Source organism: Delphinapterus leucas, chromosome 7, assembly GCF_059928025.1.
Source record: "Delphinapterus leucas isolate spDelLeu-1000000601 "Yukka" chromosome 7, BTC_Dleu_Yukka2, whole genome shotgun sequence".
NCBI lineage: Eukaryota > Metazoa > Chordata > Mammalia > Artiodactyla > Monodontidae > Delphinapterus > Delphinapterus leucas.
In genome coordinates, this window is record NC_143135.1 from 32288123 (window position 1) to 32576480 (window position 288358).

General features: G+C 36.5%; 1 protein-coding gene and 1 pseudogene across 1 annotated transcript; one reads left to right on the forward strand and one right to left on the reverse strand.

Moving 5' to 3' along the window:
- Nucleotides 1-3880: 3880 nt before the first annotated feature.
- Nucleotides 3881-235177, reverse strand: LUZP2 (leucine zipper protein 2). The gene is made up of 12 exons (XM_089915855.1): nucleotides 235065-235177; nucleotides 230868-230985; nucleotides 227065-227135; nucleotides 213880-213961; nucleotides 207198-207260; nucleotides 123732-123794; nucleotides 110675-110737; nucleotides 56260-56334; nucleotides 45145-45312; nucleotides 23149-23241; nucleotides 5196-5282; nucleotides 3881-4444 (listed from the first exon to the last, which is right to left on the reverse strand). The coding sequence occupies exons 1-12, from the start codon at nucleotides 235175-235177 to the stop codon at nucleotides 4346-4348; spliced, it is 1095 nt and encodes a 364-aa protein (XP_089771981.1). The 3' UTR covers nucleotides 3881-4345.
- LOC115803282 (small nucleolar RNA SNORA70) lies at nucleotides 138292-138415 on the forward strand (annotated as a pseudogene).
- Nucleotides 235178-288358: the final 53181 nt, after the last annotated feature.

Consider the following 288358-nt stretch of genomic DNA (forward strand, 5'->3'; position numbering starts at 1 on the left):
AGTGATTTTCAAATCACTTTAGATTTGGACTTCCTTTCACCACTAAAAGTACATGCAGAATGTGTAAGCCCCACAAATAAATTATATAAAAGTATAGATCCTCTAGTAGTGAGCCCCATCCTCTAGATATTCATTTACCTTCTCAGCAGCCCTTGGCTTATGTCTGCTAAAGAACTAGGGCTCAACAGAATGGAGAGGAAAATCTTAGCCCAACCACTTAAGGTCTAAGAGCTTAGAAACTTATACTAAAAGAAATCGAGTGTCTTGTACAGGTTCAGGCGAATGTCCAATCTGGGTTCCAATTAAAGTCACATACGTGCCATGTGAATTATGTCTATGACATTGAACTGCATTCCAGAATTCATCCAGGAGTGCCATATCTACTCTGTTTAGTCACAGACACAAGCCCAATAGCAAACTGCAAAGGAAAAATAACCTAAAATCAAAACAAACAAGAACAAGATATTTACTTTCTTTTCCTAAAAGACTATGTCTTATGATTTCCTGTTATCATACTAGAATGTGTTACCTTGTTGCTTTCTTTACTTCTTCCATTGATGCTTCAGGTTCTGAATTCATTCAACACATATTTAAGCACCTACTATGGGGCAGCTGGTTTTAAGCACTTGAGACTCATTTGCAAACAAATAGACTGGAACTCTATTAAAAAAAAAAAACACTAAATAAAATAAGGGTTTTCTGGGACAGTGGCAAAGAGAGATTGAAGAAATTTCCAGGATGACATTTCAAAAAAGTTCTTAGATCATGAAACACAGAAGCAAGTACTATTTTAAAAGTTAATGTGTGTTTTTCAATTAGTTTAGGTAGATCATATACATAGTAGTCTTGGAAACAAACCTTTATTGAGCAAAAATAGGCCATTTTTCAGTACCTTTTATTCTTCACCACTTGACCATCGATATTATATAATGTAACCGAGATGAACAAATAGTTTGGGGAAATTTAAGACTGTATACATGACTAAGAAAATGTCCCCTAAGTAAACAAGTGTATGTTGTCATTACTCTCTATGTCTGACCAGTTTACCCTACTCTCTGGTGTCACTGATAATTTCAACCTCTACTTCAAGTAGCGCTAATTACGTACCTGAGCTGCAAAAATAAAAGATTCCATTATAGCGAAGTTCACAAATATTATTTTAATCCAGCTATCCACACTATCCATCTAAAGCAGTAAATGTCTCCTTCACATACAACTGTCTCAGACTTCTAATCCAGTATACTGTATGAAACAGAAATGCCTCTCAAATAGCACTTCAATGCTAAATATACGACTAAAGAATGAAAAACAAATTAGTTAGCCATAGATATTCAGTATTCAAAGATTTGAGATCACACAGAAAAACACATCCAGATGAGTTACTCAGTTTTTCACTTTTCATCTGAGAATGCTGGCATGGGATAGACACAGTCAGCTTTAAATTAATTTAGGTCTTACACATTTTAGGCACTAGTTTACATAGTTAATGCATATTAATGCATATAAAAGGAAACACAAAGTCCAAAACCAATTCCCAACTTAGAATGAATATATCAGTACTTCAAAATAATAGAGAGAAATAAATTGTTAGTTCTGGTAGTACTCATATTAAAATAAGTTATTCCACTGGAAAGTGTGTTTGTTTCTCAGTAGGAATCGTTCATATTCTACAAAGCATAAGTAATTCTTCACTGCTTACTGTTACAAGTACATAATAGAACTGTACTATCTACATTCAACATTTTGCTTAATTTTTTTTTCCACATGAGGATAGTTAGGCTATGAATGTTAACTCCTCAAAAACAACATCTATTTATATAGGAGCTAATTAAAAGAAATAAGAAATGGCACCTTTCTTACGGATAAAAGCCACACGTTTGTAAAGCATTTTAAACCTCAACAATTAATGGATTGAGAGAAATAAAATGCATTCATTAAACTCAAGTCATAGTACATACTAAAAAGAATTCTGTGATTAACTGTTAAAAGGAACTCCCAGAATATTTCTTAAAAATATTTATAAAGCTCTTCTATTACAAATTATTTTTGTTTTTAAACAAATAATGCAGTGAATATACCACGGTAAACTCTGCAGGATGCATAATGCTATCTATTGTTAAAGAAAAATGTGTACATTATATTCATTCAAAGCCCACTTGATCATGCCAGTATTTAAGAGAAGAAAATTGATTATATTATCATGTAGTAGAATAGGAATTTAGAGTATAGAAAAAATAATTTACAGATGAAGCTGTTCAAATTTGATTAATATTAAGCCAAATTCTCTTTCATCATTTCATCTAAAATTTTCGGAAAAATATCAGCCTGACTCTATTTTTATTATTTCCAAAGATTCCTCAAGACATAGTTTGCTAAGGTGAAATGGTGATTAGCTTTCCATAGGCTCCATATGGTCTGGGTGGGAAGTTGGAGCCATGGGTGGAGGTAGGAGAGTAAACCTAAATTAAACTAAATTATCTGCTTCCCTTTCATAAATCTTTAGAGTTGGTTAGGGTTTCTGGGTACAATATGGAAATTACAAGGAATAGGACCTGGGAAATTAGCAATATTCCATCTCATCGAATTAAATGATTTTTAGAGCTGAGGAGTCAGCAGGAGCTTCAGACCTTGATCTTTTCTTTTGTCCTGGTCATTTCACCCGAAAACCCTCTAAATCATCTATAAAACTAGTTCTCTTTCTTAGGTAGCCTGTAATCTGAAAAATACTGATAAGTGACACAGAATTACTCAGCAAGTACAATTGGTACATGAATATATCACAGTATCACTTTTACTGTTAATGATAGTTTGGCATTTCTCCAGATCACTAAATTTCTTTGAATATGTCATTGTGGTCAAAGTTGTGCCACCATATCCCAGAATTTAAGTTCATCTATTAATTACAGATCATGCCAGCATACTGTGCTCCAAATTAATTGTGGCTTGGCAGATCTAGTCTATAAAAACAATGGTTTTATATGCTTTCTACAAAATGGGTCTAACCAGCAGAAGTGAATAGATTTGGTGCAGACAAACTAACTGCATCATTCAACCAATTAATTTTAGTCTATAAGTTTGATGCTATACCCATCGTTTCAATCAGTGTCAATTACTCTTGCTTATGAGGTATGTTCAGAGTATCCAAGAGTGAATTTATTTGATCAGTGGTATTCCTATATACAGTCCCAATGTCAAAGGTTCCCACAGCCACTGATTTGTTTTAATAATACATTTGTTTTCAAAATATACAAATTGGGGTTCATTAGTTCTACATGGCTATTTTACTTTCATCAAATCCTCATTTTAAAATGTATGTTATCTGCTTGCATATTTGTATTTTGGACCTCTCTTCCCATCCCACATCCCATTACCCAATTTCATACCAAAAATCACACTGAGCATTTCAAACAGCTTGATTTATAGCTTGAAGTAATTCCAGCAGACAACCATAGGGGTGTGTCTATAGAATGCCAAAAATCTAATCAATTGTGTCAGAAATTTAGTCATTCTTCCTTGATATTTTGTCTACATCATACTAAACATATTTAAAGAATTTTGTTAATTGACTAAACCCCTGACGGAATTGCCTTGATATTATTTAGACATGGTTCTAAATAGTAATGAGAATAGCAATGAACACACTCAAATAAATAATATATTCGGATCAGTACAGATTCCAATCTTGAGGAGAGTGGCTCCAATTAACCAGCATGGACCAAAATCTTTATGATATGGTTTCAATTTGGATTCTAAGAATGCTGAGGATCCACATTTAATCATTCTCCAGCTGATTTAAAAAACAAGATCATGGAAGTACTGGATACCCAAATGAACCAGAAGAATTAAATGTTATATTGCATTTGAGTTCAAAAAAGACCAATTTATACTGGGCAATTTACTGATGACAATGATGATGTATGACTGTGGATATCCTTTTTTTTTTTCGGTATGTGGGCCTCTCACTGTTGTGGCCTCTCCCGTTGCGGAGCGCAGGCTCCGGACGTGCAGGCTTAGCGGCCATGGCTCACGGGCCTAGCCGCTCCGTGGCATGTGGGATCTTCCCGGACCGGGGCACGAACCCGCGTCCCCTGCATCGGCAGGCGGACTCTCAACCACTGCGCCACCAGGGAAGCCTGGATATCCATTTTAATTAGGTTATTGCTTAAGGATCATAATTGGCCTGGAATCTTTTGGAAAATTTGTAGACTACTATATAAAGTTACATAAAATTGTGAAAAAGTTGCATGCTTTAAAAACTTAGTATTTCCATCAAGCTTGTGGTCTAAAAAGAGTATGAAGACAATAGCAAATGGATGTTTTTAACACAGTTTCTTGGTATTTACAGTCATTTTTTTTCTCTATTTGCCTTCCCTTCAGTGCTGGTCAATTGTTTTCCCGGGTTTTTTTCCTCTTCGCATTCAGTACAAGGAGGCACCATCACATTCTGTCAAACAATACGGAAAAGACAATCAGGGAGTCAAAATAAAAATGTTGAATGTAAAAATTAAAATCCTAACAGAATAACTCATGTACCTCAAGAAATATCTTACAGAAGACCAATGCCAGGCAGAAAATAAGTGTAAATATGTTAACACTGCTACTTCTTGAAAGCACATAAAATATTTTCCACAAAAGGCAATATTTCAAAAACTATTTTGAGAAAACTTTGGTCAAACCATTCAACTCTGATGAATCTAACCCCCAAATTAAAAATGTGTTAAGTAAAATGAATCCTAATAATTGCTATGATGCAATACGTTTGGTCAAATATAGAACAGTCCAGATAGAAGTTCAGAATTAAGCTCCTGAGTTGTTTGTTACTTGTTTTTGTGGGGGATATGTACTTCTTTCTTCCTTCTCTGCTTTCTCAAGTCTTCTTTTTATCTTCTTTGTCTTATAAAGAATATATGTATAATTTTTGTTCTCTGTTTACTTTTGTTTTGCTTCTTGGTTGCTGGGGAGGGGTGAGAACCCTCCCTTGCCCTTGTTCTTCTAGGACCTCAGCAAATCAAACCAAAATCTTAGTGGCAGGCACAGTGGTCATGGAAAGGTCCAGAGGCAATAGGTGAAAGATGTGTCTTGTATTAGGCAACACAGCATCCCTGCTTTAGCTAAAGCAAGAGAGAAAATCATGGAACCCAATAGCTTCAAAAAGTGCTTTCTGACAATCAAAACAAACAAACCAAACCAAATACCTGTGGGACAGGTTCTGATTCTGCAGTGTCATTGCTTGCAGGATTTTCTTTGTGCTTCATTGAACAGGTCGTGCTCCCCTGTAAAAGCTGCGATTGAAAATAGGTCAATGAAGTTAAATTAAATGAAGGGAGGGAATAGAAAATCTCCTTTGAAATCTTCCCACTGAAAACTTCCTTCACTTTGAGACAAACTGAAAGGTCAAGCTAGGGACAAATTTATCACAACATTAGTGGGATCCCAGGGAATGGGCAAGCATTCATAGTCCATTTGGGAATCTCAGTGATGCTTATGACAGTCGGCTGCTACAACAAAAGCTCAATTACAATGGAAAGTTCTTTCTTTGCAAGAATTTTTAAAAAGGAAAGAGTTACAAAACTGCTATATTCTATATCCGTGATGTGTCTAGACGCTAGGATCTAAATACGTCCATGGTCTTTATGCCTGCCGGACATCAATATTGCAAGCCAGGAAACAACTTAAACAATATGATCGTTGTAAAAAATTAATAAACTGGAATCACAATTAAATAGAGTCAGGAGACCAGAAGGGGGCGCTCTCACACCTTGCAGCAATAGCAGAGACCAACAAGACGAAGAAAGACCCTCTTCTTTCCTGGCAACAACTCAGCCCATGCAAAGCCATGAACTCTTTGTTTACTGTAGCCCTTCCAACTTTCTTTTCCCCTCTAGGAAAGAATTCTTTTTCCTTTGCCTTGTGGGCACTTGCACCTTGCTCACCATGGTTGCAGACCCAAAATTGTAATTCTCTGCTGATCCCAAACAAACCCATCATTGCTGAAGAAATGTCTGCCAGTCTATTTGTTTTCGGTCAACATCATCAATCTGCCTAGCAAAAAACTTCAACATCTTAAAAAAGATATTTCTGGGAAGAAGATCATATATTTTACTAACCAGGAAATCTCATCTTATTAGCCTCAATCGTCTTGAAGAAAATGAATTACTGGCAGCATATTCCAGTTGCCCTTCATTTTTCATTTTAACCAAGGTTAAAATATTGAATTTTCCTTCCCGCCATCCCTCCTTTTCTTTCTTCCTTCTTCCTTAGTCTGCCTTGCCTCCCTCCTCCTTTCCTTACTGCCTCTCATTCTCCCTTCATCTCTTCCTTTTATTTTCATCTTTTTTATTTTCAACACATTTTAAAGTAACTAAAAATTGTTTAATGTAAGAATATGTACTTTTTTTAGTGATTTTTCTGTAATCCTTTCCCGGTATAAAACGTATAAAATGGAGACTGGGAGTTTAATAGTTCATGGCCACTGCGTAACTCTAACCTTGAACAAGTCAGTTTCTTTCTTTGAGGTCAAACAAGGAGGATACCTAAGCTGGCTTTGAACTCTAACTTTCCATAAATTCTAGGAGTGGATGATAACTAAAGAAGTTGCATATGAGATTTAACCTACTCCAGTTCAAATCTGAGAGCAAAGTCATTTGCACATGCTCCCGATTCTTGCCCTACATGGCTCTTAATTGAACACTCATGTTACTTTACCCTTCTGTGTCTGTGTAATATGCTCTTTCCCTCCACCTTCATAAAAGTCTCTCTTCACTGGGAGATCCTGAAGACCAGCTATTTGTTCCCTCCCTAGCACAACATTTTCACCACTAGGTAGGCTCATCACACTCTCCTGCTCTAAAGGTACAACGCATTAGAAACATTAGCACACTTAATGTTTTTATATATATATGCATGTCTGGCTCTTTGATATATTGTAAGTTCCTTGAAGATAGAGGCTACATGTATCAGCCCTAGATCCCAGCTAGATGCCTATTAGATAGCAAGTGGTCAATATCTAATCACTTAATAAATGAATAAAACAAACATTGGCTATGAAAATATTTCAGTCCTTTAGAATTTTCATAAATGCCTGAGTTTTTCATATGAGATTTAGTTATATTTGAGAAAAGCTCCAAAGTGGTTGCACATAGCCCCTTCTTCAAAATAAGCCTATAGTATAGTGGAAAAGTAAGATTATAACTATAATAATAGAAATCAGTAGTGAAAACCTTGAGTGCCTTAGTCCAAAGAATTTTAGGCATCTACACAGAGGAATCTTCTACACTACCTAAGAATTTTTTTCCTTTTTATGTTGTACGGGTTTGAGTTAGGCCTAGAAACTAAAATTTCCCTGGAATATTATAATTGTTTTGTTTTTACTGTAATAATACAACTGACCTTTGTTTTTATTATACTTGCTTTCGGCCTTGGGGAAAAAAAACTAAAATAAATGTACTAGATCAGGCTCAGAATGCAGAAAGTAACCTGCAGAGTATAAGGTTTCCCAATATATATTTTGGAATAATGGAGTTCATAAATCACATAAGTTTGGAGAAAAAGTTTATTTGAACATTAAACAGTGGTATTTAAGGTAGTTCTTCTCAGAGCCTTTAACACACAATTTCTTAAAGCTTTCCTCTTGAATGATCTGCTCGCATAATCATATAAGGTGCTTGTTAAAAAATAATACTCCTGGGTGATAATTCAGTCCTACGAATATAGGGCTTGCATTTTTAATCAGCAATACAGCAATTCAAATGCACAGTGAAATTTGAAATCCACTTCTTTGTAGTGTACAAATGCATTATAAATCTCTTAGGAGATATGATATAACCATTTGCCAAATCTATTTGAGCCCCAAACCGTTTTTTGTGTATGAATTATTACTTGAGGTCATTGTCATGAGAAAGATACCGTGGGATTTATGGTAGAGTATGTTCTTTCATTAATGGAAGCACAGCTGACTATCTGAGACAAGTCTTTGATCATCTGAACAATGAATACTTATTAAATTTCAACAGTAAATAAAATATTACATGGCTGGAAGACAGCTCCAACCTTTTTTGATATTTTGATCTTATAATGAACACAGCCTTTAAATTTATTTTTTGTGTGCCTCACAGGCATTGTGGAAACTTCATGAGATGGGGTTCCTAAAATTCCTAGTGTTTCTCAGAAAGGCAACAGATATAAGCACTCCTGAAGGTACACGCCTTCAAAACACTCCCTCAATTAGATAAAATTCAACCTGATGAGTATAGTGCCTATTTCTAGAAACTCAAGTAATAAAATATGAAGAATGATCAGGAAAGTCTGCACAGATTCAGCTACTTCAGTATGCAGCTCACCTATTAATTATACAGGTGACCTACAGAGGACCACAGCTGGGTCTGTAAATTATGAAATGGGATAAGCCATGAACGTATCTTTATTAAAGTGATTACATGCTCTTTCTCACATATACATCTTCCCCAACACCACCAGAATAACCAGTTTGTTTCTGTGCTTTGGGCAACAAACTACCATCTGACAAAATGTTATATTATGGCCACAAAGGGTAGGCAAAGTAACAACAAATTTAGATGAGACAAGCCCTTTTAATTATTTACCCCTGTAGGAAAAAATACATAATCCTACCATGGTGGGGCAGACTCTAATACTGGGGTTTCCTTGATAATTATCAGGAGTCATGTGCAAATGAATTTGAGTCCCAACTCCATCTCCCACTATCTCTAATAATGAACATTGAGGTTCCAAACTTTGGTATTTTACAGAAGAATAAAATTAAACACCAGTGACAAACAAATTTCGACATTAGAACAAATAAACCAACAAGCAAAACACACTGCTATTTTTCAACAATATTTCAGAAAAGAAATAACATTTTAATACTAAAATTATATAAAGGATCCAATGTCAAAAGAAATTGTTTTTGAGAGGCAGAGAGAGAGAGAGAGAGAGAGAGAAAGAGAGAGAGATTGGTTCATGGAAAATCTGCTAATATTTTGTTATTTGAATATTAAATGTCTATTTTCTACATTCCTATACTGTTGAAAACTTCATGACAGGGCAGTACTTGTCCTGCTTGGAATGATGGTAGGAAATACCAATTTAACCTCAATTTTCCCTCATTTGTAAAATGGGGATTTTGACATCAAGTGACATGATACAATGTAGGTAACTCAGCTAGGTAAATGGAGGAAAGAGCCCATCTCAGGTTAGAATTGCTTTAGCCCTTATTTGCTGTATACACTTGGGAAAGTTACTTCATCTTAAGGAGGTTCTGACTCCTTATCTGTAGGGTAGGCAAAATGATCCCTACCTGACAGGATTTTTGGAAGATTTAGATTAAATAAAACTATAGAATGGTTCCTAAAGTAGTATTTTGCACATATTAGGTGCTCCTCTTATGAGCTTTCTCTAAAACTTTAAAAGAACTCAAAATACTTAATGCAAATGCATAACTGGGCAACCTGAACTTTTACCAAGAAAAAATATCTCTGACAGTTAAAAAGTCCAACTCATTCTTCATATTTAATTAATATCTGGGACAAGCTGGAGGCTAAAAACAAGCATGATTTTCAGAATACTGTAAAGGAGAAAAAATGGAATTAAGTACCAAGATTTTTTGAAACATAAACACATTTTGGCTAAATTTTTCTCTCATGTTAGTCTTGTGTACGAAATGAGTTTTTTAATATTTATTACAGAATGATACTTTAGTACTGTTTTTTTGTTGTTTGTTTGTTTTTTTGCTGTATGTGGGCCTCTCACTGTTGTGGCCTCTCCCGTTTCGGAGCACAGGCTCCGGACACGCAGGCTCAGCGGCCATGGCTCACGGGCTCAGCCGCTACGCGGCATGTGGGATCTTCCCAGACCAGGGCAGGAACCCGTGTGTCCCCTGCATCGGCAGGCGGACTCTCAACCACTGTGCCACCAGGGAAGCCCTTTAGTACTGTTTTAATATTAAAAAGGGCAGAAACTAGAAAAGAAGTTCAACGATTAAAAATGTAATGCTGAATCAAAGTGATGGCTGTGAATTCAGTTAACAGAGGAATAGAGGAGTGGGAGGGAGACAGGGTCTGACACTGATGTTCCCTAACCAGGCTCCTCTAGGCAAGTCACATTACCTCTCTGAACCATAATTCTTCATCCTTCAAACAAAATAGTTAAATTTTTGAAACATGAAGCCCTGTCTAACTTCATAGTTTTATTCATTTATTTAGTTTTAATTAATTAATGTATTTATTTATTTATTTTTGGCTGCGTTGGGTCTTTGTTGCTGAGTGCAGGCTTTCTCTAGTTGCAGCGAGCTGGGGGCTACACATCGTTGCATTGCACGGGCTTCTCATAGCGGTGGCTTCTCTTGTTGTGGAGCACCGGCTCTAGGTATGTAGGCTTCAGTAGCTGTGGCACATGGGCTCAGTAGTTGTGGCTCACAGGTTCTAGAGCAACAGGCTCAGTAGTTGTGCACGGGCTTAGTTGCTCCGCGGCATGTGGGATCTTCCCAGACCAGGGCTTGAACCCGTGTTCCCTGCATTGGCAGGCAGATTCTTAACCACTGTGCCACCAGTGGCACATAATTTTAGATATTCATAATTTCATAATTTTAGATATTTTGGAAAAAGTAACTTCATAATTTCGTAACTTATGAAACTTCATAATTTTAGATATTTTGGAAAAATATTTACAAGCATCTGTTAAGATGAGTATTTTGTTTGGTGCTGAAGGAAATGTCAATACTTTTATAGTCTCTGTCCTCAAATTGCTTATTATCTAATACAGAATGAGAACTTTATACAAATAATCAACATGCAAGATGGACTGTGATACAGGATAAAATATGTGTATAAACCAAGTACTATGGGGACCCAGAGGTGAAAATCATTATGTCTCAGGGAAGGTAGGAGGGGGTCAAAGAGTTATTGACCAATTTAACCTTTGTATTTGCACATCACTGTTTGGCGAATTTCCTTATAATAATTATTAACATGCTTACTGGGTTATTTGTATTTTCCAAATTATAAGTTAATCATTATTCTTATGGTTTCTATATGATTCCTGATAAGAAATAATAATTAAGTTAACATTTTGCATGCTTTAAATTAAGATGTTATAGGGGCTTCCCTGGTGGCACAGTGCTTGAGAGTCCGCCTGCCAATGCAGGGGACACGGGTTCGTGCCCCGGTCTGGGAAGATTCCACATGCCACGGAGCGACTAGGCCCGTGAGCCATGGCCGCTGAGCCTGTGCGTCTGGAGCCTGTGCTCCGTAACGGGAGAGGCCACAACAGTGAGAGGCCCCGCGAACCGCAAAAAAAAAAAGAAAATTAAGATGTTATAGGAGGGTAAACATGGAAATTTATTATCTAATGTAAAAAGCAGAAATTTATTCTAAAGCCCTTAGGAAACTATCTATACTTCCCATGTAATCTGGAGGCATGCCTTTTCCTTCTTAAAAAAAAAATACCACAGTAGCACAATGAAGAATGCCTTGTATGAAGCCAACCTTTTCAGATGGTCTGATGGAATGTAGCCCAGAATGACAATGGTATATGGTCTCTCAGCCCAATTACAGCAGGGCATGACTTGCCTAGAAAATTTTGTTAAGCTAATGTCTGCCAATGGCTCATCAGGGCATCAAATGCCACAGAGTGAATATTGGATATAATTGCAAACTAGGACTTTTTAAATCTCTGCCAAAATTGTTTTAGCACGAAAATGCTGGCATAACTTTCTACTCGCAGCTCTAGATTTACTTCCTGCACATTTTCTCCTCTCATTTCCCTGGACAGTGCTTTGCTGTTGAATAAACTCCCTTTGGTCAGGGACTTGTAAGCAGGTGTGATGGCAAGAATCTGAGCGAAGAGTGCTTCCAATGCTAAACATAAGCTGTTGCTGCCTTTCGGTTCCTCAGCACATTAAGAAAAGTTAAGTGTGTGCTACCTAGAGGAGTCAGAAACACCGTAAAGCACATCTACATTGAATAGTAAGTCTCAATCCCTATGTGGAAATTAAAATAAAATGTTCAATGTCTTTAATTCTTGATATGCTATTAAACAATATGAGGCACATTTGCAAACTGCAGGAAAATGGGATGAAGCAGGTACATCCTTTGCTTTCTCCCTGTGACTCCAAAATTACCATTGACACAAAGCTGCTTTCAAAGGAATTTTTTTTTTTTTTTTTTTTTGCGGTACACGGGCCTCTCACTGTTGTGGCCTCTCCCATCGCGGAGCACAGGCTCCGGACGCGCAGGCTCAGCGGCTATGGCTCACGGGCCCAGCCACTCCGCGGCATGTGGGATCTTCCCGGACCGGGGCACGAACCCGTGTCCCCTGCATCAGCAGGCGGACTCTCACCCACTGCGCCACCAGGGAAGCCCTCAAAGGAATTTAAACATTTCCAAAACCGGTAGTCGAATACGCTGTTAAGCTTTTGGTGATCCATTTCAAGTTTTCTATGTCTACTAAGAAAAGGGTCAAGAAATCCAGTGGCCATTTTCCTAGGTGACCCTGCCTGGCTGCATAGGGCAGGAAGTGGAACAAACCCACACAGCTATCTAAGAATATGCATGGTCTCTAATTCCAAGTTTAGGACCTTGTGCATACAAGATATTGAGACCTTGAGTATGAAAATTGCAGAGCAGCTTTTTTAGACTGAACTAATAAGGACATCCATGATAAAACTGAACACTGTGTATTTACTATCTATGATATACAATCATCATGATAAACCTGTAAGAAATCAACATTAAAGTTTCTCAAAATATTTAACAGGAAATATTGACGGAAGAAAATCTAGCTGGGTTTATTCAAATGATACACATTCCTGGGCTCTGTCCCAGATCTATTGACGAATAATCGGTGGGAGTGGAGCCTTACCACAAGCAGTTTTACAGGCTGACCTGATGAGTCATAGGCAGGAAAAAGTTTGAAAATCACTGACATCTATTTTATAGAAAAGGGATCTGAATAACAAAATCACTTGCCATACTGACGTGTTAGGAAACAGCAAAGTGGTAAATTCCAGGCTTTCTCTACCATGTTATTTAGTCTAGGGTATGATCAACAGGAATGAAAATGAATCACCTTTGCTATTTATTTACTAAGCGATTGCATGTGTTCCCATCAGCACTCAGTGGGGTTGCTGATGATCATAGAATCCTGCAATACAATGGGATGATCCCATGATAGTTCTTTTCCTCTACTCTAATGCTTCATTTCCTGACTACATTCCTGAATGGTTGTTTTTCATTATTCAGTCATATAATATACTATATTCTCTATTCTAGGCTAATTCTATTTTCAGATGCTTTTCACTGAGTTCACTTTTATTTTTGACTGAAATATTCTTCTCCTTATAGTTGTTTCCACCAGTTGCATCTGTTTCTGTCCTGGAGAGTAAAAGTGAATAAGACTAGATTTTTTTAATCATGGCCTTTCTAACTGGTGTGAGGTGATACCTCATTGTAGTTTTGATTTGCATTTCTCTAATAATTAGCTGTGTTGAGCATTTTTCATGTGTCCGTTGGCCATCTGTATGTCTTCTTTGGAGAAATGTCTACTTAGGTCTTCTGCCTATTTTTCAATTGGGATGTTTGTTTGTTTGTTTTTGTTATTGAGCTATATGACTTGTTGGTACACTTTGGAAAATAAGCCCCTGTTGATTGCATCGTTTGCAAATGTTTTCTCCCAGTCAGGAGGTTGTCTTTTTGTTTTGTTTATGATTTCCTTTGCTGTACAAAAGCCTGTAAGTTTGATTAGGTCACATTTGTTTATTTTTGCTTTTATTTCTATTGTCTTGGGAGACTGACCTAAGAAAATATTGGTACAATTTATGTCAGAGAATGTTTTGCCTATGTTCTCTTCTAAGAGTTTTATGGTGTCATGTTTTATATGTAAGTCTTTAAGCCATTTTTGAGTTTATTTTTGCATGTGGTGTGAGGGTGTGTTCTAACTTCATTGATTTACATGTGGCTGTCCAGCTTTCCCAGCACCACTTGTTGAAGAGACTGTCTTTTCTCCTGTATTTTCTTGCCTCCTTTGTAGAAGATTAATTAACTGTAGGTGTGTGGGTTTATTTCTGAGCTCTCTATTCTGTTCCATTGATCCAAATGTCTGTTTTTGTGCCAATGCCATGCTGTTTTGATTACAGTACCTTTGTAGCATTGTCTGAAGTCTGGGAGGGTTATACAGCCTTATTTATAATATCCAAGACATGGAAACAACCTAAGTTTCCAGGTGAATAAAGTATTATATATAGAGGAATATATATGTATATGAATATTATTCAGACATAAAAAAGGAAGGAAATCCTGCCATTTGTGACAACATGGATAAACACTGAGGGAATTATGCTAAGTGAAATAAATCGGGAAAAAAAGACAAATAATATTATCTCACTTACATATATGAAATCAAACAAAACAAAATAAACCCATAGAAACAGAGCAGATGGGTAGTTGTCGGGGGCATGTGGGGGGATTGGGAAAGTAGGTGAAGGTGGTCAAAGGGTATAAACTTCCAATTATAAGATGGATAAGCTCTGGGAATACAATGTACACCTTAGTGACTATAGTTAACAATACTGTATTGTATATTTGAAAGTTGCTGAGAGAGTAGATTTTAAATGTTCTCACCACACACACACAAATTAACTGTGTAAGATGATGGATGTGTTAACTAACCTTATTATGGTTATCATTTCACAATATATAGATATAGAATATCACTACTTTGTGTACCTTAACCTTACATAGTGTAATGTGTCAATTATATTTTAATAAACTGGGAAAGAATTAGAAGTATTATAAAAGCAAGAAAAATACACAGTCTGAGGAGATAAAAAAGCAATAAAGCCAGACTCAGAAATGGCAAATGTTTTGGAAGTATCAGACTGGGAGTTTAAAAATAACTGTGGCTGATATGCTAAGGGTTCTAAGGGGAAAAGTGGACAAAATGCATGAACAAATGGGTAATATAAGCAGAAGATGGAAAAATCTAAGGATCAAATGGAAATGCTAAAAATAAAGCAAAAAAAAACACACTGTAACAGAAATGAAGACTGCCTTTGATGAGCTCATCAATATTCTGGACATTGCCCACTGAAAAAATTCAGTGAACTTTAAGACAGGTTGATAGAAAGGTACCAAACAGATGCAAAGATAAAAGGGTTTAAACAATGGATAGAATGTCCAGAATTGTAAAACAATTAGAAAACCTGCAATGTAGAGGTAATGGAAATACTAGAAGGATAAGAAAATAACAGAGGACGTATTTGAAGTAAGAATGGTGAGAGTTCCCCAAAGATAATGACAGAACTCAATCACAAATCCTGGAAGATTAGAAAAACAAAATTACATCTAGGCATGTCATCAAACTGCAGAAAACCACAGAGACATATTGAAAGAATCAAAAGGTGAAAACTTAACTACAGAGAAATAAGGATAGGAATTACTTCAGACTTCTACTTAAAAACAATTTAAGCAAGAAAAGATTGAAGTGAAATATTTAGTGTTAAAAAAATTGAAATATTATCCAGTAAAATTATCCTTCAAAAGTGAAGAAAAAATAAAGATCTCAGAAAAACAAAAACTGAGGGAATTTGTCACCAGTATACCTGCCTTTCAAGAAAAGTTAAAAGTTCTTCAGACAGGAGGAAATGATATAGTTCAGAAACCCTGATCTACAAAAAGAGAGGAAGAGTGTTCTAGAAGGAATAAGTGGACATAAAATAATGTTTTTATTTATCTTGTTCTTAACTGATGAAACGAATAACAGTCTGTTCAAAATGACAATAGCAACAATGTATTTGGTAATTACAGCTTATGGTTAAGTGAAATGAATGACAGCAATGTTATAATAGAGGAACTAGAAATACTCTATGTATACTCTCTGTATAAGGTTCTTTCACAACCCATGAAAGATGTGATAAATCCAAAACAGTTACAAATTATGGCAGACATCAATCCAACTATATAAATATTCACTTTAAATGTGAAGAGTCTAAATATATCAATAAAAGACAGGGATTGTAAGAGGGGATAAGAGAAGAGCACACAACTAGATGTTGTATATAAGAAACCAACTTTAAATATAAGGACACAGATTGATTAAAAGTTAAGGGACTCAGAAAGATATTCCATGCTAATATTAATCAAAAGAAAGTTGGAGTAGCCATATTAATTTTAGGCAAAGCCAACTTCAGACCAAGAAAAATATCAGGGATAAAGATGGACATTTGTCTAATACAGGGGCCAATTCTACAAAAATATATAACAATTCTTAACATGAATGCACCTAACAACAGAATGTCAAGATACATGAGTCAAAAACTGATAGAACTGCAAGGAGAAATAGACCAAACAACTATTATAGATTAAGGCTTCAACACTCTCTATCAATAGTGGACATATCAAGCAGGGAGAAAACCTCTAAGAATATAGTTGATCTGAACAACATTGCAGATAAAGTGGATCTAATTGACATGTATGAAAATACTTCATCAGACAATACACATTCTTCTCAAAGTCACATGGAACATTTAACAAGATAGACTGCATTCTGGGCCATAAAATACATTTGAACAAATGTAGAGTACGCCATCAGACTGCAATGGAACTAAACTAGAAATAAATTACAGAAAGACGGCTGATTGCTATATGGAACTCTCTGAGCTATTGCTCAATTACTCTGTAAATCTAAAACTGTACTAAAAAAACTTAATTACTTTTTAAAAGACACCATTAAGAAAATGAAAAGACAAGAAACATATGGAGAGAAATGTTTTCAAATCATGTATTTGGTAAAGGATTTATATCCAGAATATATAAGGAATCTTACTACTCAACACTGAGAAGACAAACAACCCAGCAGAGCATGGGGAAACTATTTGAATAGAAATTTCACCAAAGAAAATATGTGACTTGCTAATAAGTATATACAAATATGCTCAAATTATTAACCATTAGGGAATTAACAATTAAGCCTGCATGAGCTCTCAATTATTAGTTATTGGCTTCATTCAGATCCCTATTTTATCTTACTTTTATTATTTAAAAAATTTTCTCATTTAGTAGTTTCTACATTTTTGAATTTCATAGAGCAGAAAAAGACATTTAAAAAAAAAGAAATGGGAATAAATTTGTCAACTATTAATTTTGTCAAGTAAGGGCACTAAAGTAAAAATTTAACTCAACAACTACCGTCTACTTTCTCTCTGTAAAAAACTAAGTAACACTGATTGATCTCTGATTAAAGAAAAAAGTCTTTTATAAAAAAACCTGATGTCAATATTTCAAAACACACAAAATATAAATATGGAAAAATGATTTCATTAGGTTATCCAGGGAAACAGAACTAATAGAATATATACATAGATATTTAAGAGGAGATTTTTTAATGGGAATTTGCTCATGTGATTATGGAAGATGAGACATGCCATGATATGCCCTCTGTAAGCTGGAGAACCAGGAAAGCTGGTGGCATAATTCAGTCCAAGTCCAAAGGGCTGCGAATCAGGGGAGCTGATGGTGTAACTCCCAACCCGAGGCCAAAGGCCTGAGAACAGGGCTGGGTGGCCTGCTGGTGTTAAGTCCCGGAGTTGGAAGGCCCCAGAAGCAAGAGCTCTGATATCTGAGGGCAGAAGAAGGTATACATCCCAGCTCAAAGAGAGAGAGAATTTGTACTTCCTCAATCTTTTCGTTCTATTTGGGCCTTCATGGGATTAGATGACGCCTGCCATATTTATGAGGGAAGATCTTTTCTTAGTCAACTGATTCAAATGCTAATCTCTTCTGGAAACACCCTGTCAGACATACTCAGAAAAAATGTTTTACCAGCTCTCTGGGCATCCCTTACCTCAGTCATTTTGACACATAAAGTTAATCATCACAAATCCACCTCTTATCAACTTGGCACATTTATGCATCTTTTAACCATACTCAATCTCCAAATAAAGACGATAAGACTATACTTCTGCCTAACATGATAAAACTGTCCTTCCTACAACAGAAAATGCACCAATCCCTTTATCAGAAGAGGAGGTAAATTTATTTTGTTTTTTCTTTATGAAATTATGTTTTGATATCTTATTTGGATACTCGATTAAAGCAACCCAAACTGGGGCTTGAGTCTCCAGTTCGTTAGAGTCAAGTTGAAGCTATTTTCACATTGCTGTATTGAAATGGAAGCAATGCATTTCATGCTATTTAACACAAATCAGAATATTTTGGGTGAATTTAGACAAGCTGAGTAACAGCAGTTCTCATAGATCCAAAGATCCTCCCACATTTTCCTGTAAGGTGGAGGAAGTCATCAGAATTATTCTCTTATTATTGGGGAATGCTAGAAAGGAACTATAGAGCTCTCCATGCTTAAGGTTAATTACACTCTGAGAACTACAGCTTGGGGAGATAATGGTCCACTAGCTCTCTCAAGGGAAGGCTTAGTTATGGATAAAATCACACATCAGCTTCCTGATCAATTTCACAGTCCTACATCAGTGCTTCTCTTATATATGGTTGCACAATAAACAAAGGGTTCTGGGATGGACCCCCCTCTACCTACTAGCAAAAGTCACATCATACTACCATTACAGAGCCTTATTTAGGCACTGATGTCTTTAAATGCAAATATAACAGAGTCTGAGAAGCAGAAACTCTATTACTAAACAACACTCTAAAGGGATTATATCTTATCTAAACCAATGTTTTTCAAATTAAGAATCACCTGGGTTGGGAAGAGTGTTGTCAAGTCCACGTTAAAAAATGTTTACCCTTAGTCCTATTTATTTAGAACTTACTGAAGAATTTCTCAAAATCTTAATTTTTAAAAACTCCTCGCATGATTTTAATAATCGTGTACATGTGAAACACATTTTTTAGTAAAACTGGCCTGCACATTAGAATCACCTGGAGAAGTTAAAAAATGAATACAACTAATGTCTAGACTCCACATACCAAGATGCTGAGTCAGTTTTTCTTTTTTTTTAAATTTATTTGTATTGGATTATAGTTGCTTTACAGTGTTGTGTTAGTTTCTACTGTAGAGCAAAGTGAATCAGCTATGTGTATACGTATATCCCCTCTTCTCTGGATTTCCTTCCCATTTAGGTCAGCACAGAGCACTGAGTATAGAGTTCCCTGTGCTATATGGTAGGTTCTCAATAGTTCTCTATTTTATACATAGTATCAGTAGTGTATATATGTCAACCCCAATCTCCCAATTCATCCCAACCCCCTTCCCCCCTTGGTAACCATACGTTTGTTCTCTACATCTGTGTCTCTATTTCTGCTTTGCAAATAAGATCATCTATATCATTTTTCTACATTCTACATATATGTGTTAACATACGATATTTGTTTTTCTCTTTCTGACTTAACTTCACTCTGTATGACATTCTCTAGGTCCATCCACGTCTCTACAAAGAACCTAATTTCATTCCTTTTTATGGCTGAGTAATATTCCACTGTATATATGTACCACATTTTCCTTATCTGTTCCTCTCCTGATGGACATTTAGGTTGCTTCCATGTCCTGGCTATTGTAAACAGTGCTGCAGTGAACATTGTGGTACATGACTCTTTTTGAATTATGGTTTTCTCTGGCTATATGCCCAGTAGTGGGATTGCTGGGTCATATGGTAGTTCTATTTTTAGTTTTTTTTTTTTAGAAGATGTTGTGCGTAGGAGATTATTAATTAATTAATTTATTTTTGCTGTGTTGCGTCTTCATTTCTGTGCGAGGGCTTTCTCTAGTTGTGGCAAGCGGGGGCCACTCTTCATCGCGGTGTGTGGACCTCTCACTATCGCGGCCTCTCTAGTTGTGGAGCACAGGCTCCAGACATGCAGGCTCAGTAGTTGTGGCTCACGGGCCTAGTTGCTCTGCGGCATGTGGGATCTTCCCGGACCAGGGCTTGAACCCGTGTCCCCTGCATTAGCAGGCGGATTCTCAACCACTGCGCCACCAGGGAAGCCCTATTTTTAGTTTTTTAAGGAACCTCTGTACTGTTCTCTATAGTGGCTGTATCAATTTACATTCCCACCAACAGTGCAAGAGGGTTCCTTTTTCTCCACACCCTCTCCAGCATTTACTGTTTGTAGATTTTTTGATGATGGCCATTCTAACCAGTGTGAGGTGATACCTCATTGTAGTTTCGATTTGCATTTCTCTAATTAGTGATGTTGGCATCCTTTCATGTGTTTGTTGGCAATCTGTATATCTTCTTTGGAGAAATGTCTATTTAGGTCTTCTGCTCATTTTTTGATTGGGTCATTTGTTTTTTTGATGTTGAGCTACATGAGCTGTTTGTATATTTTGGAGATTAATCCTTTGTCAGTTTCTTCATTTGCAAATATTTTCTCCCATTCTGAGGGTTGTCTTTTCCTCTTGTTTATGGTTTCCTTTGCTGTGCAAAGGCTTTTAAGTTTAATTAGGTTCCATTTGTTTATTTTTGTTTTTATTTTCATTTCTCTAGAAGGAGGGTCAAAAAAGATCTTGCTGTGATTTATGTCAAAGAGTGTTCTATGTTTTCCTCTAAGAGTTTTATAGTGTCTGGTCTTACATTTAGGTCTTTAATCCATTTTTAGTTTATTTTTGTGTGTGGTGTTAGGGAGTGTTCTAATTTCTTTCTTTCTGAGTCAGTTTTTCTGAGATTGGTCCTGGTCATCAGTATTTTATAAAAACCCTCCATGTGATACTACAGTGAGGACAGGGCTAACAACTACTGATGTAGAATTGGAAAACTGATGTTCACAGCAACCTCATTAATTCCTACTGCTTACACCTGGCTTATCTCATTCACTTATATTACTCTCTTGGCCTTTAAATGTAACTGAGTCTACAACCTATAAATACTGAGCACTCTCTGCACTAGAAAGTGTAGCTGCTTGGAAGTAGAGATTTCAAAGACTAAAATCTAGGGAACTGAAATCAGGTTAGAGAGAGAGCGTTCATGCTGGTACAGGTGGAAGCTGCTTTTTGAAGGGACCCAGATCGGGGCCTCCACCAAGGTAGTAGATGCTTATGGGACTTACTGAAGGGAGAGGAGTAGCTAGTGACAAGGAAGGACAACAAAAGTCGAAAGAGAGTGGAGCAAACAAAAAAAGAATTTATGCCTCTCTTTTTTTTTTTTTTTTTTGTGATACGCGGGCCTCTCACTGTTGTGGCCTCTCCCGTTGCGGAGCACAGGCTCCGGACGCGCAGGCTCAGCGTCCATGGCTCACGGGCCCAGCCGCTCCGCGGCACGTGGGATCTTCCCAGCCCGGGGCACGAACCCGTGTCCCTTGCATCGGCAAGCGGACTCTCAACCACTGCGCCACCAGGGAAGCCCTATGCCTCTCTCTTGACAAGAAAAGTAGACCAAAATATTGCTTTGGGAAATCTTAACAAAACGTATAGAACTTTTCAGGCTTGCCTTCAGTGGGACTATTTTGTTTGTTTGTTAAGTTTGATAAAGTCCTGGTTCTTTGTCCTTTCATATGTTTTGGCCACCTCATGGCGTGAGTGATTTGCTCAAGGCACTGATACACCAGTAAGGGCAGGAAAAAAGCAACTGAATTCCTCCTAATCCAAGGGCTCAAAGCAGGACATTGAAGGATCAAGCCTGAGCATTACCCATAAGGGTGCAGGCCAGAAGCTTCCAAAATTCTTATTTATTTTTAATATTTTAAAATTGAGATATAATTGACATATAACATTGTATTAGTTTTAGGTGTACAACATAACGATTTGATATACGTATATACTGCAAAATGATTTTTTGGTAGTTTTAGGAAAGTATATCAATAAACAAGGGCACTCTCCTTAAAATTAACCCAATGGTCTTATCATTTAACTGGACATAAACATTTGAAAATCTTAATTATATCCCTAATTCAAACCAAACTCCTTAGCTTGGGAATCCAGTGCCCCTCCCACTTAAGTCCCAAATTATCTTCTTAGGCAACATCCCACCATTTTCTGTATGCTACTCTCTCCTCATATTATTCAGATTTTTTTTGTGGTACGCGGGCCTCTCACTGTTGTGGCCTCTCCCGTTGCGGAGCACAGGCTCCGGACGCGCAGGCCCAGCGGCCATGGCTCACGGGCCCAGCCGCTCCGCGGCATGTGGGATCCTCCCGGACCGGGGCACGAACCCGCATCCCCTGCACCAGCAGGTGGACTCTCAACCACTGAGCCACCAGGGAAGCCCCCTCTTTTCAGATGTTTTCTTGTCTCTGCACATTCACTCACACTGTCAGAGACCTATCTGTTCTTCAAACTACAGCAAAAATGTTCCTTCCTGCCCCAAACCTTCTTGACTTCTTCCTTCCTTGGAAGTAAATTGCAGACTATTTTATTTCTACTTCTCACTAACCTTATATTCTAAATTGTATGGTTTTGGAACATGTTTCAATATACAAAGATGTGAAGGCCAAATTGTTGAGAAATTTATATTTCTAAATTACTTTGGCAGTCAATAGAGGAAAAAGAGATAGACTTGTTTAACTTATGTTTCTGTTCTGCCTTATTTCCTTTGCTATCACCTGATATCTTTTCCATCATGAAGAGTTTCAGCAGATACTTTCCATTTTGTCAACTAGATTGAAGCCTAGCTTTGAATCTATTAAATACAGCTGTTGTCATTTGCTGTTCCTCAAGCCCAGACATGATAGATCTGTTATCATGTCAAAGTTCCAGAACTAAAATTTCATTTCACTTATTACAAGTGAAAGCACAGAGTACAAGTTCCATATTTCCTATTATCATTTGAAGGGTAAGAATCTCCCTTCCTCTAATGTAATGTCTCTATAATGCAGGGTTGATTTGCTTCTTGGGGAGAATATTATTGAATCACATTCTTTGTTTGGGATTCTGTTTGTTTGTGTTTGTTTTTAATATTTTAATAGCTTTCTGTCATGTGATTGTGGGAATGACCCCCTGACCCCTCTAGCAATTCAAGTTCATAGTACCCCTAATTGTCTGATTACATTTCCTAGTGGAACACCTACATGATTCATATCTATCTGCATTTTCAAACTTAAAAGTACACTGTTTAGATAGTAGATATTACATATAAATAGAAAGTTTCATGGAGGCATAAACTAGGGTTGTTAAAACGCTTATGTCCTTGTTTTCATGTTGAATGTTGTTAAAAACATTTTAAATAAATCTTACAATTTGAGTATCGCACTCAGGGGTACTCAGATATTCTTCCTTTGTAGTCTCAACTTGAGAGCTCTCATGGGCTTCAGAAGTGGTTTGTTGAGCCTTGAGAGAGAAAGAGAGAGAACATTAAAAAAAGAGAGAAATAGATTCAACAGAGAGATCCTAGGACTATTGTAAAACATGATACAATGGCAACATCACACTCAAAGAAAAAGAATAAAATGAAAATTTATATATATCAGAGACCTTTAAAACTGCACCTTAAATATTAACTGAGAAATTAAATAATTTCTATTCAATTTTATATTAGTGCTGTCCAATGGGATTATTTTCCCACTGGAAATATTTATTTCTTGCATAATAAGCTTTTACTTTAAGGATCCTGGTTCCTCAAAAACACAGGAATCTTATCGTTTCTCTTTATTTTAAACCCCAGTATATCTGGGAAATAATAAGCACACATCTTGTTTTTTTAATAGGAAATAAGATGTTTTCTAATATCTCACTGTAATTTACAAAAGAGAATTATATTCACTCCAATGCTTCACTAACCAAGTACTGTTTTATGTCTCCAGAAACCCTAAATATTATTATAAATTTCTCTGTGCTACTTTCTACACGGAAATGCCAATGCTCACGATCCAAGTTAGGTCTTTGGAACCTTCATTCTTGAAATTAAATACTGACTAGATTAAAAAGAGGTCTTAAATAGGTACATTAGTTCCAGTAGGGTGACTTGTCCAAGTTGTTTCTACAATGAGACACTTCTTATGGTTCACATTCCCAGTCTTCTGAAGCACCCTCTGGTTCTGCCCATTCCCAGCTTTTTTACTTCTGTCTTCTCCTGGATAGTATGAGCTCCTGATGTTCTATCATTAAAGCTCCTTCATGTAATTTGGTGAGAGTCAATGTTGATTGCTTGTAATCACAGAGACTTGAATGATACTGGGAGTCAATCAATAAAATAAAACTGACAGGGCTTCCCTGGTGGCGCAGTGGTTGAGGGTCCGCCTGCCGATGCAGGAGATGCGGGTTCGTGCCCCGGTCTGGGAGAATCCCGTGTGCAGCAGAGCGGCTGGGCCCGTGGGCCATGGCCGCTGGGCCTGCGCGTCCGGAGCCTGTGCTGCGCGACGGGAGAGGCCACAGCAGTGAGAGGCCCACGTACCGCAAAAAAATAAATAAATAAAAAATAAAACTGACGGTACAACATAAGGGCTGAGATAGATGTTTGCCATTGAAACCAACAGGAGGGAAACCTAACCCAGCTAGGTAAGCTGTAAAAAATAACACCAGGTTCACCAATGATGGAGATTACATTTTAGAGTAGGTATTCAATATTTTCCTTAAAATATAAATATGCCCATATTGATAAATGTTAATGTGTGCTTAATTATATTTTCTTATGCAAATATTGTGTATTCACGAAAATGCTCCCAGATTTTGGTGGTGAGACTTAGGTAAGAAATATGTGCAGAATAAAAGGTTTTAGCTATCTGTCTATCTATCTATCTATCTATCAATCATCTATCTACCTATCATCTATCTATCTATTTTTGTAGGCCTTTGCTATTTTGGACAAAATATAAAAGGGACTTCATTTACAATTAAGTTCAGAAAGAGCAGGGGGAAAAGAATGACAGTGCAACTTTACTCCTCCATAAGTTTGCCAAAGGCTACCCTTGTGCTCATATATTAAAAAACTGGGGTGCCTGGTTTGTCAATTTCTACATCTATTTATGAAAGTTATCTCAACTCTGCTTCAGGAAAAAAAATTACATATATTAATTACTTTTAACAACTGGAGGAAATTATACATCACTTCACCAATGTGAGCAACAATGCATGAAAAGTTAAATTACTTTAAATACAAAACCTTAGTATTTAATTGCAGAACTGGTTGCATTAAGCATAATACATGCAATCCTTAATGTAGGCATTTGCTATCAGTGAAATGGCTCCTTTTATTTTATTTTATTTTATTATTTATTTATTTTTGGCTGCGTTGGGTCTTCATTGCTGTGTGTGGGCTTTCGCTAGTTGTGGCGAGCGGGGGCTACTCTTCCTTGCAGTGTGCGGGCTTCGCCTTGCGGTGGCTTCTCTTGCTGCTGAGCACAGGCTCCAGGCACACGGGCTTCAGCAGTTGTGACTCTCGGGTTCTAGAGTAAAGGCTCAGTAGTTGTGGCACACGGGCTTAGCTGCTCTACGGCATGTGGGATCTTCTCAGATCAGGACTTGAACCTGTGTCCCCTGCATTGGCAGGCGGATTGTTAACCACTGCGCCACCAGGGAAGCCCCAATGGCTCCTTTTAGAAAGAAGCCTTATTGAGTCTGTTGAATTAACAAAGAATGGGAACTGATTTGGGGGAATGATAATGTATTTTGGAGTTAAAGAAATGTGAATTCTGGTTCTGGATTAGCACATAAATAAATAAGGGCCTTAGACAACGTATACAACTTTGAAGGGCCTCAGTTTTCTGCTGCCCTGCTAAATTAGGTCAAGAACACCTAAATTGCAGTATGTTTTGTGTCGTTTTTTTTTATTTGTTTGTTGTTTAGGTAAAGGTAAAAAGGAGAGAGTTCTAAAACAAAATGAGGTTTGTGAGAATTAAAAATAGTACATGAACATGCTTCAAGGAGAAACTTTCAAAAGTGGAAAAATAAGTTATGTCAAGTAGTTGATGGATTTGACCTCCAGATTGAGGGGTTTAGACTCTATCCACTAAGGAATGGAGAATTTAGGTGGTATATAAACAATAATACTTAACACCTTGACAACCTTAGACAGAATTACTTACAGGGTTGGTGCTTGTTAACTTCAGTCATTGCCACACAATTCAGTTAACTTTGTGTACATACATACACACACATTTTTATATACTATAAAATAACACCTATGGAGATTGAGAAGAAAAAGTTTTCATGAGTATTTCTAAACTTAATTTCTAAATAACACATTTGGTAATGAATTATGAAGTAAATGTAATGTAAATAATAGCAAATGTTGTTTATTCAAGAGAATTATTCTAAATTAATCATGAGAAATAGAATATTAGTGTTTCCAAAGTGTTTTGAATATGAATACTGCTCTACTAAACTGAATTACTAATTACTTGACAAGTAATAAATGTCTATTAATATTTCAAAATGACACAAATCTTTGTTTATATCAGAAATAATCATTTAACAATAATTTATTTTCTGAATAATTTCCAAAGAATAATCAGTAAATATGTTGCTTATGCCCTGTGGTATTGCTGACAACTTTCAAATCCTAGAATAAGTCAGGAACCTGATTATCACATATATGGATGTATGTGGCCCATATGCACAAGGAGGACGATTTGAAAATGGGTTGGAAGAGTGCATGGATATGGTATGATTAAAATTTGGAAAAAGGAAGTTAATTTAGGTGGGAGTAAATGAGTAAAGTGACCCTTCAAAAGGGTCTGGAGCCTTGATCACATGCCTGCTGCAGTTCACAGATGGCTGCTAACATAGGTGGAAGCTACAAATACCCTCAAACCTTATGAGGCTTTAAATATTATTCTACAAAACCACATTCCAAGATGTGAAACTCTGAAGTCATTTTTAAGAAGGTAAAGTATGTGACACCAAAATATACCATACTGCTCACATTTCTTCCTCTGACAGTAGCCTCAAGAAACCTCAGAAATCAGGCCTCCATAATGTCAGCTTCAGAGGTACGCCTGATAAAACTTTAAGCTCAATAACTTGTTGGGTAATCATTTGCTCCACAAACAGTCATTTATCACCTACTCTATCGGTTAGTGGAAGGCGTGAATGAGGAAGGAAGGAGGACATAAAAATGAACAAACAGGATCTCTGTCTTTACAGAATCTATTATTATGGTGGAGTAGAAAACAGATTTTTATCTAAATGTCACTTGTATGTTGGAAAAAAATGGAAAAATTCAGAAATAAGGAGATACATGGATCAACTGCGGTGTATATCTACAAGGAAATAATGTATAAAATAATTCAAATGAATTTTGCAATGAATTTTAAAGAAATGCATTACATCACTCATAAAATGTTAACCAACTGTGTCACCTTCCCTGAACAACTTAATATCTCTGTTCTTCAGTTTATTCATATGAAAAATGAGGATAATCCTGTATGATGGTGGATCCACGTCATGATACAACTTTCAGAACAAATAGAATTTATAGGGCTTCCCTGGTGGCGCAGTGGTTGAGAGTCCGCCTGCCACTGCAGGGGACATGGGTTCGTGCCCCGGTCTGGGAAGATCCCACATGCCGTGGAGCGGCTGGGCCTGTGAGCCATGGCCGCTGAGCCTGCGCGTCCGGAGCCTGTGCTCCGCAATGGGAGAGGCCACAGCAGTGAGAGGCCCGCGTACCGCAAAAAAAAAAAAAAAAAAATAGAATTTATAATACCAAGACTAAACCCTAATGGACACTGTGGACTTTGGGTGATTAAGATGTGTTAATGTAGGTTCATCAGCTGTAACAAATGCACCACTCTGGTGGGGGATGTTAATAATGGAGGAGGCTGTGGGTGTTAGGAGAGGAGATATGTGGGGACTTACTTATACTTTCTGCTTAAATTTGCTGTGAACCTAAAACTGCTCTGAAAAACAGTCTATTTAAAATGAAAAAAAAATTATAGTATTGAATTATAACCTAAAATCTAAAATAAATACCCACGAGTCCATGCTGATATAAATAAATGATTGAATCAATAAATAGAAGGACAAATAAATAGAAAGGACAAATATTTTTTTACAGAAGAATTCTCAGTAACATATTAGACACTCTCCTCTTCAGTAGGTGGAGAATAGGCTTCCCTTGAGTATAGGCTGAAATTAGTGATTCACTTCCAAAGAATAAGGTATGGAAAAGGACAAATACTAGCATTGTGGAGAAATCTGGCAGGCACCATCTTAACCAAGTGATGAGGGTTAACATCACCAATAATGTCATATATCCCTGGTATGATGTTAAGAACACCGTGCCTCTGTGGTATTATTCACAAAAATCCATAACCCCCGTCTAAGTACAAAAACACATCAGACAGACCCACATTGGGGGGACATTCTATAAAATATCTGACCATTAGTCCTCAAAAGTGTCAAGGACATGAAATACAAGGAATGAAAAACTGTCAGACAAGAGGAGACTGAGACATGATGACTGAATGCAATGTGTTGCCCTGAATTGGATCCTGAAACAGAACAAGAGGTTAGTAGAAAAGCTGGTGAAACCCAAGTTAGGTCTGTAGTTTGGTAACAGTATTATACCATTGCCAGTTTCTTAGTTTTGATAAATACGTCACAGCTATGTTTAGATGTTAACATTAAGGGATGTAAAGGATATACAGGAACTCTCTGTACTATTTTCTTAATGTTTTTCTAAGTTTAAAGTTATTTCAAAAGAAAAAAAATATTTTAATGAGGATAATAAAAAGTCTTCCTTCTAGAAACCTGTGAGGATTAAATAAGTTCACATGGGTATAGCACAACTCAATAAAAATGCCAGCTACTATTAGTATTATTACTATTAACATTATTTGCTAAAATTGTCCATGACAAATATGCATTAATTTCATAATAAAATAATTAATATATTATTATAAATGATTATTGTTGGGTGACCTTATGTCTATGAGCATATAAATACGCCAAAGTATTGATACCATACATATGTTCAAAATAGGAGTTTATCTCAAAGCACAAGCAAATGGCTAAAAGTGAAAGAAAAAAAAAAACCTAGGAAATCAGGCAGAGTCTTATTGAATGTTTTTTCACATATTTTAAAGTGGAAAATTAAAACATTTTATCTATTTTGTGCCAAAGAAATATTAAGCATGTGGAGAAGCTAGAGGAGGTCTGTTTTGAACATCGTGGCAGTAAAAACTTAATGAAACTAAGGTCATGTTTCTGATTGTCTCAGTAGTGACGTAATACAAGTTGGAATTTTACCGGGCCGTTGCTGGCCTTCAGCAACATCAGCAGGAGGGATGAGGAAGAAGTGAGGGCTGACACTTCAGGGAGATACAGGGGCACCTTCTCAGTTGTGAAGAATGGCTCTAGGGCTTCCCTGGTGGCGCAGTGGTTGAGAGTCCGCCTGCCGATGAGGGGGACACGGGTTCGTGCCCCGGTCGGGGAAGATCCCACATGCCGCGGAGCGGCTGGGCCCGTGAGCCATGGCCGCTGAGCCTGCGCGTCCGGAGCCTGTGCTCCACAACGGGAGAGGCCGCAACAGTGAGAGGCCCGTGTACCGCAAAAAAAAAAAAAAAAAAAATAGCTCTAGATGGGGGTCCAATGTTTATAATGTCAGATTTGTGTGACAATTTTAGGCATAGCTGGGTAACTGTGTGGGGAGGTTGGTAGGAAGGGGTTTACATCAGTCAGATGAAACAGTATTACTGGGAGCAGGTAATAATGAAAGTACCATTATCATTACACAGTCTTATTCAGGTCAGGGACTCAAGGAGATGTAGGGAATAGGAGGATATTGTTTTTTGCCTAAGTGAGAGACCTGGGAAACGTCCATCAGGATTTCTTAAATGCTCAGCAAAGCAGGTTGGCATTCATGGAAGGATCCCGATTCTAGTATTAATGGGAAACTGAATTCCTAATCTATGAAAATAAGGTGAATACCGGTTTTAGAAATGGTCAATTTTGTAGAGAGGGAGTAGGGAATGTTGCCCCTTGTGTCTTTATAAAAGCAACCAGGGAACGTCTCTGTTATCTACATCCATTGATACCATGGTGCCACAGGTGATATAGAGGATTCTCCTACATATGTTTTACCTGTATCAGGAATGATTGTGGAATAGATTAGAATGCAGTAGTAAATCTAGCCATGGAGAATGAGCAGTGGCAAAATGAAAGGTTCCCAGGGATTCAGTGGACTCAGTAGCCACATTCTGTATTTTAATCAAGGTCTGGACAATAAGTGGAAGGTTATTTTTTTTAAAAAAATTAAAAACTGTTTTGTAAAAACAAAAACAAAAACTATTTGGTGTGTCTCAGATAACTTAAATATGGCAGTTGTATCACCATCCATGAAAAGGACATTCATAGGCATTCACGGCTTTTATGTTTTATTTAAAAATAAAATTAGAATATCTTACAAAGTCTATTGGAAACTAAATGACTGGAACCCCATGCTCACTTTTCAATTGATTCTAGTGTAACCTCAAATGGGATAACTAACAAAAGTAGGAGGATGAATTAAGGCAAAGCTGTTTCCATCATGGGTACTGAAATTCATGGCATACTCATGACTAATGATGAAATATGAAAAGCACATGTGTCTAACATGAAAATTCACAGCCACTGCTGTCATTAAAATGAATATGTTTACTCTCCATGATAGAATTATTTTATGGATGTGAACAGCCTTAGAGACAGATATGGTTGCTCATGAACACATTGTGATTTGGCTAATGTGGGATCATTCTCTCTCCCAGATTCTTCATTTATTAATTTATTCATTTGTTTGTTCATTCATCTAACATTTACTATTAGTCACAATGTATTATGATGAGCATTAGAGGAACTCTAATAATGAAGATATGCCCCAGCACCCCCTAGGAGTTTGCTGTTCTGAATTAAAACATCAACCATTATGTGACATTTAGTGGCATCATTAGTAAATTTCCAGAAGCATCAGTGATTTTAATTTTTTTTATATAATGGAAATATAGGCTCAGCTGATAATCTCTTACCTACCATAAGAAGCTAACACTAACTGAGCACTTGTGAGTGTGCTGTACAGGCATTACCATATATCATATAAGAGGTTAGTATCCAAAATATATAAAGACCTCAAACAACTCAGTAGCAAGAAAACCCAACAATTCAATACAAAAAAAAAAAATGTTCAGAGATTCTAAACAGACATTCCTCCAAAGAAGACATACTGATGGGCAACATGCACACGAGAAGATGTTCAGCATAACTATAAGGGAAATGCAAATCAAAACCACGATAAGACATCACCTCACAAGTATTAGAAAGGCTATTAACAAAAAGCCAAGGAATGTTGGAGAGCACATGGGCCAAAGGGAACCCTCATACACTGTTGGTGGGAATATAAAGTGGCACAGCCATTATGAAGATGGTATGGAAATTCCTCAAAATATTAAGAATAGAACTATCATACGTTGCAGTGATTCCACTTTTGGCTATTAATCCAAAAAAATTTTAGAAACCCACTAATTTGAAAAGATATATAGATATATACACCCCTATATTTGTTAACAGCATTATTCATTTACAATAGACAAGATATGGAAACTACCTAAGTGACCATTGACAGATGAATTGATAAAGAAAATGTGGAACATGTATAGTGGAATTTTATTTGGCCATAAAAAACAAATAAACTCTTGCCATTTGAAACAACATGGATGGACCTTGAGGACAATATACTAAGTGAAATAAGTCAGACAAAGAAAGACAAATACCACATGATCTCTCTTATATGTGGAGTCTAAAAACAAAGAAGCAAACAAAATAAAAACAAACACGCTTATAGACACAGAGAACAGACTGGTGGTTGCCAGTGGAAGGGGGTGGGATAGGAGAACTGGGTATAGGAAGTTAATTGCAAGGTAACAAATGGTAACTAGATTTATGGTACTGATCATTTTGTAGTATATACACTACATACACTATATACAAAGTATTATGTTTACACCTGAAACTAATATGTTATATACTAATTTTACCTCAATTAACTAAAAGCAAACCAAAAAACCTCTGTTGCCAATGACCCAGTTTTGAGACCTAAGATGGGTTACTAGCCTCCATGAGTCTTAGTTTTCTCACTTATAACATCAGAATGCTGTACCACCTCACAATGTTCATCTTTACTTTAACTGAGAAAACTTATGCAAAGCCCTTAGCAGTAAATCAGTCACAGAATGAGTGCTCTATAAACTTTGTGTTGTGGTAACATAAGAAGCAGTGCATATTTACATGTTCATCCATTTTTGTTAGCATATCTCTAAGATTCTAAGTAGTATGTTTTGAGAGAGCGGTTTGGTGCAGTAGACTTGGCATAAGAAACCTGGGTTCATGTTCAAGATCCTTTTTAAGTAAAATGGTTATAGTAAGATCTGCTCTACATATTGTGATGATCTAATAAAACATCTTATGGCAATAGCCATAAAAAACCTTGCAAATTAAATTTCTCACTATCATCATTATTATTATTGAACAACTGGAAACATAAATTGGAATCCGTGCAATAGCCTACAAAAGGGAAAAGTTTGCTCTTAGAGTATAATTGATGTGAATAACTTCCTAGGTTAGGTAGCTGCAAACACTCAGGAAATAGTCTTGCTTTCATAAAGAGGAGACCAAAGAGGGCCATAGATGCCATGGGAAAGCCTAACATCAGCACTCCAGGGGACTCAAAAACACTGTCTATGATCTTGCGAAATCCTGAATATCAATATGTTTCATATAGTAATGAAAATCAAGGCTACTACTTCTAATTTTCTTTGAAACATGTAAATCTAATTCACAGTGCACTGAGGGTAGATCAAGATGAAAAAGAATTCTCTGCTCTTTCGTCAGTTCTGGCACAAAATATAATCACTTTTAGCAAATATAAAGACAGTATGTTTCCTATTGCTTTTGGAAATTCTTTTGTGGGAATTCTTTTGATGAATGCTCAAATTATTTTCTTATTGTCAAACTCCATGTGGAATTGTGTGATAGACACTTCTGCAGACATGGACAACAACAATATCTTTTTATACCAAATAAGTCTGAAAATAATAATATTTAGCTTATTGTTATAACAAGCTTTTGAAGAAAATGGTATAATTATTCCCACGTTACTGGTGACGAGTTGGTCTAAACAGTTGCATCTGTCACACAGCTGATTAGTGCCAGAGTACAAATTCAAATCCAGGCAATTTGCCTTTAATGTCTTTGCTCTTAAACACTAGATATACTACTTGCTATAAATTCAGCATTTAAGTTTATTAGGCTCATTGCTTTATAATGTTAGCTCTATTTCACAAAAGACTAATCATAGTCTTTGGTTCAATTTCTCAGCATCTCACAAATAATTGGCAAAAGCCAGGATTTACAATTGGCCTGTTGAATTCCAAATTCTGTGCATTGGTCTATTGAATTCCAAATTCTGTGCTCTCACACACATGATTCTTGGCACTGGGTATCTGACATTTAGCCACAGATTGCAACACAGGTTTCCAGGACAGTGATGTTAAAGAGAGAAGCTAGCAAATTCAGGGTGCCCACCTAATAGAGCTTGTTAGTGCCTGAAAAGGGCCATTGGAAAGAAGCATAAGCCTGCCTCTGAAAAAGCTTGTTTAGCTTCTCTCTACATGCACTATGATGCTATTTAGACAGAACAGATTAGAATGTAACCCTAGTTAGCTTTAGCACACTGGAAATTAGTAAATTCTAGGTGAGTTTAATCCTACAGTAAATTAAATTGACTTGAATACACATAAATTTACTACCCTTCTTTAGAGTTTATTTTTAATTTTACTCTATCATTTTCAGTATAATGATTACTTTTATTTTGCTATATTTTGTTTGAAGCAGCACTTTGTTTCATTCGCTCTCCTGTTTTCTAACTTCATCGCTCTTAAGGAAGTCCTCCTCTGCCCACCAAGATTGGAAAACATTGCAGGACACTAACAGGAGTGTTACAGAGGGAATTTAGAAATTGGAGCTAGCGTGCATGTGAGAGGAGGCGGATAAGGTTTTCCAAGGCATTTGGGACAAAAGGCTTCTCCAGAGTCAGTAAGGACCTAATTTTCACTGGTAAACTGCAGGCCATGGGGTATATCACCGTTTTTGAACTCCCCTCCATAAATCAAAATTTATCCACACCTTCATTCATCGTCACCAACTTATCTCCCCACTCAGAAGCTGGTATGTCCCTACTCCTCTCCATGTCCAACTCTTCACCTTGTGATCATATTTATATTCCTTGATGCTTCTTCTGGAATTTTAAATCCTTATTACATATCTCTAGCTTTTGTCTTCATTACCTTTTTTCATTCTTCCCTTTCTCTCTTACTAAAAAAGTACACAATCCCCTGTCATCCTACTAAGGAGCCCCCCATCCATTTGTCCACTCTCCTCTTCTACTCAGCTAAGTTCCTTAACAAAATCATCTAGTCTTCCCACCTTCGCTTCTTCACAAATTCCTTCAAATTTCATGTCCTTCGCATTTCTCAAATCCACCCCCACCTCCTTTCCCACTGGTACTGTCTCATGGCTCTTACCAAGAATATTATTCTCCCAATAAATTTGTTTGCTTCTATTAGCTTGTCCTCCTAATCTTTTTCTCTGTTACTACTGGAATTAACAAGGTTTCCCTTGTTAAAAATCTTCTAGTAGATTCCCAGTTACTGAAAGATATATAATTAAATGAATGAATAATTTCCAGAGAGGAAAAAAGTATTGTCAACAAAATGATCATAGCAAGTTGATTAAATTCCATATAGATGTCCTTTTCTTCTGCAAGAGTTATAAGGAAATATCTCTTATAGATAGTTTTTTCTTTTTTTTTTTTAGGATTAAGATTTTAGTGCATCTAAAGAGACAAAAGAAAGGTTAGATGAGAATATCTAGTGTTAAAGAAAAAATGTCCCTTGGATTGATAATCAATGGAGGGGATACTGGGATCTGTCTTACTTATGAACAGCCAACTGGTGATGAGTTGTTGGGTTGAAGGCACCATGAAAGTCATTACTATTTGATGAGCATTCAAGAAATGGTAATGAAAATATAGGAAAAGAAAATGGAACAAGTCATCCGTTGGTTCTTCTACCATTTCTGCCGCGGAACCCAGCCACTCAGGCAGCCAGAGGAGTGGCAGTGGTCCAGCCACCCAGCACATGAAGTCCCCCAGTGCATCCAGCGGGAGCCCTCTTCACCAGGATGCCCAAGAGGAAGGTCTAGTCTGTCAAAGGGAGTGGTGATCAAGCATCGCAAGAGGTGAGTGTTGATGGTATCATTTAACCTTCTAATGCAAAAGTGTAGATGCAGCCAAAAAAGGTGGCTGGAACGGATGAATCTTCACCAAAAAAAAGTGCAAAAAAAAGGTAAAGCGGCTCAAGTGGCTAATCACGATAATAAAGAATATTTAGCTGCAGAAAACGGAGGAACTAAATAGGAGAGTCCATCTCCTCTGATGAAGCAGGGAGAAAGACGCCAAGTCTGATTAATAGCATGTATACCATATCATGTCAGTGGTTCCTGTCTCCCTTCTTGTACAATCCAAGAGAATATTTTTATCAATTATTTTTTAAATGCAAGTTTTTTAGTAGCTCTAGAAACATTTTTAAGAAGGAGGGAATCTCACTGTATCACATTTTTTTAAAGTGTAAATGCTTTGTTTTTAAGACGTGAAATTATTTGCTGGTGGTGGTGGTGTTGTTGGTGGTGGTGATGTTTTTATTTGTTTGCTTTGGTACAACCAGAAAAGAGCAGCATATTGAATACGGGAGGTTTTGATTGTCTTGAGTATTAGTTTAACATCCATAGGTGGGGCAGTAGTTTTTATATCCTATAATACTCAGCACACTAAATGACAATTTGGAGTCACAGTTGTGCATTGAATATGTTTTGAACATTTAAAATTACTTCTATTCTCATGTTTTTTAGTATAGTTGTTTCCTAAAGAAAACTGCTCTTTGATCTTGGCTCTTCCTGTCAGACTTACATGTACTCTGTAACATCTTTGGTAGTGGTAGTCCAATTTCCCTAGTAACTTTGTTAATGTGTTATGAAAGATTGAAAATTTGAGTCTGTAGTGTATATTATATTAAACTGTAAATTAGTGAGAGTTACGATATAACAGTGTATCAACATTTGAAGTTATTGGTACTTGATATACTCTTAAGAAAAATTTGCATACAAATTTCAGGCCAGACAGTCACTGGAATAACTGTTTAAAAAAGGATTACAACTAAATGCCTTTTAAAATTTTGTTACAAACATTACGAAATGTGTATAACCGTTAAAAATCTCAATTATAAAAGAAGAAAAAGGAAAATGGAAACTGGTGGTCATTCTTAACATAAAAGATATTCAGTAGTGTTTTCTCTGAATATCAATATGTCTTCCTAGACTTATGTAAATTAACATTTCTACCAAAAATGTTTTATTCTTATTTTATTTTAATTTCAGAAGGATTAAATGAATTATATCATTTGCTAACATATGTCTTTAAAAGAAGTTCATAGAGGTATCCAACTAATCAATTTCTATAAGTAATATTCTTATTATACATGTACCAAGGATGAAGAATAAATGAAAATCTGGTTTCAGACCATTCCAGGGTACAAATATGCACACCAATAATAGAAAGAAAGCATCAAAGGGCCTGTGTTGCTTCAATTTTTATATTTACTAGATTAAATATATATCATAATTTACAACGTTAGCTGAAAATATTTATATGCATATATAATATGTATGTTTATATAGTAACAAGTGAAATATTATATAATTTTAACTTAGACTTAACTTCCTTGCCACATATATGCCATATCTGCTGGGAAGTAATTAAGCAAGCAATTATGACCTCCTCGGACCAAAAATGAAACCCAAACAAAATTTCTTAGATGTAATGTTATATTTTATACAAATGTTTTAGACTCGTGTTTTCATCTTTATTCTCACAATAATCCTGGACATACGAAGATATAAAACGTATATTTTTAGCATGGAAAGAACACAAACTGGTTGGTGTTATAGATAACTAAATGGTTAGCTACGGACAGAGAGCTGATAGAGAAACAGATCTGTCTAAAATTGAAAACCTCTAGGCTCGTTGGGAAATCTCTTCTAGAAGCAGGAAAGTGGAGGAAAAGGGCAGTCTTACTTCTTCGATTCCTTTCCTACTCCTAGAGTAAGGATTTTAATAGTTTCCAACTTTGGCTGTAAATATAAATAATCTGGGAGCTTTAAATAATCCCCCAAACTAGCCTGTACTTCTGCTGAATTATATTAAAATGTAAGTATTGACATCAGATATAAATGATGCTTCCAATGATTAAAAAAAATGCAGCCTAGGTTGAGACCCTTTGGTCTATGATGATTTCAGGTGCACTGTTTTGAGAGTCCTTAGAAACTACTTTGCAACAGATTTTTGGCAGAAAAAGTGAAATACAAATCCCCCTTGCTCTAAACCTCCGGGAACCAAGCAGAATGCAATTTTCACTTGGATGCCTTCAAGCTCCTGAATAGGGCCACTGTTGCCTGCTGCCCTAAAATGACTTTGGCATTTCTACCAAACTGGAAAAAAAGAAAAATTAGCAAATCATCCTTGTCCAATTAAGTTGATGCCATGGTTGTGACCTTTACCAATGTCAACTGCAGCTAAATCCAAGGCAGTGAGTTGCATGGAAAGAAAAACAAAGAAGATGGTGACTGCCTGGGGTGGGAATGAAATAATGAGCTTTCCTAACACAATTTCATCAATTTTTAAATCTACACTACTTTTCTGAATTGCTTCTCATTTCTGCTCTCTTTCAATTTTCTCCTTTCTTTACAGCATTTACAATTGTGATCACTGAAATTAAATGTATTGTGAGGATGCATCCACACTTTTATGCTAAAAAAGCTGTAGTTGTACTTATTTGAATAAATGTGTTCTTACATCTGCACAATAGTTTTTGTTTTAATTAATATCCTACCAAAAACCTTCTTTAAATCTTCTCAAAGTGTTATCCTCATCTCCAGATACAGTACTTATGAATTCATATACTTATTGACTGTTTCTCAGTGTCAGACACTGCTACATATGCTAAATGCTGTATGTTAATTTTCTTATTTAATCTTCCCAACAGTTCTGTAAGGTTGGTGCTGTTATTGTCTTCATTTTATACATATGGAAGCTTAGTCTCAGAGAAGTTGAGTTGATCAAGATTTCAAAATTAGAAAGTTGTAGAAAAAATATGTTTACTTAGTCTGACTAGTGAATCTTATCTCTCTAAATTTTTTTCCCTTGTATTTATGTTCATTATACACGATTTCTTAGATGTAAATGAAAAGCACAGCCTAATTACATAGGCAGAAGTCCCTCTGGGCCCTCAAGAGTCTTGGCTGGAACACTTGGGACAGAAACACAAGCCTTTTCTATTTTTATAGTTCCCTGCCCTGATGTGGTGATTGGTGAGTTTCAGCCCAGGAAGCAGATGACCCCGTGGTGGTCATCTCAGCCATCTCCCTAAGCCATAAGACCTGTGGGAGCCTGGTGCAGGCAGCAGCCACATCCCCTCTCCTGAGGCCCCTGTCCCAGAAGAGGGACCGAGGCAGGGAGGAGCAGAGACCCAGCCAGCTGAGCTTAGGTTCCTCTGCATCCTGTCCTGCAGAGATACCAGCCCTGAGGGGGAAGAGGAGAGAGGAAGGGAGGAGCCTGGCAACTGGCTTTGTCCAGCATTTTTCTCATCTTGTTTAATCCTCCCAGTAAATATCATCACACTGGTGTATGGAGTGAATCCTAGCTCTTAAACCCTCTATCATGCAGCTGTAAACACCAACAACATTGCTGTATTAATCATAGTTTTCACCTAAAAGGGTAGACCTCTCAGTAATACATTTCCTGTTCTTCCTCTTACATTTATATAATTTCTAAGTTATATAAAGTCACATTTAATATTTTATAATAAAGTGAATATAATTAAGTAAAACAGTACAATGGATATATAAAAATTATTAGTTTTCCAGAATGTGCCATTAATTGAACAAGATTTTTTAATAATTAGTTTCCTTTTTCTGGACACTTACTATGCATGTAGCTCTACTACACAAACAGTACAAGTCAAAGATAAATTAATATGTTGCTCAAGTACTATTTGTATATTATCAATGATGCCCAGTAGGCCCATCTTAAAGGCTTAACACACACACACACACACACACACACACACACACAGGAGCATGTCATTCACTAACTCTGGGAGTTAGGAGGACCTTGATTTGTAGTGTTTGCCAATTTCTATAGTATAAATACTACCAACTTCAATCTACCAAGGTGATATCAATGAACATGAGAGTAGACAGAGATACCAGTAGAATACCATTATATGGTATTTCCACTACATGGATCCCAAAGACATAATATCTTCAAGACATAGACTCTTCAGAGATAATAGCATGATATAGTATATTTGATATTTACATTTGCTTTTAGTATGATTTCCTTAATTTTAAGTGTATATAATTAATATTTAATAGTAACTTTAAGAGCTGACTAGTACAAATTCTGAAAATGTAACAGCTAGCTTTTATTAAGTGTGTATGAGCCATCTCCAGCAGACCACTGGAGTATTCACCATTCTAAATATATACAATGACATGCATATTCTGCTTTTTTGTACTGGTAAAACAAGCAGGGAAAAGTCATGGTTCTCAGCTCAAATATACAATAAAGAGTAACTCAAAAAAAGATAAGGGGAAGGTGTACACTTTTACCATAAGCATTTCATCTATTATACTATACATAAAACCATTTAAATTATTCCTCTTGTCTGGTGTCCTTTGTGATCCTCATATCTTTTTATTCTACATTGTCTCATCAGGAAATTTAATCTATTTCCAACATTTAGTTGCTGTCTATGGTGATGATGCCAAATCCTTTACCTCCACTCAGATATTGTCCCTCAGTTCCAGATTTAAATGTATAAATACCTATTGGATATGGACACTTGATTGTGTGAAAGGTGTCTAATACTTAGCGTGTTGTAAAACAAACCAATTTGGGTTCTGCCTAAAAAAGCTCCTCTTGTCTTTTGTATTCACGGCGAAAGAATGTAAACACTGAGCGTTATTCTTGATTTTCTCTCTTCATGCATCTCACTTAATCACTAGGTCACTGCAGTTCTATGCCTCAGTTACATTTGGAATCCCATTTCCACTTCTGCACCATAGATCAGGTCACTGTCATCTGCCTGGATCAGTGAAATTGTCAGTGGTTTGCTTGTTTCTACTCCAGTTAGAGTCATTTTATACAAAATAATTAAATCAGATCTCCTAGTTCATATCTTTGCTCTTTACCTCTCTGTTGGAACAGTATTTTATACATAATAAAATATATCTTATAACAAAGACATCATCTCATGTGCATTTGGATCCAGGTGTCTCCTTAGTCTTTATCTTTAATCAAAGCTATCTGGAATATGGAAATCCGAATACAAACTATGTGACAGACAAGGGATTAGTCTTCAACATTTACAAACAGCTTTTGCAGCTTAATATCACCAAAACAAACAACCCAGTCAAAAAAAAAAAGACCTAAATAGACATTTCTCCAAAGAAGACATACAGATGGCCAAGAGGCACATGAAAAGATGTTCAACATTGCTAATTATTAGAGAAATGCAAATGAAAACTATTGATAACAATGAGATATCACCTTACATCAGTCAGAATGGCTATCGTCAAAAAATCCACACTGGAGAGGGTGTGGAGAGAAGGGAACCCTCCTACACTGTTGGTGGGAATGTAAATTGGTGCAGCCACCATGGAGAACAGTATGGAGGGTCCTTAAGAAACTAAAAATAGCACTACCATAAGATCCTACAATCCCACTCCTGGGCATATACCTGGAGAAAAACATGGTCTGAAACGATACACGCACCCCAATGTTCATTGCAGTGCTGTTACAATAGCAAAGACATGGAAGAAACCTAAATGTCCATCAATAGAAGAATGGATAAAGAAGATGTGGTACATATATATAATAGAATATTACTTAGCCATTAAAAAGAATGAAATAATGCCATTTGCAGCAACATGGATGGACCTAGAAATTGTCATACTGAGTGAAGTAAGTCAGACAGTGAAAGAGAAATAGCATATGATATCGCTAATATGCAGAATCTTTAAAAAATGATACAAATGAACTTATTTACAAAATAGAAACAGACTCACAGACTTAGAGAATGAACTTATGGTTACCAGGGGGGAAGCATGGTGGAGGAGGGATAGTTATGGAGTTTGGGATTGAGATGTACACACTGCTATGTTTAAAATGGATAACCAACAAGGACCTACTGTATAGCACAGGGAACTCTGCTCAATATTAACATTGTTAATCAACCGTACACCATATAAAAATGAAAATTAAAATAAAAAGTTAAAAAAAAAATACAAAAAAAATGTCCTGATCTACTACATACCCTTTGCATATTTTCCTTGTTTTCTCTTTACAGAAAATTAGGCTACAATTTCCAAGAGGTCAGGGTTGTGTCCTTTCAAGTTTGTGTCTCCAGTGATGAGCATAGTCCTTACATACAGATGGAAAACAATTTAGCTGAATACTTGGCACTTAATGAGCAATCAATGATATTTATTTTCTAACTTCTAAGGAAAATGTCCAATGAGAGGAGGGACACTGATGTGGATTGAATGTGTCCTCCAAAATCTTATGTTGAAGCCCTGACCTCCAGTGTAATGGTATTGGGAGATGGGGCCTTCTGGAGGTATTAGATTAAGTCATGAAGGTAGGGCCCTCATGGTGGGATTAGTTCCCTTATAAAGAAGAGAGAGATAGAGATCCATCTTTCTTTCTGTGCAAACACTCCTAGAGAAGACCATATGAGCACACAGCTAGAAGTCAGCTGTTTACAATCCAGGAAGAGGGCCCTCATAAAGAAATGAACAAGGCAGCACCCTAATCTTGGGCTTCACAGCCTCCAAAACTGTGAGAAATGAATGTATGTTGTTGAAGTCACCTAGTCCATCACATTTTGTTATAGCAACCTGAGCTGACTAAAACAGAAATGCAGCAAGTGACATTTCAAATGAATTCTCTGGCAACGTTGCTTTGGATACTCAATAACGTAGAGCAAATCCATGAGCTAAGCACAGCCATCTCCCTTAAGGGAAGAGAAGTATGCAGCCATCACTGTATTCAAGGTATGACCAAGAGCCATGCAGAATAAACACTGTGCTCTTAGAACACTGAGAATAGAAAAAATAATTCTAACTAGGAGGGCAAGAAAAAATTCACTTGAATCATAGAGTAGGCATGACAGCAATGGAGAATGCAGTGAAGGAAAGGAGGCTGAAAAACCTGATTGAGTTTCCTCAGCAGAAACTTAAGCTGTAGGACTAAAAGATTATGTAGCAGACAAGCTCCAGAATTTAAAAAAAATTACCAACATGTAAATTATTTTTTAAGTTTTCATCAATAAACTCTCATAATATTGAACTGCCTACCTAATGAAATTTGTGACTTTTAAAATCCACAGTGAATATATATATAATTTATATGTATACATGTGTATGTACATATGTATTCATATACACACACACATGCATGATGCAATAAAAAAAATCTGTCTGCATTATCCAATCTTCTGGAAGAGAAAATAAAAATAAAATGACATTTTGGGGGCTATATTGCTTTTTTCCAAATGTAGGTTGAAAATTGCTTACTTGGATGTGTTTCACAGATTTCAGGAAAAACCATTCAAATACCCCTCTCCTTTCAAAGAAGAGGTGAAGATTTTAAAGAAATGTAGATGAGAATAGCCATATATCATGGAAAATAAGAAAAACTATGATTTGTAATGCTCATGTCACAATGCTTTGAAATAGGCATTGAGGAAACTGAGTCACAGAGAGGTTAAGTGATGTACTCACACACACTCCCAGTCAGCTCCCAGTTAGGTACATAATATCACTGTGGCTATAATTAGCCAACTCTGAAGACTTAGCAGTTAAATGTCCTCATTTAAAAGTTATGTTTTCGGTATTCAGAGAAAAATTGTTTCATGACTGAAAAGTTTGCTTCTTTTACATACACCCTTATCACATTTTATTATTCAGGATTTTTCAAATATTATCTGTGAGGTGCCTGCATAGAGATTCAAAACCCAAGTATACATAAAATATAATTTCCACCACTATCGAAAAGATAAAGACTATGAGCAAAACATAAATGCCAGAGAAGCTTTTAATGCTAATCTGTAAAATGAAATGCTCTACAGTACCTCAGCTTAGATTTATTGAACTTTATCTTAAACATTTTGGATTTCTGTTATTATTTTTTGAAAAATGAGCAATCTCTAAGACACGTGCATCTAAATGCTTCCTATGTTTTCCTGTGATAAGCCAAGAGAAATAATAAATATTTATTATTTATCTCAATGACAGGACATATGTTTATTAATAGTAAATCAGTTAAAGTAACAATCAGTAATTTCCTCTACACATTCAGGGTCATAAAGAGCCCAGTTTTACTAATGGGCTTAAATAAATGTATTTTGAGTTGGAGACAAGTGTAATGTGCCCATAAATTGACAAAGCTGCTTTTCCCAAAGTCACTGGACTTAATAAGGGTGAATCTTTGCTCCTCCCTTAGACTAACATGAAGTGGAGGCAGTATGTGGCTTCCTGGCAGGTGGGGGAGATTGTGTGGGTAGCTGTGCATTCAACCAATGACCCGTTTCAATAAATTTACCCAGGATTTTTCCTAAACATAAATAAAATACATTATTAATGCAACTTTCTTCCCTGAGTTTGGTTGAATTAAAAAAATACTGTAGACCTAGAGTTTTCAAAAGAGGTTCAGAAAGATATAAAGGAGAAAAATATTGGCCTAAAATTTTTTGAGATCCTTCAGGACATAATAAAAACCAAAAGAATAATATGAAATGGAAATACATATTTTAAAATGATTTTGACAGAAAAACGAGATTATACAGATTAACGTGTCATCGAGAAATCGACCAGTTACAGACAAAAACAGAACATTAGAAAATTTATTTTGTTTTACTTAACTTTGACTCTTCATCCTGAAAATAGTATTTCCCTAATCTACAATTTGTCCATATCCCCTTTCATCCAAATATAAGGAATCACAGAAACAAGCAGTAAGAAAGAAAGCCCCAGATGTAATGCATCAGTAGGTACTTGTAACAGTGGTTCTCAGGGTTTTTTGCCCACCCTCCCCCAGTCCACTGGAGATTTGCTTTAGAAGTTGGACTGGTATCTATAACAGTTATTTTAATAGCAAGTGATCCTGGGGCATGTAATAAGAGAACCATCCCTTTCAAGTATACTGCCTGAAACTAAACTCCTTTCTGCAATAACTATTTCAGTTTACCAAGATTTATTTAAATGTAGAGCCTGCAGATTGAAGGTTCTGATGATTGAAACAAAAGCAGAACTGAAGGCTTCCCTGGTGGCGCAGAGCTTGAGAGTCTGCCTGCCGATGCAGGGGACACGGGTTCGTGCCCCGGTCCGGGAAGATCCCACACGCAGCGGAGCGGCTGGGCCCGTGAGCCATGGCCGCTGAGCCTGCGCGTCCGGAGCCTGTGCTCCGCAACGGGAGAGGCCACAGCAGTGAGAGGCCCACATACCGCAAACAAACAAACGAACAAAAAAACAAAAGCAGAACTGAAAGGCCTCCTTTGTCCTGTCTAAAGTAGGGTGGTGGTAGGGATTTGCAAGGAAGATTTGCTTAAGTCAGTTGATCTCAAAATACCCTAAGGAGCTCTTAAAAACTAATGATGACTGGAACCAAACCAGAAAGAAGTTGTTTTAACAGGGCCAGGGTGAGTCCCAAGTATCAGGATTTTTTAAAAAGACGTATCCCAAGGGATTCTAATGTACAGGCAATGTTGAGAACTACAGACTTAATTTCTGAAAAACATATCCACTTTTGTAAAGATGGTGGTTATACCTTAGGAGAAAGTATTTTCCATATTAGACCTCTGGTGTATACTGGAATGTAATACAAGATATTTTCTTTTAACTATTGTAAAATAATGATAAAAATAATAATAATCCTGCCTAAGAAACAGCTGGCTCTCTACTAAAGAAAAGTTGTTTTCCAACATTCTCCAAGTGACTATGAAGACTTTACAAACTGGGTTACTATCTCCCATTCACTTCCTGATTTTTCAATGAATCTGATATCTTACTTGGATTCACTTTGATGATAATACAGAATGAAGTAAAGTGAGTACCTTACTCGATTTTACTTTTCAAAGCACAAGTAAAGTGTACCTTGCTTCTTGTCCTTGCATCTGCAATCTTAGTGTCATTTGGCATGGATGGAATTGATATCCGAGTTGGACTCGGCTTGAAGAGATTCAAAGGGGGAGGAGGTTGATCATGGAAAACAGTTGAGAGGCAGAGTTGTACCGTCTCTTTCATTGCTTTCAGCTGCGACGCCTATGAAAACAAGAGAGATCACAACACAATGTTTACATGCGGTTCTGGTCATCATTTACCTGATTAGATTCTCCCTTTCCTCCTAGCCTACACTTGTTCCCTACACAAATACGTATTAATTTCAAATGCAATTGCCTAACACAAATTCCATTATGACGTGCCGTTTAATACACACTCAGTCTGTTTTTTAGGAGCTAATGTGTTTCATGATATATTTTGAACACTGGAATTCAGAGACATATCTTACATTTTCCCCTTGAACTGACACGATTTCAATCATGATACTTTGCTGGCAAGGAAATATACTCTAGGGTCACTTTAAAGTGGAACATGTCCTTCTTAGAAACCTGCCATCTTTCTATTAGCAACAACCTTCTTTATTACAAATCACTTCTCTTTTGATGTTGGCTTCTGTGTTTCTCAGATAGGCCTGTACCTCCACTCAATTTCTGATACAACTCTTATTTCCTCTGGGCCCTGTTAAGTGGTAGGAGTTATTTGGATGTGATTGTAAGTGACAATATCAACATTTTCTATTAACATAGTATATCATAATATTCTAAGCACTTTCACAAAAAATAACTTTATGCTTTCTAACGTCTGTGAAACTGGCATTATTATTTCTCTTTTACTATAAAGGAAACTTCTTAATTTTTAAAAAAATTTTATATTGGAGTATAGTTGACTTACAATGTTGTTTTAGTTTCAGGTGTACAGCAAAGTGATTCAGTTATACATATACATATACCCATTCTTTTTTAGATTCTTTCCCCATATAGGTCATTATAGAGTATTGAGTAGTAGTGTTCCCTGCGCTATACAGGAGATCCTTGGTGATTGTCTACTTTATATACAGTAGTGTATATATGTTAATTCCAACCTCCTAATTTATCCCTTCCCCCACCTTTCCCCTTTGGTAACCATAAGTTTGTTTTCTAAGTTTGTGAATCTGTTTTTATTTTGTAAATAAGTTCATTTGTATCATTTTTTTAGATTTCACATATTAGTAATATCATATAGTATTTGTCTTTCTCTCTGATTTACTTCACTTAGTATGATAATCTCTAGGTCCATCCATGTTGCTGCAAATGGCATCATTTCATTTTTTTTTTTGGCTGAGTAACATTTCATTGTATATATGTACCACATCTCTTTATCCATTCCTCTGTCAATGGCCTTTTAGGTTGCTTCCATGTCTTGGCTATTGTAAATAGTGCTGCAATGAACACTGGGGTGCATGCATCTTTTCGAATTATGGTTTTCTCCAGATATATGCCCAGGAGTGGGATTGCAGGATCATATGGTATGTTTAGTTTTTAAAGGAACCTCCATACTGTTCTCCATAGTGTTTGTACCAATTTACATTCCCACTAACAGTGTAGGGGGGTTCCCTTTTCTCCACAACCTCTCCAGCATTTATTGCAGACTATTTTTTCTTTAGGTTTACATCCCAAGGCAGACAGCCATCTCTAACTCCCATCTAACCCCCAAATCCCACTGCTAAAAATATTTTAAATTGCTGACAAGGTTTAAAAATGATACAAAATTGAGTAAAAATGACAGAGGCATCCCCAGGTGCAAAAATGCAGACAGACATACAACCTTGGGAAAATCTCATGGTAACTCAGTGGTAACTGGGGACATGCATAGACCCTAGTAAGACAATAACACATAAATATCCACTTCAAGATATGAAATATGGTCTTTGGGGTGAGAGAGGTGAAGACAGAGATTAGGTGCTAAAGCCATATCCCTGGACAAACTGGCATATGTGGAGTTTACCCTTTCACTGTACCCATGGATCAATGAAGCAGCAAAGTCTGTTGTCTCTTCCTGTCAAAGTAGTATACTCCCAACAAAACTACTGCCTTTTATATATGATATCAGGAATACACCTGCATATTGCATCCCATCCTATTTCTTGTCTCCTATAAAGCCCTTGTGGTCAATTTCTTGAGAGTAGTGACTATGACTTTGATCCTTACCAATGCCCACCTCTGTGTTTTCTACTCATAAGTGGTATAAAATTTATCCTTAAGATGAGATTGTCTATTGCTAGAATAGCAGTTAAAGAAATCTCTCTCTGGTCATACCAAGAGATTTTTTAAAAGGCAACAGTAAGAGCAGCAACTGGCAATATATAAGCAATAGGACAAACAAGTACCTCCTTCTCATTAATCTTGCCCTGTCAAGTTGTCCAAGACAAAATACAAATCTGATAAGAACTAGAATGGAGGGGCTTTGTTAAGTGGACGAGAAGGAGCTAAGCTGAATGGTAACCTTATATTCAAAATGGTCCCTTTTATTTGCTTGCCTGAGTCGCTAGATTCTTGCCCTTTCCCCACTTAATTACTTTCTATGATTGATCCTATTTCTTTCCTTCATACAATTTATCATTAATTTTAATTTATATGTATATACATATGTATAAGTTGCCTATTTTGTTCAGAACTGTATAGCTAGCACATAACACAATCCCGGACACATTAGAAGGAACACACACAAAAAAGCTTTTTGAATAAATGACTTAAGTGAAAATGTTGTTTCTCTTTTGTCAGGGAAAGAAACTGACAAGCTATATCAGTAAAAAGAAATGAAGTAATGGCTCAGATTTCCCTTCCTATTGATTCTTTGTTATAATCTTGGATGACCCTTCCCTTCTCTCACTACAGAATAAGAGATCATGGCACTGGGTACTGTGTCAGGAGTGAGATATTCCAGATGGCATTGAACAATTTAAATATATTTCATTTTCTTATATTATCATTAGACAATGGAAATAGAGCTAACGTGACGAGGTCAGGCAGGTCTTGGCCAGCACTCAAAGCTAACGTGGCTTTGAAATGTAGCTTTTCAATGCTTAGATAATGCAGGAAGTATTATCTAAGTATATACAGGATAGTTATTTTTCACTGCATTCTTATCATGGCTTCTCTTACAGTATATATGTAAAAGTTGGATCTATAACAGTCACAAAGTATATGTTGACATAATATACAAATTCCTGAGTAATGGCTGAACTCGGAGGCCGAAAATAAATAATGAACAGCATCAAGCTAATAGTTCATTTTCAGTAAATATTGTTTAGGCAAGACAAATTTTCCAATGGAACAGTCAATGGGATAGGCATATATGCTACAATTTTAATCATCTGAGCGTGGTGCAATCATCTCTTCCGCTCCTACAGGCCTCCTGACATTCGCAGGGTCACCTTGGACGGTAGTGTCAGCAACACATAGATATAACCTCCACCTCCTCACCTTTCATATCCACTGCAGCGTAGTAAGTTATCTTTGCTCTTATGTTTCAACCTACTATTAATCTCTTAGCTTTTGATTTCATTTCTTTTTTTGGGGATCACAAGCTTATGACTTGGCCTCCTATATTAGATTCTGGCTCCTCTCCTTCATTATATTGTAGATTTTTCCTACTAGAGACCACAGGTTTCTGTGAGCAATGCTGTCCCAGTTTGGTCATCTTTCTACCAAAAAAAAAAAAAAAAAAAAAGTCCATGTCTTTCTAGTTAGTCCCTCTAACTTAACAGAGCCTGTTACTGACACTACTCAGGTTTGGCTTGACCCATCCCATGAGCAGGACCCAGATAACGATTTTTACACCAAAATGGTCATTACATTTTAATTTGTACTGCTAGCTGTCGTCTGTTTTAAAATTGCAGGTAAGGTCACGGTTCACTTTGAAGTTCACCGGAACAAGATGTCACTTAATGAAATACAATGTAAACCATATAAAGTATACTTTGCTCTAGATCTTACAACCTATTCCCTCTTAAGATCAGCCTTACTTTTGCCCTTGATCTTCTCCCCACACCAAAACACTTTTCCCACTTCCTTTGCCGCATGTTAGTAAAATGCAAAGTCTTTATGAAGATCCTGCTTGTCACAATGTCCTTTATTTATAGCCCACTGAACATTCCAATTCATTCCCATCTTAGGGCCTTTACACTTGCGGTTTCTTCTGCCTGCAGAACCCTCTTTCCAAACATCTACATAGGAAATTTCCACTTGAAATGTATGTTTCAGCTCACATATTATCTTCTTCAAAGTCTCTATCACATTTCTTAAATTATGTCCTATGAAGCCCTTGTCATAAATGCATATTATCTTATCGTTATATCTATTTCTGTTACAATGTAATTTCTTTGAGGGCTGGTATTTTTTTCTTTTTTTTTAAAAATTTTTATTTTATATTGGAGTATAGTTGATTTACAATATTGTGTTAGTTTCATGTGTACTGCAAAGTGATTCAGTTAGATATGTACATGTATCTATTCTTTATCAAATTCTTTTCCCATTTAGGTTATTACACAACATTGAGCAGCATTCCCTGTGCTACACAGTAGGACCAGTATTTTTTTGGAGAATCACTGGTTTCTAACTCAACAGATATTTGTTAAATGAATAAATAAAGCAAACCCTCCAGAGGATATGTTTTATGTGAGAAAATAATGAAATATTTCTCATTTTATCCTGTATATTATGTAACACAAGAAAGTATTATTTTAGACATTAAAATACTACTGCTTATGCTGTATAATATGTAAAGCTTATAAGAAATTTTTGTTTATATATATGATCTTGAGATGGTGGGAGATTTAGAAGGCAATTTTGTGTGTGTGTCTGTATGTGAGTACTTTTCTCAGAAAAATGCTTTTTGGGGGGAACAAGAAGATATATATTTCAAACACAACAGTGTCCCTAATTTCTCACCTCCTGACAAATAAAAGTTCACAAGGTAATATTCATGTCTACCTTCATTTATTTACATGAAGATGTGAAGTCCTCAGAGAGATCTGGGTGCATCAATGACAGCTGGCTTTGGAAAGATCGTGAAGGACTGTGAATCCAAAGCCTTTCCCCTTACCTTTATTTCACCATGAAATTGGCTCTATGAATCCTATAAAGTCATTCAGCAGTTTTACTTTTTCTGCTCTAGGTGATCTCTATGTCCCTTGTATGTAGGATGAATAGCATGTGTGTTAACTTATGAAGTTATATTACCTTCATCTACCTATTCAATCAATAACTATTTATTATGCTCTTGCTGTGTGCCAGACACACTGTGGCAAGAACAGTTCTTGTTCGTTTACTACTTTGTCCTGGGAGTCTGTGCAGATCACCTAACTTGTGTCATCTGTAATACAATGTAATAATGCATGCTGTCCTGGGTGAAATTTTGTGAGGGTCAGATGCAATAGAAACTTTTAACATTAAGAATTTGAGAGATAGTTTCCAAACCATAAAGTTGTTTTTACATTCCAGTAGCTGAAGCTAACTATAATTCATAAGATACTGCCAAATAAATAATTGATTGTTTGGAAAACCAATATTGATTCTTAGATCTTGAGATTATTATTGCTTTTACTGGGAGAGTAAACTGAGACTTCTTTCACGAGAAATATGAAATGAGAACCAAGTTAGAGTGTGAAGATATAGTTTTCATAATATTTATTAAGTATTTAAGGCTATTTGAAGCCCAGATATAACATTCTTTGGAGCTAGACACCTGAAGAGAATTAAGAAGTCTCATAAAAAAATGATGGGGAGAGGTGAAGAGCAATTTCATTAAACTGTAGTTTTTATCGATTTTGAAGTGAGCTAGCATTTCTACCTGACTTTATGATTGTAGTTTACGAGCCTCAAACATACCTTACATGAGATTTGTTGAAATCAACCTCCAGTAATATGCAATGCTTTTATAGTTCACTGTAGCAAAAGGAGTGACAAGATCCTGAAGGTTAAAGAGAAAAATTATCACAGAGATGCAGTCTCTCTATGATCTCATTCACTAATAATAATAATTACTATGCTTCCTGAGTGTTTTTCATGTGCCAAGAATTCCCAGTACTTTACTTTTTTTGATGAATATCATTTTCTCATCACCCTTATAAATTGAATTTTTATTATTATTCCATTTTACAGTGAAGTATAAAGAGTTTGAGCAATTTGAATATGGTCATTCAGTGACAGAGTTATGATCTGAACAGACAGACTGACTGCGGGGACCTTTATTTAAACACTACAACATATAATCTCTCATCCTGAATCCAGTCTGGCATTGTGAGGGCTAAGCACATAGTGCTCTTGGTAGAAGTGGGGAGGAGGAAGGCATAGGATGGATAAGACAAAGGAGAAAAAACTACATTATCTTCAAGTTCTGTGACTCAGGACAAACTACAATTTGCCCATGAAACGTCATGTGACAAAACCGGTTTTTATAACTCACATGTACTTAAAATACACATATTACCTTTTTGTGTTTCTCTGAACTCCTGTTTCAGTGTATAATTATTTCCTAATTTTTGGTGCCCAACAAAATTGTGAGAGATGTGGGACCCAAGATTGTGTATCATAAGTGTTTTCTGTTTCTCACAGCACCTGGCACACAGTGGTCACACAAACAGCATTTCAAACCCATATAGTCATTCACTGACTAAATGGATTATTTGAAGTTAAGTAAGGGAAAAAATTTAATGTAAGGAAGAACATTCCAACCATCATAGCTGTTAAAAACTCAGAGTGGGAGGGCCTGCCTCAGAATCTTGGAAATTCAACGTCTTTCTAGAACTTAAAACAGGGATAGCAAAGAAAGGAAAAATAAAAACATGATCTAATTGAACTTCAGGATTATACATACCTCTGATTGTCTGATTCTACCAATTCCATAAAGAGTCGTTTCCTTTTTAAAAACTAATTGGTATAAACTTCTTTTATAAATTAAAGAAATCTTATAAAGTGGAATCTTGGTAAGATGAATTATATTTGACCTAGCCTAGAAAAAAGCAGGCAGGTTTCCCTAAAATTCTTAAATATTATATTAATTACTTGGATAAATATAAAATGAGACAATCACAAAGGAGCAAAGTTGTTAAAATATCTTATTCATTCAAAAGCCATATTTATCCCAAAGATGTAAACCTTAAGAAGGAAAATATTTATAATTCACAAAATGTGCTTACAGTTCCCCTACTGCAACACTTTCTAGACATCCTGTTTGAAATGTTAGTTATGCTAGCTATGAAGAGGTTCTGGCCGCATATAAATGAAGAAAATGCCTATGTGAGATCCAAGTCTTAAGGAAGTTGTGGTCTTTCACAACCACTGCATAGTGAGAAGGAGGCAACGAGACCTCCAAAATGAATCCACCTTAAATGTTCCATCTCTTCTATTCTGTAGGTTCTAACTGGTGATTAGAAGGCAACCTCCTTTCTTTACAAAGTTGCTAAATGTATACAGATATTATTACAAAATAAGTTATGAATGTGATCATCTTACTTGCTTATTATTCCAAATAAAATGATTTCTAAGTTCTGATCACAAAAATGGAAAGCCCTTGACAGCCGGCAGAACCTTTCGTTTTTTAAAACTGCTTATTTTGAAAAATATAGGGGCATACAGAGAAAGACATAACAAACATCAGGTAAATAGCAACCTGAATTAAATGTTAAAAAGCATCATTTTAATTATATAATATGTTATATATAATACTTACATAATTATATTAAATACATTTATATGATAATATATGCATATGGATATTTTAATATGCATGTACACAGTTATTACATGTAACTAATGTATATATACAGAACATATGCAATATAATGTATGTATATAATGCATGAAATATACATATGCATATGTGTAAATTAAAGACTGTGTCTATACAGCTTTAAAAGGATAGAACATTTGAGAAACAGTAGATGTATCTGTAAGCATCCTTAGCGTTATTTCACTCCATCTTTCCCCAAAGGCGATTGCGTCCATAAATTTGATATGAGTATCTTTCTACTCTATTTATGATATGTAATCAAAACAAAATATGTTTCATGTATTTGAACAATTGTTAAATACTGTACATAATAATTCTGACATTTTTCATTCCACAGTTTATGTTATAGATATATCAATATTGATACAGGTATCTTTATATTTATCAATATTAAATTTTGATTACCATTTGAAAATGAGTATAGTAAATATATGGATTATATACATTAATTTTAACAGCAAATATTTTAATTATTTCCTTTTATTATTAATACAAACACTGCTGTATTTAATGTCCTTATGCACGTTTCCAGGTACATATGGATAAGTGAAAATTCTAAGGTACACACTTTTAAAAACTGATTTTAATAATTACTCCCATTACTAATGTATCAGAATTTGGTATCCCCAGACTTTTAAATTTTTATCAATTTGATAGTGTTGAGATGCTATCTCATTGTTTTTATTCACATTTCCACTTTTCTGGTGAGGTTAAGTATTTTTTAAAAATAAACTATTGAAATATAGCAGATAATGAAAAAATATATGGGTCTTAAGTGTACTTTTAAAAATTTACATACATTTTAAAGAAATATTGCTGTATGCATACTGATTTAGGATTGCAATATTCTTCTCCTGGACTGATCCATATGAGACTCTCTTCTTATCACTAAAAAGCCTTTACTTCAAGTCTACTTTTAATGATGTTCATGTTGATACACAAGCTTTCTTTGTATTACTGTATACAGAGTTCATCTTTTTTTCCCTATTCTCCTACTTATAGATCTTTTGTTTCTTTATATTTAAAGGTGTCTTTTGTATAAATCATAAAGTTTTTGTTTAATGTAGTCTTATAATTTTAGCCTTGTGCTTGGAATATGTTAACCATTTAAAAATTTAATTACTAACATACTTAAGTTGATATCTACCATTTTACTATTCACTTTCTATTTTAGCTCATCTTTTTTTTTTTTTAGCTCATCTTTTTATATCCAACAATTTGACTATGAAGTGGGTTATCTTTGTGTTTAATCTGATTGTGCATTATTTATATTTTTGAATCTGTGGTTGATATCTTTCAAAGTTATTGAAAATATTTAGCCATTATGTCTGAATATTGCTCTGTCACTTCTTCTGGCACAACAATTATATAATTTAGAAATTTTGAAATTGTCTTATTCATTTCTTGTACTTTTTCTGCTTACTTTCCATTTATTTGTATTTTCTATACATTAGTATAGGTATTTGATATTAATTTTCCTTTCATTTCACTAGTTTTCAGTTCTACTATGTCCAATCAACCATTCTGCTATTAAATACATGAGTTAAATTCTTAATTACATGAATTATATTGTTCTAATTCTAGAATAGCTAGTTGATTTTTTTATAGATTCCAAGTCTAGTGAAAAGTTTTCTTTTTACCTGTTTTAGATTTCTTCTATTGTAATATATGTAATGCTATATACATGCCCATAGAAATATTATGAATATATATGTATATATGTATATAATAGTTGTTAAATTTTTGAGTACTTGTTTTCTTATTCCAATATCTGAATCAGCTCCAGGTGTACATCTCTTGTCTTCTTTATTTATATTGGCCAGATTGCATTCTCTCTTTACATGTCTAGAAATTTTTTTGTTTTTTCGGTACGCGGGCCTCTCACTGTTGTGGCCTCTTCCGTTGCGGAGCACAGGCTCCTGATGCGCAGGCTCAGCGGCCATGGCTCACAGGCCAAGCCGCTCCACGGCATGCGGGATCCTCCTGGACCAGGGCACGAACCCGTGTCCCCTGCATCGGCAGGCGGACTCTCAACCACTGCGCCACCAGGGAAGCCTTAGAAATATTTTTATTACATGCCAAATATTGTGTATAAATGAACGAAAAATTCTCCAGATGATATATAGAGAAGGTTTATTTTTCCATTGTTAGACCGAATGATGGCTAACTCCAATCTAATCAAGAATTAATCTCAGGCAGGGGATGCATTGAATGTTTGTTAAAATGCAGATTACTCTTGATTGGCCCTGTTGCTACATCATAGACTTTTCATGTTTCTGACTGAGAGCAATGTGGGTGTTTTTTGTCTTCTCAAGTCTGAAATACTATGATTTCATTTTCAGATTTAGAGTTTTCTGTATTAATATTTTCTAGATATATGTTCTAGGAATTAGAGAAAACTACATTGGATTCAATAAATGGGTTGCTGAGTGAACAAAGAAATAATTTTAAAATCATTTTACCCTTTTGTTCTGAGTGAACTAAAGAAAAAAGGAATATTTACTTCCCACAATTTTATGTAGTTGATTTAAAAATGAAAGGAGGCACTAAGAAATTTTGCCAAATACTGTAACTATAAAGAAGCAGAACCATAATTCTAAATTTTATGACTAATTCCTTCCTCCATATTATATTTCCCTTTCCAAATACCAACTCCTTATTCTCCATGCATGTCTCATATGAAGAGCACTGATAGGCAAAGGTAGGCATCAGATGGGAGTTGGGGTTTATTCTGAGCATGTACAATTGTAACACAATGAGGCATTAACAAAAATAAAATGAAGTAGATGAAATGAGGTAAAAAGAGGCAAAGAAAACCTTTTGGAATTAATGTTGATGATAGTACAACTTTGTGAACTTTAAAAGTGTGACTTTTATGGCATGTGAATTTTATTTCAATAAAGCTGTTATAAAGATGGAATGTCAGCCACTCTTGCATTATCTTTGTATAAACAGAGTTGCTTAAGAGAGCTACTTTCTTCTTTTAATGCCTCTTCCTCCAGGACTTTAAGATTTCCAAAATAAAAAGTGTCAATGACTACTTCCATTTGCTTTACAACTCATTCATACAAAGTTAATACATGACATCTTTGTTGATGCTTTAAAGTATGTTTATTCACTGTATTACAGAGCAAGTGTACCAGTAAAGTGAAAAATAAAGCCATGCAATCACAGAGCCTCAACCTTGAGTAGATTTACTATAGCAGCAAAAACAAGAAAAGAATTGGGTTCCAAAGAAAGTATCAAACACTCATGAATTCTATCACCATATTACATGCACAGCATCTGGAATTGCACTGATAAATCAAGAGCAGCAATGAGTACACCTAGCTTCATCTTCTGCAACCAAAGTCCGATGGCTCATGGTTGTCAACTTACCCGGTCAAGAGCTGCTTTCTCCAGTTCAATTTTCGCCACAGCTAATTTTCGTTCCAGATCAGTAAGCTGTTGGGCCTGTAAAATGAAAGAGAGGTACATCTTTTTAGTAAATTCTATAACCTTTCCCCTCCACTTTAAGTATCTGTCATTCATTGCCAAAGAATTAGAAAAACAAAAACAAAAACCTTGTGAAATTCATTTAGAATGCAGGTTAAAAATACTCTATTACATGGTCATTTGGTTAAGCTGCAGAAAATGTTGTTCTGGATGAATATACACTAAATGTTTCACTGGGTCAAAATGTCTAGTTGCAAAGTTCCAGCTCATGTCCCAGAAAATATTTGTGGTATAAATCCATCAGTCATGTTTCTAGTTGCTATGGACTAAATTTTGTCCCCCCCTAAAACTCATATGTTGAAGCTCTACACCCCTCCCACACACCATGTAACTGTGTTTGGGGATAAGGCCTTTAGGGAGGTAATCAAGGTTAAACGAGGTCATAAAGGTGAGGCCCTGATACCACAGAATTGGTGTCCTTATAAGAAGAGGAAGAGACACCAGAGACCTCTCTCCACCCTCACACAGAGGGAAGATACAGTGAGAAGTCACCATCTGCAAGCCAGAAAGAGCTCTCACTAGAAAATGAATCTGCCAGCACCTTGATCCCAGAACCATGAGAAAATAGATTCTGTTTTTTAAGCCACCCATTCTGTTGTATTTTGTTAAGGCACCCTGAGAAGCCCAATACAATAGTATTCACTCTTTTTCTATTTTTATTTTTAAACCAGTATAACTCTATCCCACCGTATCTCTGTATCTTTGCAAATGTCACAACTGTACTGCTAAAAGAAAAGAGCCTCAGATTTGGAAGATGTGTTTTAAAGTCCTGCCTCCACCAATGCCTAGCTACTGTATATACTATAGTTATATACTGACAAAGAGATGCTCTGCAGGCTCACACAGGATCTGCAGAAGGGCCAGCCTCCCCTCATGCCTCAGAGCCTCGCTACACCTCTGGCTTTTGTCAGTCTCCTACATTTAGCCAATGAAAAGAATTTAAGTCTGGAAGGAACAGAGGGTGGTTCTGATGGTCTTGTGAGGCAAGGGGATTGAGTTCGCCTTCGCCTGGGAGAAGTCAGCAGAGGGGCTCATCACTTCTGCAGTGACCAGGACATCCCCATTCTGGATCTCCATCCTGGGTGTTACAATGCTGTGGGCTTGTAGCAAGGCTGTAGCCAACCACCAAAGTGCCTACTTGTCTTTTGCTCTTCCCTTCTCTCCCTCACGGTCTGGAAAATAGTGCCCTGCACCATTGTCCTTGAATAACCTTTTTTTTCCTTTCCTTATGGTAAGCACCTAGGCAGGAGGAGAAGGTGAGGATATTTTTCTTGATTATGAAAACCTATATCCATTCTTTGTGTCCATGCATAGTTTTCATCCCCTAAATCGATCTGTGCTACTTTCCACACTTGACTCTTGTGGACAATAATTTTCCAGTAGGCAATTGTTGCCCTTAAACAGTAACCTAATCATGTACTTGAAATATATATGTGCACTTCTAAATATACAATAATGTTTAAAAATAAAATCATTGTGAATGAGGGAGACAGAGAGAGAGGACTGATGAAGAGGGTTGTTTCCAATTTGAGGGCACCTCCAAGTGAGTGGACTCTCATAAGCTCTGAACCGTGGGCCCCCCTTGGCCTGTCTCTGTCTTTCTGGCCACTTGCCCGCACATCAGGAGGGCTTCAGGACCATAGGCCTCAGTCTCGCATTCCTGGCCCGGGCTTGGGCCACTCTGCTGGCCCTGCATTGCGGCTGCCCTGGGTCCAGCTGCATTCCTCAACCACGGAGCACTCAAGACTTCCCCTGTGGCAATCCCTGCTACCGCAGGCCCTGCCAGAGCCAGCTTCTGTCCACAGGACTGAGGCCCAAAAGAAGGAAGAAGAGTGGTCCTTCTGTCTGTCCCCAGCCTCTAGGCCTAGGACAGGAGTTAGGGAAGACAGGGAGGGGCAGTGCATGGGCCTTAGTGGGATAGTGGCCATCCCCACACCTCTGGTGGCTGTAGGCAAGTTCCTGGGAACTCATGTGGGAAGAGGGCAAGAGTGTCAGCACCAGCCTCAGTGCCAATCAACATTCTCAGTCACCAGCTGGAAGGGAGTTAGTGCTGCCTCGAAATCGCCTATGTCTTGAACACCTTTCTACCCCCACAAAGCATGTCATGATATCTTCATCCTCAGGGTCCTTTAGGTGGGCAGCCTCTCTCCTCAAGATGCTGTCATTCATTATCTGCAGTCCAGAGGGTGGGGTCCGCATAGTTACAAGTCCTCCTGCCTCCATCCCTCTCCCTCCTTGTGTGGGTTTCAGCCTAAAGCCTGTCATCCACACCAAGGGACTCCCACAAAACGATGACTTCAGGGTGTGCAGCCATCCAGGAAGCCTGTATTAGGACAGGTTGAATGAATTCCAACAGAAATAGCAAATATGCCTTTGAAAGCTCATTGCCATTAGTTCCCAGGATTTCAAGTATTTACCTCTTCTAAGAACTCATTGAACTTGGTAAAATCTAGCCAAGAGATCTTGGGATACAAAAGGTTACAAAAACAGTTAAGAAAAGTAACCACAGGAATTGCAGATTGGACTCATATTATCATACTTTAGTCTTAGTTTTGAAAGGATCAGTTATTGGATTAAATCATATATCGGGGCTTCCCTGGTGGTGCAGTGGTTGAGAGTCCGCCTGCCGATGCAGGGGACACGGGTTCATGTCCCGGTTCGGGAAGATCCCACATGCCGTGGAGCAGCTGGGCCTGTGAGCCATGGCCACTGAGCCTGCGCGTCCGGAGCCTGTGCTCCGTAACGGGAGAGGCCACAACAGTGACAGGCCCGCATACCGCAAAAAAAAAAAAAAAGAAATGTAAACATTCCAGTCCCATCCCAGAGCTAATAAATCAGAAGCTACATTAAAAAAACATATATCGTATTTATAAAATTATAGAAAATAAAAACAGGTCTGTGGGTTTTAAAGCATGAGAAAACCTATGAAAGACAGGAGGGTTTACTGGATTGTGAATTTTGTCTGTTTTAAGTCATTTATGTGCTTTGTCAATTTAATTCACATGAAAAAAAGGATAGGGTTATTTCAGGGGAGGTAGTCGTGAATCTAGAGTAGCTTTCACTCACAACCAATCTTTGAATAAGTATCTATAAAGTGATTAGATTTGTTCAGACTAAGAAGGAAACATCATCTGTGTACATAGGTTGAAAATACACGAGGCAGCAAGCATGTAAAGTGAAAATCACAGTATGAGACTCTAACTGCTAAGCTGAGAGCGTGTTAAGCTGCAATAGAGAACAGAGGAGGCCTGAGAAGTCAGAGTATTCTTCCTAATAAGAATAACACCAAAAAAACCTAACATTTAATCTTTATGTAAGTATATTTTCTCATTTGAGATTTATAACATGAGAGGCTAGAGTCCATATGATAATATTTAATTTACTCAAAAAATTGTGAAGCTCCACAGCTCCAAGTTTTTATAGACCACAAAACACTGGAGCCTGGCTTGGCTCTGCCGTCCAGTCTATGAATTTTGGAGCTGTTCCTTGCTGTTTTTCTCGAGGATCCACCTTAAATTGGGCTAGATTATGAAGGATGAAATCAATGCTGTATTTAATGCAAAAACTGTCTTTTTTTCCTAAGTAACCTAAATGTATAGTCGTCGCATGAAGCAAACAAGAAAGGACATAATGTAGACAGTTAAATTTTATCTGAAATTTTAATGAACCATTTTACAAAATTTTGGCAAATGCATACATCTGCAAGGTTCTAATTCATTATTTATACATTAGGTGTGTAATTCAATATTTCTGAAAACTCACTGGGACAAGGATTATCTTAATCCTTTTCCCCTTCCTTCCCTCTAGGTGAGAATATCCAGGTATCTTCTTTCTAATTTTCTGGTGAATTTCCCTGAGATTTGTAGCATATGAAAACATTTATACCTAAAAAGGACCTGAAAGTTTAACACTAAATGTATTAGAATATCAAACAAAAATTAAACACATGAGATCTACGGAAAGCATATATGTCTTGTGAATGGGATGTGAAAGTAGATTATGGGTAGCGACAGAAGAAGGAGGCACTGATGATGGGGCCATGAAGTTCTATCCATTTGTCTTGACTGCGCTGCAAATTTGTTTCAAGACTTCCGGCAGCCAGGTATTTAAAAAAAAAAAAAAAAAAAAAAGTTGGCTCCAAAACTGTCATCACCAAAGAGAGTAAACACACCAGAGACACACATGCAGCAGGGTTTTTCCAAGCAACAGGTTCTAATATAAAATTATAACAAACAGATTTTATAATTCAACTCGGAGAATCAATTTGTTTTTCAGGAGCCAAGAAAATGTGGCACAAAATCACAGTTCATTTTAAACTAAGTATAACACCTAGGCTACATTGATGTGTGTGTGTGCCTGTGTGTGTTTTTCCACCGAGTCACAGAAAGCAGTAGGAGCAAGTCAAAATATTGGCTTTCCCAGAAAGAGAAAGACAAATGCCACATGGTATCACTTATGTGTGAGTCTAAAACATGACACAGATGAACTTATCTACGAAACAGAAACAGACTCCATGACATAGAAAACAGATTCGTGGTTGCCAAGGGGGAAGGTGGATGGGGGGAGGGACGGATTGGGAATTTAGGGTTAGCAGATGTAAATTATTACATAGAGAATAGATAAACAATAAGGTCCTACTGTATAGCACAGGGAACTATAGTCAATATCCTGTGATAAACCATAACGGAAAAGAATATGAAAAATAACATATATATATGTGTATTACTGAATCACTTTGCTGTACAGCAGAAATTAACAAGACATTATAAATGAACTATACTTGAATAAAATAAATTTTATAAAAAGAAAAAAATATATTGACTTTCCTCTAAGGATATGCACAATAATTCTTCTCTTTCTCACATACTCTATAAGATTGATTGAAATACAATTGGCTGATAAACAGCTTAGATGCCAAGATAAAGAAATTAAACCTTTTTTTTTTTTGTCACCATTGAGTCTTATCAGTTAGCAATGCCTAGACATAATGAGTCAACAACATTTAAAGAAATTAAATCCCTGACTATACTGGGTTAAATTGAGAAGAGATGAGGGACAGTACAGACTTTTGAATGCTAATTAAGGTCTCAGCTCTTTAATCTTCTGATAAAACATAGGAAGAAGAAGCACCACAGGGGTATCAGCATAATGATGTCTAGCCACACTCGTCTCTGGCATGGGCTTCTTGCTTGGAAAGACTAACCTGGACGTGGTCCCAGCTAGGGCCAGATCAGGGAAGCGTTTATACAGACTCCGAATACGGAATTCAGAACAGAGCCATCTCCTAGTGTTTTAGCCACTACAGAGTTATAATAAGCAATCTTACAAGACTGCTGTGACTCATTTGTTGAGGATATAACTCAGTAGAGAACTAGATTGGAAGGGGGGTCACTGAGGGGCCTGGAAGTAAGAGTCGACATTACAATAAGCTTTTAGGTGGCATCAGCAAAACAAGGTCAGAAATCTTTACAAGTTTTCTAACAATATGTTTGCTACTTTGTTATTAATAAGATGATACTTGCTGTACATTTTGGTACCAATAAGAACCCTCAATCAGGCTTGTTGCAGCAAATTTTGCAGAAATAGGGATAGTGAGTACAAGTTCCACTGGAGTGTGGGAAGAAAACATTAGAAATTCTAAATTTTAATTTAGATTTAAAAAATGTAAAATAGGTGGCATTATAAAATACTCTGTAGTCTACATTTTTATTCTAAAATATTCCGTGGTTGTTCTAATATAAAGATATTAGAACTTATTTTTACGTATTTTCTGTTTCACCACTGCTTTCCTTTCATTTTGTTTATGTTTATAATGTACATAATATAGAAGTAAAATAATAAGATGATAATAAAAGATAACAACAGCCTAAACTTGTGAGAGAGATACATATTCCTCATAACAACTCTATTTGGTACATAGTATGTCTTTCATCCTTTTTAAATGAGGAAGCTGAGACACAGGTTTATTAAATATCTTGCTCAAGGTCACACAGCTGGGGAATGACGGATCTGGAACTCAAACCTAGGCAGTTTGGATCCAAAGCTGGTCCTCCTAACCACTAAAGATGTGAGTGTATATAATTTATAACCAATACATATACATATATCAAATGATATGTGCTTAAAATTTATTAATATGCTTTATGGTTAGAAATGTTTGGAGACCACTTAGAAGACTGGTGGAATTTTGTGTGTTTAAGATTATTCATCCAATGAGGATAATAAATTCATAACAGAGATGTTTTCAAATACTCAGTAGGGTGTACTAGGTATTTGGTGAAAGGATAATAATAGGATTGCTTTTTTTAAATGCATGATTCAATGCATCTGTTAGTATTTATGAAGCACATGCTCCCTGATCGGCAGCACTAACCTAGAAGCTGTGGATAATACTCAAGAGATATAACACAGAACAAAACACCACCACCGTCATCTCTACGTTCCACTTTACCACTGAGTAAAGGAGGCAGAAAGTCAAAAATTCCTGCCTGCTTCTACTCACTCCCATAAAAGTATAAAGTTGTAGCACCAAGATTATATTTGGCCATTGGATTGTTTGATGCAGCACCTGTTCATTTCAACATTAATAACTTGGTTATAATTCTGAGAGACTTGGAATTGAATGACTAATATATGTAAAAGGAACAAACACCTCAAATTGCACAGGAATAGCTTACATAACATCTGGTTATAAGTGCTATTAAAAGTCAATGCTAATATGTAAAAATTATAAAGTTCAGCAAGGCTTTTTATTGGGAAATAAGAGAAGATATATATATTTTTTCTCAAAGTTAAATTCTTATAAATATATTATTGCCATTATGTGTATGTGTACATGCATTGTAGTGATTATGGTCACTAAAGAAAACTTATCGTGAATAATTTTTTTATTATGTTCTCGATATCGATTCCCTTTCTCCCCTCAAAAATGCCTAGACTTTGGAGGTGACTGCTTCACACTCTTTCTCAGCCATATTATTTTAGGAGAAAATATCTCAACACTCAGTTCCAGAGATGAGGATGCAATTTCTTAAAGCAATTACTCTATATCAACTCCCTAGTCAAACGATTGTATTGGGTTTGGACATCTAATTAATGTCAGGCCAGAGACAAGAAGATACTTACTGGTGGCTTCTGCAATGAAAGCTGCCTCTCTTCATCTGAGTGAATAAAAAGTATATTCTCTTTTTCTTGGTAGTATAGTATGAGGATGTTTAAGTCTAAGCTCTAATAGGCATTATTTATAAAATAAAAGAGGACAACATGAGGTTAAACTTGTCCTGTAGACGAAAGCAAAGCATATAAAATAGATAGGATAGGATCTGGTGACTTAGAAAACGTCACAGTCAAACCACACCTGAAGTCAAATGAATTTGTATTTTTGTATTTTTGGTTATTGTGAGTAAATAAAATTCATTTTTATTAATTAAATTATTGTTAGATATTTATATTTTTGTTATTTAAGAATAAAAAGATTAAAGATTCTTGACATGACACAATAACTGGTTTTGGACTAGTCCTCCTCTCGTAAACAATTATGAGCTAATCATGCCCAGCTGTGAACCTTGAAATATTGGAACCTCATTAGGTAAGACTCATGACTACTCCAGCTTTCTACTTGAGGACAATTTCCTGACCTAAGTGCAAAGGGCTGTGGTCCAAGCAGATCACTGTAGTTGGACTGAACTGTGGAGGCAGAGATCAGAGTTTGGGGCAGATTAAATGGCTGGAGCATATGAGGCAGAGCAGCAGAGAAAAGTGAGATGAGCAGGGCAGGGCCTCCAAAAGTCAGATTGTTGGGAGATGTTCCTGCAAGTCCTTGGCTGAGAGTTGGACTGCACATACACAGAGCAATACATGACACAAGGCTAATCACAAAGAAACTGTTATATGACTCACAGCAGAACAGAAACCCTAGAGGTTGAGCACTGCAAGAGGATGCCAGCATTCTACATTATAAACGTTATCAACACCACAGGCATCAAAGCGACAGCCTTTAGGTTAATAGCCTTGCACAGGAGCAGTGGTTGGCAAACTCCCAAATTCCAAATCTGGCTTACTGCCTTTTTTTTAACATGTGCATGGTTTTTTTAAAATTAATTAATTAATTAATTTTTGGGGCTGGGTTGGGTCTTCGTTGCTGCACGCGGGCTTTCTCTAGTTGCAGCGAGCGGGGCTACTCTTTGTTGTGGTGCACGGGCTTCTCATTGCAGTGGCTTCTCTTGTTGCGGAGCACGGGCTCTAGGCACGCGGGCTTCAGTAGTTGTGGCATGCAGGCTCGGTAGTTGTGGCTTGCAGGCTCTAGAGCACAGGCTCAGTAGTTGTGCTGCACGGGTTTAGTTGCTCTGCAGCATGTGGGGTCTTCCCGGACCAGGACTTGAGCCTGTGTCCCCTGCATTGGCAGGCAGATTCTTAACCACTAGGCCACCAGGGAAGTCCCTGCCTGTTTTCATAAATAGAATTTTATTGGAACACAGCCACCTTTATTTATTTATGTATTGTCTAGTTATTTTTGTGCTACCATGGTGGAATTGAGTAGTTGAGATAGAGACCATATAAGTTTGCAAAGACTAAAACATTTACTGTGTGATAATTTACAGAAAAAGTTTGCTGAGTCTTGCCCTAGTATAAAGTCCACTTTTAGGCTTGCCTTAAGAAAGTCTAAATCAAAACCTAGATACGATTCTGGGAGGTGGGGCTGGGGGAAGATTTTTGGAGATTTAGCTCAGTTAAGTGAGAGAAGCTTAAGCTTTATCACGGACTTTTCACATATCTGCAATGACAAAATACAAAGTCAACTCTACATCAAGATAAATATCAGTGTTTAACTGTATTATTGGACAAAAATTAATTATCTTCTTCTGAAGATAAAATCCAGAATCTCTGTGATATATAAGTGACAGTGTCTAGCACAAAATAAAATCTTACTGGTATGCAAAGAAATGAAATGTATGACCCGAAGTTAAAAGAGTAGACAATGGTAGCCAATATCTAGATGACTCATATGTTGGATATAATATTGTAAGGCAGCTATTAAAAATACTATCAAAAAATTAAAGGTAACATGTTCTTAATTAGTGATGAGATAGGTAATTTTAGCAGAAAAACTGTATTATAAAAAAGAACCAGGGCTTCCCTGGTGGCGCAGTGGTTAAGAATACACCTGCCAATGCAGGGAACATGGGTTCAAGCCCTGGTCCGGGAAGATCCCACATGCTGCGGAGCAACTAAGCCCGTGCGTCACAACTACTGAGCCTCCACTCTAGAGCCTGTGAGCCACAACTACTGAAGCCTGCGCACCTAGAGCCCATGCTCCACAACAAGAGAAGCCACCGCAATGAGAAGCCCGCGCACCACAACCAAGAGTAGCCCCACTCGCCGCAACTAGAGAAAGCCTGCGTGCAGCAACGAAGACCCAGTGCAGCCAAAAATAAATAAAATAAATAAATTTTAAAAAAAAGAACCAAATGGAAATTCTAGAAAGAAAAATTTCACTGGATAGACTTATCAAAAAAATGCAGATGAAAGAAGAAAGAGCTACTAAATATGAAATGATATCAACAGAAATTATTCATTCTGAAAAGCTGTAAGGAAAAAAGCTTGAAAGAACATGAATGGTGGGGGTCTCAGAGATCTTTAGAACAATATTAAAAACACTAATATGTGTATTGGAATAATGGAAGAAGAGTGTGAAAAAAATGGAAAAAAAAATTTAAAATTATTAGAAAAAATTTAATGAAAGATGTGAAAAACCTGTATGTTGTAAATTATGCAACATTACTGACAGAAATGGCAGAAATTCTAAATTAGTGGAAAGATATACCATGTCTATGAATTGAAACATTAAATCCTGTTAAACTGAAGTATTCAATATTCTTATGATACCTGTTCTCCCCATATTAATCTATTAGATAAAATGCAAACCAGGTTAGCATTCCCGTAGGATTTCTTTTTTTTTTTCTGTAAATTTACTAAACTGGTCCTAAAACTTGTATCTGAAATAATATTTTAAAAAACACTGGAGTGTAGGAGTTAACGCTGTCTGATTTCAAGACTAACTCTGAAGCTACATTAATAAGGACAGTGTAGTATTAGCATAATAGACATATACTGAAATAAATTAAAAGAGAATCCAGAAATCTACTCAAACAAATATAGTCAATTGAAAACATACATAGCCATTTGACTTTTGAAAAAGATAAAAATGTAAATAATTCAATGTGTAAAAAACAATAACTTCAATAAATGGTGATAAAGGAATTGAAGATTATATATATGTGTGTGTAAAATCAAACTTGACCTTCTTTTTTTTTTTTTTGTGGTACGCGGGGCCTCTCACTGTTGTGGCCTCTCCTGTTGCGGAGCACAGGCTCCGGACGTGCAGGCTCAGCGGCCATGGCTCACGGGCCCAGCCGCTCCGCGGCATGTGGGATCTTCCCGGACCGGGGCACAAACCCGCGTCCCCTGCATCGGCAGGCGGACTCTCAGCCACTGCGCCACCAGGGAAGCCCAATAATCTTTATACCCCTCTAAGTAGAGGACCTCTCATTCTTCCTCCTTTCCTCCCCACCTTCACTCCTTCCTCCCTTCCCTTTCTCACATTTTCATTTACCAGATATTATTTTCTGTGCTCTGATATGAGATCAGTTACAAATGCAACACAAGGCAACATCTCTAACTTTATGAAGCTCACAGTCTAAAGGGCTTCTTAAACATTTCTGTATTCACCACTAAATCTATCAATGTGCCTTCCACATAGTGAGACAACAAAATTATACTGGCGTTCTATGCAGTGTCTCAGGAACTCCAACTTTACTAGTAGAATTGCATGCACTTTACTAGGCTGTCAGGAGAGAAGAGATACCTTGACCTAATGGACTATATAATGTCTCACTGGCCTTCTTTATAGTTCACTGAATGAAGCATATTCTTATACACCTCAGGGTCATCACGTGTACCTGTTCTTTTGGCCTGGAATCATGGAAAATTTCCCACTACTTTGTTTCCCCTGGTCAGTTATTACTCACCCCTTAGATTACAGTTGAAATGCTAATTCTCACCAAGATCCAGTTCTGAATTGCAAACATAATTTTAGCATCTTTTTTATATTCTCTTGTGAGATACTCTATTTTCCTTTCTAGTACTTTCACCAGTTGTGATATTCAAAATATAAAATGATTGATATGGTACGGATATGAACCAATAAATGTGACTCTATTCTCAATGCTGGAGCAGGGTCCTGGGAATTTTCTGCTTGACAGGTGTCAAGCAGTCACGTAGTCTCTAGGCAGGAGCATTGTGACAGCTCCTAAGAGACTTGCCACAGTCTCATAGATTCAGCCAGGAAACAGACATGAGCCAAAATCAATTTGGACAGTTTATTATGCATACTTAAAGCATAAGGAAGATCAGCATGGCATTGGCAATCCACATCTCTAGTATCAGTGGATGACATCAAACATGGGGTGCCACATGACAGACAACACAGGTGGTGGTTCTCTCTGCCACTGTGATTCAACTCTAAACTACAGGAAAGCAGTTTTATAGCTTACAGTTTTACCCAGAGAAGGGGGAGTGGTGTGATATGGAAAGTCCCATGCCTCACTGGCATTAGGAAGATAGGAAGTTACTCCATCACAGCCTCCTGCAAGGTACAGAGGGAAATGAGAAGCAGTCTTTCAACAGCTTCTAACAAGACGACCTATACTTCTGTGTCCCATGGAGGATCACAGGGCATTCCACCAAGACTTGGGTTACACTTCACATTAGCCTTGCTTTTGTGACTTATGTGGAGATATGCAAGGCTATCAGGTGGTCATGGCAGAGCCATTTTGCTACAATAAGTGTTAGCCATTTATCGATGAATGACAGCTTAGTGGTGGTGGGGGGGAGGTACAGGATTCCAGGAGAAGGACCAGGATGAAAAAGACAAAGGTACCAGTTGGTACATAAGTGCTTTAATATTTAAACAACTTACACACCTATATTAATGTATACCGGTTAAATTTAATCCCTACTTATTATAGTTGTCACCCATCCATTTATCTGATTGTTAATGTCTCATACCCTCACTAGACAACAGTCTTGTTCACAACAGGGACTGCTTCCATTTTGCCAACCACTGAAGAGATAATTGTTAAAATTGTGCTAGGTACCTGGTGGATGTGTAATAAATATTGGATTGACACATGGGCAAATGAGTAAATTTGATGCTAACACCACATACTGTACTAAAATAACAGGTTTCTTATCTTTCTCCAAGCACTTTTATTTTTTTTTTCCTGATGTGTGTCTGAAGAGCCTCTGTGTTTACAAAAACTCACTATCTAGTTGAACATTTTGAGGATTTCTAGTCCTCACTTTAACAGTCCAAAGAATGCTCCTCCAGGAGCCCATTCAGGCCATCACGTAAATCTCTTTTCTCTGGCAGTTAATGGACATGACAGACAATGGCTGCACTTCCTTCTAACAGGCACAGGAATTGATGGTTTATTAACATTACTGACAGGAGTGCTGAAGGGACAGTGGATTAAATCCAGCACAAAATTTTGTAGGTGTCAGGATTAAGTCTGTGGTAAATATTTTGAATAGGTTTTTTTTCTTTTTCTACGTGAATCTGCCTGAATGTCATAGTCCCCTCTATTTGTGTAAATCTTCCTGCCATTTGAAGGCTAGATGAAGCCAGTAGTTTAATGTTGTCACTGCCGAAGTACAGCAGCTGCTCTGGATACATGTTCCAAACATCCTTTCAAAATTTTTATTCCACTAAGTGAATTTGTTGAAAGCAGCAGGTATTGAAATGCCTACATACCAGCTTGTCAAATTCCCTGCTATTCTAGATGTGTACTGTTTTTTTCCCCTTTAAACTCATTTTAATGCATTTTAGTAGGGAGTTTTAATATATTTCCAAGGCCTCCTTCCCAACAGACCTATTTTGTTCTTTCCACTTGAATTTAAAAGTGGAACAAAAGACACAGGATTTGGCATTTACAGGGTAAGCTACACTCTAGGGAATACCCAAAGTCCTAGAAGTGTGGTATTCATCCAGAAAGGGAACAAAGAGCTTCGCGACCTATGGCAATATCTCAGCCCTCATGCAATTATATATAACATGATCTACATTTTTTAAACACCTTCTGTTTTTAAAACATACATTAAATAGTGCTTATACATGCAGGTCAAGTTCTAAACAATTTATACCTATATTTAATAGGTAAAAAGCTAAACGAAGTAAGTGTTCTTTACTGGTTTTACTAGATGTGCAAACAAGTTTGTGGAGGTCCAGCAAACTATATAGATAATATGTAGAAGAAATAAATTCAAACTCAGATTTTGATGATTCCAAAGCCCACTCTTATCTCTCTCAAATTCTTCACCTCTTTTAATTCTCAGCTCAAGTGTCACCTGCTTAAAGAGTTTTTCTAGACTTTTAGCATTGCAAACTACCTTACTTCCTGCCTGAAATTCCCCATCCTCTATTTCTCTCTACTTTTCATTTTTCCTCTAGCACTTAACTTTCCAATATACTACATAAATTATTTTTCTGTTTATTGAGTATTGCCTGTCACACCTACTTGAACATAAGCTCTAACCAAGTAGGAAACTTCTGTTCACTGATGAATCTCATAAGCACCTGGAAAAGTGCCTGGTAATATTAACCTCTCAAAAAAACTTGTTAATCGAATGCATTATCTTTATACTACAACATGACTTAGAAGGTCTTTGTAAGGATTGGAAACATTTTTAAATGTGATCAAGGCGCATAGTTGGTGTCCAACAAAAGATAATGATGATAACAATAATAATTTATATTATGATTAAAGAGAGATATTATCATTCTTTAGTCAAGCTACTGCTGCATTATTTAATATTTAGTTTTCTTATTAGCAGATCTAAAATTCTCCCCAGTCTCAGTTGCCAGTACAAATGCCAAATTGTTAACAAAATGATGACTTTTATTCAAATCAATTCAATTTGATTCCACAAATGTTTATCATTCATCCTGTAGCAGTCAATATGCAAATTATGAGGATTAGGAAGATGCATAAGATACAGACTCTGCCCTCCAAGAATAGGTACTGTAGGGGGGATATCATGCATAAACTAGCAATTACTTCCCATGTGAATAGGGTATGTGCTACAATAGAGGATGGCATACGGTTCTGGCGGCGGTTTTCAATTCTGAATTACTTTTATTACGAATGGCAAGAAGGGTGTAGAGTTTCTTTCCATGCTACAAAAAAACTAGCTTCCAAACTGTACTACTGGGTGAAAAAAGGTGACTGAAAATTTTCTGTAATCTAACAAGACAAATTTTATTTTCCTAATGTTTAAATATATTTTACTGAGCTAATTAGGATAATGACTAAAATCACCAGTGAGGATAAAATACAATCTACATGAACAGTCACATAAACTCCTTTATCCAATCTTTACTATTAAATGTTTATAATTAAGGGTATTGATAAGCGTTCTGAAATATAATTTAAAATACTTGTGTTTCGTTTTTCCTTTTCTATTTACTAGCTCTAAGATTATCACCAATACCCTTATTTTCTCAAATCTTCAGTTTTTTCATCTGTAAAATGGGAATAATAGTAACAGTGAAAATTTATGGAATATTTACCATGTGCTAAGAATTGTGCTGATACTCACATGTTATTTTGTTAAACTTTGCAAAGCTCTTTAAGTATTATTGTTACTACCACTCAGCAAAGGAGGCAAGAAAACCTTAAAAAGGCTTTACCTTTATGGCCCAAAGTTACCTTACTAGAATCTGGCAGTAGGTACTCATATGCCTGATTCCAAAACCTTCATCTAATTAAGACTATTGATCTGAGGTTATATAAGATGATAATGCACAGCTTTTCCCCCAATAATTATGCTGTTTGGGGCTTCATTGTATCCCAAATGATAGTAAACTGTAATGGGACATTAAACTTGTTCCTTCCCTCTATATGACTAAGAACAAAAATGCTGAAATGGAAACTGGATTTTTCATGTGAGAAATGTTTCATGAAACCACAACATATAACACAGAAAGAAAACAAGAAACTTTCAAATCAATGTCTTGATTAATCAAATTTTCTTGTGAGGATAGCATAGTCTTAAAAATTTTGAGCTACAAAGAACCTGACAAAGATAATTAACTTAATCTCTCTGTCGGATTTCCTTTCTAGTAAAATAGTACTAGGATGTTTAACAACGTTAAAGTGTTCTTCTAAAGTTTACATGAGGTAATGAATGCAAAAAATTGATGCACAACTTTTTTGAGGGGTCTTTGGAATAATTATCTTGTAGAGCTGTCACTTCGGTTTCAGCAAAATTGGGCTTTGTAGCCCAATTCATTAGCTATACAGCTTCTCTAAACACAATAAAAAAAACTCAGATTTTCTGTTGGCCTTCTTAATATGTCACTGGTCTATCCTTACAGTTAGAGAGGTTACATGACTTGTAATTGTAGCTGTCAAAATGGGGGTCAAAATGTGTATTTCACGTGTCTTGAAGCTATCACTTAGCTTTATCTACTTAGCCTCCAGAGGGCTTAGTGTATTCCTGTGTCAGTGATCGCCATCTCATTCTGAGAAACTCATATCTGGATAAGGAATGAATGAATAAATCTCTTCTAAATAACACGTTTTATGGAACATGGGAAAATTTTTTTTCTGGGCAATTTGGTAAATTAAACTTTGCAAGGAGTTGTTTTAAGGTTTACTGTTCCTCTTCCTTAGGTGTCCCCTTATGTGGCATTCATTCACTCATCTCATTCATCAGTTCAGCTACTAGTCACCTCATCCACTCATCATTTATCCTTCCACTTGCATACCCCCTATCCTATTATCCATGCATTCCTCCATTTACCTACTCATCCATCCATCCACTTATCTATCTCCCAAATCATCCATGTCTCTGCTCATCTATCCATCCATTATGCATCCACCCATTCACTTACTCAATCCAGTAATCTATCCAAACGGCTCAGGGTGGCATTTGAGACACAAAGAAGAGTTACATTAAGCTCATCTCAGAGAGGGAAAGAAGAGAAACTTAATCTCTTTCAGTTAGAGAATCGAAAAGGATATTCAGATTACTTCCAAAGATCTAATCATTTCTTATTCCTACACATTTAAATCAGGAATCCTTAGAGTAATGTGACTGTGTATGAAAATAACTGCACTCCAGCCCAAATCATCTGAGGCAGAATCTCAAGTAGCTTAGCATGGGCTTCAGTGTTTTGAATATCTACACATAAATTTCAATTCAAATCCATCATTAAGAAGCACTGCCTCTGAGGCGGTACAGTGAGGCTTTCACTGAGCATCGTGATTCCCTTGGCACATGCCCCAGTAGGACACACACATTCTTACTCATGCTTAACAGCAGTATAAATCCCATACGTTCCCAAGACAGAGGTCACCTCAACATCAGTACACTCAAAATGTTTCATAAAGGTAGCTGCTTAAATTAAACCGGTACAACTGCTGGTGTCGGTGAAGAGAAAAACAATATATTTTGGAACTGCCTCACTCTGTGTTTGTCAATTGAAAATAAACCAAATCTGCATGTGTGCGTGCACGTGGGTGTGGGTGTGGTTTCAGAAGGAAGCTTCCCCTTTAGTCTCCAAGAGTCAGGAACACAGAGGGAGTAGTTGCCTGGATTTTCTCTCCACTGTTTTTCATTCAAGGAGTGGGGGAGGTGTGGATTTTATGAGTGGTGAACTGCGAAACTTCTAAAAATTCACTTTTCTATACTCAGCAGGATTAAGATCTGCTTCCTGTTGTCCTGTTATAGCCTTTTATAAACCTTTCTACCCTGTGACTGCTATGCTATAGGAAATGTAAGGCCCAGGGCCTGGTTTTCGTAACCAATTGTGGAGCCAACCCAGCCCTGCTCTTGGGATTTTATACATGAAGATGTGGTTTTCGTTGTAGCTAGCCTAATATCTGCCTCACACACCAATTTCTCTTATGCAAGTGTGACTTTAGGGAGTGGCCTGGGGTGAGGACAGTATTAAAGGTCTCATATTTGGCTATTGGTAAGCATAATCCCACCCTCCAATCCTGGAATAAGCATGCTATTAGATTTCCATTCTTCTGATAGCTGTGCTGTTTTTCAACTGGTTCAGAACATAAAAATGAAAAGTATCATTTTAATATTATCTTCAGGGAAACCTCCAAGTTATATTTGTATACATACATATAGGTATATATATATATATATATACACACATATCCAAACTAAATATATATTCATATACATATATAAAATTTCAGCACTTCTTGAAATGTGACATGACCAAATTGATCACGAGATACTTGCTCCATCATCTGTTTATTCTTCAGCTGGAATTACTATGGAACTGTAGAAGAGATCAGTTTACCAACATCTACTCATAAGCAAGATTCCTGCATAATCCTTGGTATCTTCTTACCCTTCACCTATCATATCCAGGTCACGGCTAAATCATCTATATGTTACCTTCTAGGTATCTTTCAACTCTGCCCATTCTCTCCATTTACACTTCAGAAACTCAGTCCAAGTTACTACCACCTGTAGTAATGATGGTAGATGGTCCAAGTTACTACCATCTGTAATGATGAAAGGGAGAATAAAATGGAAGGCAAAAAATCACATAGGTGTTGCTTTATCTACAGAAAAGCCTCCTCAGATCCATTCGACAAGAGTAGTGCCAAGGTGTGGGATTGCTGAAAGCAGGCTGTAATATCTGTTGCTCCTCAAAATGATATTTGTCCTCCTGGTAACACATAGCCTATGAATGCAGTGGCTATAACTGCTAGAAAGGTGTAGGATCCATAATATACGCCGCGTCCTACATGAATGTAAAGGCAGATAAAGAATATGGAAGCTCCATTGGCACGTATGTATCGAATGATTCATCCGTAGTTAACGTCACGGCAGCTGAGTGTTACTGATGAGAAGGCAGTTATTGTGTCTGGTGTGTAATGTATTGCTAGGAACAAGCCTGTTAGGATTTGTAGAATTAAACAAATACCTAATAGAGAACCAAAGTCTCATCATGACGAGGTATTTGATGGGGCTGGGAGGTCAATAAATGCATTGTTGATGATTTTTATTAGTGGGTGTGATTTTCTGATGTTGGTCATTGGTGTTCTTATAGTTGAATGACAACGATGATTTTTCATGCCATTAGTCATGGTTAGAATCCACGTGGGAATGATGATGACATGTATTTATTTTAAGTGTTACTTTTGTGATTAGTTTTGTGGGGTTTTCTTCAAAATCTTCAGGTTGACTGTGGGTAGTGGTGTTGGGTGCGGGCCTGTTGAATTTTGGTGGCTCATTTTTAGTCTTGATGATGTTTTTGATTTATTTAGGGGGGATACTGGTCGCATTTGATTACACGACAGCTATGGCTACTGAGCAGTATACTGAAGTTTGGATTTCTAATAAGACTGTTTTGGGGGCATTTCTTTCAGGATTGATAATACAAAGGTTTTTTTTGTTGTTGCTTGTTTGTTTGTTTGTTTGCCGTACGTGGGCCTCTCACTGTTGTGGCCTCTCTCGTTGCGGAGCACAGGCTCCGGATGCGCAGGCTCAGCGGCCATGGCTCACGGGCCCAGCCGCTCCGCGACACGTGGGATCTTCCCGGACCGGGGCACGAACCCGTGTCCCCTGCATCAGCAGTCGGACTCTCAACCACTGCGCCACCAGGGAAGCCCGATAATAGAGTTTTTAATGGTGCTGTATGTTTTAAAGGATGAAGAGGTGGAAGTTGTGTTTACGTTTAATGGGCTGGGGGGCTGGGTTATTTTTGACACCGGTCATCCTGGCTTTTTAAGGGAGGAAGCTATGGGGATCGCAGCATTATATAGTTATGGTACTTAGTTGGTAATTGTTACTGGCTGATCGCTGTTTATTGGTGCTGTGGTTATCATTGAGATTACTCATGGTAATTAAATAAAAGCATGCTAAGGAGAAGGATAATAAGGAACGACAGGAAATATAGTTTGATAAGGCCTTTTTGGCTTGAGACTAGCGTAGAGAGCTTTAATTGAATAAGGGATGTGGTTTTTGGTAAAACATTTTCTAGCCAGATTAAGTCTAAGAGGGAGGATGCTGAGTTTTGGCTTATTGATAGATTTAAGTAGGGAGGTAAGCGGTGCATGATAGTGGGGAAATATCCTAAAAGACTAGAAAACTTGAGGGTATTTGAGGGGCAAATAAACTTTTAAGTTTTCTGCGTTAAGAAATTTAACCTGCGTTAAGGTTAATTTCAAGTGCTGGTACAAAGGGCACTGTACCAGCACTTGAAATTAAGAGCAGTTAATTTTAGGTATGGGGGCACGGTTATTAGGGGGACTGTTGTCGGGGGGATGTTGTTGGAGATAATGAATCCGGCAAAAACACTTCCAATTAGTAGGCATTTGATGGAGTTAACTAAGAATGGGTTGTTTTCATTGATTGAGGTTAAGGGAGAGAAATGAGGCTGTCCTAGTAGTGGGAAGAAGATAACGCCAGCACTATAGACAGCTGTGAGGGTGGTGGCAGCTAGCGTTATTAGCAGGGCTCAGGTGTTGGTATAAGACGTGTTAGCAGCTGGTGAGGAAAGGCATTCCCGTCAGTGCTAAACTTCCAATAATAAGGGCTGTTGTGGTGAAAGGTATAGCTTTGAATTGGCCTCCTATTTTTTGAATATCTTGTTTGTCGTTCAGGCTATGGATAATAGATCCGGAGTATATGAATAGTATGGCCTTAAAAAAAGCATGTGTGCAGATGTGCAAGAATACTAGATAGGGTTGGTTGATGTCAACTGTTACTATTATTAGGCCTAATTGGCTTGAAGTGGAGAAAGCAACAATTTTTTAAATGTCATTTTGGGTGAGGGTACCTATTGCTGCGAATAGGGTGGTGAGGGCTCCTAAGCATAGTGCTATTGTTTGAATGTTTGTTGTTTTCTGTTAAGGGTAAAATCGAAAAAGCAAGAAGATTCCTGCCACGACTAATGTGCCTGAGTGGAGTAAGGCTGATACAGGAGTAGGGCCTTCTATTGCTGGGGGGAGTCAAGGGTGAAGTCCAAATTGAGCTATTTCCTGCCTACAGCTAGTACAAGCCCTATGAGGAGGAGATTTGAGTGATGTAAGTCGAATGTAAAAATTTGTTGCAGGGGGCTGGTGGCGCAGTGGTTGAGAGTCTGCCTGCCAATGCAGGGGACACGGGTTCGAGCCCTGGTCTGGGAGGATCCCACATGCCGTGGAGCAACTAGGCCCGTGAGCCACAATTACTGAGCCTGCGCGTCTGGAGGCTGTGCTCCACAGCAAGAGAGGCCGCAATAGTGAGAGGCCCGTGCACCGCGATGAAGAGTAGCCCCCGCTTGCCACAGCTGGAGAAAGCCCTCGCACAGAAAAACGAAGACCCAACACAGCCATAAATAGATAAATAAATAAAAAATAAAAATAAAAAGGGAGATGGGTCTAAGAAAAAAAAAATTTGTTGCAGGTCTCATGTGTTTAGGTTAAATAGGAATCATGCTATTGACATAATAAATCCAATATCCCTGATAAGGTTATATAGGATTGCCTGGAGAACGGCTGTGTTTGCGTCTGTTCGCCGGTATTACCACCACCCAAGGAGCAGGAAAGATATAATTCCGACCCCCACTCACCCAATAAAAAGTTGGAAGAGGTTGTTGGCGGTAACAAGAATTAACATGGTGATAAGGAAGAGGAGTAGATATTTGAAGAACCGATTAATATAGGGATCCGAGTGTATGTATCATAGTGAGAACTACATAGTAGACCATGTGACAAACAATGCTACGGGTACGAATTTTATTGAGAAGTAATCTATGTTGAAGCTAAGTGTTAATTTAAGGGTTTGAACAGTGATCCAATGTCAGTTTGAAATAATTATTCCTTGGCCTGTGTGGACAAATATTGTGGTTGGAATTAGGCTGGCAATGAAAGCACATGAACAGTGTTTTTTTACATATGATGGATTTTTATCGCTTTTGTAAAGATTGGTGTTAATTATTATAATTGGGATTGTTAATATAAGTAGTGTGACTAGAGCGAAAGAGGAAAATAGGTTTATTACTTTTATTCGGTGTTGCACCAATTTTTTGGTTCCTAAGACCAACGGATAACTACTATCCTTTAAAAGCTTGAAAAAGCCACACTGTTAGACATGGGAGCATGAATTAGCAGTTCTTGTATACTTTCTCGGTAAATAAGAAGTTTCAACCTTCTGTTACTAGATTCACAATCTAGTGGTTTTTTTTAAACTATATTTACAATACAGGGGGCCTAGGATGATTTGGGGATTTAGTGACAATAGTAGGAGGGGTAAGATGTGAAGGGTTATAAGGGCATTCTCTCGTGTGAAGGAGGGTGTAATGTTATTAATATGGTGTGTGTATTTACCGCATTGTGTTGTAATTAGTATATGTAGAGAGTATAAGGCTGTAAGTACAATGTTGGCTCCTATTAAGATAATGGTAATATTTGATTATGAGAAGGACGATGTAACTACAAACAACTCTCAGACCAGATTAATGGTTGGGGGTAAGGCCAAGTTTCTTAGGCTTGCTAGCAGTCATCAAGCGGCTATTAGTGGGAGGAAGGTCTGTAAGCCTCAGGCTAAGATTATTGTTAGGCTATGGACTCACTCATAATTTGAGTTTGCTAGGCAGAATAGTATGGATGATGTGAGGCCATGGGCAATTATTAAAGCGGTGGCTCCTATATAACTTCAAGGTGTTTGGATAAGAATAGCGACAATGACAAGTGCTATATGACTAATGGAAGAATATGCGATAAGTGATTTTAGGTCTGTTTGGCGCAGACAGATTGAACTGGTTATGATTATTCTTCATAGGGAAAGCATAAGAAAGGGGTATGCTATGAATTCTTTTAGTGGGTTAAGTATCGCTGTGATTCGTAGTATGCCGTAGCCTCCAAGTTTTAGTAATATGGCTGCAAGGACTATAGAGCCTGCGATGGGGGTTTCTACATGTGCTTTGGGTAATCAAAGGTGGAGATGAAACGTCATATGAAAACGTTGGATCAAGAATTGGGTAATGCTTTGGTTCAATATTGCAATGTTAAGAAATGTAGAGAGCCCGTAGCGTTTTTTTTTTGTTTGTTTTTGTTTTTTTTTTGCGGTATGCGGGCTTCTCACTGTTGTGGCCTCTCCCGTTGCGGAGCACAGGCTCCGGACGTGCAGGCTCAGCGGCCATGGCTCACGGGCCCAGCCCCTCCGTGGCATGTGGGATCTTCCCGGACTGGGGCACGAACCCGTGTCCCCTGCATCGGCAGGCGGACTCTCAACCACTGCGCCACCAGGGAAGCCCCAACCCATAGTGTTTTGAATATATACTAGTGCTACTAGAAGTGGGTGACCCGACAGGTGTGTAGAATAAAAAATAGAGTCCTGCATTAAGGCGTTCTGTCTGGTTAACTCATCAAGTGATGATAATGAGTGTAGGAACTAGTGTGGCCTCGAATATAATGTACAATAAAATTAGTTCTGTGACACTAAATGTTATAATTACAAATGTCTGTAATATGATTAGTATAATGATGTATAGTTTTTTTCGGGTCAGTGACTCTTTGAGCAGGTGAGATTGGCTGGCCATTAATAGAGTCATATTGTTAAGATCAATAGCAGTGTAAATAAGGAGTCGGAAAAGAACATTAGTAAGAAATTAAGGCTATTATCATTAAACTGATTAAGGAGGAGCAGGCTTGTGAGGCTAATTAGCAGGCTATGGGCTGTAGCATTAATTAAAGCCATATTTTTTGATAAACAAGTCAGGGGTATTAATATAATCGCAGGGACAATAAATTTTAGCATTGGAGGAGGTTAAGATTTTGTACGTAGTTGGTGCCATATGTGTTCGATACTATCACTAGTAAGGATAATCCGAGTGCGGCCTCCCAGGCTACGAACACTAGTAGGGTGATTGGTATTATGCTGGCTAAAGTGAAGTGTGAATTTAGGATCATTAGGGTTGCCATTACGAATAGTGATAATGCTATGCCTTCTAGAAATAATAGTTAGGATATTAAGTGGGATCGATATATTAGCCGCCCTATAAGAGATACTGTAAAAGCTATAATAATATTTATATATACTAAAGGCACTTGGTAATTATGAATTTAGTCATAATCTAATGAGTTGAAATCATTTGTTTTGTTTTAAACTAAATACCATATTCAGTTCATTCTAGTCCTTTTTGCATTCATTCATAGGCCAGGCTAATTGCCAATAATGAGAGTAAGAGCAGGGCTATGGTGAGTATTGTTTTTAGACTATTTGTTTGAGTTGCTCAGGGGAGGGGCAGTAGAAGGGCAATTTCTACTGCAATAGAAATTTCTACTTCAATTGCTGCAATAACCTCACGTGCAGAAAAAATAGTTACAATGGCAGGACTGAAACTGCTACACTTACAAACACTGGCTGGCTAGGTTGGCTCTTGACTTCCATCTGGGAGCTTGGATTTTGGTAAGCTTCCCACCACTCCCTGATAAGAGTGGCTCAGAGTTACTAAACTCTTTGTGCAAACAATATGGATTATGCTGAAAACCTGCTTTCCTTCTGGGAGTTTGGAATTACTGTATGTACTAGGCAGAGGTGCACATGCCTATGTGTCCAGCCCCCAATAAAAACCTAGGACTCCCAGGCTCAGGCAAGCATTTCTAATAGAAAACATTTCACATGTATTGTCACACCTGTTGATACAGGAATTAAAGCATGTCTATGTGACTTCACTGAAAGAGGACTCTTGGAATCCAGTGCTTTATATCCTCTGGGTTTTGCCTCATGCCTTTTCCCCCTTTGCTTATTTTGCTCTGTATCTTTTGGCTGTAATAAAACCATAGTCATGAGTATGACTAGATGCTTAGTCTCATGAGTCTTCCTAGCAAATCATGCAACCCTGGGATGGTCCTGGGGACTCCTGACTCATCTTTGAGCTGGTCTTCCTTCCTCTCAGTTGTCCTCCCTCCAAAAACAAAACATGGCTATGTGATTACATGCCCTTTAAATGTTTTGATTCAAACATTTCAGTATATGCTACTACTATAGGGCCAGGGTTGACAAACTTATTTTTGTAAAGGGCCAGATTGTTTGGAGGGCCATATGGTCTCTATCATAACTACTTAACTCTGTCCTGGTAGCAAAAGCAGCCATAGATAGTACATAAACAAATGAGTATAGCTGTATTCTAATACCAGGGGTTTTTTTGAACACTGGAATTGAATTTCATATAAGTTTTACCCATCCTGAAATATTATTCATTTGATTTTTAAAAAGTCATTTTAAAACGTGAATTCCATTTCTAACACACACGCTATACAAAAATATGTAATGGTTTAGAATTGGCTAGGGAATTCCCTGGCGGTCCAATGGTTAGAACTCTGCACTTCCACTACAGGGGACCTGGGTTCGATCCTTGGTCGGTGTACTAGAATCCCACAAGCTGCGAGTGCTGCAGCCAAAAACGAAAGAAAACAAAACAAAAAAATATTCTCGAATTTTTTCAATAAATACGTGCTACAGAACTACAGGGTCTGCACTTGACTGAATCAGCGAATACAGAAATGCGGATGTGGAGGGCTGACTATAAAGCTACAGGTGGATTTTTGACTGTGCAGGGTTGACACCCCCAAGCCCCATGCTGTTCAAGGGTCAACTGTACGCCCTATCACTCTATCTCCCGCTCTATCCCTCCTTCACAATGCCGGTTCCAGCCATAGTAAACTCTCATATCCTAGAGTTCTGTGCTCACTCTACCACTGGGTGGTTGACATGTGCAACTCTCTGCTTTGAACTCTTCCCCCATTGATCCTATTTCCCTAGTAAAATAGCATTTGCTTTTTTATTTCATGTCAGTCATCACTTCCTCATCACAACTCCAAGGACATCAGACGATATTATTAACTCTCTGAACATTGGGTGCAGGTTCACCTCAGTACTTCTCATTTTTAAAATTCATTTGTTTAACTGTTTACTCAATACTGTTTCATCTGTTAGGTCATATGCTACATGAAGGTCGGTATAGCATCTGTTAGTGTATACCTTTGTCTTTCCAATACTTTGTACAGTATTTGGCACACAGTTTTCTCTCAGAAGGCATGTGTTGAATTAATTCATCAGTATTTACTATGTGTCTGGTGCTTGCCTAGATACTAGAGACACAAAGAAAATAAAATGTAATTGAAAAGCTTACAGACATTAGTGAGGTGAAAGAAATGTATAATTTCAATGTAATGTAGTAAGCACTGAAATATACATATGTGTATATATTTATATTTATATGGCTCATGGAAAATAGAGGATTATCTCCAGACTGGAGAGCCAAGAAAGAGGAGAGAATGCTGATGAGTATGGAACTTTATTGCATTTGGAAGGCTAAGTAAGGGTTGGTGAGCTAGATGACTAGGAAAAATATTGAGGAACTTACAACTTGAGAATAGAAACATTAAAAAAAAAAACAAAAAAAAAAACGCATTCAGTATAATGTAGGAAGAGAGAATGGCCCCATACCTCAACCTAGGGAATAAAGAAAGGTTTCTGGGAAAAGATAACACCTGAGTTCTAGTTTTAACAATGAGTAAGAATTGAGCAAATTTTCCAGAATACTGGCGTGATGAGTTCTGTGACATCTTCAATGAAGTAGTTATCTGACAGGTGAAAATTATTTTTAAAAAAGCCATTTAAAGTCACTGGAGGGCTTCCCTGGTGGCGCAGTGGTTGAGAGTCCGCCTGCCGATGCAGGGGACACGGGTTCGTGCCCCGGTCTGGGAAGATCCCACATGCTGTGGAGCAGCTGGGCCCGTAAGCCATGGCCACTGAGCCTGCGCGTCCGGAGCCTGTGCTCCACAATGGGAGACGCCACAACAGTGAGAGGCCCGCGTACGCAAAAAAAATAACAATAAAAATAAATAAAATAAAGTCACTGGAAGTCATCCTAAGGGCATATAGAAAATTAATAAACATGTATTTTAAAAAATGACTAAATCTTGTTCAGAATAGCTAGGTCTGTGGCAGTTGAACCACCCTCTTCTAATCCTCCCCAGCTCTGTGTAATGGAAACTCTAAGTGTGCTAATTCAGAAGAGTAAAGCCAAGAAGACAGAGTTCCCTCTCCTCTAAGATTCCAGTCTATGACAATGGTTTCACCCCATCAGGGGCAGGCAAGCAGTGTTTCTCATTACCCTGTAGGACTGTGTGGTGAAAGCTCTATTTTGAGTATGACAAAGCAAGAATGCTGGGGCTTGATCTTCCCCAACCCCTCCACCTTAGCTCATTTGTAACACAGAGGTTCTATCCAGGGAGAGACAAGCCAAGAGGACCAAATGCTACTACTCTCAGTCACACCCACTTGTAGAGCTGGGATGTCACTCAGGGAGAAAAGGGCAGTTGTCTTCACCTCCAGCCCAGGTGTAGTGGTACACAGCTTCTGCCCAAGGGGAGAGGCAGGCCTTAAGGATCATGAGCTCTGCAAATATACCTGAAAGTGCTGATTTCAGAAGGAAGCTAAAATAATTTCATGCCCAAAGCCATTGTAGAAAAAAATGAAGAGGTTTAAAAAGGAATTTGTAGCCTCCTGATACTCCTAAGAAAAAGGGAAACAGCAGGGCAGCCAGAAGTTTCACAAAGAAAACCAGGGAAAAGACAGTCTGAAAGAGTCCTCCTGGGATTACAAACAAATCTGGATGCCAAGACTATATACGCATGTATTAGGCTACACTGACTCAGGAACAATTAGAGTGGGATATAGAAGATTGGAAGCATTCCCTAAGCCACAAGCAGATTCATCAGCCAAGCTGAACGGCACAAAGGGCTTAGGTACAACTTCTGACCAAACACTAAAAAAAACTGACAAGCTACTCTGACCCGGGGACAACTCCTAGGAAGCAAGGTTTATGAATAAATCATAATCATCACTGATGATCTGGAACAATGGAAGACTGTCCATGCTAAAGGCTATACCCTCTCCAGATGAAGTAAAAAGGAAACTTCCAAGGTACTAGTTCCTGGATGAACATGAGACAAACTTTGAAATTCCTTGAATTATGAACACAGTTTACAAGTTACACATTTTACAGGTTCAACAGTAAAGGGTGAACATTTTTAACCAACAAGTTCATTATGCTAAACCAGGAGTGGCCCCTGGGTAATCAATCTAAAATAAAAATCTGAGCAGGAACATCCAAGGCTGCACAGTGAGGGAGGAAATAGGCTTCATAGATTTAGTTTAGCAAAATCACTAAACAAGGAAGTAAATGAACAAGTAAACAATAGCAGCAAGCCTCAGGAGAGGAAGGAAATCAATACTGAGATTTGGTACAATATATTATCTAAAATGTCTAATTTTCAGCAATAAAATTGTAAGACATTCAAAGAAACAGGAATGTATAACTCATACATAGGTTACAAAAAAGGGCAATAGGAATTGCCTTTGAGGCAGCCCAGACAGTGGACATAGCAAACAAAGAATTCAGAAGAGGGATTATAAATATGTGAAAAGAACGAAAGGAAACAATGCTTAAATAATTAAATGAAAGTATGATGACAATGCCTTATCAAATAGAGAATAGCAATAATAAGATTGGAATTATTCAAAAGAACAAGATGAAAATTATGGAGTCAAAAGTACAATAACCAAATGGAAAAAAGAAAATCACTAACGGGCCCAATATTGTATTTGACCTGGAGGAAGAAAATAATCAGAAAAATTGATGGTAGATTGATAGCAGTTCTACAATTTCAGAACAGAGAGAAAAAGATGAATAAAAATGAACAGAGCCTTAAAGAAATGTGGGAAATAATTAGGCACACTGGCATATACATAAATGAAATACTGGAAGGAGAGAAAGGAGAAGAAAAAATATTCAAAGAAATGGTAGTTGAAAATCTCCCAAATTGGAAGACAAAATTAATCAACACATCCATAAGCTCAACAAACTTCACATACAATAAACTCAAAGAGATCTAAGTTCAGACATATCACTGTCAAAATCTAGAGAGGCAAACATAACAAGAACTTATCAAAAGCACCAAGAGGAGAACAACTTATCAAGTACCAGAGACCACCCCAATAAAACTAACCACTGAGATGCAAGAGGGAGGAGATATGAGGATATATGTATATGTATAGCTGATTCACTTTGTTATAAAGAAGAAACTAACACACCATTGTAAAGCAATTATACTCCAATAAAGGTGTTAAAAAAAAAAAAAAAGGAAATAATGAAGGCCAGAAGGTAGTGTGATGACATATCCAAAGGAGTGGAGAAAAAGTCACCCAGAAATCTTATACACAGTAAACCTATCTTTCAAAAATGAAGGCAAAATATGCACATTCCTGGATAAAGGGAAAAAAAAGAATTTGAAGAATTTGAGCTGGCATGTCTGCCTTATAAAAAACACTAACGGTAGATTTTTAGACTGAAAGCAAGTGATGAAAGATTTCAATACACATGGGGAAAAAAAAGAGCACTGGTAAAGGTAATTAGTGATTATAAAAGAATATATTTGCATCTCTCTCTTTTCTTCTTTTAACTAATTATAAACAATTGCTTAAACTATACAGGTATCCCTCACTTTTCAAAAGTTCACTTTATGCTACTCCACTTTTACAAAAGACCTGCATTAGTACCTGCTTTTCCTAAATGAAAGAAATGTGAATGCTTTATCTCAATTAATTTTGTGCATCCATTGGCAAGATGTGTCCTAAGGTAATTGTTTCTTTGCTCAGAACAGGTTTCATAGGAATGCTCTACTTTCAAATAGCAGAGGAAACCTGTATACACACACACACACAAACATATACACATTATATATATATGTATATTTGTAAGATTTTCCATATATACATATTATATCTATAAATTGTATTGTTGCTCCTGTAACATATAGAAATATAATACATTTGACAATAATAGCATACAAGAGGAGTGGAAACAAAACTGAATTTTAGTAATAAAATGACAACTTTGGTAACTTGAATTCACAGGAAGAAATAATGAGAATAAAGAGAAGCAGAAATCTCATATAAGAAGGCTAATAAAATACATTCTAAAATTCTTTAATTGCTCTACTTTCTCCTCTCAACTTCTTTGAAAGACAAAAGATAACATTTATAGTCATGATATGAATAAAAATAATAGAAAAGAAAAGAGTGTTTGTGGAGGGAGTGAAGCTGTGTAGGTATAAGATTTCTATCCCTCACTGGAAATAAGTTAATATAAATCTAAAGTAGATACTGATAATTTGATGTATATTGTAAGCCCTAGAAGAAGCTTTAGAAACATAGATCAAAATATAGTTAAATAATAAAAAGGAATTAAAATGTTACATTAGAAGACATTGCATTATATAAAAGAAGGCAATAAAATAGTATCAAAATAGTCAAAAGAGTAACAAAAGAGTAACAAAGTAGTCATGAGACACACAGAAAACAAAAAGAAAGGTGACACACACTTAAATTCAACCATATAAATAATAATACTAAATGTGAATGGATAAAACAATTCAATCAGAGTGCAGAGATTGTCAGACTGGATAAAAAGGAAGAACGATATCTGTTGTGTCTCAGCATTATTCATAATATCAAAAAAGGGGAAGCAACCTAATGTCTACAATTTGATGAATAGGTGTGCAGCTAACGCCTATTAACATGAATGAACCTTGAAAACATTATGCTAAGTCAAAGAAGCCAGGCACAAAATACCAAGTATTATATGATTCTATTTATATGAAGTGTTCAAAATGTGAAAATCAACAGAGACAAAAATTAGACTAGCAGTTGCCATGGGCTGGGGGGAAGGGGAATATACAGTGACTATTAATGAGCATAAGTATATTTTGTAGTGATGAAAATGTTTTAAAATTGGAGAGTTGCAGAAGTATGTGAATATATTATAAAAACCACTGAATTTTTCAATTCAAATAGATGAATTTTATGCTATATGAAGTATATCTCAATAAAACTTTTACAAATTGTTAAGAAAAACAGAGATAAGAAATGGAAAACTACAAGAAATGCAAGACTTTCATGATTCAGGGTTTGATGTTGATGAGACTGAAGAGATAGATAGGTAGAGATGAGCCTTGCAAACCATCTAAGGAGGTTGGACTTAATCCTATAATGACTAGACAGACAATGATGGATTTAGAAGTGGAATAATGGGAAAATTTAAACTTTAAACAGACAACCCTTCTTTTGACAGTGTGGAAGATAGATTGAAAGAGTAAAATGTTGAAGTCAGGGAACTCTGCCAGTGATTCTAGAGAGGTGAAGAAAGTCTGAACCAACACAAAGAATGTGAAAATGAAGAAAAATATTTAGAAGGAAAATTTTACCATTACTTTTCTGTGTGGTTATAAGTAAATGTGTAGTCATGCTGGAAACATCTCTCTGCCTATTCTTGTAGGCTTCTGAGTTCCAGAATTAGGTAAGCAAGATCACCTGCTTCATTCCTTTTAGGTTTTCCTATTATAAAAACAGCAATGAGGAGTGGAGAAAGATGTGGAAAGGATGCATTTTGACATCCAATTATATTGTTAATCTCTGGAACTGGCAAATAGGAGTCTATTCAGGGAAATGTGTTTCTTGCCAGCGGCATCTGGCAATTAATGCTAAAATGTGCTTTCCAGCCTGCAAAGAACTTAGGATTTCACTGAAAGATTTAAAGAGAAGTATTGGTACTCACGCCTGTCTATAGCAATGTACTCAAATTCAAAACTGCATAAACGTAGATATGAGCATATGATGTGCATTAATGATGACTCTACCCATATTAATCTTCAATTAAATTCAGCAAAGCTAATAAATGGTAAAGTTTAAAGCCCTTAACCTGCAATACAAGGCACTCCAATACCTGACTTAGGTACCTCTTTCAGCTCTGACTCCATGTCTCAGCTTTTCCCAGGTTATTTCTAGCTCCTTTTACTATTTGCCAATTTCAAACTTCCCATGCTCTCTCATACCTCAGGCCATTTAGCCAAGCCGCTCCATATACCCTCAAAGGAACTTCTCCAATTTTATACCTGTATAACTACTTCTCTTTCCAAACTCAGATGAAACCTCAACTTTGTCTTCAAAATGCTTCTTAAATGCTCCAACCGCAACAGGACCAACCATCGCCGAAAGCGATATTAGGTTTTTCAATTTTCCTATTCTCCACTCTATATCAATTCTCATATACTTCTAATCTGTTTTTATATTTCCACATATACATATTTTATAAGTATATTTCTGTGAATATATGATCTTACATATGCATAAATCATATGTATATATCTAGAGTTTTTAACTAAATTGCAATTTATGTAATATAATGTTTGAGTGCATGGGGTCCTGGAGTCAGAATGCCTTAATCTCTTAGAGACACACAATTACCTCATCTAAAATCTGTGGTTGATAATAGCAGGACTAACCTTAAAGCAGTGGTTCCCAAACTTGTCTGCTCATTGAAGGTAACTGGGAAGCTTCAAAAACTTCTTATGTCTTTGTTCCATCTCCAGACATTTTATTTAATTGGTATGGAGTGATGCCTGGGCTTTAGAATATTTTTTTTAAATTTTCATCTGACTCTAATGGGCATATAAGTTTGGAAACCACTGCCTTAAAGGGAGGGTTATATACAGTCATGCATGTGTGTTAGCAGCATATTGGTCAATATTCGACATTTAAAATAGTAATTGCTATTATTATTTGTGGAATTTTTGATTGAAAGCCATATCTTATTTTTTTGCCCATGGCACATAGGTGAAGTACTTAGTACAGGGATAGTGGCACTCAATTTCTTTACTAGGTAAATTAGAATACATCAATATTAGATGAATTCCCCTCACAAAAACAAAGGAGCTTTCAGTTCTATAAAGAAAGGTGGCAGACACACAGGTAACTACAGTAAAACCCAGCATGGGACAACTGAGCTCAGAGCACTACATTGTAGTAGTGTAGAGGAAAATTGGGCGAATAAATTTTCCCTGATTTAAACAAGATGCTAATGAAAAAGATGAAGGAGGAAGACGAGGAGGAGAAAAGGAACTTACATTTATTCGGCATTGCACAAAACTATGAACTTTCCCAATTTTACAGATGAAGAAATTAAGACCCAGAAGTTGAAATAATTTGACTAAAATCACTCTAGTCAGTGACGCTCTAGCTTCAGAGTACTTAAGCGTTGTGCTGCAGTGTAAGAGCAAGGAGTCACCACACACCTCTAATCAACAAGTTGTATATGGACTTCCTATGTAGGAACCCATGGGTTAAGTGGTGTAAGAGTTTGTGCACAACTCTGGGCATGCTTCTATACAATCAGTTGGTCAATTCTCAGCTCAGTCATTACTATGTTAAAAATAAATTAGGGTGGGGCTTCCCTGGTGGCGCAGTGGTTGAGAGTCCACCTGCCGATGCAGGGGACACGGGTTTGTGCCCTGGTCCGGGAAGATCCCACATGCCGTGGAGCGGCTGGGCCCGTGAGCCATGGCCGCTGAGCCTGTGCGTCCGGAGCCTGTGCTCCGCAACGGGAGAGGCCACAACACTGAGAGGCCCGCGTAACCGCAAAAAAAAATAAATTAGGGTGAAACTGAAACGACTGAATATCAACAAAGAAAAAAAAACTTCCCAATCCACTAATTCATACTTTATACAAAGCTTAATGAGGTGGACCATAGATATAATTATAAGGGCCAGAAAATATAAAACATCTAAAAGAAAACACAAACCTTGTCAAAAGAGGCAACACTTTAGGACCTTAGATCAGGCAAGTATTTCTTAGATAGACACAAAAAGTTCTAATATCAAGGAAACACTTATAACTCTGATTTAATTAAAAAAGAATTTTTTTCCCCTCTATGAAAGTCACAGCTAAGAAAATGAAAACCAAACCACATAGTGGGAGACATCATTTGCAAAATATACATCTAATAAAGAACTTTTACCTAGAATATATAAATAACCATTATGATTCAATTATTAGATAACAATCCAATACAAAAATAAAATACTTTTTTAAAAAGAATAAAACATTTAAGTAGACATTTCAACCATGAAGATATATAAATGTAAAGTAAGCGTATGAAAAGTATTCAGCATCATTAACCTTAGGGGAATGCAAACTATAAATACATGCTTGACCATTATACATGATTAGAAAAGGTAAAATTTAAAAGACTGACCCAGCCAAGTACTGGCAGGAAAGTAGATTTCATTGATATCTTATACTTTGCTGGTGGGAATGCAATTGTACATTCAATTTAGAAACAATATGGCAGTTTCTTACAAAATTAAACATACCATGTGACCTAACTATTCTACCTCAAAATTTACCCACGAACAGTGAAAATATATGTGCACTCAAAGAGTTCCGTTTGAGTGTTCATAGCAGCATTATTCACAATAGTCCCAAACTGGAAACAACCAAAGTAATAATTAGCTGGTGATTTTTTTAAAAATGTGGTGTATCCATCTAGGAAAATTAAATTAGATGAAATGAAACTAAAAAGGAACAAATGATTGACTGATGCAACAACATGGATAAATTCAAAAGCATTATACTATTTTTATTTCTATGACATGTTAGAAAAGGCACAAACAATAGTTTGGAGGAGAGGGAGAGGACTGACACTAAAGGGGCCTAAGGTAACTTTTATTTTTGAGATTATGGCAATGGAATATGTCTTGATTATGTTGACAGTTACACAGTATATATTTCAAAAGTCAATGAATTGTCCAATAAAAATGATGAATTTTGTTGAATGCAAGTTATACTTCAATAGACCTAATTATGAATACATAAATAAATAATAAGAAATTTTCTTTTTTGTGGGAATTCACGGTTAGAGGTGTGAGGTTCTATCACAAAAACAGAGTACAAATGATGTTGCTTTGGAATGCCAGCCACTACCCAAAGCCTCTACTTATCTGAAATAGACATAAACCCCCTGTAGAAAGTATTATATTTGGATTGTTTCCTGCTACATAAACTGCATCTAATATAATGTCTGACACATAGATTTTATTTGAGAAACATCTGTTGAATTCTTTAATTTCTGCTTGGCTCTAGTCGATTAGCTCTAATTTAGAGACTGGTTTTTCTTTGTCATACCTGTGCAATTAGCAATTGAGATTAATATACTTTTTGCTCAACAGAGAGATTAAAGAGGTAAACTTCAAAATAAGAACTATTATAATTTACTGTATAAAATTTTGAATGAAAATCTTAGCGCTCTTTTGGAAAATCATAATTAGCAAAGTAAAACCCAAATGTGATATGAGAAAAAGCTTGGTAGAATTAGGAAGTATAATGCATTGATTGCTGACAGCTCAGGGTGCCACAGTACTGTCATACATGAATACTGGGGGAAAAAATTGACTTTCCACATTTCCCTTGAGGTAACGAGAGAATTCATGATGCTGTGCCCAGTGTGATACCCTGAGGATTCCATTTATGTCCCTCCCACCTAAACACAACGGTACCTCTCAATCTTCTCTCAGGCTTGCTTATGAGCAACATCAAAAACGGGGACAAAAAGTTTAGCTTTATATTTCTGTCTGCATATATTAAAAGAAAATACTAGAAGGGAAGATGAAGGCAATCAGCACTTGCTGATTCACATACACTATCTATACAACCACCACTTCTATAGTGTAGTAATGATTACCATTTTGCAGCTGGGAAAATAGCTCAAAGAGTTTATTCAAGAGTAGAAAGAGCCTGGATTCTATCCAAGTTACTGTTAGAATTACAAACACTTGGTTATCAATATTATGATCAAAAAGAATGATCCTTTTTTTTAAACAATAATAGATAATACTTATTGTGAATTTAATATGTGCCAGACACTATTGTAAGTTGATTATTTACTTGTATCAGTTCACTAAGTTCTCAAAATAACTGTATTATACAGAAGCTATCTCATTAGTCTCATTTTACAGGTGAGAAAAGAAGAGACATATGTTTATTCTCTTGTTCAAATCCCTACTGAAATTGACAGTATTAAACACAGAGGCCTGGATCCAGAGTCTCTGCTTTTAATTGATGCACAATCCTTCCTCTTATATGGGTTGGAAATGAAGATATAAGAACAGTTGTGAATAAAATACAGGCTTAATAAATGCCTAAAATAGGTAAGACCAATCCAAGTGCTCCCATTTTTTTTCCCATTACTCAGAATATTTGATTGTACTTCTCTTTTCACAGCCTAGTGGATAATTTTAAATGAGAAAATGTTTATGCCCCATTAAGTAGCAATACAGTTTCCATTTTCATTAAATTGCTTATTAAAAAGAAATATGAAAATTTTAGATTGTAATGTGGGTTTTTTTTTTTTTTGGTGTACTGTCTGAGAATAATGCTTCTATATCACCAGCCTCCTTTCCTCTCTCCTTTTGTCCTATATTCACTTTAAAGTCAAAAGACATTTAAGTTGGTAACTAGTAAAAGAAAAAAACAAAAATGAAAACAAAAACAGAACCAGAACCTGTGGGCCTGCTGATCAGTCAGAAGCACCTACATGGTGCCGAGTAGTTATTGACATATACCTTGCTGACTGGAAAGATAAGCCATGCCCAGGCCCCATGGAGGAAAAGAACGAATCAGAGTGGGAAGCTGATTTCCAAACACAAGTCAGCAGGAACTTGAACATTTTTCCCACTAACAAAGAGAAGAAACTATTCATAAAATTATTGACACTTTTATCTCGAAATTATTAACATCACCGTTAATGCCCCTCATGATTTGGCACCATTTTTTCTTTCCCCAGTATCTTCTGGCCTCTTTCCACATTTACCATACATTTCAGCAAGTCCTCGGACAACTTATTAAACAGTAATGCATGTTAGACTGTTTTCTCAAGAAAGACAGCATTCCTCACTTACTCACTGACTCTTCCCTTCCTTCCTTCTTTCCTTCATTTCTACAAATATTTACTAACTACCAAGTGTAGACTCTGACGCAATGCCCTTAAGATCTAACCCAGTGTCACTCTTGCATGAAGCTGGTCCCAATGTAGTAATTATTCTATTGATCTTTGGCCCTCCTTCACGACCCCTCTCCCAAGAGTGGTAGATAAAGTGCTTATACAACACTTACCATAATGTATTAAAATTAATTGTAAACTATCCTATCACTGTTACTGACAGGGCATGGCAACTTACCATCCAATTTTTTTTCCCTGTGCCTGCTACAAAATATCAGCTGTGATGAGTGAAAAAGAGGGCAGGGTGGGGGGGCCGGAGATGTTAAATAACAGATGCAAATACCCTCTTTCAGAGGTCCATATACAAAAGAACCATTAGTAAGTTAAGTGAAAAGTCTGAAAGGGAACTCAAATCACCTCATTTCAAATGCTGCTTTCCACAACACCAATGTCTATAGAATTTTTAAATTGAGAAAAAGAAAAGTTTCACATCATTAATTAAATGCCCTAGGGCCTTGTAATTTAAAGCGTGGCTCATAGACCAATACAGTCAGCACTGCCTAGGGTCTTGTTTGAAATGCGGAATCTCAAGCCCCATCCCAGACTTACTGAATCAGAATATCCTTTTAACAAGACACACAGCTGATCCCTACACATGTTAAAATGTATGAAACACCAACAGACCATCCTCATTCAGTAAAGCTGGGTATTATTATTAAAACAGCCAAAATTGAATAGGCAGTCTATAAGACTGTGCTTGATTGCTACCAAACTCTTACACGTTAAGATAACATTAAAATCTAAGCAGTATGCAAATAAAAGGGCTCAAATAAGTGAAAACATTAAATATAAGGTAGCTGTTATCCACAATGTATCTAAAGTAAAAACAAATTCAATACCTGAAGAAAGGGGGAGAATTGTAATATTAAGTTAAACATAGGTTCTGCCCAGCTTGAAACAAAAAAATCCAGAGGGCTATTTTCAATATTATTATTTTAGAAGATTTTACAGATTTTAATGAATAAATTATCAGTATATCGGCATATCAAATTTGTCCAAGATAAACCCAAGCACGAAACCAAATTATTATAACAAAGGCTTCTTACACAACTAATTAGATTAGATTAGAGACAATTTCCATTTATTATTCCTGCAAACAATATGTTAAAGGCAGTTGGAAAAGAGAATGTAATCTTTCACCTCTCTGACACCAGACAATGGTCAACTGCAATTATATTAAGAAATTGCATCTAGCTCTTGGCCTCTATATCCGTTTCTTTAATAAAAAGACTCATGTAAAACTTTATTAGGAAAAAAATATATATACCCCAACAATTTCATTTCTGAAAAGCTATTATGCCTTTAGTCCTTGATTGCTATAGAAATACTAAAAAGCATGAGCTGTTTTCTCTGTAGAATGTTCTGAAGATCCTTTTGCCTTTGTTTATAAATAAAATTTTAAAATATATATTTGCCTAAAATGAAGGAGATGAACTGATCTGCGCCAGGCTTCCAAGTCAACTCTATATCTTAAAGGAGAAATAAAAGGGCCTGGAATACAGTTTTATACATCCCAGAGACTGCAAAGTATGAAGGCCTGAGTTGAAAAGATGTGACACATTTCTTGAATGAGACTAAGAAAAACATTTGTTTAGACTCTGAAAAAGTGACCTGGTATTATCCCTCTGGAAAAACAAAAACAAAATAAATTCATTGATAATGGAATGTGTGTAAAATATTTCGCAGAATTCATTTGCCTATATAATCTCATTTGATTCTGTTAAATAACTTTGAAGTGTGTGTATTGATATTATCCATAGTTTACTAAAAGAGGAATTGATGACCAACAAGGCTAAGTGACTACTTAACCTCAGTTTGCAGGTAAGAGAAAGATAATAAAGAACCCAATTCCCTGACTGCAACCACACATTCTTTTTGCCACATCAAGCTACATTCACTAAGGAAGAAGAAATGGACAAAATATTCAGTAGATGATGGCTTAGGGTTGATATAGGTAAGACTTTTTACATATAGATTAGGCAAAGCTGTGAAATAGAAGTGCCTTTCCCTTTCTCTTGCAGCATGCAAAGCACTCTTAGGTCCCATAGTAGGTGCTTCGTAATTGTGCTATAAGTTTTATCTGACTTGCTGCAAGAAGCAATGATGACGCTAAAAGATTTTACCCAAAATATGATCATAGAGTTTCTGCACATCATATAATATATCCCATATGGATTTTCCCAGCCTTGGGGAATTTTCATACTTCTGCTTCTAGAGGAGTTGGAGTAGCAATGGTTGGAGCAGGGTGGGAGGATATGCTAGTTGTGACTTTCACAAAAGAAAAGATTATTTGGTGGTTGCCCGAGGCAGTGGGTGGGAGGTGGATGAAATAGGTAAAGGGGGCCAAATGATACAAACTCCCAGTTATAAAATAAATAAGTCATGGGGATGTAATGTACATCATGGTGATTATAGTTAGTAATACTGTATTGCATACTTGAAAGTTATTAAGAGAATAATCTTTCTTAAAAGATCTTATCACACACATCCAATTGTAAATATTTATGGTTATGGATATAACTAGACTTACTCTGGTGATCAATCTGCAACATATACAAATATCAAATAATTATGCTGTACACCTAAAACCAATGTAATGTTATTTGTCAATTACACCTCAATTAAAAAAAAAGAAGAGATTATGCGATTGGGAAGAAAACTGAAAAATGTGTGCTGGTGACTGTAAATTTTGTTATCTGGCTAAGTAGCATGAATTGCAAGCATTGAAATGATTTTCATTGCCTACTCAAATAATGCACCCCACTTTGCCTTCCCAGGTTATTTCATCATTAGGAGTAAACTGAGTTCTACTCTTGGCTAAGAAACCACAAATGTTCCTGGGACTGAAAAACAATTACATCATGTTAAATTCTCTTTCTGAAAGGGTCTCATTGGTGTGGGCATGAAGAATAGAAAGGGCAAAGAATACAGAGACAAAGAATAAAGAGGGAACCAAAAGAAGAGACTGTGGGGAAAAACACATTATAATGAGCTTGGAATCTCTGTGGGAATCAGATAGATATACAAAAAATTAACTGTAATTGAGCGTGAGAAGGGGATTCTTCATCAGAATTTTGTAAGAAGGAAAAAACCCTGCTTTAGAATATTGTGAATCTTAATCACTGAACATTTACAATCGGAGACAATGTGGTCAGGGAGATTAGCCAATATTGTGCAAGAGACTAGAGTTGGAGGTATTACAAGATCCTTCTAATGTGAAGGTTCTACATTGTTTAAAACTTATGTAACAAGTTGATCTGACTTGTTTCTCAAATGGGGTTTGTTAAATTCAAATTATAATGGTAGGGAAGAAGATAAAGAAGAAATCTTTAGAGACATATCAGGGTCAATGATTGAAGTGATAGTGTTGCCATGGTAAAAGACTCCCAGTGTATACTACTTATGGATTCTGCTCTTGCCATCATAAGCTGTACATTCCTTTCTATAAACTATGAAATTTATGGAGAACTGTTCTATTTAAAATTCCTCTAAACTGTGTCGGTTGCAGCAGCTTTCCATGCAATTACCTTCAGTGGTAATTGCTTTCTTCTCTTTTATTATGGGAAGGTCAACAAACACCCTAGTAACTGAGTAACAGCAATGAAATGAAATGAAGAGTAAAGTAAATTCACAAATATGCTTCTCAAATGTCTCCTGCCAAGACAAAGGAGAACATCTAAATGTGTTACCAAAAGAAGAAGTACTCAGAGGAGAAAAATAACTTGCCCTTGTTTTCTGAAATTATGGTTGGCATCACCACTAAGATAAAGGATATAGAAAACAAAGCATTTAAAAAATGTATAATGAGTGAAATTGCTGTGTGTTTTCTTCACTGTTCTTTCTTTTAATTTTATATTCAAAATAAAGAATTATGTTTAGAATAGAGATCTTACTGTAATTACTTTCTGTTTTAATTAGAGATGAAAAGCTATCTGAGGATGTAATATGTCCCCGAGCAGTGCTTCTAGGTGCTCAAATTTGACTCTACAAAAGGTCATAATTTCTAATCTATAATTTCAGAACCGAAGACAATTTCTGCTCAGAAGCACATGTTGAACTTTCAGTGTGCCCAGAAGAAACATGTTTCTCACTGAAAAAAAAAATGTTTTAATGTACTAAAAAATAGAAGCATTTAGGACCTAAAGAAACCAGTGCATCAATTAGTGGCTGTTGTGCCTAGAACTGAAATAGCAGTATACCAGGCAAGTCCCACGAAAAGAGTGACTTTCCCCAAAGGTCTCATGATGGCGCCACTGCTCTATATATGCTCCAAGCAAGGACCTGTGCAAAGTCAGCTGAACTTAGTAAAGGCTGAGGGCCCCTCAGAATGGGAGGACAGCTGGCTAAGCCAAGACATACATGCAACATGATGGACAGGAGAAGAATAGGTAGAAAAGGTCAGCAACACAAGGCTCATCCCAGCATCTCAGACACAAGGAGAAACATTCTAGGGCTGGTCTAAAGTTAATTGTCGAGCTGTTTGGAAGATGGCGGAGGAGTAAGACATGGAGATCACCTTCCTCCCAACAAATACATCAGAAATACATCTACATGTGGAACAACTCCTACAGAACACCTACTGAATGCTGGCAGAAGACCTCAGACCTCCCAAAAGGCAAGAAACTCCCCAGGTACCTGGGTAGGGCAAAAGAAAAATGAAAAAAAAAAAAAAAACAGAGACAAAAGAATAGGGACAGGACCTGCAACTCTGGGAGGGAGCTGTGAAGGAGGAAAAGTTTCCACACACTAGGAAGCCCCTTCGTGGGCGGAGACTGCGGGTGGCAGAGGGGGTAAGCTTCGGAGCCACAGAGGAGAGCGCAGCAACAGGGGTGCGGAGGGCAAAACGGAGAGATTCCTGCACAGAGGATCGATGCCGACCAGCACTTACCAGCCTGAGAGGCTTGTCGGCTCACACACTGTGGTGGGAGGGGGCTGGGAGCTGAGGCTCGGGCTTTGGAGGTCAGGTCCCAGGGAGAGGACTAGGGTTGGCTGCGGGAACACAGCCTGAAGGGGGCTAGTGCACCACAAGTAGCCGAAGGGAGTCAGGGAAAAAGTCTGGACCTGCCGAAGAGGCAAGGGGCCTTTGTTTCGGGATGCGTGAGGAGAGGGTATTCCTTCCCTGTGTGCCCACAGAAGGCAGAGCACCGCCTAAGTGAGCTTCAGAAACGGGCGTGAGCCGCAGCAATCAGCTTGGACCCCAGAGATGGGCATGAAACGCTAACGCTGCTGCTGCAGCCACCAAGAATCCTGTGTGCAAGCACAGGTCACTATCCATACCCCCCAGGAGCCTGTGCGGCCCACCACTGCTAGGGTCCTGTGATCCAGGGACAACTTCCCTGGGAGAACACATGGCGTGCCTCAGGCTGTTGCAATGTCATGTTGGCCTCTGCCGCTGCAGGCTTGCCCCTCATTCCAATTACGACTACCTTACCCCTCCCTCCCCCCAGCCTGAGAGAGCAAGAGAGCCCTAATCGGCCGCTGCTTTAAGCCTCTCCTGTCTGGGCAGGAACAGGTGCCTGAGGGCAACCTACATGCAGAGGCAGGGCCAAAACCAAAGCTGAACCCCAGGAGCTGTGCAAACAAAGAAGAGAAAGGGAAATCTCTCTGTGCAGCCTCGGGAGCAGCAGATTAAATCCCCATAATCAACTTGACGTACCCTGCATCTGCGGAATACCTGAATAGTCAACGAATGTTCCCAAAATTGAGGCAGTGGACTTTGGGAGCAAAAGTAGACTTGGGATTAGCTGTCTGAGACTGATTTGTTTCTGATTTTTATATTTATCTTAGTTTAGTTTTTAGTGCTTGTTATCATTGGTGGCTTTGTTTATTGGTTTGGTTGCTCTCTTCTTTTATTTTTTTATCTTTTAAAAATTTTATTATTTTTATTTTATTATTATTTTATTTTACTTTATTTTATTTTATTTTTCTTCATTTTTTTTCTTCCTTTTATTCCTAGCTGTGTGGTTGGCAGGGTCTTGGTGCTCCAGCTGGGTGTCAGGCCTGAGCCTCCAAGGTGGGAGAGCCCGGCCCAGGGCTGGACCACCAGAGACCTCCCAGCCCCATGTAATATCAATTGCTGAGAGCTCTCCCAGAGATCTCCATCTCAACACTAACACCCAGCTCCACCCAACGGCCAGCAAGCTCCAGTGCTGGACTCCCTATGCCAAACAACTAGCAAGACAGGAACACAGCCCAACGCATTATCAGAGAGGCTGCCTAAAATCATTCTAAGTTCACAGACACCCCAAAACACACCACCAGACATGGTCCTGCCCACCAGAAAGAAAAGATCCATTCTCACCCCAGAACACAGGTGCAAGTCCCCTCCACCAGGAAGTCTACACAAGCCATGGAACCAACCTCACCAACTGGGGGTAGACACCAAAAACAATGGGAGCTAGGAACATTCACACTGTGAAAACAAGACCCCAAACACAGTAAGTTAAACAAAAGAGAAATATGCAGCAGGTGAAGGAGCAAGGTAAAATCCCACCAGACCAAACAAATGAAGAGGAAATAGGCAGTCTATCTGGAAAAGAATTCAAAGTAATGATAGTAAAGATGATCCAAAATCTTGGAAATAGAATGGAGAAAATACAAGAAACGTTTAACAAGGGGCTAGAAGAACTAAAGAGCAAACAAACAATGATGAACAACACAAATACATGAAATTCAAAATTCTCTAGAAGGAGTCATTAGCAGAATAACTGAGGCAGAAGAACGGAAAAGTGACCTGGAAGATAAAATAGTGGAAATAACTGCCGCAGAGCAGAATAAAGAAAAAAGAATGAAAAGAACTGAGGACAGTCTCAGAGACCTCTGGGACAACATTAAACACACCAACATTCGAATTATAGGGGTCCCAGAAGAAGAAGGGAGAAAGGAAGGGTCTGAGAAAATATTTGAAGAGATTATAGTTGAAAACTTCCCTAACATGGGAAAGGAAATAGTCAATCAAGTCTAGGAAGCACAGAGAATCCCATACAGGAAAAATCCAAGGAGAAACACGCCAAGACACATATTAATCAAACTATCAAAAATTAAATACAAAGAAAAACTATTACAAGCAGCAAGGGAAAAACAACAAATAGAGTCTGTCATACAGAGTGAAGTAAGTCAGAAAGAGAAAAACAAATACCATATGCTAACACATATATATGGAATCTAAAAAAAAAAAAAGTGGTTCTGAAGAACCTAAGGTCAGGACAGGAATAAAGATGCAGAGGTAGAGAATGGACTTGAGGACACGGGGAGGGGGAAGGGCAAGCTGGGACAAAGTGAGAGAGTGGCATGGACATATATACACTACCTAATGTAAAATAGCTAGCTAGTGGGAAGCAGCCGCATAGCACAGGGAGATCAGCTCGGTGGTTTATGACCACCTAGAGGGGTGGGATAGGGAGGGTGGGAGGGAGGCGCCAGAGGGAGGGGATATGGGGATATATGTATACGTATAGCTGATTCACTTTATTATACAGCAGAAACCAACACAATATTGTAAAGCAATTATACTCCAATAAAGACATTAAAAAAATAAAGTTAATTGTCTTCATTTTGATTCTCTGCAGAAAAATTCACACTTATGCCTTATTCCCTAACATTTCTTAGCCTTTAGACCATTTCTCTACAAAGACTTTGCAAATATATAACATTTGTCATTTGCTACAATGGTAAGACGCTGGTGAGCAAATACTGCAGAGTGTCCTTCTAGAGACTGAAGGCTGGCTATAGGCAAAATATTTAGAGCTCATTCAGGGATGGCAGATAGGTACCAACCATGACTGACTTTTAGGAGCTGCTTGGAATGAGGATGATGTCAAGCCTAGACCCAAGCTCAGTGGAAAATAACCCCATGACCCTTTAGCAAGGTATTGGATAGGCAGGCACAGGGTATGGGGTAGGGACACACAAAGATATTCACTTTTTAAAATGTATTTACAATATCTGGCTTAAATCACTTAACATGTTTTATTTTCCTATGGGAAGAGTCATAACTTTTTTTTCAAATCTCAAATTAATGATAAAATTTCATTAAAATGGTAAAATTTAAAAACATACTTAAAGTTATAAACATTTTCTAAAAATAATTTCTAACATAATCATCAGCCTGGCAGTTATAGAATACACCTCAGTTTTCTAATAAGTGAACAGAGTAGGAAAGAAAAAGACAGAAACTTGAAACAAGCACAGTATTCTCAATAACAACCAGAGAAAACTCTGCTTACCATTGCCTAAAAGTGCTTAGCATGGTAGAAGGTGAGGGCCAATATGTAAAGCAATGATTCCTAAACTGTTAAACTTTGGATAGGTATAGACCATTTGATAATCTGATAAATTATATAAGCTCCTCTCCAAGAAAAATACCATATGTAAACCTATAAAAATATGAAAATATTCTGAGGAGTCAATATCTTCCTGAAATTCATCCATTGACTTCAAATCCCTTGCTAAAGTGTGAAGAAATCCTGGTGAAATGGGGAAAAAAACAAAAACAAAAACAAATAAAACAACACTTTGCTCAGTGCCTGACAGATAACACGTGCTCAATCAATAAGTTTTGAGAAATGAACAAACATGAAGTCAGGAAGCTTAGATTGAAGTTGTGTTATCATAGATAAGTCACTTTAAAGCTCTAGGCTTGGTTTCTTAAGAAATCTTGTACTTTTAGTGATTTTCAGTATTTGGAATATTCTCAACATTTTCAGAGAAGAATTAATGTTTAATAAATTTAAATTTGCTATGACTTCTAATAAGCATGTCCTTTTAAAACCTGCATATATACTCCATTATCTGGTGAATAATAAGAAAATAAGTGAGGCTAGTTGGCTTTTGTGCTTTAAAACATGGAAGGAGCAAGCCTGAAAAGTTGGGTTGATTTGGACAAGGTCAGTTAAATTTCTCCTGTTTCTTACCACAGAACATACCTCTATACTATAGTTTTAAAAACGAGTAGGTTAGATAATAATAATAATATAGGGAGTCAGAAAAAAAAAACTCTGTTTCAAGCAGTTGCAAATTCTAAACTGAAAACAGCCTATTTTTGTACTGAAAATGCTTATGTTTTTTAAGCAAATGCATTGAATGTTAGTTACCAACAGATTATTTTTTACATCAACAAGTTATATTTCCAGCTAAGCATATCTGCCCTTTTAATCTTTGGATTAGTACAGTAGAAAATATTTCTGAAAAGTATAATCCATAGATTCCCCCCAAGAAGCAAAGTAGAAATATAACTGAAAAATGTGATATAGTGGAGTCGCAGGACTTAGATTAGAATAAAACTCTGCCACTTACTAGTTCTATGATTTCAGATAAGTCTTTTACCTTCTCTAGGCCTTGTTTTTCTGATACACGCTAAGGTGACAGTATCAGCTGCCCTGACTGACTCATAAAATTATTTTGAGGCACAAATGAATGTGTTTTGAAAATTAAAGTTTGTTAAATCATGGAAGAAAATAAAATCAGTACCCCCTTTAACCTCTCCTGTAAGGTGTCTATATTTTTAGGGCCAAAACTCACTTAACTGGAGATAAATTGACACATAACAAATGAGTGGCACTGAAAATGCTTTTGCTCATTAAAAAAAATGTTTCAACACGTGGATGAGATAAATGTAAGTTAAAGAAAGACAGATGCACAAAAATTATCTTAATTTATACAAGGGTTTAAAAATTAAGGGACAACTGCTTCACGAAATTCCTTTATAGAAGACTCAAATCATCAGAAAATAATCTGACACTTGTTGGATCCATACTTGGGAATTCATGTGGCAATATTCCTGTTTTCAGAAGCAGATACCAGTTGAACACATCTGGTTTCTAGAGAAAATGCCAATGAGAACACATGCCATTTTGATGTCAGAGTTGCAAAATGAGTGTTACCTGGTCTATCACCAAACGCGGCAGAATAATTGTCAGAATTTTGATACAGTGGTATAACTATGCTATAGAAATAGTTATCAAAGGAATAACTATAAATTTCTGTCAAATATACTTGAGCCAAGAAACTCTAAGTCAGTTCAATTTTAAATAAATAACTAAATAAATATTAAAATAAACAAAATAGTGATGGTTTCAATCTGTTAATAAATTAGCTTCGCAAATAAATATTTTGGTGGCCTGGAGTAATTTCAAACTTCTCAAGGCCTCAATACCCTTATGGTAAAATGGATTCTACAACTTCTCCCCTCTGTCTCATGGAGATTGTAGTGAGGATCAAATGAAATAATGTACATCACAGCACTGGGTAGAGTATAAAATGCTAAATACATATAAGGCATTATTTTTATCAATAGGCTGTAAACTTCATGTAGGCAGTAATTTAAATAATTCATTATTGTATTTGAAACACTGAATAACACATAGTTTTTATGAAGTTGGTTTTACTGAATAATAGAAATAGTCGCAAAATCGGTATCCCTCACTGGAAATCTAATATGTCATAGTTCTTTTCATAAAATAGCTAGATGCATCCAAATAGAATGTCTCAGAAGATTGGAATGCAGGGAAAAAGATGGATACTGGGACCAAAAACGTCTATGCATTTGAAGGTCAGGACATCGGCAAAGATTTTGCAAGTACCAGAGGACAAAGCAAGACGGATTATTCAATATGTGCTACAACTAGTAAGCAATAGAAAGATGGTCAGGGGTTTAGAGTGTGAAGAACAGACAAATAACAAAATGAAGAGCCAGTCACCAGGGAGACCACAGGAAGTAAGAGAAAGAAAGATAAAGAAAGAAAAAAAAAAAAGCCAGGGGAGAGGATTAGACCCAGACTGTGAACATGAATGCATACGATAGATGTAAATCCTTTCTCAGTTATACACGATATCTACTCTATTGATGACCTTGGACCATTAACTTTTTGGCCTCACTTTACACACACACCCGTCCCCCCCAATACACACATCATGTGTGTATATACATATACACACACAAATACTCAATGCATCATACGTATATACCTAAGTTGTTTTGAGGAGTAAGCATGTTTAGTGCTCAATATATATCAGTTGTTATCATTACTAGAGATTTTTTAATTCTACAGATTCAAGGTTACACGTCAAGAATGAAGCAATAAAAATTTTTTAAAGAAACACATTCTTTGGGCATATTTACCATCAACATATCATGTATTATTTTCTGTATATGTACTATAAACACAATATTAAATGAGGATTGACGTGATGCTTATGATGCTCTTTCAAGAGACCAAATGTTAGCAACGTAACATGTGGAACAGAACCTTCAGCAAAGGCATAAATATATTGGTCTCCACACAGGAAAAGTCAGTCCAGGAAGCTGTCATGGCCAAAATATACGTTCAAAAGGCTTCCCACCCAGAATGTATCTAATCTTAAGCCTATAGAACATGAAAGTGAGTTCAGAGATAATTTCCATTTAAACTCAGTAACGTCTCCTTCTGAAAATCTGGTATCAAAACTCAAACAGTCTCGCATTCCCTACCTCAATAGGTAAGTTGATACATTTAATTTTTGGTGACTAGGGAGCATTACGTAAATTGTTTTGAAGTGACCAAAACAACAACAAAAAAGTACGTAAGTGAAATTGAGTGGTTTACATTTTAAAATAAATGTTTAAGCTGCCCAGTAATCATATTTAGGGCAAATTAAAACAGTAATTTTCATTTTATAATTTCTCAAACAACAAAGTTTGTTACTGTTTTACTGCATGTATTATTTAGTTAATTACTGCGATGAACTGAATTGTGTCCCCCCCCCAAACTCATATGTTGAAAGCCTACCCCCTAATGTGATTTTACTAGAAGATGGGGCCTATAAGGAGGTAATTAAGGTTAAATGAGGTCCTAAGGGTGGGACCCTGATATTGTAGGATTAGTGTCCTTATAAGGAGAGACATAAGTGAGCTCACTAGTTCTCCTCCGTGTGAGGACACAGTGGGAAGGTGGCTGCTGCTAACCAGGAAGAGGGCTCTCACTAGAAACCAAACCCTGCCAGACTTGATCTCAGACTTTCCAGCCTCCAGACTGTGAGAAAATAAATTTCTGTTGTTTAAGCCACTGGGTCCATGGTATTTTTTTATGTCAGCCTGAGCAGACTAACATATTTATTTACCTATTCATTTATTCTTGTTTCTTTAATGAGAATACCCAGTTCTCTGGGTATTCCTAAAGTCTTAATTAAACACAACATTTTTTTTTTCTTACTACGCTGATGGGATAGTCAACTGTTATAATTTTCTTAAGAAAGTTGACCTCAGCAAGATGAAGGGCTAGGAGATCCCAACACTTTTCTCTTCCTCTCAGAAAACCCAGCAAAAATAGTAAAGGAACTATAAACTGATGAAAATATCTCAGGAAAAGCTCTAGACTACAATGAGGAAGTAGCAAAAACACTGTAGAGCTCAAAAACTGATGATGGTTGCATAGAAAAGCATAGGAAGCATTTTACCTTCAGCACTCCATCTCCCAGTCTAGAGCAGCTTAATGCCAGGAGGGGTCCCCACAGAAGAACTTCACCACATAGGTAAAAGGAGAGCAGGAGAACCCCTGCAAGCCTCACCACTGTGGATTCGTATCATTTTCACCAACACTGAACCTGATGATGGAGCATCTCAGAGTCTCTGCTGCTGAATCTCCTCCCCAGGGCTGGGGCTACTGTTGCATGAGACCTGCCCTCAAGGGCCCCCAGTAGCCATTCTCTGGGATTGGGATGCCCCAGCATGTTGCCTCATATGAGACCAGAGCTTCTATACTGCTCTGAGATCTGCCTCGCTGGGTTCTCAGTTCCCAGCTCTGACTCATCATTTCTGGGGACCGGCTGACTGATGCTCTGAGTCCCACCCCAGGGTCCCAGGTCATAGCTCTGACCTGTTAGTGCCAGGGCTATGCTGCTGCCGGTCTGAGCCCCATCCTCTAGGTCCAACACAGATTTAATGGACCACCACCAGGGATATGTTACTGCTCTTCTGTGACTGCCCCCTGGGGTCAAAGTTGGGACTTTGTTCCATCATCCCAAGACTGTGCTGCTACTGTACCCTGACCCCAAGCCACTGCACACCCTATCACCCCAGGGTCCATGCTGCTGCTGTATCCTCCCTACCTACCCCCAATCTGAGTCACTGTGGAGAGTCCCAGAGACTCAGACTACAGTTCCCCAGAGATCTGCAGATACTTACACAATGGACACCAGTGCCATTGCTGCACAAGTGTACCTGTGCCTCAGGATCCTGGTACTGTTGTAGTTCCACATACATCTGATCCTAGGACTCTGGCTCCACTACTTCTCTGAGTGCCAGCACACCAGACCAGCCAATAAGAAGGATCCCCTTGGCTAGAACGTCTTCTCACAAGTGAAAAAGGAGACTAGGAGAATCTCAGCAGTCTTTGCCACTCAGGAAGTCAATAACCTTAGCCACCACCACCAACCACAGGACCTCGGCCGTCTTGAGCACAGTGGACCCCTATAGTCTGTGCTAACATTGACCTCAGCTGATGGAGCTGCATGGAGACTATTCTGCTGTGCTCTTTCAGGAATAAAAGGTACCCTCACAACCACATTTGGGGAAAGTCTTTCCTTACCAAAGTCAGGACATTTGTGACAACCTAAGTGAAATAAGCCAGACAGAGAAAGAAAATACTGTATGTTGTCACTTATATGTGGAATCTTCAAAAAAATAAAAGGCTGATTTTATAGGAACAAAGAATTGAATGGTGGCTGCAAGGAGCAGAGAGGAGGGAAATGATGTGATGGATGTCAAAGTGTACAAATTTGCATTTATAAGAAGAATAAGTTCTGAGGATCAAATGTATAGCATGGTGACTGTGGTTAATAACGGGGTATTTATCATTCAAAATTGCTGAGAGTAGATCTAAATCTTTCTCACTACACACACAAATAGTTAACTATGTGAGGTGAGGGATGTGTTCATTATTTTGATCTTGGTAATCATTCCACAATGTATTTGTACATCAAAACGTCATGCTGTACACTTTAAATATGTATGATTATATTTGTCAGTTATTCCTCATTCAAGTTAAAAAATCCAAACTCCAAAAATAATGTCTATCAGGTTTCAATAACATTAAAATTTTTCAATAATTTTAGTGAATTACTTTATAGTTACATACATTCAATAAAAAACTACACTTTGAGATAAAAATAAGAACACATTTTTCATCAGAGCATAAATTAGAATCATCATACACACACTTTTTTAACTTTTTATTTTATATTGGAGTATAGTTGATTAAAAATGGTGTGCTAGTTTCAGGTGTACAGCAAAGTGATACAGTTATACATATACGTGGATCTATTCTTTTTCAAGTTCTTTTCCCATTTAGGTTGTTACATAATATTGAGCAGCATTCCCTGTGCTATACAGTAGGTCCTTGTTGGTTATGCATTTTTAAATACAGCAGTGTGTACAGGTCAATCTCAAACTCCCTAACTATCTCTCCCCTGCCACCCTTGCCCCTGGTAATCATACGTTTGTTCTCTAAGTCTATGAGTCTATTTCTGTTTTGTAAATTAAGTTCATTTGTATCACTTTTTTTAGAGTCCACATATAAGTGATAACATACAATATTTGTCTTTCTCTATCTGACTTACTTCACTCAGTATGACAATCTCTAGGTCCATCCATGTTGCTGCAAATGGCATTATTTCATTCTTTTTAATGGCTGAGTAATATTCCATTGTATATATGTGCCACATCTTGTCTATCCACATATATTCATAAGGAAAAAATTCACTTTTGGCACACATATCATAAAACTACACTTTTAAATTTTTATGAAGAAATTATAACTAAAGGATACTTTTATGTTTAAAAAAATCAGAATATGTATAATATATAATCTATATTAACATACATATGTTAATCACAAAGCAGATTATGCCTAATACAAAAGGAACTAAACAGAAATACAAAATATTTCAAAATATTGAGTGTGCTCCAAGTGATGGGATTTTAAGTGTTTTTTTTTTTTTGGCCTTATACATTTAGACATGTTTTGAAATTGTTCTATACTGAAAAAATAATTCTTCTGAAATTAAAAAAATAAGTATATGTAAAAGTAAAATAGAGGAGCAAAATGGAGGGTAGGTATTTCAGAGAATATCAACTCCAAATTGAATCAAGGAAGATAAAAAGTAACTCAAGTCCTGGGCAAATAACAATCTGCAGGACCTCAATTCTTTCCTTAGTATACAGAATGTTTACTGCTGCTGGCAGCCTTCCCTAATCAAAAGCCAGCTCTCAAACATTAAGAAGGACACTGAATTTATCAGTATGTCTTGCAATTGTCAGCACATGCCATTACTTTTAAGATAAATTCACGTGCTTTAGCGGCAGGCATTGCTCCTTCAAAGATTATCTTCACTAAAAACCATCAAATCTATTCAAAACTGAATAGATTCTCAGGAAACTACTTTCAGGGAAATAAAATATTTTGCTACTTATCTCAGGATTCAGCAAGTTATTGCCAAAAATATTTGTGGACTCATTTTAATAGATGCATGGATGGATTCCTGTGGTCACAGACATTAGCTTCTACTCTCTACTGCCCTGACCTATCTATTTATGTATCCATGTACATACATACGTATGTATGTATGTATTCATTCATTTATTTAACATGTTTATACAATACCTAAAATGTGCACTGTTGATATAAAACTAAGCAAATGAGATGATATAAATGTAAGTTGTCATCAAGATGAGTGGATGAGTACATTATAGCAGAAATTTTTGGTTGCCTCTCCATTAACAATTAGATTTCTTTAGTTCTAAAAAGAAGCAACCTTTTACAGTAGAAGCTGAAAACACTAAAGTCTCACTTTTGCATAGGGTCATGCCCAAGTTTGGGGAGACTTCTCAAAAAATGTTCCTCCTTTACAAAAATTATGACAGTCAAGGACAAGCGTCTCCCCCCGCACCCTTTTCTTTGACTTTGTACACAGGTATATAGCTCTTTAGACACCATCACTATATAATGAGGAATCAAAGCTTAGAACAAGTCAGTTATGTGAGGATCATGATATGAAAAAGTCTGAAACACAAACAGACAAAAAAGTCTGGGTCCTTGTTGACATTGTTTAGCTACTTAATAAGTTAATTTAACTACTAAAATTGCCATGCTTCTACATCTCATGTTATTGGAGTTAATAAAAATTAAACAGTGTTTTGGGGAGAGAATATGGGAAGACATCCTAATTTGTGCAACTTTATGGTCTATTCATACACAATTCACTTGATTTCATATAAAAGTGCTCTTCTCAAAGTGGCCTAAAATAACAAGGCTTACAAATAATGTCTCATTTTTTCAAATAATACAGATATGCAACAAATCTTGATTTTGGTAATTTCTGAAAGTTGATAAATTACTAATCTATATTTAACAACTGTCATATTACAAAGAAGTAAATCATGGAAAATTATTGGATCTCATTCTTTTCTCCCAACTTTTCTTTCTATAACTCTTCAATTTGAGAAATGAAATTAAAAAAATTTAAAAAGCCTCATATGATCTTCTATCTTTACATAAATCTCCCAGCCTAATACCTAAAAGTTATCAGCTCTAGGGAGCTTGGAATTCTCTTATTATATTCCTGATCTTATTAAGTTAACCAAATCAGAGAACTAGACATTTCTTTGCAAATATGAACACACACACACACACACACACACACACACACACACTAGGTTTTTTTTTTTGCCAATTTCAATTATTTGTTATTGGTGACTGCAAAAAGCTAAGGCCAAGCTGAATGTAAAAGTTAAGATACCCTGAGCTTAAGAGTCTCAGTATGAAAGATGGAAGGTACACAGGCAAATATCTTGGATTTTATACTTTTATCTTATCTATTTATCACATGCAATGAGCAGTGCTGAGAGTCAGTAAGCATTAATGAGAATAAATTCAAAGTTTTCTTGGTGTGCTGGAGAATATCTTGTTATAGATGAGATTAAAGGAATGGCAGGAAGCATATTTATGAAAGACTAAATGGCAAAATGTACCCAGATTCATGACTTGCATGGAATAAGGATTTAATAGATATTGGTTTACATAACAGGAACACCTTCCCATGATTCTAAGCCAAAAATAAATGTGTCAGAGAAGAGTGAGAAGTCATTTCTTACTGTTTTAATCAGAAAAATTAAAGGATTTTCCAACCATTAGATAACACGAAGAATTTTCTGTACTTTAAACCTGATATTCATAGATTGGGATGATCATTGTAGTGAACACATTTTTGAAAAATAGATATTACGCACAAAGTAATTTGCACTTATTTATTAAACAAATTATTATTCCTACTACTAAGAGCCTAATACTCTATCACTCTACTGCATTCGGGAATGCAGATGGCACAATTAAAGGCACCTGCTTCTATCTCCTCTGTTCAACGGAGATAAAAGGAAATATCTCTATTAGTTTCTTCTTGCTACTATAACAAACTACCATGAACTAAGTGGCTTAAACAACAGCACAATTTATTCTCTTTTTGTTCTGAAAGTCAGAAGTTTGAAATGAATTTTATGGAGCAAAATCAAGGTGTTGAAAGGGCTGTTTTTTCTGGAGGCTATAGGGGAAAAATCCTTTACATTGTCTTTCCGCCCCCAGCTTCCGTGGTTACATAATCTTCTTTTTACTTAGGCAGTCCTGTCTTACTCCTATTAAAAACTTGTGCGATTATACTAGATAACTTGGGATAATCTTCCCATGTTAAGATCCTTAACAGAATCACCTCTGCAAATTCTCCTTTGCCATAAAATATAACATTCACAGGTTCCAGGGATTAGCAAGTGGATATATTTGGGAGGCCATTAGTCAGTCAACCATAACCATAGTCTGTGATAGATGTCTACCTATACATAGGCATTGATAGTCTTATCAAGTATCAATCACCAAAATCAATCAACCATGATTAAACATGAAGACTATAATAAGAAGATTTATATAGGCATCTCTGGAAGTCAAGAATGTAAGTCACCAGTGGACCTCATCTGTGGAAACTTGTTCAGTATATGCTCTCCTTAATGTAAATATTCTGAAAGACATGCCTCAATGTTGAATTAAAGTAATTGAAGCTTACAAAGGGACTTTAAACACTTTGGAATGAAGCCTGCCTTTGATTAAGAATGTACCTAGGAAACCATAACTGTATTTATCTCCACTAATTAAGTAGGCAATAAAATGAAAAAACCTTCAATTCAGTCAAATACAACTTTAATTCTTGTGAAAATCTGGAAATTAAATTTAAGCTAAATGATATTTTAGATAGTTTAGGTATTGAGCTAGCCAGTTGGAGGGGGTAGGGAGGAAGATGCTTACCTTAAATAATAAATCCTTCTTCCCATAACGAAGCTCCTTCAGCTGGGCTTGGATTTTTTTTGACTGTAAAAAAAAAAAAAAAAAAATGGATTAGTGACTTAATTTCATTTATATTTTCAAACTTGAAGATTAAAATTCTTTTAAACTGCATAAGAATGAATTTTGCAGCCAAAGTAAAAAGAGCTCAACTAGTTTGGAAATGGTTTAGTCATTTTGGGAAACTGTTTGGCAGCTTCTTATAAATTATACAGAAATTCTTTCTAGGTATCTGCCTAAGAGAAATTATAATATATACATAAATGTTTACAGTATATTTATTCATAATAGTCAAGAGCTGGAAATATCCCACATGTCCATTAACTGATGAATAGTAAACAAATTATGGTACATCCATGAAATGAAATACCAAAATACGGTTAGGCATTTCTTAAAATAAATTAAGTCTGAAACGTAACAATATAGATGTATTTCAAATGTATTAGAGTATGTGAAAGAATCCAGTCACAAAAAGCTATATTTTGTATAATACCATATATATGATATTCTAGAAAAGACAAAAGACTAGGGACATAAATCAGGTTGGTAGTTGACGTGGACTGGGGGTTGGTGGTAGAGATTATAAAATATCAAGTGGGAACTTTGTAGGTGATGAAAATATCCTCTATCCTGAATACTGATCAAACCCATTAAAGTATATATGATGAATTCTATGTAAATTACATCTCAATAAAATTCTATGTAAATTATATCTCAATAAAATTTAATTTAAAAAGTTGCTGGCCATAACAGTTACATGTAAAAAATGAAACTGAACATTCTCTAGCACCATATACAAAAGTAAACTCAAGATGGATTAAAGACATAAATGTAAGATTGGATACTATAAAACTCCTAGAGCAAAACATAGGCAGGACATAAATTATTGTAATAATTTTTGGATCCATCTCCTAAAGCAAAGGTAACAAAAGCAGAAAAAAACAAATGAGACCTAATTAAACTTAAAAGCTTTTGCACAGCAAAGGAAACCAACCACAAAATGATAAGACAACCTATTGAATGGGAGAAGATATTTGCGAATGATATGACTGATAAGGGGTTAATATCCAACATATACAAATAGCTCATACAACTCAACATCAAACAACAAAAACAACAACCTTGTTAAAAAATGGGCAGAAGACTAATGAGAACCTACTGTACAGCACAGGGAACTCTACTCAATGCTGTGTGGTGACCTAATGGGAAGGAAATCTAAAAAAGCAGGGGTATGTGTATAACTGATTCACTTTGCTGTAGAGCAGAAAATAACACAACATTGTAAAGCAACTATACTCCAATAAAAAGTTTTTAAATAAAGGGCAGAAGAACTGAATAGACCCTTTTCCTAAGAGGAAATGCAGATGGCCAACAGGTACGTGAAAAGATGCTCAACACTGCTAATCATCAAGGACATGCAAATCAAAACCAGAAAGAGATATCACCTCACACCTGTCTGAATGGCCATCATCAAAAAGTCTACAAATAACAAATGTTGGCAAGGATGTGGAGAAAAGAGAACCCTAGTATACTGTTGCTGGTATTTTAAGTTGGTGCAGCTACTATGGAAAACAATGTGGTGCTTACTCAAACAACTAAAAATAGAACTACCATATGACCCAGAAATCCCACTGTTGGGTATATATTTGAAGAAAATAAAAACACTAATTCAAAAAGATATATGCACTCCAATGTTCATAGCAGCATTACTTCAATAGCCAAGATATGGAAGCAACTTAAGTGTCCATCAGCAGATGAATGGATAAAAAGAATGTGGTGTAAATATATACAATGAAACATTATTCGGCCATAAAAAAGAATTAAATTTTGCCATTTGCAATATGGTGGATGGACCTAGAGGGTATTATGCTTAGTGAAATAAGTCAGACAGAGAAAGACAAATACTCTATGTTATCACATATGTGGAATCTAAAAACAAAACAAATCTAAATAAAAAACAGAAACAGACTCATAGATATAGAGAACAAACTAACAGTTACCAATGGGGAGGAGGAGGTAAGGAAGGGCAAGACAGGTGTATGGGATTAAGAGTTACCAAATACCATGCATAAAATAAATAAGCAAAAAGGATATATTGTACAGAACAGGCAAATATAGCCATTATTTTGTAATAATTTTAAATGAAGTATAATCTATAAAAATATTGAATCCCTAAGTTGCACACCTGAAACTAATATAATATTGGAAATCAACTATACCTCAATAAAAAACAAAAGAGGAGAGTAGGATAAATCAAGTACACCTTCAGTTTAGATGTAGGATTTAATACAGTATTAATTTCTTGGCTATTTTTTGAACTTAGCTTTAAAAACATGTATCCTGTAATAAAATGGTTGCCAGACTTCAATGTGCACAAGAATCACCTGGAGGGCTTCTTTTTTGGCTCAGCAGCCATGGCTCACCGGCCTAGCTGCTCTGCGGCATGTGGGATCTTCCCGGACCGGGGCACAAACCTGTGTCCCCTGCACTGGCAGGCGGACTCTCAACCACTGCGCCACCAGGGAAGCCCCTGAAAGGCTTCCTAAAACACAGAATAAGTCAGTGAAACTATTCTATACGATACTGTAAGGGTGGTTATATGTTATATGTTTGTAAAACTCTATAGAATGTAAACAACTAAGAATGAAACCTAAACTCAACTAGGGACTCTGGGTGATGATGATGTGTCAATGCAGTTTCATCGATTATAGCAGATTTACTGCTCTGGTGGAGGATGCTGCTAATGGGGGGCTGTGTGGAGGCAGGGAGTACCTGGGAGCTCTCCGAACTTTCAGCTCAATTTTTCTGTGAACCTAAAGCTTCTCTAAAAACAGAAAATCTATTTAAAAAACAAAAAATAGAGGAGGAGCTTCAAGATGGCGGAAGAGTAAGACACGGAGATCACCTTCTTCCCCACAAATACGTCAGAAATACATCTACATATGGAACTGATCCTATAAAACACCTACTGAACGCTGGCAGAAGACCTCAGACCTCCCAAAAGGCAAGAAACTCCCCACGTACCTGAGGAGGGCAAAACAAAAATGAAAAAACACAGACAAAAGAATAGGGACGGGACCTGCACCAGTGGGAGGGAGCTGTGAAGGAGGAAAGGTTTCCACACACTAGGAAGCCCCTTCGTGGGTGGAGACTGCGGGTGGCGGGGTGGGGGGGAAGCTTCGGAGCCACGGAGGAGAGCACAGCAACAGGGATGCGGGGGGCAAAAAGGAGAGATTCCCGCACAGAGGAGCGGTGCCGACCGGCACTCACCAGCCCGAGAGGCTTGTCTGCTCACCCACAGGGACACGCGGGGGCTGGGAGCTGAGGCTCGGGCTTCAGTCGGATCCCAGGGAGAGGACTGGGGTTGGTGGCGTGAACACAGCCTGAAGGGGTTAGTGCGCCACGGCTAGCCGGGAGTGTGCCCGAGAAAAGGTCTGGACCTGCCGAAGAGGCAAGAGACTTTTTCTTCCCTCTTTGTTTCCTGATGTGCGAGGAGAGGGGATTAAGACCGCTGCTTAAAGGAGCTCCAGAGACGGGCGTGAGCTGCGGCTACCAGCACGGACCCCAGAGATGGGTATGAGACGCTAAGGCTGCTGCTGCCGCCACCAAGAAGCCTGTGTGCGAGCACAGGTCACTATCCACACGTCCCCTCCCAGGAGCCTGTGCAGCCCGCCACTGCCAGGGTCACGTGATCCAGGGACAACGTCCCAGGAGAACGCACGGCGCGCCTCAGGCTGGTGCAACGTCATGCCAGCCTCTGCCGCCGCAGGCTCGCCACGCATCTGCACCCCTCCCTCTCCCCAGCCTGAGTGAGCCAGAGACCCCGAATCAGCTGCTCCTTTTTAACCCTGTCCTGTCTGAGCAAAGAACACACGCCCTCAGGCGACCTACATGCAGAGGCGGGTCCAAATCCAAAGCTGAACCCGGGGAGAAGAGAAAGGGAAATTTCTCCCAGCAGCCACAGGAGCAGCAGATTAAATCTCCACAATCAACTTGATGTAACCTGCATTTGTGGAATACCTGAATAGACAACAAATTATCCCAAATTGAGGAGGTGGACTTTGGGAGCAACTATATACATATATATATATATTTTTTTTTTTTTTCCCTTTTTCTCTTTTTGGGAGTGTGTATGTGTAGGCTTCTGTTTCTGATTTTGTCTGTATAACTTCACTTTTACCATTTTTCCTAGGGTTCTGTCTGTCTGGTTTTATTTTCGTAGCTTTATTTTTTTTCTTTTTTTTTTTTTTGCAGTACACAGGCTTTTGCGGAGCACAGGCTCCGGACGGGCAGGCTCAGCCGCCATGGCTCACAGGCCTAGCCACTCCACAGCATGTGGGATCATCCCGGACTGGGGCACAAACTTGTGTCCCCTGCATCAGCAGGCGGACTCCCAACCACTGTGCCACCAGGGAAGCCCCTTTCTTTTTTAGTATAGATTTTAGTACTTGTTATCATCGGTGGATTTGGTTTTTGGTTTGGTTGCTCTCTTCTTTCTTTCATTCTTTTTTTTTTATTACTTAAAAAACATTTTTTTAATAATTAGTTTTTATTTTAATAACTTTATTTTATTTTATCTTCTTCTTTCTTTCTTTTTTTTCTCCCTTTTATTTTGAGCCATGTGGATGACAGGCTCTTGGTGCTCCAGCCAGGCATAAGGGCTGTGCCTCGGAGGTGGGAGAGCTAAGTTCAGGACACTGGTCCACAAGAGACCTCCCAACTCCATATAATATCAAACAGCGAAAATTTCCCTGAGATCTCCAGCTCGATGCCAAGACCCAGCTCCAATCAATGACAAGCAAGCTACAGTGCTGGACACCCTATGCCAAACAACTAGCAAGACAGGAATACAACCCCATCCACTAGCAGAGAGGCTGCCTAAAATCATAATAAGGCCACAGACACCCCAAAACACACAACAAGACGTGGACCTGCCCACCAGAAAGACAAGATCCAGCCTCATCCACCAGAACACGGGCACTAGTCCCCTCCACCAGAAAGCCTACACAACCCACTGAACCAACCTTAGCCACTGGGGACAGACACCAAAAACAACAGGAACTACGAACCTGCACCCTGCGAAAAGGAGACCCCCAAAACAGTAAGTTAATTAAAATGAGAAGACAGAGAAATACACAGCAGATGAAGGAGCAAGGCAAAAACCCACGAGACCCAACAAATGAAGAGGAAATAGGCAGTCTACCCGAAAAAGAATTCAGAATAATGATAGTAAAGATGATCCAAAATCTTGGAAATAGAATTGAGAAAATACAAGAAAAGTTTAACAAGGATCTAGATGAACTAAAGAGCAAACAAACAATGATGAGCAGCACAATAAATGAAATTTAAAATTCTCTAGAAGGGATTAAAAGCAGAATAACTGAGGAAGAAGAACGGATGAGTGACCTTGAAGATAAAATAGTGGAAAAAACTATCACAGAGCAGAATAAAGAATAAAACAATGAAAAGAATTGAGGACAGTCTCAGAGACAACTTGGAAAACATTATACACATGAACATTCAAATTATAGGGGTCCCAGAAGAAGAAGAGAAAGAGAAAGGGACTGAGAAAATATTGAAAAGATTATAGTGGAAAACTTCCATAATATGGGAAAGGAAATAGTTAATCAAGTCCAGGAAGCACAGAGAGTCCCATACAGGATAAATCCAAGGAGAAATATGCCAAGACACATATTAATCAAACTGTCAAAAATTAAATACAAAGAAAACATATTAAAAGCAGCAAGGGAAAAACAACAAATAACAAACAAGGGAATCCCCATAAGGTTAACAGCTGATTTTTCAGCAGAAACTCTGCAAGGCAGAAGGGAGTGACAGAACATATTTAAAGGGATGAAGGAGAAAAATCTACAACCAAGATTACTCTAACCAGCAAAGATCTCATTCAGACTTGATGGAGAAATTAAAAACTTTACAGACAAGCAAAAGCTAAGAGAATTCAGCACCACCAAACCACCTTTACAACAAAAGCTAAAGGAACTTCTCTAGGCAGGAAACACAAGACAAGGAAAAGACCTACAATAACAAACCCAGAACAATTAAGAAAATGATAATAGGAACATACATATCGATAACTACATTAAATGTAAATGGATTAAATGCTCCAAACAAAAGACATAGACTGGCTGAATGGATACAAAAACAAGACCCATATATATGCTGTCTACAAGAGACCCACTTCAGACCTAAGGACACATATAGACTGAAAGTGAGGGGATGGAAAAAGATATTCCATGCAAATGGAAATCAAAAGAAAGCTGGAGTAGCAATTCTCATATCAGACAAAATAGGCTTTAAAATAAAGACTACTACAAGAGACAAAGAAGGACACTACATAATGATCAAGAGATCAATCCAAGAAGAAGATATAACAATTGTACATATTTATGCACCCAACATAGGAGCACCTCAATACATAAGGCAAATACTAACAGCCATAAAAGCATAAATCGACAGTAACACATTCACAGTAGGGGACTTTAACACCCCACTTTCACCAATGGACAGATCATCCAAAATAAAAATAAATAAGGAAAAACAAGCTTTAAATGATACATTAAACAAGATGGACTTAATTGATATTTGTAGGACATTCCATCCAAAAACAACAGAATACACATTTTTCTCAAGTGCTCATGCAACATTCTCCAGGATAGATCATATCTTGGGTCACAAATCAAGGCTTGGTAAATTTAAGAAAATTGAAATTGTATCAAGTATCTTTTCCGACCACAATGCTATGAGACTAGATATCAATTACAGGAAAAGATCTGTAAAAAATATAAACACATGGAGGCTGAATCATACGTTACTAAATAACCAAGAGATCAGTGAAGAAATCAAAGATGCAATCAAAAAATACTTAGAAACCAATGAAAATGAAAACACGACAACCCAAAACCTATGGGATGCAGCAAAAGCAGTTCTAAGAGGGAAGTTTATAGCAATACAATCCTACCTTAAGAAACAAGAAACATCTCAAATAAACAACCTAACCTTACACCTAAAGGAATTAGAGAAAGAGGAACAAGAAAACCCCAAAGTTAGCAGAAGGAAAGAAATCATAAAGATCAGATCAGAAATAAATGAAAAAGAAATGAAGGAAACAATAGCAAAGATGAATAAAACTAAAAGCTGGTTCTTTGAGAAGATAAACAAAATTGATAAACCATTAGCCAGACTCATCAAGAAAAAAAGGGAGAAAATTCAAATCAATGGAATTAGAAATGAAAAAGGAGAAGGAACAACTGATACTGCAGAAATAAAAAGGATCATGAGAGATTACTACAAGCAACTATATGCCAATAAAAAGGACAACCTGGAAGACTTGAACAAATTCTTTCAAATGCACAACCTTCCAAGACTGAACAAGGAAGTAATAGGAAATATGAACAGACAAATCACAGGAACTGAAATTGAAACTGTGATTAAAAATGTTCCAACAAACAAAAGCCCAGGACCAGATGGCTTCACAGTCGAATTCTATCAAACATTTAGAGAAGAGCTAACACCTATCCTTCTCAAACTCTTCCAAAATATAGCAGAGGGTGGAACACTCCCAAACTCATTCTAGGAGGCCACCATCACCCTGATACCAAAACCAGACAAAGATGCCACAAAGAAAGAAAACTACAGGCCAATATCACTGATGAACATAGATGCAAAAATCCTCAACAAAATCCTAACAAACAGAATCCAACAGCAGATTAAAAGGATCATACACCATGGTCAAGTGGGTTTTATTCCAGGAATGCAAGGATTCTTCAATATATGCAAATCAATCAATGTGACACACCATATTAAAAAATTGAAGTAGAAAAACCATATGATCATCTCAATAGATGCAGAGAAAGCTTTAACAGAATTCAACACCCATTTATGATAAAAACCCTCCAGAAAGTAGGCATAGAGGTTTCCTCAACATAATAAAGGCAATAAATGACAAACCCACAGCCAACATCATACTCAATGGTGAAAAACTGAAACCATTTCCAGTAAGATCAGGAACAAGAGAAGATTGCCCACTCTCACCACTATTATTCAACATACTTTTGGAATTTTATACCACAGCAGTCAGAGAAGAAAAAGAAATAAAAGGAATCCAAAGCAGAAAAGAAGAAGTAATGCTGTCACTGTTTGCAGATGACATGATACTATACATAGAGAATCCTAAAGATGCTACCGGAAAACTACTAGAGCTAATCAATGAAATTGGTAAAGTAGCAGAATACAAAATTAATGCACAGAAATCTCTGGCATTCTTATACACTAATGATGAAAAATCTCTAAGTGAGATTAAGAAAACACTCGCATTTACCATTGCAACAAAAAGAATAAAATATCTAGGAATAAACCTACCTAAGGAGACAAAAGACCTGTATGCAGAAAATTATAAGACACTGATGAAATAAATTAAAGATGATACAAATAGATAGAGAGATGTACCAATGTCTTGGATTGGAAGAATCAACATTGTGAAAATGACTATACTACCCAAAGCAATCTACAGGTTCAATGCAATCCCTATCAAACTACCACTGGCATTTTTCACAGAACTAGAACAAAAAATTTTGCAATTTGTATGGAAACACAAAAGACCCGTAATAGCCAAAGCAATCTTGAGAACAAAAAACGGAGCTGGAGGAATCAGGCTCCCTGACTTTAGAGTTTACTACAAAGCTACAGTAATCAAGACAGTAGGGTACTGGCATAAAACAGAAAGATAGATCAATGGAACAGGAGAGAAAGCCCAGAGATAAATGCAGGCCCATATGGTCATCTTATCTTTGATAAAGGAGGCAAGAATATGCAGTGGAGAAAAGACCGCCTCTTCAATAAATGGTGCTGGGAAAACTGGACAGCTAAGTGTGAAAGAATGAAATTAGAACACTCCCTAACACCATACACAAAAATAAACTAAAAATGGATTAGAGAGCTAAATGTAAGGCCAGACACTATCAAACTCTTAGAGGAAAACATAGGCAGAACACTCTATGACATAAATCACAGCAAGATCCTATTTGACCCACCTCCTATAGAAATGGAAATAAAAACAAAAATAAACAAATGGGACCTAATGAAACTTCAAAGCTTTTGCACCACAAAGGAAAGCACAAACCATAAACAAGATGAAAAGACAACCCTCAGAATGGGAGAAAATATTTGCAGATGAAGCAACTGACAAAGGTTTAATCTCCAAAATTTACAAGTGGCACAGGCAGCTCAATATCAAAATAGGAAACAACCCAAGCAAAAAATGGACAGAAGACCTAAATACACATTTCTCCAAAGAAGATATACAGACTGCCAACAAACACATGAAAGAATGCTCAAGATCATTAATCATTAGAGAAATGCAAATCAAAACTACAATGCAATATCACCTCACACCAGTCAGAATGGCCATGATCAAAAAATCTAGAGACTATAAATGCTGGAGAGCGTGTAGAGAAAAGGGAACCCTCTTGCACTGTTGGTGGGAATGTAGATTGACAAAGCCACTATGGAGAACAGTATGGAGGTTCCTTAAAAAACTACAAATAGAACTACCATAGGACCCAGCAATCCCACTACTGGGCATATACCCTGAGAAAACCAAAATTCAAAAAGAGTCATGTACCAAAATGTTCATTGTAGCTCTGTTTACAATAGCCAGGACATGGAAGCAATCTATGTGTCCATTGGCAGATGAATGGATAAAGAAGAGGTGGCACATATATATGATGGAATATTACTCAGCCATAAAAAGAAACGAAATTGAGTTATTTGTGGTGAGGTGGATAGACCTAGAGTGTGTCATACAGAGTGAAGTAAGTCAGAAAGAGAAAAACAAATACCGTGTGCTAACACATATATAGAGAATCTAAAAAAAAAAAAAAAAAAAAAAGTCATGAAGAACCTAGGGGCAGGACAGCAATAAAGACGCAGACATAGAGAATGGACTTGAGGACACGGGGAGGGGGAAGGGTAAGCTGGGACTGAGTGAGAGAGTGGCATGGACATATATACACTACCAAATGTAAAATAGATAGCTAGTGGGAAGCAGCCGCATAGCACAGGGAGACCAGCTCGGTGCTTTGTGACCACCTAGAGGGGTGGGATAGGGAGGGTAGGAGGGAGGGAGATGCAAGAGGGAAGAAGTATGGGGACATATGTATGTGTATAACTGATTCACTTTGTTATAAAGCAAAAACTAACACACCATTGTAAAGCAGTTATACTCCAATAAAGATGTTAAATAAATAAATAAATAAAGTAGCTGGCCATAGTACCTAATAAACTACAGGATCCTCATGGGATTATTATATCCTAGTAAACTGTACTGGTACAAAACTCCTCTTTGATATGTAAAGCCCTCTCATATGTTTAAAATATTGTACTTTTCCAAGACTACATGGAACGTTTATGAGTCTTCCAGTGAATAAACTGCAACTGTGATTCAGTTTCTTATTACATTCAAAATGTTTCCAACTATGCAAGGTAGTGGATTTTGCAAAGTGGGGGACTGTGTTATGATGGTATTATAATTACTAAATCATCATCTAATGCTGGAACCATCATCAATTAGAGTATACTCTTGTAAGTGTTGTAAATGATACACCCCTGAGAGGTTCAAACATTAGAAACACAGTTTTTCACAGATATTTCTGTCAGGAGCCAACTACATTGGCCTATTAAATCAAGAAGTTGAAATAAATAAATAAGGAAATAGAGCAAATGAATAAATTATAATGAACATATTTCAATTTATTTTAACGTTATACATTACTGATCTACGAAAAGTCTAGGAATTCATAAATAAGAATGCAGAAATAATATGTCCTCTGAGGAATTGAGATGAGAAATATGAATCTTTTTGAATTAAGGGTCTAAAAAATATAGGTAGCCCCAGGTTGTTGTTGCTGTTTGTTTTTTCATTCTTCTGTTTGTTTATAAACACCACAGACACCTTCTCCTAGGAGACACCTCTTTTTCCTGTACATGGGTGCTGTGGGGACCTGGGAACATGTCAACCATCTCAGAATACAGCTTCTATCCAGGTGGTTTCAAAACTCATATCCACTTGCTTACGCTCTTACAAGTAACATTCAGAAACTGCATGCTACATACGCAATATTTCTAGAAACCTAGCAAATATCAACAATATAAAGAGTTTATTTATATCCAAATAGAAAAATACAATGAAAAAACAACACTGCACAGGTTCATATCTATATGCCATTCAGTTTGATTATTCATTTATGGGGCATCAACATTTAGTTTCCATGTATTAAAAAGTTCTATTCATTTCATGTATAATATTATTGTAAAGACATTATAAATGGATTATTATATTGCATGTTGACTCTAACTCCAGCACTCATAATAATGACTTTTTTTTTTCTTTTTTTTTGCGGTACGTGGGCCTCTCACTGCTGTGGCCTCTCCTGTTGCGGAGCACAGGCTCCGGACGCGCAGGCTCAGCGGCCATGGCTCACGGTCCCAGCCGCTCCGCGGCGTGTGGGATCTTCCCGGACCGGGACACGAACCCATGTCCCCTACATCAGCAGGCGGACTCCCAACCACTGCGCCACCAGGGAAGCCCAATAATGACTTTTATATGTCCACCAAGCAAGTATCGTCACCTTCTTTAACAGAAACAAACAAACAAATTCTGGATGAGCACATGGCCACCAACCTAAATGGCCTTTTCCTGCCTCCCTACAACTTAGCTAGGCATGTGACCTAGTTCTGGCAAATAGAATACAATGACATAGCTGCCATTACTTCCTAGATAAACTCCTAAAGAGCAATGCCTGTGAGTCACTGGGTAATCTTCCCTGTTCCTCCTGCTGGAAGGTGGTAATAACAGGAAAAGGCTGTTTTGTTTTGTTTTGTTTTGCGGTACGCGGGCCTCTCACTGTTGTGGCCTCTCCCGTTGCGGAGCACAGGCTCCGGACGCGCAGGCTCAGCGGCCATGGCTCACGGGCCTAGCCGCTCTGCGGCATGCGGGATCTTCCCCGACCGGGGCACGAACACGTGTCCCCTGCGTCGGCAGGCAGACTCTCAACTACTACGCCACCAGGGAAGCCCAGGAAAAGGCTTTTTGAATGAGAGGCGGCTCCATATTTAGGAGATGGTAGAAGTCGTTCACCAGCACTGTACCTTGCTTCTAGTCTGCTATGTTCTTGTTCTCACTAAACCTCTTTCTTTTCCCCTTCCTTCACAGGCATCAGGTCTTCATTGAGGTTTGAAGGCTAACACGCCTGTTCCTTATCATTCACAGGCTTTTCCACTAAAAAAAATTTGCACGACTAATCTTTTCTTTGTGTATGCTTCTTTGAGGCTCCAGCTAATACATTGAATGCTGTCTCCTCTCCTTGAGGTATAAAGAATCACTTACTATGGCACTATTTCTACTATGTCTTTACTATTACTAAGAATTGCTGACTATGAGCTATATTTCTACAACATTAACTAAAGTACAGATTGATTTGGAAGATCAAGAGGACAAAAAATTGATTTTAATTAAACCTGGACTAAACAGAATGACTTTTTTCCCCCCTAAGAAATGTATGAGATATTCTTGTCCAGCAAATAGAACCAATGACTCTCTTTCTTTCTTAAGTTTTATGGTCAGTCCTAGATCCTCATTTTGACACTTGATTGTCACTGCAAAACTGTGTAGACATCACATAGAAGGTACCAAAAGTGAAAATTTCATGGCCTTCCAGGTGTTTGCTAGTGAGGAAATCCTGATAATCCAGTTAAGGAAGGAATTCAGAATATCATTTAGGAAAGTGACACTTAACTGGCTTAAAATTTTTCTTTTTTGTTTTGGAGATGAACTGTTAAAACATCCAAAAATACCTAGAAGTTTAAAATGTGTTTTTATTTTCTTATTCCAATGTTTGCATTTATGTTTTAGGGGAAAACCGTCACCAGATGTCTGGGTTTAACAAAAAAAATTGGCACTAATATTGTTTCTATTCAGTTGAAACTATAAGAAGTGAAAACTTACCTCTTCTGCATGTATTCCACATAGCTTGTTTCCTGACAAGAGTTTGTGTTTCAAGCTTTTATTCTGAAGAAAGAAACATAGTTTTATTGCTAAGAAGTTATAAAATATTAAAAATTTCCTTAAATATGTCAGCAGCATTTCTCTATGTCTTGCTCACAGATAAGTCCTTCATGATATGAGATGTAGTGGATTTGCAATAAATTGAGTTGAATCTGTAATGTAAAAGAATGTTTCCTTTATTTAATAAAAAATCTGACATATTAGCATTAACACATTTATTAGAAAATATGGAACTTTCTTACATTTCTTACATTTAACTCTGTTTTATTATATTCATGTATGTTGTCTTATAAAATAATTTTAGTTTCAAATGTGTAATTGGTACTAGTTTCTTAAAGCACCCCTCTAAACAGCATTTATTTCTACCATCATCTGGATGCTGGTCACCTTGGAATCTAGTCTAATATAGTCACAGACACTCTAGGGTCTGAATTTCCTTTAAATGTTATGGGTTTAGAGTCCACTTATATTCCTGACACCTGTGCATTGCACTCAAAGTGCTTCTTGATGCTCAGAAACCATTTCTTCTTCCAGGCCTCAAAAGTGTACTCTTATTTGCTGGACTTGACGTAGAAACATTCTCTCATAGAAAGAATGTTACTTTAGAAATGGAAGCAAAGTGTTAGCCATCTGAATCTAAACCCTTACAGTGAGTCAATTACATATCCCTCATTACACTCAGGCTTTTCTTTGTCCCATAACTGAGTACCTACTCTTCTTTTAGACAGGCAGGCTAAAGGAGAGCAGAAAACTTTGTAAAACCCACAGGATTTAGACTTTGTACTGTCTCTACAGGAGCAAACAATGTAATGGAAAGTACATCTCATATATAATGGCTCTAAAGAGAGTCAATCTGATGAGCATCATAAGCAAATTGAATTAAATTTATGCAGCGTGAATGAATAACTGAATGAATGAATACATCAAATTTAAGACTTCTTCATCAGTACCTTTTTTTTTTTTTTTTTTTAGGTTCCGTATACATGCGTTAGCATACGGTATTTGTTTATCTCTTTCTGATTTACTGCACTGTTACTGATGAACCTAGTGGCAGGACAGGAGTAAAGACATAGACATAGATAATGGACTTGAGGACACGGAGGGGAGGGAGAAGCTGGGGCGAAGTGAGAGTAGCATCGACATATATACACTACCAAATGTAAAATAGCTAATGGGAAGCAGCAGCATAGCACAGGGAGATCAGCTCGGTGCTTTGCAACGACTTAGAGGGGTGGGATAGGGAGGGTGGGAGGGAGGCTCAAGAGGGAGGGGTTATGGGGACATATGTATGCATATGGCTGATTCACTTTGTTGTGTGCCAGAGGCTAGCATAGTATTGTGAAGCAGTTATACTTCAATAAAGATATATTAAAAATAAATAAAATGTACAAAAAGCAAAGACTTCTTCACACACAATTCTCACCTGATTATGAACACCATTTCCTATTTTATCTTCCTGTCATGCAGACAGTGGGTACAGCTGCCTCAGTTTGAAAGAATCCTTTGTCTAACTTTTCCTCCTTAGCTAAGAGTTGAAATTGTAAAAAACTTGCTTAGAATTTTAATACCTTGAAATGTTTTACACAAATGAGGAGTTATCTTGATTCACTTAGTAATGTTTTTTTTTTTGCAAATATTTGTACTCATTATACAACAAAACACAAGATTAACATTTTTAAAGAGTATTTAATGTACAGTATTCCTGTATTTAAAAGCTCATAAACTATAATAAAGAGATACATATTGATGTTCTAACTCTGCAGTGTTGCTCAGTCTGTAGGTTAAAAAAAATACCCTAAGTTTCCTTCTGTACATGTCTATTTATGATATTTTTGACATTTGTATTCTTAATATTTTTTCTATTAAAATTGTCTATTTTTCTTTTTTGATTTATTGTTTTTGTACATAAGGGATATATCTTTACTATCTCTAGAGATCTGTTATTCACTTTGATTTTCATCATTTTTATGGCTATAGTTTTTTAGTGGAAAGATGGGTGAAATTCAAATAAGGTCTATAGTTTGTTTACTAATATTGTGTTAATGTTAATTTTCTGGCTCAATAATTGTAGTATCACTGTATGATGTTACATTAGAGGTTTGGGGTAAAGGTACATGAGAACATTCTGTATTAATTTGCTACTCCAATGTTTGTAATGTCTTTTTGGATCTGACAGTTAAAGCACACGCAAAAAAACTAGCAAGTGGGACTGCATCAAACTAAATAACTTCTGCATAGCAAAATAAACCATCAACAAGTAAAAAGAAAACTTACGAAATGGTAAAAAAAAAAAAAGTTGCAAACCATATATCTGATGATAAGGGGTTAATATCTAAAACACGTAAAGAACTCATATAACTCAATAGCAAAAAAAAAAAAATAACCTAATTAAAAAATGGACAAAGGATCTGAATAGACATTTCTCCAAAGAAGATATAGAAAAGGTCAACAGGTACATGAAAAAATCCTCAACATCACTAGTCATTAGGGAAAAGCAGACTGAAATGATAAAATATCACTTCATGCCTGTTAGAATGGCCATCATCAAAAAGACAAGAGATAAATGCTGGCATGAATGCAGAGAAAAGGGAATCTTTGTGCACTTCTGGTGGAATTGTAAATTGCTACAGCCACTATGAAAACAGTACGGAGGACACTCAAAAAATTAAAAATAGAACTACCATAAGATCCAGCAATTCCACTTCTTGGAATATAACCAAAGAAAAAGAAAACATTAACTTGAAAAGATATCTGTACACCCCCCCGCCCCACCCCGTGTTCATAGCAGCAATATTTACAGTAGCCAAGACATGGAAACAACCTAAGTGTCCACTGATGGATGAATGAAGAGAGACGCTGTGATATATATGTATGTAAAACAGCCATTAAAATGAGGAAATACTACCATTAGTGACAACATGGATGAAATCTGAAGGAAGATAAGTCAGATAGAGAAACTAAATAAAAAGTACCAAACAGACTTATGATTACCAAGGTGAAGGGTACAAGAAGGGGTAATTGGAGGAAGGTGGTCAAGAGGTACAAATTTCCAGTTATAAGATAAATATGTTCTAGGGACGTAATGTCCAACATGATAACTATAGCTAACACCGATGTATGATATATAGAAAAATTGTTAAGAGAGAAAATCCTAAGAGCTCTGATCACAAGGAAAATATTTTTCCTTCTTTCTTTCTTTGCTTTTTACTGTATCTATATGAGAAGATGGATGGGCTAAACCTACCATGGTCATCATTTCACAATATATGTAAATCAAGCCATCATGATATACGCCTTAAATTATACAGTGATGTATGTCAATTATTTCTCAATAAAACTGGGAGCAGTTATCTCAAAATAGAAAGTTAAAATAGCTAAAAAATAAAATTAAGATAAATAAATAAAATTGTGACAAGATTAGTGAAGTACATCTAATATGAGGCCTTATGTGTTAACACAATCCATCCATACATGAGTAAATTTATTAGAAATGATAATAAAGTTAATAACATCTCAGAATTGGTGTATGTAATCTATACTACTTAAAATTTGTATCTTCATTTAAAGTTTTTTATTCCTTTTTTTCTTTTTCCTTCTTTCTTCCTTCCTTTCTTATTTTTCTTTCTTTTCCTTTTGTTCATTCTGTTCAATGCTGAAGTGATAGATAAAGCAGTGAATATTTCTCTTCAAATATGTGTGATGATAGACTTGGACAATGCAACTGGATTAGCACAAGGAAGATTGTCCTACATGGATATCCTGTGGCCACAACAAAAATGAGCAGTGATTATGTTGTGTGTCCACAGTCTGCTGTGGCAGTTGATAATTCTGGGCAACTGTGTAAACAATGTTTCCATTAAGATAAATGTCATTTCCAGAGCTTAAGAATTAGACTATTTCACTATTTTGAAATAAATCCAGAAATGAGGATAATTAACTATAATCACCCATAATGGGGCCAATTGTGGGATACAAGGAAGACTTATCAAGGCCCTTATTGAGATAGTTCTTAGCTGGCATGTTTTTCAGAAACATGGATGGCACAGAACATTGGAGAGGGAATGCTGATTCTCAGACAATTCACTGATTTAACCTTTCTACTCAATGTTAGTGATCATATTCTTCTTTAATCCCAGAAAGAATTGACTTGTTATCATTTAGGCATTAAGATCATAGTCTTGGGCTTCCCTGGTGGCGCAGTTGTTGGGAGTCCGCCTGCCGATGCGGGGGACGCGAGTTCGTGCCCTGGTCCGGGAAGATCCCACATGCCGCGGAGCGGCTGGGCCCGTGAGCCATGGCCGCTGAGCCTGCGCGTCCGGAGCCTGTGCTCCGCAACGGGAGAGGCCACAGCAGTGAGAGGCCCACGTACCACAAAAAAAAAAAAGGACATAGTTTTTACAGTTTAATCAGACTTGTATCATTTTATCTACCCTCTAAACAATGGATCTCATCCCTATCAAACTTAATGGTGCTTTTACAAGGTCTAAAATAACAATGTACACATGTAATTATGCCCAAAATGCTAGGATCCAATAATGATTATGCCTCGCTTGAGGGGACATAAGAAAAAGTAGATTAAAAGAATTATAAAATGTTTAGATGTCTGTTTTTCTTGCCTGTCATACTTCTACTATCTCTTCTTCTAATAACTGTACCTTGCTTTTTCTTGTGAAAAATATTTTTCCATGCTAATTCCACGTAGCTTGTGTGACACTAACTTTACCCACTCTATCAAGGCAAAGGATGAAACTCAAGCTCAGCCAATCAGAGGCTTGATCCAGAGTTGGTAAAGTTAACATAAAAGTTGCTGGTGAGACTCAAATATAAAACTCTCATTTTCAAGAATTATTGAGGAAAATGTGCCGAGGGTCATCACTATGTCAGAACTCACCTGAGACTGAATATAACATAGAAAAAGAACACACGAGTATAGAGAAATACTGAATTCTACTGATGTTCTTGGTCCTTCTCCCCTGTTTTACACTTGCCTGAAGCTAGTGTGTATACTCCTGGATTTTTCAGCTACATGCTTCTAGCACCAGCTGCTCTGTTCTCTTGACACCATACTTAAATCTTTTTTTCCACCTATCCCTACATAATCGTTAATTCTGTCACTGCCCTAAGATTCAGAGTAGCCACTCCCTCCAACAAAAAAAAACAAACATCCAAGCTTATATCTAATGCTCATGCTTATCAGGATGTGGGCAGAGAATATATCCACCTATTTTGGCTTCTCTAAATAAAAGGCAGACTCTGCTTACTACCCACTAAAGGAATGTCTCCCAGTTGGATTCTGTACAAATTTGGGGTGGCTTAAAACAAATGTCTCTACAGCCTTCTTAGGAACCCAGCTTCTTGGGAATCTACCTAAAATGCCATTTAATATCTCCCCTTAACTATATGATAAAACTCAAACTCAAATCTGATAGTAACAAAATATTTTTAATGGTTAGATCTGCTAATCTAGCTTTGATTTTTGCCTGGGAACTTAAAACATCACATTTTCAGTATAGCTTACTTGGTAGCTCAAACCCAACAGACATTCTGGGTTACAAAACAGAAAGAGATATAAATCTCTATAATCTTGCAATATGTAAATGTAAAAATTCCAAAATTACTAGGAGTTTCCATTTTACATTGTTCTTTCAAATGAAATTAGGTATTAATCAGGATTTTTGCTTGCAAATAATAGAAACCAATAATGGCTAGCTAAGTCAAGCAAAGCATGAATTTATTGTGAAGATTTCATGTAGGATAAAGAGAACACTTGGGGAATAAGGTTCAGAAAATAGGCAAGAACCAAGTAGGAGGAGGTATCCATAATTATAAGACAGGAATAGAGTTACTGTGACAGTTGAATGAGAGGCTGTAAATCAGTGTACTTAATTACAAGGTGGGTTGATGAGGTCTCAATGAATTTTCATGGTAAAAGTCAAAATCTGGGGACACTTAGGATTGTCAAATATAATAAATAATGTAAATGTGCTTGTCACATTATTTTCTGGACTTAAATAAAATATATGACTGCTGCCATGCAGCTGAAAACATGTGTTAATGTCTCCAAAGTGCAACTAAGTATAAACCAAAAGTAAAAACACCTGCAAGTGGTATTCAAAATAAAACCAGAGATTTCTGCGTCTCACTGCAGGAAGCATCTCCTATTTTAAAACTTCCTAAAACTGTGCATAAACCACTATATATGAATGCTTCAGAGCCACATTTGTTTCAATTTAAATGTGTTTTTAAAATGCCTGAAAAATGGACATGTCCTTTCAAATATGGTTGCAACTGGAAAACTTATAACCCATATAAAGAAAAGCAATAGAGTTTAGGGGTAAGATGTGACTTAAATACTTTGTTTCTAAAATATTGGCAGATGTTATAATATTTCATAAATTCCCTAACAGTCTCTTTCTGAGAACATCTCAGGAAATGGATGGGCTACTGGACTGAGATCTAAACAATGAATGCGTATTTCATCAATTCTTGGGATGCACAATTTTTTCTCTTTTTAATGTTTCTAAAATCAGGACGTGATCTACAACATTATGCACTTTTCATTTAGTATTTATGGTTCCCTCTACCCCAAGAAGTTGTTAAGTCACAATCCACTTTAACGATTGATGACTCCTCAAAATTTAAAGATTTCTGTTTTAAAATAAGGGGTGAAGAGATCAATAAAGGGGAGAAACACTCAGCTGCATAGGAACTAGGGAAAATAAGAAATTTGTATAAGGTCTTTTTATTTATTCTAAGCCACACAGAAGGAAAAAGTAGAATTTCAAAATGGATAAAGATAAAATTGTCTATAAAATAGTTTCAAGTCGATAATGGAGAAAAAGGCCAAAGGGAATCAGCCACCTATATATATTAAAATAAAAATACAGAGCTTTAGGCCTTTGGTCAAAAAAAAAACACTTAGATATTCTCTTTTAAATTATAGTAAAATATAATGTAGGCAGCAAGAAAGATACTTCGTTGAAAACCAAATATTTACACTACTTTTTAAAAATCATTCCTTTGTTTAAATATAATGTTATGATTTAAAATCTATATGTGGACTCGTTTCTACTTTAATTAAGATTTACATTTTTACAGAAAGATTTAGAATTGAGTAGACATGAGTGATAGGATCATCCTATAAACACTTAAAACCACCCTACAGCCATGCAATTATCCAAGTGATGGCAGATACCCCAGATGAGTGTTGGCCTTGCCAACTTGAATTCTAAATTTGCTGCAGGTGTAACAAAAGTTTTACAAGTGCTCAAAGATTTCCTCATTGAGGTTATCTCAGGAACAGGTTGAGATACTGAACTTGGCTCTAATTCATTAGAAAATTTAAGAGTGATTCGTGAGAGTTTTATTCTTAGCACAAAACTAGCTCTAATATCTAGTGTAAGTCCTTTAACCCCTAGACACTCAGTGTCAACATGTGTGAAATAATGAAGAATATCTCAGATTTCTTGCAGCTTCAGGACTATTGAGAGGGGACATGAGGGACGTGAGATGATGATTTTTTCTGAAGTCAGTTAAAATATAGCTATAATACATTCCAATTTACCAAGTATAGTAATTATTCTCTGTGCCAGTCAGCACAGAGAATATCCCATACCTACAAGGTCACTTTTCAAATAGTATGGATATAATATGGCACAGTGGCTGGGCTCTTAGGACAGAACAACTGTATTTAAATCCCACTTTCTCATAAGCTCTGTGATTTTTGATGCATCTCGTAACCTCTGGTGCCTCTGTTTTTCCACTCATAAAATGAGGTAACTATCATGACAAATGGGGTGGTTGTATTAAGTGAGACGATATAAACAAAACATTTATAACATGACTGTCACATGGTAAGTGCTCAATAAATATTAGCTCTTATTTCAATAAAATTCAGTTTGTCTTGCAAAAATAGAGAATACTCTTTTTGATGATTATGACAGCATTCCAAGAAGATTCAGAGTTTTGGCATCTCCATTTTTATATATACTATTATTTTAGAAGATGACAGATAAGATTCTAGCTCTTGAGCCCTCTAATTTCTCATACAGATAAAAGTTTATTGTGGAAGTCACTGCTCTCAGTAGTATTTCTCTTTATGTCTGATTTGGTCTTCCTTTAAAATAGACAATTCTCTTGGAAATAGAACCTGCTTCTGCTGTCATTAAAACCCCCTTCCCTTATCAGAGAGCTCTCATTCTAACGGGTTAAAATTTTTTGCTAAATATATGAAATGCCATTCATTCCAGAAATAACTTCATGAAAGAAAGCATTAATATTCTTTTTTTGTTTTTAATAAATTTATTTATTTTTGGCTGCATTGGGTCTTCGTTGCTGCACGCGGGCTTTCTCTAGTTGTGGCGAGCGGGGGCTACTCTTTGCTGTGGTGCACAGGCTTCTCATTGTGGTGGCTTCTCCTGCTGCGGAGCACAGGCTCTAGGCATGGGCTTCAGTAGCTGTGGCATGTGGGCTAAGTATTTGTGGCTCACGGGCTCTAGAGTGCAGGCTCAGTAGTTGTGGCGCACTGGCTCTGCGGCACGTGGGATCTTCCCAGACCAGGGCTTGAGCCCATGTCCCCTGCATTGGCAGGCGGATTCTTAACCACTGCACCACCAGGGAAGCCCAGCATTAATATTCTTGTCAAGTTATACAAACTTTTTATGTACTAGTAATGGAGCTAAAACAATCCCTCTCTTCAAGGAGTTCACAATCCATGAAGGAGTCTGACAGTGGCACTCAAAGTCTCTAGAGAGGCACCTACTCAGGGAATGATATTGAACTATCTTTAGAAGTGTAAAGGAGCAGCCAAATAATAAGAAATGGCAAAAGAGAGAGAATAGTATGTGTGCTAGACCACAGGATGCTCAAAAGAGTTGAGAGATAAGATGGGAGAGGGGCTTTGGGGTTAGTCAAACAGGGCCCTGTATGCCATTGAAGCCATGGCACTGAATGTTTAGCATGAAAGTCACATGATCAGATTTACTCTTTAGAAAAATAAAGTAGGAAGAATTTGGGATTTCAAATTCAGTAACATCTAAAGATTGTCACCATATAGGTTTACTTAGCAGTTAAGTTTTAGGCAATATTTTGTACAGAGAATTAAAAACTCATACAACTCAGTAACAAAAGAGAAAATCTGATTAAAAATGAGTGAGTTCTGATATGGTTAACTAATCTATGACAAAGGAAGCAAGAACATACAATGGAGAAAAGACAGTCTCTTCAATAAGTGGTGCTGGGAAAACTGGACAGCTACAAGTAAAAGAATGAAATTAGAACACTCCCTAACACCATACACAAAAATAAACTCAAAATGGATTAAAGACCTAAATGTAAGGCTGGACACTATAAAACTCTTAGAGGAAAACATAGCCAGAACACTCTTTGACGTAAATCACAGCAAGATCTTTTTTAACCCACCTCCTACAGTAATGAGAATAAAAACAAAAATAAACAAATGGGACTTAAAAGCTTTTGCACAGCAAAGGAAAGCATAAACCATAAACAAGACAAAAAGACAACCCTCAGAATGGCAAAAAATATTTGCAAATGAAACAACTGACAAAGGATTAATCTCTAAAACTTACAAGCAGCTCATGTAGCTCAATATTAAAAAAACAACCCAATCCAAAAATGGGCAGAAGACCTAAATAGACATTTCTCCAAAGAAGATATACAGATGGCCAACAAACACATGAAAGAATGCTCAACATCACTAATCATTAGAGAAATGCAAATCAAAACTACAATGAGATATCATCTCACACTGGTCAGAATGGCCATCATCAAAAAATCTAGAAACAATAAATGCTGGAGAGGGTGTGGAGAAAAGGGAACCCTCTTGCACTGTTGGTGGGAATGTAAATTGATACAGTCACTATGGAGAACAGTATGGAGGTTCCTTAAAAACTAAAAATAGAACTACCATACGACCCAGCAATCCCACTACTGGACATATACCCTGGGAAAACCATAATTCAAAAAGAGTCATGTACCAAAATGTTCATTGCAGCTCTATTTACAATAGCCAGGACATGGAAGCAACCTAAATGTCCATCAATAGAGGAATGGATAAAGAAGATGTGGTACATATATACAATGGAATATTACTCAGCCATAAAAAGGAATGAAATTGGGTCATTTGTACAGACATGGATGGACCTAGATAGTGTTATACAAAGTGAAGTAAGTCAGAAAGAGAAAAACAAATATTGTATATTAATGCATGTAAGTGGAATCTGAAAAAATTGGTATAGATGATCTTATTTATAAAGCAGAAATAGAGACACAGATGTAGAAAACAAATGTATGGATACCAAGGGGGAAAGGAGGGGGTAGAATGAATTGGGAGATTGGGATTGACATATATCCACTATTGATACTATGTATAAAATAGATAACTAGTGAGAACGTACTGTATAGCACAGGGAACTCTATTCAGTGCTCTGTGGTGACGTAAATGAGAAGCAAATCCCCAAAAGAGGGGATATATATATATATGTATAGCTGATTCACTTTGCTGTACAGTATAAACTAACACAATATTGTAAAGCAACTACATTCCAATAAAAATCTTAAAAAAAGAATTAAGAAAAAAAGAGTGGGGAACTGAATAGACATTTTTCCAAAGAAACATAAATGGCCAACAGGTACATGAAAAGGTGCTCAACATTACTAATTATCAGGGAAATGCAAAACAAAACCACAAACCACAATGAGATATCATTTCACACCTGTTAGAATGGCCATTATCAAAAAGATAAGAGATAGCAAGTGTTTTTGAGGATGTGGAGAAAAGGGAATACTAGTGCACTAAAGCTGGGAATGGAAATTAGTGCAGCCACTATGGAAAACAGTATGGAGTTTAAAGAGAATTACCCTACGATCTAGCAATCCCATTTCTGGTATATATCCAAAGGAAATGAAAACAGGACATAGAGAAGATACTCCCAGGTTTACTGCAGCATTATTTACAATAGCCAAGATATGGAAACAACCTAAGTGTCTGTCAATGGATGAATGGATAAAGAAGGTATCATATTGAGTATAGATCTAGATGCTGGGTTGGCCAAAAGGTTCATTTGGGTTTTTTCCATTAGACCTTACAGAAAAAACCAAACGAACTTTCTGGCCAACCCATATATAGACACATAAATTTTGGAATATTATTCATTCATGAGAAAGAAGGAAATTCTGCCTTTTGCAACAACATAGATGGACCTTGAAGGCATTATGCTAAGTAAGATAAGTTAGATAGAGTAAGACAAATACTGCATAATATCTCATATGTGGAATCTAAAAAAGCTAAACTTGTAGGAAAAGAGAGTAGAATAGTGATTACCAGGAACTGGACAGTTGGGAAAATGGAGATATTGGTCAAAAGATACAAACTTCTAGTTAGAAGATGAATAAGTTCTGGGGATCTAATGCACAATATTGTGGTCTATAGTTAATGATACTGTATTATATAATTGAAAGTTGCTAAGAGAGTAGATCTTAAATGTTCTCACCACAAAAAAAAGAAATGGTAATTATGTGAGGTGATGGGGGTGTTAGCTAATGCTATGGTAGTAATTATACTGCAATATATAAATGTATCAAGTCAACATGCTGTACACCTTAAACTTAGACAATGTTACAATTATTACTCAATAAAGCTGGAAAAAATCACTGAGTGTTGAGTGTGTGTATTTAAACTAGCATTTGTTAAATGCTTATTTTGTGCCAGGTATTTTACAACGTGCTTTACATATATTATTTCATTGAATCTTTGCAGCAGCCCTACAGGCAAAACATTCTTAATCATTCCCATGTTAGAAATGACCAACCTGAGGCTTAATGACGTTATTTAACCTGCCCATGTTCAAGCAGCTACTAAGTGGTAGAGCTGGGATTTGTCCAGGTTTAACCTCTACCAGAACCCATGATCTTCTGGTAGAAGTTTTTACTAATTCTCTGCTTGTGGAAAAACAAACAAACAAGCAAAAAACAATAAAGACAAGTCCTGGATTTCTACTGAATAATGCATGGGCAATAACCAAAATGTACATAAACATGGAATTAGTCTTTGAGTTTTTAATTCCAGACACATGCACTTTCACCAGCCAGTAAAACCCCTCCAGGCAATAAAATAAATTATGGTTTATAAACTAGCTTTGCCCCTAGAGCAGTAACAAGGCAAGGTAAATTTGTTGTGAAATCATTAGGAAAGATCAGCTAATTCACTTGTAATTACTCCTGAGAATATTCTCTTCCTGATTTGCCCAGTTAAGACTTGAACACCTGCCACCCTCTCTTTGCAATTCTGGGAATTCCCAGCCCAAAAAAGCCAGTTCATCCTAGGAATCCACCTGAGAGACTTACAGCAATTGAGCAAAACTCTGTTTTTGGAGTTTTACAAAAAGTTATTTTACCATTTCCTCAGCCCCGGGATTTAAAAAAAAAGTGTTGGAACGTATTTCCACATTCAAATACAAGTGGTACAACTGCATAAGACATATCAACACTATGACATTTAAAGCTAATGTCATTAATTTTAAAAATTGTTTTGTTCCATCTTTGCTAATCAGTCACCATTGCATTTGTAATGACTAAAGGTCATCAGATCTTACTTACAAGAATAAATTCGGACCCAGTTCATTATTTATGATTTAATTGAAGCTTGCCAAATATTGACTGTTGTGAGCAATTCCTTTTAAAGTTAGTACTAACAAAGATCTGATGTTATAGTTCAAGGCAGACAATAAAGTTTAACTGTTAAAATTTCAAAGGAAGATAATTTATTTAATACTTGGGGTTTCTGTTTTCCTCCCAGGATTACTGGAAAATTCCTGTGAGGTGTGGCAGGAAGAATAGGATTACCATTTGCTTTTATGCTCCAAGCTGACATAAATTAGTCCTGTTGATGGTTTTACACATTGAAGTGATAGGGGCATTGACAGAATAATTATTTTGTTTTAGTATTACCATAAATCTGACTCCACTAATAAGGGATGCGTCTTATTAAAGTGAAAAAGAGACCAAGTTTTTTTCATATATTTTAGCCTGAATTTGGTATACAATTCAATATGTATATATATCCATAAGCAATATTTGCACTTTTTAAAAATGTTTGATCTCACTGCTGCTAAATTCATGGGGCAATTCCTGTTTTATGTCTTTTTTGTTTTATTATCAGGATCTAGAGAGTGTCATACAGAGTGAGGTAAGTTAGAAAGAGTAAAACAAATATCATATATTAACGTATATATGTGGAATCTAGAAAAATGGTACAAGCAGAAATTTCTGAGACACAGACATAGAGAACAAATGCATGAATACCAAGGGGGAAAGGGGTGGGGTGGGAGTAAATGGGAGATTGGGATTGACACATATACGCTATTGATACTATGTATAAAATAGACAACTGATGGGAACATACTGTATAGCACAGGGAACTCTACTTAATGCACTGTGGTGTCCTAAATGGGAGGAAAATCCAAAAGGGAAGGGTCATACGTATAAGTATGGCTGATTCATTTTGCTCTGCAGTAGAAGCTAACACAACATTGTAAAGCTACTATACTCCAATAGAAAATAATTTTTAACAGAAAGGATTTGACACGTTCCCCCTCCTTGGAATATTCTTTTTTCAACTTGTCTTATGGAACGCCTCATTCTTTGTTTTGTGTTCTTTCTTTCAAGATTCTCAATGGTCTTTTGTCAATCTCCAACACTTCTCACACATCTCAACTCTGGAGTAACTCATGGCTGAGTACTAGGACATTTTCTTTCCTTATCCTCACTACCTCATTGATTTCATCCATGATCATGGTTTTAAATACAATCTCTTCTCAAATCAAATGGCTAACTCATCCATCATATGTAGTCATCTCAAATTTGAGGTATCCAAAATTAGTGTCATCTTTTCCCCAAGCCTTCTTCAAGTAGTCTTCTCTCTCTCAGTTAAGGATGGTACCAACTTTCTGATTTTTCCTGCTAAAAATCTTGGAGCATTCTTGACTCTTCCCATTTTGTCACTACATAAGTTACTCAACACATATAATTGGCTTCATGATAAGATACACATACAGAATTAAATATTGCATCTGCATCATTCTCTCCAGTCTCTTTTTCAAGAACTCCTATTAGAGACATATTACAGACTCTCAATCTTTTATCCATGTCACTTATACACAGACACACAAACACACACACACACACGCACAAACATACCTTTTTATTTGTGTGAAATTCTAATTCCTCAAATTATGCTATGAGTTACTATTTCTCTTTTCAAACTTGTCCAGACAAGAGTATTTGTTTCTAAAATAGTTTTATTTTTATTTAAAATTATTCCAATGTTTATAAGCATAGTTTTTTCAAGGTTAATAACTTTTAAATTTTATATCCACTCCCTCCTTTATTTTCTCTTTTAACATTTTTACAAAGAATTGATATTTTTCATATTCTTGCATTTATCGTTTAGATTTACCTGAAACGCTTATTTTAGCATTTTTATCTGCACAGCCAATTAAGGCAATTGTACTTTTTTCCCCATAGAGGCCCGGGTGCAAAGGCTACAAATAGTAGTGTATGTAGCCTGTTGCTTATACAGGTTGCCCTAAGGGACAATGGAAATAGCACTTTCCAGTGGACATCCATATGTGACCTCATGCTGTTCCCAATCTAGGCTGTAGACAGGTATGCAGGATGCCTTTGGAAACCACCAGGGCACAGTGGCTAGGATTCACATTGACTAAGACATCACGTCCATCCACACCAACGTGCATAACGAGAACAATGTGACTGAGGCTCTATGCAGGGCTAACTTCAAGTCCCCTGGCTGCCATAAATTCTACATCATCAAGAAGCAGGGCTTTACCAGTTTAATGTGAATGCATTTGAAGAGATGGTGTCTGAAAAGTGGCTCTTCCAGGAAGGACCTCGAGTCACACATATCCCCAGCTGTGACCCCTTGGACAAATGGCAAGCTCTGCACTAGTAAGGGCTTTGACACTGCCCCCTCCTTACTCACAGCCACCAATAAATCCTCTTCATGTAAAATAAAATGAAATAAAATTTTTGTCAGATTCTTCTATAAAGTTATCTACACCGAATTCTATTTGTTAATTTCTTTTACTGTCTTTCTTAGCACTAGGATTTTTATGTATTTTGGAATTTGGTATGCAGATTCATTTTGTGATGGAGTATTTATTTATTTATGTTTTAATTTTCTTTATTTCTGCTCATCAGTACTTGCCTAGTAGTTGTCCAGTTGGCTCTATCTGCTCTTCAGGTTCTCTAATATTTATAATACTAAAAGAAAGTATGCTTTGAACTCATGATCTTGTGGCTTAGATCAAACATGTTAAGGGTGTTCACAGAAGGACAGTTCACAGAGGGACAGCTCCCCTACTTATGATTATCAAAACTATTTAGAGTGCAGGTGAATGAGTATTTTGCTCTTGGAGGAAACATCTGTGTTCAGAGTGCACTCTGAATGCTGTGGACAAGGCAGCTGCTCACATGATGCTGCTAAAGGATTTCATGTCAAATTTACTTCTCTCCGTCTCAGTTTTGGCCTCTAGCGGTGTCGGAAATTTCACCACTAAAGTCAGAACCTTGGTTTTGATTTTATTAATTTAATCATTCACCTATTTATTCTTTAAATATTAAATAAGTGCTCCTGTAACCCATGTATGGTAGGTAAAAAAAGGCATTAATATATGTATCGATGTTCTACGTCATATATCATTAGGGAATTGCAAATTAAAACAGCAGTGAAATTCCACCGCATATCTATTAGAATGGCAAAAATTCAAAACACTGAGTACACCAAATGCTGCCAAGGATTTGGAACAGCAGGAACTCTCATTCACTGTTGTTAGAATATAAAATGATACAATGACTTTGGGAGACAGTTGGCAGTTTCTTATAAAACTATATATATTCTCTAACATATGATCCAGCAATTGTGCTTCTCAATGTTTACCCAAAGGAGTTAAAAACTTAGGTTCACATAAAACGTTTGCAAGGATGTTTATAGCAGCTTTATTCATAATTTCCAAAACTTGGAAGCAATCAAGATATTTTTCAGTAGATGAAAGAATAAGTAAACTGTGGTATATCCAGACAATGGAATATTATTCAGCACTAAAAAGAAATGAGCTGTCAAACCATGAAAAGACATGGAGTAAACTTAAATGAACACTACATGTCAATCTGAAAAGTATACATTCTATAATATTCCAAAATATGACATTCTGAAAAGGTAAAATTATGGAGACAGTGAAAAGATTTTTATTTGCTAAGGGTTTGAGGGAGGGAGGGATGAGTAGGCAGAACACAGAAAATTTTTAGGGGAGTGAAATTATTCTCTATGAGACTGCAGGGACAGATTATGTAATTATACATTTGTCAAGACCCATAGAATATACAACACCATGAGTAAACCCTAATGTAAGCTTTGAACTTTGGGCGAAAATGAGGTTTCAACGTGGGTTCATTGATTATAACAAATGTGCCACTCTTGTGTGGGATGTTGATAGTGGAGGAGGCCTCAGGTGTATGGAGATATAGGGTATATATGGGTATCTGTACTTTCCGCTCAATTTTGCTGTGAAACTGAAACTACTATAAAATATAAAATCTATGAAAATGAGGAAACAAATCTGTTCAACTTTATTAAAAACAAAACAATATCTGACCTCACAATCAACAAAGCAATAGACAAATAATCGGTATATTCACCACTTAAACCAAGTATATTGGATCTTCCATATAAAATATATATTCCTTGAGGAATATCAGCATGATTGTGTAACTGGATGGTTATTAATAAAAATATTTTTAAAACTTTAAAACTTTAAAACTTTAAAACTATAATAAAACTACCTTACTACTCATAAAGTGGGCTTATACCATAGAGAGCTCTTTGAAAGTTCCTAAAGTAGCAGATTAATAGTTAAGAACTTAAGACCTATTGAAATAATGTACAGTATAACAGAGATGACAAATTAAACTATAAATATCATTTTTGTTGTTTATTAAAAATAATGAATAAGCACACTAAAGAAAATATTAATAGTTTTTCAAACTGAGATATTTTTACAAATGTACAATTTTTTTTTTTTTTTTTTTTTTTTTGCCGTACGCGGGCCTCTCACTGTTGTGGCCTCTCCCGTTGCGGAGCACAGGCTCCGGGCTCGCAGGCTCAGTGGCCATGGCTCACGGGCCCAGCCGCTCCACGGCATGTGGGATCTTCCCGGACCGGGGCACGAACCCATGTCCTCTGCATCGGCAGGCGGACTCTCAACCACTGCGCCACCAGGGAAGGCCCCCAAATGTACAATTTTAAGCAAGTAAAATTTTACAATCGATTGTATTTATCTTCTCTGGTCGTTATGCACATACCAACAGCCCCCCTACACATTACTCACTCATCCTGCCCACCTTATAGACGCAGAGAGATAGTCAGATCTAGCTTCATCTCTGTTCCATTGTACAAACCTATCTTGATAAGACATCTGTTCCACCTCTATTTTTTTTGCAAGTAGCCAGTCATTCCTTTTTATTATTGCTAAATATCTTTACCAAGAATAACTTTTATTTCCCTTAAACTAGAACTAAAAATCTTTCAGCTGAATGAAAATATAGTTGAACTTTAAATGCATTAACTCATTAAGTATTGATGTATCATTCATAAGGTAAGTTATGAATATTCCAAATAATAAAACCCATGTAACAGTGAATAAGGACACATAGAATAAGTGAATCTCTTAACTCACAGGGCAAATAAAAAACAAAGCCAAGATTCAAACCCAGGTTTTGACCTCCATCAGATCCCCTGTCTCCATGGCCCGGGTTCATAAAAGCCTTACCCCTGCCTCTGACCCCAAAATGCAGCTATGAACATAGCGTGAGGAATTCTCTCCTGTGAAGCAATTACTGTCATGCTATACAGAGCACTTTCCACAACGCAGACACGTTTGAAAGAACGTACTGCTGCCTGGAGGGTTGCCGCGGTAAAGGAGAAGAAAGAAGGAAAAAAAAAAAAATCCCAAAGTAGCTAAGAAATGTCCAGTGCTAGGCAAAGCCTGAGTTACGATAACAAACGAGATGGAGTCTTCACCATCTAGGATTTTACAGTCTAACCCCTATGTGGGTAGAGAATGAGGGGAACCTTACGACCTTGAAAGATATCATCACCTACTTGCTTACCTACCAAACCTTACTAGGGACTTCCTATAAGCCAGTGGCTCTCAAAATATGTTTTCACTGGCAGCAGCATCACCTGGATACTTACTGGGACCAAACTGACCCAAACTCACAGAATCAGAAACAGAAACTCTGAGAGTGGGGCTTGGCTATCTGCATGTTAACAAGCACTTCAGGTGATTCTGCTGCTCACGCAAGTTTGAGAAGCACTGCTGAAAGCAAATGTAATAACTCACCCCCGATTTATACAGACACAATCTAGTGGGCATTCCATTTCTGGGTTTGTGCTCACAGCTAAATCTCTCTCGTTCACATCATGTAGACATATTTTAAGTTGACTACTCCCATTCTTTCACCTTCACCACCCCACCTGGAATGATTTTAAATAATACAGATTATCTGAGTGACACATGGCTACCTTCAAATGCTACCCTAGCATTGTTACTAAGCTGCCTGCTCAAATATGGTAAAAGCACGCACATAAATCTTTCTGGCTGCAGTACTGTGATGGGGTTATTTTTCACGATGATGGGAATATGATTCAAATAGCCTTTAACATAAACCTTGCACTGTATACTCTCCATGAATAGTAAACCAGCCCGCCAAATAAGCTTTCTAGTGTCCACTTTCGCAGACATTCCCTTTGTATTTTGTAAGGGTCTTGGACCTCAACATGGCCCCTGCTTGACTTGCAGTTATGTTTTCCAGCAAACTCATCAGGGGTCTGATGTCAAATGTAAACTGGGCTAGTGTTTTCCACTCAAGGTGTTTTGGCTTGGAGTTCACTCAAGTCTCACTTAAAGCTTAGAGTTGAAGGTAGTGTTTTTTCTATCTCAGTTACTCTACTAACCATAGTATAGTATCTTTATCATAGAGTCGATGACTTATAGTCACAAATAATGATTTATAAATTACTCAGTAGTAATAAAAATCAATATAAGACTGTTCATTTAGAAAGTCATAGGCATTTTATTATGCAGTTTGCACGCATATTTTTATCTTGTGGTTCTTCTAATAGCCTTAGGAGGTGCTAGAATATTCATTTTGCAAGTTAGATAACTAAGACTGTGCATTTCACACCGTGATATTGCATTGTCCTAATCCTGCGTGCTTATTTGATGCATTTATTAGAACAAACTGGGTTTAGCTCTGTGTGATAGAGACTCATAATAGCAGAATCTTAAACAAGACAGAAGTTTCTTTTCTCTGCCTTTCTGACGCATAAGTCAAAGCCATGTGATTCTATCACTTGACGGTGTTAAGGGCTAGACTCCTCTCCCTTGATGTGTTGCCACTTCTCTGATGGTGCCCTTGACTGTTTGGTCCATGATGTCTTCACCTCTGTATTTACATTTTACCATCAAAGGAGGGGGAAAAAAGAGAAGAGTAAACTCATTTCCTTTATGGATACAACCTGGAAGCTATCATATATCTCCTTTGTTTATAGAACAGTGGCCAGAACATGGGGCTGGGACATGGCCCAGACAGTTGAAAAGGAGGTTAGAAAATGTTTATTCTGGGTGTCAATTTGCTCAGATTAAAGTAGAGTATCTTTTTAGAACAGAGAAAACAGCTTTGGGGAAGAACTATCAATATTTGCCACATTTAATCGCCCTCTCTCACCTTAATTTAGAACCTGGATCTTAACTCTTAAAATAGGAAGTGAAACTGGTAAATAATAAATCTTTAGTACTAAAGTTAATCAGCAGAACACATGAGAAGCACTTTTTTCAGCTGAAAACATTAGTCCACCTACTGCCTCATGCTCTATGAGTCTGCAAAAATCAATTAATTATGAATTTTTCTCCTAAGCCACTTATTATCCATCTGGTGAGAAAGCATCATAGGTGAAGGGTTTAGTCAATATTCCTCACATTAGGGTCCTCAAGTCACCTTCAGAACCACATAGGGTATTTAATAATAAATCAATCCTGGTTCCTGCCTAAACTGGGTGAATCAGAATCTCTGGTAATGTGGCCCAGGAACCTACATTTTAGCATTACTCCCAGGAGAGTCTTATGCACACTAAACTTTAAAACCACTGCAGAGTGAGAGGAAGAAATAGATAGATTTAAAAAATATTTTTATGGGTGTATAGTTGGTTTACAATATTGTATTAGTTTCAGATGTACAGCAAAGTGAATCTGTTATACATATTCATATATCCACTCTTTTTCAGATTCTTTTTCCATATAGGCCATTACAGAGTATTGAGTAGAGTTCCCTGTGCTAAACAGTAGGTCCTTGTTAGTAGAAATAGATAAATCTAAATTCTTTTCTGGCTCTCTCTTATGACCTCCTATTACTGTCCTTCTGCAGTATCTGCGGGTTGGTCTTCCTATGCTTATTAATTCCTGGCAGGTGTTAGAGCTCAAACATTATGGTAGGAAATTATATAGACTCACTAAAAACAGTCAGACCTTCACAGTTATTAACTTATACAAGCTTCTTAATGATGTGAGGTAGCTAGCAAAATGCAGTATTACTATTCAACAGACAAGTCAACTAAACTGACATTCAGAGAGGTCAAGAGATTTGCACAATGACACACAGAGGTGGATGGAGATCTTTATATGACTGTAGGTTCTTGCTATTCTGCACCTTCTTACAGCTGTCTCCCAGGTAATAAGAAAGTTGAGGGCATAGCCTCAAGCATAACCACCAGTTGGCTTCAGCTTTGCCACACTGGACCCATGAAGATGTTCATCTTGACACCTCTTTCCTCAGTGCCTGTACTTTATCCCAACCAGAAGTCCTACGTAGCAATTTTTAATGTTTAAAATAATATCTAAGGTCTAATGGCTTTCCTGAGGGAAGATGGAATAAAGTAATACTGAATGCCTGCCCCAGGCACTAATCTAGGCTCTTCACATAAAACAGATATAACAGCTCGCACTCTGAAGACCAAGGCTTTTGTCACGCTACCATTCTGACTTATCTCATGCAGGGCTTATAGTAGAAAAATAATCAATGAGCCTGCATTTACCTTTATTTTTAAAAATTATATTCAACAATGTAAAAAATATTCAGTACTTAAGGAAGTTATGAATAGATGTAGAATTTCAAAATCACTAAATGCCACTTCACTTTCAAAATTTGGAAAGACCTACAGCTTGTACAAATCTTGTGCCCACATTTGATTCTTCTTGTAGTATGCCTGCTGTGCTCCGTGCTTTTAGACCAGCACTGGGGTTTTAAAGCATTAGAGTCTGTGAATAAACTGTCATCACATCTGTTTTAATTGCATTTCCATCTGCTCATGCAGTGTGCACCTGTGCTTGGCTGATTAGACTAGAACAAGGGAAAAGAGTCTTCTAATATGGTTTGCCTTAGAGTCGAAACCAAGATTTTTCACTTTTTATTTGATGGAGTGTCAGAGAGGAAAAAAGAACATGGAATGGAATTCACAAGGCATGTGTTTTAGTCCTGGGTCTCCCGTTTATAAGCTGTCACTGTGGACATATCTGTACTGTGACATTTCTGAACCTCTGTTTCTCCATCTGCAATTATGTCTGCCTTGTCACTATGTTAGTGTGAGAATAAAAGGAAATAATAAAGGTACAAGTGCTTTGTAAATATAAAAAATGCAATTTTGCATATGCCATATATTCATATGTCATTGAGACTGAAACATAAACTAAAACAAGGTGTAAGATTCTTCTCAAATACAGAGTTTGCTGGTTAATTAAAAAAATCCATATGTTCTTCTACTGCTTCCTAATGCTGAGATTACTCTCCATTTTCGTGAGTATAAAATGGGAGATCAGAGCAGGAAGAGAGGAGTGTTGAAGAATTGATATGTAATTAACATTTTAAATATGCCTTTTAATCCTCCAAAATGTTTTAATATCCTTAAATGGTTTAATAGGTGCGCTACTGAGCTGCTGCAGCCAGGGCAGGGAACAAAGTGCTTAGATTAGGGAATACAGCTGAGACTGAAGCAAACAGAGCAAGCAAATACAGTGTGAAATCATTCCGGATGGAAATAAGTCCCCATAATTAGTACCAAACATTGTGCAAGGCATGTTAGAGGGAACAAACCTCCTTCAGAATGCTACTGAATCAGACTAGCACTGGTATATAAGGTGAATTTTCAGTAATTTTAAGTAAAGACTGAGAAAAGTCTGCAAACAATAATACTCAGAGATAAGAAATCAATAGCCCAGTTCAGAGTGATGTGGGGAAGAACAGTGTCTGGACACATGAAAGGGAATCAGAACATCTTTGATATTTATTATAACAAGGAGGAAGAAGGTAGAAGAGGGGGAAGAGGGGACAGGAAGGGGGGAGGAAGTGGAAGGGGAAGATAAGCAGGAAGAGGAGGAAACCGTAGAACACCAGAATCAGATGTAACTAATGGAAGTCCAGGTTTCCATCACTTCCTTAGCAAGGTAGGATAAGGAATGAAGAGATAGTTGTACAAGTATCCGTGTATCATTACAGTTTGGGAAAATTACTTCCTAAAGTAATTACACATTACAAAGTTCACCCAAAATGTGGGTCAGTCATTGTCAAACAAACGTTTACATTGACTTCATAAAGTTCTGAATTAGTCTTTCCAGACGCTATTAAACAATTCTTAATGTGGGTTCTATAGAATACTGGCCCTATGGAATGATAACTGTGATAATATCACTAACAATTCTATGCTGAAATAAATTTGAGAAATATTTCTCTTTACTGAAGGACAGCCCAGAATCTGATTTAAAGAGAGTCTGGTGAGTCTTCAGGGGCAGTGTAGAGGTCATGATACTTCTAGTGGAACTCAGGTCTTTCTGGTAATTAAATTCAAGAGTGATGTGTCCATTGTCCAGAGGGCACAAATTCAGGTTGACAGCACAACTTACAGAATGGGTGCTTCCTGGAACAAAGTATACATGACAACTGGTTGATGGTAGCAGACTGATGAGAGAGATGACTAAATTTCAAGAGACTAATTATAGCCCGATAAAAAGGAACACTGTCTTAGTGGTTTACGGTCATTAATCAACCATTTCCACAGAGGAGACTGTGGTGGTTGACAACCTCACTAATAATCAACGTAATTCAAATTCCCAGGATAGCACTTTTATGCATCAAATTTGTTTTATAAAAATTGAAGAGAATATGAAACACTTAGAAAAAGTGAAAGTATAATGAAAAGGTAGTTTTAAAAACTACTAAAGAGATAATAAATTTGTATAACCCTTTTGCAAAATAATTTGACAATATATTTAACTGTCTTACGATTCTTATTACACTGTAACTCAGTATTACCATGTTTTAAAGAATGAGCCTAAAAATAGTATAGGGGAAAAAGAAGCAAAAGGCAAAAAGTTGTTCATTACCCAATATTTTATAACAATATAAAACCTAGAGGTAACAAAAATGTTTTCCAGAAGAGATGGTTAACTGAATAAACAGACATTCATCCCATGGCCAATTTATCTCCTTACTGTTTCCCTTACATTTAGATTGTAATCTGTGACACGAATGGAGAACAACAGCTATTGGATTTCTTACCAAGAAAATGATCAGGATACAGACTCCGATCACATGAAGCTTTGTTTTCAATAAAATATATTATCTAACAGAAATCCCCTTAAGGCTTTTATATAAATGATAGTCTGTGACAGAGATTAACACAGACCAAATTTATTGGGTAATTTTTCAGCCAGCAGCATCAAAAACACAGAAAATTTAGAATAATTTTGGGAGATTTATTGTAAGTTTCTTCACTCAAATCCTTACTCAAAAACCAGGAAATTCTACCTTTGATAGGCAGGTTTCTGGGTTGCAAGTAACAGAAACAGATGCTTGCTACCCTACAAAAAATGTTTGTATGTGTGCATATATACATATATTGATACATATATATAGGGAGAGCTATACTCAAAGATTTTGATAGGTACAGGATGGTTGCAGGATAAGGGTTAGAAAACAGGCACCAAGATTACATTACAGCTACTCTTAAGGGATCCTCCAAAATATTCTCTAAGTATTCAAAATTCTGGCAGAACAGCTATGATCAGGAGGTTTAGGTAATGTGATTGTTCAAGAGACAAATAGCAGAAGGGTATGGCCTACCTCAGCCCCTGTAAACAGAAGGCAGCAGAGGAGGCAGTAAGACTACAACCAAAGGAAAATTCCTCCAGATGGGCGAATAAAAGGCAAGTAAGATAATGAGAGATAGATTAAATGTTCTAAAGCCAAAAATTGACAAAGTTTACTACAATAATCTCCAGGGCTGCTTTGTACTCACCAAGGGCAATCACCAAAGCCATAAAATATGCTATTCACAGGATAATGTTCCTTGTAACAATAATACAAGCTCTCCTCCCCTTTATCGGGTGTCCCTGGTCACTTGTACCCCAGATTCATATCCACTGGATCATGCTTACATGACTTGCGGGATAATTCTACTTAGGCTGCTTCTGTCTATTAGGTTTTACCAGCTTATACTTAATTTATCATTCCACTCCCCATTTGGATTATTCTTTCTGGTTTCTGCTACGCTGTCTCACTATGAATGACAGTCATTGAGTCCAGGGTGGTATTATCCTTTAAGAGGAGACACAATTCTCTCACTCTCCTTTTTCTAGTCAACTAGCAAATTCTCAATATTATTTAAGATATCCAATGTCTCTTCTTATCACTGATGACTATTAATAATTCTGAAAATATCTGTAAAGAAAATTTCCCTAAAGAGATGACATATCTGGAATACTAGATAGATAAGATTGTGTCACAATCTGCCTTTAGTCCCCTCTAATTCCAATAACATTTACTGTGATTCTGCTATATACCTGATTGGAGCTACATTATGAAGATGAATGAGGCCTGCCATCTGCCTTCAACATGCAATACACTGAGAAATACAGACATAGATTGAACATGCTATACTACTGACACGGTAAATGCTAGTTATTGATATCAGCTAGGTTTTGTGGAACCCAGGGGAGGGAAAATTGGCATTTCTGGGAGGCTGGGAAGGCTTCTCAGAAAAATTAATATTTATATTTTACTTTGAAAGTCACAGTAGGCCTCTCTCTCTCTCTCACATACACACACACACACACACACACACACACACACACACACACACAGGGCCATAATCTAAGTATAACCTAACTGGTGTTTAACCTCTCCTTCAGCCAGAAAAAGGTCTTGAACTTTAACTCAGGCTAGCGCTGAAGCTGAAATTAAGCATGGATTAGAGAGGACTAGAGAGAAATTTAGAAAAATTTGCAACCTGGGCAAAAGTGGCTCAGGGATTAAGAAATTATCTGATATGCGAGGCTTGATGAGGCAACAATAAGAGAAAACAACAGTTTTTGGTAATGACACACAGCCTTTTCCATGGGCAAGGAGGGAGATTTAAATATGTCAGGTTAGTTTGGGGAAAAAGTATGGGAGGGGCTGTACTTACAGCATAAAAGGTTAAAACAGACAGGGTGGGAATGTTTTCTTAAACAAACAAACAAACAAAAAAAGAAACTTCAGTTTCACATAACAGATCAATGAAATAAATACTCTTCTGTTTAAAAGACTCTAATGTAATATTTGCTCCCATCTAGCACTGATGCCATTTTACCCTCTGCAATCTCTGCTGTCCTCTCATTTGCTTTGCCAGTATGTGTGGGGCTGAGTGCTTTCAATTCTACATCTGCTCGGATTACCTGACCAGCTCTCAAAACTCCCAAAGGTAGACTTTGTCATAGGGTGGAAAACCTTCCATTTGTGGAGTAGGTACTCAAAGATGATTTGGGAAAGGTCCCAAAGATGCTTGGCAAATATGCAAAAAACACATGGCCAAATCAGTGGTATCTGTTATGTGGACAAGTTCTTGGATGGCTGTTGGCTCTTTTTTATAATTCCCTCTATTTTGTTGCTCTTCCATTCTCCCGATTACATCTGGGAGAAATCTTCAGTTAGGTAGCCATGATCTTTAATACCCACCGGACGCCTTTGACAAGGATAGTGAGATGAGTCCACGGGAGCAAGAGTTGGAGGCAGAAAGGTTCAAAAGAGCTATAGCAACAGCTACAGATAACAAGTGGTACTAGAGCTTAAGAGCACGTTGGGGCAGGCTTTTAATTCACCCTAAAATTGCTATACTTAGGTCCAATCATGGCAAAATATTTGTAGCATTCCATTCTAGATTTTGTTTAAATTATGATGGTGGTCCCAAAGGTGTACAACTAGAAACCCTTTGTTTTTGAGATGGCTGGACAAGGTTTAATCAGAACTGTGAGGATCCTTGCCTCGCATCTGAACAGGAAGATTTAGATTATAAATATAATATATAATGTGATAAAATATATATATTTCTCAGAGGGTGGTATCATCTTTGAAGGAATGCCCTGAGGTTCTTGTTTACACTGATATTCAACTGAGTTCCCACATCAGAACTGGTTACTTGTAATGTTGGGGAATATGGAACCAAATTTACATTTTAAAGAGAATGCCCAGGTGGTTCATTGTGCCATGGTTTGAGAACCACTGATATAGATATGTAGAAGGTAAGATGTTGGCCTTCCTCTCTGTGTGTGTATATGTGGAAGGAAATTCTGAGGTAAGAAAACATCAGATCTCCTGGAAACTTTCAGTCCTGAGAATTTGCCCCAAGTCCCCTAACCAACAAGTATCACAAGGAGAGCAGTGAGACTATGTCTCACAGGGTACCTAAAGATAACAGGAGGCTTTCAAGTCTCCATGAGAGTAAAGCAGTCTTGTCAAAGGAAATCCGAGGAGCTTGCAGTCTATAGCCACACCTAAAGTAAGTTTAAACCTCAGTAGAAAGGGTAGGTGAACCCGTGAACTGTTACAGTTTCTGATTAATACCAGGGGCAGGTGAGAGAACACTAAAACTTGAATGGCACGGCTGAGAGAGAGAGAGAAAAAGAGAGAGAGAGAACAGCTTCAGATATATATATATATATATATATAATCTATATAATGTATTATATATTAATTATATAGATAATATATTATGTATATAACATATTATATGTATAATATATTTTATATATATATATATATATATATATACGTAAAACCCAGTGCTTCTTTGAAATGTTGCCAAAAGGAAGAATATAGCAAAACCTAAGAATAGCCAGTAACCCAGACAATCATGAAAGTTATACCTGAGACATTCCTGGGAACTTCAAATCTAAGTTCTCCCCCGGTCTGGAGCCTTGTTTTATCATAAGAGGAGAATGCAAGTGGTTTCTATTGGCTAATAAAAGGAATCCTTCCTCCTTTCTTTGGTGGAAATGTACTATTTTATTCATTTATCCTCTTAAAGGAAAAGAAGAAAAAGTATGATCCATAGTTTATACTCTCTTAACTGAGTTGCCTACTAACTCTTCAAAAGAATTTTTGAAGCCAAGAGATGTTACTCAGCTTCTGTTGGTGTGCTGCCTTCCTGGGAGACAGGTTTTAAGACTGGAATTAATACCATTAGCAGCAACTGTCCACCTCAGCATGACCTCAATCTAGCTCCAGGCTCATCTCTTCCCAAACTCCTGGGAGTTTTGAGAATCTCATTTTCTAATTAATCTGAGTATTTCTCAGGCATTGTGGTTGTATTTCTGCCATTTCCTCACATTCTACACTTCTGCACTGATTGAAATCCTAGGAAGTCCCCCAAGCTTAGCAAAAATATCACCATTTCTATGAAGCCTTGCTAGATTTCCAAAGACCCCCAAACAACTTCTCCCTTTTTTCACCTTACACATCATGTTGACATATGCACCTAGCTTCCCAACTGCACAGCTATAAGTGGGATACTAGATTCCTTTTGCTCTATTCCTCACTGCATGTAGCACAGTGCTTTGCACACAGTAGTGTTTGATAAACATTATCTACTACATCTCCTGTTTCCAATGGATTTGTTACAGAAAAATGTGGTTGTACGTATGTTACTAAATGGATCATTTAATCTGGCAGATGTCACTTTGCTTCTAAAAGAAACTTTTGAACAGTTTCCCCTCAGAACATCTTGTTCCAGGCTGGTTGTCATGGTCAACAGAATAGTCACTGCAGGGTTCAGCAAGAAATATGTCTAATTCCCTTCCCTGATAGGGAGGTTATACAGAGAATTACCCTCATGGGATTATTTCAGTTCTTCTTGTGAGCCAGGAATTGAGAGGAGCTCTTTAGTTATAGCCTTATGAGGCCATTAGGGGAGAAAAAAGAACTCAGGAAGGTTCATGACAATTTGTGAAGAATAATAAAAGGGACAATTAAAAATAAATCAGTATCTGATTTGAGCACTGATAAGGATTAGATGAGAAAATGGATAACAAGGGTTTAGCCCACTGCCAAAAATAAATCTAAAAAATATGTCATTCCACAGGGCTAAAGGAATTACTAGAAATGTATGGTAAAGACATTTAGTGTGAATGAGGGGGAAATAAGAGAGTGCTGGTGGCAGCGAAGGGCGGGGTTGGCTTTGGATAATCCCAGAGCCTGAGTGTCGAGCTATGCTACACTTGCTGTGCCCCACAGCCTGTGCTGGATGGGCAAGCCAGGGACATTCAAAGGGACTAGGAAAGAAGCAGCAAAATGTTTGGACCTTTAGATTATAATCTTTAAAAATTATTATTTACTCAATATTTGCCATGGGCAAACTGACTAGGCCAAGTGCTTATATGTACACTATTATCAAAATTTCTCAACAAATATTTTAAGGTAGATTAAATTATTCTACTTTGGAAATGAGAACAATGTTAAGTATTAACAAAAACAGTAGTTAACATTTAGTAAGAACTTTCTAAGTTCTTGAAATTCTGCTGAGCATCAAACAGCGATTTTCAGGTGAGATTATCTTAGAGCACCTAACCCACAGTTTTTAGGTCACAAAAGTGGTATGTGCCAAAGCTATTGGTCAAACTCAACTTGTTCTTGTTCCTTTTACCCTCTTCAGTGTGTCCCATCTCTGACATGTTTGCTCCAATTTTGTGCTAGAATTTCTCTGCTAGACTCCTGGACTTTCACAAAGAATCTTTCATCCATGGGTGATTGTTTAAATTCACATTCTTCTGGGAGAAGATGATAGAAAACTTATTCCACAATAACAATATTATTCTCCTCCTCAGTGTGTGTGGTTTTTTAAAATTTGTTTTATTTACTTATGGATGCATTGGGTCTTCACTGCTGCACACAGGCTTTCTCTAGTTGCAGCGAGCGGGGGCTACTCTTCGTTGCGGTGTGCGGGCTTCTCACTGCAGTGGCTTCTCCTGTTCTGGAGCACGGGCTCTAGGCGCAAGGGCTTCAGTAGTTGTGATGCACGGGCTTAGTTGCCCTGCAGCATGTAGGATCTTCCCAGACCAGGGCTTGAACCCGTGTCCCCTGTGTTGGCTGGTGGATTCTTAACCACTGCGCAACCAGGGAAGTCCCCTCAATGTGGTTTTTATTTATACTTCCTTAATGCAAATTTTTAATGTCCTTGTTTGTAATTTGCTTATTTTCTTTGAGGAAATGCCTATTCTTTGCCCATTTCAAATTGAGTTATTTGTATTTTTATTATTGAAGAAGATTTATTTATATATTCTGGATACAAATCCTTTATTTGATATGATTTAAAACAGTTTATCTCATTCTGCAGCTTGTCTTCTTACTCTATTGTGTTTTCTGAGGAAAAATATTTTCAATTTTGATGAAGTACAATTTATTTTTCTTTTTATACTTACTCTTTGTACTATATCTAAGAAACTATTAGCTAAAGCATGGTCACAAATATCTACTCACAGGTTTTCTACTAATTTTTTTTAGTTTTAGCTCATATACACATCTACGATCCATTCTGACATAATTTGTGTATATGATATCTAGCCACAAGGAATGGGGTAGTTCTTTTCAGTGTGGGATGAATGCCAAATCAGAGTTTTAATGAATAATGATGTGCTACTATACTAAGTCAGAAGACATGCTTCCGATGGACCCACTGTGCGAAGTCCTCCAAGTTTCATTTAGATCCAGTGCAAACATGGTACACTTAACAAGTGTCTTCCTGTGACTGCACAAATCTTAGAACATGGAAAACCATTAAAATCCATACTAAAATTACTTTCTTTAAAATCATTTAGTTATGGAATATAATTAATACCTTTTAAAAATCACATTATTTAATCTCAAGTGACCCTTTCTCCCAATGTTTCCAATCAAAACCTGCCCTTTATTCACTTTCAAAAATGTCTTAGACACCTACTCTGTGGCAAAGCACTATGTTAGCTGAATGGGGTGAGAGGTAGGACACTGAGTGAGATAAGCAGGGGACACAAGAGGTTCAGGAAAAGTAATACGTATGGTCAGATGTGGTAACCTCTAAAGTAAAGGTGCATACACATAGAAGGTGATCTGGAACAAAGAGTAATTCTTTCTGTTTAACTCCGCTTCCTCCTCTTCCAATATTATTTTAGGCCTCTATGAACTTTGTTTTATTTGAATTATAATTATGTAATTATAATCAATTATAATCTCTTAGAATAGATTTTGATCAACTCTGCACTATGTACTTATGAAGATTATTAGCTGGAAGTAAGGAAGCAGTGCGATAACAGTAAGAGCTAAAGTAAGCCATGGTAGATGTGGGATGATAGGGCACACAGACAGGTGTCTACGTGTAACAGGACCGCAACACATGGAGCTCATTTGTACTGACTGGGTTCCTGGCTAATTAGTGGGCTGAGAGTGGAGGTAGATACAATATATCTCAATAGAGTATAACAAGCCACATAAATGTGATTGAGTTCAGTATTATGATTGATGAGTGATAAATGTGCTATATCTCCCAAGAACATTGCATTTCAAAATGGATGTGAGATGAGCCAAAGAGTAAAGCCCTGAATATGGACGTGCAGACATGGACTTGAGGCCATCGTAGAAGATTTTGCTTCTTTTTTATATTTCTTGTTGCTGTTGCTGTTTGTCTCCTCCCCTCAAGTAGTGCAAGCTCAGCAACACTCAAACTACACCTCATCCTACTTTGCATCGGAACATCCCTAAGGATTATATTATTCTCAGGCTTATTATCATTCAAAAGGAAAGGGTGTAGCAATAGTTTCTCACTTTATACGGATCATTAAAGTTCTTTGCATTTCACAACAGCTCTTTAGTTTTTCCAAATGCTCCTAGTGAGACAGTCAAGACAGGCAGAAATACAGAGCAATGAGACATTATCTTAAATTCCAATTTCTCTAGATGTGATGATAACAACTTCTTAGAAACTTTCTCCCCCAGTGAGAAATGAGAATAACTTTGTCCTAGTAGGTTACTTGAGTTGCCTTGGAAACCAATGTTCTGTCTGAAAAGAATAATTTTCTCTTTAAAGAGAGCATCTCTCAATATAGTGGTTATAATTTTTCAGGAAAAAAAGTAAGATAGAATGGAAAATTATATTTTCCATTCTGGGGAGGGAACAAGGCTTGGATGACAAAATTCAGTTTCAGAAGGACAGGGAAAGGCTGCTTCTCTAAGCATAGGCTCCTAAAAGTATACTCAACAACTGTCACTTAAAAACGGGTCCTCAGAGGATTTACTGAAGACAATTTAGATACAGGGTATGTGGAAGGTTGTGCTTCATTCAAGGCACGATTCTAGACATTGTATGCCAGAGACAACCTCCTAGATGTAATGAAAACTCTGGACCTTCTCTCTGAAAAAAAAAAGTGTATGCATACTTCTGGACAGACTACCTGAATCCCATGCATGAATCTTGTATTCAAAATCCCTAGGCTATGCCCCAATGAAGACAAGCATAAGATTGCTGGGTCTAAACAAGGTTATATGAAGATCTGATAAAGGGTTTTAACTTTAAAATACAAGATATATATTGAAGGGGTGAGAAAGAGGAGGTGGTGGCTGGGAACATGCTAAATGACTTTAAACTATAAGAGAACTATTTCATGGAATTTACATGAGTTCACCCCTGAACGCAGCTCAAGACAGCAAAATAATCATAGTTTACATTTATCAAGGGCTTATATTAATACTTTGCTAGGTACCATACTAAGTGCTCTACATATATTAACATTGTTTTACATTACAACAATTCTAGAAGGTTCTGTGCCATAAGGCACAGAAAGAAAAATAACATTTTCAAGAATTTACATCCATAAAGGTACAATGACAGGATTCTACCAAGAAAATTTGGCTTAGAAAGACCGAGATTTCACCTCCTTCTGCTGTATAGTCTCAATAGTAAAATGCATGGGAAACAAGATTTTGACTCAATATAGAGAAATATTTGATTATAATTAAGCTGTCTTGCCGTAATTTTCTTTTCAAACACTGTCATGCTTTTCATACTAATATTATGCTAAAATTGTTGGGAAGAATTCACTCTTATCTGTCTTCTGAATAATTGTACAAGATTAAGGAAATTTGTTCTAATAAGTTTTGTTAAAACTTACTTCTAAAACCAAATGGGCATTTTTTTTGCTTCTTTTTGCTTTGGGAAGAATTCTAACAACTCAGCTTCTTTAGTGGTTATGTCAATTCCCTCTATTTTTTGAGTTAGTTCTGATAATTATATACATCTGCACATGTTTGTGTAAGCGTTGAAATATATTGTCAATATATAATTTTTTTCAGAGCATTCTCTTGTTTTATATTTTTAATATCTTTTGGCATTTGTAGTTACATTATAAGGTCATTTATTGTAGTCCTCTTCTTGACCAAAGCTTTAGAAGCTATTTTATTAGATTTTTAAATTTATTATTGTTTATTTCCCACTAGCGTCTTCTTTTTGTCTTTTATTTATTTGCTTTGGTTTAATTTATTTTTTTCTTTTCTAACTTTTCAAGTTGGATGCTTGGCTCATTATTATTTTATCTAATCTTTTTAATATAAAAATCTATTTAAAATTTTTAAATTGAAGTATAGTGGGCTTACAATATTATATTAGTTTCAGGTGTACAACATAGTAATTTGATATTTTTATTGAATATACTCCATACAAAGTTATTATAAAATATTGACTATATTCCCTGTGCTGTACATTACATCATTGTAACTTATTTATTTTATAACTAGTAGTTTGTGACTCTTAACTCTTGCCCTTCGCCTATTTTGCCCCTCTTCTACCCCGTTTTATACTCTGTATCTGTGAGTCTGTTTCTATTTTGTTATATTTGTTCATTTGTTTTATTTTTAGGTTCCACATATAAGTGAAAACATGTAGTATTTGCCTTTCTGTGTCTGACTTATTTTACTAGGCATAACATCCTCCGGAACCATCCATGTTGTTGCAAATGGCAAATTTTCATTCATTTTTATGGCTAATATTCCATTGTATATACATACCACATCTTTACCAATTCGTCTGCTGATGGAAATTTAGGTCATTTCCACATCTTGCCTATTGTAAATAATGCTGTTATGTCCAATAAGGGTTTAGTATTCAAAATATATAAAGAACTCATATAACTCAGTATCAAAAAATAAAAAAGCCAAACAACCCAATTACAAAATGAGCGGAGGACCTAAATAGGCATTTTTCAAGGAAGACATACAGATGGCTAACAGGCACAGGAAAAGATGCTCAACTTCACTAATCACCAGGGAAATGAAAATCAAAACCACAATGATATATCACCTCACATCTGTCAGAATGGCTATCATCAAAAAGACAAGAAATAACAAGTGAGGATGTGAAGAAAAGGGAACCTTCATGTACTGCTGGTGGGAAGTTAATTAATATAAAAATTTAAATGTACCTATCTCTTAGACTATTATTATAGCTAAATTATACCCATTTTAATATTGTATTTTAATTATACTTCAGTTTAAATATTTTAAAAAATGTCACCATTGTTTCTTCTCTGACCAATGAGTGTTTTAAAAGTATTTATTTATCAACAAAAATATGTATTTTTGTTATTGATTTGTAGCATAAGGGTAGAGACTATAGTTGCCAGGTTACCAGTTTAAATTTATAGTTGAAAATAGTGTGTATTCTCTAATTGTTGGGTGAAGAAGTCAACGTTTGCTTATTGAATTAATCTTGTTGACTGTGGTTTTTATTTGTTTTTGTTTTTGTTTTTTTTTGTGGTACGCGGGGCCTCTCACTGTTGTGGCCTCTCCCGTTGCAGAGCACAGGCTCCGGACGCGCAGGCTCAGCGGCCATGGCTCACAGGCCCAGCCGATCCGTGGCATGTGGGATCCTCCCGGATCAGGGCATGAACCCGTGTCCCCTGCATTGGCAGGCAGACTCTCAACCACTGCGCCACCAGGGAAGCCCTTGACTGTGTTTTTTAAATAGCATACATCTTTATTGACTGTTTTCTCTGATTGACCTATCAGATACTTAATTCATGAGTAGTATCTTAAACTCTAATAGCCATTCTGCTTTATAATTTATAAAGGTATTATTAGATTCATATATATCTGGAATTATTACATCATCCTTGGAATATATATTTTCACATTAAATAAGGATTCTCTCTGTTAATAATGATCTCTGTCTTAAATATAATTTTGTCTGGTATTAATTTATTTGCCACGACCTTATTTTAGTTGGTGCTTTTCTGGCATATTTATTTATTTTTCTATCTTTTTACTTTAAATATTTTGAGTACTTACAGCATATATTAGTACTTTTAAATCTAATTGACATTATTCTAGATGTTTTAGTCTATTTGCATTCATTGTATAATGTGTTTGGATTTACTTATACTATGCTAGTATTTACTTTATAGGCTTCAAAGTCTCAGGGGAGATATTATTGTTATTACCATCATTGTCATTACATTTTTGTAACCCAGAGACACTGCAGAGGCAGAAAGTTTTCCTTAGATGTCCCTTTTACTTACCCTCAGCCTACACATTGACTGTGGGCATAGCCCCTTTGAGTATCCCAACTTTATTCAACAGCTTAAGTTTAGCTGCTGGGCTCAAGGCCTAGAACGTCTATGTGCCAGTTAATTTTGTATGTGGCATTTGGCCCTAGGATACACTTGACTTCAGGTTCATTTAATAATTTTGTTTCAATTGTTTATCTGCACTTGGGAATTGATTTTTCTCTCTTGAGAGTTTGAAAAGCATCTACAATAATACATGTTTTAATTTTGGAAAAATTTAAATGTACTGAGCAGAAGAATTTTACTGAGTATATAATTTGTCACATGGTCAGAAGCAGAATTCCTCCTGTTACTGCTTCACTTCTCTTTGAATTCTTCTTACCCCTCATATCTGCCCCATACAAAGGCCCTTCCCAACTCAAAGTCATTACCTTACTGCATGCTGCATTGTTCTCAAAGGAATTAAGGACACACAATGGCATATTAAACCCAATGACAAATTTTGCAATAAATAACTGGTATAACTGTATTTGTTATCAAGGTGCAGAAGCATTGAGACTAAATTCCTAAAACTGTAGTTACCCTTTTTGAATGTATACATTTTTTTCCAGGAGAGAGTCCAAATCTTTTCTCATTCATTAAGTGTTAGTGGTCCTAAATATTTTTTAAAAATCCCTGATGTACTGTATATCTCATGATGCTATATGAATGCAAAGTGGAAAATAAACATACATTTACGCTGCTTAACTTAATAACCTGGGGAGGAAACTACTTTGAAAAAAACTGAATGGTCATACAAAATCAAAATTATCAGCCACAAAAGTGGATTGAAATGCTCTTAGCTTGTTTCTGAGGGACAACAGCCAAATGCTTTTCTACTACTCCCACAAACTATACAATGAGGTCTTAGTAATAAAGACATTAATATGCAGAGAAAAGAATGCATGGGAAAGAGCTGGATGGTCAGAGTCAGAAGACCTGAACTGTGTCTCCGCTAATCTACAATCTTGGACAAGTGAGTGATTCAATTTATCTGAGTCTCAATTCATCTCTAAAAAACAAAAAAATAGGATAAACTGAGCCACCTCTCCCTCACAGGGTTGTAAGAATACAATAACTTAGAGTATATATGAACATTTCATAAAATATTAAATATTGCAAATTAGGATTATTGCTATAAATAGTAGTGGCAACATATACCCATTTCTCACAATAAGGCAGTAGAGTATAGTAATTCCTTGAATTCTGGGCATCAGATAGATGTAGTTTTATCTTGCTCTACTACATATCAGCAAAGTGATCTTGGGAAAATTACTTAAATTTTCTTTCAAGCCTTAGATCACATGTTAAATGACAAAAATAGTAACATATAATATATACGGTTGTGGTATACAAGGTGATTACAGTAGTGCCTGATACATACATGCTCAATATATATTACCTGTTATTATCTTTATCGTCCTTTTACATAATTATCTTGCAACTGTATCTACAGTCTACTTTATTCATCTGGAAGAGATTCGATTACTACTCACAGGGGTGTTATGAAGATCAAGTACCCTGATAAGGAGAAAGCACAGTACTAACATACGGAGCAGTGCGAGGAATTGCCACACATTGAGCACATAGGAGTCAAAATTCCAAGCAGATCATTTCAATCTCCAAGTCATTTAGCTTCAAAACAACCCACAAGTTATATCCATTTTACAGATAAAGACACCAATGTAATGATAATTGAAACAATTTGGCAAATCTGGGGTTCAAAATGGTATCTCTCTGTCCTCAAGGCCTGAATCTACTCACGGCAAAATAAGCCACTGTGTTTTTCCAGGTACCTGGATTCCCCTGTTTGAGCCATTGTTTTCCCACAAGTCATTCTAAAAATGTAGAGCAGTTGTCATCCTGATACATTTTATCCACAGCCCAGATCATTATCTCATAACATTCCTACTTTTGTCCCCATTCCACATATCTTTGGTTAATAATGGCCTCCTTTCAATAGCTTCTCAGGTCTCAGACAATCCGTAAGTACCAATTAGAAGGTGTATGCTCTATGCTTCCTGTTCGGAAGCCTTAGCCAACACTCTGCATCCTGAGTAACACCTCTTGTCCAAAACCCACAAACCTCCTTTCCTGTATATTCAGACAAATATCTCTTATTTAATATAGTTTAATAAGTCAATTAACTAGAATTTTGTATATTTATGCCCATAAAGAAAAGCCCAAAAACATAAATATGGTACATTTAAAGAGCTCTGCTGTATGTCAGAAATGGCAGGGGACAGGGAGAGAAGGGTAGGACACAGAGGCAAACTAGATGGAATGGACATCGAAGGATTTAAATTCTACCCACCATTCTTGATCAGTTGAAAGCCTGCCAATAGTTGGTGTTTTTGTTAATGTTGATGCTGTCATTATTTTTACTATTATTAATTTTATATTTTTAGACTCTGAAAGTAACACAAATTCCAAGTAGAGTTAAAGAAAAGTTGATTTTTCTTGAACAATTTGAGAGTCAGTTGCCAACATAATGCTCACAGATATTTTTGTGTGCATTATCTACTAACAAGGATATCCTCATATAACATAAGCATCAAAAAAAAAAAATCAGTGCTCATACATTGCTACCATCTAACCTTGGATTCCATTCAACTTCTTCCATTTGTCCCAATAATGTCCTTTATTATAAAAACTTTCAGTCCAGAAGTACATTTCGCATTTGGTTGTCAGGTTTCTTTAATGTCCTTCAATCATCCTAAGCCTTTTTTGTCAATTTCATGACCTCTGTATGTTTGAAGATTACAAACTAGTTATTTTGTAGAATGTCCCTTATCTTGGGCTTGTTCGCTATTTCCTCTTGATAAGATTAAAGCTATGCAATTTTGGGAGAAATATCACAGAGATAATGGTATTTTTCTCATTGCATCCTATCAAATGGCACATAAATTTGACATACCCTTTTACTGGTGATGTTAGTTTTGATTTAGGTGGTATCTGCCAGACTTCACTGCTATAAAATTATTCTTTTTCCTTTTGTAATCAGTAGGTATTCTGGGGAGAAGTATTTCAGGACTGTGTTAAGCATCCTAATTCTCAAACTTCCTATTGGGTTTTTCCTTCCTTCCTTCCTTCTTTCCTTCCTTCCTTCCCTCCTTCCTTCCTCCCTCCCTTCTTTCCTTCCTTCCCTCCTTCTATCCTTCTACACCAGTATGGTTTCATGGTGGTACGGTTTCTATACCAGTACGGTTTCGTACTATCTTAATGGTTTATAATCTATTACTATCACTCTTTATTTTGTTGCTAGATTTTCCCCAATTTTGGCCAGCTGACCTATTCACACTGGCTTCTGTGTCCTCTTCTACGCCCCAATTATTATTTGAGCAATTTCTTATTTTCTAATACAATGAGATTTTCTAGGTTCATCTTGTACTTCCCCTAACACCAGCACTGAAATTAGTTATTTCTCCAAGCAATGTTAGTTCTTTATAGTGGAAAATACTATTTGAAACTGAGATCTGGGTTCTAGATGGGCTCATAGAGGTGATCATCTATTGAGGATCCCAACAGAGGGACTGAGGTGACCCCAGGCCCTTTTGATGGTAGAGCTAGGGGATATATGGATATATACGCTTACTTATATACATTATATATAACATCTTTGAAAACACATTTTATACATATGCATTTACACATGGTTATACTCCAATAATAATCTTACCTCACAAGTTTTCTCCTTTTCCATCTGTATAACCTCCTTCTCCGATAGTAAGAAACCTGCCTCCCTTTAACTTACATAGTTAACTGTTTGAGCAATGCCCTGTATATAAGACATCTCCTGTTACTGCTATTGCCTGTCTACAGGTAAACCCTCTTCACCCCATGCAAGCTCCAACTCCCTGCACTTTCTCCCCTCCTATGTTTTTACTCTTTTTTCTTGGCTCAGGCTCCAATCCCCTATGCTCCCTACTTTAGGATAACCCACTTCAACCTCCTTGGTCTCTACCAAGCTTGATATAATTTCAACATCACTAGTTGGGAAATCAGTGTTTTTAAATACTACATTTTCAATCTGTTTAATTCTCCTTTAAATACTATTTGGTATAAAAAACTTTAAGGTCTTGATAATTATTGATAATGCAAACAACAGTGACTAGTTAATGAGTGCTTACTCTATGCTTGACAATGGACTAAACCTTCCTATACATTTTCTCATCTAATCCTCACCAGTCCTCCAATCAGATACTGCCATTGTTGTTGACATCATCATTGTTCATATGCTAATGAGAACATTCAGGCCACATAACTCATACATGATCACCTTTTTAGGAAAAGGTAGAAAATAAGTATCTAGAAGGTTGTTGTGAATGGCAGTGTGCTGACAAAAATGCTTGAAACCTCCATATTCATTTTTATAAGAAGTAAAGTTCAAGTGCTTCAGCAAAGGTTTTCTAATAGCAGAAGCATGCAGTTTCAAAGTTAGGACCATAGTCCTAACTTTGAAAGTTGAACAGCCAGAATTTGAACCAACTCTGACTGCAAAGCCCATGTTATCAGCTACTGCAATACTGAGTGCCTCATGACATCTGCATACTTACCTGCAGGGTACTACAACCTGATTAAGATTTCTTTTTTATCTTTCTTCAGAATTTCAAAGTGAAATTTTATAAATAGCTTCTTGATAATTCATGAAAGTGTTTGACAGACATAAAGTAGTAAAATTTATAATAGGTTAACACTCACTTAGGAGATTAATAAATGTCAATAAAATACACACTACTTTGGTATCAAATATGCAAAAACACATTCTGTATTAAGGAATTTAAAACACTGAGGCTGCTAATGTCAAACTTCCTAACAGTTACATTTCTCAGTCCTTTCTGTGGTAGGAATATGAAATGTCAGGGGGCAACAGGGTTTAATGTGTAATGAAATGAGCATCCGGAAACTTGGACCCTGATCTAGCTCTGCAAATTTTTGGTTCTGTTACCGTGAGCAAGCCATTTTCACTCTCTAAGCCTTAATTTTCTTTTCTGCGAACTGCAAGGTTTGAAGTAGATTATGAAAGTATACGGTAGCTTTAAAAATTCAACATTTAATAAAATGTAAAACTTTACCTAGTATAAAAGTGGTGGCACTTTTAAGAACTATAAATGCATGTGATTAATGCAAATAATTTGCTTTCCTTTCTTATGGAATAGTAACTCAAGGAAAATGTTAAGGTAGAGCACAATAGCTGTCTCCACACAATTAGGGTTAGTGATAAGTATGAGCACGGTCAGTCTAAGCCTGAATTTAATCTTCTCCTCTGAATGAATTAAATGACTATATGAGGGGGACAGTGAGGTTTCAGTGGTTCTTCTATTTGCACAATGGAATCAAGTGGAGGGAACTTTTAAAAATATCAGTATCTGAGTCCCATCATCCACAAAATCTGATTTAGTTGGTCCAGAGTAGAGGCCAGAAATAAGTTTTTGTTTTGTTTTGTATGCTTGTTTGTTTACATAAAAGAGTCCCAGTGATTCTGATTGATAGCCACGTTTGAGTACCTCTGTGCGAGAAGGAAAGGATCTGTGCTTGGAAATACCTAAGTAGGAAACCAGATTATGAGACTCAAGCTTTGTAGAACTCTTAAGATTGAATAGCCTTAAGGGTGAAATGCAGAATATTTTTCTCAACAAACTAAATATCACTTACTGGAAACGAACTTTGTTCAGCAAAATTAATAATAGTGATGTTTTGATTTTAGCAATTTTCATTGGCTGATGAATAATATCTTTCAGAATATATTAAATTCTCTCTCTTGTTATCCCATTAATGTGGTTTTTTCCCCAGTTCTCTGATTTGCAAATATGATACCAAAGGGAGAGAGAGAGCAGCTTACAACAAAGTGTTCAGTTATTATCATTCCAAGACACCTTTATATTTTTTTTCCTGTTTTGTGTTTATCTATGCTATTGCATTCATTCTTTTCTTGCTAATAATGGCTGTACCCAGAAGATCACAGAATATTGCTACAGTATATCACTCAGGGTTCCCCCGGCTCAACTGCTTCATTTTACAGTAAGGTCACTGAAGCCCAAGGAGGTGAATTTATTAGTCCAAAAATCACCCAAGGAGTTTGTCAGAACTAAATATGAAATTGGAATCCAGATCTCTGGCCTCCAAGTTGAGTGTTCTTTCCGTTAAACCATGGTCATTACACAAAGTACGAAAGTACAATGGCTTCACTGTATTTTATTTATTTATATTTAATAGAAACATACGGTAAGGCATACTTCCAATTAAACAGTGTCTTCTTTCTACTCTGACAATATCTTTGAAACTTCTTTTTTAGAATTTACAGTAAGGCACTTTATAAAATGCAAACATATTCTAACTTCATTACTTTTTTAAAAATAGACCTTTTCTGGAGTATAATTGTTTTACAATACTGTGTTAGTTTCTGTTGTACAACAAAGTGAATCAGCCATATGCATACATATATCCCCATATCCCCTCCCTCTTGAGCCTAACTCCCACCCTCCCTATCCCACCTCTCTAGGTCATCTCAAAGCACTCACTGAGCTGATGTCCCTGTGCTATGGTGCTGCTTCCCACTAGCTAACTATTTTACATTCGGTAGTGTATATATGTCAATGCTGCTCTCACTTCCCCCCATCCCGCCCACCCCGAGTCCTCAAGTCCTTTCTCTATGTTTACGTCTTTATTCCTGCCCTGCAGGAATAAAGCCCCATGTAGATTCCATGTATATGTGTTAGCATATGGTATTTGTTTTTCTCTTTCTGACTTACTTCACTCTGTATAACAGACTCTAGGTCCATCCACCTCACTACATTACTTTCTAATTATATATAGAATTTTGTTTAAACCAAAGTATTTCTCAACCCTCAGTTGCTATGGATACTAATGACTTTGCATCATATGCCACTTTTGCATATTTTCCAAGTTATGTTTCACTTTTTCTGAATGAAAATTGAATGGATCATTAACAATATATTATAGAAAACTAAGTTCTGGTATATAGTATTCTATTCTGCATTTCCATAGCAAATTTTTTTGAAAGGGAAAACACCCACTTGGAAAAATAAGAGCTGTTTTATTTATCATTTATAAAGTCTGTTCCATTACCTTAATGACACGTTTCCCTGTGAATAGCAGGATAATGTTATTTATTATTTCATTTTACTTTCAGTTGAGGGTCAGGGCTATTACAGAGGATAATACGATCATTTAATAAATCTACACCAAGTCAAATGATACCAACAAAATTTTCTAGTGTGAAATTTCCTCATATTTTGTTCTATTCATTACTCAAGGTTCATTTTCTCAATGACTTTCATTACCCCATAGATAGATTTGATTTATCTTTTCTTCTATTACATATAGCAAGTGCTCTGCTGTATTGCATCCAATTCTATTAAAGCAAAGCTCCTAGGAAATGCATACATTCATATTTTACTCATACCTTAATTTATGAATTCTACACATATTTATTTTGCATCTAATATATAACTTCTAATACTCTAGGCACTAGAGATGTATCAGTAAGTATAGTGCCATGGTCCTCATTGAGACTACCTTCTACTGGACATCTATCTTTGTCTCTTCCCAGGATCCTAAATGCCAGCACACACACATACACACACTATTACACAGCAGAGATTTATGCATTACAAACACTTCTTTAGCAAACAGAAAAAAAGAGAAAAGAAATTGGCTTTTACTTTGGCTTTTCCAGCAGTTTTAAAGACTTTCTCTTCTCACTACAACTGGTTTATTCCCTTAGTTTTAAAGATAATAGGTACAAGCAACAGAAATGCATTTATATATTATTAAATGGAATGCTGCAGTGTTCATAGTAATCAAGTTTGTACTTGACTCTTATTCCTAAACTCTTTTTTTTTTTTTTTTTTTTTTGCAGTACGCGGGCCTCTCACTGTTGTGGCCTCTCCCGTTGTGGAGCACAGGCTCTGGACGTGCAGGCTCAGCGGCCATGGCTCACGGGCCCAGCCGCTCCGTAGCATGTGGGATCTTCCCAGACCGGGGCACAAACCCGTGTCCCCTGCATCGGCAGGCAGACTCTCAACCACTGCACGGCCAGGGAAGCCCTAAACTCTTCTTTATGTCTAATCTTATGAGATAGTCAATTGCAATCTGTACAAGTTTCTGGAATATTTAAGATCATCCACAATATATTTCCAAATTTTCTTTTGTTGTTTTTTTTTCAAGGATATGTACTATAGTGCCTGTCCTTTCTTTCGAAGTTCCCTGAAAAACATCTTGTTCTGATTTTACTAAAGCAAGCTTCTGACTTTTTCCAAATTTCCTTCTTCAGAGATGTTAGTCTCATTCAAGATCCTAATTATTATCAAGAACGATGCTTACAGAAGTGACTCCATAATGGTCACATGAATTCACTGAACTTTTCTGCACCAAACCTCTACAAAGTTTACAGAATTGTTCTACCTTTTGAGTTCAAGAGCCAAACATTGTGCCACTTGATTAAGATATTGTTTTTCTCCTGAGTAGTTTCCACCACTAGAGATGATATATAAAGAAATATTGTCAATATGACATGGTAAGTGCTAGATAGTCAGCCCTTTGACTGACTATCAGTCTATTTGAAAGGAAGTACAACATAATGGCTAAGAGTCTGGGTCTGGAAATAGACCACTTGAGTCTGACTTGCAGCTTTCTTACGACAAGACTTTGAAGAGGTCACAAAATCCCAGTTTATTCATTTCTAAAATGAGGATAAATATAGTACTCAATTTTTAGAGTTCTACACATTTGAAGTATTTAAACCTCATAACAATATCTGGCACATAACAAGCTTTCTATTAATATTAGCTATTGCCATTTATTAAGTATTTTCTGTGTCTGTTATATGTCATTCACTGTACCAAATCCTATAGCCAGAGCAGATAGGTAAACTTGGCTTTGACCCTCAGTCAAACTGTTATTATAGCAAATAAATGGTCAATTACAATCCAGTGTTATTTTGTTTTTAATTAGGAAAGTTCGTTTTTATGTTAAATGACATGATGGATGAATCCATGTTTCCATGAGAAAATTTTCTCTCCATGAGCTTCAGTGCTTACCTTCAACATTGACACCAAATGCTCTGGGAATGGAAATCAATGAAGTCCAAAGTACCATTCCCAGTAACAATAATAAACACAAGTAACAATGAGTAAGTGCTAACATTGTACTAGGCTTTGTGCTAAGAATTGCACAGGATGATCTCAGTTAATATCCACAGGAGAGAGGTCTTATGATGAATCTGTTATTACATAAACGAACAGGCAAAAAACTAAAATATACCCAAGATCACAAAGGGTTGGAGCCAAAATTTGGACCCAGATTTTCTGTTTCCATTGCCCAGAGTCTTAACTGTAGGAGTCTGTAGTCTCCCCGTGATTCAAATTCATGCAGGATTGGAGGAATGGACGTCTATGAGAATCGTTACAGGTTCAAAAGATGATCAGAACTTAGTGAAATGAAATGTAACATGGTTAACTTTTTAACGAAGATGCACTCATGTCCTAAAACTCCCTGTGCAAATACGGAAAGGGAAGATGGTGTTTACTATCCACAACCACAAAAAAGACCAGAGGTTCTAATTATTAGCATTTTTGAAGTGAGTCTACTGTGTTGATTTGGCTATAAATGCAAGATAGCATATGGGAAAATGTTTTTTAAACCACAAATCACTACACAATGTCTTGTGTACATACAAGTTGTGTTGTAGATATTGATTCTGCTCTAAAAGCTGGAGACAACATATGGGAAAGTGTCTGTAAATCACAAATCTCTCTACTATATCAATTTGTACATATCTGTTCCATTGATAGATACTGACTTTTTTTTTATTGGAGTATAATTACTTTACAATGTTTTGTTAGTTCCTGCTGTACAGTGAAGTGAATCAGCTATATGTATACATATATCCCCTCCCTTGTGGACCTCCCTCCACCCCATCCTACCCATCTGGGGCTTCAGAGAGCACTGAGCTGAGCTACCTGTGCTATACAGCAGGTTCCCCCTAGCTACGGTAGGGTATTTATGTCAAACCTAATCTCCCAATTCATCTTACCCACCCCTTCCCCCACAGTGTGCACACCTCCTTTCTCTATGTTTGCCTTTCTATTCCTGCCCTGCAAGTAGGTTCATCTGTACCATTTTTCTAGATTCCACGTATATGCGTTAATATATGATATTTGTTTTTCTCTTTCTGACTTACTTCACTCTGTATGACAGACTCTAGGTCCATCCACATCTTTACAAATGACCCAGTTTCATTTCTGTTTATGGCTGAGTAAATTTTCATTTTTGCATGCAAATGTAAAACACTATAATTTATTTTGCTAATATTATAATTCATAATTGAAAAGGATTTATTGTTCAATATCATGATACTGTGCATGAACACAAAATGAGATTTTTGAAAGCACATAACTCATATTGTAATATCATAGAACGCATTTTCTAAAATTTCTAAGAATCAGATAATTATGTAAAATAAATATATTTAGAGCATTTGAAGGGGAAAGCTACTGGAGTTTATAATTTATTTAATTTCATCATATTATAAGACTTTAGAGTTGGAAGTAAACTTTACAACCACCTAAATGAATTTACATGATTAAGATCAGTGTGATTTTGTGACTTATTTCTTAGTACACTATTTATTAAGAAAAAGTAACAACCGTAACTCAGGTCTTCCGAGCTGTCTTCCAGGGCTCTTTCTCAAATATTACATGTCTTTTCTAAGAAAAGTACCTCCAAGTTTTCCCTGTCACAGTAAATGATACCATTCATTTGCTCAGTCCCCAAACTTAGGAAAAAATCATTGATTTATAGCTGTATGTAAACCTCTCCCCTGTGCCTTCACTGCATACTGTAGATTCTTTCTCCAGAATATGGTCAATTCTCTTAATCTTCACTGTTGCTAGCATAGCCTAGGTTATTGTCCTCCTCACCTGGAATACTGAATTGGATCTATTGCTTCTGCTACTATCCCATGGTAAACTATACTTCACAAATAGGCATCATCATTTTGTTAATGCATATCTGGCTATAATAAATGCCTGCTTAAAATTATACTCAATATAAGTCAAAATGTTTAGTTTTCTATGTCCTCTAAGGTCCCGTATGATGCAAATCTTTCCCACCTCTCTGAACTCATCTTTCAATTATCTTTTTGTCAACTACTCTTCCATTATTAAGGTATTCCTAAAACACACCAAGACTTGCAATCTCAGTGCCTTTGAATTTGCTTTCAATTCTTCCTGACACTCATGTCCCACCCAAATTGTCATATGTCTGCCTCCTCTTCGTTGTTTAGGATTCAGTTAAAATCTTGTTGCTTGTTACAGAAACCTACTATGACAACTTGTCCCACTGATTATCCTGTATCCTGTAACCTGGCTGTATTAACTTCATAGCATTTATCTCTACTTGACTGTCTTGTTCCAACATAAGCCCCAGGAGAACAGAAATATTATCTGGCTAGTTCTTCACTGTATTACCAACTCTAGAAGAGTTCCTTACATGTATTGAAAAGGTATTAAAAAAAAAGTTTGCTGAATAAAAAATGATTGTGACCATATCTGTACAACCAATAAAGAATATTTAATATTGACTTTTCTTCACTTAAAGGAAATAGGAGGAAACAAAAGGATTTTACAATACAAACTTTAAAGCTAACACACAAGCAAATAATAATTTTAGGATATATCAACAATCATTAAAACTACTGGAAACACCATTCACCTAAATATAGGGATTTATGTTTTAAATCATGCTTATAGATTTATTTCTCAAAAGGGATAAGAAGTAATATGGAGAAGTACTGCCCTAGATTTAAATCAATCACTAGGTAATAATGAGTCAGAGAGGTGGACATGCTGAGACCTGTGACAAAAAGTGTCATCCATTGAATAACAGTCATTAGTGAAGAGAAGGCAACACTGCAGCATTAGCCACTTCCTGGGACTTAGGATCCTAAGAGAACAATAACCAACACAAAGCATGGGGAATGTGTAAAGAGCTACTTTGGTAATAATACTTAAAGCTAATACTCGAGTAAAATGATTTCCATTTAGAAAAACAAAAAACAAAAGCCTTTCACTTTGACATAGTCCCACTTGTCTATTTTACGATTTCACGTTGACACAGTACAGCTTGTCCATTTTGCTTCAATGACTTGTGCTTTTGATGTAATTTCCAAGAAATCATATTCAAGACCAATGTCAAGAAGCTTTTCCCCTATGATTTATTCAAGGAGTTTTATGGTTTCACATATTATGTTTAAGTCTTTAATCTATTTCAAATTTATTGGTTTATGGTTCGGATATGGATCCACTTTCATTCTTTTGCCTGTGGATATCTAGTTTCTCCAACATCATTTGTTGAAGGTACTATCTTTTCCCCATTGTGTATTCTTGTATCCCTTGTCAAATATCAATTGATAGTATGTATGTGGCTTTAATTCTGGGCTCTCTATTCTATTCCCTTGGTTTATACTTCTGTCTTCATGCCAGTACCATACTGTTTTAATTACTGTAGCTTCTACACAGAAAAGAAAATAATCAACAGAATGAGAAAGCAATGTAAGGAATAGGAAAAAGAAACTGCAAACCATGTCTGACAAGGGGTTAATATCCAAAATACATAAAGGATTCATACAGCTCAACATCAGAAAGCAAATTATCCAATTTAAAAACTGACAAAGGACCTTAATAGGCAGTTTTTTCCAAACAAGATATTCAAATGGCCAATGGGTACATGAAAAGTTGCTCAACATCATTAATCATTAGGGAAATGCAAATCAAAGCCACAATGAGATAACAAGGATAAAAAGATTAAAAAAAAGGATAACAAATGTTGGCAAGAATGTGGCAAATTTGGGGCTTCCCTGGTGGCACAGTGGTTGGGAGTCCGCCTGCTGATGCAGGGGACGCGGGTTCGTGCCCCGGTCCGGGAAGATCCCACATGCTGCGGAGCGGCTGGGCCCGTGAGCCATGGCCTCTGAGCCTGCGCATCTGGAGCCTGTGCTCCACAACGGGAGAGGCCACAGCAGTGAGAGGCCAGCGTACCTCAAAAAAAAAAAAAAAAAAAAAGAATGTGGCAAATTTGGAACTCTTCTACATTGTTGGTGGGGATGTAAAATGACATAGCTGCTATGAAAAATAGTATGGCTGTTGCTCAAATAATTAAAAGTAAAACTACCATATGATCCAACAACTCCACTTCTGGATATACATCCAGAAGAATTAAAATAAAGATCTCAAACAGATAATTGCATTCCCATATATCAATACATGCCAGCATTATTCATGATTGCTAAGTTGTAGAAACAACACAAATTCCATGGATAGATGAATGGATAAAGAAAAAGTGTTATATACACATAATAGAATATTACTTAGACTTAAAAAAGAAGGTAATCCTGCCATTTGCAACAACATGGGTGAATCCTGAGAGCATTATGCTAAGTGAAATAAGCTGGTCACAGAGGACAAATACTGGATGATTCCACTTATATGAGGAATCCAAAATACTCAAACTCATAGAAGCAGAGACTAGAACAGTGGTTACCAGTTACCAGGCACTTGGGGAAGGGAGGGAGAAATAAGTTGTTCAATGGGTGAATATAAAGTTTCAGTTAGGCAAGAAGAATTAGTTCTAGGAATCTGCTTTACAGTGTAATCTTATAATCAACAATATTTTACAATGCACTTAAAAATTTTAGAGAGTGGACCTCATGTTAAATGTTCCTACCATAAAAAAAGGGGAAGGAGCACTTGGAAATTTTGGAAGGTGGTATAACCTTGACTGTGGAGATGGTTTCATGAGTGTATGTGTATGTTCAAACTCATCAAATTGTATTTAATACATATGTGCAGTTCTTTGTAGATCAGTTATACCTCAATAAAGCTCTTTAAAAAGCAGAAAAAAAGAAAGTCTTTCACCTAATATGCACACACACACACACACACACACACACACACACACACACGCTCCTATGATAAGACTGTGCCATAAAAGGATACATACAAAAACATAAAAGAAAGGAAATCTAAGTAAGAATGGTATACAAATGTGTGCCATGTTTGTAGCTGAGAAGGCTAAAAACAGCAAAAAATGCCTCTTAGGCTCCATTCAGATTAGGACAGGAGGAAAATGGAGGCCAGTTTTAAATATTATGAGATCACAGAAATATTATAAAAAAGAAAGAAAAAAATCATAATTTGACTTCTGTAGTAGAGGAAATCATTTTCAAGAGAGAAATAATATCCATTGAGGATCTGCTCTATTCCACATTGTGTGAGGCACTCCACACAATGCTTTTGTATTTAATCCTCATAACAATTCTATAAAGGGCACGCCTTATACTAACCATCCAAAGGAAAACAAAAAATACAAAACCCCCCAAAATCCTGGGAGATATTAAATGATCTGTCAATGGACACACAACAAAATTCACAGTAAAACCAAGATGTGAACAGCAGTGAGTGACTCAACAATTTATATTATATTTGCTATTAATACTGAAGCAACAGAATCCAAATATCTTTACTGATATTGCTGTCATATAATGTCATTATTTTTAATATGTGCCATGCAGTGAAACACTTTTGGAAGGACTACAGTCTGCTACATTTCTCTGTGACTCACCTGTAGTTTCCATCATTTTTTTTTTAACATCTTTATTGGAGTATAATTGCTTTACAATGGTGTGTTAGTTTCTGCTTTATAAAAAGTGAATCAGCTATACATATACATATATCCCCATATCTCCTCCCTCTTACATGTCCCTCCCACCCTCCTTATCCCACCCCTCCAGGTGGTCACAAAGCACTGAGCTGATCTCCCTGTGCTATGCAGCTGCTTCCCACTAGCTATCTATTTTACATTTGATCGTGTATATATGTCCATGCCACTCTCTCACTTCGCCCCAGTTTACCCTTCCCCTGACCGGTGTCCTCAGGTCCATTCACTATGTCTGCATCTTTATTCCTGTACTGCCCCTAGGTTCTTCAGAACCATTTTTTTTTTTTTTAGATTCCATATGTATGTGTTAGCATATGGTATTCATTTTTCTCTTTCTGACTTACTTCACTGTGTATGACAGACTCTAGGTCCATCCACCTCACTACAAATAATTCAATTTCGTTTCTTTTTATGGCTGAGTAACATTCCATTGTATATATGTGCCACATCTTCTTTATCCATTCATCTGTCAATGGACACTTAGGTTGCTTCCATGTCCTGCTTATTGTAAACAGAGATGCAATAAACATTGTGGTACGTGACTCTTTTTGAATTATGGTTTTCTCAGGGTATATGTCCACTAGTGGGATTGCTGGGTCATATAATAGTTCTATTTTTGTTTTCTAAGGAACCTCCATACTGTTCTCTATAGTAGCTGTATCAATTTACATTCCCACCAACAGTGCAAGAGGGTTCCCTTTTCTTCACATCGTCTCTGGCATTTATTGTTTGTAGATTTTTTGATGATGGCCATTCTGACTGGTGTGAGGAGTTACCTCATTGTAATTTTGATTTGCATTTCTCTAATGATTAGTGGTGTTGAGCATCCTTTCATGTGTTTGTTGGCATTCTGCATATCTTCTTTGGCGAAATGTGTATTAAGATCTTCTGCCCATTTTTGGATTGGGTTGTTTGTTTTTTTGATATTGAGCTGCATGAGCTGCTTGAAAACTTTGGAGATTAATCCTTTGTCAGTTGCTTCATTTGCAAATATTTTCTCCCATTCTGAGGGTTGTCTTTTCGTCTTGTCTATGGTTTCCTTTGTTGTGAAAAAGCTTTTAAGTTTCATCAGGTCCCATTTATTTTTGTTTTTATTTCCATTTTTCTAGGAGGTGGGTCAAAAAGGATCTTGCTATGATGTATGTCATAGAATGTTCTGCCTATGCTTTCCTCTAAGAGTTTGATAGTTTATGGCCTTATATTTAGGTCTTTAATCCATTTTGAGTTTAGTTTTGTGTATGGTGTTAGGGAGTGTTCTATTTCATTCTTTAACATGTAGTTGTCTAGTTTTCCCAGCACCACTTATTGAAACAACTGTCTTTTCTACATTGTAAATTCCTACCTACTTTGTCAAAGATAAGGGCACCATATGTGTGTGGGTTTATCTCTGGGCTTTCTATTCTGTTTCATTGATCTATATTTCTGTTTTTGTGCCAGTACCATACTGTCTTGATTACTGTACCTTTGTACTATAGTCTGAAGTCAGGGGGCCTGATTCCTCCAGCTCCGTTTTTCTTTCTCAAGATTGCTTTGGCTATTCGGGGTCTTTTGTGTTTCCATACAAATTGTGAAATTTTTTGTTCTAGTTCTGTGAAAAATGCCAATGGTAGTTTGATAGGGATTGCATTGAATCTGTAGATTGTTTTGTGTAGTATAGTCATTTTCACAGTGTAGATTCTTGCAATCCAAGAATGTGGTATATCTCTCCATCTGTTTGTATCATCTTTAATTTCTTTCATCAGTCTTATAGTTTTCTGCATACAGGTCTTTTTTCCTCCTTAGGTAGGTTTATTCCTAGGTACTTTATCCTTTTTGTTGCAATGGTAAATGGGAGTGTTTCCTTAATTTCTCTTTCAGATTTTTCATCATTAGTATATAGGAATGCAACAGATTTCTGTGCATTAATTTTGTATCCTGCTACTTTACCAAATTCATTGATTAGCTCTAGTAGTTTTCTGGTAGCATCTTTGGGATTCTCTATGTATAGTATCATGTCATCTGCAAACAGTGACAGCGTTACTCCTTTTCCAATTTGGATTCCTTTTATTTCTTTTTCTTCTCTGACTTTTGTGGCTAAAACTTCCAAGACTATGTTGAATAATAGTGGTGAGAGTCGGCAACCTTGTCTTTTTCTTGATCTTAGTGGAAATGGTTTCACTTTTTCACCATGGAGAATGATATTGGCTGTCGGTTTCTCATATGTGGCCTTTATTATGTTGACATAAGTTCCCTCTATGCCTACTTTCTGGAGGGTTTTTATCATAATTGGGTGTTGAATTTTGTTGAAAGCTTTTTCTGCATCTATTCAGATGATCATATGGTTTTTATCCTTCAATTTGTTAATATGGTGTATCACATTGATTGATTTGAGTATATTGAAGAATCCTTGCATTCCTGGGATAAACCCCACTTGATCATGGTGTGTGATCTTTTTAATGTGCTGTTGCTTTCTGTTTGCAAGTATTTTGTTGAGGATTTTTGCATCTATGTTCATCAGTGATATTCGTCTGTAGTTTTCTCTGTTTGTGACATCTTTGTCTGTTTTTTGGTATCAGGGTGATGGTGGCTTCATCGAATGAGTTTGGGAGTGTTCCAAACACTGCTATACTTTGAAAGAGATTGAGAAGGAGAGATATTATATCTTCTCTAAATATTTGATAGAATTTGCCTGTGACTCCATCTGGTCCTGGGCTTTTGTTTGTTGGAAGATTTTTAATCACAGTTTCAATTTCAGTGCTTGTGATTGGTCTGCTTATATTTTCTATTTCTTCTTGGTTCAGTCGCAGAAGGTTGGGCTTTTCTAAGAAGTTGTTCATTTCTTCCAGGTTATCCATATCATTGACATATAGTTGCTTGTAGTAATCTCTCATGATCCTTTGTATTTCTGCAGTGTCAGTTGTTACTTCTCCTTTTTCATTTCTAATTCAATTGATTTGAGTCTTCTCCCTTTTTGTCTTGATGAGTCTAGCTAATGGTTTATCTATTTTGTTTATCTTCTCAAAGAACCAGCTTTTAGTTTTATTGATCTTAGCGATTGTTTCCTTCATTTCTTTTTCATTTATTTCTGATCTGATCTTTATGATTTCTTTCCTTCTACTAACTTTGATTTTTGTTGTTGTTGTTATTCTTCTTTCTCTAATTGCTTTAGGTGTAATGTCAGGTTGTTTATTTGAGATTTTCTTGTTTCTTGAGGTGGGATTGTATTACTATAAACTTCTCTCTTAGAACTACTTTTGCTGCATCCCATAGGTGGTGGGTTGTCGAGTTTTCATTGTCATTTGCTTGTAGGTATTTTTTTATTTCCTCTTTTATTTCTTCAGTGATCTTTTGGTTATTTAGTAGTGTATTTTTTAACCTCCATGTGTTTATATTTTTTACATATTTTTCCTGTAATCGATATCTAGTCTCAGCATTGCAGACGGAAATAATACTTGGTACAATTTCAATTTTCTTAAATTTACCAAGGTTTGATTTGTGACCCAAGATACGATCTATCCTGGAGAATATTCCATGAGCACTTGAAAAAAATGTATTCTCTTGTTTTGGGATGGGATGTCCTATAAAAATCAATTAAGTCTACTTTGTTTAATGTGTCATTTAAAGCTGTGTTCCTTTATTTATTTACATTTTGGATGATCTGTTCATTGGTGAAAGTGGGGTGTTAAAGTCCCGTACTATGATTGTGTTACTGTCGATTTCCCCTTTTATGGCTGTTAGCATTTGCCTTATGTATTGAGGTGCTCCTGTGTTTGATGCATAAATATTTACAATTGTTCTATCTTCTTCTTGGATTTTGTATTGTTCATCGTTTGTTTGCTCTTTAGTTCTTCTAGGTCCTTGTTGAACATTTCTTGTATTTTCTCCATTCTATTTCCAAGATTTTGGATTATCTTTACTATCATTACTCTGAATTCTTTTTCAGGTAGACTGCCTATTTCCTCTTCATTTGTTTGGTCTGGTGTGTTTGTATCTTGCTCCTTCATCTGCTGCATATTTCTCTATCTTCTCATTTTGTTTAATGTACTGTTTTGGGGGTCTCCTTTTCACAGTGTGCAGGTTCGTAGTTCCCGTTGTTTTTTGTGTGTGCCCCCAGTGGCTAAGGTTGGTTCAGTGGCTTGTGTAGGCTTCCTGGTGGAGGGGACTGGTGCCTGTGTTCTGGTGGATGAGGCTGCATCTTGTCTTTCTGGTGTGCAGGACCGTGTCCGGTGGTGTGTTTTGGGGTGTCTGTGACCTTATTATGATTTTAGGTAGCCTCTCTGCTAATGGGTTGGGTTGTGTTCCTGTCTTGCTAGTTGTTTGGCATAGGGTGTCCAGCAGTGTAGCTTGCTGGTCGTTGAGGTGAGCTGGGTCTTAGTGTTGAGATGGAGATCTCTGGGAGAGCTTTCGCTGTTTGATATTCCATGGGGCTGGGAGGTCTCTGTTGGAGCAATGTCCTGAACTCGGCTCCCCTACCTCAAGAGGCTCAGACCTGACACCCAGCCGGAGCACCAAAACAATGTCAGACAGCCACACGGCTCAGAAGAACGGGGAGAAAAAAAAAGAAAGAAAAATAAATAAATAAATTGAAATAAAATAAAGTTATTAAAATAAAAAAAATAAAATTATTAAAAATAAAGTAATAGAAAAACATTAAAAATAAAAAGAAAGAAAGAAGAGAGTAAGAAAACCAAACAACCAATCCACCAGTGATAACAAGCACCAAAAACTATACTAAAAAATATAAATAAATAAAAATGGACAGACAGAACCCTAAAACAAATGGTAAAAGCAAAGCTATACAGACAAAATCACACAAAGAAGCATACCATACATGCTCACAAAAGGAGAAAAAGGGTTAAATATATATATATATACATATATACATTAAAAAAAAAGGATGAGAGCAACTAAATCAATAAACAAACCTACCAATGATAATAAGCTCTAAATAATAAACTAAGGTAAACATAAAGCCAGAAACAAATTAGATGCAGAGAGCAAACCCCTAGTCTACATTTGCTCCCAACGTCCACTGCCTCAGTTTTGGGATGATTCGTTGCCTATTCACGTATTCCACAGATGCAGGTACATCAAGTTGATTGTGGATATTTAATCTGCTGCTCCTGAGGCTGCTGGGAGAGATTTCCCTTTTCTTCTTTGTTCACACAGCTCCTGGGGTTCAGCTTTGGATTTGGCCCCGTCTCTGCGTGTAGGGTGCCTGAGGGCGTCTGTTCTTCGCTCAGACAGGGCGGCCTTAAAGGAGCAGCTGATTCGGGGGCTCTGGCTCATTCAGGTGGGGGGGAGGGAGGGGTATGGAATGTGGGGTTAGCCGGTGGTGGCAGAGGCCACCGGCATGACGTTGCACCAGCCTGAGGTGTGCCGTGTGTTCTCCCGGGGAAGTTGTCCCTGGATCATGGGACCCTGGCAGTGGCGGGCTGCACAGGCTCCCGGGAGGGGAGGTGTGGACAGTGACCTATGCTTGCACACAGGCTTTTTGGTGGCTGCAGCAGCAGCCTTAGCATCTCGTGCCCGTCTCTGGTGTCTGCGCTGATAGCCGTGACTCTCGCCTGACTCTGGAGCTCGTGTAGGCAGTGCTCTGAATTCCCTCTCCTTGCGCACCCCACAACAATGGTCTCTTGCCTCTTTGGCAGTTCCAGACTTTTTCGCAGACTCCTTCCCGGCTAGCTGTGGCACACTAGCCCCCTTCAGGCTGTGTTCATGCGGCCAACCCCAGTCTTCCCCCTGGGATCTGACCTCCGAAGCCTGAGCCTTAGCTCCCAGCCCCCGCCCGCCCTGGCAGGTGAGCAGACAAGCCTCGTGGGCTGATGAGTGCTGGTCGGCACCGATCCTCTGTGTGGGACTCTCCCTGCTTTGCCCTCCGCACCCCTGTTGCTCTGCTTTCCTGCGTGGCTCTGAAGCTTCCCCTCCCACTGACAGTGAAGGGGCTCCCTATTGTATGGAAACTTTTCCTCCTTCACGGCTCCCTCCCAGAGGTGCAGGTCCTGTCCCTATTCTTTTGTCTCTGTTTTTCCTTTTGCCCTACCCAGGTACGTGGGGAGTTTCTTGCATTTGGGAAGTCTGAGGTCTTCTGCCAGCATTCAGTAGGTGCTCTGTAGGAGTTGTTCCACATGTAGATGTATTTTTGATGTATTTGTTGGGAGGAAGGTGATCTCCACATCTTACTCCTCCGCCATCTTGAAGGTCCCCCCCGGAAATGATTTTCAAATCCTGTTTTATGCTAATCTCATTGCCAATTCCCTAACTTTCATTTTTAGTCAAGTTTAACCCTAGTTCCCTTTCTGCCTAGTTCACTCCCCACATAAGTATGAAATTACCCTTCTGAGAACAAATCTAAATGCTGTACCTCCTTATGTTAAACTGTCTGGTGGCTTTACACTACTTCTGGCTCTAAAGTACCTTTTTATTTTCATCTCTTATTCCTTTCCTAAAACTTCTTAAACCTGTCCTCTTCTGCTAACACACATACACTCAAAGACACACTATGCTTTCTTGAACCTAACATATTTCCACTTATCCATAATATAAGACATGCTGTTTTCTGCACTTTCCTTTCAAGCTCTGCAAGGAAAGACCAAAAAGCACATGAAGTGATACTTAACATCCTTAATTATTAGAGAAATGCAAATCAAAACTATAATGAGGTATCACCCCACACAGGTCAGAATGGCCATCATCAAAATGTCTACAAACAATAAATGCTGGATAGGGTGTGGAGAAAAGGGAGCCCTCCTACACTATTAGTGGGAATGTAAATTGGTACAGCCACTATGGAAAACAGTATGGAGGTTCCTTAAAAAATAGAGCTACCATATGATCCAGCAATCCCACTCCTGGGCATATAACCGGAGAAAACCATAATTTGAAAAGATACATGCACCCCAATGTTCATTGCAGCACTGTTTATAATAGCCCAGACATGGAAGCAACCTAAATGTCCATCGACAGATGAATGGATAAAGAAGATGCGGTACATATATACAATGGAGTATTACTCAGCCATAAAAAGAATGAAATAATGCCATTTGCAGCAACATGGATGGACCTAGAGATTATTATACTAAGTGAAGTAGGTCAGAGAAAAACAAATATATGATATCACTTATATGCAGAACTTAAAAAAATGGTACAAGTGAACTTATTTACAAAACAGAAATGGACTCAGACACACAGAACACAAATTTATGGTTACCAAAGGGGAAAGGTTGGGGGAGGGATAAATTAGGAGTTTGGGATTAACATATACACACTATTATATATAAAATAGATAATCAACAAGGATCTACTGTATAGCACAGGGAACTCTACTCAATATTCTGTAATAACCTATATGGGAATATCACATATAGTTTATTATAACATGCTTGCCCAGGATGTAGCTCTGATGCCACCTCCCTGACGAAACTTTCTCTAAAGTACAAAGGCAAGTTCTCTTGCCATTGTTTGCTTTCACCTATTATAACAATTTCCACACTTTATTTCAAAGGTTTCTCCTCTTTGTCTCACTAGGCTGAAAGCTCCTTGAAGGCACAAACTGTTATTTTTCTTGTGCATAAAGTGAATTAGTTTCATTCCTCCTCACAGTTTCCATGACTCCTTCATGCAGTCTTCCTGTCCACTTAATAAAATATGAATAATTTTAATTTCACACCTAAATTAAGGTGGAATTGTCATTCTCATTTTTTATACTTAATGTATTTTGTTTGTATGTTACTGTTTCAGAGGAAGAAAAAGAGCCACTTTGTGGCGAAATTATTACTGTAGAAGCATCTCAGTGTTAAGCAACTGTATTACTTAACTTTCTGATGTATATTGTTGCTTACTAAAAAATAACCATTCTCTCATAAGTCATTGTGAGAAAAAAAAAATTCTCTTATGACTGTGTGCAGGGAAAATCTAGCTTCCAGGCAGGTGACATGAATTTGATTAACAGAGAGAATCACACTATATACGATAATTGTTTTATGGGCTGTAAAATATAAAATGTGAAAAGTAATTCAGGATGGTGAAATGACAAAGCACTCTAGATAAAGCACAAAAAAAATCAGAAAAGTTTGAAACATCAGACATTATTATAAATGCATATTCCCATGAGAGTTTCTGGGCACAGATGTCAACAGAGATATGTAAGTGACCTAACCGTCTTTGTGTTCCAGGCAAATAGTGTTTGGATATTTGAGGTCAGAAGTAGTTATTCCACAGGAGTGTTTTTATTCACATAAAAATTGAATCCTACCATTTCCCCACTTACTTTTTCAAAGCTATACATATATATAGATATAGATATAGATATAGATATATAGATATATAGATATAGTCTTTATATTTATAAAACACTGGAAATTCCATAGGTGGTATCGAGAGCCCTTCAAAAGCTGGTTCCTACCACTTGCCTGGAATCTGGGATCATTTCCTGGCACTCTACACCTCACTCTGTCTGCTCCAGTTGTAGTTTCCCAAACATGCTGTGCTAGCAGACTTTCTTTTCTTTCACTTGCTGTTACATCTACCTCACCTTTTATTCCCAGAAACAAACAAATCTTATCTCAGAGTTACCTCCCCAATGATTTTTGACATTCTCAGACACTCAGGTTTTGCCTGCCCTGTATGCCCATTGTACTTCTTAACAAAATGGCATTACATTTAATATTATTTCATGTTTTCATTATTTGCATGTATGCCTTTTTAACATATTCAAAAAACTATTGAGCTCCTGCTATGAGTACTGGGGTTAAGATAACAGATATAGCTCCTGATCTCTGCAAGATTACAGACAATTGGGAAAGATGGACATTACGTAGCAATAACATTAAAATGTATGATTGAGTATTAAGGGCTCATGAGAGTATACTGCAGTTGTCAGACCAAATACAGGGGCCAAGGAAGGCTTTCTATGAAAGTGATGTTTAAGTTGAAGAAGTAAGGATAAGTAGAACACATAGCATGATGTGTAGCCAGCTCACAGTAAATATTTGCTGAATGAACAAGTCACTGATAAAGGAGAACTTCTCCTAAACTTTCCACATAATTTCTGCAAACTTCTCACACTTTTTTTAAAGAAATTGAATGTTTAAAGGCTCAGGTTTTACCTCTTAAATATAAAAATATTTCTTAATACAAATAACTGAGAGAAGAATCCTGTAATAATTGTGCCTCCTCTTGTCCTCCACCTCCCACCTCTAGGATACTGGTTATTAAAGCCAGAAGAATATGTGATATATCGACTCCCAGCACTATGCCAATTTCTAAAATCCCATTTTTTAGCTATGGTATAGAAAGAAAAGGTGTCCAGCATTTTTCAACTTAGCTAATAAACTTAATCATTCTCACAAAGGCAAAGAAAATTGTTCTATCTGAATTGTCTTGAAGATGCAGTCACTTTTGTTGTCTGCCTTCTTGACACAAAAACCTGATTATCATCTACCTGCAAAACACATCATCCATCTTGTCATCTGTCTGCAAAGATTTTTGAATTTTTTTCCACTGATAGCTAAGTCTATTTTGACAATCTATTTAAAGGAATGGAGCTAAAGTTGTTTTAAGGAACTAAGTTGCTGCCATTCAAAGACCTTGGGGAATTTTCTAGCCTAGTGCCTCAATATCTTTATTTGAGTATAATGTGGCCCACGCCTGGCATTTTTCTAAAGCACTAATTTAGTAAGCATATGTAATCTGCCAGGAGGGACCAGAAAAACATACTAATAAATCTTATTATCTAAACATTTGGAAAAATGACTTGGGAGATGTGTCCATACATAAAAAATACTACTCAGTGTATGACAGGCCTCTACTTGGAAGAGGAAAATCAGAAATTGTGATGCACTTGCTAATTCCATTTCCTGAACAAGGATTTTTTTTTTTTTAACTGCCATTCACTCTGCAACTGGACAAAACTGCTATGTATTATTTTTGCTGAGGACAGAGATCTGGACGCTGCGCTGCAGACTTGAAAAGGTACCCATCCCTCACTTCATTTTCTCCAGCAAGATGAAGTCTCACAAAATCCTCAGAGATTTTGGAGAATCCACTTTGCTCTTCAAAATTTTGTATGCCCAATCTTTGTAGTTTAATTGAAAAGTCTGGGGGCTTTGAGGACAGAAATATCACTTGAAATTTGGATTTCAGATTTCAACTCTGTACTTATTCATCTATAATATTTATTGCCCTATTTAACCTCTCTGACTGTTTCTCATTTGTAAATTAGGGATATTATATATGCCTTAACATATATCCCTAGTTACATAGGTATAAGTGGCAGAGTTAGAATCTGAAATCCAAGTTTTAAAGATATTTCTGTCTTCTTAGTTATTACACTTTGATGAATCTTAAATAAAGTTTAATATTAATGACATTAATCTATTGCTTATAACAAAATATGTGAAATTATAAGTCAGATAATGAAAATGATCATCAGGGGAGTATTATTACTTACCAAATTACCAAATGATCAAATCTGAATCCAGAGGTCTGACTTTATAGCACATAACCACCATGCTGTATTGTTCTCAAGTGATTTGGTAAGAATTTATCTTTCTAAATGTAATCCCTGAGGGCATGGATTTGTCTTAAAGCATATGGTAGGATGTTAAAAATCAGTTCTTTCTTAGTTTTAGCTTAAATATTAATATAATTGTTATAAAATACTAAAACAAAAAAGTTTTAACTATACCACCATGGAAGAAAAGCAAACTTTTCTTTATCAGAAACTATATCAGTTACATGGCCTGCACTGTCACCCCTGTCGCCCCGCAAAGTTAAAATAGTAAGAGTACTTACTACTGTGGTTGTCATGAGAAGTAAGGGAGATCATTAATGTTTGTAAAGCACTTAACACAGTGCTTACCAAATTGCTGAATGATGAAGTAAACTCTGAATCCAGATGTTTGATTTCATAGCATCAATTTGTTTTTAATTAATCTTTGATTGGGGCAAGATTTTTGCTATATTGTCATATTTTGTGGGAATATATTAACAGCATGTGTGTGTGTGTATACTTATTAGTATTATTAAATGAGATCAACATATTTTTCCAGTACAAAAAAATAAAAATACTTTAAGTGCCACTAAATTTTACAAGTTCTTGTCCTGATTTACCATGACTATATTGTTTCAAATCTTAATCATGCTCTAAGGAGCTTAAAAGCACTCACTTCCACTTAATCCCACCATTCACTGCTGGAAACTAAATTTTTACCTCATTGATGTCACTAACAGAGGGAATAAAAATGTTAGAGTTGAGAAGATAAAATATTTTAGAGCTGACATGGTCCAATCACTTTATTTGTAAATGGAAGTACTGGGCTCATAAAACTCATAACATTTTTATTAGAAATGAAAGGAGAAGAGGAGGGAGATGTACCAATACAAACCAACCTCACCCCTGAGTTAGAGACCTCTGCATTCCCACCTGGCACCTAATCCATTATACTGCCATTTAGCTATTAAAAATTTAAGTACATCTGGACTTTACCCTGTGGTTCTAACTGTTCTATTTGGGATGGAAACTGAGCATCACTACCATTTTTTTTTTTTTTTTCCTTTGCGGTACGCGGGCCTTTCACTGTTGTGGCCTCTCCCGTTGCGGAGCACAGGCTCCGGACGCACAGGCACCGGACGCGCAGGCCCCGTGGCCATGGCTCACGGGCCCAGCCGCTCCGCAGCATGAGGGATCTTCCCGGACCGGGGCACGAACCCGTGTCCCCTGCATCGGCAGGAGGACTCTCAACCACTGCGCCACCAGGGAAGCCCCTCATTACCATGTTTTTATGAAGGACATTTTGACAAGTTATTTTAATAATACACAAAGCTTTATGCATTTGAAAATTCATGATGAAGAGTTATGTCAGCCCTCCAGGAGGATGGTTCACTGAGCTAAGTGGAGGCTGAGGGGTCTGGCAGATGAAAACAAACTGTTCTGTCTTTACTTTGAGAAATGTTGCTATTTTAAGATGCTAAAGGATGATCAGAAAGAAGCAAGAAACTTCTGGATACAGTCTACCCTCAACTCTTATTTATATGTTCCCAATGCTTGGAGAGTTACATTACTGAATCAGATAAAACTGATTACTGATGGCTTTTTAAAACTCCTCACAGAAGGCAAGTATTAATGTCTTAGGAAGTTTAATTCACTATTCTTCAAAATGCCTAAAGCTAAACTCTTGATTAAAACTTCTGGTTGTAATCTGAGATATATTTTTTGCAATTTCTTTCAGCATGCATCAAAGTCAATAGAGAAAATATTTATAGAAAGAGTAAAAACAATACTGAGTGTAAGAATTAAAAATAGATGAGTGATTTGAATTTCTTTTACTTAAACTTGCAGTAACAGCATTTTGCAATTAATTTATAGAAATAATGTTATAGACCCATTGATATGTCTTTTATTAAAAATATTGTGTGAGGGGTTTAATTGTAGAGAATCAAATACATTTTCCACTGTTTAAATAACAAAGATTCTGTCTCCTACTCTCATCTCAAGTTAAGAAATCAATATGGTTCAGGAAATGCAGCTGAAAAAATAATCATTGATTTTTGCTCTCATACTGATTCCTGAATAATGCTGAGAAATTCCCAACATACTAGAATCTAAATACTTCCTCTTGAGCAAACGTAAGCTGAAACTACCATAAGCTACATGGGACAATGTACTGAAGAAACTATTTTAGCTCTGTGGGTTAATGAAAAAATAAGTTGGAAGAAGGGGAGGAGTTTCTCCAGGGATAAACTGAAAGGAAAAGAGCTGCTCTCCACAGAAAATTGATTTCACAACACAAGAAAAGAGAATATCCACATGTGTCAGAAATAAGTCCATTTTTTCCATGATGCCTTTGAGGACCACATACACATTCTCCAGGAATGAAGAAGAGGACTCCTCTCTTATCTCTCTAGGCTTTTATGATAGAAACCACTTGATCTCACTTGCCATTCAGCCCTTCAATACATATTTATGAATTACCTCTTATGTGTGAGGCTCTAGACCTAGAAACAAGGTTGGATAAATAAATGTTTTCACAGTCCAATGAACTAAACAGATACATAAACAAATAATTTTAATCATTAGTATTATCTGCAATGTAGAAGATTATGGCAAAAGAGGGAGTAATTAATTCTCCTCAAGTTAGGGGAATATAGATGTTTGAAAAGTTTCACAGAAAAGAAGCAAATTTTGATTCACACGATGTATAAATTGGAATTGGGCAAAATATAATAATAATAGTGTTACCAATTGCTTGCTAGGTGCTGAACACTGTGTTAAATGCTTTACAAAGACTAATTATCTCAGTTGATCCTCATCACAGCCACTGGGGTGGGTGCTATTATTGTCTCAACTTTATAGGTGACAAACTGTAAAGCCATAGAAAAGTTCAGAACTTTGCCAAAGTCATGTGGTGGGAAGCTGGATTTGAACACAAGCCCAAACCTTTGCTCCTGTCTACTATACTTTGCTGTCCCACCTGTAGAAGGAAGAAGAGGTGTCTCAGATGATAACCATTCAAAAGCCAGACATGCAAAACAGCACTGAGTAATTCAGCATGTGTGGAGCAAAAGCTCTATTTCTGGAGTGACAGGCATAGGACTGGGATAAAGAAAACAGCGACCAGGCAAGAAAGACTGTGTATGCCATGCATACTGAGGATGGAGTAAAGAAATACAAGACTGTAGGCCAGGAGATCAGATGGGAGATGACAACATTAGCCAACATGAAAGACTAGTCAGTCTGAAATAAAACGGCATCAATGTGGCAATAGGTGATTAGCAAAATGCCGAGGAGAAAGAGTAGATAAGATTCGGAGAGGGACTGACTGTGGAGAGAAAAGAAGGAAAAGACTCTTAGGTAGCATGGTGTAATGTATACTACAAACCACAACAAAAAGGATGAAAGTTGTTTTCCAAAATCCAGATGTTTAGGTTTACTGCAATTCAGGATTTCATGTGCATCTTTAAGATATGCATATGCCTAGGGAAAGCACCATCTATTCACTAGATTTTTCTCTGAGAATGCATGTCCCATTCCTTAATCTTTTCGTTAGGCAAAAATATATCATTTTGTTCCCTTTTGCTACCTGAAAAAAAGTTACCTTCATCCCTAATCCATGCAAACCCACAGTAATAATCTAATTTTACCTTTCCTTGTGTGACATTCAAATTGCTTTGCAGATGTTATCTCACCAATATTTACATTAGCCCTGTAAGCTGTGCCATGGAAAAACGTACCCCTATCTTTAAAGGGTAAAGAGAGATTAGTTGACTCATCTGGGGAGCTGGAAAATAACAGCTCACTCTCTGGAATCAGCTCATTATGTGTAAGAGCAACTGGCAAATTGTTATTGATATTTCATGTGGCTTGAGTTGTTGGACTCTTTAGTTACTAGTAAACAATGAACTCAGGAGCAGGAGAGAAATTGAAGATGGTTTTTTTAAGACAGGCAGTTTTTTTTTTCTTAATTATTTGTAAGCTTTTCCACTGACCTGTGGACTCAATAAATAAGAATTTCAAGGTGATATTCAACATCAATGAAATATCCATAGAAATGTGGAGAGAAATGTTCACTATATAATACACCATCATCTTTTTACATCAAACATCATCTTGCAATCCATCCCAATAAAATAACATGAAAATATATTTTACAAATTTCTACCACTAAAGGAAGTTATAAGGGCAGGTCTGTCATACTCTTTATTATAGGCTGGTAGGCAACTCTGATAAAACACTGTAGCCCACTTTCCCAGTGAAGTAATTAATAAGTCCTGGGGAGAAATGGCAAATGATAGCTCTCTTTTCCTTGAATCACCCTTTTCTTTGTTGTTTGGTTGGTTTCCTGTTGTTTTTCAGGTTCTCATGCTCGCTCGAATTTCTTCCCATGGCTCTAGCTCTTCCTTCTCGGTTTCCTTGGCAAGTCTCTGCATTGCCTGACCTTAAAAACTTGAAGTACCCTCTTGGATCCCTTCTCTCTTTTATCTACACTCACTCCCTATGGATGATCTTACCTAATTCTAGAAGGACATGATGGTGGCTTGGGCCACAGTGGAGTGCCATACAAGGGAAGAATAAAAGGCTGCATACTGAGTATATTGTAAAGGTAGACCCAACAAGATTTCCAGAATGACAGACTATAGGGTACACATAAAAGAGAAACATCAAAGATGGCTCCATGATTTTTGGTTAAATAACAGAAAGGATTAAGTTGGCTAAGACTGTGAAGATGACAAGTCTGTCCTAAAAGGAATCAGGAAGTGAGTTGTGGATATGCTACAGTTGAGAGGTCTATTAGATATTAAAGGTTGATTAGTGCCTTAATTAGCATTCAATCAAAGAAGCAAAACCTATGGGGTTCGGACTTCATGAGAGCAAGTATATTGGCTATTCTGTTAAACAGTGTTTCGTAATTCAGGCACATGATAGTCATGGAATAATATTTGTTGAACTAAACGAAGAAGCACCAGTTTTATAATTAAATGAAATGGCTTAACATTTTTCAAATTATATTAACCACGTTTTATGGAATTCCATACACAAAGAATGACTCATATCTTGATGTACATCCTTAAAACAACTGTGTCTATTTTATCTTTTTGGTTGAATCATATGAAATTTTAAGTTATTTTTAACCTACAAAAATGGCAATTTCATATAGCTTTACTAATATGCTAACTACCACTCAGGGAAAATGCACAGAAATTTAGGTAAATCTATAAATAAAATTTATCTGTGTCGTGTGTTGTGTGTGTGTATGTATGTATGTGTGCTAATTAATTTTCTCCTTTGACTTCCTGAGGTTTACAAATATAGGTCCCAATTCTGAAATCTACAACCAAATGGATACCAGTAACTTCATAATAAGCAAAAATAAATTAACAAAAAAATAGGACTGTCAATGACCCAGAACACAACCCCATGTAAACTAGCTGTCCCTCTGCAGTTATATGCAATTTAAATGCTGGCACTCAGTACTTCAGTGGGGAAAACAATCTGTGTGGACTCCACTGTGCTTTTGCAGCATTTAATAGCTATGTTCCCCACTGTAAAGAACGTAAAAAGAAACACTTAATACTTAAAATAGTGAGTCAAGTTCTCATTTTCACTCTTGTATTATATTTTTATAATTCATTTTTATATAGTGGTTGCCTGAGCAAATCCAACTACTTCACAGTGACAAACACACACACACACACACATATACAAAGACACACATGAGGAAAATTTTTAAATTTCTATTTTGTCCCTTCTCACAGAGGAAAATAAAGAAAAAAAAGTTATTTAAACCCCTCATTTTAGGAATGCTAATTCTCACATGTTCCTCCTCTATTATTCATTCCCTATCTACCTTAAGCATTGACTGTACTATTCTTATGCAGTCTATTTCTTCCACAAACTTAAACATTCACAAATTAAGGGAAAATGATGAGGGAAGAAAATGTGTCCTTGGAATGTGAGGAGGCAGGTTCAGGTGAGATGCTGAAATGGGAACAAGAATGGGATGCTCAAAGAGTGAACAGCTGGAAAGGAAAACCAACTCACTGATCACCTGTGACATGTCAACCAGTTGCTAGTTTGCTTCCTTAGCAATTCTGCAAGTTAAGATTATCCCCTTCTGACTCCACATTTGAATAGCTTGAGGTTTATAAAATTTTCCAAGGCAACATGCATTTTAAAAATTTATTCACTCATTTATTTGTTTGGTTTTATTTTTCATTTTGTCAAAAAATGATTTGAAACAGCTTTAGAATCATACATTTAATAAGTGATAGAGTTCACATGGAAACACAGCTCTCTTTGATATCAAACTTTTGTTCTGCCATCTAAACCATGCCATCCTTTCTTAATACGAAAACTTGCTAATGACCAGGTAACAGATTAAGGACTTGTATTTTCTGTTTCCGAAAGGACTGATTTCACCTGTTTGCCAAAATAAAATGAAATGACTATAAATCATTAAAACAATATCTCATCTCTACTTTAAGCCAGAGTAATTCTAAATTAAATAGTATCTCTAGGAAAACTTCATAAAGAAAATCATGAGTAAAGTCATCTTTTGGTTCTCTAGCCCATTGGCAGTTTGTTCAGTGGTCATTTCTATAACTCAGTACGTCAGGGTTCATTTTGTTTCTTTAATTTTATTGATGGAAATTTCTATACAGATCTGGTTCTGCACCCTTATATTTTTCATCTTATATGTATGTTTTCCAAATCTTGATTGTGGAGATGCTTTTCTTTTTTTTAATAAGAAGGAGGATTCCGTGTAAAACTATTTCTTTTTGTGTAGACCTTTCTCAGCATATTTTTCAAATAGAGGGACTCCTTAAGTGTAGAACATGACACTGAATGCTAACCGAACAAGTATATGTTCTTAGATGTAGTTGGCTATATTATAGCTGTTATTTTATATAATTGATTACTCTATATTGAAATACACACATATGGAATTTAAACAGAAAATCTTTTTCTTAATTTTAGAATTGATACCCAAGATTTGTTACATATGGCTGTTAAATATATCATGGGTTAAGGATTGTAGATATTCAAACTCTTGTTGAGTGGTAGAGGACATCTTATATAGTAAACACAGTTAAATTTTACATTGCAGACAGGTTTATTCCTGCACTATAGAGTAATTCTATATAAGAACTTTAATTAAATCAATGTATTAGATTTTTTTTAGCTCCACATCCTAAGGCTTAGCTACACTAGATAATGTGACATTGGGCTTTTGGATTCAGAAGTTGGGTTTGAAACCTGCTTCTTCCATTCTATAGATTGGCAGAGAAAGAATTAAATTTTCTAAGCCTTATTTTATCAGATAATATCTACAGGAAAGGTTATGTGAGTATTGGAATTTGCCAACCTTTAGAACTGAGTACACTGCAAATTAGTCAGAAGCTTAAATAAATACAAGATAACATGTTAGTGACCTTCACAAAGGCATGAACTAAACATTATTGGCATTTATACTGTCTAAACCTCCTCCAAATTATTTGAACTAGTTGGGTTTGAGGACATGGCAATAGCACCTGTATCATCTGTTTCCATGGTTAACTTTTTAATTTACAATTGGTGGTGATCACATAAGTGAAAGTGCTTTATAAAATCTAAGAGAATTCAAAAGATTCATTATTGTTTTGATTTCTATTGCTTGTATATGAAGTTCTGTTTCACAACTAACCTACAAAGTTGACAATGCAAAGTATAAGGTTCCTGCAAACTCACACTTCAAAATAATTAAGGAGTGACTTGAATTCTATTTAATGACAGTACTTTTATTTCTCTTCTGACCTCAGCTCCATTTTTTAGGGTAAACCCTGTAACCACTGGGCTCCATCATCTCCTGTCAATGTCAACGACCTGGACATCTTAATGGGCTATAACCAAGGAGTGACTTGGTGTGAAGTATCCAGATCACCTCTCTCCTCTTTCTGGTCTATGCTCTTTGAAGGGTAGTAAGTCAGTCTGTTTACACTACAATATGTTTAATAAAATTATCAATGAAATGTCTGTTTAATTTTTATTGTTTTATTATTAAGCCAACCCCTAGCCTTCAAACAACTCATATGTGATTCCATAGAAGACTGTATAAGGAGCCTATTTTATCAGAAGACCCTTCTGAGGGGAGGACTAAGTCTTGGGCAACTTCTTCTATATTCCTAAGTATTGTTTCAGGAAACAAAGGTAAAGAAATAAAAACTACTAAGGTAATTTAAATTGATTAAAAAAAAGAAAAAACATAAGAACATTGTCAACAGTGTTATAAATATCTTCTGACTACATAATTTGGATCCACATGTCTTTACCTCTTTTTATGTACAATGGAAATTTTGTTTTTAATGAACAAGTCACTATCAACATATTCCTCATTTGTAAAAAGCAGCAATTGGATTTGGTCAGTGAATTCCACACAGTACACTGATCTCGTACAATGTTCCAGTAATTTAAGTGTTGATGGTCTAAATAGTTTGAGATAATCTGCGTGATTTTGGTGATGTGCTGATAAACACATCTGGGTGTGATGAAGGCCGATTTCTGACATTTGCCAATTTCTGTGGTGTCAATATTTCCACAATACCCAATTTCAAGCTACCAACAGCTTAATAACTGACTCAAAAAATTCCTGAATATTTAACAATCAGCTCTCATCAAGTGATAAGAGCCAGCTCCAGCATATCATTGAATGGTCCTATGCTGAAGCTACACAAACAAAAATGATAGAAAAATAAAAGTCTTGGAGTATAACCAGCTTTTTCTCAAAGATTTTTGACCATTAAATACTCTTTATAAATTAGTATCAATGTAACTCATGTTTACAGATCATAATGTCAGCCTATCTGTATCTTCTCATCCAGGTCTTTCCATGCAAATCAATCCACCATCTGAATCCTACTACCCGTATTTCTTTGCTGGGGGGCTTTCTGCCAAGGCACCCTTTTCTTGCTTATGTTGCAAGAGATGAATATCATGGAATTGAAATCTCTAGAGTAAGCCTCAGCCAATATCCAAGAGAAGTTTTACAATGTCCTCCAAAACTTTCTCTAGGATGATTACATTCCATCACTTATAATTGTCTACCTTCCCTTCTTGGTCTTACTTCTCCATCCCCTGCCACTGTTTCTTTCTAAAATACTTAGTTTTGGCTTTTTGTCTCAGGGTCCATTTCAGGAAAAATCCAGACTAAGACACACAGTTTAGAAAATGGTGGGCTAGAACATCTCCACGACCACTTCGGCTCTAATTTTCAAAGATTAAGATAACATCCAGAGATTTTTTTCTGAATCTTCAGACTACAAGCCTCAAGTCCCTTTTATCACTGTGCCTGGCCTATGTGGGTCACTTAATAAATATTTGCTGAGCTAATTCTTTCTGAGAACAAAACCAAGAGATGTTGACAAAGGAAAGAGTATGAAGTCAGGAGGTGCTTCCTAAAACCTTCCTATCTTTGGGGGACTAACTAGAAATTTAGGCTTTCTCTGAATAGCCTGTGTACCCATGGCCTCCTCACTTTGCAATACTTACCCAGCTTCTTTGTCTCTTCTTTCGCACCTGCCTTGTGTGTGCTTCAATATCTCACTATTTTTCTCCAACCTCTTGATAGTTTCAAATACTCAGTGATTAAGAAATACTCGTTCCTCATAAATCCTTCCAATTCACCTTGAATACTTATAGGAAAAGATTTTTATACATCCTATTATAATGTCACTTACTGAGACATTGCTAGACACTTGTATACATTATTTAATTTAGCACTTACAAATACAATTTGGAGTAAATATTATTAAACCCATTTTGTAAATGAGTAAACAGGCTCAGAGAAGTTAAGTCATTTTCCAAACTTGGGACAGTTATTAAATGGCAGAACTAGGTATTCTTCCTAGGCTCTTTTCATTAGATCACACCCTTTCTTACGTTTAAAAAATAATAGAGTTAAGAAAATTTTGTGTATATCCCAGGATTCAGGTAATAATAGTCTAGTATGGGATATACAAACATCCAAAGTAGCATTTTTTCTTTCTCCTTTGTGAAACAATATAGACTCGTCCCAGAACATCTCTTTCATTAGCTGTGTTACCCTGGACCACATGCTAAGCCTCGTTTATTAAATAATAATAATCATCATCATTATAATAATAATGACATGTATTCCACAAAATTGTTGTAGCAGTTAAATTAACATGTCAAGAATGTTTAACACAGTTGAGAGAGACCTTCAAGATGGTGGAAGAGTAAGACGTGGAGATCACCTTCCTCCCCACATATACATCAGAAATAATCTACATGTGGAACAACTCCTACAGAACACCTACTGAACGCTGGCAGAAGACCTCAGACCTCCCAAAAGGCAAGAAACTCCCCATGTAACTGGGTAGGGCAAAAGAAAAAACAGAGACAAAAGAATAGGGACAGCCCCTCTGGGAGGGAGCTGTGAAGGATCATGGCAAAGTCAATTGGAAATCTTCTGGAAAGAATTCAGCATTCTAGATGCTATTAAGAACATTTGTGATTCACAGGAAAAGCTCTAAATATCAACATTAACAGGACTTTGGAAGAAGCTGATTCCAATCCTCATGAATGACTTTGAGCAGTTCAAGTCTTCAGTGGAAGAAGTAACTGCAGATGTGGTGGAATAGCTAGGAGAACTAGAATTAGAAGTGAAGCATGAAGGTATGATTGCACTGCTACAATCTCATGATAAACTTTAATGCATGAAGAGTTGCTTCTCATGGATGACAAAGAAGGTGGTTTCTTGAGATGGAATCTACTCCTGATGAATATGCTATGAAGATTATTGAAATGACAACAAAGGATTTAGAGTATTACATAAACATCATTGATAAATCAGCAGCAGGCTTTGAGGGGACTGACTCCAATTTTGAAAGAAGTTCTACTGTGGGTAAAATGCTATCAAACAGCATTGCATTTACAGAGAGGTCGTTCATGAAAGGAAGAGTCAATCAATGTGGCAAACATCATTGTGGTCTTATTTTAAGAAACTGCCACAGCCACTTCAGCCTTCAACAACCATCACCACGATCAGTCAGCAGCCATCAACATCGAGGCAAGACCCTCCACCAGCAAAAAAGATCATACCCCGCTTAAGGCTCAGATGATGTTTTTAGCACTTTTGAGCAATACAGCATTTTAAAATTAAGGTGTGTACATTGTTCTTTTTTAGCTGTAAGTCTATTGCACAGTTAATAGATATAACTTTTATATACACTGGGAAACCAAAAATTTCATGTGACTCTATTGTGAAAATCACTTTATTGCAGTGTTCTGGAACAGAACGTGCAGTAACTCCGAGGTCTGACTGTACAGGTTTTATTACTATTACATCATTTTATTGTGTTTTGAGGCCCATACAAGACTAAAATTTGGAAAAATCAAGGCTTGGAAAATCTTACTGATTTTATTTCCTCCCTGCTGAGTACAGTGCCCAGAACCAAAGTGTGTAATAAATAATGGTTTAAGATAAAACAGATGACTATTTAACCATCACCTATAAAATGGATCACGTGGGTGAATGGAATTCTTGCTAGAGCTTCAGTTCAGTTTCAAAATTAATAGGAGAAAATGGAATCTGCCATCATATGATACACTTAAGAAATTATTGCCAATAATAACCTGGAGACTTGCCTCATCCAATCCCTACCGTCTTAGCTTTCTGAGGCCACTGTAAGAAATTACCAGAAATTGGGTGACTTAAAACACGAGAAATTCATTGTCTATCAGTTCTGGGAGCCAGAAGTCACCAGGCTGAAATCCTGCTTTCAGCAGGGCTGAGCTCTCTCCAGAGGCCCTAGGAGAGAACTTGTTCCTTGTCCCTCCCAGTCAACTCACGGCTGTAGGCAACCATTGGCTTGTGGCTGCATCTTTCCCATCTTCAAGGCCAGCATATTCAAATATCTCCCTGCTCTGTCTTTGTACTGCCTCCTCCTCTCGGTGTGTGTCAAATAAGGGCAACTGTGATTGCATTTAGGGTCCACGGGGATAATTCAGGATAATTTCAGTATCTCAAAATTCTTAATCACATATGCAAAGACACTTTTTCATTATAAGGTGAAATAGGTACAGGTTCCAGGAACTGGGACCTGCTATGTTTAGGCCATTTTTCAGCCTATTATGTATATTTTCCATGTAATAACTCATTAAAAAATATACCATGAGTAATGTTTATTTTGTGAGAGCCATATATTAAGAGATAACATTTATTAGGAAGAACAAGGAAGGACACAGTTACAGCTGTTCTCATAACTATTATCTCCTTGGACCATCATAACAACTGTGGGAGTGGATGTGAGTGTTTCTACTTATATGATGATCACATCTAAGTATCACAGATAGTAAGTGTCAAAGATATGATTTGAAGCTGGTGTGTTTTAGTACCACTAACTTTTTTAGTACCGTGACACCTATTTTTGTCCTAAGCACTGGTCTTTTCTACACCTCTGAGGGGGAAAAATAGTTTATAATTGCCTAAGTAATTGTCTCAAAATATTTCCAACATTCTGTGAACTTGTACACTCACTAGAAATAAACCTTAAAATAATGATTTTCTAAACCAACTTTCTTTAAAGTTACATTTTACCACTAAAAATACAGGTTAAATGATGAAAACATTTTTTAAAAAATTCTTGCTTGATGGTCTGATAACTATGCATTTTACATTTATTTATGACATGTACTAGAGAGCTGCTTACTTTGGTGGTCAATATTTTTAAACACTCCTAGAATAAAAAGCTCTAAGTAAATCCAAACACAATTTACAGCTATTTAGGGATTTGTTTGAAATACTAATGACCATCTTCTTGGAATTTATCCTGTGTATAGTACTTAGATATTAACTAACAGCTTATGAGTTACTGTTTCTACAGATTAAGAATTTATAAACTTTGGAGTTTAAGGAATCAAGGGGATCATTTCATGTAAAACCCTTATTTTACCAATGACACACATAAAAGTAGTGACTTCTCCAAGGTGACAAAATCACCAGATGCTGGTAAAAACTCCACTCTCTCAATAATCAGCCCAAGTCAAGTTACTTTTCTCATGCTTTCTTCCTCTCTCACTTCTTTCTTTCTTCCCTTTCTTTTTCCTTTTTTTTTTTTTGTGGTTTTCTTCTTTCATGCTTTTATTCTTTCATTGCAGCATGTGAGGGAACCAAAAGTACAATACCCTGCCTTCCAGCTCCATATGAAAAAACTTGGGATAGCAAGCTTTAGCAGCTTCTAAACAATATGAGGTTTTCTGATTCTCTAGGACTTTCAAAGTCATTTCAAGTTGGTTTAAGGAATAACTCTCATAAGTTTGGGGACTCATTACTATGAATTATGGACAGTGGCCTATCCCATACAACTTACATAAATATAACCTGGTGAAGCAATATTTATTATTCACTCAACAAATATTTATCAAGTTCTTACTATTTTCCATAAAGGATACAATAATAAATAAATATAAATAAATAAACAAAATAATTTAAAAAGTAAATATAACTTTTCTGTTTTTATATCTTTAAAAAACAAATACGTATACGGTAAATAATACTCTGTACACTTAAAATTTTGTTAATAGGGTGAACTACATGTTGTATGTTTGTGTGTTATTTTTAATAGACTTCATTTTTAGAGCAGTTAAATAGCAAAGTTGAGAGGAAAGTACATAGATTTCCCATATTCCACCTACCCCAACTCAGCCATAGCTTCTACCATTATAAGTCCCCCACTAGAGTGGTACATTTGTTACAAGGTTCACTCTTGGTGTTGTACATTCTAATAGTTTGGACAAATGTATAATGACATGTATCACAATTATAGTAGCACACAGAGTAGTTTCATATGCGTAAAATTTTTCTTTGTTCTGTCTACTTATCTATCCCGCTCTTCTATCCTTTGACAACCACTTATCTTTTTTTTTTTGGCCGTGCATTCAACATGCGGGATCTTAGTTCCCCAACCAGGGATCAAACTTGTGCCCCCTGCATTGTGGGTGTGGAGTCTTAACTGCTGAACCGCCAGTGAAGTCCCCCAAAACCACTTGCCTTTTTATTGTCTCCATAGTTTTGTCTTTTCCAGAATGTCATACAGCTGGAGTCACACAGCATGTAGACATTTCAAATTGGTTTCTTTAATTTAGTTAAGTTTCCTCTACGTCTTTTCGTGGCTTGATAGCTCATTTCCTTTTAGTGTTGAATAATATTCCATTGTCTGGATTATCACAGTTTATTTATCTATTAACCTACTGAAAGAAGGTTGCTTCAAGGTTTTGGCAATTAATGTACAAAGCTATTACAAACAGAGAAGATCATTTACCTAATGCTATATGACTAAAGCTTCCCTAGGTCTTTTTTTTTTTTTTTCCGGTACGCAGGCCCCTCACTGTTGTGGCCTCTCCTGCTGCGGAGCACAGGCTCTGGACACGCAGGCTCAGGGCCATGGCTCACGGGCCCAGCTGCTCCGCGGCATGTGGGATCTTCCCGGACCGGGGCACGAACCCGTGTCCCCTGCATTGGCAGGCAGACTCTCAACCGCTGCGCCACCAGGGAAGCCCTCCCTAGGTCATTTTTACTAAGAATTTGAATGTAGCAATAAATATAAAATGAGAGAAGTAAAGATCCTTAATATGTTTGGAATGAGGGTGAAATTATATGCAAGGGAGCATTACTAACAAAGATATGGTGATGCAAATACATCATGCATGACTTGGGACTTGAAATGATTAAAGTATTACTTACTGCTCTGATCTGAGGGTTAGAAAATGGGTGAGGCCAAGAGGGAGTAATAGAAGTGTTTGATGGGTTTCTTTATATATTTTATGTTATTGGTCCAATATCTAGGCAATCTTTTGCAATGAACCTTTCTTTCCTGTAGCAAATTCATCCAAGTTTTGAGTCGTGTTGCTCTCATCTAACAAAAGGATAGAAATGTGACTCAGACTTGGCCAAAATGCTCTACTCCCCTGCCCATGATGATTAACTCAGGCATCCAAACAATATAGGCTCTTTCCTGGGATTTTTCTGCTCATGTAATCTGAAAAAATGGTCTCACTTGGCTATTATTTCTAAGCGGGTAGAATATTAATCAGACAGTTCTTGGACTTCTTGTCTGCCATGTGGAGAGAGACACTATGAGAGATGGAATGAGACTGTTCAGTAGTTAGAGAGAGTCCTGTCTTACCTTGGTATTTATATTTAAATGAAATATGGAGTTTTAGTGTATTTGTTTGTTTGTTTAAGACCATTTTCTAAGCAAATAGTTTTCCATAGTATTGCTTATTGATGAACAAATTTTACCTCAGAACCCAATGACAATAATAACTATGATGATGATAATAGTTTCCATTTGTTACAAGCTAACTGTCTAAACATATGCTAAATGTCTTTCACACATTGTTTTCTCATTTATTAAATTAACCATATTCTGAGGTGCTTAAAACTTATAAAATAATGTTTATAGAAGACGCAAAATTAAGAAATCAAACTTTCCCCTTTACCTGAAGCATGACAGAGAATACTAGACATTCCTCTATCACAGAACAGAAATAGTGATCCAGATGCAGCCAGGGGCTAAAGACACAATTTCAATGGAAAACTATTCCTAAAATTGTGTACAATGTCAGCATCTATCCAACATTCTCAATCAGGAAATTAGAACTTGGTGGAATTAATTGATTGTAACATTAAATAAAATGAGATTTTTGGTAGACCATAATCTCCCATAAGACAGCAGTCCTGGTTTACTTCAGAAACACTGAGTAAAAATTCTATGTCCTTGCAAACTAGAAAGTTTACTGATGTAATTGTATCTGATAGTGGTAATTTTCAGATTTATTTTTCTGTTTATTACTCTTTGGCTGTGTCAATCTGTTTGGCTGTTCCAACCCACTTTTGTAACACATACTTACAGCATTACTTACTCTTTGCAAGTCAACTGGCCTGAAATTGGATTCAGCTATAAGCATCAAAATTAACTACTTTCTTCACAGCAATAAACATCTAACAATCTTTTTTCACCTACAAGGAAACTTTTGAAGTATTCACTTTTTTTAATGTTTGCTTTCTTGATTATGAATAAATAGCCATAAGTTCTAATCACTTCATTCCTTTCAAAACCCACCCCTTCAATGACACATTCAGTGGCCACCACACCTGAGTAGGTTATTGCCTTCATCGGCCCCTTTACAATATGTTATTGTAAAATGCTTATTTCAACCTGTTTTTATTGTAGATATTTTGCGCAAATTGTGTGATTATTATTGTATCATAACATATTATATGGCAAAATATGTTACTTGTTATACAATATTAAATTCTGCTCCTTACACCCTTCATGATCAGAGATTGTTTTGTGTTCATTGAAATTTATAATATTTATATATCTCAGGAACTAGCAAAATGTTGAGATAATTTTGGGAATTAAGTTATATGTTTATTACAAATGAATATATAAACAAACCTTATATATGCATCTAAATAAGGAGTATTAAAGTACTTCCATAGGCAGATTTATATCTAATAAAAGTCTTTCCTCTTTCCCCATTGAAACATTGGCTAAGGCTTATACCTAATAAAATGTTCTCTCTTTGCCTGTTTAGAAAAAAAATTGCCTAAGCTGTTTATCTGGAATATACAAAATGGCATTTGAATAGTATCACCCTAAAATTCACGTCTACCTGGAACCTTAAGTTGTGCCCCTATTAATAAAGTGTTTTTTGCACATGTAATTAAGCTAAAATCAGGTTATACTGGATTAGGGTGGGTCCTAAATCCCATAAGAGGTGTCCATAAAGAAGAGTAGAAAACAAAGAGATACATAGAGAAGGCCATAGGAAGACAAGGCAGAGATTCTTGACAAGCCAAAGAATGTCAAGGATTGCCAGGAGGCGCTAGAAAGTAGGAAGAGGCAAAGCAGGATTATTCTCTAGAACCTTCAGAGGGAGCATGGTCCTGTGACATTTTTTTGATTTTAGACTTCTGTCCTTCAGAATGGTGATAGAGTACACTCTTATTGTTTTAAGCCACCCAGCTTGTGTTACTTTATTACAGTAGCCCTAGGACCTAGTACAAATGGGTTATAATAAACTTTAGATAATGGATACACAATTAACCAAAATAACCAGTTGGCCAAAATTTCTCAGAAATCATCATTCTAAAAGATAAACCAGAAGGAATAAAGTAAGAAAGTTGTGATGGAATTATCTGAAAGCATCTCAAGCATGTCCTGGACTCAGTACATATTCAACTCAAACTCTCACAAAGGTTCATCTGCAGGCACCATTTCAGAATGATGGCCCTGGAGCACTCTGTCACATTATGAAATATCCCATCATCTTCACTTGAGTGTCCTTATTGAGGCAAGAAGATGGAATAATTTATTTTACAGAGACTTACAGCCACAAGAATTGAACGAAAATGGGTTTTCTTAAAATTTACTAGAATTTTATCTAGATCAGAGGTTATTGACTTTATTATTTTTTTGTTTCAGTCATGGACTCTCCCTGAAAATCTACATCCTCACCTTTGAAAAATACACATATGCATCTATATATTTTTTTCTGTCATCTTAATAATTTCCAGATGGTCAGAGATTCTCTGATATCTTGCTGGGTCTCTAACTATCCCTGTTGTAGAGAACAGCAAATTAGGGAAACCAGCTTCAATCTCCAAATTTGGACACGGTGTCCAATGTTTATTTAATTTATTGAAGTCACTGGTGCTAAGAACGGACTTAAATATGGCTTTCATTTATCTTCACTGTACACAGAGTCCCGGCCCTGTGTTTTTCTGTGTGTGTAAAAAAATCTGAATTATAATATTTTAGTAAAGGTAGGATTCTAACTTTGAAGAGTCAGCATCTAGTTGAGGAAATAGTTCATACAAAAGCAAAGCTAAAATCACATGTTAAAGGACAGGCAAGAGGCCATGTATACACACAAGATATTGTAATATACACACATGCACAACTGGATACTCTATCAGTGTTAGAGCACGTCTCTCAACCACTCAGAGCCCTTCAGTGATGACATAACATATACTAAAGCTGGTTACCACACTCTAACCCTTTTTTTTAAAAGAAAAGTTGTTAATACACTAGCTACCAAATTTTGGAACATTGTTTCCACGATGTGAAAGTTTTTCATAGTGTTAAACCCGTATTCCCAAGGAAAAATGAAAGCAAACAAATTAGAAATAAAACAAATCCTTTTTGTTTCTAAAGTGCATTGCAGCTCTAGGGCAGACATGACTTAGACTTTGCTAATCAGATATGATCCCTTCAAAATGCAGATACAGCAATTACTTACATGGGAAAACAGGCTAGATGTTATCCATGGTCTGATGCACAAGGGATATGGCTATGTGATACCGGAGCTCCCTGTGATGGGAAGATAAAGGTGGCTGGCAGCTTCCTGATCTTGGCAGAGGTAGCCCTGCCTTGAGACAAACAGCTCTGGGGTTTGTTTGTGGAGTTGTTTCTAAGCTCAGCCTACAAAATGCGTATGCACCTCTCCTAACATTTTGTGGAGTCCTCTAAATGGCTTAATAAGTCATTTTCTTCTTATCAGAGGTTGCTTTTTGTCACAACTGGCACATTGCCCCTAAAGACCCATGTTTTATTCCTCATATACCTGGATATGTGTCAATGATTATTTGGAACCCTTTGGAAACCCACAGATTGGCCAGTGACTTGACCTGTAGCAAGACTTTCCCCCCAGGCACTTATAACAACAGCAATAAAACAAAACATTAAAGAAGATTAAACTGCATATTAGTAGGAGATAGAGAAGGCAGATTAGTATTTCAAAGTTGGGTTAAACTATGCGAGCCATGCGAAAAATAGATGAGCTAAGTAACTGAGAGACTAGAAAGAAAGGACAATGGAGACATGAAATAGTGAGAGGGAAAACCTGCTATGGAGAGTAGTTTTGACAAATTTCTGATTTCTATCACTGGCAGAGTAAGGCCCACTTTTATGGTTCCTGACTTTATTATTACCATTCTAGAAATGTGATTTCTTATTTTTTCCTTACCTCCAACTATCTTGAATGAGTCTCGGGCAAATAATCAATCATAAGAATCTATACTAAAACAAACCATCACAGAAGAGATTTGGGGTGGGGGTACTTCCCCAACTTGCCTGTCTTCCTCCTTCCCTCCCTTCCTTCCTTTATTTCCTTCTTTCTTTCCTTCCTTCCCTTCTTTCTTTTCTTCCTCCCTTCCTTCCTTTCTTTTCTTTTTCCCTCTCTCTCTTCCTTTCACTTTTCTTCCCTTCCCTTTGTTATCTCTATGTACTCACTAATTTAATATAGACTATGTTTTAATACTAATCTAATTCAAATATTTGTAGCTATGTACTCCTTTGAAAAGTCCTGAACATTATCAAACTCTCACATTTCATTAAGGAGTTTCAAACTAATCAGAGATGCTTGTCTCAATGCCTAATTTATCTAATATTTCAATACCTATGTATTACCATACTTATCCCTTCCTTATATCTGGAACCACTATAGAGAAACTTATTTTATCCTAGGGGAAACAGTGGATAAAATTAAAGAAAATTAGAAATGACAATAGAGAGAGGGTGTTTTAAAAGTGCGAAGTCAAAGAGAATTCTAAGCTTTGGAGTCAATAAGATTGTCTATATCACATGATGATGCAGTTATGGAAGTCAGAGAAGAAAGGCTAAGTGTTTTTGTTTCTTTGTTTTGCTTTCTGGTACAACTTTTTACATTTGTTGTAACCATACAATATCCAAATGCAAAATAAGTAATTGAATGCATAAAACGGATTACATAAGAGACATCAGAATTAGAGACAGATTAAGAAGTTACTAAAAAAAATGGTGAGATAGCTACTATAAATCAATTTTTGCACTGTGAGAAATCTCATATTCTGCAAATGTGTACACGAAAAATACAGGATGTATGAGAAAATTGTGATTGAGGAAGACCACTTACTGTGTAATTTTGTGATAATATTAACAAAATAATGACAATAGTAATAAAATAATGACAATAGTAATAAAAATACAACCACAGTTTAATATTTTCTAGCATTTATCCCCCAAATCATACTCAATCCTTTGCACAGTCTTACACTTAGAATTTACTGTTTTCTCTTTTGAGATGTAGACCCTACAGGGAATTGACTTCTAATAAAGTAGATTATCAGAATTAATTTCTGATACATATTTTTCACTAATCTCTTATTTTAATACTGGGGAATGCCTTAGAGTCTTCTATATTCACAGTTTAGTCAGATATCTTGGGGCAGTAAGAAACATTTTTTAAAATGTTTTGAAGGCACTAAAACACCACTACATGCACTAAAGGGAGGTCCTTTTGCATATTTTCTTTTGTCTTTGTATGATAAAAATTTTCTCTAAAATTTGACAAGGCTTTCCCGATTGCTTCAAACCTCAACATGTTGGGAAAAATTACATATAAACCAACACAATTTTTCAAACTTTACTGACATCATTTCATCATTTATTAATTGCTAATAAGGTGATTTGGTACAAAGAAATACACACTGTGGCAGAATAGATTTGGCTTGCATGTTCCATGAAAGAGAATATAAGCAGAAAAGCAGAAGGCCTAGACCTGAAATTTGGACCCCTAAATCTCAATAAAGCTTCTGTGAGTAAAAGCAATCCCAGACACAGGTTAAATGTGATGTCCATGTGAAGACATAGATACCCATAGAGACAGATAAAATAAAGGAGCTTGAAATACTGTGATTAACTCATAGCTATACTCTTTTCAGTCTCACTCTTAACTTTCTTGGTTTAAAAAAAAAAATCTATTTCTTTTTATCTTGCATTCTCACTTTGCTATCCATATTCTCCAAATATTCTCCGATGTCCTTTCCCAGTTATGAACACAGTCTTTGAATCACGGGGTCCCATGTATTCCATTCCAGATATGACTGCCTGGATGGAAAAATCAAAATGCTTTCTGCCCTACACAGCATTTGCCTAAAAATAAAATCTAAATATTTTCCCTCTCCAAGGGATGAGGTAAATCTTAAAAACTAAATGCTTAGCTTCTAACATAAAAGTGCCTTTTAAGATATTTACCTTCACATATGAAAAAAATACCGATCATTCTTTAATAACTTTTCAAAAGTCCCTTCTTAAATTGGGACTTCCCCAATATCCTCACTCAGAAGTCATTCAGGAAATTTTGATCTTCTCCCAGAAATCTCTTTTATACCTGTATGATCTCCCTCACCTCTCTGTATTTTGTTTAGTCAATTTGCCTTTTTATTTTATTACTCCTGAACAAAAATCTTTCAGGTAGTGTCCATATAATTTTACTGTGCAGAGTATGGGCCAAGTATTTTGTTTAACCTCTACATACTGATTATTTGTCAAAATAACAAATCTAAAATTCCAATGAATTAATAAAAAGAAGTCAAATTAAAAGGATTCAGTTGATAATATATGTTCACCATTAGGTTTTGTTAGAGAAGTCAAAGACTTTTCTGGTTATCAAGTATCATCTTGCAGATTTTCAATATGATGAAAGTAAATAGTAGCAAATTTAATTACAAAGCTTACATTTGGCAGCCATTACTTCTGAAGAGTTGTATTGCTTTTTTAATTATACTAGCCTATACACTTAGAAAATTAATATTAAACTTAAAAAATGATCCCATGGAAGGAAATAAAATATTTTGTTAATCCTCATAGGTACCTGATATGAATAATTTATAGTTTGGTTTTAAAAGAGCTTCCTCCTTAAATTCTAGATTTTTAAAAAATTATGTAAGATGAAAAATTAACTGATAATACATACACAGAGATATAAATTAGCCCATAATCCTTTCATTCTTATACAACGGGGTTCATGTTGTTGTTGTTGTGTGCGTGTGTGTGTGCATGGATGTGTGTGTACACGTCTAAATGTACTTTCTTTCCTATTTTAATACTGGCTTTAACATTGTTTTAAACATTCTCTTTGTCTTAAATGATCCATGGAAAGTTTTAGACTTGAGTAATCGGGCCCTCTCTGAGACCCAGAGAACAAGAAATTATCTAGTACAACCAGTATTTCGGTAACTCTAGTTTACTGACATTTTCCACCATAAACAATAAATCCAAGATTTAGGCCTCAGGGAAAACATTATCAAGTCCATCTCATTAGACTTTCTTAAGAAGACTCAGAAGAAAAAAATCATTAGAAAGAAATGAAAATACAATAGAATCATAAGCAAGACACTTAAAACTTTTCTTGTTTTCCTTTTTTCTATACATCATTTTGCACATTTGATAAACCACTTTAATGTCATGATCAGAGTACAAATGCTGAATCTTGATACCAAGGCATTTGTATAGTCTATTTTTTAACCTGGGCATCAAGGTGGAAATGATATAGGAATAATGTAGCTCATCTGTATTTGAAATGTCTCAAAAAATTGGAGGAAGGAAGGGAGGGAGGGAGGGAGGGAGGAAGGAAGGGGAATAAAGGAGACTAGAAATGGCTAAAGCAGTTGATTTGGGATTTAAAATCCACCTTAGTGGGATTGATAAAAGAAGATATATCTTTAATTAATCATGGTTTAATAGTTCTAAATAACTAATTTCATTCAAGGAAAAAAAAGAAATAAAAAGGTGGAAATACAAATATGATGGAGAAATTTTAGAAAATAAAGTAGTTATGTAACAGGGTAGACAAAAAGTCAAAAGGAGGAAAAGTCATACAGCATTTTATAGGATCCTTACATTTTAAAGGTTGTAAGGAAAGCGGTTACAGCTTATTTATTTCAAATCTACATCACTCCAAGATTACCTCACATAAATTTTTCATTCTAGATTGACTTTTCCTAACATAAGGTCCATTTCTAACTAGCTCTCTTCTTCAGTGCCTGTGATGTCATTTGGTAGACAAATAAATTTATAAAATAAAAATAAATTTTTAACATTGCCCAAGCAAAATATAATTAGAAGGGAAAATGACCTGGAGATGTATGAACTAATAACATTATCAAATATATGTTAAAGTAGGGATTATATACTCAAGTTTTAACCTTATAGTTCCTCTCCATTAGTACTTAACTAAAGGACGTATTTGCATGTGATCATACCCCAGAGCTTACGGCAAATCAATATGTTTGTTTCTGTATATTCTTTGACTTGTATGAAATTTTCCTGAAATATGTCTTACCTCATTTTGGAGATCTCGGATCATTTTGTTCTTTCTCTCCATTTCAGTCTTTAAAAAAGCAATCTGAAAATAAATAGAATATCATGTAGACATATTTCAAATTCATTTCTATAACTTTTATAAATTTATTTTCACAATTTTTGAAGTATAATAAAATTATCTCTTTGTCAACAAATACTGAAAAAGAACAAAGGGTTAAAATTTTCGTTATCCACATTTTTATTGCCAAATTCATAAATATATCCACTAGTTATATCACATAACTTTTTCTTATGTAATAAAAGATTATTATTATTTTTTAATTTAGTCTGTTTCTGTTTTATAAATAAGTTCATCTGGGGGGCAGGGATAGTTAGGGAGTTTGGGATTGACTGTACACACTGCTATATGTAAAATAAATAACCAACAAGGACCCACTGTATAAAAAAAATGAGGAGGGGACAAGAGAATGATATGCTTGAGATGAGATTGGCTATGTGTTGTTAATTCTTGAAGCTAATTGATGGATTCATGGGGATTTATTACACTACTTCTACTTTTGTGTAAGTCTGAAATTCTCCATAATAAAAAAGTTTAAAAAAAATTTTAAAAATTGAGAAATGCATGTTATGACTGTGATTCGCTTACTTGTCTAAACTTCAATTTTTAAAAATGTGGCTCTTAAACAAAGTTAAATTCTAGGGTTGGGCCTAGGAATCTCTTTAATTAAAACATGCTCCAGGTAATTTTTATATAAGGCCAGGTTTGAGAGCAATTGCATAGTGATGCTCCTGACCTCAAAAGCATGGAACGCTATAAATACTGTACCAGAGAAACCATGATGTTTCCTGCTGAATTATGATATTGTCAGACTCGGTACCCTTAGTCCAGTTATTCAAACTGTATCTGTATAAACATTGCGTCTTTATCTGCCTGACTGCTTTCAAAAAGGTCAGTATGGCACAGTAGCTAAAATATGAGACTCTATGGTCCCTGAGGGTTCACTATTTATGTGAATGAATGACAGTGGATGAAACATTTAATTTTTCCAATTTTCAATTTTCTGCCAGTCACACTTTTTTAAAAAGTAAAAGGAACAGGTAAAATTAATTTTACTGATATATTTTATTTAATTCAATATATTCAAAATAGTATCATTTGACATGTAATGGATTAATGATGATAAATTGACTTTTTTTTTGCAATATATCTTTAGAATTCACTGTGTGTTTTACACATACAGCATATCTCAATTTGGACTAGCCATTTTATAATGTTCAAAAGCCTCATGTATCTGGTGGTTATATATTGAATAACATAGTCTTAGAGGATTCCTGGAATGATGCAAAAGAGAGTGGTAATGTGGATTATCTCTAGAGATAGATTAAGTCAGTGGAAATCAAATTTAGGAGTAAAGTTAATTTTTACCGTATATAATATATACACATTAAAAAAATAGTTCTGAAACCTTTCAAACATAAACAAAAGAACAAGAGTAATACTATGTAAAATGCTTCTGGGCCCACCCTACGAATAAATATATATAAATGCTTTGTCCAATTTTCTTCAGACCTTGTAAAGAAAATGTTATAGTACTATTAAAGCCCCACCTAATTTTTCTTCCTCCCCTCCCCGCAGAGGTAACCACTATCCTGGATTTGATGTGTAGTAGTCTTGTTCACTTTCTGTACATTATATTTGTTGTGCGTCTGTAAAGCTTTACAACACGTATTAACACCTTGTCTTTTCTGGCTTGTGTAGGTGTCCTTGTATTACCATTTCCTCAAAAGGTAACAAAACCTAAACCAAAAAATTTTTGATGGTCCAACTACATGTAAAACAGAAGCAGAAGCCTGAGAACCACTATGTCCATCATTTTGGTCATAACAATTTTCAAGCTTACATTTGAATTATGAAGATCCTTGGAGCAACCTGAAAATTTGAGTCACACTCATTGTCCCATTAAGGAGATAGTTCAATTTAGTAATTAGATATATAATCAAGGGCAGCACATAAGAGTATCTGCTCTTAAATCTAAAATAGCACAATATTTACAAAATCAAATCCAAATGTTTTCCCTCTGTTTGAGAGTGAACAATTACAATTATTTCATTCTCCCCTTCTTATCCAACTTTCAACTACATCAACTATAGTCTTCCTAGCAGAAAGAATAATTGTTGAATGATTTGCAACAATTAAAACATATACTTATTTAATCCTTAGTTAACCTAGAATCCTCAAATAGGGAGAAAAAGCACAAACAGTTTGAGTCTTTACCAAAGTTTGGAAGTGATGAGTCCCAGTACTATGAAATCGTATTTTCCTAGATTCCACCAGATGCACATTAAAAAAAATCATGCTTTTACTAAATATATGTTATTCCCATATTTGTTAAGCTTTCTGTCATCTCTTTGTGGATTTTGACTTAGAAAATATCAGTCATTCAACTCAAAACATAAACACATTCCCTCCAAAAGATAAGTATTATTTATTTCTGCAGGTATTTGCATTTATTGATCATGATGATATATTTTGCTAATATAGTCTTGAATTTGTTCTTACAGACCTTTTACATGTACATTCGTTAGTATAAAAATAGCTATTAGTTTACACATATAGCCATTAATTGATTTTGTAATCATAACTGATGAAGTTTGTAAAATGAAATGAAAGTTTTCAATTTTTTTCTATTTTCCAGAAAATATTTGCCTATATTTGAAGTCAACTGATATTTAAAAATTAGTAGAAGTCACCATGAAAACCCTCTGGCTTTGAAATACTTGGGAAAGGGGTCTTTTAGCATAATAAAATTCCAACTGTGTTCAGCTATTCAAGTGTTGAATTTCTTCTTACAGAAGCTTTAGCATTTTATATTTATTTATCTAGAAATTTACATGCACATTTTTAAATGTATCAGGGAACTGTTGCTCATAATGCATTATTTGTTTGAATTCCTATTACAATTATGACTCTTAGCTCCTTTTTTTTTTTTTTTTTTTTTTTTTTGCGGTACGCGGGCCTCTCACTGTTGCGGCCTCTCCCATTGCGGAGCACAGGCTCCGGACGCGCAGGCTCAGCGGCCATGGCTCACGGGCCCAGCCGCTCCGCAGCATGTGGGATCTTCCCGGACCGGGGCACGAACCCGTGTCCCCTGCATCGGCAGGCGGACTCCCAACCACTGCACCACCAGGGAAGCCCTTAGCTCTTTTTTTAATTCAACATTTTAAAATTTGAGCCTGTCTTTCTATTCTTAATCTTTCTCATATCTTAAAGTCTTTTATCATAGTCTTTTCAAATAACTTAAATTTACCTTTTTCTGTTTTCTATTTTAGTATTGTCTTCACTGGTCTTTATAATACTCTCTTTATTGCACTGATGTTTTGCTTTTTAAATAACTTCTTGAATTGATGTTTCTAATCTTTTATTTTTCTGGAAAAATGCATTTAAAGCTATCAATTCACCTCAATTATTATATTGGCATGTAGTGTCTTCACTATTATTAAGTATTTCTTTATTTCTTTTATTATTCCTTATTAACCGAAGGGTTATTACAAAATGTGTTATATATTTTCCAAACATAAGGAATTGTTTAACCATTTATAAAAATTTATTTTAAATTTTATAACAAAAGGATTGAATAACATAGTATATATGCTAGTCATATTTTTGAACGTATATAACTTTGTATTATACATATTATATTTCTATAAAATTTCTTTAGATGTTCTGCATGTACTTAAAAAGAACATAGTCACTTTTTTAGAGATTTCTATATATATCTAATATTTATTACTACCAGTTGTATTTTTAAGATCTTTGTATTTGCCTATTTCTCCCTTCACTCATAGACTGATGGATATGGAAGCTGATTTGTTAAGTACATTTATGTTTATGATGGTTATAACTATAAACACCTCATTTTATTTATTTATTTTTCTTTGCTAGCATATAATGCTTTCTCTTACATTATATTTGTGCTTTAAATTCTATTTGCCAGCATTAATATTGCTGTCAATCATTTACTTCTTTTATGTTGTTTTGCATATATTTTCCTGTATTGCTTACTTTAAGTATGTGGTCTTCTCAGTTGTTAAAATTAGCACATTTGCATATATTGTCCTAATTTCTTAATTGCAGTTATTCTGTGTCTTTTAAAAATTATTATTAAAATTAACCCATTTAAATTATCGTTATTTCTAATACATTGAGACTTTTGCCAACAGTAATTCTTTTGCCTACATTTTTCTCTCAATTGGATAATTTAGTTATTTTATTATTTTATTTTTTTCTTTCTATTGAGTAGATCAAATTTAGTTTAGATTCTACTATCTACTATATGCCAGATATAATTTTAGGGAAATTATGTATGTTATTTTAATTTTAATTATTCCCCAAATTCAAATAAGGAAACTTGCAGAAGTTAAAGAGCTTACTCAAATTTACAGATAGTAGGTTGTCCACTAGGAATTTAAACCCAGAACATTCTTATTCTGTAGCACATGTTAGGTTATGAATACATATAGGGTGTTCCTGGTTTAGTAGAGTATTTTGGGGTGGGAAAGGAAAATCCTCCCTCAAGATTCAATGCTGAACTTTAAGAAAAGCACTACAAGGATTCTGAGGTGAGGATAAAGCTGACTTGGCCAGTCCTGTCTTCTCCTTCTTCCCAACTATGCATCCTTTGTCCCACTTTTGCCATACTTGACTCTTCTAACTTTTGTTGAGCTCTTTCAAATGTTAGAGCTTTCTTCTTTTGGGATGTTAGACACAGTGTGCATAACATATTGGAATAAACACAGGTTCATGCCTTGGCTTCTCCAAATGCTAGCTGTGTAAATACAAGCAAGAGTTATTCATTTTCAGAAAAACAAAACAAAACAAAAAAAAAACAACAACAGTAGTGTGCAGTTTTATTGTGAGAATCTGAGAAAACAGTATGTGTGAATATTTCTATCCTGTTCTAACTGCCATTATTTGTGACTGGGCTATGAAGAAGTTGAGATTAAATGTGATAGATCAAGAAAGAAATGGGATTGCAATTAGGGTTGCTCCTTATGCTGGGTCAGGTTCTGAGGGGAGGAATCAACATGATAGTGCTAAAAATATGTCTGTTCTTTTATGTAACACCTGCTGTCCAAAAAGCCAGACACTAGGACACCTTGTAGGTTAGCAGTGAGTGTTGCCATGGCATAACAGAGAAGAACAAAGATGCTCATCCTTACAGGTGGGCTGGACATATAACAGTGAATTTATTAACAAGAAATAATCCTGCACCCAGAAGAATGAACAGCCATTATTACAAAGACTGTCTCCAAGAAGCAGGTACTCCAGATGACAGACAGGGCTAAGTTTCAGAAGCAAAACTTTATACCCTAATCCAGATTATTCAAGGAAGACTTGCAAAAGAAAGGCAGGATGACAATTCTTAAAGGAGCTGGGATCCCAGGTAATCAACCTGGATGGAGACGTTGTATTAGTCCAGTTTCTAGCTTCTGTAAACTTGATGCTCTAACATCTACCTTACACATATACGCAGACTAGTCTTGTTATGGACAACCCAGTAATATGCTTGCATCATCCTATCTTGACCTCCTGCCTTCCTCATCACTGCTCCTTCCCCACCCACTCCTCCTGGTGGTAAGCTTTTCAAATACACACTAACCAATACAGAGCCTAGAATTCCAGCCACCCCTTGTACTGAGTTCTCACACTTCAGGCGACTGTCCACCTGCCTTAATCACCCCAGGGCCGGGTACCAGAAAAATAGTCCCTGTGCCCCAAAGCCTGCTGAAATCATTCAAATGGGCCAATCCTAGGCCTGCTTACCCTGCCTAGCCCATTCCTTCCCACAGAAACCACAGTAAAGGCTCTTGTTCACAGTTTCCCCACCTTCCTTTGCCTTGTGCCTGACCTGGTGCTTGCCTGCGTGGTCCCCGGTCATGTGGCATGCCCCTCTATTGGGAACTGTGAGAAATAAACTATCTTTCCAAAGGTAATTGTTTCCTGATCTATTGGTCTTACTATACCTCAAATTTTCTATTAATATACTATATTTTAAAATAGATTCAGGTCCTCGAACAAGATAAAAGGTTCAATCTCCATAAATGGTACATAAGTGCATGTGGGGAATGAGGTAGAAATCTAGTTTTTAGCACTACTATCCAGAGCACCATCTCTCCTGCCCGTGTTGAATATTAGTTATAAGAATTGAAATGTGAGGGTCAATGGAACATCATTTTGAAAGAGAAATTCTGGAGAGAAGTTTGATTCTTAAACTTTGGGGTGTCTCAGAATCACCTGTGTAGTTGATTAAGTAGGCAGATGGTGTGGCTCCACCCTTAGGAGATGTCTATTCAGTGGATGTAAGGTATGGCTTAGGGATCTGTATAGTTTAACTTAGTTCAAGGTCACACCCTAAAATTCAAGAGCCACTGATAGGGGGCCCGACACCAACACTCTTGCCCTGAGTTTTTCATCCATAAATAAGGGTTAGGAATCAGAAGACCCCTAAGAATCAAATACAACGAAAATATTTTTTTGAAATGATTGCTGCTAAGTATTTTTGTAATCTTGTTGATTGCGTTGTTTTCATTGTACTTTCATTTATATTTGTCACAGGTGTATTTGTTCCATAATGATTTTAGGGAAAAAAGTTAACAATTTTCCAGGCCCAAAGCAAAGGACACAGAAGAGAAACACTTACAGTAGCCTGCTGTTTTTCTGCTTTCTCAGTTGTCTCTTTAAGCTGATTTTCCAGGGCCTCCTGGAGAGACTTCATTTGTTCTCTGTTTAGTAGAAAATAGAGAGCAAAAGAGAGACATCATATAAATCTCTTATTTCCTATTTACACGATGAAAGGAGGTTTTGCTGTATATATACATTTAGGAAACATAACTAGAATATATAGAGCCATGGTTAAACATACAAGATGTATCTCAGGACTCTGGTAATAAAGTCTTCTCTCCCATGCAAGCACTAAAAGCAAGCTGTATTTAAGGGAAATTGCCTTACTATTGTGTCTTATGAGAATCCTACTGTGTGAATCATCTGTGAGCTGCATAATGTGTTAAATCAAATCGATATAATAATTGGAGTTAGAAAGCTAATTTTAGTGACAGCATGCCAGGGTGGGAACATGCTGTTTAGAAAACAAGTTAACATAGACTTGCTGATGGGATAAAATTATCATTCCCTTGGATGCTCTACATTAACTAATTCTAAAGCATTGTGTTTTAGACATCCTGTATAAGGTCTGAGACTTTTTGTAAAAACAAAGAGAAAAAAGACATATATATAAGGCGAAAGCTGCCTCATTTATTGGAGAAAATAAAAAATACATCTGCACATATATACATATTGTGTCTCAAGTTCAGTAGGACATAAGGACCCTGTCTCACATTAAAAATATAAATATTTTCATAAATATGAATTCCTCTCAAGGGTTTAGGATTTTCTCAATTATGACAAATTTTATTATATTACTGTGCCTTCATTTTATCACCTAAGCTATCACTTCAAAAACTTCAGATAGGAGAGAGGGGGAAGACGTGGAGATCACCTTCCTCCCCACAGATATACCAGAAATACATCTACACGTGGAACAACTCCTACAGAACACCTACTGAACACTGGCAGAAGACCTCAGACCTCCCAAAACGCAAGAAACTCCCCAAGTACCTGGGTAGGGCAAAAGAAAAAAGGAAAAACAGAGACAAAAGGATAGGGACGGCACCTGCACCAGTGGAAGGGAGCTGTGAAGGAGGAAAGGCTTCCACACACTAGGAAGCCCCTTCGAGGGCGGAGACTGTGGGTGGCGGAGTGGGGGAGCTTCGGGGCCGTGGAGGAGAGCGCAGCAACAGGGTTGCGGCGGGCAAAGTGGAGTGATTCCCGCACAGAGGATCGGTGCCGACCAACACTCACCAGCCTGAGAGGCTTGTCTGCTCACCCGCCGGGGCGGGCGGGGCTGGGAACTGACGCTCGGGCTTCGGTCGGAGCGCAGGGAGAGGACGGGGGTTGGCGGCGTGAACACAGCCTGAAGGGGTTAGTGCACCACGGCTAGCCGGGAGGGAGACGGGGAAAAAGTCTGGACCTGCCGAAGAGGCAAGAGACTTAACACTTCCCTCTTTGTTTCCTGGTGCTCGAGGAGAGGGGATTAAGAGCGCTGCTTAAAGGAGCTCCAGAGACAGGCGCGAGCTGCCGCTAACAGCGCGGACGCCAGAGACAGGCAGGAGACGCTAAGGCTGCTGCTGCCGCCACCAAGAAGCCTGTGTGGGAGCACAGGTCACTCTCCGCACCTCCCCTCCCGGGAGCCTGTGCAGCCCGCCACTGCCAGGGTCCCGGGATCCAGGGACAACTTCCCCGGGAGAACGCAGGGCGCACCTCAGTCTGCTGCAACGTCACGCAGGTCTCTGCTCCCGCAGGCCCGCCCCGCACTCCGTGCCCCTCCCTCTCCCCGGCCTGAGTGAGCCAGAGACCCAGAATCAGCGGCTACTTTAACCCCGTCCTGTCTGAGCGAAGAAGAGGTGACCTACACGCAGAGGCGGGTCCAAATCCAAAGCTGAACACCGGGAGCTGTGCGAACAAAGAAGAGAAAGGGAAATCTCTCCCAGCAGCCTCAGGAGCAGCAGATTAAATCTATACAATCAACTTGATGTACCCTGCACCTGTGGAATACCTGAATAGACAACGAATCATCCCAAATTGAGGAGGTGGACTTTGAGAGCAAGATTTATTATTTTTTCCCCTTTTTCTCTTTTTGTGAGTATGTGTATGCTTCTGGGTGAGTTTTGTCTGTATAGCTTTGCTTTCACCATTTGTCCTAGGGTTCTATCCATCCATTTTTTGTTATTACGATTTAAAAAAATTTTTTTCTTAATAATTATTTTTTTATTTTAATAACTTTATTTTATTTTAGCTTTATTTATTTTATATTATCTTCTTTCTTCCTTTCTTTTTACTTTTTCACGCTTTTATTCTGAGCCCTGTGGATGAAAGACTCTTGGTGCTACAGCCAGGAGTCAGTGCTGTGCCTCTGAGGTGGGAGAGTCAACTTCAGGACACTGGTCCACAAGGGACCTCCCAGCTCCACATAATATCAAACGGCGAAAATCTCCCAGAGACCTCCATCTCAACACCAACACCCAGCTTCGCTCAAAGACCAGCAAGCTACAGTGCTGGACAACCTATGCCAAACAACTAGCAAAACAGGAACACAACCCCACCCATTAGCAGAGAGGCTGCCTAAAATCATAATAAGGCCACAGACTCCCCAAAACACACAAGCAGACGTGAACCTGCCCACTAGAGAGACAAGATCCAGCCTCATCCACCACAACACAGGCACTAGTCCCCTCCACCAGGAAGCCTACACAACCCACTGAACCAACCTTAGCCACTGGAGACAGACATCAAAAACAGCGGGAACTACGAACCTGCAGCCTGCAAAAAGGAGACCCCAAACACAGTAAGAAAAGCAAAATGAGAAGACAGAAAAACACACAGCAGATGAAGGAGCAAGATAAAAACCCACCAGACCTAACAAATGAAGAGGAAATAGGCAGTCCACCTGAAAAAGAATTCAGAATAATGATAGTAAAGATGATCCAAAATCTTGGAGATAGAATAGGCAAAATGCAAGAAACATTTAGCAAGGACCTAGAAGAACTAAAGATGAAACAAGCGACGATGAACAACACAATAAATGAAATTAAAAATACTCTAGAAGGGATCAATAGCAGAATAATTGAGGCAGAAGAACGGATGAGTGACCTGGAAGATAAAACAGTGGAAATAACTATTGCAGAGCAGAATAAAGAAAAAACAATGAAAAGAATTGAGGACAGTCTCAGAGACACCTGGGACAACATTAAACGTACCAACATTTGAATTATACGGTTTCCAGAAGAAGAAGAGAAAAAGAAAGGGACTGAGAAAATATATGCAGAGATTATAGTTGAAAACTTCCCTAATATGGGAAAGGAAATAGTTAATCAAGTCCAGGAAGCACAGAGAGTCCCATACAGGATAAATCCAAGGAGAAATATGCCAAGACACATATTAATCAAACTGTCAAAAATTAAATACAAAGAAAACATATTAAAAGCAGCAAGGGAAAAACAACAAATAACAAACAAGGGAATCCCCATAAGGTTAACAGCTGATCTTTCAGCAGAAACTCTGCAAGCCAGAAGGGAGGGGCGGGACATACTGAAAGTGATGAAGGAGAAAAACCTACAACCAAGATTACTTTAAGGATGTCATTCAGATTTGATGGAGAAATTAAAACCTTTACAGACAAGCAAAAGCTGAGAGAGTTCAGCACCACCAAACCAGCTTTACAACAAATGCTAAAGGATCTTCTCTAGGCAAGAAACACAAAAGAAGGAAAAGACCTATAATAACAAACCCAAAACAATTAAGAAAAATGGGAATAGGAACATACATATCGATAATTACCTTAAATGTAAATGGATTAAATGCTCCCACCAAAAGACACAGACTGGCTGAATGGATAGAAAAACAAGACCCATATATATGCTGTCTACAAGAGACCCACTTCAGACCTAGAGACACATACAGACTGAAAGTAAGGGAAAGGAAAAAGATATTCCATGCAAATGGAAACCAAAAGAAAGCTGGAGTAGCAATTCTCATATCAGACAAGATAGATTTTAAAATAAGGACTATTAGAAGAGACAAAGAAGGACACTACATAATGATCAAGGGATCGATCCAAGAAGAAGATATAACAATTGTAAATATTTATGCACCTAACATAGGAGCACCTCAGTACATAAGGCAAATACTAACAGCCATAAAAGGGGAAATCGACAGTAACACATTCATAGTAGGGGACTTTAACACCCCACTTTCACCCATGGACAGATCATCCAAAATGAAAATCAATAAGGAAACACAAGCTTTAAATGATACATTAAACAAGATGGACTTAATGGATATTTATAGGTCATTCCTCCAAAAACAACAGAATACACATTTTTTTCAAGTGCTCATGGAGCATTCTCCACGATAGATCATATCTTGGTTCACAAATCAAGCCTTGGTAAATTTAAGAAAATTGAAACTGTATCAAGGATGTTTTCCGACCACAACACTATGAGAATAGATATCAATTACATGAAAAGATCTGTAAAAAGTACAAACACATGGAGGCGAAACAGTACACTACTTAATAAAGAACTGATCACTGAAGATATCAAAGAGGAAATCAAAAAATACCTGGAAACAAATGACAATGGAGACACGACGACCCAAAACCTATGGGATGCAGCAAAAGCAGTTCTAAGAGGGAAGTTTATAGCAATACAATCCTACCTTAAGAAACAGGAAACATCTCGAATAAAAAACATAACCTTGCACCTAAAGCAATTAGAGAAAGAAGAACAAGAAAACCCCAAAGTTAGCAGAAGGAAAGAAATCATAAAAATCAGATCAGAAATAAATGAAAAAGAAATGAAGGAAACAATAGCAAAGATCAATAATACTAAAAGCTGGTTCTTTGAGACGATAAACAAAATTGACAAACCACTAGCCAGACTCATCAAGAAAAATAGGGAGAAGACTCAAATCAATAGAATTAGAAATGAAAAAGGAGAAGTAACAACTGACACTGCAGAAATAAAAAAGATCATGAGAGACTACTACAAGCAACTCTATGCCAATAAAAAGGACAATCTGGAAGAAACGGACAAATTCATAGAAATGCACAACCTGCCAAGACTGAATCAGGAAGAAATAGAAAATATGAACAAACCAATCACAAGCACTGAAATTGAAACTGTGATTAAAAATCTTCGAACAAACAAAAGTCCAGGACCAGATGGCTTCACAGGCGAATTCTATCAAACATTTAGAGAAGAGCTAATACCTATCCTTCTCAAACTCTTCCAACATATAGCAGAGGGAGGAAGACTCCCAAACTCATTCTACGAGGCCACCATCACCCTGATACCAAAACCAGACAAGGATGTCACAAAGAAAGAAAACTGCAGGCCAATATCACTGATGAAAATAGATGCAAAAATCCTCAGTGAAATACTAGCAAACAGAATCCAACAGCACATTAAAAGGATCATACACCATGATCAAGTGGGGTTTATTCCAGGAATGCAAGGATTCTTCAATATACACAAATATATCAATGTGATAAACCATATTAACAAATTGAAGGAGAAAAGCCATATGGTCATCTCAACAGATGCAGAGAAAGCTTTTGACAAAATTCAACACCCATTTATGATAAAAACCCTGCAGAAAGTAGGCATAGAGGGAACTTTCCTCAACATAATAAAGGCCATATATGACATACCCACAGCCAACATCGTCCTAAATGGTGAAAAACTGAGAGCATTTCCACTAAGATCAGGAAGAAGACAAGGATGCCCACTCTCACCACTTTTATTCAATATAGTTTTGGAAGTTTTAGCCACAGCAATCAGAGAAGAAAAGGAAATAAAAGGAATCCAAATTGGAAAAGAAGACGTAAAGCTGTCACTGTTTGCAGATGACATGATACTATACATAGAGAATCCGAAAGATACTACCAGAAAAGTACTAGAGCTAATAAATGAATTTGGTAAAGTAGCAGGATACAAAATTAATGCACAGAAATCTCTGGTATTCCTATACACTAATGATGAAAAATCTGCAAGTGAAATCAAGAAAACACTCCCATTTACCATTGCAACAAAAAGAATAAAATATCTAGGAATAAACCTACCAAAGGAGACAAAAGACCTGTATGCAGAAAATTATAAGACACTGATGAAAGAAATTAAAGATGATACAAATAGATGGAGAGATATTCTATGTTCTTTGATTGGAAGGATCAACATTGTGAAAATTACTCTACTACCCAAAGCAATCTACAGATTCAATGCAATCCCTATCAAACTACCACTGGCATATTTCACAGAACTAGAACAAAAAAATTCACAATTTGTATGGAAACACAAAAGACCCCGAATAGCCAAAGCAATCTTGAGAACAAAAAACGGAGCTGGAGGAATCAGGCTCCCTGACTTCAGAGTTTACTACAAAGCTACAGTAATCAAGACACTATGGTACTGGCACAAAAACGGAAATATAGATCAATGGAACAGGATAGAAATCCCAGAGATCAACCCACGCACATATGGTCACCTTATCTTTAATAAAGGAGGCAGGAATGTACAGTGGAGAAAGGACAGCCTCTTCAATAAGTGGTGCTGGGAAAACTGGACACGTACATGTAAATGTATGAGATTAGATCACTCCCTAACACCATACACAAAAATAAGCTCAAAATGGATTAAAGACCTAAATGTAAGGCCAGAAACTATCAAACTCTTAGAGGAAAACATAGGCAGAACACTCTATGACAGAAATCACAGCAAGATCCTTTTTGATCCACCTCCGAGAGAAACAGAAATAAAAACAAAAATAAACAAATGGGACCTAATGAAACTTCAAAGCTTTTGCACAGCAAAGGAAACCATAAACAAAACCAAAAGACAACCCTCAGAATGGGAGAAAATATTTGCAAATGAAGCAACTGACAAAGGATTAATCTCCAGAATTTACAAGCAGCTCATGCAGCTTAATAAGAAAAAAACAAACAATGCAATCCAAAAATGGGCAGAAGACCTAAATAGACATTTCTCCAAAGAAGATATACAGACTGCCAACAAACACATGAAAGAATGCTCAACATCATTAATCATTAGAGAAATGCAAATCAAAACTACAATGAGATATCATCTCACACCAGTCAGAATGGCCATCGTCAAAAAATCTAGAAACAATAAATGCTGGAGAGGGTGTGGAGAATAGGGAACACTCTTGCATTGCTGGTGGGAATGTGAATTGGTACAGCCACTATGGAGAACAGTATGGAGGTTCCTTAAAAACTACAAATAGAACTACCATATGACCCAGCAATCCCACAGCTGGGCATATATCCTGAGAAAACCATAATTCAAAAAGAGTCATGTACCAAAATGTTCATTGCAGCTCTATTTACAATAGCCAGGAGATGGTAACAACCTAAGTGTCCATCATCAGATGAATGGATAAAGAAGATGTGGCACATATCTACAATGGAATATTACTCAGCCATAAAAAGAAATGAAATTGAGCTATTTGTAATGAGGTGGATGGACCTAGAGTCTGTCATACAGAGTGAAGTAAGTCAGAAAGAGAAAAACAAATACCATATGCTAACACATATATATAGAATCTAAAAAAAAATAAGTCATGAAGAATCTAGGGGTAAGAAAGGAATAAAGACATAGACCTACTAGAGAATGGGCTTGAGGATATGGGGAGGGGGAAGGGTAAGCTGTGACAAAGTGAGAGAGTGGCATGGACATATATACACTACCAAACGTAAAATAGCTAGCTAGCAGGAAGCAGCCGCATAGCACAGGGAGATCAGCTCGGTGCTTTGTGACCACCTAGAGGGATGGGATAGGGAGGGTGGGAGGGAGGGAGATGCAAGAGGGAAGAGATATGGGAACATATGTATATGTATAACTGATTCACTTTGTTATAAAGCAGAAACTAACACACCATTGTAAAGCAATTATACTCCAATAAAGATGTAAAAAAAAAATTTCAGATAGCAGATTACAGTATATGAGTGAGTGTGTGTGTAGGTGTGTGTTAAGTATGGCTAAAGGAATAAACTCCTTCAAAGCAACAGCAACAACCAAATAGAAACCTCTTCTAGTCTTACCAGCAGACAAACTAAATTTCCCAGTCTAGAGCGAAAAGACAACTTCTGGAACAAAAATATTTTCTTGGTGTGTAACCACAATAAAGAGACTATGGGATAGGAAAGCATGTTCTTAGACTCTTTTTTTTTTTTTCACCTATAAATGGGCACAATAATAGAACTACCTCATAGGTTTATAGTGAGGTTTCGAAGATGTAATATAGGCAAAATGCTTAGCAAATGCCTAGAAAATAATCACATAATACACGAAACCATTATCACAACCACTGGCACCACTTGAGGTCCCTGTGTTCATTCTTTGACCACCACATCCTGCACAACCACAAGCTGCTCTTTCATCCAGAAGGATTTAATGATTACTCTAGAAACTATTAGGTCCCAGTTTCAATTTTAGGAATATCCATGAGAGTCTATACGATCGCTGGAATCAATCTGGATTTTGTTTATCAAGGCAACGTATAACAGGAACAAGTTATATAATAATTACAGTCACTTTGGTTTTTAGATGATTTATGCTTGTTTGCGTAAAGCTTTAACATGCTTTTGCTTAAAGTGGCTTTTAATTCTCAGCTTCCATTACGGCCTCAAACCGGTTTTATTTATCAGAATTGTTTCACATGTAGACTTCCACTATTTCTCCTGATGTTTTCCACAAAGAGCATGTGTGGCATAATATAATACAAAATAATAGTAATATTTAAATATATTGTAGGCTTACAGTATACCAGGCAGTCCATAAAATGGAAAACTGATACATAAAGAGGTGGTGGAATTGTGTTCTGCAGACTATGTGCTCAAATTCTAGAGAGTCATTATACTACCCCTATTGAGGGAGACAGACAGAGAGAAATAAAGAAGGGTCTACATTCTATTCCTAACACTCAAACCTTCAACAAGTACTGAATAAAAATGCAATAGGACTATTATATTTCCATCTAGAAAAAAGTTATAATAAAATCTTGTAATACTTATTTGTTATTTCTGTGTTTTAAAATTCTCATTTTTATTTTAAAATGATACATATATTTTAAAATTAAATGATAAAATTCATATATTTTATAAAAATTAAAATAAGTGTTTATATATGTATATATATTCAAAAATGCCCACATACTGACATCTATAGGCAATAGGGAGTAAGAAAAAAATAAGTTGCAAAAACTGTTAAAAGCTGGAGAAGGTACAGAATTCTCATTTTCATGGCGAGGAAAGCTATCAGACAGAATGGCAAAGCGGGACTTTTGAAACTTCTGAATCTCTCCATCTCCTTTTTCAGACTTATTTCTGCACATTCTCAATGCTCCCATGCTTTAGGTGGCCCCAATCTCCTGTCCCACAACTTGCTCAGTTCTACTCCGACCACCCCCCCTCCACCAAATGGGATTTGCACAAACTATGTAGAGCTACTCTTGGGCCCTATTTGTCACTGAACTGAAGCTTGAATTCTAAAGAAGTGTTGGCTCCAGCGACACTGTGATAGGGTTTCTCAGATGTTGAGTACATTTTACCACAGAATTTCATGGTTACAAGGGATTTTAAAAGGCAGCTGTTTCACACATCTTCCATCCCCAATTATAAATATAAAAATACCTCACCCTACAGGAAGGTATTCTTTTCATGTGGTTACCAGATTGTATTGTCATAACATCACAGATAGAAACCTTGCCACTATCTCAGGCATTCTTTTCCTTTACAGAGAACTCGATATACTAAAATCCATTAGTACACAGAGTCCAAAACTGCCTTCTCAAAATCTCTACCCACCATGCACCGTAGAGAGTAAAATGTTTTATTCCTTTTTATTTTCAAGACAGCTTTTCAGAAACTTCAGGGTACTCTCCTATCTCCCAGGGTCTCTATTTTTTGGTTACTTACTCTCACTCCTCACATAGTATGGCTTAAAAGTCTCTCCATCAACCGGAGGACTCTTCTATGAATATTACCTAAGCTGTCTAAATATTTCTGAAATGTAACAATCAAGAGTCAATGCAACTTTCTCCTTCTCATGTAAAAGTATGAGTGCATGTGCACACACATACACGTACACTACACACACAAACACACATATACACATTCCTTTCTCTACCTCTTTGGCAGAAAGACATGCTGCTCTCACTACCTGGTTGTTTACGACCATGCCATATCCTCTGCATTTACTTACTTACAATCTAGTACAGCTACACAGAGGGACTTTATTAGTTGCCTGTTGGTTACAATTCCAAGAAGGAAATTCTAACTGATTCAGTTTTGTTTTGGTAGAGACACCTATGAGGTAATTAACTGTAGCCCGTGATGTCAGAGTCACATAAAAGCAGCATGACTTCTAGGGACTACTTCGCCAGGTAAGGGCCAGGCGACAAGGATCCCAGAGGACATGTAGTTACTGAGAACTGGGTGTATATGGCATCTGCAATACATTTTAGTCCTTCAGGCTCTGATAATACTTCTAAATTTGCCATCAGTTAATACTTTTTATAGTCTGAGATAACTTTTTTCTCTTTTACTGTTTATTAATCTCTTTTATTTTGGAAATGAGATATATAGCCTCTTTCACATTCAGATAACCATGATTTTTATAACTCTAACTAAACAGCAAAAACTAATATATCAAATGTATTATACTTTTGAGAAATCACCTATTGTTAGGATTTATTGAATTTTCCATGCTGACTTTGTGTACATTATACAAGTTATGCATTTCAACAAATTTTATAATTTTGGATAAAACTTTGAAGTCACAATACCAAAATATATGCTCCATTTAACACATTCATTGAAAAACTTGGTCCATCATCTGGCTATCTGTATACCATGCCAAACGTAGAGATGATGGCCTGAAATTCTCAATAACTCTAACCATGTTTTTCCTCATTTGCCTGGATATTTTGTGTGTCATGTAGAAACAACCATAGCTAATTTAAGAAAATATCAGTAAGCTAAAGGAACAGGTTTTTCCTTATTCACATCATGCATAAGCCTGTCTCTTCATCTGTGTCTCTCCTGCAATAAAGAAAGGCTGATTTCGTTGCTCTTTCACTCCATGGTCCTCACTGATGAGATCTCTCTGTCTCTTCTCTAGGGGACCTTTCCTCAACCTGGTCTATGTCTCTTTCTTTCTGCCTTGAACAATGTTGTCAGAACAATTCCCCTAATATAATTCTTTAATTATATCATTCTTTTACAGAGCTACATGAATGGGTTTTCTGTTGCTTATGCTGAAGTCCACACTGAGCTAACCTTTGAGTGGTCCCAGTCTATGCACAACAGCTTTATTTTCTGATCTTTCCTGACTCAATCTGTCTTCTTCAGTCACTGCAACCCTCTCACTGGTATCGCACATGCATTATGCCGAAGTCATTTCTACTTTTATGTTTTTGTTTATTATCTTTTCCCAACATGGAAGACTCTACAAAAAGTGATAATTTTCAATGACTCTTGGTCTGTTTTTGTAATAGGGAAGAACATTTTGTATTCTATTACAAGTTGATCACTAAAGGGATGTTGCCTATAAGCTTAAATTATACATAATGGTCCATCTCTGGGAACCCTACATCCCAGGTAATGAGCATTAAGCTAAAATACCTTTGTTTAGCTCTCAGGAAACATCCTGACCAGGTCTACCTGTGAGTGACTGCACGGAAGAAAAAATTAACACATGCCCTCCGGAGGCTGCCGCTTTAGTATATAAAAGGAGCCTGAATTCTAACTCAGGCGAGATGGTTCTTTGGGGCACAAGCCCACGATATTCTCGGTTTTTATGGCTTTCTGAATAAAGTCACTATTTCTTGCCTCAAGAACTCGTCTCTTGATTACTGGCCTGTTGTGCAGGGAGCAGTACAAGCTTAGGCTTGGTAACATTTTGACTAGCTATTTCTATTGAAAATATTGTTTATAATTCTCCACTAACTCAGTGAATCACATATACTTCTGTGATATTGAGCACAGGTGTTTTAAAAAGTGGATTATTTCAAACCAATAAAATAATTTAAAATCATGTAATTTTGGAAACATGCTCAGACCCATATTTTATGACATCTTTTTAATACTGGACTTTGGAGAGAATTTCATGTTCAATAAATAATGATTCCATTTAAATAATAACAAGAGTCAATATAAGATGCTTGATTTGATTTTTAACATGTCATCACCTCAATGCCATGAGGTTTCTGGGTCAAGAGGCAAGGACAGTGGAGAAGATAGAAGATGGTGAGAAGGGACTACATAGTGTAGCGTCTGTCAACTTTTTAAACAGCTTTTTGCTTTGGATCAGTAAACTATCTTGAAAGGGTATGGCTATGGGTAAGACACAGCAGAGCAAATTCCAATTAACACAACTCTCATCAATTCACTTAAGCATTTTGAGCAACAATTTCCCATTTACTGAATGGGGACAATAATATTTAATTTATACTTGTGGTGTTGAAACAAGAAAAAAAATAAAGCATCTAGTAGAGCCTCTAGTAAATGTATAACAAATAACAAATGCTGGCTTGTTTCTACCTTAAAATACCTTGGCTTTTTTTTTTTTTTCCTTGAGAAGCAATTTCAAGTCATATAGTTTTTTTAATACTGCATAGAAATCTAGCTCATAGTTCACTTCCTTCCAAAATAAACACGGCAACAATAATAAAACTGTTCCAATTCTACTGCGTTAAGTTTACCCCATTTCTTACCACCCCCCACCACTATCGCCACGATCAAGTTTTGATATTATTAAAAAAGGCCAAAGTCCTCTACAAGTTATAAACTTCAGATCACAGAATCTGAAAAAAAAAAAAACCAAAAAACAACGGCCCACTGATGTCATTGTTATTGGATCTATTGATGGGCAGACTTATGTGGGCCCATCTTAGTGGGACGATAAAGGAAAGTACTCCAGATCCTTAACGGTTGAATTGAGATCTGCAGACAAGCAGCATCAGTATCGGGATCACCCATCACCAGGGAACGTGTTAGAAATGCAGAATCTCAAGAGCCACCCTACACTTATTTTATAAGGATCTACATTTGAACAAGATTCTTATACATTAAAGTGTAAGTAAGAATATAAAGAAATGAATGCATTTAGAATAAACTTATTCTTGTGAAGTCTCTGAATGGAGTTTGGCTATGGAGGAAAAGAACTAAGAAAATAAAAGGAAAACACAGCCTTACCTTTGTTTCTGACCTGTTTCCAGAAGCTTCTGAACATCAGTTTTGGCAGATTTCTCATCGTTTTTCAAATTCTGATAAGAAAAGTGGGAAAAGGAAGTCTTATTCATGTGATAAATTGAAGCTTACTTTAATTTTGTGTTTATGGCACAAGGGGTGGCTGCACTTATGCCCTGAAATAAGAATGTACAAACGAGGCCATGATGGTCCCCATGGCTCTCAGGATGCACATAGGCTCTCAGGATGCACAATTTATGACACCAAGTGGTGCAAGTGCTACACAGTGAGTGAAAGGGAATGAACTGAGATTCAGCCTTTAGAGGTTCAGTGGAGGAGAAAGTACTCTCCAAATACCTAGGTCTCTTTATAAGTGAATATAAAACATATCTTCTGCTCTTCATTTGAAGTTTTACTATGTTCTCTGCAGGCATGTTAAACTGGTTCTGGCATAGTTTCTACAAACACAAGGGGATATAAAAGGCCTCCCTAAATAAGCTAAGTAATAATACATCAGGATGAAAGCAGTCAAATGGCATGCACCTGTTTGGTCTTGTCTATTTATTATTTATGAGTAACGCATTAGAATGCACAGAAAAACTAGGGCCGTTTAAAATTGTAACTGTTCTGTATAGATAGTGTATTAAAGAAAAAAACAGTCATTACTGTTTATTTACTCTGGCAAATTCAGCATTGACAGACCCTGAATTAAAAGAGAAAAGCCCACTGAGCTTTTCTCATTAGAGAATCTGACCCGTTAATCCTTCCCTGAAAACTTTCTTATTTATACTTAGTATATTATTTAACAGGGTGACCTATCCTTTTTGATATTAAGAGTTAAAACAGACGCAATAATACTGTTTGTAAAAAGAGCAGCTATGACAGGTAAGGAACTGACAATAACAAGAATGGCAAACATGTTGCTTACCTAATATTTAATTAACAACAAAGCCATAGTGTCTGCCTTCACCACTTTTTCAGCCTAATGCTAGAAACAATTTTCATGTAGTAAGTTAAGCATTCTGATATGGATGTGGTGGGGTGAGCATCACAAGAGAACCCTTTTCCCTAAAATGACTGATTGATATCATTATTAGGAAGCAGCCAATAAAAGGTGCTCTGTATATTTGAAAACAGTAGCTTGACGTAAAACACAAAAAAGCAGGTTTGGGGGAAAATCACCAATTATGGGATTTACAGTTCAAAGTGCATCATGGCCACATGACCTGGGACAGGTCACAAAATCTGCACTTTGACTTCCTTATCTGATAAACAGGGATGAGAATTTTGAAGAGCCTACATTAGACAGTTACTGGAAAACTCAAAGGGGATAATAGATGTGTGAAAGCACTTGGTGAAAAGTATAATAAAAATATGCTTATTCATTTTACCATTTGCTACACTCCAGGCATTCTGAAGGAAACAAAGATTAAAAGGGCATGGCACTATCCTCAAGAAATTAAAAACAAAACAAAACATGAAATGAAGAAATGAAAATATGAAAAGGGTAGGTATGCAGATGAGGGTCTGAAAAATGTATCCAATTAGAGGAACTCATTAGTATTTGATTATTATTTCCCCAGCAATGTCCAGAGAAGTGGGGTATACGTCTTGGAAAATAATTTTGATGACTTTAAGGATACCAAAGATTGATATACCTACTACTTAATTAATACAATGTTTATACATGGATCTATATTGTGATGCCATCCAGGTGCTATGGTTACAGAGATGAACAAGGCTTTCAAAGCTCATGTCTTTATGAAGCCCCACTGGAAAAAAATATGAAAAAAATGTGTACAATGGGCAATATATTTATTTACTATGAGTTTGAAACCTGGAATCAACATTTATTAGATGTATGACTTTGGGAGATTCCTGTGGTCTCTTTGAATTTCATTTCCTCACTGTACAATGAGTAAAATATTATCTTATTTTGTGAAAAGCTTGTTGAAGGGATTTAATAAGATAAAAATTAAATAAAAAACACCTTGCACAATGGCTGTCACAAAATAAATAAAAGGCATTTTAAAAGATTGCAATTACATTTAGTGATAGATGTATTAGCCTTTCAAAAAGTAACTCCACAAAATTGTACATTTATTTCAAGTAATTTCCTAGACTGTAATTCGATGTCTTTTTTTTGGATTCTATATATATGTTAGCATACGGTATTTACAGTATTTGTTTTTCTCTTTTTGACTTACTTCACTCTGTATGACAGTCTCTAGGTCCATCCACTTCACTACAAATAACTCAATTTCGTTTCTTGCTATGGCTGAGTAATATTCCATTGTATATATGTGCCAATCTTCTTATCCGTTCATCTGTCGATGGACACTTAGGTTGACTTAACTTAGGCTGCTAGTATAGAGATACTGAGTGTCCTGGCTGGAAGTACTGACCACTCATGGGCATTTATTTCACCATAAGCTGGAAAAATTCTCAACGTGCCAGGTGTTTCATGCCTCTAAGAAGGTGCAAGTGTCTTAAATATTCTTTGAAGTCTCATAAAACTTGTGAATTTCTACTTAATGAAAAGGTAGCATTCTGGCCTCAACTTCCTATATGGAAATCAGTATGCACCCATTTTCATCCTAGTCAGTGCGTCCCTAATGCTCTGTGCAAACTTCTACCATAGAGCTGTTATTCCTGCCCTGTTACCATCTTGCTACCCGTCACTGTATCCTACTGGAGTGTGAGTAAATTTTCTGCTATTTTCATGTTCTCAAGATGTAATACAACTTCTGGAACAAGAGCTTGGGTGTTGGGCTCAAAATACCAGATCCACCTCCTAACTTTCTCTGTGCTCTCAGATTCCAAGCCCTTTTCTAACTCTGTTTTCTCACTTGTAAAATGAGGCTAATAATAATCATAGCATAATCATCATGTGAAAATTAATTAAAAATTGGAGAAAGAGGACCTAACACAAGAGACCACATTCAATAAACTGTAGTGCTTACTGACACCATAATCATCATCACGGGACTAAAAAGCTAAGAACAATGGTGATTACACAAGGTTCAGAAACTTGGTTCAGTGCGATAACTAACAGGCCGGCTGTGGAGTCAGACTGCCTGCATTTAAACTCTGGTTTCCTTTGTGACATTCAAGCATGATTCCTCATGTGCAACAAGAAAACTCACATTTATAGTGCCTACCCTCATTGATATATTAGGAGAATTAAATCCTATAATACATGCAAAGCTTTTAGTAACAGTATGTATTCAAAAATACAATGTTAAAGGAAAATATTAAAATATATTCTCAGGTATTTCAGAAACTTTTCTTATCAGATACAGATCTTGTCTTTGGTTTTTGCTTTAGATTTCACTGAGTGCTAATACATTTTCACAGATGACACTTTCCTTTGCAAGGCATTTACCCATTTTAGTAATGAGGTTTATTAAAGAATTTTCAGAACTGTCCTTTGTGGAATTTAAAGTTCTCTTCAAGAGATCATTTCTATATTCATTTATGACTCTTAGCCATAACTGCTTTTCATCATTTTGTAATATAAAAAACACAGGGGTCAAACTGATCTTAGAAACTGTGAGAAATTGATGGTTTTGCCAAGCACACAGTTTTCTCATTCCTGAATTTGCAAACCGCAGATTCCCAGACTGCATTTCAAATGACATTTCTTTTCAAAGCTCATATAATAATAAATAATAACTCCCATGTTCAAGCCCAGAAATATATTCCAAACTGGTACAAAAAAAATGCAGAAGTCTTTACATGTTAACCCACTGAGATAAACCAGGTGACTCCTTACCCTTTGCTGCTGAGAAAATTAGTTTTCATCTCACCTGAAGGTTGACTTTAATTCCATCAAGTTCTCTTGATGTTTTTGTCAGCTGGCGGAGGATGGTGCTCCGCTCCTTCAAGACTTGCTTCAGCTGCTTTTCTAGCTCTCCAGAGTCCTGTCTAACACAGAAAGAAAAGGCATGAGGGCCCCCCAAATGCCTTCGTTTGGCTCTAGCCACTTTGGCCATAATCACAGACCCTTGCATTTTAAGCAAAATCTAGATAAACTGAAACCAATTATTACTAGGATTTTTTTTTTTGCGGTACGCGGGCCTCTCACTGCTGTGGCCTCTACCGTTGCGGAGCACAGGCTCCGGACACACAGGCTCAGCGTCCATGGCTCACGAGCCCAGCCGCTCCGCGGCATGTGGGATCTTCCCAGACCGGGGCACAAACCCGTGTCCCCTACATCGGCAGGCGGACTCTCAACCACTGCGCCACCAGGGAAGCCCGGATGTTTTGTTTTTATTAGTTCATCTAAAAAGGGAAAATTGAAATACCAGTTTTTTGAAGAAATGTTTCATTTTGCATTGAGGACTATCCAGGCTACAGTTTTCAGAACAACACTGCACATCTTTTGCATGTATAACAGGTTATCAGATACCTCTTGGAAAATAGATATTTTCCATGACATTACACACTTTTTTCTAAGGTCATTGAAGTTTTACAGCAAGAGATTTGATTTGAACCAAGGTAGATCAGAGATATAGACAAGTTCTGACACTGGGGGGACAAACTTGGGGGTGGAACCAGAGCAGAATGGAGGGGCTTTGCTTCGCCCTTGGTTTGTAGGGAATGAAGTGCACTGAAAAGGCACCCCTTTCAAAATCTCTATTGCTATTAAAGAAAATACCTCTAAAAATCAGTCAATAACTATAGTAATTACAGTGAAATTTGAACAGACTTGTTATCTATTACAAGGAAGGACTTATTATCATACATATATATGTACATTTTTTTCCCATTTTTCTCATATGGACTTTGCAAGATAATAAGACAGGTATTGTAATTCTAATTTTGCCGATATAAAAGACTGGGCTCAGAAAAATTAAGTTACTACCCTAAGATCCTACTTAAGGAATGAATGAACAAGTAGTGTGTATATTTGTGTGTGTGTGTATTTATATATATTATAACAAGTGTGCACGTGTGGGGGAAGAATGTAGACAAGGAAACAGTTGTCAGTGCAGCACAGAACTATACCTGATAGGGAAAGGTTAAAAATGAGCTATTGGGAGTTGGGTGTCCTGTGAGGAGCTTCAGCGCACGTCCCGAGCTGAGGTGTCGGCTCAGCCGTTTCACGGGGAGCTCTCGTTTGAAGGGCTGGTGGCAAGGCCTCTACATGCGCCCCGCTATGAGCGAGTGAAACAGACTAAACGCGAAGGGAAAAAAGGTGGATGGGATAAGCCTGAAGTGAGATTGCCAGATTTATTTCCTTTCTAGATGAAATGTGGATCCTTTAGCAACAGGAGTATTTATACTTCAAAGTGGAAGTTAGGGGGACCTTGAAGATGGCGGAAGAGTAAGACGCGGAGATCACCTTCCTCCCCACAGATACACCAGAAATACATCTACACGTGGAACAACTCCTACGGAACACCTACTGAAGGCTGGCAGAAGACCTCAGACCTCCCAAAACGCAAGAAACTCCCCACGTACCTGGGTAGGGCAAAAGAAAAAAAGAAAAAACAGAGACAAAAGAATAGGGACGGCACCTGCACCAGTGGGAGGGAGCTGTGAAGGAGGAAAAGTTTCCACACACTAGGAAGCCCCTTCGCGGGCGGAGACTGCGGGAGGCGGAGGGGGAGCTTCGGCGCCGCGGAGGAGTGCACAGCAACAGGGGTGCGGAGGGCAAAGCGGGGAGATTCCCGCACAGAGGATCGGTGCCGACCGGCAATCGCCAGCCCGAGAGGCTTGTCTGCTCACCCGCCGGGGCGGGCGGGTCTGCAAGCTGAGGCTCGGGTTTCGGTTTCGGTCTGAGCGCAGGGAGAGGACTGGGGTTGGCGGCTTGAACATAGCCTGAAGGGGTTAGTGCACCACGGCTAGCCGGGAGGGAGTCCGGGGAAAAGTCTGCACCTGACGAAGAGGCAAGAGACATTTTCTTACCTCTCTGTTTCCTGGTGCGCGAGGAGAGGGGATTAAGAGCGCTGCTTAAAGGAACTCCAGAGATGGGCGCGAGCCGCGGCTAAAAGCGCGAACCCCAGAGACGGGCGGGAGACGCTAAGGCTGCTGCTGCCGCCACCAAGGGGTCTGTGTGCGAGCACAGGTCACTATCCACACCCATCTTCCGCGGAGCCTGTGCACTCCGCCACTGCCAGGTTCCCGGGATCCAGGGACAACTTCCCTGGGAGAACGCACAGCGGGCCTCAGGTTGGTGCAACGTCACGCCGGCCTCTGCCGCCGCAGGCCCGCCCCGCACGCAGTGCGCCTCCCTCCCCACCGGCCTGAGTGCGCCAGAGCCTCCGAATCAGCGGCTCCTTTAACCCCGTCCTGTCTGAGCAAAGAACAGACGCCCTCCAGCGACCTACACGCAGAGGCAGGGCCAAATCCAAAGCTGAGCCCCTGTGAGCTGTGAGAACAAAGAAGAGAAAGGGAAATCTCTCCCAGCAGCCTCAGAAGCAGCGGATTAAAGATCCACAATCAACTTGATGTACCCTGCATCTGTGGAATACATGAATAGACAACGAGTTGTCCCAAATTGAGGAGGGAGGTGGGCTTCGAGAGCAAGATCTATGATTTTTTCCCCTTTTCTCTTTTTGTGAATGTGTATGGGTATGCTTCTGTGTGAGATCTTGTCTGTATAGTTTTGCTTCCACCATTTGCCCTAGGGTTCTATCCGTCCATGGTTTTTTTTAAATTTTTTTCTTAATAATTAATTTTAATAACTTTATTATACTTTTCTTTCTTTCTTTCTTTCTTTCTTTCTTTCTTTCTTTCTTTCTTTCTTTCTTTCTTCCTTTCCTTCCTTCCTTCCTTCCCTCCTTTAGACAACGAATCATCCCAAAATGAGGAGGTGGTCTCTGAGAGCAAGATTTATGATTTTTTCCCCCTTTACCTCTTTTTGTGAGAGTGTATGTGTATGTTTCTGTGTAAGATTTTGTCTGTATAGCTTTGCTTCCAACATTTGTCCTAAGATTCTATCCGTCCCTTTTTTTTTCTAAATATTTTTTAATTCAATAACTTTATTATACTTTATTTTATTTTACTGTATCTTCTTTCTTTCTGTCTTTTTTCCTTCGTTCCCTCCTTCCTTCCTCCCTCCCTCCCTCCCTCCTTTCTTTCCTTCTTTGCTTCTTTCTTTCTTTCTTCCTTCCTTCCTTCCTTCCTTCCTTCCTTCCCTCCTTCCCTCCTTTCCTTCTTTCTTCATACTTCTACTGATTCTCTCTACTTTTTCTCCCTTTTATTCTGAGCTGTGTGGATGAAAGGCTCTTGGTGCTCCAGCCAGGAGTCAGGGCTCTGTCTCTGAGGTAGGAGAGCCAACTACAGGACACTGGTCAACAAGAGACCTCCCAGCTCCACATAATATCAAACGGCGAAAATCTCCCAGAGACCTCCATCTTAACACCAACACCCAGCTTCACTCAAAGACCAGCAAGCTACAGTGCTGGACAACCTATGCCAAACAACTAGCAAAACAGGAACACAACCCCACCCATTAGCAGAGAGGCTGCCTAAAATCATAATAAGGCCACAGACTCCCCAAAACACACAAGCAGACGTGAACCTGCCCACTAGAGAGACAAGATCCAGCCTCATCCACCACAACACAGGCACTAGTCCCCTCCACCAGGAAGCCTACACAACCCACTGAACCAACCTTAGCCACTGGAGACAGACATCAAAAACAGCGGGAACTACGAACCTGCAGCCTGCAAAAAGGAGACCCCAAACACAGTAAGATAAGCAAAATGAGAAGACAGAAAAACACACAGCAGATAAAGGAGCAAGATAAAAACCCACCAGACCTAACAAATGAAGAGGAAATGGGCAGTCTACCTGAAAAAGAATTCAGAATAATGATAGTAAGGATGATCCGAAATCTTGGAAATAGAATGGACAAAATGCAAGAAACAGTTAACAAGGACCTAGAAGAAATAAAGATGAAGCAAGCAACGATGAACAACACAATAAATGAAATTAAAAGTACTCTAGATGAGATCAATAGCAGAATAACTGAGGCAGAAGAACGGATAAGTGACCTGGAAGATAAAATAGTGGAAATAACTACTGCAGAGCAGAATAAAGAAAAAGGAATGAAAAGAACTGAGGACAGTCTCAGAGACCTTTGGGACAACATTAAACGCACCAACATTCGAATTATAGGGGTTCCAGAAGAAGAAGAGAAAAAAAAGGGACTGAGAAAATATTTGAAGAGATTATAGTTGAAAACTTCCCTAATATGGGAAAGGAAATAGTTAATCAAGTCCAGGAAGCACAGAGAGTCCCATACAGGATAAATCCAAGGAGAAATATGCCAAGACACATATTAATCAAACTGTCAAAAATTAAATACAAAGAAAGCATATTAAAAGCAGCAAGGGAAAAACAACAAATAAAACACAAGGGAATCCCCATAAGGTTAACAGCTGATCTCTCAGCAGAAACCCTACAAGCCAGAAGGGAGTGGCACGACATACTGAAAGTGATGAAGGAGAAAAACCTGCAACCAAGACTACTCTACCCAGCAAGGATATCATTCAGATATGATGGAGAAATTAAAACCTTTACAGACAAGCAAAAGCTGAGAGAGGTCAGCACCACCAAACCAGCTTTACAACAAATGCTAAAGGAACTTCTCTAGACAAGAAACACAAGAGAAGGAAATGACCTATAATAATGAACCCAAAACAATTTAGAAAATGGGAATAGGAACATACATATCGATAATTACCTTAAATGTAAATGGACTAAATGCTCCCACCAAAAGACACAGATTGGCTGAATGGATACAAAAACAAGACCCTTATATATGCTGTCTACAAGAGACCCACTTCAGACCTAGAGACACATACAGACTGAAAGTAAGGGGATGGAAAAAGATATTCCATGCAAATGGAAACCAAAAGAAAGCTGGAGTAGCAATTCTCATATCAGACAAAATAGACATTAAAATAAGGACTATTAGAAGAGACAAGAAGGACACTACATAATGATCAAGGGATCGATCCAAGAAGAAGATATAACAATTGTAAATATTTATGCACCCAACATAGGAGCACCTCAATACATAAGGCAAATACTGACAGCCATAAAAGGGGAAATCGACAGTAACACATTCATAGTAGGGGACTTTAACACCCCACTTTCACCCATGGACAGATCATCCAAAATGAAAATCAATAAGGAAACACAAGCTTTAAATGATACATTAAACAAGATGGACTTAATTGATATTTATAGGACATTCCATCCAAAAACAACAGAATACACATTTTTCTCAAGTGCTCATGGAACATTCTCCAGGATAGATCATATCTTGGGTCACAAATCAAGCCTTGGTAAATTTAAGAAAATTGAAATTGTATCAAGTATCTTTTCCAACCACAACGCCATGAGACTAGATATCAATTACAGGAAAAGATCTGTAAAAAATACAAACACATGGAGGCTAAACAATACACTAGTTAATAATGAAGTGATTACTGAAGAAATCAAAGAGGAAATAAAAAAATACCTGGAAACAAATGACAATGGAGACACAACGACCCAAAACCTATGGGATGCAGCAAAAGCAGTTCTAAGGGGGAAATTTATAGCAATACAAGCCCACCTTAAGAAGCAGGAAACATCTCGAATAAACAACCTATCCTTGCACCTCAAGCAATTAGAGAAAGAAGAACAAAAAAACCCCAAAGCTAGCAGAAGGAAAGAAATCATAAAAATCAGATCAGTAATAAATGAAAAAGAAATGAAGGAAACAATAGCAAAGATCAATAAAACTAAAAGCTGGTTCTTTGAGAAGATAAACAAAATAAATAAACCACTAGCCAAACTCATCAAGAAAAAAAGGGAGAAGACTCAAATCAATAGAATTAGAAATGAAAAAGGAGAAGTAACAACTGACACTGCAGAAATAAAAAAGATCATGAGAGATTACTACAAGCAACTGTATGCCAATAAAATGGACAATCTGGAAGAAATGGACAAATTCTTAGAAATGCACAACCTGCCAACACTGGATCAGGAAGAAATAGAAAATATGAACAGACCAATCACAAGCACTGAAATTGAAACTGTGATTCAAAATCTTCCAACAAACAAAAGCCCAGGACCAGATGGCTTCACAGGCGAATTCTATCAAACATTTAGAGAAGCACTAACATCTATCCTTCTCAAACTCTTCCAATATATAGCAGAGCAAGGAACACTCCCAAATTCCTTCTACGAGGCCACCATCACCTTGATACCAAAACCAGACAAGGATGTCACAAAGAAAGAAAACTACAGGCCAATATCACTGATGAACATAGATGCAAAAATCCTCAACAAAATACTAGCAAACAGAATCCAACAGCACATTAAAAGGATCATACACCATGATCAAGTGGGGTTTATTCCAGGAATGCAAGGATTTTTCAACATACGCAAATCTATCAATGTGATAAACCATATTAACAAATTGAAGGAGAAAAACCATATGATCATCTCAATAGACGCAGAGAAAGCTTTTGACAAAATTCAACACCCATTTATGATAAAAACCCTGCAGAAAGTAGGCACAGAGGGAACTTTCCTCAATATAATAAAGGCCATATATGACAAGCCCACAGCCAACATCATCCTTAATGGTGAAAAACTGAAAGCATTTCCACTAAGATCAGGAACAAGACAAGGTTGCCCACTCTCACCACTCTTATTCAACATAGTTTTGGAAGTTTTAGCCACAGCAATCAGAGAAGAAAAGGAAATAAAAGGAATCCAAATCGGAAAAGAAGACGTAAAGCTGTCACTGTCTGCAGATGACATGATACTATACATAGAGAATCCTGAAGATGCTACCAGAAAAGTACTAGAGCTAATCAATGAATTTGGTAAAGTAGCAGGATACAAAATTAATGCACAGAAATCTCTGGCATTCCTATATACTAATGATGAAAAATCTGAAATTGAAATTAAGAAAACACTCCCATTTACCATTGCAACAAAAAGAATAAAATATCTAGGAATAAACCTACCTAAGGAGACAAAAGACCTGTATGCAGAAAATTATAAGACACTGATGAAAGAAAATAAAGATGATATAAATAGATGGAGAGATATACCATGTTCTTGGATTGGAAGAATCAACATTGTGAAAATGACTCTACTACCCAAAGCAATCTACAGATTCAATGCAATCCCTATCAAATTACCACTGGCATATTTCACAGAACTAGAACAAAAAATTTCACAATTTGTATGGAAACACAAAAGACTCCGAATAGCCAAAGCAATCTTGAGAACGAAGAACGGAGCTGGAGGAATCAGGCTCCCTGACTTCAGACTATGGTACAAAGGTACAGTAATCAAGACAGTATGGTACTGGCACAAAAACAGAAAGATCAGTGGAACAGGATAGAAATCCCAGAGATCAACCCACACACATATGGACACCTTGTCTTTGATAAAGGTGGCAGGAATGTACAGTGGAGAAAGGACAGCCTCTTCAATAAGTGGTGCTGGGAAAACTGGACAGATACATATAAAAGTATGAGATTAGATCACTCCCTAACACCATACACAAAAATAAGCTCCAAATGGATTAAAGACCTAAATGTAAGGCCAGAAACTATCAAACTCTTAGAGGAAAACATAGGCAGAACATTCTATGACATAAATCACAGCAAGATCCTTTCTGACCCACCTCTAGAGTAATGGAAATAAAAACAAAAATGAACAAATGGGACCTAATGAAACTTCAAAGCTTTTGCACAGCAAAGGAAACCATAAACAAGACCAAAAGACAACCCTCAGAATGGGAGAACATATTTGCAAATGAAGCAATTGACAAAGGATTAATCTCCAAAATTTACAAGCAGCTCATGCAGCTCAGTAACAAAAAAACAAACAACCCAATCTAAAAATGGGCAAAAGACCTAAATAGACATTTCTCCAAAGAAGATATACAGACTGCCAACAAACACATGAAAGAATGTTCAACATCATTAATCATTAGAGAAATGCAAATCAAAACTACAATGAGATATCATCTCACACCAGTCAAAATGTCCATCATGAAAAAATCTACCAACAGTAAATGCTGGAGAGGGTGTGGAGAAAAGGGAACACTCTTACACTGCTGGTGGGAATGTGAATTGGTTCAGCCCCTATGGAGAACAGTATGGAGGTTCCTTAAAAAACTACAAATAGAACTACCATATGACCCAGCAAACCCACTACTGGGCATATACCCTGAGAAAACCAAAATTCAAAAAGAGTCATGTACCAAAATGTTCATTGCAGCTCTATTTACAATAGCCAGGACATGGAAGCAACGTAAGTGTCCATCAACAGATGAATTTAGGAAGAAAAAAAAATGTCATGAAGAACCTAGGGGTAAGACAGGAATAAAGACACAGATCTACTGGAGAACGGACTCGAGGATATGGGGAGGGGGAAGGGTGAGCTGTGACAGGGCGAGAGAGACTCATGGACATATACACACTAACAAACGTAAGGTAGATAGCTAGTGGGAAGCAGCCGCATGGCACAGGGATATCGGCTCCGTGCTTTGTGACCGCCTGGAGGGGTGGGATAGGGAGGGTGGGAGGGAGGGAGACACAAGAGGGAAGATATATGGGAACATATGTATATGTATAACCGATTCACTTTGTTATAAAGCAGAAACTAACACACCATTGTAAAGCAATTATACCCTAATAAAGATGTTAAAAAAAAAAAGTGGAAGTTAGAATAAAGCATTCCTTTAGAAATCACTTGAAAAAAAAAAATGAGGTATTGTAATGAGGTGGATGGACCTAGAGTCTGTCATACAGAGTGAAGTAAGTCAGAAAGAGGAAGACAAATACCGTATGCTAACACATATATATGGAATTTAAGAAAAAAAAAATGTCATGAAGAACCTAGGGGTAAGACAGGAATAAAGACACAGACCTACTAGAGAATGGACTTGAGGATATGGGGAGGGGGAAGGGTAAGCTGTGACAAGGTGAGAGAGTGGCATGGACATATATACAGTACCAAACGTAAAATAGTGGGAAGCAGCCACATAGCACAGGGAAATCAGCTCGGTTCTTTGTGACCACCTAGAGGGGTGGGATGGGGGTGGTGGGAGGGAGGGAGGGAGACTCAAGAGGGAAGAGAGATGGGAACATATGTATATGTATAACTGATTCACTTTGTTATAAAGCAATTATACTCCAATAAAGATGTAAAAAAAATGATTAGTTGGTACACACAGGTGATTAGAGATGAGAATCACAAATCCAGAGAAGAATTCCTGGTAAAAGTAATATAAAATATACGCATTTTGAAAGATAAATAGAATTTAGCTTTATGAAAGGGGGAAAGCACATGTAAATACTAATGAAAATGAGCTTTCTGAATTAAAAAATAAGTGCATAAATGTCAGAAGGTTTGGAGTAGAAAATGGGGGTAGAGAGATTTGCTGCTGAAATGAGGATATGGAGAGCATGAGCAAAAGTATGCAAAACTCTTAAATGATGGTTAGGAGTATGGGCATTGCTTGGAAAACAAGGGGAGGACATGGAAGCAATCTAAATGTCCATCAACAGAGGACTGGATAAAGAAGATATGGTACATATATACAATGGAACATTACTCAGCCATTAAAAAGAATGAAATAATGCCATTTGCAGCAACTTGGACGGACCTAGAGATTATCATACTGAATGAAGTAAGTCAGACAGAGAAAGAGAGGTATCGTATGATATCCCTTATATACGGAATCTAAAAAGAAATGATACAAACGAACTTATTTACAAAATAGAAACAGACTCACAGACTTAGAGAACGAACTTGTGGTTCCTGGGGGAAAGGGTGGGGGGAAGGGACAGTTAGGGAGTTTGGAATCGACATGCACACACTGCTGTATTTAAAATGGATAACCAACAAGGGCCTACTGTATAGCACAGGGAACTCTGCTCAGTGTTATGTGGCAGCCTGGATGGGAGGGGAGTTTGGGGGAGAATGGATACATGTATATGTATGGCTGAGTTGCTTTGCTGTGCGCCTGAAACTATCACAACATTGTTAATTGGCTATACTCCAATATAAAATAAAAAGTTAAAAAAATATGACACACATAAACTTATCTATATAAAAAAGGAAAAAAAAAAGGAATCAAGGGGAAGCAATTGAAAGGTTGTAAGCAGGGAGTGACATGGTCAGTTTTATGTTTTGCAAAGATTTCCCTGGCTAAAGACTGGGAAATGCACTGGAGGATGGAAAAATCTAGAAAAAAGGAGACTGTTAAGGCAGTTACCACTGAAATAAGCCACGGAAAAGACTGTGGTGGCCTAAATTAGTTAGAAGCAGTAGAGACAGGGAAGCTTCGCTTGATTTCAGCAAAACATACAAAACTGAATCAATAATGTATAATTAATTTTTTTATTTTGTATATGTTATAGGGAAAGAGTGGGAAGGAGTTAGTTATTAATGTTGCCATGTCTCTGGTTTAGGCAACAGTTAAACACAGCCCTTCACTGAGAGAGAATCCATTGTATGAACAGCTTTTTAGTCAAAGTTGGGTTGACAAGTTCAACACTAAACTTGTAGGAAAATAGCTCAAATTCTCTCATCTTTAGTTTCTTTGTCTGTAAAATGCAATGCTACACGACCTCACACAGATTGTTATGTGTTAGTTGCAGCAACTTATGTAACATGTCTTTGAACCCACAGTAGATAATTCATTTTTAAAAGTATAAAATATTTATGACTGAGAAAGTTGATGAATTTACAGTCTTTCTGCAGAATTACAAAGTAACTGGGTCTACCAATGGCCTTAGTCATGATTAATAAATGCACGTCATCTGCAATAGGTTTCTATTACAATTCTTTGCCTTTTCTCATTTTTTAAATGCAGGTTTCTAACACTCTTCATATTCCTCTTGTTTGAAGGAAATTGGAATGCTCCACTGCAAGAACCTCAATATTTCTCCCTGGCCTTGAGATTTTCACTGCTGAACAGTAATCAGCCAGTAATAAGATAGTTATTAATGCCCCAGGTTTCCTTTCAGACTTACTAGCAAAGTCAAATAATGTACAGCAAGGCACATCGTCATCTACTTCTAATTATACAACCTTACTTCATGACATGATTTTTTTTCCTGAATATTTGTGACAATAAACACATCTCTAAAATTATCTTAAGTGACCATAATAAATCACAGTGCTAGATTACAAGCACTGACAATGTATTATATGCAAGATGGTCTTACATATATTCATTCACTCATCTAATCTTCAGAACAACTCTATGAGATAAGCACTAGTATTAAGAAACACTAGTATTAATTCCATTTTACCGCTGAAGAAATTGAGTCATAGGAATAATAATTTCCAAGAACATATCAAGGAAGTGTATCAGTCAGTCTCCAGTGTCCACTGTCTTTGCCATTATACTGTTAAGAACATACTGATTGGCTAGGACTTCTTTATAGATAAAAGTTCACTGTGCCCATCACAGAACTTAATCTGTGTGATTTCTTCCATCACTGTTGCATATATAAGTTTTCAGTATTTGGATTTATTTGCCATTTATTATTTGCCATTAAAATTATGAATAGCATTTCCTTTATAATTATTTAAAATTATCTTTTAATTTCATTCTCATATCTGGCGTTCAAATAACTTCATGAGGAAAGGAAAAACAATTTTCATTCCTTTATTTTCTGGCAAATACACTAAGAACCATGAAGAAATCATTTATCAGAAAAATATAGCCGAAAGTGTTAATAGCACCACTCTAGATTCAATCATTCAAAGACCTTATGAAAGGGGAAATCAGTTACTCTGTAGAAGTAAACTACCTTGACAGAAGCATTGGTTAGCATCTTATCAGATCTTCTTACACTTACAAATGAGTGCATGTTTATCTTCCAATACATGTTTTTTCCCCGTAACATAAAACAAAAAATATGACCCTCATGAAGTCATGTTTTGCAACTGTCTTGGAGCTCTTTCCATGTCTACCCATATTAAAATCCATTATGACCATACTGTAGTATATTTCACCACTGGACATTTAAGGTGTTTTCAATTTTTCTTTCTTTCTTGAAAAGTAATGAAGCCCATATAAATGGGTAAAAATATTTTTCCTAAAATTTTCTATGACATATGTTCCCAGAAGTGGAAATATTTCACTCTAAAGTTGACACGTTAATTTTGATAGGTGACAGTAAATTGTCTTCCTGTAAACTAGGCTAGTCTGTACTTCTCTTATCAGTACAGTGTATTCTGATATTCTTCTCAACACTTTCACCTGAACTGGAAATTGTCCTCCCTCTCTTTATATAATATTTCTTGATGGCATGGGTGAACAATGATATCTTCTTTCTGATATAATTTCCAATCACTTCCATAGAAAGACTGATTATATTTTCATTACTTTAATCAGCACTTGTATTTCTTCCTCTATAAGTTATCTGTCTAGGCCATTTACCTATTTAAATTTTGGATTAGTTATTGTATTAGTTTTCTGGGGCTGCTATAATAAGATACCACAGGATGGGTGACTCAAGCAACAGAATTTTTTGTCTCACAATTCTGGAGTCTAGAAATCCAAAATCAAGTTGTTGATAGAGTTAGCGTCTTATGAGGGCTGTGAAGGAAGGATCTGTTCTAGGGCTGTCCCCTTGGCTTGCAGATGGCTGTCTTCCCTCTATGTCTCTTCACATTGTCTTCTATGTGCAACTCCATGTCCAAATTTTCCTTTTTTATAAGGACACCAGTCATATTGATTTAGAGTCCACTCCAGTGACCTCATGTTAACTTGATAAATTCTGCAAACACCCATCTCCAAATGATGTCACATATGATGGGTTAGGACTTCAGTATATGAATTTTGGGGGGGACACAATTCAATCCATAACAGTTATCTAACATATTGATTTATAGACTGTCTGGGTCCAGTACGGTTTTTAGTTGTTATTACTGATATACGGAAAACATTTTCCAAATCTGTTATTTGTATTTCAATTTATCATCCCCTAGAATTTTTGAAATATATTTCTAGATAAATATTTTCCTTTATGGCATCTGAATTGTTCTTGCACAGGTGGATCTTCTCCATCCCAATATTATTCTTTAAAAGTTTGTGTATGCTTATGAAAATGCATTAATTGTTATTGGTGCTAAACTACCAAATTAATTTTGGAATATGTTTTATACATATGGTAAAAGGTAGGAATATAACTTAGATGTGGATAGCCAATTGTTTTAGCATAATTGGGACAATCTTTTCATCACTGATTTTGAAATGACATTTTTCTTATGTATCAAATTCCTTTTTACTGTATGTTTTGAATTCTCTATTCTGATCTATAGATGAATTTGTCTCAGAGCCATATCATTGTTTAGTTACTGAAACTGTGCACTATATTTTGATATTTCCTAAATTTTACCCTACTGTTTTTATTCATAGTTTTACTGAAATTTTTTTCTGTATTTTGTTTCTTCTCAGTGAATTTTAGAATCAGCTTGTCAATTTCTCAAAAACTCCAACAGGGAATTTAATTAAAATCTCATTCATATTATAGTTATATTTAGGGAACTAGATAACAATAAGGCATCTTCTGGTCCAGAAACATACAGTGTCTCATATATTGTTCTAGTTATTTTATACAATTCAGTAATGTTTTACAGTTATTTCATAGAGTTCTTATTCATTTCTTGTTAGACCTATTGCTGTTATTGTGGATGGATTTTTCCATTCAATTGTTGAAACGAATATTGCCAGCTTCTTTTAAAGCTATTGACTTTATATGTTGATCTTGATTCTGGATATCTTATTAAACAAACTTAGTTCTACCATTACTCATTTGATTCGTTTGGCTTTTTTAAGTAGACAACACTTTTTTCTAATAGTTATAACATTTATTTTTTTTCTTTGCTAATTGCACTGGCTAAGACCTCCAAAACAAGGTTGAATAGAGAAAATGATGATATGTCTTTTATCTTGTGCTTGACTTTAAAATAGATGTATTAATTATGTTTCACCACTGAGCAAAATGTATGCAACTGTTTAGTGTAATTTTCAGGTGATACCATTTTTCTCAGCCCATTTTTTAAAATAAAATTTCTATTGAGTTATAACATTCATGCAGAAAAAAATGCACAATCCCATGACAAAAAATTTTACAAACAGAAAATACACTTTTGAAAATACCCAAAGTGTATTTTCAAAAGCTCTCCCCAAATAGAGCTAACATTCTGACTTCTATTACTTTATAATCATTTGCCTATGTTTCAAATTTATACAATTATACTGAATGTCTTTTGTGTTTGACTTGTTTTATATAACATGAAATTTCTGTAGAGAAATAGTTTGTTAGTTTTTATTTCTACTTGGTACACTAGTAAATAATTACGCTGTAATGTATTCTAGTGTTGACAGACACTTGTGCTTTGTTTTTTCCAGTTTTTGACTGTTGCGAATGCTGCTATTAATATTTTATATGCCTTGTATTTAACATATAAATACATGTATGCTGGGTATATATCTAAGAATGGAATTGCTCTATTATAGAGTATACCTTTGTACAACTTTAGTAAATACTGCCAAAGAATTCTCCAAACTGCTATAGAGTAGAAGTGGAGAAGTCCATTTCACACTCTTATTAACACTAGTATTGTCAGTATTTTTTTTTTATTTCAGTCACTCTAGTAGTTGTGTAATAGTATCTCAATTTAGCTATAATTTGCATTTTACTGTTGATTCATAAAGTGAGCACTTTACTAAAGATAATATTTGCATATTTTTCTTTTATAAAATGCTTGTTCATGCCTTTTGCCTTTTTCCCATTAGTTTGTCCATTGCTTAATACTGATTCACAGGAGGTATTTATATATTCCAAATAGGAGATGTTTGTTGGTTAAATGTATTGAAAAAATTCCCTACTTTGCTGCTTGAAATTTCAATTTCTTAATGGTGTCTTTTGATGAGTACAAATATATTTGTATTGATAATACAAACATAGACCAAATTATTAACCTTTTATATTAGGAGTTGTCTCTTTTATACCCAAATTAAGAAATGTAGCCTTACTTACTATGTTATTTTCTAGAAGCTTAATTATTGAATAATTAGTTAAATTATTCATTTAACTCTTCACATTTTAGGTCTGCAATCCACCTGAAATTTTTTGTATTGAATGACTTATGGGTCAAAATACATTTATTTTCATATGTATATACAAATAACTCAGAACCATTTATTAGACATATAATTACTTCCCTGTATTTTGCAATGCCATTTTTTCATAAATTCATTTTCTAAATTAAAAAGTCCCTGTTCCTATATTATTTAATCCATCAAATTTTTCTATTCGTCTATCCTTTTGTTAATATCATCATCTCAAACAATATAGTTTATAAAATTGTGAAATGTAGATATCCCGTAATCTGAAAACTTGAATTTTATCTTTTTCTTCAAGATTCTCTTGCCCCTCATGGCCCCTGGCATTACCATATACCTTTTGGTTTGTCAATTTCAACAACAAAATAACTGTCAGTACTAATAAGATGTTTGTGTATTGACATTTTAAAAATACTAAATTTTCCGCTTTACCCACATTTCATTTATTTATTTAAAGCTTTTAAAATATTCTCTCAACATTTTATAGTGTTCTGTGTACAAGTCTTGTACCACTTGAATTAACAGCTAGATATTTGCATTTTTTATCTGATTATAAATGCGTTCCCTTTTAGACATTCATTTCCAATTTTATTTTGTTGGAAATGATTTTTCTCAGGCCATTTTGGATGGATTTAAAAATGGATTTTTGTATATGATTTTGCTTTCAGCAAACTCAATCTAAAAAATTATTTGTAGAATCTTTTGTATTTTCTACACAAATAATCATATTGTCTGTAAAAAATGATAGTTTCTCTTTTTTTTCAATTCTTAAATCATTTACTAAGTTCTTTATCTTACTTTGTTATCAGAACCAAGAACCTTTTCTACGATGTTCAGTAGAATTGGCGATATAAATATCCTTTTCTTATACCAGATTGCAGGTATACAGACATCCTTTTTTTATTTCAGATGGCAGGGCATTTCAATATCACAAATATGGTATTTCCTATAGGTCTTTTTATTCACTTTTTAAAAGCAATCAGGTTTTTTTTTTACTGATGGTTACTGATTTTGACTTTTTACTGAACAGTAAAAAGTTCCCTTTTATTTTTGGTTTCTTAATCTGTTCTGTTTTAGTTGTAAATTGAATTTGAATGCTGTCAAATGAGTGGGGTTTTTTTTTCATTACTGTACATGTTATTATTTACTCATAATTCTTTCATTCCTCCCTACCTTTGCCGTGTTGCAAATGTAGGCAGAATAAACACTCCAACACCACTCGGTTGGTCATGTAACACTCCCATGGAATGTTAGTGGACATGACACATCAAACACTTTAAATATTGTTTGATTTTGTTTAGCCTCTTGTTTTCCTACTAATAGCTATAAGAAGAAATTCCCCCAGATAACTACTGCCATTTCAGGATTCTTCAGAAAAAAAAAAAAAAAAGTAGAAAAAACATGAATTTGATTCATATTCTGAAGCAGAAATCATCTCAGTCACTCTTCAACCTGAGTTTGAAAAATTAGTATTATTGTAAGCCATTAAGCTTTTGGAGTAATTTGTAATGTAGCAGTATCACATCAAAAACTTGTCTCATGAATGCATTTGTTGAGATGATCATACACATTTTTTCTTTTATACTATTAATATGCTGAATTACATTTTTTCTTTTATACTATTAATATACGGAATTATATACATCTTATGTGTATAATTAATGATTGCATTAAGTCAATTTCTCATTATTGAAATTAATTCTTTATTATATATAATTCTGTGAGATTGCTAATATTTTGTTTAGGATTTTTCCATTTATTCTCATGGGAGAAATTCACTTGTAAATTTCCTTTCTCATTATATCCTTACAAAGCTTGGGATACAGGTTATGTTTAGTTCATGAAACAAATTTGGAAGTATTCCCTCTTTTCCTATTATCTGAAAGAATTTTTGTACGATTGGTAATATTTCTACCCTAAATTAGTAGAATCAATATGTATAATCATGGTCTGCAGTATCCTTTGTAGGAAGGTATTCACAGATTCAGTGATTTAACATATTCTTAACTATTCAGATATCCTAACTGTCCCTATGTCAATATTAGGAAGACACATTAGTTTTAGGAATTTGTCCATTGTCATTCATTTGGTTCATGATTCTAGGTGTCAGCAATTTGGTCTGAGCACAACTGGGCAGTCTTCATCTTCGCTGGGCTTACTCTTGTTTCTGTGATTCCCTGGTCAACTAAATGGCTCTGCACTGCGATTGACATGATGTCAGTTTGTCAGTGAAGACAGCTGGCCCATATGTCTTCTTCCTCCAGCAAGCTAGCCAGCCTTGCTCATATTGCAGTTCATCAGGGTTCTAAGAGAATCAGCAGAGGTAAAGGAATATGTTTTCAGGTTTAATCTTGGAATCACAAGATATCACATCTGCCATGTTATACTGGTCACAGAGCAAGTCACAAGTTCAGTCCAGATTCAAGAGGTAAAGAAATACACTTTACTTCTTGATGGGAGAAGCTTAAAAGTCATATTGTAAATGAGCATGTATGTAAGGCGAAGAATGATTATGGTCATATTTGCAAATGATCTGTTATGTAACCACAATTGCTGAGTTAATTCCTGTACTTCATTTCTCAGGGATTGGTCCTTTGAGTACTTGCCACCTTGTGCATTGGTGGTTCTCCAATGCCTTCAAAGGGATTTTTTTGACATTTTTTTTCAGTTTTTCCACTGGCTCCAAAATTGTTTGACAACAAACTTGTCTAATTTCACTAAAGATGAAACTTTTAGTGAATATTTGAACACTTTTATTTGCAACTACCCAATCTTACTGTCAGTTCAATTCTTCATTATCTAAATATTTATAGCACTATATTAATTGACTTCTTATTTGCTTCTCCAATCCATTTAATACACTGATTTCAAATCAGACTTTCTAAACTTAAAGTTCTATTTGGATCCACTTATAGTTCAAAACAGGTGGTTCCTTGGGCTATGTCAAGGTCAAGGCTGCTTGCCTTCTGGCTTGAAACTATCTTCATATTCCTTCAGTTTCCTTTGCTGATCCCTTTCATCTTATGTGTCCTGTGTTTGGTTAATTAGCAGCTGAAGAGAATTTCTTGAAAATATTAAAAAAATTTTTTCTCTCTCTAGTTACGGGGCATGGGCTCCAGAGCGTGTTGGCTCTGTAGTTGTGGCACGAGGGCTCTAGAGTGTGTGGGCTCTGTAGTTTGCGGCACCCAGGCTCTCTAGTTGAGGTGTGAGGGTTCAGTAGTTGTGGCATGCGGGATTAGCTGCCCTGCGGCATGTGGGATCTTAGTTCCCCGACCAGGGATCAAACCTGCGTCCCCCGCATTGGTAGGCAGATCCTTTACCACTGGACCACCAGGGAAGTCCCTAAATGTGTTTTTATCCATTTTCATTTGTATGAATAAACTGAAATTAAAATAAATCCCCCTAATAATCATATATTAAATTCTTCCTAATAGCCAAAACCCTCAGAAAACGTCATACTCTAGTCTTAACACTTGATTTCACAACACGAAACCTCTACATACATCAAGCCAGTCTCTACTCTTTCTCTATTCTCCATCTCCCTTCAGAGTCTTATATTAACAGTGTAATTTATTATAATATTTATTTATATGTAATATTCATTTATATTAATAGTATATTATTTATGTATGTATCTTCATGTGTATTATTTATGTATGTACAATTTATGTATATTTATGTATATTATTTACGTGTACGTATATGTCTCACCACAAAATTGCAATTTTTGATTGCATGAATGTTGTCTAGTACTACTATTGCCTAGCACAGCATTTTCTACTGACAATGTTAAATTGTACCTGAGCCCTGTGCTCCTGGAAATTATCAGTGGTTAAGAAATTGACCCCAAACTTTGCGTTCTAGGAAATGTCTTACTGCCAAAAACGATCCTTCCCATATGACTTAGATCAGACTCACAGATGATCCCCTTGTCAACCTTTGACAAAGTCCAACATAGATCCTCCAAAGCCCATTATTTGTCTCATAAGTGATTATTAAGCGAAATATTTGCCTCCACTGACCAATGTGGACAAAATGCCTGCTACTTCATCTGATCAAATTATCACCAGGTTTCTTTCCTGCCCCAAGGCCCTTTGAAGGTTGTCCCGTTTTGAGCTTAAGCAAGTACTGGGAACTAAGCAAGCATTGGAACAAGGAACACCACAACACCTCTCCCCAGCTTAACAATCCCTTCTGAGAATCAGCCAACGGTGAAGAAACATTTCCTGTTCACTTGTCTGATCACACCACCTGCTCACCCCTCTGCCCCATACCCACTTCTTTCTAGCCTTGTGTTACTTCTGTCTATAAAAGAAAGCCTTTTCTGTCTTCACTCTAAGGTGAAGATTTAATGGTTAGAGCATTCTTATTGCAATAGTTTTTTGAATAAATGATTTCCTTAAGTTATTGCAATAGTTTTTTGAATAAATGATTTCCTTAAGTCCAGATTGTTTTTATTTGCTAGCACATTGTGAAGTACTTAATAAATGTAGTTTGGCTGAATGAATTCTCACTTCTAGCTTTGGATGGAATTCTTACATCAGCCTGGGGTACATTTACCTACTCTTTGTTTGCCAATCTAGATAGAAAAATTGCCATATCTTACTTCCTCCATGAAATCTCCTCCTAGAACTATACAGTTCCTTCCTTTCCTGAATTTGCAGATCATTTATTCTGTCCATTTCTTCATTTTATAATTAATTGTTAGAGTTAGTATTTTTTAATGAGTTATTGTACAACAACTTTTATAGAATAAAATGTGCTTGGAACCATGTATCTCTTCCCTTTTTTTTCTAAAAATTATTATTTAATTTCATGTTTAAACTGTCCTGGATTGGGCCAGTGAAAACCTCTACAAACTAGCTCTCATATCCTGTGACTTGTCTCCATCATTTGGAACTTTTCCTTATTCTTTTCGTTCCTTTGATGACCTGCCATAACCAATATTTCTGGATGTTTATTCCAAATGCAAATACAATGAAATCAATGACACTTATCATGGAGTAGTCTTAATGTTTCAACACCATTTTAAGTGTTTTTTAGTTTTAGTTTTAAATGAAAAAATCCTACAAGAGTTCTTTGAATACCTCCAGATTTAAACCTCATAAAATTCAAAGCTCTGGATTAGTGTTATGAGATCTCAAGAAACTCTGCTTTTCTCCCCAAAAAGAACAACAACAGTAATTGCAGAAATATAAACCTCCATTCAGACTGTCTGCAGTATTTCTGCCTATATATAAAGAATCATTTATTATGGCAGCCCAAACTGTAGTTTCATGTTATTTATTCTTAAAAAAATAATATCTAATATTATGCACAAGTATATGTCACACATGTGGCAGATATTTCACACATATCATTAATTCTCATAATCATCCTGAAATGTAAGTGACATTATACGTCCATTTTACAAGCAAGAAAGAAGAGATGCAGAGTAATTTCTCCAAGGTCACACAGATAGTATATCATGTAGGTAGTCTTCAACTCTAGATATATTTGATGACAAAATATTGCATTATATAGTCTCATTATAATAAATGAACCCAGTAAATATTTTCTTGGTTCCTTCTACATTTAGGAATCTTTGAAAGAATTATCAACATTAACAATACATCATCCCTAATCCAGTGGCTTGCAATATATAGCTAAAATAGAACACATATGGAAATGAGGATAACATATGGCAAAATGTGATATGACTAAGTCATTAGGAGAGGTCAACTTCAGGTTAAACAACCATGGAAAATTTAATGGAAGAAAAGATATTTGTGTTGGGGTTTGAATGATGCATAGGATTATTAAATGCAGTAAATGGAAAAGATATTCTGAGCAGAGGGAACAATATGAGTGATGACAATGCAAATGAGAAAGTGCTGAGTGCATATAAATTGTAAATCAGCAAGTAATATAGTCTAAATTGCATATAGGGTACTTACTGGGCTATTGGGTAAAACCTGAAAAAGTTGGTAACATTCAAATTATCAAAACCCTTGAATGCCATGTTCAGGAGTTTTGAATGCTTTCTATAGGAAATTTACTGCTTTGTGAAACACTAAGGAAGATATATTTAGGAATATATATAGTCAGGTTTCCAACTCAAATATATATCAAAAAGAAGAAATATTTAAATTATCCTCCCCCCAGAACAGCTGTCAAAGCTATTCCAAAGTGTAGATTCTTATTTATTCATAGTCAAAAAGACTGAATAAGAGTGCCTTTTACTTGGCTTGGTCAGGATATTCAATTGGCGACCACAGGGAATTATATCCTGGGAAACATTTGCAATGCTTTCCTTCAAGAAATTCAAGAGAGCTGTAGAATTCCTCTGAATCTTGGCTCAAAGGCCACAGATTATTTTGCTAAGAGGCATCTGTGTTATCTGAAGCCATTCTTTTCCTTTTCTTTGTATCAGACCCAACATTCAACCAGCGTATTTGCATAATCTTTTTCTTTCAAGGTCTGCCAATGTAAACTAAGAGAATAACCCAAGCCCACTGTGGATGTGTGGCAGAATTCATTCTGTGTCCCTATGTACAGAAGTCTAGAAATCTATCTTTTAGGAAAGGAGGGTCTCTCATACAAATATAGTCAAAGATGGAAGTATCACAAGCCTTTTGGCAAGATTACTTGAAACTAAAAATATTCAACTCTTCTCCCACTAATCCTACAGCTGGGAATCTATTTATCCAGCCCTTAAGAGCATAAATTTAAAGCAGCATTAATCACAGATAAATATTTGGAAATAAAATGAGACCTGAATAAACTGTTACATACACTGGCAAAGATGCTCTCCTGACCAAACTTCACTCAGATTCCACTGAGCCCTCTTCTCAGCTAAGCAAGTTTGGCATCCATCCTTGTCAGGCCTCCATCAGCCAGTTGTAGCAAGAATCTTGCTAAATCAGTTTAGCCAGAACCCACCCCCCTCAATATCTCATCATCTTTGATATCAGATCAAGTTCCTTATCCTCCGCTATTGACCAGGTGATATCTGACAACTTTGACCTGCTTTCAGCAAGAATCCTGTCGCCTTGGGTTAGCCAGAATCCTCCCTTACCCCTGATGTTTCCTCTTAGTAATTTACCATCTACTTACTCCCATCCTGCTCTATAGCTATAAATCCCTACTTATCGAAGCTGTATTCAGGATTGAGCACTGTTCTATACTGAGATCTCTTTTTCCCCAATTACAATAATCCCCGAAAAAAATCTGTTTTTCTCTCTTAACTAGTGTCCAGTCTGGGTTTTCTCTGACAACATGACATTATTTTAATATTCAACTATGCAACAATTAGAGCTATGCCAGATGACTTGGAAGGGTTTCCATGAAGCACTTTTGAGTACTAAAAGAAAGAATGTAGAGTATGATGCATTTATATATTTGTATATAACACTAGCCATGATAATGCCCTGTGAATGTATTTGTGCCTGTGTATGCCTACATAAAATTATAGTTTAAGGTCAGAAATTTGAAATGGAATGGGTTAACAGAGGCAGAGGAGGGTTGCAGATAGAGGGGATTTAGGAGATGAAAGGCAAGCAAAAAGGAAAGAGGAAAAAATAGACTGTGCTGCCTTTATATAAAATTATGTGTATATACATATGTGTATAACAAAATCAAGTTAAAGGTTTTAATTAAGAAATTTTTTAAATCACTGAATTTTTATAAAGAAACACACCAAAGAAGACATATGACTTCTTTGGTGTGGATGGATGATATCTCCATCTTCACAACCATCGCTCACAGCTAAGTAGGCATTGTATGAATATTTTGATATCTATTCTTACAAAAGAAAATCCTTACTAGAGCAATACTTTCCAGATTAAAGACATGGGAGATACAAAAAAGATATAAAGAGTAGAAAAATGTCACTGTCATGATGCATGTTTTAGCATATTCATTAGTTATGAAATTTGAAAATCAAAATTTGAGTTCCAGATTTTGTCACTAACATCAAGAAAATCACTGTAACTCTCTAGGTCTCAGTTTCCACATCTGTGACATAAATAGATTAATTTAAATTTCACAAATTGATAAAAATTTATGAAAATACCATTAATTTTATAGTGTAAGGGCAAATGGAAATTTAAAGTAAGAGTCTTAATTTTTCCTGTTGAAATAAGAAAAAGACATTTTTCTTCCCTCTCAGAGCATTTACTTTAGAAAACTCAAGTTCTTTCTCTGTCTGTTTGAAATATATGCAAATCTTCATTAAAGTTATAATAATCCACTAGCCATCTTTAAGACCCCAAAATGTCCTTCTTAATTGACCTGGGAACTATTTCTTTGAAATATAATCATCAAGAAAGATAGCATCCCTATCTTCCAGTTTCTGTGAGAGAGTAGGAACCAAACTTTAGTAGGCACCTCCCTTTAAGTTACAAACTACTTCCTGTCATAGAGTTGTGATAAGTTTATTTTTCCTTTGGATGAAGCCAATTAGGTAATGCAGATGAATATCCCAACTACCAAGTGAATTCAGGATGAGCAATGTGTGACCAATAGTACTATTGAATCCTCTTATTTGAGAGCTAATTATTTATCTTGAGAAAATGTAATAGGTTGTATCTGCTCAGCTATATGAAAAGATGAGAGTTCTTGCTCTCTTTGCAAACTTTTAGCAGATTGCCTGTGATGCACATCACATGCTTATTCAATAATAAAACAGTTTTCTTTCTCTTCTATCTTTGTGGAGATGTTTTCCGGCTTGGGAAGATATTTTAATTGTATTTTCCCCGAAATACTCAATTAACTTCTCTAAAATAGGAGAGAGATAGGGAGAGAGAGAAATCTATAGTGCTAATAATTATGCCTGTCATTTAATTAGTATATGCCTTGAAAGAAGCGTGAGATGAGATGCATTGTCTCTCATGATGTACACGATGCTGGATGTGATTTTTTCAAAGAATCAACCTCTCCCCTTCCCAATGACAACACAGTCCTAAATATAAGACATTGAGTGCATCAGATGTTCCAGCAAAGAAACAGCAATCTTTTTCAATGCTGAGAAAAAGGAAAAAATATATATTTCTATTGGACTAACTGAGAAAAGTATATTATCTGTATGGAATATTCAGGAAAATTTAAGAGTAACTTTGCCTTACATCCTGACTTTAGAATTTGAATGCTTATCTCCACTGTGATAGCTCACAAGCAGTGTTTCTTAAACTTCTGTGGGTTTGCCAGCCTCTTTGATATTCCTACAAAAATATGAAAACTGTCCCTAGAAAAATTTCCACACACTTATAAACTGACAAAATTTTATGTAAAATTTCAAAAGGCACATGAACTCCTTGTAGGAAAAGAACACTCTGATGCCACTGCAGACTTCTGTCCATAAGCCATAGTCTCCTTATAAAGAACCCCTGATCTAAAAGTAGAGAGTCATTTGGGATCCTTAGTTACTTTGTTTTTCAAAATCACCTCCAGATATAAAGTGATTCTTGGAGTCAGTGGTGACTTAAGCTTAAGAGGGGCAAAACGTTTACAAAATATTTTACCAGTGGTAGGTTCAGAAAGAAACACTCATCTCTGCAGAGAGTTTAGACGTTTGTGATGTGCAGAGAGAGCTTATCCAAGGAGAAAAGATATTGGTCCCATTTTGCCCTAGATTGTTTATTTATTTATTTTATTTTTATTTTTTAAATTTATTTTATTTTTGGCTGAGTTGGTTCTTCATTGCTGTGCGCGGGGTTTCTGTAGTTGTGGCGAGTGGGGTCTACCCTTCGTTGCAGTGCATGCGCTTCTCATTGCGGTGGCTTCTCTTGTTGTGGAGCACAGGCTCTAGGTGCACGGGCTTCAGTAGTTGTGGCATATGGGCTCAGTAGTTGTGGCTCGAGGGCTCTAGAGCGCAGGCTCAGTAGTTATGGCACACGGGATTAGCTGCTCCGCGGCATGTGGGATCTTCCCAGACCAGGGCTTGAACCCATGTCCCCTGCATTGGCAGGCAGATTCTTAATCACTGCGTCATCAGGGAAGTCCCCCAGATTGTTTAAATGGTCACACAGAGGAAAAGTTTCCCTTACTGCTGCTCCCACTTGAATGTAATGGACGCTGCTTAATGACCATGGTGACAGAAGTTAACTATCTAACTAGCCAGTTAGAAAAAATATCTATCACTAGATTTTTAAGTATAGTTGGAATTCTAGCTTGTTCTTTAAAGGTGTGGAGCCATTTTAGTTGACCCTGCCACCCCTCAATAAATATCAACATTACTTCTTCATTCAAGCTAATTAAAACACACTTACTGTGTTTTCTTGGTTTTGGGGTATTTTTAAAATAAGTTTTTGAGCTATGTCTGAAAATCAGAAATGTCTAAAACATAGTTATTGCCTTAATGGAGTTCTTAGTCTAAAACACATAATCGCAGTAATATGTGATAACTTTATGCTACAGAGATTTATTAAGTTCAGTGGTAGTGAGAGGTCAGGTTGTATTCTTAATGGATAATTCAACCAGTAGAAATCCTTTGTGATTAAGACAATCCATACCAGAGAAAGGATGGCTACTTTAAAAGTAGTCGAAGTTTTCAGAAGGGCTTTCTATAGCATTGGCATGGGATGTGAGACTATTAATCACAGAGAAAAAATCCCTGTCAATACATGATCAATGTGTTAGGTTTTTATTAACTTCTTGTATCTATACAGAAACTTCACTAGGAGTAGAGGAATCCATGGCTTTGCATTCTGTTTGATGCAGGAAATGAATCTTCTGCTTGGTGTCTGTGACTGATAGGAATTATATTGATTTTGCAAACCTCATATGCTAAGTGGTTTCAGATCCTGCTATCGTGCAAGTTGTACCTGGTCAAAGAGAGACTCTAAAGCAAGAGGGAAAAGAAAGCTTGCATGGTATCTCTGATTGTGCAGAGGGAAAACTCCAAAGGCATCTCTAGAATAATAAAATCACCACCATTCATTTATATCAGTTTTTTTTCCTTTCAAGACTTCAGAGTGATTCATAAATCCCACCCCGCTGATTTTCTCTTTCACTTAGAAGACAGTGGTAGAGGCCTATTAAAATGTTAAATGGATTAATCCCAATGAATGATAATCATAGTTAACTTGGAGCAAAAGAAAACCCTCTCACCAGAGGAGTGAATTTCTGTTACTACTTCCAGAGGTAGGACTGAATCCTGGCTCATGTTTACTTAAACTTTTCATGTTCTAAGGATCTGATAAACCAGTGGCTGAGAGAGGCAAACACTACAGCAGGTATTTAATCCATGAGCTTCTCTCCATATAATCACTGCTGGTGAACAAGGAAAGACCACCCAACTAAATTCTCCCAATAATACCTAGTTCCTCCCTTCTGACTGCTTTTAAGGATCACAGATATAAGTATGGCTACACTTGCAGAAAGAATGAAGGTGCAAAGGAATGCAGTGTGCATGCTTATTTGTCAGTAATCAGCTGTACTCAATATTTACTATTTTTTTAAGATTTTTTTGATGTGGACCATTTTTAAAGTCTTTATTGAGTTTGTTACAGTATTGCTTCTGTTTTATGTTTATTTTGTGTTTTGGCCGCAAGGTATGTGGGATCCCAGGCTCCCAACCAGGGATCGAACCCACACCCCCTGCATTGGAAGGCGAAGTCCCAACCACTGGACTGCCAGGGAAGCCCCCCAATATCTACTATTTATTGGGACCCCATCAGCAAAGGAGGATTCTACCTAGAAAGAGTATTCTTAATGATTACTAGAAAATTTGAAATAGAATCCTTTATTCATCACCTAAGGCATAATTTTGTACTAAATATGAACAGGCATATGATAAAAATGTAGACACATTTGACAAAAGTATGTTTACCTTTCTCTTCAGCTTCATCTCCCCAACAGTTTCCTTCCTTATGCTCTATATTTCAGTCAAAATATGTTTTGTTCCATTTCTTGAATACTCTGTACTCTTTTATAACACTGTGTCTCTGTATATGGTATTCTCTTCTCCCAGAATATTATTTAGATTAATTCTAACCCGACAAACTCCTTTTTTTATCCTTCTAGAATGTGCTAGACATAGTTGTTTGCCTCGACATTAATTCCTTCTTCCTTCTCATACTGGCAGAGCCCACCCACATTAGAGGTTGCAAACACCACATATATACTTTCTCAGCCTCCACTGCAACAGGGACAGCTATGTCATGTGACAGATCTAGACAATGAGAGCTAGGAAGAAGTCTCTGGGGTCTTCAGAAAATTTTTTCTTATCTATCACAAATAGAGATAAAAAGGAAATATTTTACAGTCTTGGCAATCTTTTGCTTCGCCTTCCCTTTTCCTACTTCTAGAGATGTGACAATAATTTTGGGAACATGACACATCATTCCTAAAGATAGATGAGAGGGTGGCTTGCTGGAGATGGGTAATTGACATGTAAAAATAGCATTGGTACTTAATGACATACTTGGGCTGCAGGACCAGTTGTAGAAGCTCCAACATGCAGGTTTCTTGGTTTGGGGCTGCATGACTCTAATCTCTGTTCTATCTTCACTTGATTTTCTTCCTTTTGTGTCTGAGTCTCAAATCTTCCTCTATCTTTCTTTTACAGGGACCAAATCCAGGATGAACTCATATCAAGATCCTTAACCTAATTAAATCTGTAAAGAGTCTTCTTCCAAATAAATTCATATGTACAAGTTCTGGAGCTTAGGACATTGATATATCTTTTTAGTGCCAAGATTCAATGTACTACAGAGAGAGAGAAGATAGATTTAAGAATTGCAAGTGATTCACAAAGAAACAGCGTATCGTCTTTAATCTGGACTCCTGGTTACTCACCTAGTTGAGATTTCTCATGTGCTATTGGCCATATGTGTGTGTGTGTGTGTTTTTTCAATAAATCAACCATTCAGGAATTTTGACTACTTCTTCTATTGCTGATTCAGTGTTTTATAATTATTTGTTATGAGAAAAAAGTCAATTTGTCTGATGCCTTAACTAAACTTTAAATCACATCTTTATACTCCCCTTCCTGTTCTCTCTTATTCAAGTATGTACAATGCTTCTGTACATTCTGTTAAAAATGGGCTAGAAGCTGGAAATAAAAAAATAAATAAGAAACATGTGAATAAATATACTCTATTACAGTCCCTTCTGGTATATTTAACACATTCATATGATAAAAGGTCTGTGGAAGACTAAGGAAAGGCTGTTACTTAGGTGAGTCTCTAAGAGTGTGTTTTCCCTTTGCACTGCACTCTCTATGCCTAGTAGAGTCCTCCACCAATAAACAATCTACCAACAGAAGATGGATTAGGCAAAAACTAAACGACCTACTTTTCAAGGCCATGTTTGCAATGGTGACATCCAAAAAGAATGTGTGAGAAGTGTTGCGGGGTGGGGGGAAGATAGTAGATATAATATGTAACAGAATTTAATCCATTTTGAAAATAGATATAAGTCATGATAACACTCAGAAAAGTTTTAATTGTTCATCTAACAACATTTGACAACCGATACGCTCTTCTGTATTTTCCATTTGGTATTTTTTCATTGGGGTATAATTGACGTAAGATTATATTAAGTTCAGGTGTTTAACATAATGTTTCGATATTTGTACATATTGGGAGAAAAGGACAGGACAGGAGAGGAGATAAGAGAAGAGAAGAGAAAAGAAGAGAAGGGAAAGGAAGGGAAGGGAAGGGAAGAGAAGAGAAGAGAAGAGAAGAGATAATTAGTGAAGAGATTTAAAAGAGAATTTATTCAGCAAATGGTGGGAAACCAGGAACTAAGGAAAATAACTTGGTATATGGCAAATACCTAGTATCAGGCTGAAAGAGAGCCTTTCAAAAATAAGACTGGCTTATACATTGTTAACAGTTGCATTGACTTCTGAGCTGTGCCTAGTGCCTCACCCCATCATTGTCCACAGTTTTCAGGATCCATTTAAAGTAAGTTGTACTCTGTGAGGCATTGCCTAGAGGCGGGGTTGCCCTCTACACTTTGGTCACTACACACAAGAGATTAGAGAACTGAGAGAAAGCAACATATGGAGAGAACAGAGAAAAGGGCAGTTTGCAGTGTTTAGTGGAAACAAGGAATCTCAGCAAACAATTCTCAGAAAAGGGAAAGACCTCAGAGAGTTCTGGTGTTACTAAAGGGAGAGACACGTTGGATTTCCCTCTTCCTGTGGGATGGGATGGAGACTCAAAAATTTTTAAATACATATGAAAGAGAAGATCAGCCATCTTGGCACCTTCCACATAGCTGACATTTGTTATAAAAAAATAAATAATATGCTCCCAACATTTAATAAATGTTATATATATATTTTATTCCTCACCTCACCTGGTCAAAATATTAGAAAAAGTGGTAATGATCATCTTCATCATCATCTTTTTCATGTGAGCAGATTATAAAACAGGACATACACTTCCAGGCAATTTTCTGTGCCTTAGAATATGACTATTGCTTCCTTCATCTGGGGAAGAAGTGTCAAGTATCAGTCACTGCACAGCTCACAGTAAAAGATTTTCCACTGCCCTAGGAGGTGGTCTCACCCTGGAGGTTACAAACCTTAGTTTAAGCTTTCACTCAGCACTTTCTAAAAAGGCAATCAGCAGCTTCAGGACACTTTTTCTTTTTCAGCATTATGAGCACACATTTTTCATTGCTGGAATCCTGAGTGGCCAATTTGTCATATTTCCACAGTTGCATATGCCACTTTTATTTGAAATTATGGGCATGTCCATCAGAAATTATGAATCTATGTTTACATAGATTAAATTGACAGCCAAACTTGAAAATGTAAAATGTCACTTTCTGATGGTCCAGGAGATGTATGAGATGCTTATTAATCAAGGTGAGCAGCAGTGTCAGTGGACAACATCCCAATTGGTGGAGGCCATTACCAACATTGTTATTCCAAGTGTTCAGCTTCTTTCCCCAACTTTCTGTTCTAAAGACTGGGCAATTTACATGTCATCTTGTTGTCACCAAGGTGCTACTGCAAATAGTTTTCACCTGGAACAGCTGTTTGTTTGCCTTTTATCAATGTGTCTCAACAAATGTACAGAGGAAAGTCTAATTTCAGTAGATATTGAAACCAAATCTTTAAATCCCCCGGCCTAAGATCTTAGAATACAATACTAGTTCTGTGATTTTGTAAACTTATAAATTGTCTTAGTCTTCACATCCAGATCAGTTTTATTTTCCATAACATGATGAACAGGGTTGGAAAAAAATTAAAGGAAAGGGAAACAGGACTTTGAAATGCCCTGTCACATGCCCTCTTTCATATTTCCTTCTCTTTTGTTTCTGTCCATATCTCCTTCTCCTTTATGGTTTTTTAAAGAGGCAAGAACAACCTAAAATACAAAACTCTAAACTAGAACAAAACTTGTTGTAGAAAGGTAAGGTAAGGTTTTTGATCTTCACTTTTCTTAGTATTAGGGATCAGCTGCATGGTTTTATTTTATAGTTTAGTTTAATATCAAGAAAACAGAAATGTCCTGCATATACAGTGAGAGCTTTCAGTTTATAGATCAAGTAAACATAAGTATATGAGTGTGTGTGCACGTATATATGTAGACAGACAGACGTGATTGCTCATTCTAAAAATATGTGAGTCAAAGGCTCAAAATTTGATAATCACATTTTGAGGATAACATATCTTCTGCTTGAAGGTTTCTTTTCAGGTTAAAATATCTGTAGAGGTTCTGTGATTACAGATAATTCACTTTAGTGCTATGTGTATTCCTTCATTGTCACTTTTAATATGATCTTTTTTTTCAGGAAATTTAGAGAATTACATAATCCTTTTTGTCCTTCATTCATTTCAACATAAAAACAAATAGACTAAAATTTTGCATAATTGTGTTCCTTTAGAAATGTAGTTATTTGAAATATTAGGGCATGTATGAATTTGAATATATGATTATGAAACAATAATTATAATAATATCACAGGGCATTTATTTTAAACTCCCTCATATATACTCATTCAACTCACTGACGGATATTCCTGACTCCAACAAGGTAAAATAAGTTCAAAGTACTTAATGCCATGACAAAAAAAAGTTAAAATAGGTATTCATTCACAGTCTGTTTTTTTTTTCTTTTACATAGTATGTGTAAGAAATTTTTCAAAATATATGTGGAAATAACTTGAATTATTTTTCTAACACATGAAAGAAAAACTAGAATCTAGGATAGAAATACTGTTAATTTGTAGAAAAGAGAAAATTGATCGATAATGCATTGACCTTGCTCAGTATTCATGGCAAACAGGGGATAGTAAAAATACTTTAAAGGTCATTTGTGACAAGCTCCAAAGTGCTCCTAGATGTAAGGACCTTCCCTCCATTCATGAAAAGCAAATCACTTGCGGCGGCAGAGACCTATTCTGAGCAGCCTTCACTAAGCAATATATTCAAGGAGAGGAAAAAAAAGAATGACTCTTCAATTGAAATCACACCAGAAACTGCTCGGTGGACTGAATTAGTAGCTAGGCTACTGCTATTCTCCACCCATCCTGAGGGAGAGAAAAGCTATTCCACTTCTGCTAATTTACTTTACAATTTAGTATGGACCCTAACTGTCTGGACCACGTAACATGCCGTGATTTGGCAGCAACCAGGGCTCATGGGAGCAATTTGAGGTTCTAAGAGGCAAACTGCCGCAGGATAATTTTGATTCTGGAAAGACAAATCTTGCTCACAGTCATGAGAGGATTGGTTAAAAACAAACAGCCAAACAAAAGAAAGCTATTAGATCCATGGGGATCTTCCTAAGGATGAGAACATAACATTAAAGAAAAAATAAATATCATTGATTATTATTATGCTTTTTCTTATCAAAGCATAGTTAAATATAAGTTCAACTCTTTGTAGCTTTTCCTAAAATAACTATATCATGTTTGGTTCATATATTCTCACTTTCCCCTCTGAAGACTCTAAAGCATAGGGATAGCCTGACAACCTAGTGCCCACGTGCTTCTATATTGGAACACGTGCGAACACGTATGCATGTGTGTGTGTTTTGCGGGTGGGTTAGAAAAACATTTATCTAAGATCAATGTTTATTTTTATCCTGATTAAATTTTATATTTATATCAGCTCTAAAATGTCAATTGGCTTAGAAAATCGTATCATTCTCTTCTTTTCTACAACTCAAGTTACTAAAGCATACCTTACATCTACATGACTGAGCCCAAGATTATAAGTTTTACAGTTAGAGACATTAAAATATATAGTGAATGAGTCTTTACTCATGCATGATGATGTGTGAAAACTCACCTACTGTGTCTATTTTAGTGTCCTTTTTTATCATTGTTATGAATAAAGCCTTCTAAAATCAGGCTATTCATACTTGAAGTTCACCCCAACCTTGCAAAAAAAAAAAAAAAGTGTCACTTTCTTTCTGACTTTTGTATTAAATTGCTAATCTCTGAGTATAATCTTTAGGAATGAGCCCACCAGACCACCTATAATATATATTGATACATGTGTTTTTAAGATGTACTTAGTTAACTGTCGGTGGCCTTGCCTGGTTACTCTGAGGTATATAGGAATAACTGCCTCTATGAACTGATATAGAAACCAACAGGAGAAATCTTCCCAGGAATCTGACAGAGATGATGGACAGTTAGATCAGGGGCTAAGAGATTTGTTTAAAAAAATAAATATCTTCAGCATGTTTACTGGAAAATCATATGTTCTATCACTCTCACTGCTACAATTATCTGACCTTACAGTAATGATGTATAATTCTTGACGTTCATCACTTTTTAAGTATCTTTTAGGCTCTTGTTTTCATTTGCTTGTCCAGCATAGTTTTCATGTTTTGTCATTATAATAATGTATACCATACATTATTAATAATATATTTATTAATTATGTAATAAATTATATATATTTTTTCATCCCTTTCTGTGTGCTCCAATTAACTAGCAAAACCTATCTGGCTGAACACAGACCTAACCTTCTCTTCTCACCTAAGCAGAATAAAGAATTTGGTGATGATGACATAATCAAATTAGATCTTCTCACCTGAAATCAGAAATGACAAAATGCACATAGAAAATCCACACCACTTGGCCATCCTACCACTTTTCCCTTTTAAATCTCATCTTCTGGAATTACTAGTAAATTCCATTTCTTTATTATTTTTCCCCACAAATCTTACTCTTGCTTCACTGGCACCAGGTTAAGGAGTTCATTGAAGAAACTGAAGACTTGGAGAAACTGCCTCATCTTCCTCAAGTCTAATCTCTACCCTTGAATTCATCTACATATATCTTCTCTCCTTTTAGAGTGGAGATAGTTCCTTATTCCCAGTAAGGCTTATGCCTCCACTTGTTTTAATAACAAAATTACCCAAAACAGCTGGTTATATACAGTCTCCTTTTCCTCAACTCCCATTCATTCTTAAAAGTATTTCAATCTTGCATCAGTATCCACTAAACCAGTAGAACTTTTTCCATTCAATTCCACAAATTATTAAACATCAATCATTATTATTTCTATTTAATTCTAGAGTTAATTCCATATAATTCCTCAAATTATTGAACATCCCAATATGTTCAGCACTGTTTTAAGTTCTAAGGTTATAGCAGTTCTTAAAATTAAAAAAAACAAAATCCCTGCTTTCTTGGGTCATATATCCTAATGAGGAGAGACATTTTATAGACAAGTTAGTAAACTACATAATATGTTAGATTTTGGTAAGTGCTAGAAGGGAAATTAGAGTAGGAAAAAAAAGTATAGGGAGTAAGAGTATACTGGGTGGAGTTGATTTGAAATTAGGTGACCTGGGAAACATCACTAAGATGGTGATTTTTAAGAAAAGACTTGAAAGGGTGAGGCAAATGGTCATACAGCAACCTAGAGAAGAGCTTTTTAGGAAGAGGGACAGGCAATTACAAATTGGGGAAGTAGAATTGTGCCTGACACATTCCTTCTTCCTCACTGACAGTTCCTACCATCATTTTGTTGTTAGCTTTTACCCCAAAGAAACTCTATGCTGTGGTTCCTCAGTGATCAAAATTCTCTCTTCTTTTCATCTATACTCTTTAGTAGTGTACTCTAGTAGTATCATCCATTCCACAGTGTTATGTATCATCTCTCCTCTGGTAACTACCAAATACATATTTCTAGCCAAGACTACTCTTCCAAGCTCTGTATCTATACATCCTTTTGCCCTCACATTTTCATCTAGGTCTCAGACTTTTCATGTCCTGGATAAAACTTTTGTATTTTTCCTTTGTTTTACCCATCATAGTGAATAGTATAACAACCCTCCCAATTCTCAACCCAAACACAATTAGTCATATTTGATATCTCCATTTTTCTACCTTTAATATTTAATCCCTCAGTAATCTCTGTAGGTTTTAATTCCAAGATACATTTCAAATATGCATACATCCCTTAGCTTGTCTGCTCATACTCTAACCCACCTAAGATCAGCCATGACCTCCTAACTAGTTTCTCTGCTTACACAGAAGACTACTCCTTCAATCAACTTTTCACAAGTATTTTTCTCAGGATAATTTTTTTCAAAACGTAACTCTGGTAATTTTTTCCCCCAATTAACGTTCTTAGTTGGCATCATAATGCATTTAGAATAAAATCCAAAGTCCTTTCTGTGATCCAAACAGACTTTTATCATCTCATATTTCATTCATACACTTCTCCTAGCTCCAAAATTCTGGCCAAACTAATCTTCAAAAAAACTTAAGGGAACTCAGCCCTCTCTGTATCATAAAGCCTTTGTACTGCTGTTTGTACAGTTAGAGGTTTTTCCCTTCATCTGTGCATGGCTAGTTTGCTTACATATTTAGATAACAGTTTACACGTTGTCTGTTTTTATTAAACTATAGCTGACTTACAATATTATATAAATTTCAGATGTACAACATAGTGATTTGATATTTTTATAGATTATACTCCATATAAAGTTATAATAAAATATTGGCTCTATTCCCTGTGCTGTACATTATATCTTTGTAACTTATTTTATACCTAGTAGTTTTTACCTCTTCATCTCCTTCACCTATCTTGCCCCTCCCTTCACCCCTCTCCCCAGTGGTAACCACTATTTTGTCCTCTGTACCTGAGTCTGTTTCTATTTTGTTATATTTGTTTGTTTGCTTTATGTATTTAGATTCTACATATAAGTGTAAACATACAGTATTTGTCTATCTCTGTCTGACTTACTTCACTAAGTGAAGTACTTTCCAGGTCCATTGTTTCAGACGGCAAAATTTATTCTTTGTTATGGCTGACTAATATTCCATATATATATGTATATACACACACATATATATCACATCTCCATTGTCTTATCAAAGAGGTCATATTTATAAATTATCCACTCATATTTTTCCATCATAAAATTCTGTTAATGTTATTAAAGAATGAACAATTTAGCCTCTTTTTGTAAAGTCCAGGAGAAACATAAAAAGTAACTGTCTCTCAAAAGTGAGTTACTGTCAATGAAATAAATAGAATAGCAGTTGTGAAAATCAAATAGGCTCCCATGTAGCTATTTGCAGGGGAAATGCCAAATGATTTTAACCCAAGAGTATTTTCCTTGTTTCATGGATTAGAGAGTAACAGTTTAATATTCTCCTAAATGAGAATTTAAAGGTATTACTTAGCACCATTTGTGTTGACTTCATGTGTATACTCTATTAGGGTAAGAAAAAAAATCACACAGCTTTAAATTTTTTTGGCAATATGCAGCCAAATGTCATGGTGTGTGCTTGGTAAAAATTGTTGATTTTTTTAGCTAGGTACTTTTACAATGAGGAAATTGTGCTAAACATGAAATAATGGCATTAATTGTATTGTAGAGACTAGATATCAAGTTGTTTCCAACATTTTTGGTATATATATATATATATATACATATAAATATAAATATAAACATATAAATAAACATATAAATACTTACAAAGAACATAAAAACAATATTTTGTCTATATTTCTTGCTCCTTTATATAGATAATGAAAGCTTGGATATGAAAATGTTAATTTAATGCTAGAATGAACCTCATATTCCTGCCAGGGCATTTACTACTTTTCTTGTTCGTAGTTTTACTGTCTACTTGCAATTTTTTCTTTTGCCAGCATTTAGTATCTTGGTGTAGTTGGGACACGAAAATCCTCTGGGGCCATCTTTCAGCACTTTATACTTCTGTTTGATCCCAAGTCACAAAAAATTTTGATTAAAATAGTTCCATTTGGCTGCTCACAGGGTGCCACTCATGTGGTTAGCACCAACCAACATTCTAGGCCATGCATAATACAGAGAAATTACATGGCATTAAGTACACAATGCATGAGGACAGAATTTGATCCTTTGTAAACAATCAGTAAATGTTTGCTTTTATTGTTGCCATTGTTATTATCATTATACATTTAATTTTGGCAAAAAGGTAGGGTCTGTACGTGACAGGTGGATAGTCCCAGAGAAAAATGACATTGGCAAAAGAAAAAGATTTAGATTTTAGCAGAATCAAGATCTAAGCAGAAATCAGTCTCCAGACAGCAAGATAAGTGAGTGCTGTGTGCAGAGTGAGACCTTAGATAAGAAAGTGGACACATTCATATGAATGTCCCAAAGGACCAACTGTTGGGGAGAGCACGAACTAGAATGTTCATGTATGCTGGTGGGAGTGTTCATTTGTTCAACCACTTGGAATATAGTTTATCAACGTCTACGACACTAAATATGTAGCTGTCCAATACATCAGTAATTCTTCTCTCAGAAGAAAGGTATATATATGTCCACAAGATAGCATAAACAAGATTCGCTTAAGTAACTTCATTTATAATAGGGAAAAAAAAACTGGAAACAACCAAAGTGTCCATCAATAGGAACATGGATAACTAAATTGTAGTATATTCATATAATAGAAAACTATACAACAATAAAAAGAGAATAAACTATTGCCACAGCCAGCAACATGGAGAAAATTCACAGACATTACACTGAACTAAAGAAGCCAGATGAAAGAAGTCCATGCTGAGTGATTCTACTTATGCTCATGATTGGCAAAAATAACCTCTGGTGGTAGAATCAGAGCAGCAGTTATCCCTTGAAAAGTATGAGTGGGTGTTGACTGGGAAAGGACATCGGGGAGCTTTCTAGGATGCTGGAAATATTCCATATCTTGATCTTGGTTGTGGTTACTTGAGTATAAAGACTCTTCTATATGTTTAATACATGTATCCTTTATGGTATAATAGTTAAATCTCAATTAAAAAATATAAAGTCTACATAAAAAGAAAGTGAGGCTTGGGTATGTCCTCCCTTTGAAAAAGGATGATAATGCCTATCAGTAATGTAGTGATTTCTCTACGTTATGTGGATTAATTCAAATACATTTAACCCTTCAGACCAGCTCTGGGGCAAAGCCATTCAGATTGCACTGAGTTTCAGAGAGGATTGTGACTTACATGTAAATGAACAATTAAGCCTGACTATAAGTAGTGGAGGGTCTATGAATTCAGGAAGTAGAGAGGGATAAATGAAAAGATTAAGCTGGCATAATTACCCCAGCTACGGCTACAAGGTATGCAAATAAGTTCTGCTTTTTGAAGCAATTTAACCAAACAGTTAAAGATACCATAGCCACAACCAAACTCTTCCAGGCTAAAGCCCATCTCTGTTTCTTAGCAGTTCTGTACCCTAGGGCAAACTATACAGTCTCTCTAAGCCTTGGTGTGTTCATTGTAAAGCGAACTAATAAAGTTACCTACCTCACAGGTTTATTGTGAGGATTAAATGGGTTAATATAGATAAAGATTTAAGACAGGCTTTGGCAAATAGTAAATTCTGTGTAATGTTAACTTGTACATTGTTTCTCAAGAGTGACTACTACTAGCTATGACAATAATTTTTCTACTTTTGAAATTCAGAGACTGACAAAATGCCCTCAAAACGTGTTTTGGTGACCAATATAGGTTTGATAAATGTTTAATCTGCCAAACAATGACATTTAAAAATGAATTATAAAATTATATCAATATAACTTTATATAATAAGGATATTTTAATTCCAAACTGTTAGGACCACAAAACCGTAGTAAGAATAGACATTATCTCTATGTAAACATTATCCTTTAAACAAACCAAATTTAACTTCATGGATAATTCTATAGTGCAGTGTTTTTTTTTCCTTTTCCTAATTTTATCTCAGACACAAGAAAACTTCATCATAGTCCAGTTAATTAAGCACAACCCAGCTGGTCCCCTTGGCATTGCAGGTGATAGCTAACACTATGCTGGGAAGTCGCAAACCTGAATTTTCATGTTAACAGGCAACTCTGGGGAGGGCAAAGGAAAGAGCGTGAGCAGAGTCAGTTCTTCAGCATAAAATGTGGAAGGGCTCCAGTTATGGAGTGAGGAGGTTGAGACAGTTAAGGCAATGAGAAGCATAAAGCATTCACCTAAAGTGACTGAGTTCTGGAAGTCACTGCGTTCATGAGCGCTGGGAAATCGCTATTGCTAGCAGAGCTGGACACATGTGGGAAGCCAAACTCCTGAGAAGTAGTAGATATTCTTTTACAAATGACAGATGGGAGACTAATTAGGTGGATGGCATAGAACAGTTTCAGTGGTCAGGCAGATGCAGATGTATATTGGATAGATGTACGTACATTTAGAATAAGAACATTGTGGGAGAGTGATTTTGAAAAACACAATTAACTGTTTCACTGGGAGGCAAGCTCTTCAAAGGACATATGGAAGGTGCCTCCTATTATATCTTGTAACTGGCATGAAAGTAAGCCAAAATATCTTTGAATTGTTTATGTTGGGACACTGTCTTGTGAGCAACTGCTCCAAACACTAAATGTCATAACAGTTTAACAGAATATGATTTAGGGAAGAGAAGGTTAGAAGTTGCAACAGTAAGCTTCAAATGATAAACAATTCAGCCAAAATTTTGTTTTCCAGAGTTCACTTTTTTCTTTTCAAATTCTACTGAAAACATGGCTACAGATGTTTTACAAGGTATCTTTTCACACTACTTTCCTGCATACTGAAAATAAAAGCTTAGGATGAATTTCCCCAATCTCAATAATTACTAACATGCTTGATTTTATGTAGACCTTCAACAATGATGTGCAAAATAATTTCTTAAATTTGGGAGGAGAGACTACAACGATATATGAGAGTGTCGATCAAATATGATACTTCTCATTTCTAGTTCTACTAAATATGGAGTCGTCTAATATTTGCTTTAATTCTCCTTCAGAAATATTTGGGAGTAGGTCAAAGAGGGACATAAGGTAACCTAGACTCACAGTTCATTTATTCATTCAACAATTTATTCATTCCCTCAATAAGCATTTATTGTTATCTACCATACATTCCATAAACCATCATTGTGGTAGAGCTGATGACACATCAGCAAACTAACCATAATCCCTGCCCTGAAGAAAAATCTCTTAGCCTATGATATCTCGGGGGGAAAATGAGGTATGACCAGAGTGCTATAGGAGTAGAGTGGGGAAATACTCAAAATAGAATATGTTAGGTGGGCAATTACAGAGTGTTCTAAAAGGAAACTCATGTTTGATATCAGTAGCAGTACAGGAGAAGAGGAAATGGATACCTTGTTACAGCTAGAAGTTAATAGCACATGCAAAGACGCATGGGAAGAGAGAAGAACGTATGGTACCTCAGAGGCCTGCTAACATTTCAGACAGGAAGGCATGTGGGGGCAGGGAGGAGGTAAGAGATGAGAGATGACGGGTAGGTGGGTGCTAGATCATGAAGAGCTATGGACTTTGACTTTTGTTCCTAGAGTGACACTGACATACATTTGTCTTTCATCCCCTTAGGATTCATCTGAGCATTGGTGGGTATGTGCAAAAAACTTTTCAAAATAAAGTGAAAGAAATTTCTTAATGGAAGCTTAGGTAAGAAGGTTGTGTTTAGGATAAAGATAAGTAAGGTTAAAGCAAGGACGGGTTTTAGAAATGTCAAGAGGGCAGGACTCCAGGAGAAAATCCAGCCAATAACGCATTCCTTGTATCCAATTTGGGGAATTATATGGAAAGAAATATCTAATATACATCGTGAATAGTGTTATGATGCTACCTATCTATCATGTTCTAATAACTTAAAAATCCTCAGTAAAACCTCAGGGACATATAATCCTTTGTTGAAGTGGTATTTTCAGGGAGTAAAATTAATAAAGCATAATGAAGAGCTATAGTGTGAGAATGGAAATTCAGCAAAAGAAGAAATTCAGAGCAAGGTATTATAACAAAAACGTAAAGCTTGAAGACTCCTAGAAATATTAATGACAGTAAGGTGGTACCAAGTTCTCTCCATTTGTGAGATGGGAGTGTGAGTCAATTTTTAAGGTATCTAAGATATCTTAAACAATATCCAAGTATCCAAATAATCAAGGACTAAGGACAGCAGTATCTGACATTTGATCTACACCACAATAACTGCATCACCAGAGGGAGGTTAACTAGGCCTCTAATCCACTGAACTAGAAAAAGATTTAATGTTCCAGGGGCATGTGCAGAATTGTGTGTGGGGAGAAGTAAAAAATATAGCAGAAGGATATTAAATGACAGAGCTATATAAAATCTAAAAGGGTAGTTGAAACAGGAGCCTCAACAAGTCAATGACCAAGATTCTAAAGAAACTAAAAAAGATGATCCTGCTTTACATCTCAAATGAAAATTTAACTTGTATAAAACTTAACAAGTGACCTCTTCCAAGAAAATAAGCACTGGGACATCTCTCTGCAACTGGAGGATGAGAGAATATGGAGGCATCAGTTAACTGCACTTGCATAGGGGCCCTAGTGCTGTTTGACAAGTGTCTCTACTTCTCACTGTATCCTTAGAGTCTCCCCCCAAAAATTTTTTGTCAGTGAACATTTTGATTTTGAATCTCCTGAAATATTTCCTCTAAGCAATGACCCAAGTGTTCAAACAGCTCTCTCACATAGAAAACACTTGGATAAGTAGGGCAAACATATACACAAACACACACACATACACACAGAGAAATAGAATTCACTAAATATGTCACGTACTTGACAAAGGAATGTGAGAAATATGAAGTTGAAAGTGGTGTACTTCTTGCTTAGTAGGAAATCTAACAATATCAGGAAAGACAAAATGAAAACCCATATGTAATATAAAGGAAGCGATGACTCTTTAAGAGAGTCACATAAGGGTTCAAAATGGTAGAAAACATTCCCAAGCTGCAGAAATCAAGGAAGGCTGCATGGAGGTGACTTTTTAAGAATGACTATTGCCTTTGGTTAACCCTGAAACTAGGATCTGTGTGTAAACAGTTTGTGTGATCTTATGAAGCCTGAGCTGGGGAGCTAGAAAGTGAGATGGGTGGGGGAAGAAACTAGTAGGGTTGACTTAAGGGACAGAATGGCACTGTGAGGAACTGGAGATCAAAACAGACCTTAGAAATAAAGAAAACACTTCACAGTTGTCTTCCCATAAGGGAAGGAAACCAGGTGTGATGGTTAATTTTATGTGTCAGCTTGATGGGGTCAGAGGGTGTCTAGATATTTGGTTAAACATTATTCTGGAAAAGCTCCTTGACATTGGTCTTGTCAATGATTTATTTGATATGACACCAAAAGCACAGGAAGCAAAGGCAAAAATAGACAAATGTGAGTGGTTACATCAAACTAAAATGTTTCTGTTCGGCAAAAAAAACAATCAGCAAAATGAAAATGCAATCTAAAAAATGGGAGAAAATATCTGCAAACCATATGCCTGATGAGGTTTAATATCCAAAATATATAAGGGACTCCTACAACTCAGTAGCAGAACAAAACACAAATAATGCAATTAAAAAATGTACAAAGGACCTGAAAAGCTATTTCTCCAAAGAAGACATACAAGTGGCCAACAGGTATATGAAAACGTACTTGACATCACAAATCATCAGAGAAATGCAAACCAAAACCATAAGAGGGCTTTCCTGGTGGCGCGGTGGTTGAGAGTCCGCCTGCCGATGCAGGGGACACGGGCTCGTGCCCAGTCTGGGAAGATCCCACGTGCCGCGGAGTGGCTGGGCCCGTGAGCCATGGCCGCTGGGCCTGCGCGTCCGGAGCCTGTGCCCCGCAACGGGAGAGGCCACAACAGTGAGAGGCCCGCGTACCACAAAAAAAAAAAAAAAAAAAAAAATCACCTCACACCTGTTAAATGGCTATCATCAAAAGACAATAAGTGTTAGTGAGGATTTAGAGAAAAGGGAACGTTTGAACATTGTTAGTGGGAATGTAAATTGCTACAGCCACTATAAAAAGAGTATGGAGTGTCCTCAAAATATTAAAAATACAATTACTATATGATATAGCAATTCTATTTCTGGGTATTTATTCAAAGGAATAAAGCAGTACCCTGAACAGATATCTGCATGCTCATTGCAGCATTATTCACAATAGCCAAGATATGGAAACAACCTAAGTATCCATCGACAGATGAAGGCATAAAGAAAATGTTGTATAGATATACAATGGAATATTATTCAGCCGTAAAAAGAAAATCCTGCCACGTGTGACAACTTGGATGAACCTGGAAGTTATTATGCTAAGTGAAATAAACCAGACACAGAAAGACAAATACTGCATGATCTCACTTGTATGTGGAATCTAAAATAGCCAAACTCATAGAATCAGAGATTAGAATGGTGACTACCAGGAAATGGGGGGATGTTGGTCAAAGTGTACAAACTTTCTGTTATAAGATAAATAAGGTCAAGAGATCTAATGTCCAGCATGGTGATTATAGTTAATAATTCTCTAATGAGCACTTAAAGTTTGCTAAGACAGTAAATCTTAAGTGTTCTCACAATGTATACAAAAAATGGTAGCTATGGGACATGACGTATGTATTGATTGACTTGACTGTGGCAATCATTTCACAATATGTACATATATCAAATTATCATGTTACACAATCTAAATAAATACAAATTTTATGTCAACCATACCTCAGTAAAACTGGAAAACAATTTTTAAATGAAAAAGAATTAAAGCAAAACAAAATATTTTTTCTGGGTGGGTGTGTGAAGTTGTTTTTGGATGAGATTAACATTTGAGTCCCTAGACTGTGTAAAAGCAAACTGCCATATCCAACGTGGGTGGGCTTTAACCAACCCATTGAAGGCCTGGACAGAACAAAAAGGTGCAGTAAGAGGGAATTCTCTCTCTCTCTCTGTCTTTGAGCTGAGACACTGGTCTTCTACTTTTGAACTCAAATTCAGACTGAAATTTACACCATCAGATAGCCTAGTTCTCAGGCCTTTGGACTTGGATTGGAACCCATACCACTGGCTTTCCTGGGTATCCAGCTTGCTGATTATAGATCTTGGTACTTGTCAGCCTCCATAATCATGTGAGTAAATTCCTTACAATAAATCTCTTTACACATATATATTACAGTGCATATACATCGATTGGTTCTGTTTCTCTGGAGAACCCAGACTAATATACCAGGGTACTTTTCTTCCAGCGCCTATCTATCTTTGGCTGAGGGCAGCTGCTCCTGTGTTTTGTGGTCTCAACTCCCTTAGGATTCAGACATGCCATCAGTGTGAATCAGAATCACAAAGTGTCCAGGGCACAGACACATAATTTGCAACAACCATGAAGATCAGACTAGGCCTAAGGAAACTGGAGAGAAAAATCTGTAGGACAGAGGGAACAGTATATGCAAACGGACGTAGATGTGAAAGTTCAGGGGAAATCACGGACAATGTGCAAAGCAGTTCTGAAGTCTAAAGGCAGTGAAGTCTTGATGAAATAGTACCGGAAAAAGATAATCTAGAGGTCTAGTTTAAGAAGTTTATTATTTTCCCCTGTAGACAATTAGGAGCAAATAACAGCTTTGAGTAGTAAGGTGATATAAACAAAAGCAACCTTCAGAAAGGTCAGGTGGGTAATCAGACAGAAAATGTAATAAAAGGGAAATGAAGATTGATTAGGAAGCCAGTTAGGTTACTGAAAACATCGCGAAGAGAAGTTATGAGGATTTGATTTGGGAAAGATGGAGAAAAACTGAGACAAGTAAAGAAAGGAGGGATATTATAGAGGCAGACTTTTCAAGAATCAGCTAGTGTTTTGTTGTAGACAATAAGGCAAAGAAAAAAAAAAGGTTGCTAGTTGGGGCTTTCCCCTGAGATCAAGAATTCAGGACAGGGTTCTGCAATCTGAATGGAGATAACAATAAAGGGAGAGTGAGTTCTATTTTGGATCTTCTGTGTTTACAAAGATGTTTAGACCTCCAGACAGTGAAAAGACATGAACTGAGGTTAATCATGTTAGACCTTTAATGGGAAGTGAGCTGAGTTAGCTTACAGACAGTGACAAATACAAGAGGCACTGCTGGCAGGTAGGCAAGATGTGGGTGCCATTGAGGAGAAATAAATAAGATGTAGAAGAGAACAGATAAACCAAATGTCCCTAGTTAAAGGCAAGGGACCACGTTAGGCAGTGCTGAGAGTTGAGGTAATATTCCCTAGAAATACACTGCCTTCTATAAGGAAATGCTGACAGGAATCTAACAAGGGCAGTTAATATTTCCGTTCTTTGTATACCTTGGCATCACTGGGACTTAAAAATAGTAGATGATCCATTCATGTTACTTGACTGGTAGTGGGGGAGATAGAAGAGTAGGAAAAAAAGCTAAAAAGAAAAAAAAAGAAAACAAAACAAAAGAGAGAGAGAAAAGAAAAGAAAAGAAGAATAGTATCAACAGTAAATTCTCCCCTCCAGGCATGCAAAATAGAGGGCACAGAGTTGCTAACACCCTTCGGGTATTTTTCCTCTTTCTAAAGTTGCTCCCAGCTTCTCTGTGCTGCTTCTGTAGCAGCACTAGACTTGCTTAGATGGCAAACATGTCAGAAGGTTTTTAAATCTTTTTAAAAGATCACCCCAGGGCCTCTCCTTCACAGAGCAGGATTAACAGTGCCCTGAACTTGCTTCCTTAGTGGAAATGAAGCTCTGGTCTAACCTAGATTTTCCAGTGTGTCGGTACTTCTTTAACCATTTCATTTCCTACAAGGGAAAAGTGATGATCAGTGGGCTGAAACAAAGTAAATGCCTCACAGTCAGACAGGGAGTGAGATGGTAGAGAGAAGGGTCTTCATCTCCTCTATATTCTGTCTGTAGCATTGCTGGACTAGATTTCTTAATTGTGCTGTGAGATCTTTAACTGGAAAGGTTTTATTGGGAGATCAGTGATCACAGACCTCTCCACTCAACACAGCCATAATGACTGACCAGGAACTTTACACACCTGGTCTTGAATAATATTCACAAAATCCATATAAAAGACATGTTAGTGTCCATATTTTTCAGATAAGGGAATTAAGGCTTAGACTCTAAATGCAGTTGACTTGCCCAAGGTCACAAGACTAATAATTCAACACGGGTTTGGACCCAGGTTTTCTGACTCCAAAGTCCATACTCTTTCCAACACTCAGAACTGCCTCTCAAACTTTGGACTACTGTAACATCAAGTGTCGTGCAAAAATAAGGGAGTGGAATTTGACAAATACTCTGTGATTTCATTAATTGCTCTAAAAGACCATGTTTCTTAGAATCTATGATCTTGAGAATCTTCTCAAAAATTTCTGCATAGAGAGGGTCTAAGGCATTTTACTTGCTGAGAAAGTAGCAAGACTTAGGAGGTTAATAATTATGGGAGTTAAGAACTGAGAGAAGAGGCATTTCTTTTGAGCTTCCCAAATCTTAAGAGAAATCTCACTCTCTTATGGCCCATCTAGCTTCTATTTATAATGTCCCTATCTTACTACTTCATGTGTAGTAGATGGTAGTAGGAAAGCAATAGATATTAGATTCTCAATATATCTTGTTGATGAATTATCTAGCCTATCTAGTCTAATTGTATATGTTTTGGATTCATCCATATCTTTTCATTATCAGATAGAGGTGAGCTACATAGAAAAATTAGCTTTATTTTCAACACACCTCGAATTAATAGACTGAATATGTGCAATGTTTATATTAATATGAAATTGTTTAACCTTCACTTTACTTTCCCCAGAATTCATAATCTATTTCAATCTATTTGTACTGCACACTATTTGCATTAGTTCATCAGGTATCACAAAACTAATCTGATGTGATTTGACAGCATTTTTCCAAGAATAAATTGCATTCTTGAAATAAGAAAACATCACCCTAAGCTAATGGTTACATTGAATAAAATCCGAAACATCTAAATGCCTGTAGAAACATTTGTAGTTTTTCTTTAGGCAGAAAGAAAAATTTCTGTCCCACAACAAATGATTTCCATTGGTTTTCCTTATCTACATGACATTTTAAGAGATCCACCTCAGAATCAGCAAAGACAAGTAGAATTAATGACAATAGGAAATTTTCCAAGATGTTCCATATTCATCATCTTTTACTGTGAATGTAGTGAAGACTATGAATAATACATTATCTGTTACATGCAAATTCATGTAACAAAAATTCAACTTCACTAGGGTTCAGTCTATATTTATATCTTTGTATCCAAATTAAGGAAGGTACTTTATGACTATGAATAGCAGCAATTATGGGAAAGTCAAGCATATGCTCTCATTTAACATCATACCAGCTCTTAACTAGTCAAGAGATGATATATTAAAGGAGATTTATCTACATTTTCAGTTTTCTTCTTTTGGTTCTGTAACCAATATTTACACAATTGTTTTTACTTATTAGAAGGCAGGCCAGCAGGCTAGACAAAGAAACATGTTGAAACTCTTGCTGCTTCTTTCATGTCACCACTATTTTTTGACAGATTTCTCAATTTCTTGAGCAAAGACTAAATTAAAGATGGTGAGTACTTAAAGGATTATTTCAGAGCTGAATTAGTCACTTTATCCCTGTCACACATCAGTAGGTAATACAGAGGGTCAGCTTTACTGATTTAGGGGGCTTGTTTATTTGAGAATCTTGATTTCCTAAATGTTCCTCAAAAATCTGACAATTTATTGAAAATATGTTAGACTAGTTGCACTTTACTTTCCAACACATATCACTTTTCATTTTTAGTGGGAGTAATTTTAAAATGTCATGAATGTATATCCTTGAATTTGCATACTTATTTTTTTCTTTTCTTGTTTACATCAGTGTTTCAGAATGAGGTGGTTAACTTCCAGCATGTGTAATCATACATGTCTCACACAGCATGTGTTATCATGGGAACTACTCATCTATCCATCAATGTACTCACTCAATATTATCTAGTTAGTGCATATTATATGTACATCATAGTAAGTAAGGCAGGCACAATTTCTATAGCTAAGAGTATATATTCTGGTAAAGGAGATAATTAAACTAATGATTGTAATCTTAGCATGTAAGTCTTATAGTAACCACAAATCACCACATAAACACACTGGAGAAGCACCTATGCATTACCACCATATCCCAGGATTCTCCCAAAGGTTGAGGGCAAATTCCAAAAGTTGTACCACTTTTAAAAGAACAAAAATAATACAACTGGGAAAATGCAACATTAATATCACCAAAACTTTAAAAAATAAAACCTTTTCCTAAACTAGATTGTTTTTAAAAAATCCCTTAAAATTGAAATAATAAAAAGTAAAGTATAACTCCATGAGAAAAGACACTACTGTGTTTTTATTCAACAATTCATACCTAGTCAGTGCCTCTCACCTAGTAAGGGCTAATTAATATTTTTTTAAATAAACAATGAATGGGTAAAATAGCTGATGATATGTGTTGAAATATCTCTATTTCCACATCTCAGTTCTATAGTGTTTTAAGAAATGTAACTTGTCTGCATTACTATCATTGCTTCAAGTTACCATGTGTCAAATACCTAATATATCATTAAAATTTTTAGTACCTTTGTGAGGAAGTTATGATATAACATTTAAGTAAACAAGGTTTATAGAAGTTAAATAACTTGCCAAAGGTCACCTATACTATAAAGGTCAGAGCTGACTTACATTCTCTCATCTGTCTGACCCATCTCATCTGATGCGACCCACTATCTTTCCATAACATAAAGTTCTTTCAACCAAAGCAATAACTGTATTCTTTCCACCCATATGTTATTTTATGACTCAGAGAAAATAAACCTGCTTAGCAGCAGCTGTCTCCATATAAGCTTGCTGAAAATGTTACTACGATCAAAAGTTAGAAATGAAAAATACCTCTCACAACACATTTCCTAGCTAGAGGACATAACAGTCTAAATGCCTAGGGTTGTTCTCTTGCAGAGCAGGCTGGATGCCTGGATGCAGCACTATATATTATTTTGTAGAAAATAACCTTTCAGGGAAGAATAACTGCTTCTTAATGATGATATGAACTCTCTTAGAAATAAACCCACCCCTCATTTGTCAAGCTTAAATTAACATTGGGAGATGTACTGTGCTTCCCAGGGGGACTGAAAGTCCTGCCTTTGAGACAACCTTGATCTCTTCTGATACATTTCAAAGTTAATAAGCATATATTAAAATAAGAATCTACCTAAGAACCTGTACTATGAATGTTTAATACTTTGGATGTTTTTTTCTTAAAAGGAAATAATGTCTAAGGACTTAGAGCTTACTTATTGAGTAACTTAGAAGTAACTGGGAATATAAAAACATAACATATAATTAGAGTGCTTAATAAACACTTGATTTTAGGACAATTACAACAAACACATTTGGAATACAGTGAAAAGGAGAAACTAAGGAAAAGCTATACATCAGAGGTAGACATTCTGCTGTGACTCGGGGTCCAAAGTTGCATAGTAGAAAGTTTTGGACTGAAATTCCTAAAACCTGGTTAACAATCATCTAGCTGTTTGACCTTAGATGTTCATTCATTCATTCATTCTTTTTATTCATTAATAAAAATTCATTGAATACTTATTATGGGCCATGCATCATTCTCGGCACTGGATATATTTTAGTGAATAAAATATGTATGGTCTTTCCCTTTAGGGAGCTAGCAATGGTCAAATAAACAAGTCAAAAGCAACAATCTACCTATTGATCTACCAATCCCCGCAATCTCTTCCTCCCTTCTTCCTTCCTTCTCTAGATAGATCAACAGATACAGATGCATCCATAGGTGTATGAACGTGTACGTGTGTACAAAATGTACATGTGTAGGGGAACGAAATTCACGACCCAAAATTGTCTCTTTGGCATGCAGATTATTTCCAGCTAAAAACAATCAAGGCCCAGAAGACTCAGGAAAAAACTTTGACCTTCCCCCTAACTGCCTGAAAGTTTTAGATAGAGGGTCTATTACAGGGATATCTGCAGTGAATATGTGCTAGGTGTGGTGGGGAAACTCTTCGAGATCAGAATCCACTCTGTGTCTTATTGTCTCTGCACGGCCCAGCAAACATTTGCTAACCAAAAACTTGCTTTTCCATCTCCATGCCTTCCTCCTTTTTGAAGTCACAAACCACTGCTCCCAACAGCCTCTTTTGTCTTTAGCTGAAGATGGTATTTAAGGTGAGGGTTTCAGCTATTTTAGTGAGTAACTCAGTTTTCCTGGTTCTCTCTCATATATGCATGTTATTAAACTTTAATGTTCTCCTATTAATCTGTCTCTTGTAATTCTTAGACCAGCCAGAAGAACCTAGAAAGGTGGAAAAATGTTACTTCCTTCTCAACACATGTTTTATATTCACATTTACAAATTGTGGTAGATGACCTACAGAAAACAAACAAGGAACAATAAGAAAAAGAATTAGAGCTACCTAGTTAGAGTGGGCAGGGAAGATGTTGCTGAAAAAGTGACATGAGGAGTCTTGAAAAATGTGAGAATGTCTGCCGTGCAAAGAGCAAGGGCTTTAGAATTCCAGAAAGAAGGAAGAGCAGGTGAGAAGGCTCTGAGGCTAGAGCAATCTTAGGACATTTAAGGGGTCTACTGTGCCTGGAAAAGGGGAGAAGGTAGCACAACACGAGTTAAATGCAAGGTCAGACAAGGACAGGATCAGACATGAATTTATGAGACTTGGAACAGTATTGGTACATTATTCTAAGAGCAAAAAGAAGTGATTTTAGAGAGTAATTTATGATTTCAAAGATTTTGATGGCTTGTAAGTGCAGAATAGATTGGAGGGAGTTTGGAGTGGAAGCAATAGGAAGTCTCCTACTCAGTGACAGGTAGCTGAGGATGGAGGCATAAATTAAAATGGTGACTGGAAATAGACAAGAATGAATAGAGTTAATATATATTTGGAAGTAGCAAAATAGAACATCCTTACTCAGTCTGTTGCTTGTATTCTCCATAAAAATTTTCAATTATGTTATTTAGACTATTATCGTAGAGTTATGTTTTTATAAAAGTTTTGAGAGATTTTACTAACGAATATTAGAAAATCAGGTATTCCTAAGAAATTTTAGTGCTACTTCTGCATCAAATGAAATTTGTCTAATCCTAACTAGGTCAACCAGCTTCATTCATTTTCTTTACCTGTTAACTAGAGTTAATGTGTCCTATTGAATTTATTTTATTCCAATCCCTTGAATTGCTATTTTAATGATAGTGTAAACAGCTTTTATTTAAGGTGTTTGAGGTATTTTCTAACTAACGCTTTGGGATTTAGGAAAAAAATTATTAAACACCCACTTAAGAAGGATGTCTTCAAAAGATCATCTATAAATTATTTATATGACATTTCAGAAATTACATCATGGAGTCATTTGAGCTTCACAAGAAAAATTTCAGCCATAAAAACTACTCTCTGAAAGCTCTTTCATAATCCAATATTATTTCACTGATTTCTAATCTTCTCTTCAATTCTTCCACATAAGATAAAGAATAAAATCTGCCATTGGCATTTTGTTGGGTTTTGTATGCTTTCAGAAATATGAAAAACATATTGGGAATTTTATAGAACAGAGATATTAATAATAATAATTTTTAAACGCTCATCAGGTATCTCAAAGAATTAAAAGTTTTTTTTTATTTCATCAATTGAGGCACCACATATTAAAAAATAATTAATACAGTAATTTTTATTTAAAAGATGATATAGTAGATGTTGCGTAAAGGAAAAATATTCCATTCTCAACCATGATGTTTCTATTTTGAAAATCCTCTACAGTGAACTAATTTTCTGTTGAATGATTCAGCATTTATGGCCTTCTATGCATAATGTTAAAATTCTACACAAATGGTCAAAAATTTGACCTTATGGAAATTACTTTATAATTTATAACAATAATCCAAAATCATCTACAGTCCCTAAAATTGCCATAAAAATTGTCAGAAAAATGGAGCCATTTTCTATTCCTTTAATAGAAACCATATTTTGAAAGCTTCACAGTACAAAGTTCAGAAATGCCAAACACGTTTCCTTTCACAAGTCTGTTGGAGAAAACAGTCTATTTTTCACCTAGGCATTGGTCCATGGTATAAAATTATTGTTCAGATAACCCAATCCTATTTTAAAATGTTTATGATTTACTTTGTCCTTGAACTACAGCTTAATTTTCTTAAAGTGATTACAGAATAAAAAACAAACATCAAGTTCATGTCTACTGTGAAGATGGGATTCTACCCTTAAGGAGGCAGGTTTCAAAAGCTTGGCTCACTTCCTAGAAACTGGCTAAAAATTCGGGTCAGGCCATAATATACATGATATGTGAACAATATTTCTAGGTGAAAATTGAGCTTACATTTTTAAGTTAAAATTGCAACATCGTATTTTCCTTGATATATGGGGAAAAGGGAAGACTCTAACTGAAATACCTGAAATGCCTCTTAACCAATTCCATCTGTGGGGCAATGGCACTAGGGGAAACCTCTTGGATATTGCTTGAGGAAGTGCTGAATTGTACAGGGAGGAAGCAGAAGAGGAAAGACAGGAAAGGACGGAGAAACAGAGATGGACACAGGAAATCCAACTCTGATCATCATTATTATTTTTTATTTTTAACATGTCCAAGGCAGTGGCATTTGTTGTTTAGGAATATGGGGAAATCAAATTTGTGACGGGGTTGTGCATGAACATGTTCACTCATTTAAATATGAATTAAATAAAACAATAAAAGGGATGTAAATGCCATTTTGTATATGTTAAACTAGAAAAAAAAAACTTGGTAATTACTTCTCATTCACTTTGTATTTTACAATTGAAATAAGGAACAGAAACACAAAAATAAGGAATAGTATTTTCAGCATCATTATTTTGAGCAAGAAAGAAAACTGTTCAGATTGTTTTTCCTTGTGGATGGGAGAGACTCAAGGAGACCAAATCTTTTGAGAAACACTTTGTGAGACCACATGGCAGCTGCCACCTGCAATCCATTCTTCAACCACAGCCAGAGAAAAGTAAAATAGACTTTTATTTATTGTATCTGAGGGAATTATAAATTGCAGGGCACACCCCACAGCGTTTAGAACTCTCAAAACTGAGTTCCTTCACTACATTTTTGTTTGTTTTGTTTTTGTGTTGTTGTTGTTATCCTCCTAGTGATTCCCAGTGAAACTGACAAAATGAAGTGGTCTAGGGCACCTGTCCGTGGGAGCATCAGCCAAAGATCGATGAAGTAACTGTTTCATCCTTCAACCAAAGTATAGGGAGAGAAGTATTCAAAAGAGGAAGGAGAAGTTTGAGGGTAGCAAGAGAAAAAGGTCACCAGCTGACTCTCCTGGGCACATGGCAAAAGGAAATAAAAGAAGAATCAGAGTCTGGTCCCATGACAGGTCCTTGGGATTGAGAGAAAGCCAAGTAGGGTTCAAGAGGACCATGCTCAACAGTGCCAAATCTGTCTAATAATCCACACTCTACAGTTATTGTGCTAATTAAAAAACATGCAGAACAAAGGTCCAGCACAGCGACTAATGTATACTGAGTTAATAATAAGTGGTAATTTTCACCCCTTAACATTCATTTTTAAGTTGTTTCATTAGAGGAAAGGTATTGGCAATGTTGAATATTTCAGAATTCAAAAGAAAGACAGAATATTCAAAGGATTTAGCAACTGGAAGTTTAATGGTCATGTTAATGAGGAATGTCAGTACCCAGATGGTGGTAGAAACCAAATTGTGGTAGATTGAGCAGTAAATGTGTAGAAAGGAAACTAGAGCAGTAAAGGAATCCTGAAACTGTAAAACTCCTAGAAGAAAACGTAGGGAAAAAGCATACTGACATTGGCCTTGCAAAAATTTTCTTGGAAATGACACCAGAAGCACAGGCAACAAAAACAAAAATAGACAAATGGGACTACATCAAACAAAAAGCTTCTGCATAACGAAGGAAACAATCAGCAAAGTGAAGAGAAAACCTATGTAAACAGAAGAAAATCTTTTCAAATCATATATGTCATAAAAGGTTAGTATCCAAATTATATAAGAAACTCCTACACCTCAATATAAAAAAAAAAAACCCACAACACCCTCACTTTAAAATGGGCAAAAGATCTGAATAAATATTCCTTCAAAGAAGACATACAAATGTCCAACAGGTATATTAAAATGTGTTCAATATAGTGGAAATGCAAGTCAAAACCACAATGATATATCACCTTATACCTGTTGGGATGGCTAGTATCAAAATGACAAGAGATAACAAATGTTGGCAGGGGTGTGGAGAAAACGGAACTCTTGTACATTGTTAGTAGGGATGTAGATTGGTACAGCCACTATTGAAAACGGCATGGAGTTTCCTCAAAAAACTTAAAAATGGAACTACTATATGATCCAGCAATTCCATCTCAGAGTATATACCCAAAAGAATTGAAATCAAGATCTCGAAGATATATCTGCACTCTCATATTCATTGAAAATAGAATTTTTTACAATATTTATAATATTTTATAATATTTACAATAGCAAAGACATGAAATAATCTAAATGTCCATAGACAGATGAATGGATAAAGAAAAGGTGGTATATGCATAAAATGGAATTTTTTTTTAAAAGGGAATCATTCCATTTACTACCACATGGAGGAACTTGGAGGATATTATGCAAAGAGAAAAAAACCAGACTCAGAAGAACAAATATCATAGGATCCCATTTATATTATATATAGTGAATCTAAAATAGTCAAATTCATAGAAGCAGAGAGTACAGTGGTGGTTACAAGGGGCTGAGGGAAGGGTAAACTGGGGAGATGTTGGTCAAAGGATGAAGTGCAAAGTTTCAGTTATGCAAGATGAATTAAGTCCTAGAGATTTACTGTCCAGCATTGTTCTTATAGTTAACAATAGTGTATTACATACTTAAAAAAAATTTAAGATGGTAAAGCTAATGTAAAATGTTCTTATAACAGAAAAAGAGAAAGGGAGAAACATTTACAGATGATGGTTATGTTTATGGAATTGTTTATGGTGCCACATTTCACAGGCATCAACTCATCAACACATATACATTAAATACGTACAGATTTTACATGTCAATAACATCTCAAACAAAGAAAAAAAAAAAAGAAAATGAACCCTACATTCCCAGAACATTGTTTGAAAAGAAGGTGCTAATGCAGTGCTACTCAAAGGGGGTTAATTTTGCCATTCCTGGGATATTTAGCAATGTCTAGAACCATTTTAGCTGTTACAACTGAAGGTATATGTGTCCCATCTGCTAAACACTGGACAGGACCCCACAACAAAGAATTACCTGGCCCCAAATTTCAAAGTTGGGCTCACTGCACAGTTCAGACTATATGTGTAAGTGGGTTCAATATTTGTATAAAAGTACATTCCACAATATTTAATAAATCACATTCTGAGAGACATCTCTCAATCAAAAATGCAACTGGTCCAGAATACATTTTGCTGAAAAGCCCATTCCCTCACAACATTTGCTGTCAGTCTGTTAATAAGCTCTTGGCATGCCAAACAGAGTGTGTTTTTTTATCTGCTAAGAGCAAGGAAAAAGGAAAAGTTAAATAAATAAATAAATGCCTCTTACTCTCGCTTTGAGAGCTAAATTGAAATACTCCTCCCTCACTTATGTAGCCTACTGATTACATCAATTACCTTTGTATCTTACAGTTGTTAGGAAGGCCTAATGTTCTGGAAGATTCAGCATATAATTTCAACTAATTTAGTGTGATATTCAGGGAATGGGAGTCTTCTTAAATTCTCCTGCATAAAAAATACCATCTGTCCAGTGCGTCCATTAGTTATCCCACATTGAAAATGACATTCAGGAAGGAATGTTAGAGTCTTTGTGTAGGCAGTATTAAGTATCTTAAATTTGCTTTGAAAGTCCGTGTGTGTGTGTGTGTGTGTGTGTGTGTGTGTATGATGAAAGATTACTTTGGTGAAGAAAGAAAGGAAAATATATAGGACTTTAATATGTAGTATCTTGTTATATCTGTCAGAATATCAATGATTTCAAAATCAAATGTTTATATGCATGTATGTTCACAGCAGTTTTTTTATAAGGACAGATATTAGAAGTAAGCTAATCCATCAATAAAATGACACTAGGGGAATTAACAGAGTTGTACAAGGGGAATGTTTGCAATCCAAGAAGAAAAATTTTATGTAAAATTTATAAATAAAACATAGTAAAACCCCTAGTAATACATTAAACAAAAAAGAAACACGATCTACAGGAAGAAAACATTAAAAATCTACACAGATACAAAAGAGGACTTGAATAATTTAAAAGGCATATTCTTGTTTTGTTGGAATGGAAGATTCACAGTGGTAAATATGTAAATTATTTCAGTTGCCTTAAATTGATAATATGAATTGAATCAATGTTAACTACCATCTGGGTAGGATTTGGGAAAATCATTTTTTAATTATTCTAAAAATTTTTAAGATAAAAATATACAAAATGGCCTGGGCATCTTTGAGAAGAAAGAATTAAGAGAGGTGGCTGGATTTAGCAGAAAATGGAAATTCGTTATGCAAATACATCAGTTCAGATTGGCAATGACAATTACAGACAGACAGATACACAAAAACAAGCATACTCAAAATCAATAGGCAAAGTGGGGTTATTCAGTTAGAAGTTCTAGGTGACAAATGCTTAGCCCTTTTGAGAAAAACATAACGATAAATACTGATCTTACATAAACCAAAATGAATACTTAATTTGTTAATTTGTAAAATGAAATGAAATACAAATCTAAACCTGTTGGAAGCATGTTTTTTAAATAAATTTTAGTAAAGGGAGTTTTCTACAAATTTATTTAAAACTCTAGAAATCAAAACAGGTTTACAAATGTATTAATATAAATATAAAATATCTTACCTAAAATAAATGTGTGTGTGCGTCTGTGCATGCGTTCAAATGACAGCAAACTAGGAAGAATTCCGAGGCAGCAATTTGGTAGGTGGTCTATACTGGACTGAGAGGGTAGGCATTTGATGTGACAAATGATATAGATTCAGGGCTCACACATTGAAGTCAATTAGGCCTGGGTTCATATGCTGATATGACCGATCTCAAATATTTAACTATTTGAAGCTTCAGCTCATCCATAAAATGGGAATGATAACATCATAATTTATAGTGTCTATAAAGGTTATTGAGACCACAATAATCATCACATAAGAAAAGATAATAAAATAATTGCTAGATAATAAAATAATTGCTATTTTTAAAATTTATTTAAGGTTAATAGCAGTGAAGCTCTGTGACTTCTATGGTCACAGAGCTCTTAGTACCAGAGTTGCAACCTCAGTCCAGTGTTTTTGACTCCAAGCCTAGTGTTGCTTATATGAACACTGTATTTTAATTACAAAAATGAAAATTTAAGATTCTACCAAGAAGCTTCTCTAAAGAATGTTAACTAGACTACATTTTACCCTTTTAATTTAAACTTATAGCATTGTTTTTAACTACAATTATTTATTGGAACAAGGAACTACTGTATAGCACAGGGAACTCTACTCAATGTTGTGCAATAACCTATACAGGAAAAGAATCTGAAAAAGAAGGGATGTATGTATATATATATAACTGAATCACTTTGCTGTACACCTGAAACTAATAACACAACGTTGTAAATCAACTATACTCCAACATAAAATAAAAATTAAATTAAATCTTTTTGAAAAATTTTAAAAAATGAATTGCTCTAATGAAGTACTTTTCAGTTTTTTTAAATTATCATTATGTCAGAATACAGCCAGACATACAACTGATTCTGTCTCTATATGCTTAGTATTCTACCATTATACTTTTAAAGTAAAAACGTCATAGCCAAGGATGGTTAAAGATGACCTGATTGGTAAATAAGGTCTTCAAATGAAATTATTCTTCTCATCCCTTT

What these genes read in the sequence shown, in the direction of transcription:
- LUZP2 (XM_089915855.1), bottom strand. Translation starts at nt 235,177, where the DNA reads ATGTTGGTGCGTTTAATGTTGTCCCAAAGGTCTCTGAGACTGTCCTCA. An exon ending in GAATTAAAGTCAACCTTCAG is followed by an intron (nt 227,136 to 230,867) that starts GTGAGATGAAAA and finishes TTTTCTTATCAG; the next exon opens with AATTTGAAAAACGATGAGAA. An exon ending in AGAAGGATTTATTATTTAAG is followed by an intron (nt 56,335 to 110,674) that starts GTAAGCATCTTC and finishes TTCATTTTACAG; the next exon opens with GCCCAACAGCTTACTGATCT.